The sequence below is a fragment of the Antechinus flavipes genome, chromosome 2 (genome assembly GCF_016432865.1).
Source record: "Antechinus flavipes isolate AdamAnt ecotype Samford, QLD, Australia chromosome 2, AdamAnt_v2, whole genome shotgun sequence".
NCBI lineage: Eukaryota > Metazoa > Chordata > Mammalia > Dasyuromorphia > Dasyuridae > Antechinus > Antechinus flavipes.
This window is the reverse complement of record NC_067399.1, coordinates 158,336,622-158,558,329: the sequence shown is the minus strand read 5'-3', so window position 1 is coordinate 158,558,329 and position 221,708 is coordinate 158,336,622. Positions and strand designations below refer to the sequence as shown.

Sequence of the window (221,708 nt, the reverse complement as noted above, 5' to 3'; positions counted from 1 at the left end):
TCTAACTAAATTGCAATGCTTGTCTAGCCCACCCTCTGGGAGAAGCGGCGGCGCCAATGCGTGATGTGAATTTTGAAGTCAAGTTGACTCTGGTATTAGATAAACTTTCTGATCCCAGTTCCTCCTCCCTATGGCTTTCCACTTCGCCAGGGAAGGGGCGAGTGGGGACTGTTAGGAGGAGAAGGGGGGCGGAGTAGCAGATGGGGGTGTGTGGAGGGGGGGGGGGATATCCTAGCATCGCGCAGGCGCTTTCCCCACTACTTCTTACCATCACACCCGCCCCCAATCCCAGTTGGGACTCGGAGCCTCGGCTCCTGTGGGACGACAATGCACTTGTAAAGAGAGAGCTGGAGGCAGACACAAAGCCTGGGCCCTCCCCCTTCGTATCCTCCTCCTCCTCCTTTTTCTCCTCCTCCTCCTCCTCTTTCTCAGCTAGGAAGTCCAATCCTGGTGCTGCCCTGGTGTCAGCCCGGGGCCAGCGATCTCATTCTCGTCCCAGACACCCTTTTCCCCAGACTCTCGACCTGCGGCGAAGATAGTAGTACAAGGTAAGGGGCAGCAGTAGCGCCAGATCCCACCCCCTGCTCCCCTGGGCTTTGGCGCAGGGAGGGGATTGTCGGTGGGCTGCTCGCGAGCCGGGTAGCTCTGCCTCTTTAAAGGGGCCGGACTCAACTCCCGGCTTGGGCTCGTTTTCTTTACTCCCTTAAACTTTTCTGTCGTTTTCCTTCTCGGCCGGAGACCGGGGAGGGGGTGGTGACGGGGGGAATGCGAAAAGCAGAACTCTGGGTCATTTTCCCTGGGGATATAAGGGAGGACTTTTTTTTTTTGGGGTGGGGGGAATACTAGAAGGTGACGAGAAGCGGAGCTTTGTACGGGGCAGTAGGGTAGGGGAGAAGTATGATCCTTTGCATCCCCGGAAAGAGAGCGAGAGGTATCGTTCCCATCACTGTGTCCTAAGGTCCTGGGAACCTGGGATGCCTTCGCCGAGCGTGAGACTGCCCCAGTGTGCGCAGGCACGCGGGGCTGGAGAGAACACCTTTAGTGAGAAAGGCGAAGAGAGCCGGGGCTCCGGGGCGGCGTTTCAGAGACTCACCTCTTTGTGTCCGCTGGTGCATTCCCTCTGATATTACCTTGTCTACTTTGTATGAAATCGTGTAATTATAATTACTTGAATGTTTTCTCCCACATTAAGATGTAAGCTCCTCGAGAGTAGGGATTTATTGTGTTTTTGCTTTTCTCCAGTACTTCGCATAACTCCCCGCATATATTAAGCGCACAATAATTGCTCGTTGGCAGACTGTATATATGTATGGCTGAACGTCCCAGTCTCGGGAAATACGTTGCACGCGTGTGAATACTTAGTTGTGCGTGAGAGGCCGAAGCCTCTGGGTTTGTTGCTAAATTTAAGGCTGGAAGTTCTGCTCGGGGGGATCCCGGGAATGCCCGCAGGTCGGTGCATCGGACAGATGTTTGGGTTCAGTTCTTTTCCCTGTCATGTTGATTGATGGTTATGGGGGCACTGCATTCTAGAGAGGACTTTGTTGTTCCGGATACCTAGCCCCAGAAGAGGCCACTTCCAACCTTGTGGACTTGGCTCAGGAACCGAATCCCTCTTCTTAGCTTGGTGTCCACTTTTTTTTTTTTTTTTTTTTCCCCATCGCAGCTTTCAGGAATTAGCATTTTTCTGACCGCCCGCTATGGCTTAACTTTGGGGCCGAGTTTCAAGTGAAGTGCAGAGGTTATGACCCCTACCCACCCTGGGAGTGGCGTGGAAGGGGGTATAGACAGAGTCCTAAAAGGCTAGGGGCGTTAGTTACAGACCGTAACGGTTCCACAGAAGCAGATCCCACGTTGGTGTAACTCACTAGTTTTCTGCCTTAGTTATTTTTTTAAGTAAGATTTTGAAATTTTTCAGAGCTCTTAAGTAGCAGTCTTTTAGAAGTTTTAGGGTAAGTTCAACTTGCAACATATTACCTAGGGAGGAGGAGGAGGAAGAGATTCAGAGCTTTGAGACTTAAAAATTAGCTGAAGAGGCCACTTGAAAAAACTCATTAACAATTTGCCACAGTTCAGTTGCTCACAGAATTGCAGTCTGCTCCTTGTTTCTCCTGTATTAGGAAAAATCATTAATTTTATTAATAATTTTAACTAATGATTAATTTATTAACAGTTTTTCCTTTAAAATGTTCATGAAACAGTCTGCAGATTGACAGTACTTATCCATATTCAACAGTATGAAATCCCTTGTAGTTCCACTATTACCTTCTCCCCCCCCCCCCTTTTTTTTTTTTTTTTTTTGCTGGAGAACTGAGAAACAGGTGCTGGTTATTTTGATCATTAACTGTCAGGTGGTTAACTGAACTGAATCCCGGTGGTTGCTGAACTGAACTATATTGCCTACATCAGTGGTTCTCAAGCTTCCTTCAGAGTTCCTTGCAGCACAGTTTGAGGAATACCGGCTTACCTAATGAAGTAGTTATTAAACACCTACTATATTCTGGCTCCTGGGCTGACATTGGGGATAAAAAACAAAATTGTAGTCCTTTTCTTAAAGAACTTACACTGTTTCTAGGGAAATACCATCGACTTATGTAAAATATATTCAAAGTAAAATTTAAAGTTGGGATGAAAATTTGGCAACCCAATCACATATACATAAATCTGAATTAATACAGGGATGTCCAAGCCTTTCACTTTTGTACAATGCATTGTGCTATAAGCAGAAGGAGATATATTTCAATGCTTCAATGAATCTTCTTCCTCTATAGGAATATTCCCTCCAACAATGTAGATTACAGTCTGTCCATGTTCTCTTTTCCTGTATAATTTGGTTGTGTTCTGTATGTCCTTTATAGAGACACTGCCCAACAGGATATTGGAGAATTTCCTTTGTCTTTTTCAAACTTGGTGGAACTGGGATTGACACATCTTCTTTTCTGTTGCATTTCCTGTATACTCAAATATACAAAATGAATTTATCTTCTCATGATGTGACTATTCCCTGTAGAGTGCTCATTCTTTGCAATGCTTGTTCATACCTTTCCTTGTTGGTTACAAGAGTGTCTACCCAATGTGCCAAGGGTTTTCCTTGATTACTTTTAACAATAAGAAGAAAAAAGTGCAGCACATGAGTCTCCATTGATTGTTGCTCACCATTGCATCTGTATAGCCAGCCCATCTTTTTGATCATTTGATCAAAATGATTTTGGTTCATTTTTGGTTCATGTTTGATTTGATTTGGCAAACATTAAATACCTGTGTGTAAATACTTTTGTAATGCCAGAGAAACTGAGGCAAGATAGAGATTAGAGAGTTTTTTAATATTTTATTTGAAAGGGAGAGATTTACTGGGACCAAATGAATCCATGGTTTGGTCCCAGGGCTGAATGAGACTATCGTCTCCAAGAATCCAGCATCCAGCAGCCAATTTGAGTTCTCAATGACATATTTATATACAGAAGCTAAACAAAGGCAGGGGGATGGAGTCCAAACTCTCCAGGCAAGAACCATCAATTTGGTTCTGACCAATTGGAGGAGGGGAGAGGGAGGTAGGACCATAAATTCTGACAAACTGGGAATTAAGAAAGTGTCTGGCTAGAGACAGAAAGTCTAGACTCCCCCTTTTTGAGTTTACACATTGACAGTATAACCTCTGAGTTATACCAGTTATACCAGTCAGGGGGTGAGTTTGCAACTAAGGGGATTGAGGCAGAACAATTAGGGAAACTGAGGCAGGACCAATTAGGGAAACTGAGGCAGAAAGAATTAGGGAAACTGGGGCAGATAGAATTAGGAAACTGAGGCAGAACCAATTTAGGGAAACCGAGGCAGAACAATTAAAAGAGAACTGTGGCACCACACTTTAGGACCAAAAAAAAATTGATCTTTGCCTATAAGAAGGCATGTATACACAATATGTATACAGAATATGCAATATGTATACAGAAAATTAAATACAAAAAATATGTAAAGTAGTAAAAAAAAACCTAACTTTTGGGGAAGGCACTAGCAATTAGGAGATGGGGATAAGTTTCCTGTAGGAGATGGTCCCTGAACTAAGCCTTAAAGGAACCCAGGGATTTCATGTCAGGGAGGTGAGGAAGGACCATAATCTTTGCATAACTATTTATTGTTGTTCAGTTTGGGGGGGATGGTGCGAGAAAGGGGAGAGGTTTCTTGACAAAGATACTGGAGAAGTTTGTTATTTCATTCTCCAGCTCATTTTATAAATGGAGAACCAAGAAAAACAGGGCTAAGTGACACATCTAGGAAGTGTCTGAGGGACAGCTCAATACAAAGGCAAAGAGATGGGACCTGTTGTCCCAGAGTCGATTTTGATGAGGGATAGGAAGTTCACCAGTTTGACTGGAACATAAGAATGAAGGAATGATGTGTGATAAACTGTTCTGTGAGTGGTATTCATTTGCAGTCTTTGGAGACTTGTTTTTGACAAATATGTTAGCCCTCTCTTTGAAAAGTTCATGATATAGTGGGGTGTTATATGAAGGGTCTATGATTTGATAAGTACCAGAAGTTTGTTCCATCAACATAGATCATGCTGATTATGGAGTAAACCCTATATTTTAGTGAGACAACTGGTAGCATGGGGTCATAGCCTCAGGAAGACTTGAGTGCACATCCAGTTCCAGACACATACTAGCTCTGTGACTCTGAGCAAGTTACTTAATTTCCATCTACTTCAAGTTCCTCAACTATAAAATGGGGATAATAATAATAAAGGAGCCCCTTCCCAGGGTTGTTGTAAGGATCAATTGAGATATTTGAAAACTGTTTAGCACATTATCTGGCATGTAGTTATTATTCAGACATTTCAGTCCTGTCTGACTCTGTGATCCCATTTGTTGGGTTTTTTTTGGCAAAGATATTGGAACCATTTGCCATTTCCTTCTCCAGCCTGTTTTACAGACAACATACTGAGATATATTCTAAGAACTATATAAATGCTTATTCCCTTCACCTTCCGTTGTGTTGCCTAAAGAACTGAAGGGTTAAACAACTGTGCCTAGGATGATATAGCCAGTTAATATCAGAGTCAAATTTGAATCCACATCTTTCTAACTCCTTTACTTCTCTCTGTCTTTCTGAATTTGTCTCTTTATCTCTGTCTCTCTTTGTCTATAATTAAGCAGAGATAATAAAACATGTAGATAAAGCATAATACTGATTTAATATGTGTATGTATTGTATACACACATATACAAAATGTATATAGAAGAGAGAACTGATATACAAATGGATCTGTGATTTTATTGTTTTAGGAGTTCCCTCCAATGATGTAGATTGCATCTTATTGATACCTTCCCTTCTGGTGTGACTTATCAGTCCACTCCCATAAATTCATCACAGACAGGATGATTACCTAACATAAAGAAATATTTCCTTAATTTCTCCTGGCATTACCAGAATAGAAATAGAGTATTCTGGCTGTCTATCTTTCACCTTTCCATCCAACTTATCATGCAATTCTTTGATTACATTCTATTTGTTCATCAGAATTTTTCTTTGGTTATATGTAGCAGATTGGAATCCTTTGGCTCTCACCTCTCTGTTGTTTTCCAATGGACACTCATTTTCAATTCCTTGAAGGTAGTTATATTCCATGTTATTCTCTTACAACACTGTGGATATTAAAAAGATGGACTTTTATGACAAGTTTGATAATCTTAGAAAGTTATGGAAAGATTTGCACAAAATGTTGAAGAGCAAAGTGACAGAACCAAAAGAACATTGTATACAATAACCACAGTATTGTTTTAATAAATACTTTGAGGCATTAAGTCAATTTGACTATTATAAATACACAGATTAAAAATACAGGAATATGAAAAGAGACTGCATTCAAAGAAAGAATTGATAGTGTAAATAGAATAATTATATATATATATATATACGTACAGATACACACACAATATGCACACACTTACTTGTGTCTAATGATAACCTTCTCTAAGGATAGTGGGGAGGGGAAGAACAGAAAAAAAAATAAATTTACAATAATAACTGTTGTGTATTTGAAGGGAATAGCAAGGTGTATAATGCAGATTTGCAATTTCACGTGTAATCATCTTTTTTAAAAAAAATATGCTGTTATGGAAATGCTTGTTTTGTTCCATGAATTGAAAATAAAATACATTTTAAAAAATAAATAAAAGAATGGACCTTTGATTTCATGGGAAGCTTGGGATTAGTATAGCAGCTTTGCAATTTCCCACAGGTTATCCTGTACTCTCATCCTTTTATTCAACCTTGTACCCAGTTCATTGTCCATGTATACAGTCTATCCCAGATAGACTTATCAGCTTATCCACTTATCATGTGATGGTACATTTGATTCCACTCATCTTCAGACATTCACTATTGGGAAGCAATGAAAAGAGCATAGTACTGGGAACTAGGAAATCTTGACTTCAGTCTTTATTACCTAAAGGATTCTGGACAGGCAAATCTTTTGAATCCCTCCAAGTCTCATTGAGTTCATCTGTGAAATGTGGACAGTAGTACTCGTACCATCTACCTTCCTGAACTGGTATCTCTGAGGAGAGATGAATTATTTATAAACCTTAAAGAAGTAACAGAAATTGCTGCTGTGCATGTTGCAAAATATCCCTCCCATAAATGTTTTCCCAATAAACGTTTCATTTATACAGGTGTAAGGCAATAAGAAAAACAGTCTTATTTTATGTTACGTTTCATTAAGGATTTGAATATCATTATTAAAAAAACATTTTGAAACTATTATACTGTTAACGATTCCATTCTGGGAATCTGAGTTGATTTGGTCTAACCCTTTTATTTTATTGAGAAGGAAAATGAAACCCAGAAAAGTGAAAAAACTTGTCTAAAGTATCTGGTGGCAGATTTTTTTGTTTGGTCATTTCAGTCTGATTCTTTATGATCCCACTTGGGGTTTTCTTGGCAAAGATTCAAGAATGGTTTGTCATTTTGTAGATAAAGAAACTGAGGCAAACAAGGTTAAATGATTTGCTCAGGATAATACAGCTAGTGTCCAAGATCAGATTTGAACATCTTCCTGATTTGGGATCTGGCGCACTATCCATTGTGCTACCCAGCTGGCCAGAGATGACCCTAGCACCCAGTATTTTTTCCTACCATACCACATTGCCTCTCATTTATTAAGTACCTACGGCTTCAATGGTACTATTCTGGGGGCTAGAATAAATGATTAAGTGTGTACAGGAAATCCTTTCTCTACAGTTTAAATCACTTGGGGCTTGCTTTTATCATGTTACAAAATATAGGAGCAAGAATTTGGGAGTAGGAGTCTGAGCTGTTGGATTCAGAGCTCAGCTTGCTTCCATGATGCCTGTGTGACTAAAAAAAATTCCTTAACTCCTCTGAACTTAATGTCATGTATAAAATGAAAGAGTTGGATTATAAGATTTCTAATGTATCTCCTCAGTTCCAAATCCTAATATGTAATTTAGTATGTTAGATCCTGGACCCTTGGGCACAGTTCATATCTCCACCCTAAGACATACAAATGCATGATCTTAATTACCTGAGCATATAAGAAAGCATGGGTGAAGAAAAAAGCAGAACAAAGCAATCAGAACTTATACAAAATCAGCTTATGTAAAAAACGAAAGCAAATGGTTTGTCAATCACATAAGTATTCTATGTAAGCAAATTTTTAGAAAGATTTTAAAAAAAAAAAAAACCTTGTTATTGATTGAATATTTAGATTTCATAATGCTAGCTGGTTAAGTCTAAGCAAAACCATTTTTGTAGAAAATTCTTATTTTTAAAAAATCCTGAAAAGGGTGTTGTTAATCTTTTAGAGAATGAAGGATCCCTTCTTTCCTATCCTTTCCAGCATTCAGTTATTATTGGCCTGGTTCTTATTGGCCTTCTCTTGGTAATGCCCTTGGTTACTCTCCAGGTATAGCAGGAAAAAGCAAAGGAGAGGAAAAAATTCTTTCATGTAGCTGTTCCAGACTGTCTTCTGCTATTTATATTCTTGAGGTAAGGTTCCAAAGTCCAAACTTGAAAAATTTCAGAGTTGTAAGGAACCTCAAAGCTCATCTAGACCAAACTAAACTTAACCAAGAATCTCCAAACATTCCCACGTGTTCATCCAGGTTCTGCTTAAAGACCTCTAATGAAAAGAAGTCCCTGGCCTCCAGAGGCAGCCCATTCCACTTTTGGAGTGTTTTAATTGTTAGGAAAATTTTCCCTTTACAAGAAAATTTTGCCACTTTACATTCTTTGCAGATTGCCCTGTGGGGCAAGGACAATGAATGAATCTCTTTTCCACATAGTTGCTCCTAAAATACATGGAGACATCTGCCATTGTTCTCACCTAAGTCTTCTTAGAAAGATTAAATATCCCAGGTTAAATATTGCCACTCCTTTTAACCAAATCTCATATGTATGACATCATTTCCTTGAAATTATACAATTGATAAGCTATAATTTCATCACTAAAATGGATAGGTTAAATTTACTTCATAATTAAGAATGAGTTGTGATAGTTTAGTTCGTAAAACACTGTTCAGTTCAGTGAAATAATCCCTTTTATTTATTCACTGCATCAATAGGTGTTTCACATATCATCTTGACTTGATTTGAGTTTCATGCTAATTCCAAAACAATTAGTAAAGATTCATATCAATTTCTACTTTTGAAATTCTATTTCTGTGTAGATCATGTATCTCTTGGGATAGATAGGGACACTCTTATTACCTGGAGGAAAGAGTATTTCCATCTCTCCAGTCTTAGGATGCTGAATGCTACAAAAATAGAAAATGAACTACCTCTCGTGAGGCAGTTCACACAATACAGAGAACTCTTTTGGGGTTCATATTCCAGCTTTACCACATACCATCTCTGCAGCATTAGGCTCTAATACCTGTTGTTTTTATTTTGCATTTTCAAAACAAAAGTCAGACTAGAGGATAACTAAGCTCCCTCTCTCTAAATAGTGTGACTTAAGGATTCTCTGAATGGAGGATTTTTAAAAGTTTGGGCATTCCAGATGTACTCCTGATGGTAAGTTTTTCTTTTCTAAACTAAGATAGGTTATGTTAACAATTACAATGACCCTCTCAAGCTTATTGCCATTAAATATATAGGAATTTGGGAAATATTGGAAAAGCTAGTAAAAACTCTTCTAGGCTGATGGTGCTTGTTTTTAACTATCTAAACTGAATCATACTTCAGCACTTCGTGGTTGTGCTTTGGCAATTCATGAGTTGTTATGATAAGTACTGTTATATTCTAATTTATATATCTCTGGGTCTTGGTTTCTTAGTTCCTTTACAATGCTAAAATTTTTTCTTATGTCCACAGTATCTGATCAGGACTGTTTAGACCAAGTAGATAAGTAATGTATATGATATGATTTGGAGGAATGATAGTAGAACTAGCCTGGCATCACAGGTAAAACATGTATAAAACTATTGAAATTCTCAATATTAGATTCCCTGCCTTTGATGAAAAGTCCCTTAAACATCTCAATTCAGCATATTCAAAACAGAATACATTCTTTTTTCTCCAAAAATCACTTTTCTTCTGAATTTAAGGTTTTCTTTACCCTTGCCTTGTCCTTAAGGATACTCTTGTCCTTACAGTCACAGAGGTTTTCAATATCAGTATCATCCTCAACTTCTTACTCTCGTTCATATATGCCAAATATCTCTACATCTGACATATGTACACTTCTCTCCATTCATTGTCATCAAGACGATCCATACAAATCCATACTGTTGGTATGGATTTTCCCAATGATTCCTACAGAGCTTTTGTAATAGTATCCAGATAACAGTTACATTTTAACTGTCCAGGACTCATGGCCAGAGGGAGGGGATTGGGAATGTGTTGGGAGATAATGATTGAGGGCTACAAGCTCCACTGTTGGCCACTGAAGAAAGTGCTTTAATATACCATCTGGGAATCAGGCCATGACCTAGGGGTTATAGACTCTATTTTGGATACAGAACCTAGATTATTGCTATAACCTCCTGATTGTCAGCCTCAAGTTTCTTCCCATGACAATCAATCCTTCACACAGCTGTCAAAAAAGTCTTTAAAGCTTTTGGGTCAATAAACTCCAGTGGCTACTTGGTGCTATGAGGTTTAAATACAGACTCCTCTTTTTGTTATTTAAAGTGCTTCACTTCCTGGCTCCAACCTGTTTTTCTAGTCTTACTGCCTATTGCCCTCCTTTATGGGCCTTATGGTCTAGCCATAATGACCTACTTACTATTTCTCACATGACATTTCATCATTTCTCAATGTTCTTTCTCACTTGTGCTGGGAATTCTCTTTCTCCTCACAGCTTTTGAGGATCTTTGGTTTCCTTCTAGATACTTGAAAGCATCAATTGCCAGCTTCTAATCTTGAAGCTACTGGCTTCTTCCCCCACCCCCCCACCCCGGTGCAGTTACTTTGTTTAGTTTATACATGCTTTGTACCATCTGTCTCTTCAGTTAGAGTATAAGATCATAGAGGGAAAGACTGATTCAGTTTTGTCTTGATATCTGTGATAATTGTGATTTTTGAAATATATTGATGCCCATAAAGCGAATTAGCAGTGTCGCTTTTCACTGTCTTGAGCCATTTTGAACCTGTGTCAAGTAGTTAGTGACTGAAGCTCCTGGTTGACTATGACTCTTGGCCAACTGTGAGCCATTCTTTTTCTTGCTGCCTCAAGTCCACTCAAAACCCTGGTCCGAGTTCTGGTGCTGATAAGGAAACTCCTCCAATTTCCTCTCTACATCTGGGTCTGGTTAGCACTAGTGCATCTGACATTAATTACCTGTCCTAAGCTAAGCCCATTTTTAGGGTATAATACTTCCTGCTTGAACCTGCTCATTCTGAGCTTGTGCTTTCACCTAGATGTTGGCCCCTGTATCTGTCTTCCATTTCCTCAAGCTGTGTTGGAGGATTTAAAGAAAAGTGAGAACTCTAGCCTCTCATGTTTTTTAAGTCAGAAGTTCTTAACTTGAGGTCCTTAAATGTGTTTTTCTTAAATGATAACTATATATCATGATAATTGGTTTCCCTTGTAATCCTACATATTTTATTTTATGCGTTAAAAAACATCATTCTGAGAAGGGGTCTATGGCTTTTACAAGATTGCCAAAGCTGTCCATAGTCGAAGAGTTTAAAAATCCTTTCATTATAAATACATCTTTCCTTAGAATTAATTTAGATTTTTTTTTTGGCGGGGGATGAGGGAAGTTGGATTTATCCCTTCGATACACACACACACACACACACACACACACGTGTATATATACACACATGTATATTGTATATATTTGTGTATGCTTACAGACATGTGTTTGTGTATATACCTATAGATCTATATACATGTATATGTGTACATGTCTGCATATATGCATTTATACAATGAATGTATTTGCCCATACACACACACACATCGTTAAGTTAATTAACAAATTATTAACAAATTCTCTTGTTCTTGTTCAATAACACTGGAAGCCTAGAAGTTAAAGGCCTCTAGTCACATCTTGTTAGTGATAATACTGGGTCCACTGAGTTGCCAGTTTATTGCTCTTTCCATTATACCACACTGCCTGTTCTCCTGTATAGGTCAAATTTCCCAAAGACTTGGAAAAACCTGTAAAGTGCCCCGATGAGCTTTTAGTGTTTTATATGACCTGGGCTAAGTCATTTAATGTAATCTTCAGTTTTCTCATCTTTAACCTGTCATCTGAGGTTCATTAGACTGTGAGCTCCTTGAGAGAATGGAGTGTCTTGCTTTTATATCCTTAGTACTTAGAATAGTACATGTCCTGAAATATAAGCACTTAATAAATGTTTTTTGATTTGATTGGTGTTTCTTCCAGCTATGAAGCAAATTTCCTATTAAGTGTTCAAGTAGAACCAGATAACTCTTTCTTAGATATATTGTAAAGGCAATGTGAGAATTTAGAATGGATAACCTGCAAAATTTCTCCTGCTCAGATTGCCTTCAGTGTTGTCTCTTTTTCAGGCCAGTTCCTCAGTAGTTTGGACTTGATGTTAGAACAAAATGAATCCCTCCTTGGTCATCCAACAACTAACATTTTTTACTAAATAACTAAATGAACTACTTTTTTTTTTATGTTTTGATTTTGTTTTCAGAAAAAAAAAAAACCAGAAAGAAAAAAAATGCCCTCAGATTTACATGGAAAGCCATTTAAATGTTTACTCTATCCTAAACATTTCAAATGGATAAAAAAATGGATTTACCAGTAAGAATCTATATCATTAAGGCTACTATAGCCTACTTTTTTTGCCTGGGAAGCCTCAGATCTTCAAGTTCCATGCATGTAAATCTTAGTGGACTTTGACAGCCTTTTTCAATTTCTCTGTAGCATTGGTTATCTAAAATAAGTGAATTATTCCAGTCACTTATTCCAGCTGAATGTCAACCTTTACAAAGTCATATTAATATTTTCTTAATTAAAATAGGAGTATATTCAGTAGGAGATAGGCACTGAAGACAGACAGTTGAAGCTGATTGAGGTAATCTAAACCCAACTCTATCAGAGTTACTCATGTATTCCACCAATCATGTATCTGAAAGTCACTGGAGCTCTTCCTAGCTGCTTTATACTTAGGTGATGAGCAAATTACCATCCTTTACTCTCCTGAGCCAACTAAGCTATGAGTAAGGTATTCTTCCTATCTTTTAAAGAAAAAATAGCCCAACTTGAATGTGGGAGCTGGGGAATATAGGAACTGAAGAAGTTAGAACAATGTTCCCACTCCATCTGCCCATTTAATGACTATCTCTTCAAGCATTTGTGAGAAGCAGTTAATCAAGCAACAATCACTTTCTACATGAAACACCAGAAATATAGAATCATAAATGAAATGTACCTTGCTTTCACCCTGCAGGAAAAGACAACATGTGCACAATAAGTAGATATAAAATAAATTCAAGGTCATTTGGGTGGGTGAGGGAAGGAATTAGTAAGAAAGGGTCTCATGCAGGAAGTGGTGTTTGAGCTGAATTTTCAAAAAAACTAGAAAATTACATGAGGTACAGGTGAAAAAAGGAATGTATTTTGGACAAGAAAGTTAACCTGTGCAAAGTTAGGGAGAAGGGAAGAAATGGGATGATGCATGTGAGGAACAGGAGAATAAAAAAGCCATTTTGGTTGGATCAAAATATGAGTGAAGCAAAGTAATATATTGTAGACTGGCTGAAAAGGGAAGTCAAAAGAAATTATGTGTGCAAATTAGAATATAAATGATAGTCATTATTTTTTGCCAACATTGTCTCTTTAAGAGACAGAAATGTTTTAATAATTAGTTTTGAGTCTTCATAATATATGATCTCATTTGTTAAGTACAGATATGTCCTGATTTAGGAAAACTCCATATTCCTAAATTTGAATTTGCAAAATAGAAAGTGATAATTATTCAGTATGCAAAAATGAAGCCTCCCATCCCAAACTTTTCTCAAATAGCCAAATTTCTAAAAATCTTTTTTATTTCAAAGATTGTCTTTATATGAATTTTCAGGGATGCCTCTCCTACAGAAGATGAGGAATAGCTGGGTTATCATTCTTCATACACTGAGGAGGACATTAAGGTCTAGAGAAATTAGTGGTCAAGTTTACCTACTCACCAGTAAACCCAGAATTAGAAAAACAGTTTTCCTGGACCTTCGTTTAAATTTCTGTCTACCTCACTTCAACACCAGAATCCCAAAGGATTAGAAAGATTAACTATAAAAGATATTTCTAATACCATATGAATTTGAGCAGCTCAAGAGCTTCTGAAGAATGTTATATGCTTAAATTACGTGGCCATGAAGTATTATGTATAATTGGATACCTGATGGATTTTCCTGAAATTTAAATAACAGAAACCTAACATTTCCATATTGATTGTTGTTGTTATCTTCAGTATGAAAATAATGATTTAGTACCTGGGATTTAAATATAAAGATGTAAGAGATTACTAGACATTCTAAGTAATGAACTTGTGCTTTTAATAAATAATTTATAATTTCTTTTGTGATTCAAGATGTATTGGTGATACAAAGCAGTAGAAAGAATGGCCTGGCTTTTCTGGAACTTTTAAACACATAGGAGAATTAAAATTCATTAAAAAAAAAAAACTAAAATAGAAGGCAAACTATGGTACATATATATATATACTCTAGACATTAAAAAGAAGAAACAACCAGTTTTGCTCAGGAAGACTTCGTGAAAAGGGTGAGACTTGAAATGAGCTTTAGAAGATGGGCAAGATATAGAGGTAGACAGATTTCTACACACATATGTGTGTGTATGTGGTTATATAATTATCCTTTCCACATCGCAGGTGTTAGGAGTTGGGTGCCCTCTGAATCTGGAAAATCCGCATAAAACTTTTTGGCTTTCTCTTCATATTAGAGAAAAAAGTCTTTTATGGGACATTTGTAGTATTTTATTATAAAATTAAATATTTAGTCATAGACTATAAATATATTAATGTTAAGTAAAAATACTTTTTTAATGAGTCATCTGCTGGCCTTTGCATGTCTTTTGCAGCATCTTCAAAACTCCCCCAAATTCCCATTTAACTTCATTAAATTATATTTTAACCCACAATGTAATGAAGTCATGATGGATAAAGTAAAAGGGCTATCTGTATATATATGCATGTATATACTTACATATAACATGTATGTGCATATATTCGCACATATGTATGCACAAATATATACATATGTGTATATATGCACATATGTATATAATTGAGGTAGTGTGAGACAAACATTTCAGACATGAAAGTCACAAAGATGATGTAAGACATATTCAGGCAATGGTAAGGATACTTAATTGTCAAATTTTAATACAAGTACTATAATGAAAGTTTAAAAATGGGGTCTGTGAACTTTAAAACATTTTAAAACTACTTCAACAATAATTGGTTTCCTTTGCAACACTATGAATTTTATTTTCTGCATTAAAATACTATTATTCTAAGAGACTTCATAAGGTTTCCAAAAGAGTCTTTGATGCCAAAAATGTTTAGACTTTATGATTTACTGGAATAAATGACTAAAAAGGCCAGTTGGCCCCAAATTGTGTGGGGCTTTGAATGCCAAATTATTATTATGTTATCTTCAGCATAGAAATAAGCATTTTGGTACTTGGGATTTAAATATAAAGATGAGATTATTATTCTAAGTAATGATTTTATGCTTTCAATAAATAATTTATCATTTTTCCTGTGTAAAAGGTGTATTGGTGATATTGTACTTACATTATTGCCCTCAGTGTTGGAAATCTGTGGAGTTTTGGAGTGAATGAGAAAGGTAAAAATTTATAGGTTTTTATTAGGCAACATCAAATGAACAAAGGGTTGAAAGGCAGTAAAAAGTATGAGCTGTTTTGTGCTAGATCCACTCCACATCTCTATCTTTTCTTCTCAATAACCAACTGTTTGCTTTTGCTCACAGTCATTTAAAAATAAGCATTTATCAAACACTTATTATGTACCAGACACTATGCTGGGGATACCAAAAAAAGACAAAAACAATATTTGATCTCAAAGAGGAGACAAGATAAATATGAGGCTTCCTGAATTGTGATTCTGGCCCTAAAAGGAATAAAGAGGAAATGAACAAAGCAGAAATGAAAGAATTGATTAAAGCAATATTTTCTGAACCAATTTAGTCATTGAGTACTTTGGGATTTGCAGTATATTGATAGGACCTATTAGCGCTGCCTGTGGGGCTTAGGGGTTTTGAGCAATTGGAGAAAATAGATATTGGGAGCAAGGATTGGGGAAATGGTGGTGCAAATGGAGCAAATTAGGCCTGTTTTATGGCCCAAATTTATGGTACATATTAGGTATTTTGAGAGAAAAAAATATCATTAACATTAAAATATTCTCAAAGAATCCTATTACCATTTCTTAGAACCCTAAGGTTCTATAGAACATAGTTTATTAAGTATGCTGAGTTAAAGAAAGTTATTAGCAAAAATTTGGCAAGATTCTACAGGTTTAATATTGACATTTGGCCCCTATCAGTTGAATTTTCCTTCTATGCAGAATTTATTAGTATATTCCAATTGTTCTGTCTCAGTCTTTCCTGAATGATGTTTTAAAAAATTTTCCAATAATATTTTATTTTTCCAAATACATGTAAAGATAGTTTTCCACATTCATTTTTGTAAAACTTTACGTTACAAGTTTTTTCCCTCTTTCCCTTACTGCCCCCATTCCCAAGATAGCAAGAAATCTGATTTAGGTTAAATATGTGCAATTCTTTTAAATATATTTCTGTATTTGTCATATTATGCAAGAAAAATCAGAACAAATGGGGGGGGGAGGACAATGAAAGGGAAAAAACAAGCAAGTAACATAAAAAGGTATTATGCTTTGATCCACACTGAATTTTTTTGATAATAGATGATAAAAATGTAGATTTAGAATAGGTCATTCAATCTAATTCATTTTACAAATGAGTAAGCTGAGGTTGAGAGAGATTAAATATGTCATTTATAGAGGACAGAAACTGGACTCTCAGCTTACTCCCCTTTGCATCTGCTGATCTGCCTGGTTTCATCTTTAAAAAACAAGATGCCTCCTGATGTCCCACCCTCACTTTCCTTTCCTACCTTCTTTTGTGGATTATCTTCTATTTTAGATTGCAATCTTGATGGTCTAGGATCATGTGGCTAAACTAGGTAAATTTCTGAGATAGGGTTTGAATTTAGGTATAGTCCCAGGACTATACCTATCTGCTTTATTTAGGAAAGAACTAAATTACTCATGTCCAGCACATTGTATCAGGTTCTGTTATAATCTATCGAAAAGATTCCATATGGATTACTATATAGAAAGTGGTTTTGCCTCAAATGGATTATGGGCTCCTTTGTGCTGCTAGACACACTTTTAGATATATGTTGGATACTTAAGCGCTTACCACATTTTTTAAGCAAGTTCCTGGAGTTGAATCTCTTCTTCTTCCAACATGATTAATATGGAAATGTGTTTTACATGATTTTACCTATATAATCTAATTCAAATTGCTTACTATTTAAAGAAGGGGGAAAGGAAGGAGAAAATGAAAGGAGAGGAAAGGAGGAAGAAAATTTGAAACTTAAAATTTTATATGAAAAATGTTAAAATTTTTCTTTACATGTAAGTAGAAAACTAAAATAGTATTTAAAGGGAAAAACATAAAAATATAGTGTCCCCTCTGTTAACTCTTCTAATCAATATCCTTCTAATAAAGAAAATCCCAGAGAATATTCCTTTGTGTTCCTTGTGAGGTTAAATCAACCTGTTCTCAATCCAAGACTATGAAGCAAGTTACCTGTTCAATTCATTGATACTAAGTTACCAGTGTCCTCCCCTTTCCACTTCACAAAAAGGCCCAGAAGACTCTGGGGACCCCTGCCATTCTTTGCAGTATCTGGTACATGGCTGGAAAGAGCTCCCAGATGCAAAGAAATCCCTCCCACCTCTCCATCCCCACCACTTCTCACCAATTCAATAAGAGAGCTATTATTGACTCACTTGACAATTCTTCAAGGATCAGTTGTTTAATTGATGTTTCCTCTCTCCACCAACCCAAATTATAGCCCTTCTTTCCCATAGGAAATAGTTTCATGAGTTCTTTTAGCAGAAAAAAATTGATCACCTGATATACTATATCCAAATTTTGTCTTATCTTCAAATGACAGCTGCCCCAAGGCTTTCCTAGTTTCATTCTGTTCTCAGCTCAACTCCCACTCACTGCAACAACGTTGTTTAAGCTGAAAAAGAAACTAGAGCCACTGAACTGTACATAAGAATTCCTATAGGATGCATATTTATTAACTCAGAAAACCACACATATTTATGCATTTCTTTTTTTATTAACACATCAACACATTGCAATCAGATAGCACTACATTTTAATCTAGTTCAGGATGCATTCAGGAGTTCTTGGGCTAAGTGTCTGACTCCTCTGTTCTACAGGAAACTTTTCCTAATCCCCTTAAATCTAGCTAGCGCCTTCTCGCTGTTGACAATTTTCAACTTATCCTGCGCCATCTTCTGTCTTCCTGATGTGTGTCTTCCCCTGACCCAGATGGCTTTGGAGGGGAATGATGCTGGTGACTTTGCACAGCCCTCCCTTAGTTAAATCCAGCTCACTTACATGTCCTAGCATCACCTCCCTGATGTCATAGTGCTCCTCCAGGATGAAGGACAAACAACAGCATCCTGTATATAGGATACATCTTGTCTGTACGCAGTTTTTGAATGTTGTCTCCTCTGTTGAATTGTGAGCTCTGAGTACAGGAATTGTCTTGCTTTTCTTTGTATCCCCAGTGCTTAGTATGATGTCTGGCACATAGTAGGCACATAATAAATGTGTGTTGACTCATTCCGATGTAGAATGTTATTAGACTGTGATTGGAAGTCTTTCTTTGTGCTTATTTTGCATAACTTTCCAGATCCCAGACACAAGGAGGCATTGGAGTTAGGACTTCAGTAGAGCTATTATTCAGTATGCCGGGTAACTTAGTGAAGTTGACAAATGTTTAGTGAGTTTCTACCTTATACCATGCTTTTTATTGTTACCTGGAGGATAGAGAAAGTATAGTATAAAGAACACTAGTCTGGGGATCAGAGATGTGGACTCTGCTCCTAGATCCGCCACTAACTGCTTGCATGACGTAGGGAAGTTCTCTCAAAAATAGCCATCAGTCAGCAAGCACTTACTAAGTTCCAATCATCTGTCAGGCACTGTGCTAGGTGCTGGGGATACAAGCATAAACAATCCTCCCCTCCCGGAGCTTATTTTCTATCAGGGTAGAAGATTGTGCAAATAAAAGTTTTTGAAAACATACAAAATAAATATGAGAAGTAGCATGGCCAAGTGACTAGGGAGCAGTCTGGGGAGTAAGAAAAATTTAGGTTCAAGTCTCCATTGACACACATTGTTATGTGACCCCTAAAGCATTCACTTAACATCTTAGTGCCCCATGTAATATTCTAAAATTGTTAAGTCACCAAAAAAATACTGATCTGTGTTGAGTTCTCCATGCTGATGGAGAGGTTTTTTTTTTTTTTTTTAAATGGCAACTTGAGATAGGGAGGAGTCTAGAAATGAAAGGGAGAGGAAAAGGAAAACCTTCATGTAAAATGTGGCCTATGAGCTAATTTTGAAGGAAACAAAGTATTCTAAGAATCAGAGGGAAGGAGGGGTTGCATTCTAAGCTCAGAGTAGCTAATTCTTAGCCACTTAAAAAGTATGGAGAGGGGAGATGGAATGTCACTCAACATTCCAGAATGGCAAAGGCCACTTTATACAGGAAGAAGATTAACATTCCCCAAGAATGGGAAGATGGGTTGGAAGCCGGTGGTGAAGGGCTTTAAAAGTCAAAGAAAGGGTTTTATATTTGATTCTAACCTTGTAGTTAGAATCACTGACATTGACTGGGTGACCTGCTCAGACTTGTACTTGATGAACATCACTTTGGCAATTATATGAAGGGTGGATTGCAGTGGGGAGAGACTTGAGACAGGAAGAACAATGAGCCTGACATAGTAGTTCAGGTGAAGAGATGGTGAGGATCTGAATTATACCGATACCTGTATGTAGAAAACAGGGGATAGATGGGAAATGGTAGAAAGTAGAGATTTGGCAACTGATTGGATATATAATATAGGTTATATAGATTATTTATTGGATGCATAATATAGGTTAATGAGAAAGAGGAGTTTACAGATAATGCTAAGGTTTCTGTGTAACTGAAGGCTAGTGATACCTTCTATAGGGATGGGGTAATTCAAAAGAGAAACATATTTGAGGGAAAGAAAATATATCCTATTTAAGGCATGTTGATTTTAAAACTCTTTTGGCCTTAGTTTTTTCTTTGCTATATAGAGGACTGGGAAAAAAAAAATGATCTCTGAAGTCCTTCAGAAGAACTTAAGCCCCTTGATCATGAGATCATAGATTTAGAGTTGAAAGGGATCATAAAGTCATAGATTATGAACTTGAAAGGACTTGAGAGTGTCTGGTTCAACCCTTTATTTTACAAATTAGAAAGCTGAGGTCTAGAAAGTTTAACCAAACTAGTAGAAATTTGAACTTAGGACCTCTGGTTTCAAATCTAGCACTCTTAGGACTCTTCTTGTTTTTCTTTGTATCCCCAGGGTCTTGTACATAGTGCAATTCATACATGTTTGTTGAGTTTGATTGAACTGAACCAAATTGGATTCTTTAACTCTAAAATTCTGTGGTTGTTTTAGAAGTTGACAGGAAAACTCTTGGGTCTTTCCATTGGGTTGAAGGAAAAGATGTCAACAGGCATAATTAGAGAGATAAAAGGGAGAGAAGGGAATTCCATATGTAAAAACAATGGGAACAAGGACATAGGAGTATGAAAGTATAGTTCTGGTTTGAGAAACTAATAAGGGTAATACAGTTTTACTAGAGTAGCAACTCTCTAACTTTCTTATATTAAGACTCCTTTAAAAATTTTTTTAAAAAGATCCTCTACACTCTTAAAAATTTTGAGGAGCTTCCCCCACAAGAGCTTTTATTTCTATGGGATATATGTCAATATTTACCATGTTAGAAATTAAAATGTTTTAGTATTATTATGACAATGGTTTTGGCCTTAAGTACCCTTGAAAGGTTTTTGAAGACTGAATTTCAGTCTATATTTTGAGAACCATTGGCCAAGAACATAAAAATATGTGTGGGATCCTAGTGTGATGAGACTGAAAATATAGGGCCTTGAATTTCAGATACAGAGCACAATCTTTATTTGCTGGGTAATGAGGAGCCACGAAGGTGATTTGTTTTGTTTTTTAGGTACATAGTAATATAACTATATACTAGGGCTAAAAGGAATGTTAAGAGTTTATCTAGTCTGCTGACCTCGTTTTACAGATGAAGAAGCTGAGCTCAAAGATGGAAGGGAATTTGCCCAATTTCACACTACTAACAAATGAGAAAGATAAGATTCATCTCCAGGGCTTCTGAATTGAGGATAATATAGTGTTGCTTATAATTAATTACTAGGAAAGGGGATCAGTAACTAAGATGCATTAGAACTCTGAATCTGGAGTTCCAAATAGTCTCTAAGGATTCTTCCCACTCCAAAAATCTATGTTTTTATAGTTTATAAACACAATGAGAATTTTTAACCTATTACTCAGTTGAATATAGAAAATTACTTCTTTCTGTACCTCTTCACCTTATGCCATAATAATTATGTGACAGACATGTAGTGCTTTAAAATTTATAAAGCAGCATCTGAGCCCCACAACGACTCTGTGTCATAAACTCTATTAATATTTTATGGATACGGAAACTTAGATTCAGAAGAGCTTATGAGCCTTATCCTTGGTCATATGGTTTAGTGTCAGAGGTGGGATTTAAACCTAGATTTTTCTGCCTCCATCCAGCTCACTGTCCCTTACACCAGGCAGTCTCTTGTTCATGTAGGCAATGAATGAAAGCTTTGTGATGATGCTGTTTGCATTTTGAATGAATAGTACTTGAAGGATTTTTCTGTAATGTCTTTACCATACATGAAAGAGCTTTCTGCCCTTCCCTTGTCCCTGAAAATAAAGACAAGTAGAACCCCCAACAAAATGCTTGATTCTTGCTACTGAGACTCTCTGTTCTTTGTAAATTCTATTCTGAAATGTTTCTATGTAGTTTGACCCATCTTCCCAGGACTTGTATTGGAACTTGAGGGAAAATCATGCAGAAATAAATACTGTGAAGTGAACCATATCTTGACTATAATTATTGGGCCCAAACTTCACAGAAATAGGATTAGGGTTTTTGATTGATCATTTATAGTAGTGCAGACTTTATTTTCTTTCTTCAATTTCAAGTCCAGAAAGAGTAGAAAACACATCAGAGGAAAGAAAGGCTCAGTTTTGATTTAGGAATAGATGTGAGATCTGCTTTTCCACTCCATTATGAGAGGAATGTGAAGTAGGTAAGAATAGCCTTTGTTTACATGGGAAAAATATATAAGAAGAATGGAAGAGATGAAGGGATCGGATTATACCGGATATCCCTTATCACATACCAAAAGGATAATTTATACTTGGTATACAGGAAGAAGAAGCCAATAATATGGCTAAATTTTAATTTTATTTTATTGGCAATTGTATGGGGGTTGGATTGGAGTGGGGAGACACTTAAAGCTAGTAGTTTCAATTAAGAGTCTATTGCAATAGTTTGGGCAAGGAGTGATGAAGACATAGAATAGCAGCTGTGTGACTAGAGAGAAAAGAGTAAAGGAAGAAATTGCAAGATATAGTAACAGTTTGGAATATTTCGACTGAACAAAACTAAGGAATCAACTATGACTGGAAGGATGATGGTTCCCTTAGCAATAGTAGAGTAGTATTAAGAAGACTAGGTTTTTTTGGGGGAAGATAATGTTCTTTTGTACATAATGAGTTTAAGATATCTACAGGACATACAGTTTGAAATGATCAGTAGATAGTTGGTGGAATTGGATCTCATAAGAGAGGCTAAGCCTGAATATATATCTCTGAGATTATTTGCATAGAATTACTTGAATGACATCTATTGAGATCACCAAGAGAATATGCAGAAGAGGTCTCAGAATAGAATCAATCAATCAACAAGCATTTGGGGGACACCCATAGTTAGTGAGCACTACATAGAAGAAAATCTAGTAAAGGAGACAGAATGCAAAGTCAGATGGGTAGTAGGTAGGAAGAGAATCCAAATGTAAAATTATATATCCTTATCAATCTAGCATTTTCATATTTATTTGAATGTGAACTCTGTTGAATATGAAGTGAGGTTCTCTCTCTCTCTCTGTCTCTCTCTGTCTCTCTCTCTCTCTCTCTCTTCCCCTCCAACAGATCCATGCATTTGTAGATTTGGCAATTATATCTATACCTCTATCCAAAACACTGATAAAACTATTGAATGGTACAGGAACAAAGACAGATTTCTGGGGGCCTCCACTAGAGACCTTCCTCTTAGACAATATTGTCAAGATATTATTGCATTGGTGTTCAGTAGCATACAAAATCACTATGTTATTTTCTAATACACTATCAATCTGCCTTATGATAGATATATTAGATTTACCACTGTTTTCTATCTTTAAAAAATAAAAAGAAAACCTCTTAATGTACTGCTGAGTTAATACCCAGGGAGCTGAATACAAGACCATGTCCAGATTTGTGCTAACCATTGAATGGTTCATACGTCTTCAGCCAAAACTGTAACTTAACTAAATTGTGTTATTATATACAAACCAAAAATAACAAAAATGACTTTCTAAGATATGTAATCAGATCTCTCTGATAAAGAAATACATTTGTATCCCTTTTGTTCCCCAAAACCAGTACATTTTCTCCATGAATAATACCTGATGGTGTTGTTTCTAGCAGTATTAGATAAATTAGATAAATAGTATTGTAAAGATAATGTAATGAATTTTTAAAAATTAGAAAGACTAAGTTCTTTATACATGATCACATATAAAAATAAATTGTAGGTATAAAATCAATTGCAGTCTTGAAATCATGCATTTCTAAAAAATTCTTTTTAATTTATTTTCAATAACAAGCATTTTCATAACATAGTATAATGTATTTATTTGTTTTTTTTGCTGAGGCAATTGGGGTTAAGTGACTTGCCCAGGAGCACACTCCTAGGAAGTATTAAGTATCTGAGACCAGATTTGAACTCAGGTCTTCCTGACTTCAGAGCTGGTGCTCTATCTACTGTGCCACCTAGCTGCCCCTATATAGTGTAATTTTAAAATATGATTGTATATATGAAACTGCAAATCTACTATGTACAACTTGCTATTCCTTTCAAATATACATTGTCATGAAAATTTCTTTTCTTTCCCTCTGACTCTAGAGATGGCTGTCAATAGACACAGATAGGTATATATGTGTAAAATTATTCTGTACATACTTCTACTTATCAGTTCTTTTTCTGAACACATATAGCATCTTTCTCCATATGTCCTTTATGCTTTTGCCCAGTTTACCATGTTGCCTGTAATTGTGTTTTCTAGAAGTCTTAGACAACTATTGCTTATTTTCCCTTTCATCAGGAATTTCTGAGTAGCTATCCTTTCTTATTCTATTAGGTACTTTTCTGTATTGTTTTTCCTCTTTGTTATCAATTTATCTTTATAGCCCTTTCTGTGATGTAGTCTTTTCTATCTTTTTTTTCTATTTGCAAGTATTCTTTTACTCTCCTTGGACTATTGCTTGCTGTTTTGTGATAATAGGAGGGGTTTATACTTAGGTCTGACTTTTCACTTAGCCATCTTGCTTTGCTTGTAGTTGCTTTCATATTTCCTATTTTTGTGGTATGGCCCCCTCTCCCCTCCTCATTTAGTTATTTAGTAATTATAAAATTTTTTAGGGATACTTGGTGGCGTCCGGGCTTATTCTCAACCTCCCTCTTGCTTTCTTCACAGATCATATTAGGCCTCTGACCTTCCCCATTCAGTCACCTATTTCTCTAGAATAGTCAATAATCTCTCTCTCTGGTAAGGGTGGAAGTGAGAGTTTGGGTCACTGACCAGAGGAAACTGAGAGGAAACATAGATATTGTAACCATGTGGTGTCTAGAGTTTGAGCCCTGAGAAGCAGACAGAGAGGGAGAAGTAGTAAGGAGTTGTAGACCCCTGATGCAGCTTTTTATTAGCTATTGGTTTTTTTTCCTCCACAGAAATTTCTTTGTGGGGAAATATTTCCTTTTTTAATCTTTCTTTTGTTGTAGTTTTATCACATTATTTGTCACACTTCCTCAAGTTTAGGAAGTATAATATCTATGAAAACTGAAAGTTCACCTTATTTGTTGATTATCCCTTATAGTTTATAAAAATAATATATGTGGATATAATTTTAAATTTTAGATAGCCTACACTATTAAGGAGAGAGAGAATGGAGTAGTGCAAAGAGAGGCAGACTCTATAATTGTGCCAAATAAGACTCATTAAAACTATGGAATAGGTATGAGACCTGGATCTGTGCTGTCTTTGGTTTAGGGAACTTATGAGTGAGGACTACCAATACAAGTTAGCACCTTGTCTTCAGCTCAGTTTTAGAGAATTGTCTAAAACATATAGAGGTTAATTGACATGTCTAAGGTCACACAGTCAACCAATAATTATTTGCCTCAGTTTCCTCATCTGTAAAGTAGGAATAATAATAGTACCTTCCTCCCAGGAAGTTGTGAGGATCAGATGAGTTAGTATTTGTAAAGTGCTTAGCATAGTATCTGACATCAAAATAGGTGCTATGTAAATGCTAACTATGATTATTATTGGTGTTATTATAGCTATAGAGAATCCAGAGTAAAGGAGCAGAGAGGAAATTTAACTTAGTAGAATGTTTTAGTGCATATCTATTTCTTCTAGCAAGAGTTTTGTAGTTCTTTTAAATATTGCATATTGCTGAAGTTAAAGACAAGTCAGGAGTCTTGATAAATTCTTGCAGTTTGTCTGGCTTGAATTTTTCCAAGTTGAGAGCTACCAATGAGAACAAAAGCTTTTGATCTTTGGCAACATGAATGGTAGGAGGACTTATTGGCAGTTTTGTGTGGTTGAGAAATATCAGAGATGTATAGTTGAGATGAACTAATGCCTATTTTTTACTCATCCTTATAAAACAATGTTGCAAAAGCAGCGGGGATTCTAGCTATACCTTCAATCTGTTTTTTATATGGTGTTACTTCTGGCAAAAGAACTGCTTGGTAGCTTTTGAAAGTTCTTTGATCAGCAAGCTAAAAAATAGGGGATTCGTGTGTTTGTTGCTCCAATTTCACTGTGTATTACTATGTCTTTCTGTAAATAAACAATACCTATTGTTAGTTTAGTATCTCTGTGTATTCTAAAGTGACCTGAATGATAAAAGTTTCTCTGCATATGCTAGGTATTGCAAGAGAAACTTATGATCATTGGTCATTTCTGACCAAGTAAGAGCTGATTGGAGGAGAAAACGGAAGACTGAGTCATAATGTAATTGCACTGACATTTCCTCAGCATATTTATAGAGAACTTTAAAGTTGTAGTTATCCCCAACCAACCATGTGAGCTAGTTACTATAGTATCAGGGTCTTTTTGCAAATGAGAAAATTCAGATTTCAAGAAATGAAGCGACTTGCCCAGGGCCACATATCTAGTAAATGATAGAGGTGGTAAACCTAGGTCTTTTCTGATAAGAAGTCAAGCGTTCCATGCCATTAAACAATGGCACAAAGTCATTTAGCTGAAAGAAGTAGTTTTCCCAGTAGGGTTAGTTGCACTGACATTGAACAGGAATTACAGGATATAGAGCCCATGGGACATTGAGAAGGATATGTGGGAAGATTTGGCTTCAAATCAAGTCAACATGCATTAATAAATGACTACTCTTGTGCCAGATAGTGTGATAAGGACAGGGCCTACAAAGAAAGGCAGAAACAGTCCCTGCTCTTAGGAGAACAAAATGCAAACAGCTATCCAAAACCATACATACGAACAACTACACATTCGGGCGAAATCGGAGCGTTCAGAGGGAAGACACTGGCTTTAGGGTAGACCAGAAAGGCCTCCCCCATCCCCTGCAGAAGGTGGAATTTTAACTGAGACTTGAAGGAAGCAGGGAATAGAAATGGAGAAGGAGAGGATGCTAGGTGTGGAGGTGCTCATGAAAATGCATAGAGCCGCAGGTGGAGGAACAACAAGTAGAGCAGCATCCCTGCATCTCCTAGTATATGATGGGGAGCCAAGTAGGAGGAATAAGAAGACTGGAAGGATCATGTAGCTCCCAGGTGCAAGGTGTTCCCCCATTCACTATAGTAATAGTCTGAGGGGTTAACCTGATTGTGGTCATATAACTGGTGTTAGGAGAAGAATTTGAATACAGATCTTCCTGACTTCAAAGCCAAGTAACTAAGATCTTATTGAATTAGAATCACTCCACTTATTGGACAGTTTTTAGCTTTTTTTTTAAAATTATAGCTTTTTATTAACAGTACATATTCATGGGTAATTTTTTGCAATGTTGTCCCTTGCACTCCCTTCTGTTCCGACTTTTCCCTTCCCTCCCTCCACCCCTTCCCCTAGATGGCAGGCAGTTTTATACATGTTAAACATGTTAAAGTATATCCTAGATACAATGTATGTGTGTAGATCTGTACAGTTCTCTTGTTGCACATAGCTTTTATTTTTAATCAGGAACTGTAATTTCATTAATTTGGGGAATTCTATCTTGCATACCACTTGGCAACTCAGCAGTTGTCTAGGATAGCTGCCTAAGATTCAGTAACAAAATATACCACAGGCAAAACTTGAATCCAGGTCTTTTTAGCTGTAAGTCATGCTCTTTGTCTGTTACACAATATATTCAATTAATTACTGGGAACAAAATGGTCAGTAATGTGCATTTTTCTATAGATTGTGCCTAGGACTAGTGAGTCTGACTAGCGCTATCTTCTCATATTTATGTGATTTCATAGATTAATTTTTTTGGTTTAGTTTAGAGATAATGAGGGCCTGAACTAAGGCAACAGCAGTAAGAGTAAGAGTGAAGAAGAATTTGAAGCCTAAGACCTTCCAAAACCACTGACATTATACTTACCTAATATTTTTAGAAGCAGCTCTAACTAATCTTTTCCACTATAACAGAGTTTATCCCAGTTGTTCAATTTTGAGAAATTTGCTTTTTAGCCAATCTGCTCTTTGAACAGATCTCAGGGAAATAGATTGTATGTGTCTTTTTAATCGTTTTAAAATGAATTGTAGCCTGAAAAGGCCCTTAAAGATAGTATAGCACTGTGAGTGAGGAAAAGAAATAAAATAATTTGCCCAAATCACATAGCTAGCTAGCTTATTATTATGTATCACTTGCTTCATTTTATAAAATTGATAAGCCTAAAAGGTTTTGGGATTTTTTTGTCACCAGAAAGCCATGAAAATCAAAAGATCCCTCATGACTATATCCAGCAAGTTCATTGGAGGAATCATCATTGCTATCTAGTTATACAATGTGTCTTTTTTGAAATAAGGAGAAAGTGGAATAAAGTAGGAAAGAAAAAAAAACAAAAAACAAACAAACAATGAATGGGAAAGAAAATGTACAAATAGCTCTATCAGTTATCCTTGAAGAAGTGTGCCGCTACTGCCCTGAGACTTGCTGTTCACACCAAGGAACTCTTGCTAAAGCTTTTCTTTCTTAGTAGTATGTTTTTAGGTAAACAGATTTTCCAGCATAGCTACAAGAGAAATACATTCACTCATACTCTCCTGCTATCCCAGAAAAATGTGCAGAAAGAGCTAATAAAGTTATTTATTGTTCAGACAAAATATATGAATCCCCTAAAAGATCAGGGTTGTGACAGAAATCAAGGAGAAGGGAAAAAGAGAAGTAGCAAAAGGAAGAGAGAGATAGAGAGAAGGAGGGAACAGATACTAAGTAAATAGGTACTTTTTGCCAAAAAGCAAAAAATATGGTTTTTTGTCCATTACTTACTTTTATTCTATAATGTAAATATCTTGATAATAGATTCTGTTCTCTTCCTTTCCCCTATGAGGCTTAGCATATTTCCAGGCAATATAGTAGATTCTTTATAAGTAAATAAACTGAACTGGATTGACTTGAATTACCATTATTCCACTTAGTTTCCATAGGCCTTCTTTTTATCATATATTTTTATGGTGACAGTATATCTATTAGGGATAGTCCCAATTTCAAAAAAAGTATCCTTTTTACATGAGGCTGCCAATATCACAATAGGTCTATTTCCTTTTTTTCATTATTTGCAAAGTTTTTTATTTTCAAAACATTTGCATAGATGGTTTTCAAAATTTATCCTTGCAAAACCTTGTGTTCCAAAATTTTTTCACCTTCTCTTCCCCTCACACCCACCCTAGACAGCAAGTAATCCAATATATGTTAAACATGTGCAATTCTTCTGTACATATTTCCACAGTCATCATGCTGCACAAGAAAAATCAGATCAGGGATAGGGATACAGTAGATAAGGAACCAGTCCTAAAGTCAGGAGGACTTGAGTTCAAATCTGGTCTCATACACTTAGCTGTGTGACCATGGGCAAGTCGCTTAACCGCAAATGCCTCAGCCAAAAAAACAAAAAAGAAGAAAAAAGGGTGGGGGGGAAGGGAAATGAAATCAAAAAGGAAAAAATGAGAAAGAAAACAAAATGCAAGCAAATAACAACAAAAAAAGTGAAAATACTATGGTGTCTATATGTCTCACTCAGTCCCCACAGTCCTTTCTCTGGATGCAGATGGCTCTCTCAATCACAAAATAGTAGATCTATTTTCAAAGATGAGCAGGGGAAAAGGAAAAGAACCTATTATATTCTAAAATATTTATAATAGCTTTCTTTGTGGTGACAAAGAACTGGAAATTGCAGGAATGCCCATCAATCAGGGAACAATAGTGGTATATAATTGCCATGGAATGTTACTGTGCTGTAAGAAATGATGAGCTCCATGATTTTAGAAAAACAGAGACTTGCATGAAATAATCAAGAGCAAAATGAGCAGAACATGGAGAAATATTTTCTCTTATATTTGAACATCTAAGTCATTTTAACTATTATAAATACCAAAATTAACCATAAAGCATGCATGAAGAAAGACATTACCTGAATTCAGAGGAAGAACTGATAAATAGAAGTATGTATAGAATGATTTTACATATGCTTACATATTTATGTCTAATGATAGTCTTCTCTGGGGAGGGGGAGAGAAAAAAGTTACATAATTTTATTTTATATTTTAAAATAATAGCCAGTTATACATGACAGATTTGTGGTTTCATGTACAATCATCATTTTTCTATTCTACTGTTATTAAAGTGTTTCTTTTATTTCTTAAGTTGGTAATAAAACTTAAAAATAAATGAGGCTTTGCAAAAATAATAAATTTCAGTCATCAAACCATGTTCCTGATTTTGGGGGTCACCCTAACCATTTTTCTCTGTTTTCAATTATTCAACTCTTATTATCTTCCTTGACTTAAAACTACTGGGACTAAGGTCAGAAGTATTCCAATCTCCTTTATCTATTGACTTTAAAGAGTCTATTTTTCCTTTTTTGAAAACTTTTTTGGTATCTTTCTGTGAAAGGTATCATTATTTTTCTAGATTCCCTAATTTGTAGCTTCAGTATTATCTTGGATTCTTCACTTTCCCTCACATGACATATCCAATTAATTGTTAATTCTTGTCAAATCTGCCATTACAACATTATGTGCTTGAATCTCATCCCTTTTCATCACTCTTACTCTTACTGCTGTTGCCTTAGTTCAGGCCCTCATTATCTCTAAACTAAATTATTGTAACAGTCTCCAAATCAGTTTTCTTGTTTCTGATTTCTCTAATCAATTCTATATATTGTTGCTAAAGTAATTTTCCTTAAGTGCAACTATGACCATATTAATCACTGTTCAATCAACTCCACTGGATTCCTATTGCCTCTGGGATAAAATAGAAACACATCTGTTTAGCTTTTAAGGGTCCCAAATAGAATAACCTCAATGTAGCTGTCCAAGATCACTGCATAGTATTCTTCCTCTCACACTCTGAGATGTAACCCAAACTAGACTTCTCCCTATTCTTTATATGTGATTTCCACTCTCCAGTTCATTGCTTTTACTCCAATCTTTCCCCATGCTTGGAATGTATTTCTTCCTTAGGTCTCCGTTAAGATGCATTTCAAGCACCATGGTCTCAGGAATTCTTAACTTATTCCCTGCAAATGTTAGTGCCTACCCTCCTAAAATACTTGGTATTTAACTATTATTCCTTATGTGTCTTTTCTTCTCTTTATATGTGTGGTATGTTTTTTTTTTTTTTTTATATGTGCTTATTTCCTCTATTGGAATGTAAGTAGAGATTGTCTCATTCTTTGTAATTGCCTCTCAGTGACTAATATAGTCCCTGACACATAATAGATGCTTAATAGATACATATTAATTGATGATCGAGAGTGGGACTTGAAATGAAAAAACCTAGATTCAAATCTCACTTCACACATTTACCTGGAATACAGTTATAGACAGGACATTTTCCTTTTCTCAGCTTTAATTTGCTCTTCTGTAAAATGTGGATAATAATATTTATAATACATAACTCAGAATTGTGTGGAGAAAGAACTTTTCAAAACGTAAAGTACTTTTAAAATGTGATTTATTATTATTGTACAATCAGAGGCTCTCTATTGCACATGCCCTTCTCTCACAAAAACTGCCCTAGGTTAAGAATATTCTGTGTAGCTAAATCCATTTAAAACAGTTCATAAGGCCTCCATGTGTTTTTATTTTAGTAATCAATCAGAAGGTACAATTACTTTTTTAAAGCACTTAATAATATAATAAGAAAAGTAGCATGAACTTTTATATTTGCTAACAAAGTACACCATCAGTAGAAAAATTGAACCTGCATGGAGACTACATGTTAAGGTCAAATAAATAGGAAAAACATGTGGTATAACCTCCCCACATGTCTCCCCACAATGATGTCTTTGCTATCTTTACTCTCCATTGAACTGTACTTAATGCTGTCACCTCTTGGACTTCTGCTATAGTTTTCATTTGAGTTGCTACCTTTCAGGGCCACCTGCTGGCCTTTTTGATCCTGCTTCCTAGGGTGCCATAACTAGAATGCCTCTTCTTGAAAATAGCACTTCAGGATCTCTTCGATAAAGAGATCTAATTCAGTTTCAATTGATCAAGGATGGACAGAAGCAGCTACACCCAAAGAAAGAACACTGGGAAATGAATATAAACTGCTTGCATTTTTGCTTTTCTTCCTGGTTAATTTTATCTACTGAATCCAATTCTCTCTGTGCAACAAGAGAACTGTTAGGTTCTGCAAACATATATTGTATCTAGGATATACTGTAACCTATTTAACATGTATAAGACTGCTTGCCATCTGGGGGAGGGGGTGGAGGGAGGGAGGGAGGAGAAAAATCGGAAAAGAAGTGAGTGCAAGGGATAATGTTGTAAAAAAAATTACTCTGACATGGATTCTGTCAATAAAAAGTTATTTAAAAATAAAAAATTAAAAAAAAAAGAAAATAGCACTTCAATCATTTATAAAACAGCATATCTAGCTAAAAGGCCTTCTTTTATTATAAATGAGGAAATTTTAAGCAGTTAAGTGATGTGCCAAAGGTCACAATCCAATTAGAAGATTAAAACTCAGAACATCTAACTTCTAGTCTAATCTTCTTTCCATTTTACCATACTCTTCTCAACACTCTATTGTTGTATATGATCAAATATAAAATTAATAGTACATATAATCTTCATTTATCTCTTTTTGAGATCTAGAACTTTTTCTTCTAAAGGAATTACATTATTCTAATCAGAGGTTTTCCTTCTAAAACTAATAGACTAAAGAAACAGCTAATAAGTAAATGAATTCCTGTAGAATGAGTTCATCCTGGCAATTAGCACAGTAGTATGATAAACTACACCAAGTCAACTTATATCACAAGATATGTAGATAGGGTTTTTAAAAAATCTCTTTTAATATGTATATTATTGAAACATAAGAGCAATAGAAATGAAATAAGTAAATAAGAGCATAAATGAGAATTGTGATGAGAAATTAATGAGAAATAAGAAATAAGATCAGAAGAAATTAATTTTATCTTCTTTCTGTACCATACAATGGATAAGCTTTCAAACTATATATTTCAGTGCATGAGTGGATAGTTAGGACATTTTACTTTTAATTTCCTCTTCTGTAAAATATGGATGACAATACTTATAATAGATAACTCAGAATTGGTGTGGAGAAAGAATTTTGCAAAACATTAAGTACTTTTAAAATGTGAATTATTATTATTGCGGAGCAGATTGCAGTCTATTCATACTTATTCATACTTTCTACCTATTCATATCTATTCATACCTGTGTGATTCTTGTCTCTGTCTTTCCATAAATCCTTCCTAATCCATCTACCCAGTGTATGAAAATCTTTCTGTAGGATTTTTTCTCACACGAGTACCAGTACAATATTGAGGATTTCCATTTGTTACCCTTTGCTCTCACCAGATTTCTGGCTCACTTCCTTTTCTGATCTTTGTATATTTTCTGAATGATATCCTGTACTCCATTTACACATAAGCCATCCATCACTGGAAATAAGCTTGTCTCCTTTCGCTCACCATATGCTTTTTCATTCCCCTTTTGAGTCACCTTCATTTTTGATCTGTTGGTGATTATGGTACTCCATGATTCATGACCATATAGTATTCACTAGGGTATATTGCTGTTTAAAAGGTGAATTTTGGAGTCATGATACAATATGTGAAGATATGGCTTCACAAATGCAGGTTTTCAGGATTTGCTCCAATTCATCATGCATTTGCAGTGCTTTTCCTAGACATATTTACTAATGCTACTTCAATGAACTGTCCCATTCAGCTGTACAATATAATCTACAATGCCAATAAGAATTTTTCACTCTTTTTTTTCTAGTATAAATTTTAGACCAATTTTATTTTTAAAAACTATAAAGTAAAAGTTTTATTAAACTTAACATTGAATATCAAAGTAACCATGAGCGCTTACTTATGCATTTAAAATTATTTTTTTAATATATAAATTATCATAATTTGTCTATAACTTCCTCCAGTTCATTAGAATTCTTTGTACTTTTATTGTTTTCTCATAGTTAATGTATATGTTGAATTCTTCTGTTTTTTTAATTTTTGCAAAATTTTATAAACTTGTTTCTATATTTCCTTGTACTCCTTATTCTTAGAAGTCATATCACATTATAATGTCATGATATTAATGTATCCCAGAGTTTTTTTTTAAGCTATTTCCCTATTATTACATATTTAGGATTTTTTTCAGTTAAAAAGTAATATTATTGTGAAATTTTCTGAACAAATTGCTCTTTTTTGTTTGTTTTTTATAACACTCATTGTATCTCTCCAACTATGAAATTATTAGGTGGCCACTCTTTTTAAAATGGTCAAGGATCTACCTTATTGATCTTTAAAACTCTTGAATTTGATCCATTGCCCACAAATAAGTATATCTGGAAGAATGTAGCTTCTATAATGACTCTTTTTATTTTTTTTAGGATATTGATTTGCTCCCTAGGCTGCATAATTTTTGAGACCCATTCACACACATACAAAAAACCTCCCACGATATTTGCTGTAAAATATTTATACTTGATCCTTATTCTTGGATATATATATATATTTCCTTCTTGCTTTCTTATTTAACCTATCTAGAATAGAAACAACTTTTGATTGAATGCCCTTTCTATACTTTGTGAAAGCATGACCTTTTCTTCTCTGTGTGCACATACCATAAGTTATTTTATTACTAAGAAAAATATCTTCTCTAAAAGACAGAATTGTGTAGAAAGGAATAACCTGTGTATCATTTTAATTGGAGCAGCCTGCAGCTATTCTCAAGTATATTATTCATGGGTGAAGACATTCACCAAAGCTGTAGAACAAATCAACAGATTGATGGAAGAAATGAGTACTTATTTCATAAGGTAATATTTCTTTCATCAGCAAAGAAATAAAATTGGATTTCCACCACCACCTTCTAAATTCTTGTAAAAAGACATTATTTTGAAGAAACAGAATGCTATTAATATTTTATGCAGTCATCTATTCCATTTTTGAAAGATTAATAATGAGAAATAGATCACAATGTTCATCAATTTCTTCAGACTTTAAAAGAGTACCAATGCATGTGTGTTGCAATCACTTGAATTTATATTACAGAATATTTAATTTAGAAATTATGAAATTTAATATTACAAACAAAATGCTGATTGAGTCAGACCTAATTTATCCTCTCCCTGATTTTTATGATCTTGTACTAATCTTTCAGTGAATGAATTAATGAATGAATCAATCAATGAAAAAGGTTTTTCAGGATTTAATATGTACTAAACAGTGAAAAATAATATATAAAAACAATACAGTTCTTTCTCTCAAGGAGTTTGCATTCTCATAAGAGAATACAGCACATATAGAGTATTTCACCCATGAGAAAAAAGTGAAGAAGCCTCATAAATCCTAGATTGTGACAACAAAGCAGGTGCTAATGATCTCTGATAATAGCATTTCCATTTGAACCATTTGTAATTGCCAGATACTTTACTGGTAGGAAATTTCAGTTCCAGTTTTCAGTAGAAAATACACATATAGAAGTGGTTGCCAGGTCACATCTCCAGAAAGTTGATTGATTCCCTAATGATGGATTTATTTAGGAGCTGAGATAAAGGCAGAGCTGATGGTCTGCAGGGGACAAGAGGTTGTTTCATGGCTTCGGGGTTCAAGGTTCTGGGATGTTTTTCTTTATCAGGTTTGGTGAGAGACATGGTCGATGACCTGGTGAGAGTGGTCACTTTCCATGTGTGTCTCTTTTTCCCCTGCTGCTTCAGCTAGATTACCTTTCCTGGCCTTTCAGGGATTTGCTTGGTATGGATGGCTGGCGCCCCTTCTCCATAAGAGCTGATTCCCTCAATAATGGCCCTGAGGACTGGCCTGCAAGCTGGGTTTGGTGGAGGGTGAAGGGGATAGAAACACTGCTCCCTTCCGTTTCCTCTTCTGTACCTGGTGAATTTTTAAATTTGTGACTGACTTTGTCATAGGAAGTGCTGTGAGAATTATTAGTCATTTTATCTACTTTATGTCTTCATCAATTGTTGATAACAGCGAAATTCTCAAAATCCATGGAAATAACCCAATCCTCAATTACCAGTAAATTTGCGGAAGTAGATCTGCTAGTTCAGAGTCAACAGAGTAAGTCACAGCCACAGGAAATCCTAGGAAAGTCAGGAAGAGGAAGAATGCTCTTCCATTTTGAACATGCAAGAAATTATCCACACCAGAGTTTGAGGTCTTACCCCATGCCCTCCAGTTCTATTCACTTTGCTTTGCTGCTGAGAGCACATTCTGTGTCGCTTACAAAATAATGATCTATGATCTTCATGTTGTGTGATGTATAGTCAAATTAGGAAGCATTTATTAAGCGCCTATTATATGCCAGGTATTATATGTATACAAACATTTATGTGCTTTGGTGATTATAGTTTACATTGTGCTATATTGTATTGGACTACACTGATGTTATTTATATTAAACCAGATTTTTAAGTTATCCAAGATGACCATTTGACCCTTGATCCTTTACTCTGAACTTTCCAAAGACTGATTTATGAAAACCCAATAAGCAATAAGTGGTCTCTGAGAAGCATTTCAATAGACATTGTAAAAGTGAAAATGTGCTATTTGATCAACGACAATCACCATCTAGATACCCTCTTGATTTTTAGGGCAGAACAACCTACCCTCTCAATTCATGGATTTATAAGACTCTGAGTTCTTAGGAAATCTGAGAATAGGTTGCATGTGAAATACTTTTTTCATATTATTGCTTAAAAATTCTTTGGCAATATGAAGAGACAGTTTTCAGATGAAGAAACTGAAACCATTTCTAGTCATGTGAAAAAGTGCTCTAAATCACTATTAATCAGAGAAATACAAATTAAGACAATTTTTGAGATATTACTACATACCTCTCAGATTGGCTAGGATGACAGGATAATGATATACGTTGGAGAAGATGTGGGAAAACTGGGACACTGATACATTGTTGGTGGACCTGTGAACAGATCCAACCATTCTGGAGAACAATTTGGAACTGTGCCCCAAAAAGTTATCAAACTTTGATCCAAGACCCACATGTGCCAAAATGTTTGTGGCAGCCCGTTTTGCAGTGGCAAGAAACTTGAAACTGAGGGGATGCCCATCAATTGGAGAATGGCTGAATAAATTGTGGTATATGAATATTGTGGAATATTATTGTTCTGTAAGAAATGACCAATAGGATGATTTCAGAGAGACCTGGAGAGACTTACATGAACTGATGCTGAGTGAAATGAGCAGAACTAGGAGGTCATTATACACAACAACAAGATTAAATGGTGATCAGTTCTGATGGACATGTCTCTCCTCAACAATGAGATGATTCAGAGATTGATTCCAATGGTCTTATGATGTAGAGAGCCATCTACACCCAGAGAGAAGATGGTGGGAGCTGAGAATGGATCACAACATAGTGTTTTCACTCTTTTTGTTGTGGTTTGCTTGAATTTTATTTTCTTTCTCATTTTTTTTTAAATTTTTGATTTGGTTTTTCTTGTGCAGCAAGATAATTGTATAAATATGTATGCCTGTATTGGAGTTAAATATATTTTTACCATGTTTAACATATATTGAATTACATGCCATCTAGGGGAGAGGGTGAGGAGAAGGGGGAGAAAAATTGGAACAAAAGATTTTTCAAGGGTCACTGTTGAAAAATTATCTTTGCATATGTTTTGAAATAAAAAAAAACTTCAATAAAAAATCTTTCAGCAAAAACCAACAACAAAAATGATTTAGTATCACTATACTTCTGGTTTCGGCCCATCACAAATGATTTAGTTATTAGAAGTATTGACATGGCATGGCATATAGCAAGACCACAATATAGATGATATATTAAATATTTTGTTTTATTTTAATTTTATGTTTTGGTGAGGCAATTGGAGTTCAGTGACTTGCCCTAGAGTCAAACAGCTAGGAAGTGTTAAGAGGCTGGATTTGAACTCAGTTTCTCCTGCCTCCAAAACCAGTGATCTAGCAGCCTTCAATGTTAAATGTTTTAGAGAAGAAGGAAGAATGAGAGAAGTGGGAAAATACCATTTCTAGTAATAATGATAATAGACATTTATATGATACTTTAAGATTTGCAAAAGTATTTTCTGCTACATTATCTCACTTGAATTTCATAGTGATTCTGTTATGAAGTAGTATAAATATTGTTATCATCTATTTTTATGGTTCAAAAACTGAGATTTAGAGAAGTTGTCACAAAACGAGAGGCATATTTGGAACCTGGGTGTTCCCGACTACAAGTTTAGAATTCTATGCACTAGATCATGATCCCTCTAAGAGATTTATATGAATAATTATACAAGAGATTTTTAAAAGGGTCTTGGTAATCAATGAATCATAAAATATGGATAGCACAGTTACTATATTGATACCAACAAAATGTTAAAAGCCCTAGAGAAAAAAAAAGTCTACCAAGATATGTGGGCTATGTCCCCTCTATAAGATCTTGGGAAGGACAAGCATTGCCCAGGATACACTGATATAAGGAGTATGCACTTTTATTAATTCAGAGCTTGATCTACATAGAAAGAAAAGACAACTTCCCCCTTTCAACTTGAAAATCCATGCTGCATTTTATTTATCTATAAAATGAATACTTTCAACTTTATTTCAAAGTATTATTACTATCTTCTCTGTAGGTTTTTTTTGTTGCAGTTTCTCTAAAGAAAGTTTTTCATGTAGGGAAATGAGATATTAGAGCATATCTCCTTAGAGAGTGAAACTCTCTAATTTAGTTTGCAAAGTAACTTTTACTGGAATAGAGCCGAGTTACTTTTGGTGCTCGTCATCTTTTTAAGTTGCTAAGATTAATATATCTCTTTCTTTCTTTTGGCAAAAGAAAATGATGTGACGTGATACTGGAGACAGCTGAATGTTTACTTTGTCCTTCAAGGCTGTTAACAACACAGTAAGTAGGGCAGTGCAGTCATTACCAAGGTGGAGCAATGGGGTCCTTAGACTAGCTCTCAAAATTTGTTGCATTGTGGGCAAACAAGCCCAATTAGCATTCTTGGCAATAATAAAATGAAGTAACCTCAATGGCTGTTAAATTTCTTGGGCATAAGCAGAAACCACCCAGGCACTTTTGTAAAGTATAAAAGCATCTGACTGAGAAAGGGTACCAGAGTGCCAAGATTAATTCACGGGGCTGTCTGCCATGCATTTCAACTGGGATTGGCCTAATACCCAATCCCTGATTTCATTTTCCTCATTTGCCCTCTAATCTGGTCTCAATAACAAGAACCCACTCCCCCATCCTACTGCTCAGAAGAGAAACATTACGGATCTGTTGCTGAAATCTTTGAATAAGATTTGCCATCCAATGAAGAATGAAAATTTTAACGCTTTTGAGTTATTAATCAAGATCCTATCATTGACTCAGTCAAGTATTATGAACCTTTTGATTTTTACATACCTTTTAATTTGCTGTGCCTCAGTATTCCCATTGATACAACTTTACAAATTTGGCCCAACTTTTGAGACTTAAATAATTCCTGAATGTAAGATCTTATTGTTGTTCAAGCACTTTGGTTATGTCTGACTCTTTGTGACCTCATTTAGAGTTTTCTTAGCAGAAATAGCTGAGAAATTTGTCCTTCTCCAGTTCATTTTACAGGATTAAGTGACTTGCCCAAGATCACACAACTATTATGTGACCTAAGCCACATTTGCTCTCAGGAAGAAGGGCCTTCCTGACACCAGGCCCTATTCTGCTACTTTAGCTGCTAATGAAATATATCACACACATGATTTTCAAGTCTTTTTAAGGGCTTGTTTTGTCAGAGTGATACTATATGTGTGACATCACGTTTCTGAAAAATTAAAATTATGGACAAACCCAAGGTCAAAAGAGTGAGTTCATATTATATTTTTCTCCTCATCAAAAAGGAGTCAATCCGTGAATAAATATTTATTAAGCACCTACTACATTTCAGGAACTATGCCTGTTGCTAGGAATATAAAGAAAGGGGAAAAAAAGCATTTCCTCAGGATCCTACGCAGGAGTGTTGTTTGAAGGAGAATAGGGATTGATGGGAGAAGAAAGATAAGTCACAAAGATAAATTGGAAATAACCAACAGGGAAAACATTAGCATTGGGGATAATGAGAAAGGATTTATCATGGAAAATGAACCGCCCAAATACTGCCAATACTTTTAACTGCCAAAGTATCCACCTAAATATATGTATGATTTGCCAAGAATTATACAGGATGAGACAGATGAATAGGTGGCTATTAACATCATTGAAAGGAATATCACTGTTGATGAAATCATGAATCCATTGAAGTATCTCATCATTGTCATTACCACTTCTATCACTTTCCCCCATCATCACTGCCATTATTTTGCTTCCAGGATCAATTCTACTCCATCCTTATGGATATTTATTTTATACTTTGGACAGATTCTACTCAACATTATTTTCCAAGAACACATATTTCAGAATCACATGATTTCTGAAATTCTGAAATTCCTGAATTTTGAAGTAGTAGAAATCTCAGAAACCACGTAGTGAAGCTCATATCTTAAAGAAGAAAAAAAAGAAAGAAAGAAAAAGGTTACCTATAAAATTTTCCTGAGTGGTGGCCATCCCATTTTTGCTTAAAGGCTTCAAATGAGAAGGAATCCACCACATTCTAAGGAATCCCATTCCACTTTTATCTAATTATTAGACAAGGCTTAGCAGGTTTTTTTTTTTTAACCTATATCTCTTTGAAACATCTTCCTATTGCTCTCATTTCTGCCTTTTGGGGACACACAGAACAAATCTTCTATGTGATTACCCTCTTCTTTTCTCCAGGTTAGATATGCCTGTTTCCTTCAAATGATATTCATATTATATCAACTCAGATCCTTTGCCATCCTTATCACTTTCTCTGGCAACCTTATCAGATATCAATGTTGTTCTCAAACAAAATCTTGCAAGTATGGTCTGATCAAGGCACATGGGATTATCATTTTTTTATTCCTGAATTCTAAGTCTGTCTTAGTCAGAATCAGTCGTAATATCCTTCAAAACCATTTTTTGTAAGAGGTAGTCTTCTGATGATCTTTTGGTGATAGAGCTTGTTAATTTCTAGTCATTTGTAACTTTACATTAGTACAAGCATATGCTCAATAAATCAAGGATTCATGCAAAGTCTGGAAGTTCACATAGTTACTGGCAGCTATGTAGGAAAAGGATATCCTATTGTTTATCTTGTGTGTATGGCCATCTGTTTCAGAAATGCTGTTTTTTGTTTGAACTGACATTTTCTTTGTCTTGTTTTTTATTTCAATTTTAACTTATTTATTTGAGTAAATGAAATCAGAAACAGTTACAGATACTACCAAAGTAAGAAATGTATTCTTAGAATCTAAAAAATAAGACAATGGTCATTAAAATAATGACTATCAAGATCTTTTCACATTTAAACATTTAGGAATTTATTAGGAATGCTCATTTAAAACAAGAAAGGAACATAAACTAATGGGATGGGAAAAAACTCTCTTAAATTTTTCAGGATCCTAAGCAGAAGTGTTGTTTGAAGGAGAGCAGGGATTGATGGGACAAAAAAGACAAGTCACAAATATGGTGATGGCATTTCACCAAGGCATTGATTTTTAGAGCAGTGCCAAGAGAACCTGGACTGAATAGAGCAAGGGAGCTAAAATTATCTGAGTGTGTTGTGCTATATAGAAGTAGGAATACAGAATAAGAGCAGAGATATATGCAAATGATGCCTTCATCCAAGCCCCAGTTGTATTCAAACTACTGGGATTTCCCCTATTGGTATTATAAATTTGTTTATACAGAGATGGGAAAAATTTGTGGGAAGGGACCAAGAAAATATCTTTTTCTCTGTTAATAGGCTCAGAGGTGAATAACTTGTGTGGATTGTAATGAGTGTAGTCAATGGTCAAATGTCTATTGAAAACCTTGATTTCTTGTAGGTGAACTCAATATTCTAAAACATCAACTAAATCTTGATGACAATGAGAGGGGGAAGGAGGGAAATGGAAAATAAGAAGCAAAGAGAGGAAAAGAAAAGAGAGACAAGAAGGATAGGATGAATGCTAGACATACCAAAGTTACTAGAAAGAGAATTCCTGAAATTGAATTTAGTTTGACTTCCCAAAGTAGTATTGGTATTCTATTTGATCCTTGGGTTATAGTTAGAATTGTAAGCTCCTTGAAGATCTAGATCATCTGGCAAGTATATGAAAAAGAATGGAATGTCTTCTACAACACAAATGTCAAACACAAGGAGCCCACAACACTCTTGAGTGCAGCCTGAACAAGAATAAAATGTAGTTCCTTTCTAATTTTGATGTATTAGTAATTGTTGTCCAGTCATTCAGTCATGTCTGACTCTTTGGGGTTTTCTTAGCAATGATATTGGGATGGTGTGCCATTTCCTTCTCCAGATCATTTTACAGAAGAGGAAATTGAGGCAAATAGTGTTAAATATTTTATCCAGGGTCACAAAGATATTAATTTTTTTTATCTGTATCAGTAAACATGTGGTTTCTTTTTTTTCCACTTAATAGTATTTTTTTCTAATTACACGTAAAGATAGTTTTCAATATTTATTTTTGTAAGATTCTGAATTTCAGATTTTTTTCTCTCCTTCCCTTCTTTCCCTGACCTCTTCCCAAGACACCAAGCAGTCTGTTATAGGTTATACATGTACAATTGTTTTGAATAAGTTTCCATATCAGTCATGTGAAAGAAAAATCAAAACAAAAGGGAAAGACCATGGGAAGGAAAAAAGGGTATCTATTAGAATTGTCTGGGGTCATTGCCTTACTGAGAAGAGCCAAGTCTATCATAGTGGATCATCACCCAATTTTCTTGTTACTGTATCCACTGTTCTCCTGATTCTGAACACTTCACTCAGCATCAGTTCATGTAAGTCTTTCCAGGCTTTTCTGAAATCAGCCTGCTCATCATTTCTTATAGAACAATAATATTCCATTACATTCATTTACCATAATTTATTCTGCCATTTCTTAATTAATGGATATCTACTCAATGTCTAATTCCCTGCCACCATAAAAAGAGCTGCTACAAACATTTTTGCATTTCTATTTGGATTTGATACTACTGTTTCTACAGTATACCTGACAAGAGGTCAATGAGCTTTTACCTGAACACCATCAGTGACTGGGAACCTAGTTCTTCTTAAGGCAACCCACTGCATTTTTTCATAGACACAGTTAGTTGCTGGGAATTTTTTCCTAATGTCAAACTTAAATTGCTCCCCTTTCAGTCTGTCTTTCTCCTAGTTCTGCACTTTGGGGTCAAACAGTTAGTCAATAAACACTTATTAAGTGCTTCTTGGGTGCCAGGAATTGTGCTAAGCACCAGAAATATGAAGAAAGGCAAAAACAGCTCCTGCTCTCAAATAACTGATAATGGACCAAGCAGAAAAAATCTGATCCCTCTTCCCCATGGAAACCCTTCATATACTTGTAAGCAGTGGGTATCTGGTTCTGCTGTTCCCCCTTCCCATTGCCTGCCAAATCTTCCCTTCTACGAGCCAAATTCAGTCAGTCTATATATGGTATGATATAAATTCAACACCTTAACATTTTGGTTGTCTTCTCTGGAAAGTCTCCAGCTTGTACATATGCTTTCTAAAAGTTATTACCCATAGCTGAACTCTAATTGGGATATGACTAGAACAGAGTGCTGCAGGCTGTCCCTTCCCTATTTCTGTACATCATTATCCTTTCTGTAGTATAAGTATTGAGTTTCCTGGCTGCCATATCACACCATTAATTCATGTTGACCTTGCTGCCCACTAAACCTTGAAATATTTTTTTCAAATGAACTGCTGTCTAGACAGGCCTCCCCCAATTCACACTTGGGAAGTTGGCTTTATACAAAAAAAGACAATGTAGTTATTTCTTAAAATATTGTACTACGGAGCTCAATATTCAGAGAGGATTTATCAACAAGAATGGAATTAGGGAAATTCCTAATTCTTCAAAGCTAATGCCAGATTTTATAGCTACTTTTCAATTTATCAGCAAAAAAACCTTTGGACTTTTTTGAAAGCTATCTATTTCAAGCAGTAAATAAATAAGGAACAGGATAACCTAAGAACCAAGTATATCTTTTCTTGAATCTACCATTTTTTTCTCTCTTTCCCTCCCCAATTACAAAGAGGATAAATGTAACTTTTTCCTGGCTTTCTACTCAGTTTCTGTCTTTGTAGCCTATTTTTGGTTGTCAATCACAGGAGGAAATACTCTAAATGCCAGAGCAATGCACAGGATAAGATTGACCCTTATTGCTGAAAAGAAATGAAATGTTGTTCTGAGAAAAACTTAAAGCCTCTCCCAGAGGAAACACAGGATCACAGGTCCAGAGCAAGAAGGGATCTTAACCCCTTCCCACTCTTTCATTAAAGATGAGAAAACTGAAGCATCGATGGAATATCTAACCATGATCAGACAGGGATCACACAGTAGTAAGTTTTTGAGAAAATCTTGACTTCCGAGATAGCTAGGATAGAGCATTGAACCTGGAGTCAGAAAAACCTGAATTCAAACCTGGCCTAAGACACTTAATAGCTGTGTGACTCTCAACAAGTTACTTAACCCTGTTTGCCTCAGTTTCCTCATCAGCTGGAGGAGCTGGAGGAGGAAATGGCAGACTGTCCAATATCTCTACCAGTAAAACCCAAAAAAAGGGTCAGAAAGAGGCAGACATGACTGAAAACAACTGAACAACAACAATCCTGACTTCCTGGGGGAAGATCACTTTATTCTTGGATACTCCAAATTCTATTTGCAGAAAGATTTATATTCAAGGCTGCACTTTAAACCTAGAGATCATGATAGGTTCCCTAGGGAAAGCAGAAGACCATAGAATAGGAGAGAGAAGTTATCTTAACTGTTTATAGGTGCTGGTAGGTGTTTTTTGCAATGTTTATTGAGTTAAATAAAACACATTCTGTTCACTATTTGACAAAAATTTCTGGGAAAATCGGAAATTAGTATGTCAGAAACTAGGCAGAAACCTACACCCAGCACCGTATACCAAAATAAGGTTAAAATGGGTTCATGATCTAGACATAAAGAATGAGATTATAAATAAATTAGAAGAACATAGGATAGTTTACCTCTCAGACCTGTGGAGAAGGAAGGAATTTGTGACCAAAGAAGAACTAGAGACCATTATTGATTGGTTACAAAATAGATAATTTTGATTATATTAAGTTAAAAAGTTTTTGTACAATCAAAACTAATGTAGACAAGATTAGAAAGGAAGCAATAAACTGGGAAAACACTTTTACACACAAAGGATCTTATAAAGACCTCATTTCTAAAATATATAGAGAGTTGACTCAAATTTATAATAGTTCAAGCTTTGTTAGCTTGTGTAGGTGATTTAGGAAGTGAGGGCCCTTATCCTTTCTATTTGCCACCTTTCTATTGTGCCTTTGTTCCTCACTTCCACTTCCCATCTCAGTTTCATTGGATACCGAGGTTCTTTCAGTGCATTCTACAAGAGGCATTTTTCCAGTTTCTTCGATTGTGCTTTTTCCCTGTGAAATCACTTTATATTTTTTTTCTACATATATTTTGCATATATTTATGTTTCTTTTTTGCTCTGTATTCCCAGCACCTAGGATAGTGCCTAACATACATAATAGACACTCAGCAAAAGCTGATTGAATTCAATTACATTGAACTTTTTATTTATTAATTGATTGGTTTAGTGAAGACCTAGGCTTGAGCTGAATTCCTGTACTCCCAGGGGAAACTTCAGGTGGAAGCATAAGCAAAAATTATTTAGTAAACAATTCCCAATTTTCAACCCTGCTTATGTGAGCCCAGAACTTCAAGAAAAGGCCACATGTTAACTAAGTTTTAGGAAAAATTTTGGCAGATTTTCTCAGGTTTTCTTATGGGAAAATATAGTTTATATAATACCATTGTTTGTATTGATGATTCCTTAAAATGATTGAATAACTATAGACACAAAGAGTAGTCATTAATTTTTTGATATAGACTTGGAAGGAGGTCTTTAGTGAGGTGATTCAGTGATCACTCCTTGGGCTTTTTTGACTGAATCTTTTTTAAAGGTGTCAAAGGCACACTCAATTTAGTTTGTAAATAGCATAAAACTGGAAGAGAAGGCTAGTACAATTTATGATAGCATCCAAAAGAATATTGATGAACTAGAACCTAGGTTCTTAACTTGAATGCATGAACTTACTTTTTTAAATACATTTTGATAACTATATTCCAATATAACTGGTTTCTTTTATAATGCTATTTATTACTTGTACTTAAAAACAATATTCTGAGATGGAAACCATAGATTTCACCAAACTCCCAGAGGAATTCATAAAGAAAATAAGTTAAGAATCCCTGATCTAGAATGCTGAGTCAAAGATAATAAGATGAAATTTAGTAGAGATAAATTTAAAATCTTACAGTTTTAGGTGGATACCTGATAATGAGTGTTTCTCAGGTTATTAAACTGAATCAAATTGAGCCAAAAGGAACATAATAATCTCCTTCACTACTCTCATTACTACTCTTATCAACATGGGGATGACTGTTAAATCAATTGTTTTAAAAAATCTCTAGTGAAAATCTTTGGATAGAAGCAAACTCTATAAATTGCAGGATTAGTCCTTTGTATAGTTCTTGCACATGGAAGATATTCTAATAAATCTTTGCCAGTGATGACTGTTATACATAGTAAATGTGACAGAGAAGCACATAAAGATCTAAGTAAAACAGGTTTCCAGCTAGTGTAGTCACTGTTGAGCTAATCCAAACGGACATCATCAAGTTAACTGGCAGTTCTTAACTTTTATACTTGTCTTTATTTACAAGTTTTAATTTCTAATCTTCTTTTCATGGCTCATAGACTGGTTGATGGGCCTAGAAGTTCATTCATCTTTGTATCCCCCACGGTGCTTTGCATATGGTACATGCTCGATAAATATTTGTTGAATGAATAATTGTTGCCAAGGCAATGGAGCTTCTAATGAATTATGACAAAGTAATTATACTGATTTAGCTTTTCCCAGCAGGGAAGCTAGATCTAAATTTGATAATTTAACCTTCTCAAGGTCAGGAATACATTACCATTCCCCAGAGAAATTGTACTTTGTTGAGAAACTAGATTGAAACTTAAAGCTAATTAGCATTGTTCTTAGGAACACAACTACTTTTAAAGGAAACAACCAGGTTTAAACAAAAGCATTGAATGGAATCGGTTGTTGTGCACCCAGGTTGTTACTAAAATATAGGTGTTGTGGAAAAGTACAAGAGCCACAACTTGTAGAGAGCACCAGTCAGGGCAATGGGTCTTTTTTACATCTGGTTTTAAAGTATTTACCTAAGCTGAAGTTAATAATGTCTTGGAATTGAAACCTGGAAGATCCTAGCTCAGATTTTTCCTTTGAGCCAATTACATATCTGAACCTTAGGTAGTACCCCAAAACTATATTATAGATTAGCATGATTTTATTGACCTAAAATGGACTATACCTGCCTTACACTTAGAATAAATCTTGAAATTGTTTTAACCTAAAGGTAAGACTCATTTTAGTTCAGCTTCTTATGTATCAGTGAAGTGTTAGCTGTTGTGACATCCTTTTAAATTGTTGGGGGGGGGTCAGTTATTTCTTCTATATTAACAAGTAAAAATTTCTTTGATTTCCCCCTCACCCCCACCCAGAACTGGCCAGAACTGTTGTTTCATTGGTAGGAGGAAATGCCCTGCCAGTGCTGATCTATACTGCTCTTCAGCTCACAGTTTTAGTTAATTGCCTGAGTACACAAGGTCACATAGTCATGAAGTATCAGAAACAGGAGTTATACACATGTTTTTCTTATTGACTAGTTTTCTAAGATCACGAAACATGAAGGAAAGCAAGATAGTGTAGGGAAAAGAACCCTAGAACCAGGAGTTATTGTTGTTCAGTTTTTTCAATCATGTCTGAATCTCCATGACCCCATTTGGGGTTTTCTTGGCAGAGATACTGGAGTGATTTGCCATATCCTTCTCCACCTTATTTTACAGATGAGGAAACTGAGGCAGATAGGGTTAAGTGACTTATCCAGGATCACACAGTGAATAAGTACCTGAGGCCATGTTTGAACTCAGGAATATGTCTTCCTGACTTCACATTTGATGCTCTATCCACCGTGCCTCCTAGTTGCCATGGTATCAAGAATTCTGGGTTCAAATCCCAACATGGTTACTTACTATCTGAGTGACATCACCTCAGACAAGCCACAAGTTCTGCAGGCTTTAATTTCTTCTCTTAAAATGAGAAAACTGGTCTAGTGCACCTTTAAAATCCCTTTAGTTCAAAATTTATGATTCTATGACTTAATGCCTGTCAATAAGTCCCAAAGCATTTATTAAGTACTTCCTATGTACTAAAAATTGCCCCAGGCTAGAGAGAGGGAGAGAGATTTTAAAATATATATGTTGCTATCCATAATATTTGAATGTTTTTCTTACAAATTCTAGAGTGATTCATATTGAACCATTTCCAAAATTGGAAATATTGCAAATAAAAATAATAACATGATTTATGTGTAGGTATATGATATACCTATTGGCACTGATTTGTTTCTAGTACCTCCAAATATCAAATGATTACAAAGATAATGTAAATAAATCAAAATCTTCTTGGTAAGTTACTGCTTAGAGAGTTAAATCTAGCAATTAGTTCTTAATTCCAGTTTTCTGTGAAGGAGTTTTGTTCCTGAAGATTTTTTTTTTTTACTTATTTGCTGTGCCTATATATATATATATATAGGCACAGCAAATAAGTATATATATATATATATGGCAGCTAGGTGGTACAAGGGTCCAGTGGATAGAGTACCCAGGTTTAGAATCAGGAAGACTCATCTTACTGAAATAAAATTACAATGTTGATTTTTATAAAACTACTTCACGGATCCCAGGCTAAGGACCCTTTCATTTGATTTGGAGTTGGGGAGAGGGGGGAGAGGAGGGAAAGGGAAGTGGGACGTGTTTCATTAGAGGAAGAAACTATAATGAGTCCTTTCCTGGCAGTCCTAGTGAAAATAGATTTGGTGGAAAAAGGAAAGTAAAGCAAATAGTTAAAATGTTGTTTGGGGACAGTATGTGAATAAAATAGGAAGTCTGCAGAGTCCAGCTGTATTTCTATAGAATTTTCCATAAACAAATAAGAACTACTATAAAGTGGAAGAAAAAAGAAAAAACCCCGGAAGACCAATTAACCTAAATGGAAGAGAGCAGGGAAAACATTTCTTGTGTCCTTTCTCTGATATAAAGAACCATTTGAGAGTTTGTTTTTTCAACCTGGGAGGGTACATTCAAACTCTCTAAGGAGGAACTTTGTTCCGTTTTGCTTGGAGGGTGGTTATAAAAATTTAGAAGAATAGATATAGTCAGTATGTAGTGCTGACTATAACTTCCTATGTTTCTCTGGAAGTGGGATAAAAAGTGTGTTTTGCATGTGAATTTTCCCCAAGCCTCACAAAGCATTTTATGCCTAACTCTGTATGTTACAGACTGGAAAGAACAAAATAAAGTGGGAACTGTACATAAAGAAGAGGCCCTGTCTACTTAACCCTCACTGAAGAAGATAAGAGTGGAATAACTGGCGATAGCTGTTAGGGTATCCAGGATTGTGAGTGCCGAAAACAAGGAAGAGAGATGCAGGAATGAGCAGGTATGTAAGAAACAGATTTATGAAATCAGTTTAATTTTGGTCAAATGCCTGGCTTTTGTGGTGGTCATTATTTACCCATTTGTTGGACTATTTATAAAATGATAGGGAATGTTAATGATATGACTTTTTTATGACAGTATGTCCTTTTCCATGATTTATTTTCACTTTCCAAAAGTTAATTATTAGCATGATCCATTTTTCTCAGTCTTCCTGGAGACCATGTTATTTTTGACATTTCCAAACATAATAGTTTTGCTATTTATTTGTTGATGAGATAGATAGAGAAAAATAATTCAGAAGCCTTAAAAGCATTTTTTTAAAAAATTAGTAAGTTATTTTTGAGAGAGAAGACAATGTAACTGTATTCTATTTGATCGTGGAGAGCAAAACCAGAAACAGTGGGTAGAAATCATAAAGTCGGATTGTGACATGATGCAAATAAAAATTTCCTCCCAATTAGAGCTTCAAAAGCAGAATAAGCTATTGAAGTAAATGGAGTGTTTCCCTTCATTAGAGGCTGATTGGCCACTTCCTAGAAATATAAAGGGGATTCCTGTTCAGATATTATTGCACTGGTGGACTTTGAAGTGTTTTCCAGTTCTAAGATTGTATGATTCTGTAATTCTTCCCTATTCAGGAGAACTACAACCTATTCCTGGTTCTTTCCTCTCTTTTTGTTCCTTCTATTTTCTTTTTTTTGCCCTTTCCAGCTCTTTTGATAACCTTAAAATAGGTAGTCCTCAAAGGTCTGATCTTAGCCTTCCATTTTCCTTTTTTTATACTCTTTCTTTCATTAATTGCATTCATTTTTCAAATTATGATTCCCTACTTAAATGACTCCCTAATCTCTTTGTCCAGGTCTGATCAGGCCTTGAGCTCTCTGGAGTTTCAAATATCTATAAGAACTATCCCATAATCACCTCAAACTTAATATGCTTTGATTGTATTGTATGATCTAAATCAAGTTGTTTACTTGGGTGAACAAAGGAAGGGAAGAAGAGAATTTAGAATTTAGGATTCAAAGAAAATAATGATAAAATTTTTTACATGTAATTGGAAAAAATTGTTAAAGCAAAAAGAAAAGAAAATCATCTAGAATTCATTGTGGAAGATCTTTGTCTTAAAAATGGCCCAAAAGGCCAGAAATATTGGGAATTATTTACAAGTCCTTTATAACTATGCACTACCACCAATCTATAAATGGAAGTTTATTTGGTTTTTTATTTTTAAATTACTCTATTAAAAAAATTAAATGCTACCAAAAAAAAAAAAAAAAAAAAAAAAACCAACACCTCAGTGTGCTATAGTACCAATCTTCTCCAATTTATCATGTTTGTAACCTTAGTATTGGAAGCAGCTGGGAGGCTGTGATAGATACTGGAGTTGCAATTAGGAAGACCTGAATTCAAATGCAACCTTAGACCAGATGTGTGGCCATGGACAAATGACTCAGCCTTTATTTGACTTAATTTACTGGAATTGGAAATGGCAAACCATGCTAATGTTTTTGCCAAGAAAACCCCATGGACAGTATATGACCCACAGGGGCCACAAAGAATTGGACATGATAGAACAACAGCTTTAGTATTATCTTTGATTCTTCCTTGTCTTTTATTGCTAATTACTCCTAAAGTCCTATGAATTTTACTCTTACCAAATGGATCTTGGACTCATCTCTTTCATTGTATTCCCTAATTACCACCTACCTGAAATGACAATAATACCTTCTTAACAGGTTTTAAATTCTCTCTCTCTCTCTCTCTCTTCTTCTTCTTCTTCTTCTTCTCTCTCTCTCTCTCTCCCTCTCCCCCTTCCCCTCCTTCCTCTTTTCTTTTCCTTCTCCCTCTTCCTTTCCCCCTCTTCTTCCTCCTCCCCCTCCAGCCTCAGATAATCCCATGAGTGTTGTGAGGATCAAATCAACATGTTTAGTATATTGCCTGAGACATAATAAATACTACATAAATGTTACCTATTATTACAATTACCATATACTATTGTGATTTACCTAACATCACATATAGTAACAAATTCTAAATTGGAACTAGAGTGGGAACTCTTGAAATGGAACCACCCGGTTGCTAAACTAGAGATAAAAAAAGAATACTTCCTTTTCATCACAATAATCATCTTTTTTATGCTACAGCATGCAATACAAAAATTTTCAATATATTAGGGTATATCTTGTAACAATTTCTGTCCAAAGCCTAGATTTTAATTGATGCCAAAACAAGGAAATTAATGAGGTTTTAGGTTAATTTATTAAGTGTTACTATGCATCTGGCAGCTGCTATAAACACTCATAAAATTTCTTTTGGCTTCTATTTTGGGAAAATTTTCTGGACAAAATACTGAAATAGATTCAGGAAATATGTAATTAAAATACACAAAATTTCAAATTGCTGTAAAAACTATGCTTATTCGACTTCATGTATGGGTGAACATATACTCTCCCATCTGTTTCTTAGACATAAAGTGAGCAAATACAAAAGAAAGCATGCTTTGACTACAGTTCAGAAGGAAATGTCAAACAGAATCCAGGGGGAAAAAAGGATGAATCTAAGAGAGTCATTGAGGTAACATAATCTAATCAAAAGAATACCTAGATTTGCAACCTTTAACCTTGGTTGCAACCTTTTCTACTTGCTAATTTTGTCTACCTCACCTATCTTTACAGTGAGAGGATGAACCTAAATGACCTCTTAAGTTCCCTTTTCAGTTCTAATCTACAATTCTATGACTGAGAGAGGGGATACAAAATATTGAAATAAGAAAAAAAAAATTCCCTGACTAAATCAAGGATGGCTTTAAAAAAAAAAAAAAAAGAAAAGAAAAGATATATGTGGAAAAGTTAGGAACATCTTACCCTCATTACTTGGTGATATTGGGAGAGGGGAAGGATTGTTTATGGTCCAGCTATCTAACTGTCAATATTTGTAGATATAGTACTAGCTAATTTCCTGAGTCACTGCTGAATCATCAGAATCCAGGATGCTCCCTAGCAGAGATCTGGGCAGAGCCAAGGTGAACTGTAACTTCCAAATGGTTGTAATTTTGACCAAGCCCTACTTTCTACCTCTTCTCTTATGCTGGAATATGGGCACTAGGATAAACATTCCAGGGATGTACATAACACCAAGAACAACAATTTGTTTCTAGTGTTTTGCTTCTAAAAATAGTTTCTTACTTGGCATAAAATCATACTTGTATAAAATGATTTCCATATCATTCCCATGCTCTAGTCACCTGAACTTAAAATCACCATCTTTCCCCTCTCCCCCGTTGGCATCTTGTGCTAGATTATGGTACTGCTTGGTTTAAAGAATGCTGGAGTTAGAAATGGGGGATCCAGCCTTCAGTTTTTAGCCCAGTACTTATTAGCTTTGCGATGCTTCTCAAGTCAGCCTCAACACAGTGAGACTTAAGTTTCGTTATCTGTCTTACTGAGTAATGATGAGATAAGTATTTTTGCAGACCTTAGAGTACTATAGAAATGTGAGTCATTATTACCTTCCCTTCACATATTCTGTTATAAGAATTTCTAATACTGCCTCTTCATCAATTCTCCCCAATACTCACATCTATGAAATGAAATCTCTCTAGATATAGTAAGTGATAAAGGATTCTACAGAGACCTTCTTCTGTTCTTTGCATTCACTTTTGAGCTGAAGGCAGATGTTGCCATCATCTGGCTGACAATTTTAAAGTCTTTGCACCCAGTGCTGAGTTTTTCTATTCTGTGCTTTTTATTTCATTCACTTTTTTAATACTCTTTACCTTTGCTCATATTTTATTTAGTCCCACCAAATGTCACTTGAAAACCTGGTTGCAATGAGACAAAAGAAGTTTTTATTTGCCAAAACTGAGAGGATAATTAATATCCAGAAGTTAGAGAGTAGAACTTTGGAACTTCTACAGAGGTCTTAATCTTGTCTTTTGTCATCTTTTGTTTTTTAACTTCAGAAGCAGGAAAAGTTAAGCGCTTTTTTACTCTAAATATGTTGAGCCTTAGCAGAAAGATCCTTTTAATGAGACTATAGACACTCATATGAGAGCCAAATATTTAAATGGGAATGAAAATAGAGCCTCCTAATTCCTGCTAACCATAGTCCTTGATCTCTCTTTAATCAGTTGCTCTTAAGGAATTTAATACCTACGTGGAAAAGATAAGATGAACACACATGAAACAATTAGCAAGCAGTGGCTTGTTATTTGGTCATTTTCAGTCACGTCTGTCTCTCCATGACTCAGGTTTTCTTGGCAAAGATATTAGAGTGGTTTGCCATTTCCTTTTCTAGCGCATTTTATAGATCAGCGAACTAAGGCAAACATGATTAAGTGACTTGTCCAGGGTCACCTAGCCAAATATGAACTCAGGAAGATGAATCTTCCTAACTCCAGACCCAGCACTCAATCCTCTCAAACAATGGTAAGCTACATATAATTGTTAAAATGTGAAACAGAGAAGGCTTAGAAGAATTTTTAATGTCTCTTCTTATGAGATTTCTGCCTGTTAAGATGTACATTGCTCTATGAAGTAGTGTTAAACTCAAATAGAAACAGATCCTAGAGGCACACATAGAGACTTAGAAAACCACAAATTAACATTATCTATGTTGTATTCTATTCTATTTATTTTTTAAAACTGTTTCCCCATTTCATTTTAATCTAATTCAGTTTATGGGCAATGAGTTTGACACCACTTTATTTGTTATCTGAAAGTATTCACATCAAATTTGATATAGGAATTTAGAGTCATAGATAAACCAGAGTATTAAGTAAGGGATTTTCTTTTTAAAGGTTATGGAAAATTTTTTCTTTTATGTTACTGCCTGTTTTTATGGGTAGAGGAAAAAAAGATGAAAACGAAATAGTAGCTGTTTTTTCTTTCTTTGCCTTACAAATTGAATTGTATATGAGAAAAAAAAATTAAAGAAAAATCTACTAATGTCATTTTAGGCAAAATACTACATTTAATCTTAATTTAATATGAATGAATTATGAAACAGTTATTAAAAGTTGCACGTAGAATTTAAAAAAACAATCACAGTGACTGCAGCATTGTAAATAGAAGAAATATTGAAACGAAGCTCTGTATTTGATGAAACTGGCATCAAAAATTAAATAACACAAATGTAACATCCTTTCCTTCTTTGCAGAGGTAAGGGGTGGGGGTGGGGGGGACTATGGAGGTGGAGCATGGCAGGTACTGTTGGACTTGATTGAGTGTTGGTTAGTTTGGCTAAACTTTTTTTCTCTTCCTTTTTTATATTCTGATTATAAGGGAACTCATTATTATTAGGAGTGGTTCTCAGAAGGGAAGAGAGATATCTTGGAAAATGAAGGCTATATAAAAACAAGTTATGAAAAATGAATGTATAAATAAATCATTTATTAATGCTTTGTGTAAAGCACTGTGCTAAGCAAATACAGGAAACAAAACAGGCCCTGCTCACTTTTTTCCCTTGAGGTTGTTAGGATTAAATGACTTACTTAGGATCACACACAGTGAGTGTCAAGTGTCTGTGGCTGGATTTGAACTCAGCTCCTCCTAATTCCAGGACTGATGTTCTGTCTACTTTGCCACATCCTGATGAGGAATAATATTACAAATATGGAAGGTTTCACTGTGATAAATTGGAAAGATGCCCTGGTTCCTAAGATGCAATGATAAAACAAATGGTAATTCATCTTTTCAAATATCTTTTCCATTGATAAAAGCAAAATGGTTTCTGTTGTTGAATCACTTGACAGGTGCCAGATTTGTCAGTTTGGGTGACAAACATTCCCACAAGTTGTTTTCTTGGGTAATGGCTTCAGACCCTGAGCTGAAAGAGTTGCTATTCCAAAAGCTATTGAGTTCATCTTAAGCTGTCTCCAACAGGGTCTAAGTGGAAACGGTGGTTAAGGTGGTAGTTAGTGATGGCTTGATTTGCCTGGTACATAGTGCCTCTTGCCTTTCTGCTCCAGACACTGATTAGCTTTGTGAGCCTGGGCAAGTTACTTAATTACTGTCTGCCTTAGTTTTTTCTTGGAAATGGAAATAATGATAACTCTCACCTCACAGTATTGTTATAAGGATCAAATGAGATTGTATATGTAAAGCTCTTCTCAAACCTTAAATCATTTTTTTAAATTTAAAATAACATTTTATTGATAGAACCCATGCCAGGGTAATTTTTTTACAGCATTATCCCTTGCATTCACTTCTGTTCCGATTTTTCCCCTCCCTCCCTCCATTCCCTCCCCCAGATGGCAAGCAGTCCTTTACATGTTGAATAGGTTACAGTATATCCTAGATACAATATACTTAAATCATTATATAAATGCTAAGTAGTAGTAATAACAGTGGTGGAAGTAATAGTAGCAGTGGTAATAATAGTAATAGTAGCAGCAGCAGCAGCATCCATAACAGTAACCACATCTGTGACTTCGGACAAATCACTTTTACCTTTTCAAGTTCTTCATTTGCAAAATGAGAGGATGCAGTAGATGCAATTAAATTTAACAAACACTAATTGAGTACATAAGGTCTCTTTCAACTAGTTTCAGTTAGTTCCTTGCTAATGACACTGCTTCCCTCACCAACTTTTTGAATGCTCATTTCACTAATTGTGGTGGGGGAATTGTAGTGTTACTTGCCCCCCATTACCACTTCCAGACCATCCCTCTACCATCACCATATTGCAAACTTTGCTTCTCCGAAATTGGTACTATTCAAATTTATCACTCCAACCCAGATACAATTAGATAGTATTTTTCAACCCCACCACATCATCCTTCCTTCTCCAGTGAGTTTCAATACCAAACTTGGAGTTTTTCTTCCCCCGTCCAACTCTTGCCCCATACTAGGGGCCCTATAAATACTCTTCACTTCCCAGTTGTTGAATTTACTCGTTTCCCATGACCTAATTTTCTATACATAAAGAAATATGGTCAGACTTGATCTTGCAGTCACCCACATGTATTTCTCTTCCTCATTCATGAACTCCAAAAATTCCCTTATTTCAGCATAATTTTTAATCATTCCATCTCTCCTATGCCCAATAACCTCCAAATTTCATTTTTGTGTTTAGCATCACTTCCATTACCTCTATCTCTCAGTTTTTTTTCAGGTCACCAACCCATGCATCAACAATATATTCTTCTCCTTTCTCTGTGTCAAGTCCTTGGTGAATCAGTTCAATTCTCTATAATTTTCTTCTCTGTAACCCCTTGCCCTTTTGCCTTTTTGCTAATTAAAACTTGACAGACCCTAGCCCTAGTTTACTCCCATCATCCTTCTTCACTCCTGTTCATGTGCTGCTGAATGGAGGTGGAGAAAACAATAAAATCATGTTGTTTGGGTCAACTACAAATGTATGTTATCTAATTTCAACTGGGTCCTCACTGAAATAAGATATTTCTGCTTCTTTTTGTTTCTTCCATTCTCAACAGTTATATCAAACTTCTCTCTTCTTCAGTCTACTTTATCTTCTATCCTCACCTACTCAATCTCATATTAAATTGAAAAAAATTGAAACTATTTGTAAAGAGAGCTTCTTCTCTCCTCTTCCTCATTCCATGTTACTTCTCTCCTCCCTCACTCATGTCTTGGATGAAGAGGTGTTCCTTCTTGTCAAGGTTAGCTACTTTGTCTACATCCTTGAATTGTTCCTCTATCATCTTCTCCAGTAGACCATCTCCATTTTGACATCCCTTATTTATATTAAGTATCTCCATGACTACTAGCTCCTTCCTTGCTGCCTAAAATTATGTCATAATTTCCCCTACATGTTATAAAACAACCTCACTTGATTCTTCTATCCCAACTGGTTGTCATCCTTTTTCTCTCCTAAACTCCTTGAGAAAGTTAGTTCTCCTGGGTGTCACTGGGGTCCTTCTCCTTTCTCCTCTAAATTTTATGCAGTCTAATTTCTGACCTATTCACACAACTAAAACTGCTCTCTCCAATGTTATCAATGATTTCTTAATCTAATCTTCTCTCAGTCATCATCCCTTCTTGCCCTTTTTGTAGTATTTGACACTGTGAGTCCATTCCTATGAATACTTTTTTGCCTTTTGTTCTTTGCCCAAGAAAAAACAGTTTTGTAATGCCTGTTATATGCCAGGCACGGTACTAAATGCTTTATAAATATCTCACAATTTCCTGGGGAGGTATATGCTATTATCATCCTAATTTAACAATTGAGGAAACTGAAGCAAACTGAGGTTAAATGACTTGACCAGCTAGTTACTGTGTCTAGCCAAGACAGAGCTTGTAAGAGTCTAAAGTCAAATTTGAGGACTCTTTAAGTCCCTTGTTCTAACTACTGCACCTCCTGGAAGAAATAAAATAAAACTCTGGTTCTTCTGATTACAAATTTAGATGTCCATTATTTTCTATTTTGTTACTTTACAATCCTGTGTGGTGAGATATACATTTTACAAATGAGAAAATGAGTTTAAAGACATCAAATACTTCTTTCAAGTTGACATAACCATCTAGAAATTGAACTTGGGTGTTTTTAATTCTAAATCCAGCATTTATTCCCCTTTCCTTCATATTCTTGGCAATAATTTCTGCACACTTAAGTAATCTTCTAAGTTTGAAATAAAAAAAATGTCAGTTTAGAAAACTAGACATGTTTATAAAAAGACTCCCCAAGAGTTACTCATTTGAAGAATAAATATCAAATCTTAATGAATTTAAAAACTTGCTAAATAGGTCAGAAAAGGAAATTGTAATATTGAAACAAAGATAAAAACAAACTATAAAAAGTGGTGCTGACATCTGTCACTTTTTAAAAATGTGTAGTGAATGTGTCATTGGATAAAAATGAAGAGGGTATTTATCATTCATCTAGTTACCATTTTGTTTTTATTCAAATTAAACTAGAGAATATAGGGCAAAAAAGCCTGTCAAAATGAGCTTATGTCAAGGCCAATGGACTCTTAACCTAACTTTGCAATCTGTTGTGAAGGCTTTTATGACTGTTTAAATTTAATTAATTAAATTTAATTTTTATATGTTTAATAATGCTTTTGATAAGTTACAATATTTCTCTGATTTGTGTCTGAGTTATCACCTCCCTCATAACAATTCTGGTGACAAGCCTGTAGCCTATTGCTATTGTCAGTCATGGAGCTGATGCATGCCCACCCTTTACTTCAGGGAAACTCTGTGCTACCAGGAGAACAGCGATTAGAATTTTGATCCCTCACTTTGAAAAGTTGGGAGTCTTACTTTGTTTAGATTCACCTGTTTGGTTGTCTACTTTCATCATATTATCTACTTTACATTGTTTTGTGTCATCACCATATATTTCTTTTTGATAATAATATGAAAAATACCAGTTGTATTATAATGAAAGAACTCTGAGGCTGTGCACATATATTCATAATTGAAGGCATCGGTAATATGATAGAAAGCTGAATTCAGACCCAGGCCCCCTGGGTTTAAATCTCAGTTGCTATACTTGTTAATTGTGTTCACTGGGACAAGTTAATTCATTTTTTCATTAAATCTCTTCTTCATCAGTGAAATGGGAGGATAGTAGTGTATAGTTCATTTGTACATACTTATTTGCATACTGTCTCTTCCCCTACCCCCATTTGACCATCTTTTGCCTTTTTTGAGTCCTCTGGGGTTAGCTGAGTGCCTGACACATCATAGGCATTGAATAAATATGTATTAACTGCCTGAATTTAGTTGGGACTAAAACAAGCCAAATGAGAGGAGAGAAAACATTCCAACCATGGGGGACAGAAAGAGAAAATGCCCAAGAGATGGTGGTTGGAGCAAGCATGGATTTTTAGCACATCTTTGAGGAGAAAGGAAAGACTGAGCTTTGGCAGAGAAGAGAGTGATTGAGGAGAAGCATTGACTCTTACAGCAGACTGGAGAGGAGTGCCCAATTCCCAAGTCGGCTTTTCCCCCTGCTTGCTCTCTTGATGTTTGTCTTTACACGGATCTACTATTTCTTTAAGTATTTCTAGTAAACTGATTTTTGTCTGACCACAAAGAGGTCAGGGATTAGCAGGGAGGGAGGTAAGCATTTATATAGTGCCTACTATGCATCAGGTACCTTACAAATATCTCACTTGATCCCCACAACAACACTGCAAGGTAGGTGCTGTTAATAGCCTTATTTTACAGTTGATGAAATGAAAGCAAGTAGAGAATAAATGAGTTGCTCAGGATCATACAGCTAATATCTGAGGACTCTGTATATGAATTCAGTCAGCCTGACTCCAGAGGTAGTGTTCTATCAACTTCACCCCCTAGATGCCTTTAAGTAGAGATAGCTGTAAATGTAAGATTAGGTAGAAAGCCTGACTTCTGCCTAAGTGTCAGAAATCTTCTCAATAAGGGCTTCCCAGGGACTCCAACTGAATTCAGAACTTTTCACCTAAAATGAACTTCCTAAAGCTGAAGAAAAGGGAACTAAGTGGCTATAAGGGCCGTGATGTTGTCCCCATTTTGTAAAAGAGTGTTACATTTAACCTCACTGTGTCTAGCCAGTCTCAAACCCAACCTTGCTCTGTGACCTTGGCTATTTTCCAACTTACCTGTAGGTGGATTGTACTTTTTCCTGCCACTTTTCCACCTTTTGCTCTTAGAATTTTAAATAAATCAAGGCTGTCATTACTTTTAGAAAGTGTGTCCTTGAACTGCCTGATGTATCTACTTATTATCCCTGACTCCCAGACCACAATTCCTTTCCTCTGCCACCAATTCTCCTAATTGTGGTTTCTCCCTATCAGAATAAAGTCTTCTTGTGCAGGGGATTATCTTACTTTTGTGCTTGTATGCCCAGTACTTAAGTCGTCAAAAAGTGTTTTGTTTTGTTTTTTTAAGCGCTTATCATGTGCTTTGCACAGGGAGTACAAATTATAGGCAGAAGGATAGATAGTCCCTGCCCTCAAGAAACTTATTTTCTAATGGTAGAAGGCAACAGTAAGAAGATAGTTGAGAGGGGGCAGAATGAAGGCAAATTGAGGGGCCATTGTGGAGCAAGTCTGGTAGTAGAGTTAAAAGTACAGCCTGAAGAGGAATGTACCTAGTATTTAATAAAGCCTTTTAAAAAAGTTTTTTCACTCATTTTTGCACATTCATAAATAAAAACAAAATGTAAACAATAAGCATATTAAGCATCTATGTACTTAGCACTGTTATCTCTGTAAGGTAAAAATAGGATTCAAATTTAGAAGTTGAAAAGTTGATTAAAAGTTTGTTCATTTGAAGGTTGAAGGGGAATGGAGGAAATAAATGTTTATAACTAAATAAAAATGAATAAGTGATTTACTGAATATTGTTTCACTGTAATAGATGTCAAATTCTTAGTTGTATTTTGACTTATTTAGTTGTCTTATGGCACAAAGGCTTGATAACAAAATTTAGAAATCAAACTTTCTCTCAAAAATGCTATCATTAAAGTCTAGTAAGTTTGTTTTGAGGACATTTTAGGTAAGTTTGGAAACATTCAAAGTTTGTTTTCATTAACTGGAAAATGATTCTTCTTCTTTTCCATGAAAAAGCAGAAGTTAGAATGACATACCCAGTGTGGCATTTTGGGGTGCGTGCCTGTGGTTTGAACAAATCTGAACCTCTGCTTTCTGGTAGTGTGATTCATAGCTATGTTTTCCTGTCATTGAATCCTGATTCATTTTCTTCACACCGAGTTATCTGTGTCCTTGGAAGCATGTGAGACCTGAGAAAAACCAACTGTTTTTTTGCAAATAATCATTGATAGAACACAAAGTGAGTGTTCAGTGGAGAATAAAAGATTGCCATCAATTTTATATTAGAATTTATAGTGAAAATGCTAGTTTGTGCTGTGTATTATTAATCTTTCCTATGTGAAAGGAAAGTAAGTTGGATGTCAAAAAAAAAACAAGATAAATGATACCTTTTCTTAAGAAATATTTTAAGCTTTTGTCTTCCCTTACAATTCAAAAATAAAGCAATAATGACGATCCTTTGTAGGAAAACTTTAGTGATAACTATTCTGTGCCAGGGAATAAGCTGAAGAGCTAAACCCCGAGTGAACATTAGAATTGGTTGAGGTGGATATACACTAAGAACAATCCTGATCCACTCTCTCATGAATATAAGCTACTTCAGGGTTAGGAGAATAATAAATAAATAAAAATATTTGAATTTTTGATATGAGCAAGACAATAGACACTTTTAAACAGATATTCCAAAGTTAAAATATATTACAAACAGCTTTACATCCAAAAGCCCCTAGTAAAAAATATTATATCACATTATTGATGATAGTTTTTGGTCAATTTGGTGTATCAATAGATCTCCTGAGACCTGTTCCCATAATTTAGGTAATTCTACATTGAAAAGGACAAGTTAAAACCTTGTACACAACTAAATGATAAATTGAAGGGTCTTACTGATGTAGAAAGGTGCCATCTGTTTGCTTAGGAATATTTCATTATTTAGTACTGGCTCTCTAATGAGATTGTCAGGATCCTGGACTAGATGAGTGGACTTTGGGTTTGTCACTAATGAACTGTCTAAGCTTCCATCAAATGATGAATTTTTTTATTTTTATCTTTATTTAAAGTAGTTAATTTATTTTCAATACACATGCTTTATGAATCATATTGAAAGAGAAAAATCAGAACAAAAGGGAAAAGCCATGGGAGAAGGAAAAAAAAAAAAAAAAGAAGTCAAGATAGCATGTATTGATTTACATTCACTCTCCATAGTTCTTTTTCTGGATGCAAGTGGCATTTTCTGTCCAAATTTAGATCTCTGTAGTTTAGTTAGGTAGTGTTTTAGATCACTGAATCACTGAGAATAACCAAGTTTTTCATAGTTACTTATCGCACATTCTTGCTGTTATTGTATACAATGTATTCCTGGTTCTGCTTGTTTCACTAAGTTCAGTTCATGTAAATCATTCCAAGACTCTTTAAAATCAACTTGTTCATCATTTTTTGTAGAACAATAATATTCCTTTATCTTCATACACACAGCTTATTCAACCATTTCCCAATTGATGAGCATCTATTCATTTTCCAGTTCTTTGTTACTACAAAAAGAACTGCTACAAACATTTTTGCACATGTGGGTCCTTTTCCCTCCCTTATGATTTCCTTGGAATACAGACCCAGTGGCATTGCTGGGTCAAAGGGTTTATAGCCCTTTAGGCATAGTTCCACATTGCTCTGTAGAATAATTGGATCTTTTCACAATTCCAACAATGCATCAGTGTCCCAATTTTCCCACATCTCCTCCAACATTTATCATTCTCTTTTCCTGTAATCTTAGCCAATCTGAGATATGTGAGGTGGTACTTAAGTGTTGTTTTAATTTACATTTCTCTAATTAATAGTGGTTTTTCTTTTCTCTCATCCTCTTCTATTTCCATTGAAAAAGAAAAGTAAAACAAAACTTTTGCATAAATAGTTGTAGTTAAGCAAAACATACCCCATCTTAGCCATGTCCAAAAATGCATGCTTCAACCTGCATCTTGAATCTATCACTTTGTCAAAAGCATAGTTCAACAATGGCTCTCTAGAATCGTGATTGGTCATTGCATTAATAAGAGATCTAAAGTCTTTCAAGGTTGTTGGTCTTTACTGTGTTGTTTTTATGGTAAAAGTTGTTTTCCTGGCTCAAGAATGAGCTGTGCCTTTTAGAGCATATTGTTTATTGAATAGTGATGATTTGCTAGAAATTTGAATTGTGATTACCTGAAAAAGGTTTCACGTGCTTCTAGGAAGCAATTATTTATAAAGTAAATGGGAAATATATCAAATCTCTAAACTCCTTCTTCCATTATTGAGAATTTTAAGTTTTCACAAAAAGATGATTTTTAAAAAATTTCATATTTATTAATAATTTTTATGATTAACAATTTGTTTTTATTTATGCTTCTCATATCTTTATATTTTTTTTTCTTAATTAGTCACCAAAAGAAAAAAAATCATATTTTTTCTATAAAATTTCTATTCTAATTCCATGTATGCACAGGCAGTTCAACATTTACCCTTGCAAAACCTTGTGTTACAAATTTTTTTCTTCCTCCCTTCTCCCCACCCCTCTTTTAGGTGCAAGTAATCCAATATATGTTAAATGTGTGCAAGAATTACAGGATTAAGAGCTAGCTAAAGAGATAATAAAGTACATCTAGTCTTACATCCTTATTTGATAGATTAGAGCTGAGGCCCTAAGAGGTTAAGTGGTTTTCATTTAGTACCACAATAGTCCTTAACTGAGTCACATCATTCATATAATTCCAGTTAGCATCTTTTTCATCTGTCCTTTTCCTTTTGTATAGTTTTTAATTTTGGTCAATGACAGTGTCAGAATGACAGTGACCTGGAGGGCAAGAAGGTAGTCACTGATATACACTAATTATGATGGTGGCAAGCTAATTATGCAGATCAATATTTCATTTAAAGAATAAGATTAAAAATATAGGAATTTGGGGAAGCAAGCACATTATTGAATAAGAATAATTAAGTTTTAATTATTTATAGTCATTTTTATAGCCCAATATGTGAATTACTATCACTGCTAATTAGAATTTTAACAGCACTTTAAGTAGCAAAAATGCCTTTTGTTGATTTAATATAAAAGTTACTTCTTATCGTTTACTTGTATAGTGAAGTTTTTTTTTTTAATCTATACTTGATCCTAATTGAAAGAAATTTCTATATTATAGATTTCAGTTATTTGGAGGAAAAAACACAGGTATTAATTTAGGATCATAGAATAGATCCTATGCCAAAAAAGACATTTTTTTGTTATTGTTGTATGTGTTGTTCAGTCAATGTTTGACTCTGAGACCCCATAGACCATAGCATACTGATACTGTAGTTGGATATTATTGATAAAAATAGTGGAGTAGTTTGCCATTTTAGTTTAACATTTCCTTCTCCAGTGGATTAAGTCAAACAGAGATTAAATGACTTGTTCATGGTCTCACAACTTATAAGTGTCTGAGATCAAATTTTAAATCACATCTTCCTGACTCCAAATTCAATGCTCAATCCATTGAGCCATCTAGGAGCTTCTGAAAGAAACAAGAGAAACTGCCTAATCCAATCAGGAAACTGAAGTCTAGAAAAATTAATGACTTAAGATCACACAAAAATCAGAGATAGAATTTGAACGTAGGTCAAATTTCAATGCAAATATCCCTTTCTCGCTATTATATTGCCTTTTAGGTGTTGGGTTTTTGTTTTTGTTTTTTTTTTTACTTTTTTATTCATTCCCAATTTTAATATTCCCCCAGTTTCAATATATAAAAGGAACATGGAAAACATTTTGATTAAAATAGCATATTATCTTTGAAAAGAAATTGATGGAAGGATCTCAGAGGAGCAGATTCTTACCTTGGAGAAAATCTCAAGTGCTGAGGTTCCTTCCTCAGATTCTCGAGTTCCACTGGGGAGGGCCAGATAGTCCAAAAGCCTAAACTGTGATACTAGTCTTTTTTCTCTTTCTGAGTTCCAGTATATGACTTTTCTACAGCATCCCTGGCTTCTTAGGTAAACCATTGCACATTTTGACTTCTAAAGGCATAAGAGGAACAGAATAGAATAATAAGTATAAGCTTTCTTTACAAATTTGAAAAAAAAAATTAACTTTGGAGACTTTTAGAGGATCAGCGATTCAGAGCTGGAAGGGATTTTTGAAGTCACCTACATTTTTACAAATAAGGAAATAAAGAACTGGGGACTGAAAATAAACATTGAAAAACAAACACATGAGGCAGCAGTGTCAGAGGGGATAGGTGACTGTCAGCCCAGTAATAGATGATAGAAATATGGATTCAACCTCGGTCTTTAGGCTCCTAAATTCCATTGTTTTCGTTTCATCAGAGGATTATTGAATTTGGCAAATCAGCCAGTTGACCTTTTGGAAAGGAGTCATGAAGACACTGTGAAGCCGGTAATTGTTCATTTAACACTCAGCCCTAAATCCTCTAGAGAATTATATATATGTACACCTCAAAAAAACCTAAAAGACCCATTTGATCAAACCCTCTCCTCTTCCAAATAAGGAGACTAAAGCCAATGAGATGAAGTGAATTAACACCATACAAGGAATGAGCATCAGAGGGGGAATTTGAACCCAGGTTCTCTGATATTTTCTGATTTCATGCTGAATAGAGATGACTCAGGTGAATATTTAAAATAGCTGCTTCTCTTTACTCTGAGTACTATACAGTATCTAATATTCCTGTAGGGCAGCCAAGTGGCTCAGCGAACTATAAGTCAGAAAGACCTGAATTTAAATCTGGTCTCAGATATTTACTAAGTGTATGACCCTGAGCAAGTCACTTAATCCAGTTTGTCCTCACCTGTAAATGATCTGGAGGAAGAAATGGCCAACCACTCTGGTGTCTGTCAAGAAAATCCTAAATGAGGTCATAGTCAGGCACAACTGAAAATGACTAAATAAAAATAATCATTCTTGTATTTGGGAAGTAGTATAATAGAAAGGCCTGGAAAAAGGAAGCCCTGAACTTAAAACTGAGAGAGCCTGAGTTTGACTCCTGATTTTTTTTTCTACCTGAATGACCTTGAACCAGTCACTTCTTAATCCTCTTTGGGCTAAGGTTTACACATCAACAAAAGGAGGGGCTCAGAGTAAATCTTCTTCCATCCTAAATTCTTTGGTCCTAATTTGTTTGGAAATTTTCATTAATAGGGGAACCAGTTCTACTAGTGGCATTTCTGTCCAAGGCCAGTCACATCAACAGCATTAAATCTAAACGTTGCCTACTTTAACTAGCTTCACCTTTTATTTTTAATGACTGCCATGAACCTCAGTCATCTGACTTAGTAATTTAAAAACCAGGCCACAGACAACTTTTACTGAATATAGTGTAATCCTTCAAGTTCTTCTGGCTATTTTTATGGACCTTTCTTCCTTTTATGGCCTTGAGGGTCAGCTACCTAGCATGGCCTGGAATCATTCCAAAAAGATTAATACTCCCCTTTGTTATGGATCATTTTGGGTAATCAGAGAGCAGAATGACCCCTTAATAATACATACAGGTGAAAAAGCTCTATCTGCACAATGGAGGTTCTGTGAGAAAGCAGGTAACTCAAAATAACTTCCCTTATTCTGTACAACTGTGCTCTCATTATGACCAGCCAGGGTAAATCTAAATGGAAATGGGAATTTCTTTTCCAATTTATTTTCCCTTCCCTCTGAATCTGACCTTTCTTTCAGCTATAGCTTTTGGCTGGTAGGTAAAATGTCACTCTTCTTGTTGAAATAAACAAATTGACTTTTAGATGAAATGTGTTCTGGAAATCACATCTCTCCTTATCCAAGTAATATCTTTTATTTATTCTACTTTTTAAACATAAAAGCCATTTCCCAACATATCCTTTCCCCCACCTCAGGTCTCAATGAATGCTCATTTGTAACAAGGAAAAATTTAAGAAAAATTCAGCTAAGAAAGCATTGTAACAATCTTTCTCTATCCCTCTATTTCTCTGCTAAGAAAAAGGAGGTATATTTCCTTCTCAGTTCTCTGGGGTCAAAATTGGGTGCTGCAATTAATCAATCTTAGGTTGGAAGTATTTTATTGTTTTCATATGTTATTATGGTCAATGGGCATATAAATTCTTCTTCTAGTTATCTTCTCAGTTCATCCAAGTCTTCCCATGTTTCTATGAATAAGACAAATTCCTTTATTTTACCTTAATCATCAGTATCAACATCATTGTCAACAAGCATTTATTAAGCTCCTACTGTGTCCCAAGCACTCTGCCGAGTGTTGAGTACAAAGAAAGGCAAAAACAAAGTTTCTGTCAAGGAAACTCACATTCTAAAGGAAGAAAAAAAGATTGTGGGTTTTTGCTGGGCAGCAACGTGGTACTTGTTGTTTAGTCTTTTTATTCATGTCCATATCTTTGTGACCCCCACTTGTGGTTTCTTTGGCAAAGATGTTGGAATGGTTTGCCATTTCCTTTTCCTGCTTATTTTACAGATGAGAAGCTAAAGCAGGATTAAATGACTTGTTCAGGGTCATAGAGCTAGTAAGAAGTCTAAGGCTGGATTTGAATTCAGGTCTTCCTGACTCCAAAGCCAAAATTCTATCCACCTAGCTTTGGTGGAGCATTCAAATGCTAATTGGCAAAATATGGGAGCTGTCTGGGGGAGAAGGACTGAAATGAAGGGTCAGTTTTTCAGTCAAATCCTGAACCCTCACTGCAGATAGCATGCTGTCCCAATTTTGGGGGTGGAATGGAATGGAAAATAGTTTAGTCAGAGAATATTTCCTAGAGGGGACAGGGCGTAGCATATATTTGATTTGAGGGCTTACTGCAATTGTTTGTATTTTGTTTTCAGAGAAGACCAATAACACCACATGAGATTGCCTTGACTTGCACATTAATTGGATTTAAGTTGTGCAAAATTATGCAAAGTCTTCAGCCTCCCTTTTTCTTCTAGTCATTGAAATCCAATGGCACAACAAAAGTCAGGGTGACTTATCATGATGCAGTGGTGATCTTGGGGTCTTCCATATCTAACCAAGTTCTTAGCACTCCACAGCGCCTGCTCCAACCACCTTTGTGGCTGTTGGAAAGTCTGAATGCATTTAGAGTTAGACATGTCTGATTCACAGATAGATTTAAGGACTGTTGGTTACCTTCAGCCTAGTTTAGCTTGTCTATCAAAATGGATTACTGGGTGTAGTCACTGCACAGGCTTCTTGAAACCCAGGTGAAAGTTGGGTGAGTGGTGGATTCCAAAGGTAGATGAGTAGCCCTGAAAAGGACCCAGAGAGTAGGGAGTGTTCGCGGAGGATTAGCTACTTCAGTGCCCTTTGGTCAGATGTGGACTGGATTATGTTGGTCTCTGAATTCTTTTCTAATTCTGAGAGTCTGCAGTTCTGTAAAGAAAGGGAACAGTGTAATGAAGATAGGGGCACATTTTAGGTGCAGCAAAAGTCTGATATATATTGAGTAATTGGATGTAGAAGTTGCTTAGCTAGAGCAGAATCTGAGGTAGGAACTAACAAAAAAAAGGGGGGGGGAGGGAAATTATAAGCTTTTCCCATTCACTTTTCCATTCTCCATCTGAAAGCCTGGCAATGTCAAATGAAGGCTATCCCTCTGATGTAAGTGTCTCCTGCTTCATAGTGTACAGTCAGGTCTCTCATGTAGTAGGTTTGGTACTGCTGGTGGTCTTAGTGAAATAGCCCATCCCAGCAGGCTTTGGGGGGCATTTTCCTATAAGTAAAGACCAGTAGAGGTACTGACTGAGCTCTGCCTTCAGCCCTACCTTTTCACTGCAATCTTCAGAGATCATTCATAGGAGATTCCCTGATTTCTGGGAACTTCACTATATATCCTGTGGGAATTCACTTTACTTTCTGGACCTAAGTTTTCTGGTTTTGCCCATGACTTTTTAAAGCTCTTGTGATAATGTGCTATTGGCATAAAAAGTGGACTGCCTTGTTTAATAGTAACATGCTAGAAGTGACTGTCAGTCATTATTGTTTTTCCACAAGGAGGGGTCCGAAGCTGAGCTATCTTGTGCTTCATGCATCATTGCAACTCTGTGTGTCCTTGTTATTAATTTGCTGAAGGTTTTTGATTTACATTTTCCTTCACACCCAAATGTTTTCTATAGCCTGAAATAACAGGGTAAAGCAGCATATTGCATCATATAAATTACATAAATATTTGTGAAGGAAATGAAAATGGAGACAGAGCTGGAGGGAAGTGCCTCTTTGCTAAAGCCCATTTTGCACTGTAAGGACTTATCTTGAACCTGTTTTTTCATATCTCAACTAAAGAAAATATTTTATAGACTTTTGAATGCTTTTACACTGATGCTTGACATGTTGTGTGCTTACTAAGTAGTACAAGTGAAGGCTTCACTGACGGTCAGGAAGACCTGAATTCAAATCCTATCTGTGTGACTCTGGACCAGTTACTTAACCTCTTCCTGCCTCAGTTTCCTCAATGGTAAAATGAGGATAATAGCACTATCTCCCAGGGTTGTTCTGAGGAACAAAGGAGATAATAGTTGTGAAGTGCTTTGAAAAATCTTAAAATACTATATAAGTGCTATTATCATCAGTACCAGTTCACTGACTGGAACCAAGGCAGAATAGGAAGTAGGTGGATCATAGACTCATGGGACCTGAAAGTTGCAAGAGACCAAAAAAGTCATCTGGTCAATCCTTACAATCCATATGTACTTCTTTTAAAGTACAGTGCATTCCTGAACAGTAATCATCCCAGGCTTTGCTTAGATGCCTACAGTGCAAGGAAATTCAGTGTTTCCTAAGTTGTTATTGAAATAATTTGGTAGACATGTTTTCTGATCAATTTGGATACTTATCCAGTGGTGCAGATTGCAATCCAACCATATTTTTTCATCCAGTCTGGCTCCTCTTATTTAAATCCTGCTATAAATTCTCTGAGGAGGATTGATGCAGTGTACTGGCAGCTTTCCTCTGAGTCTCTTGACATTGAACAGATACTAATAGAGCATATGGGCAACCCATAAACTATCCCTCATTCTTGCTCCATAGCCAGCCCTATTCCTTTTTTCAGTCTTACATTTCTGGTAATATTTTACACCCCTTCTCCTATACCATTCAACCTAACTGTTATATCTATATAGTTGAAAGTTTTTTTCTCACATTGAATTGAAATATGTCTCATTGTGACTTTGATCCAGTGGTTCTAATTTTCTTTTCTATAGTGCCACAGGACGAGTGTCCTCATTATAGAATAGCCTTTCACATATAAGAAAATGGTTTTCGTTTCTTTCCTTTCTCTCTTGCAAAGATCTTTTTCGTACTTTCTATCATTTCCCATTTGACATATAGTTTTCTCACCTTTCATTAGTCTATTCATCTTTCACTGCATGGACTCCAGCTTTCTAATGCCCAGAATCTAACACAATATTCTTTTTTTTCCCCCTTACCATTTTAAAAAAAATTGTAACTTTCTATTGACAGAGCCCATGCCTGGGTAATTTTTTTTAGAACATTATCTCTTACACTCACTTCTGTTCCGACTTTTCCCCTCTCTCTTCACCCCCTCCCCCAGATGGCAAGCAGTCCTACACATGTTGAATATGTCACCGTATATCCTAGATACAATATATAGGTGCAGAATCGAACAGTTCTCTTGTTGCACAGGAAGAATTGGATTCAGAAGGTAAAAAATAACCTGGAAAGAAAAACAAAAATGCAAATAGTTCACATTTCATTTCCCAGTGTTCTTTTTTTGGGTGTAGCTGCTTCTGTCCATCACTGATCAATTGAAATTGAGTCTTTTTGTCAAAGAAATCCACTTCCATTAGCATACATCCTATACAGTTGTTGAAGTGTATAATGATCTCCTGGTTCTGCTCATTTCACTTAGCATCAGTTCATCAGCCTCTCTGTATTCATCCTGCTAACATAATATTCTAAATGTAATTTGACCAGTGTACAGCATAGTGTGGTTGTACTGTAAAAGTAACCACTTTGATTTTTTAAAAACAAAACAAGCATACTAAGACATACAATATAGATCTCCTTGGAGACCTGCGATTTCATTGTTATAGGGCACTCCCAGTGAGGAAAACACCCTTCAATAATGCAGATCAGAACTTGTTAACTTTTAGAGAATTTCTTGGCACCTGAGAAATTAAGTAATTTGTTCAGCATTACTAGCTACCATGTGTCAAAGGCAATATTTAAATTTGAACTTCATTACTAACTTTATAGCTGTATTTTATGCCATTACTATATCCAAAGAATTCTTTGAACATAGAATTACACTGTGTTAGAACTCAGCAAAGCTCTCGAAATTGTGTAGTTCAATCTAGCCTCCCCTTCCCCTTAATTTTACAGATGAAAACTCCTGAAGTCAACATACATTTATTAAGTACATACAGTGTGCCTGGCATTATGCTAAATGCTAAAGAGAAAAAGAAAGGAAAAGGGGTTAGCTAGGGGGTGGAGTGGATGGAGCTACTTGTCCTGAAGTCAGGAGGATCTAGTTCAAATCCAAATTCAAATACTCATTGGCTGAGTATTTGATACCCTGAACAAGGCACTTAACATTGATTGCCCCCTCTCCCCAAAAAGAAAGAAAACATTTCCTGCCATTAAGAAGCCATATTTAATGGGGGAGAATATGTAAACAGATATATAAAGAAGTTATATACAGAAAAGCTTCTTAAACTGTGGGGTGCTACCCCTTATGAGATCATATATCTGAATATGGGGATCATGAAATTATTATTTATTATCAGTAAGTGTTTCACTTGTATACCTATTTTATATACCTATATACCCATGGTTGGGCCATGTAAAAATTTCTGTAGTGAAAAAGGGACACGAGTAGAAAAAGTTTAATAAGCCCTGATATAAAGGATAAATTGGAAATGAGAAACAGAAGAAAGGCACTAGCTTAGGAAAATAGGGAAGAACTTCTTATAAAAGGTGAGAATTTAGCTATATTTGAAAGAAGCCAGGGAGGTCATGAGGAAGTGATGAAGAGAGTATTCCAAGTATGGAAGACAGCTACTGAAAATCCCTGAGCTGGGAGAGAGTGTGTTTTAAATTAGGGATAGTAAGATCTTTGTAGGATCACTGAGGCAAAGAAAAATGAAGGCATTTGCCCAAGAGTATATACTTAGTTTGCTGAAGAACACAGTTCAACATAGCTCTTCTAATTTCCAGGCTAACACTTTTCCAAGAGTATTTTATCATGACAGAACTGAATATTACTAAAAACAAACAAACAAACAAAAGATGTCAAATTTATCAGAGTCCAAAAGACAGGTATTGTTTATCAATTTAATTTTAATTAATATACACTTGGTACCTTGTACCTTCCCAAAATATTTATGTTCCCCATATTTTTGTATTTTCTATTCTTAAAGTTGGTTAAAATATTTATTTATATTTTGTTCTTGTTGAGACTTAAATATTGCTATTATTAAGATTACAAAAGTAGTTCCACTGCATAGAAATGGTTGGATTTCTTAAAATCCTTAGTGTTTCCCATGCACTGTGCAAGACTTCCTGTAAACTTTAGGCACCCCTGCCTTAGTTTCCATATTTACTTTTGTTTCTTTATATGGAAGTGAATAGACTATATTTTTGCCTACCACTGAGATACATTCACTTAACAAAGAGTCATCAATCTGGGTATAAAGTAGAAGGATCAATTGAAAAGAGAGGTGATCTGAGCCATATAAAAAGAAGCTTCTATTTTAGTAAATATCAGTAATTGTTTTGGAAGAGACATTGTGTATTCTTATTATGAAAAAACAAATTTGTCATTGATTTGATCTTTGAAGGCTCAGAACCTTAGAAGGTTTTTTGGTTAAAAAAAAAAAAAAGATATTAGAGTAGCACAACTATTTAATGAGTGTTTCCTCTGTTCCCTAGCAGAGGATCATCAGTGCAAATGTCCTTAAGTCATCTAGACCAATCTTCTCATTTTGCAAATGAGGGAATTGAGTCCCAGACACAAAAGAAATAAGTAAAGAATTGTGATTTGAGCCCAAGTCTTCTGCCTACAAATCTGGGGCTTTTCCCACTATACCATGCTGCTTTCAATTAGGTACCATGAAGACTGTAGAATTTGTTTTTGTCATACAGTGCCTGACCTTTAATAAAACCTAGGGAGAACAGGAAAGAGATTAGAAGGAGAGAAATCAGTGTAGGCTGGAATTAACAGGAGAAGGTTTTATGAGGGGATAAAAGTCTAGCAGTGCTATCTAAATTATGAGTCCTTAACCCCTTGCCCATTCACTGTATCATATATCTCTTGTCAAATTCCAGCGTTGGACTATTCCCACTTTTTACCTCCTCTGCTTCTACTAATATACCGCTAGAGAATAGAGCTAGAGAAAGTCTGCTGACGGGGCACACCACAAATTTGTGTTACCTAAACTCAACTACCCCTTCATTACAGCAATGCAACTTATTTATTTCTCCCCAATTGCTTTCCTGGTTCACTCTCCACAGAAGTTATTTCGGAATGTCTCTCTTTATACTACCAATCTCTTCCCTTCTTTCTAATCATACTCTCTCAGCTGAGAACTAAGGCTCTTATTTAAGGGGTGGGGGGAATGGTCTTTGTTCTCTTCTTCTAAAAACATTATTCTTCAATCAATTTTTTTTCCAGTTTCAGATAATGAAATGACCTTTCTTACCAAAGCCAACCACTCTACATGTGTCCTTGGTCCCATCCTTCCTGATCTTTGCCATCAGATTGCCTCTTTCTAATCTTTGTCTTCTCTCAATGTAGTGAACCCTATGTTCTGGTTGTCCTGCTATCTGGCTGACTGGAATTTCTCAATCTCTTTTGCTAAATCATCATCAATATCATTCTCCTTCAGTAGAGCTCTTTCTCACAACTCTGGTCTAGAGTTTCTTTTCACTACATTTTCTCAGTTAATTCATTCGCTTCCATGAGTTTAAGTATTACCAGATGACCAGCTATCCTATAGATCCTATATATCCGTCCCCATTCTTCCTTTAGCTCCATTCCCACATCTCAAACCTAAACTCCACATAAATAAAATACAACTCATTATCTTTCCTATAAACTTTATTAATCATAGGAAACTATTTAAATCAAAGTGGAAGCTAATAACTGATAGATTTATATTTGTGGTGCTGACATTTTATAAATAAATTTGGCTCTCTATATGATATCTTGGACAGTAGTACAACAAGGCTGCTTGTAGATTTGGAGGCTGTTATATTTTTTTTCCTTTTCTTCTGAAATTCTGACATATTAAATAGAGCAGCTCAGAAGCATGAAGGAGACTATTACATTGCCATTACCCTAGATTTCCATTCTTACCAGCCAAACTGGAAAAGTATTCCACCTATATCACTCCTAGCTGCTAGACGGTTGTCTTATTAATTATATACTTATATTTGGGTCTAGTTCAAAACTTTAATTTGACTATCAATTAATGGGGGAGAATATGTAAACAGATATGGAAAAAATGAGATTAATTAGATGAATTATGTTTATGCTAATTGCATAAATGTATGTAAATTGTTTTATTTTCAAAGCTTTCATAGTTAATGTTGCAAGACAGTATCTATTTTATAGAAATATAAAATTATTCTCTTCAAAGTCACCATCTTTAATTATAAAACTATTCCTAAATATATTAAAGTCTTTTGAAATAACTTTTTATTGTTACTTATTTCAAACTAGAATGAATCCTTCTTATTAGTAATCTGAAGAAAGAGACTGTATTTCATTGCCCTTTGCTATTTCATCTTTGACCTTTTTTTTTTTTCCTTTTCCAGAACACAAAGTTCAAGATGGGGTATTATTAACATGATGTAGTGGAAATAACTTGGGCTAGGGAGTCAGAGGATTTTAATTCTAGTCTATGCTTTGCCACTAAATAGCTGGGAGACTTAGAGCATGCAGTCTTACCCTCTGGGTCTCAATTTTCAACTTCTAGCTCTTAAATTTCATGAATCTAAGTCTAAACCTGCCATAGTATGGGTTTATCATGTGTTTTATAGTCTTATTTTTTCACAAATCCTGACAAAATACTGTTTCCAGTCAAGATGGATTATTCATGGATCTCATTACATGTCTCAGATGGTATTACCTCTATGATTTTATTCACGTATTTTTGTACTTGGATTCTTTCTACCTTCATCCTTGCCAATGTTATTTAGCCTATTAAAATCCACTTTTCTTTTAAGATTTATTTCAAATGCTTTCCTAGGTCTTCTCAACTACAAGTAATCCTTCTTTACTTGGATTTTCCATAATTTTTTTAACTTGTACCTTTCTGTGTACTTATTACTTGACCATTCTGTTTAGTGTTTTATATAGTATTTATTGTAATCATAGTAATAATGTTCCATTCTTTATTCCTAATTGTCTCCTCTTTTCTCTTTTGGTGATTTTATTTATTTCTATAGATTCATTTGTCTTCTATCTAGCTGACTCAAATAAAAAGATATTTCTTTGTATCTAAGCATATATAGAAATATATAGTCCTAACCTGTCTCCTAAACTTTAGTTATATATTTCGGCTATGTGATGTTTATCCCCATCTACTTGGATGTCCCAGCTATCATTTAAACGTGCTATATCCAAAACTGAATTCATCTTCCCCACTAAACTTGTCTCTTGCAGTATCCTTGCTTGTATCCTTGCAGTCAACCCAGATTTGCAATCATGATAGTATGCTTTGACTATTCTGTCCTTGATTCTTCATATCCTGTCAAGTTTAAGTTTCATTTATTCTATCTCTAAGACATTTCTTTTTCTAATCCATTCTTCACATAGCTGTAAAGTAATCCAAAGCTTTCTAAATTGTAGATTGCAATCCCATGTGTGTGGTCACCTAAATTAATGTGGGGGTTGCAAAATTATGATTTATTATTAGTAAATGTTTAGTTTGTATACCTATTTTGTAACGCCACATACTCAGAGTTACATAAACATTTCTTAGGCAAAAAGAGGTCATGAGTGGAAGGAGTTTTAAAAAACCCTAAAATAATCTAATTGAGGCACGAGAATGACCAAGTCATTCTTTTGTTCAAAATCTTTTAGTAGCTCCCTATTCCTTAGACTAGCACTTAAAATTTTAAACAATCTTATTCCAACTTGATTTTTCCACTCTTTATTTTACCCTACTTTCCTTCATTCATATTATATACAAATCTACCCTTCCTTTCTTGACTATTGTATCTTCCCCACTTATTAAATGTTTTTTTCTTCCTAAATATTTTTAGAGCTCTTTGTTCTCTCTTTTTGCTCCCTGTCTTTTTCATTATCATCCCACTAGAACATAAACCTCTAGTTTGGCTGATTTGGGTATTGATCTTTGTATCCTCATCACTTTGAACAGCATCATTAATTGTTGAATTATATAACATGAATTTTAGTTTCTCTTCTAGCACATAGCATATGCAACATAACATACCCATATTCCCAGCTTCTACAGTGAATGGAGAGAGGTATATTTGCTCATTAACTTTCTATAGATTCATCATTACTCAGTTTCATTTTACTGTTCTTCCTATTTTTATATTGTGTGTGTAATTTTCCTGGATTTGTTTACTTTATGCATGTCTTATAAATTTTCCCTTGTTTCTCTAAGTACTTAATACTTATTATAGCTGAGTATTAATATTACATTGTACATAGACAATGAAACATGTATAGGTTTATGTATGTACATATATGTGTATAAATAATTATTCTACTTCTCGGGTCAAAAAGACCCAAGTCCAACTTTGATCTAGATATTTATTAGATGGGTAACTTTGGGCAATTCATTTAACTTCTTTAAATATCAGTTTTTTCACTTATATAATGAGGGGAACTAGATGGCGTCTGGTGCCACTTTGAGCTTTAAATTGGTGAACTATGAACTATAAAAGATGACAAAAGTCTCATGCATACCTAAATGAGAATTTCCTCCATAGCATCTAGTATAATATAGATGATTGTGCATTCTGTACAACCTCTAAGGTTGAGATGTATCAAAGCATAGATCAGTTCTCTACCACTTGCAATTTTGGCCTGACAGTCAATACCAAGAAATCAGAAGTTCTTCACCAGCCAGCATGTCACTGTCCATAAAATACAATTCTGATGGACGTGGCTCTCTTAATAATGAGATGATTCAGATTACTTCTAGTCATCTTGTGATGAAGAGAGCCATCTGTACCCTGAGAGAGGATCATGGGAACTGAGTATGGTTCAAACATAGCATTTTCACTCTTTTTGTTGTTTGCCTGCATTTTATTTTCTTTCTCATTTTTTTTTCTATTTGATTTGATTTTTCTTGTGTAGCAAGATAACTGTATAAATATGTATACATTTATCATCTATTTCTACCTTGTTTAACTGGATTGTTTAATTGGATTCCTTGCCATCTGGGGGGAGAGGATAGGGAAAGGAGGAAAAAATTGGTTTTGCAAAGTTTTTGCAAGGATTAATGTTGAAAAATTATCTATGCATATGTTTGGAAAATAAAAATCTTTAATAAAAAATTAAAAATAAATAAAATATGTATGTATGTGTTAGATTTAACACATATATTATATACTTGCCATCTAGGGGAGAAGATGAGGGGGGGAGTGAAACACAAGGTTTTGCAAGGGTTAATTTTTGAAAAATTATTTATGCATATGTTTTGAAAATAAAAAGCTTTAATTTAAAAAAATAAGGATCATGAATTATAACTAGAAAAAAATTGGCCATGATATTTTTAAAATGTACATCATGTGTGCATTAAAATAATAAAACTATATTCTGAATTTTTGGATGTGGCCATTGCATTTATATTTTATAGATCTCATGATATAAACCCTTACGGCACTGGACTAAGAACTAGGAGGATCCAACTCTGACACTTTTACTAGTCTTGTGATTCAACTTAAGCCATTGAATCTCCTTGAGTTCTAGGCATCTTGCCTGCCAAGTGACAGGTGCTTTGTACTCTATATTGGCAGTTCCCACAGCATGAGTTTCCAACATTGAAAGAAAGAAATATCTTTTATTTATTTGTATATGTGTATGCTAAACACTTTTTCTCTGAGTCAAAACTAAAAATGAAATCCTGTCTTGAGCCTTGGTTTTCTTCAAATCTGTACAAATGACAAGTTAATGATCTCCCAAGATGAGGCTTAATGATCTTCCAAGTCTCTTCCCGTTCCAAATCCTGGGATATTTCATAAGATGGGATTCAAGAGCACAACTCTTTTCATAAAATAAATGATGGTGAATATCACATAACAAAACAAACACAGGGTATGGAATAGTCCCCCTGTCATGTTCTGTATGATTTTTCCCCTGTGGGGTAAAAAAACCAGTCATTGAATTCATCCCTTTATTAAATGAACACATTGGGTGAATTGCTGAATAGTCACAGATGAAAGGTTCTAAATTATTGGATATAATTTCATCATGTCATATGTATAGAAGGTTATTTAATTGCTTTATACTTAACCCAGTGATCAAAATTATGGGAAGATCCTAAAGGATGTAAAATATTTCATGGTCCAGAATATATCACAGAAAGCTGATGTTGATAAAGAACCTGAAGAAATGAATATAAAAGAACTTAATATTAGAGCTGGAATTAAATTCATAGCATAGCATCTAATTATAATTCTCACCTTGCCGTATGCAGTCATGGAGTGGAAAATTTACAAAGAAGCTTCACAGTTGTTAGAGAAATTAAATTAATTTTATTTGTGAAAACTAATTTGAGGTCAGTTTCATTCAACAAATATTTATTGAATACCTACTGTGAAATGCAGAACACTGTTCTAGATACTGGGGGAATAAGCATTTTTTTAAGTAAAAGCTAGCTATTGTACTAGGCCCTTTACCAATATTATTTCATTTAATTCTCATAGTAATCTTGGGAGGTGTTATACCCATTTTGCAGATGAGGAAACTGAAGCAGACAGAGGTAAAGAAAATTGCTCAGGATCACACAGTGTTTAAGGCTGTATTTGAACTCAGGTCTTTTTGACTCTAGGCTGAATATTCTATCTGCTAAATATGCTCTCCACTGAGCCACTGAAGGAAGAGAAACACAAAGTTCAGCTGGAAGTTAGGGTGTAGGATTGAGGAGTGTTTGCTTGGGTTAAATGGGGCAATAATAGAGACAAGGCTGCTTAATTCTTTTTGCTTCTATTTTTTTTTTTTTTACCAAGGAAAATAAGCTTTGGACCAGAAAGGACAGTCCAATAATGGCTAATAAAAGAATACATAGATACTTTAATGAATTCATATCATCTGACACAGATGATCTTGTCCTTGTGTATTGAAAGAACTAGTTGATGTGACTGTTGAGTTACTGTCAGTGAAAGATCATAGAGCAGAGATGAGGTATCTTAAGTCAAGAGAAGAATAAATTTGAACTGGTTTTTAAAAAAAGAGAATGGAATCTTCCAACTATGTCAGTGAGTTACTGAATTACTAAAAATATTTACTAGACTATTATTCAAGGCTAGGCTAGTGATAATCTGGAAAAGAAAATAGTGTTCACAAAGAACTAGTCTAATTTTATCAAAAACAGATCATGCTACACTGATCTTATTTTCTTTTTTGACAGTTATTAATATTGGAGATATATTTTACTTAGTGAAATATTTAGTGAAATATCTTACATTATTATGGAAAAACATTAGATAATGTTTGGAATTAGTTGGGTAGTCAAACACAGAATAGTAATAAATGGTTTCAGTTTCTTGTCACTTTGGGAGGTTTTCATTTATCAATGGTGTGTCCTTGGTCTATATGCTAATTTACATTTTCATTGATTTAAATTAAGAGGGATGCCACTATTATTAAATTTCCCAATGACTAATATTTGAGGAATAATTAACATTGGGTGACATAGTCTGGATCTAAATTATCTTGATAGGTCAGAAAAGTGAGCTGAATCTAACAAGAAGATATTCAGTAGGGATTATCATAAAATCTTACACTTGCATTCAAGAAATAGACTTTTCAAATACAAGACAGCCGAGATCTAGATGGAAAACCTTTTATCTGAAAAAGATAAGGCAATTTAATGATTTGTAAACGGAGTATGGGTCAGTAGTGTGCTATGTTAGCCACAAAAGCTTCTCTGTGTTTTGGCTACTTTAAGAGAAAAATAATTTCAGGACTAGGGAAATGGTAATCCTATTATTCTATGCCCCATTCAGACTGTATTTGCCATATTGGATTGAATTCTGAGAATTGCATTTTAGAAAACATATTAACAGGTTGGAAAGTGTACAGAGAGGAAAAATTTAAAATCATGAAGAACTCAAGTCCATGCCTTATGAAGATGGGTGGATGGAAGGAACTATATATGTTTAGCTTGAAGAAGAAACTTTGGAGGGATACAATAGCAATCAGTGAAAAGGCTGTTTTTTTTTTTTTTGTTGTTGTTTTTGTTGTTGTTGTTGTTGTTTTTTAAACAAAAATATTAGATCTGTTCTGTAAAGTTTCAGGGGGCAAAAATACAGTGAATGAGGAAGATGGAAAATAACTAATTTAGCCTTGAGATCAGTTAAAAAAAAAAGAAGAAGAAAAAAGAAAGAAAGAAAAGAAAAGAAAAAAAAAAAGAACTTTCTACCAAGTATTGCTTTGAAAAAGTGGAATGAGCTGTCTTTAGGAGAGTATTTGGCTCTCTGCTCCTCAAAGTCCTCCCTCTTCAAGCAAAAATTGGATGACCACTTGTCAAGTATGTCATCCTGAACATGCTAGACAATCACTGATAAGCTTTCTAACTATAAAATTCTCTGACTTCTGGGCTGTATTTCTAGCAATACAATATAATTTCACATTAGCTCTTTTGGGCAGTCATTTTACATCATTTGTGCCTACAAGCTTGCAGTCCACTAAAAGCCTTTTTTTTGCATACAAATAATAACAATACATAGCATTTATATGACTTTTTAAGGCTTATTGAGCCACTCAGGTCTTTTTACTACTGTAACTGGGTCACCCACCCTTCACTATTCTAATTTAAAAATCAGTCTCTTAGCTGGAAAATACAGCCGCCATCATGACCCCCTCTTCAAATTGAGTAGTTCAGTTCTTTCTCTGTTATCTTCTATTATACTACCTGCCCCTCAAGCAGTGAGCCTCTCTTTTTTGTTCTTTACTAATCTAAAAATCAAGCCTTTACTATTGTCTCCAGTACTTCTGGAAGCTTTAGCTCATTCTGTATGCCAGCCTTCCTGAAATTCTTCTTACCCAACCTTGCCAAAACTTTGTATTTGTTGTCCCGAGTCATGTGTCTTTCAGAGTGAAGTGGAAGAAACAATGAAGTATAAATCAGAAGACTTAGAATCTTATTCATATTCCACCACATAGTCTTATGTCCCCACTGCAATAAATATAATCTTTCTGAACTTCCATTTCCTGCTCTGAAAAAGATCTAATAACACTTATCCTGCCAATTGTAATGATTGGATGATTGTGGCAAGTGAATGAGATTCAACATGTCTAGTGCTTTATACACTATTTTATATTATATAACTGTCAAAGGGTAATGGTAATAATGTGTTGTTTTTTATTTGATCTCATTAGAGCCTTCTCTTTGCAAGTACATTGGTCTCTTGCATGTCATTTTTCCTCTTCAGAATTATTTTTAACTATATTGTTGTAATTTCATTTTTGAGAATCTCCAATTCTCCTTCAGCTGTTTTCCTTTTTACAGAATTGGTTCATGGGATTGTGATTGTAATAATAATGATAATAATAACAGCTGCAGCAGCAACAGCTTTCATTTCTTTAGCACTCTAAAGTTTACAAAGCATTTTCTTTACAGCAATCATATGAGGTAGATGGTTTGAAGAATATTGTCCCCAAGATATAGAGTTTATGTAATTTGACCAGGGTTACAAGTGGCTATACCAGGCTCATACTCAAATCTACAGGCTGTAAATCTTTTTTTTTTTTTTTTTTGGGGGGGAGGAGGCAAGTGGGGTTAAGTGACTTGCCCAGGGTCACACAGCTACCAAGTGTTAAGTGTCTGAGGTCAGCTTTGAACTCACTATACTGTGCTTTCTCTCATGCTTAATTCAGACATAAAATCAGGTAATTATTTTTTTCTTAAAATGAAAGAGACCAAAGGTCAGCAAGGGGATGCAGTGGAAAGAGCCATGATGCCAGGAGTACCTGGATTCAAATCCAGCCTCAGACACTAATTGTATGACTCTGGGCAAGTTACTTACTTAACCTGGATTTCTGTTTTTGTTTTTGTTTTTTCCCCTGAGGCAATTGGGGTCAACCCCAATTGGATGCCCAGCGGGGCAATACAGCTAGGAAGTGTTAAGTGTCTGAAGTCACATTTGAACTCAGGTCCTCCTGACTTCAGGGCTGGAGCTCTCACCACTGAGTCACCTAGCTGCCCCTACTTGGATTTCTTTTAAAAAAAAAAAAAAGATGAAAAAGAACCTAGTAGTTATGTGGTTATAAGATTTTTAAGACTAGAAGGAAGCTTAAGTTTCAATTCCCACCCTAGACAGAATATCCCCTTATAACATACTTAACAAGAAGTCATTGCGTCTCTTTGCTCCAGTAAGTTACAGGATGTTATTAGGGGAGGAGGGATAGTCATTCTCTTGATTAATAGTCCTAATTATTAGAAATGGTAGAACAAGTGCCCACCTCACTATCAAAGAAAAGGTAAAAAGAAACCTAGTTCTCTTATTTTATGAGTAAGCCGAAGCCCAGACAAGACAAGAGCATTGCTCAAGATCACATAGTGAATTAGTGACAGAGCTAAGGCTAAAACACAGAAACATGATGCTGTAATGGAAAGACCATTGGATTTGGAGAAGAAGGACCTGGCTTGACTTCTTGGCTCTCTCTCCTGGTTTTAATATACATAATAGGAGGACTGATAAGTTCTTATTTGTCTTTAAAACCTATCATAACCCTCGTGAGCTTAGGGCCCTGACCCCAGGACCAGTGCTGAAGCTTTGAAGGTCCAAGTGCTATTGGTAGAGAGTTTTGACTCATAGCACAGTGACTTTTTTGATCTACTAAGATTCATGTCCTCTATCTGACTGGGTGGTCTGTAGTTTACCATTATAACAGTATTACTTCTGTTGCCTGCAAATGAAGCTTTTAATCCCAACTTTTCTCTGAACTTTTGTGAATTTGATTTCCTCAAGTCTAAGGTACATGTCTGACTATTTCTAGTGTTCCTTTTTTTTTTCTTTTTGCTATTTCAGACTTGCTGGGGTGGATGCCCAAGTCCATATTTACATGAACCAGAAAGCCAGGGCCTCAGAATCAGTTTGGCCCAATATGTAGTCCAAACAGTTGCTTGATAGACTAATGTTCCATCCCCCAAAATGACCTTAATCATTCCCAACTGGTTGTGTTCACATAGCATTTTCACCTTGAAGTAGAAATAAGAGGAGTCAGCAACACAAACTGTACACATGTCATCACAGAGCAAATGCATTATTGGTTATGTGATCATCCAGCTTTAGCTTATTTATGCCTGGAAATATTGGTTAGTCAACTTGAAGGTGATAGTGTAGTGAAAAGATCACGGAACTGGAAGTCAGAAAACCTGGGTTCTAGTCAATTATTGTGTCAATAATTAGCTTTTTGATGTTGGACAGGTAAGTTACCCATTATCAGTGTACTTTTCTCATTTTTGAAGTTGAAGTATTAGTCTCTGTCTGCCTCACACAGTTATTGTGTGGGCCAATGAAATAGGCAAAATATTGAATTAAATTTTTTTTTAACCAGCACTGTATCAAGTCCTGAACGGTGGGAGAAACAGAGATGACCTAGTCTCCATTCTGGGGAGTTTCCAGCCTAGCAAGGGGTAAGATATGTTTGTGTGTATATATATATACTTTTAGTATGTTATTGTTAACTTATATTCATATATATATTCACAAGTAATTATATGTTACAGAGTAGAAAGTACCTAAGACAGACAAATGTCCTGAATATTAAGATGAGGAAAGGATCTCTTCTAACTGGGTTTATCAAGGAAGGATTCCTAGAAAAGATGGCAAAGCTATCTTCTCTCATTGGAATATGTATGTCAAATTGCTTTGTCAACTGTAAATAACTATATAAATGTATAATACTGTGATAATGGAAGAATTAAGTTACATAGAATAATTACTTCTGATGTAGTCAGAATCTATAAATGCTTTATAACATTAAGAATAAAATGTTTACTATGAGGCACTTTTAAAAGAGCCATTTGCCCAATTTGACTTTACAACCACATACCTCATCATAGTATGGATACCAATCTGTTCAATTTGGTATATAGTAGGGATATTACAAGTAGGCAAAGGGGATTAGCTTCACTAGAATACCAGAACTGCATTAAAAAAAACCTGCACATATGTTTAAATTACCCCATTTCAGTAATAAAAGAAATTAAAATGATTCCATATTATCTGCAGGATGAGTAAATGTATTTCAATATTTTATACACTCAGGATAACAACTAAAATACCACTTTTCATCCCAGTCTCTGGTTATTAGCCAATTACAACTTTGTATATATCTATCTGTCTGTCTGCTTGTCTATCTATCTATACATGAGTACTTGCTATCATCTGGATGTAACTAAAGATAGAAAATCATTAATTTTCAGAAAACAGATGAACTGATTTAAAAAATGCTTCTGTTTTCTGGAGGGTAGAAGATCTCTTAACAGGCAACATGTAAAAATAAATACATAAGTTAGGTTTCAAGTATTTCTTCAATTGTATGATAAGGCCCTATTCTCCAAAACAAAAAATAAAAAATTTTAAACAAGGACAACAGAAAAGGCAGCCGGGACTGACGGAAGTTGGGAGACATTAAAATAAGTCTTTTAACTCTTACTTGTGGCTACAGCTGCACCAACACAAAGCCACCTTTGAGCTAGGATGTCTATTAAACCCTGGCACCAAGGGGAGTTTTTATGCTGGAGCCCATAATTGATAGATTTTTTTGAGAGTGGTCCTGTGTTTAGCTTTATCAATGTGGTGCTTGAACTGGGCTTTCAGCTGACCTCCAAAAGGAAATAGTAGTTTCAAAAGGAAGAATTTTAACTTTGCCAAGAGCCAGATAATGGTATAATATAGAGAAAAACCAGGTCTTTGTGGTTTGGATATTAAAATACAGTTCTCTTAGCCCCACAACATAACAGCCTCAAGAAAATAATACATTTGGTTATTTAGAAGGGAGTTAGGATTTGAATTTTTACTTTACTGTCTTTCGGTTTACTCAGAAGGGCAAAGTTTCTCCTTTTACTTTTTCTGCACTCCCTTCTATCCTATCCTCCCTTGCCCCCCCTCACCTCTTTTTTTTTTTTTTTAATAAAGTGACTATTTTCATTAAGTAGAATTCCACAGCTATAGCTGTCTTCTAAGAATTTGTCTGGACATTGAGAAAATGTCCCAGAGGTGTAGTGAGCAGGCAACTTCTCCTTGGGTGGAGATGGATTTAATTTAATACACATGCAGATTACTTTCCTCACCAGTTATAATTAAGACAACTTTACCATTTTTCTTGAGCTGTGGAATGTGACTTAGAATACCACTGGCCAGTCATCAATAATTTTTTCCAGACCCATTATCATACAATGACTCCATAATGAGGTGGGAATGATTTTATTGCAGCTGTCTTCTTATAATGATTCTCTGGCTTTATAAATGGTTAAGTTGTGATTTTATTATTATTATTATTAACAGTAGTCATTTGCAAGAAGGAATGCTAAATATCTCTTTGCACAGATGTTTACTTGGTTAGAACCTAGGCAAAGAATTGTGAGCAATCTACATTTCCTATCTGTGGATTTTTAAAATTTAGGGATCTCAGAAACAGTATAAAAGCTATTACATTCTTCTGCCGCCTGTGATCATAGCAGAGTTTTTTATAGCTTAAAGGTGAATTATGAGGAATAAGAATAGGAATGGTTAATAGAGAGTGGTCCTGCTCCCTTCCCCATTGAAAGGGATTCCTTTCCATTGAGTCCCCTGCAGCTTCAGACAGATTCTACAGAGACTCAGACAAAATTGGTGAAGTCCCAAGAGCCTGAACTAACTGCTGCAACAGAATCACTCTTGCTACTGCCACCGTGGCCACATTTAGTTTTCAGAGCTTGGCTATGGCTGTCAACTCTTTTGTACCTTCTAACTGTCCTCCGTTTAGATGATCCTTAAGGACCCATTCTAAGTTCAGGCATTTCTGCACACTTCAGAAGCCTATGCTCAAATTGGGCCATTGAAATAGATGTATGTCAAAAATAACAATAATATATATTTGGTGTCATAGATTCCTTTCAACTCTAAAATTCTTTGATTCTATACTCCATCCAGGACAACCAGCTTATTAAGTGTGACATTTTTCCTCTGGAACCCATTTAACCAAGGAAATGCGATGGGTTCTTTATTTGTATCTTAGCACTCAGTGATTAGGTTTCCTGATTTACATTTCACTTCTTTAATTTGTATTATAATATCTTAAAGGTATTTGGACATCCTTCCTTATCTCAATATGGATTTGATCCTGTCAATTCTTCAATAAACAGATCCCTAAAAGCCACAATTACTCTATTCAAGTATCCACTTAGAACTCAGTCAATTGTCTTCATGGAAGGACGATAACTTTCTTCCCCACCTCTGATCAGATTCACAACTGAGACTTCAGAATTTGTTTCAACCTTGATTTATTATTACTTATACTAGTCCCTCTTTGGCCTAATATTTAAATCTTGGATATACTTTTTGACTCATGTTCTTGAGCCTAGAAATAGCAAATATCTGGCTGTGCTTTCTTGTTTAAATCCTCCAATTTTGTATAACCCTACAAGTCTGCATAGATTTCTGGTTTTTCAGCCTTACCAAATGTGACTGATTTTAATAAGATAGTGTTAGAATTCTTACAAGGTGCTAAGTCAGTTATCTAATTTAGCCATGGTACTTAACAGTTCTCTAGCTCACTAATGTATTTAGTACTCATTGGAGTTCTACAAGATTTCACAAGTCAGAAAGGAGTGGAGAAGATTCACAAGTCAGAAGCCCACAATCCCACTCTCGGAGGTGGAGTCAACCTTTGAGTTCACACCTCTAAAAGAGCATATAAAAGGACAAGCCCACTGGGAGCACTCAGGGAGATTGAGAAGCTAGGATTCAGTTGGGCAGAACGAAGGAAGACAGAGAGAACACTGAAACCAAGATCCGGAAGGCTTCCAGAAAGCTAGCCAAGCCCCAAGTGAAGGAAAGAGAAAATAAAGGATCTGGACTTTAACTCCTGGCTGCATTTGGGGGTGATTATTACTCAGAACTGAAACTTAAGGCTACCTCCAGAAGCCCCCCAAGAAACCTGCTCACAGAGAACATTATTTTTAGAGAAGAGAACATTACAAGATAGAATTTAATAAAGATAAATATAAAGGCCTATTCTTGGTTAAAAAGAAAAAATTCAGCTGCCCAAGCACAAAGTGGAAGAAGCATAGTGGGATAAGTAGTTTTCATGTGAAAAAGTAGACAATGGGAGTGAACATAGTTTTATAATAGCAAAAAAAAAAAAAAAAAGGCTGATGCATTAAAATAGATGTAGTTTAATTATCATCTCTTTGCAGATGACTTGAAAATCTCCCTCAGTCTCTCTTTTTTTGGGCAACTAGGTGGCTCAGTGAATAGAGTACCAGAGCTGAAGTTAAGAAAACTCATCTTCCTTAGTTTAAATCTGGCTTCAAACACTTACTAAGATGGGACTCTGGGCAAGTCACTTTATCCTGTTTGCCTCAGTTTTCTCACCTGTAAAAAGAACTGGACAAGGAAATGGCAAACTGCAAACTGCTACACTATCTCTGCCAAGAAAATCCCAAATCGAAGCAGCTACACCCAAAGAAAGAACACTAGGAAACGAATGTGAACTATCTGCATTTTTGTTTTTCTTCCCGGGTTATTTATACCTTCTGGATCCAATTCTCCCTATGCAACAAGAGAACTGTTCGGTTCTTCAAACATATATTGTATCTAGGATATACTGCAATATATCCAACATATAAAGGACTGCTTGCCATCTAGGGGAGGGGGTGGAGGGAGGGAGGGGAAAAAAATCGGAACAGAAACGAGTGAAAGGGATAATGTTGTAAAAAAAAAAAAATTACCCTGGCATGGATTCTGTCAATATAAAGTAATTATTAAATAAAAATTAAAAAAAAAAAAAGAAAATCCCAAATCGGATTCTGAAGAGGCCGACATGACTGACATCTCAAGATCAATGATTCCTAAACAGATTATTATTTTTTTCCCTAAAATGTACTCTGCTCCCAAAGTAGAGGCTACCACCATCCTTCTAGTCACTCAACTTCTCATATTCAGAGTCTCCTTTGACTCACTCTCCTTATCCTCCTCTCCCCATGTGCACATTTTATGGATTCTATTTCCAGCTTATATTTTCTCCTTTCTCTCTACTCACATAGCAACCGCCCTCATCACCTCTTACTTGTTTTGTTTATTGATTGATTTTTTTTTTGTTGTCATAACCTCCTAATTGTCCTACCTGCCTAGAGTCTCCTTCCTCTCTATTCTATCTGCCACACTGCTGCAGTAGTGAATTTCCTGAAGCCCAGGTCTGATTGTGACAATTTCCAAAATTTCAGTGACTTTCTGTGATCTCATGGTCAAACACAAATTCTTCTCTTTGACATTTAAAACCCTTTAAAATCTAGTTTTGTGTGCCTTTTCAACCTTGTAACATTGGGCTTTCACTCACTCTCTGCTCCATCTAAACTGACCTTTTAACTCTTCATCTCATGAGTCAATAGTTAATAAACATTTATTATGTACCTGCTGATATGCCAAAGAGTAGGCTAAATGCTAAAGATACAAATACACAAAAGAATGACAGTATTTGCCCACAGGATGCTTATAGTCTAAAGAGTAAGGCAACTGAAAAATGTGGTTAGGCGCATGGTAAAGAAGTCAAAGAAATGAAAATTATTATGATTCTCCATCTTGCAATTTCTTGCCTTTGCACTTCATCTTCACATTTGCCTCTTAGAATCTTTGTGTTCCTTCTAGGGTCAGCTCAGTATTGCCATTTTTGGAATAAGCCCTTTCTTAATTCCCTCAAATATTAAAACTCTCAACCTGATATTTCTTGTTGCATTTATACTGTACATTTAAGTCTATATTTGTATTTTGCTTTTTCTAATAGAATGTAATGGCCTAAAAAAGAAAAAATTTAATGGTTTTGAAGATAAAGCTCATCTTATTGTCTTTATATCTCTCCCAATGAGAACAGTGCCTGACACCTCCCTGACACTTGATAGTTGTGAATTGATTAATTGATTGATTGATTTATATCCATCTAGGAGAAGATAAGTAAGGGACTATCTTAGAATAGAACTTTATTTCTGTTCTACTCTGAGACATACCCACCTTTTTAAATCATGTTTCCGTATCTAGTACCTTTTTCTTTTCATCTTCCTTTGGTATGTAATCTTTTTCCATTAGATTGTAAATTCCTACTAGCTTTATTTTTCATATTTTTATCCTTAGTATTTAGCACAGTGCCTGGTACATAGCATGCCTTTAATAAATATTTATTGATTATTATTATTATTGATAACTATTCCCTCATAAAAACCTCATCTGGAATACTAAGTTCCATTGGGGGAAGAGGAGGTTGCTATAGATTCTCATGTGATATATTTTTTTAATCCCACATATATTTTGTAAGTAGATCAACAGAACTGCAATTTTATTTACTTTTCTCATATTTTATCATATCAAACTGGTTTCCATTGTTGGGTAATCCAGAAAGTATTCTTTGTAATATTCTAATCACCACAGTGCTCTTAGAGCGGGGAGACAGGACCTTGGTGAGCTCTGCTGGTTAGATCTTTAGAAATGGTTAGTTTGCACCAGAAAAGAGAAGGTCTGTGTCTGTGACTCTGGCTTTTGGCCATGCCATTGGTGTTTTGTGAGCGGGGTTCATGCCCTCTTCCTGGACTGCAGAATTAAGAGTTGAACTTTTATTATATTGTATGGTTAAATTTGCCCAGGGGTATGCTCGACTTTTGGCAGGACATGCATTTGTTTGTGGTTATGATTCTCCTGACTCCTATTACTACTAGACTTGGTCGTAGTTTGAGAACTGTGTGGCTTGCTAAGTAGCTCTTTGTTACGGCAGCTGGTTAGAGTAGCCAGCCACAGGGGGCCATGCCATCCTCCCAGCAGTGAACTATATTGATGTTCTCTCTACCCCTTCCTGCCAAGGACAAAGTACATTGAACACTGGGAAGAGACCCAACGATCAACGTCAGTATATTTTATAGACGTCTCTTCAGAAACTTATGAGAAAATATTTGCTACCTAAATAAAAAATGACATGCTTTTCTGTTTCATTTTGCTTTTAGGGTATTTGGAAGATTCCTTCTAAGGTAAGCATGGCTTTTCCTGTTTCTTTTAGAACGTCAGCCGTCTATCGTGTCATTATAATGATCAAATTTGATTCCAACAAAGAGTTGAGAAAATGTACTGTTATGCCACAGTTTCTTTGAACTGTTCTACCTCAGTTTCCTGCACTAGTTTCCCTCATTGTCCTGAGTTTCCCTGAATTATTCTATCTCATTTTCCTTAACTGTTCTGCCTCAATTCCCTTAGTTGTAAAACCCCCCTCTGGTTCATTAAGACTGAGGACCATTTGCTCTAAGGTTATTAATTTTCAGTGTGAGACTCAAGATGAGGGGGAGGTCAGATTTCCTGACTCCTAATTCTTTCTGCCCTCAAGAATTTATGACACTATCCTATCTCAGATACCTCATTGACATCTTTACTTCTCTTTATTCAGACATCCTGACTCTGGCTTTTAGTAAGAATTTATGCACCCTCTCCCCTGCCCCCATCCTGACAGAACCAAATGGGTCTGTGAAGAAGTTTCCCGCTTCTTTTCCCTTCTTTGTCTGTAAAAGGTATATAAGGATTTGGGATTCTGCCATTCATCGCTGGATACTTTGAGACGAGAGTCCTGTCCAGTCAATTATGCTCTCCAATTAATAAAATATTAAAAACTCTCTAATCTCTATCCTGCTTCATTTTCTCCAGCATTACAGTACTTTCTTCTTTGCAGAGATGAGGAATTGTCATTATTAAATACTGCATATGTTCACAAACTTGGTTGATAGAGTACTTGGATTTAAAAAATTATGTTTTAAGAGATAACTTGTTGGGTAGGGTAGAGAATATGCATTAAAAATGAAGGTGTTGTAAAAATTAGAGACCAAAATAACTTTTCAAAAGAACATCAGTTCTCTAATAATAATGATTGAGCACTTTGCTATCCATATTAGCTATGATAGGCTCAGAATTGGAGTCTTTAATCTACTTGCCTGATGTGTGTTAGGTCTGGCAGACTGTGCTTGGTCACTAGAGTCCTACTAACTACCAGAAGTAATTATTTTCTTTTTCCTATTTTCTTTCCTTCTTTCTTTTTTGGGGGTTAAGTGACTTGTCCAGGGTCATACAGCTAGGAAGCATCAAGTGCCTGCATTCAGATTTGAACTCAGGTCCTCCCGACTTCAGGACTAGTGCTCTATCTACTGCATCACCTCGCTGCCCTCAGAAGTAGTTATTTTCTAGAATCACTGCACTTTAGAAATTTATTGTCTGATATCCCAACATCATCTTCCTGGAACCTTGGACAATTCACTTGGATGTTGGGCTCTAGCAGGTAAACCTTTGCCTCAGATTTCCCTGGGACCTCTATGTCATTTCCATCTTCTTCACATCATGATATTGCAGGAGTGCCCAATCCCTTTTCACCTCCCCTTTAGAGCTTATTATTTACCAGTAGAGTGTAAGCTCCTTGAGGTCAGTAACTATCTTGCTTGTTTCTCTCTGCATTCCTAGGCCTAGGACAATTCCTGACTAAGTATTTAACAAATATTTTATCTATTTTTTTTAAACAAAAGGAAAGTAAAATCCACAGATGTTAGTGGAAAAAAGAAAGAACACTGGCCTAGAAGTCGGGGAACTTATCTTTTCTTCCCAACTCAGCTGTTATCCACAGGCACGTCTTTCAGTCTATTAGATTATAAATTTATTAGAGACAGTCTCTTAATATATTATGTACACTCCAGTGCCAAGTATAGTCAGTCACCAAATATTTATTAAGCATTTACTATATGCTAGGCATGTTTCAGTGTTGAATAATTTAAAGAAAGGCAAGAACATGGCCCTTGCACATCGAAATTCTTTTTTTAGATCCAACTTTATATAGATTCTGTGAAATTCAAAGTAAATAAATAAAAAGATAAAGTATTAATCTTCTTTGGGAGATCCGATATGAAGGAAATAATGCACATAAACTGATAGACTGGAAATAGAAAGACATTCAGTATAGAGTGAGTACAAACACACACCAAAAAAAACACAAAAAGAGGCTGTTCACTACTTCAATGAGACATCATATAAAGCTCAAAATCTGAAGGAACAAAAGAGGGGAAAAGATAGGTAGCATTTCCTTAAAGGGCAGCAGTTTTACTCACGATATTTCTACTCAGAAATTGAAACCAAATTTTTTGTTAGCTTTTAGATTTATTTGTTTTTAAAGAGAAGTATTTTGAAGGGTGGGAAAGAGCCTTATAATCCCAGTTTCAGTCAGTATCAAGACCTACACTCAAGTTCTTCCAGCAAAATTCTTGGGTATATCTCTCAAGTATGGAGCTTATGTCTGTCTCTGAAAAAGAGCCTGATTAATTTTATTCACAATCATTACCAGAAGATTAATCACTGGACAGGGAATTCTTGGCCACAGTAACTTGTGAAAGCCATAATGGAAGCTTGGAAGAGTTGAAATCTGCTGATGGAAGGTGTATGCATGCAGATGAAGTCACAGCTCTTTCAAAGTTTTGAACTATATAAATATTAGAATATAAAAGATTTTAAAGAAGAGACAGTATAATAAAGCAAGAGGTGCTTAAGTCTTAATAAATGGATTTAAATCTTACTTCAGTCACCTACTATCAAGTGACTACAAATAATACTGATGTTATTTAACATTTAATCTACCTATAATAAAAGTTTAATTAGAAGACCTCCAAAAATTTTTTTTAAAACTTCAAATCTATGATCTCAACCATGGGGTTCTTTGAGGGTGAGAGTATGAATAAAAAGGAAGATGAAGTAATAAATGGATTTTTTTTAGCCCTCTTCTGGATGGCAGTTCCACAGTCCATCTGAAAATGCCATCAAGTTGGATGAGACAGGCTGCTATATAAGCTTTGTGAGCTATTTTCTGGCCAGCAGGAGAGGCATCAGCAACCCTGCTATTTAGCTGTATACATATGTGAAAGTCATTAGTATTTGTGTGTTTTAAACTCTTGGTAGACCTTGGTAAGTGAAAAGCTGAACTAAGTTATATCACAGAAATATAATACTCATTCTGGCTTTAGAATATTTGCTGAATGGAGATATTTCCCCTGTATGTAGACTATATTTGTGTAATGGGATATTTGTGCAATGTGGCTTTTCTATGGTTTCCTCACTATCCATATAAATTGAAGGAAATATTTCTGTTGGGTCAGTATTCCTGAAATACAGTGCCACAAACCCTGCCTTACATAACCTAGTCTGCTAGACACTCAGGAGAAAAACAGGAAGTCGGTACATATACACATTGAAAAGATTAACTTAGGATATTTTTTTTAAAATAACGTCAGACAGACTAAATTAAATAATAATCTTTTAGCCCCGGAGTTTAACTTGGGGGAAAAGTACTTTTCATCTCAAATTTAATGTGCTTATCTACTTTTTACTTAATTAAATTCAACAAATAAGTATTGATTGATCTTACAACTTTACGAGGCAGTAGCAGGGATTTAAAAAAATTTAAGCCTGCTACTAGATGAAAAGAAAGGCCTGAATTCTTGTCCCAGTCTCTCACTACTAGTGTAATCTTGGGCAGTGGTAAAAATTAATATGTAGAAATACCATGGAGGTAAGTATATTAATATATTTTCTCCCATTTTTAAATTTGAAGATACTAAGAAATAAAATGATTTACCCACAATTATATGGCTAGTTAGTATTTGAAAAAGGCAAGATAGTATTATAAGTAAATAGAACGAACATGACTGTAGTCGGAAGCCAGTATTCAAGTTCCTCCTTAGATGCTTATTGTCCATTTGACTTGGAGCAAGTAACCATCCTTTGGCTTTATTTTCCTCATCTGTGAAATGAGAAGATTAGGCTTGATGGATTCTGAGAGCCTTTCAGTTTAAGAGTTATAATTCTGTGAACCTGAGTTTTCTTGATTTCAAGTAGAGCATCCTAAGAACCACGTCTTTCTTCTTCTCCTGGCCTCAGATTCCTCAACTGTGAAATGAATTATTTGGATTGGAAAATTTTTGTGACTTAAACCCTTGGTAGACTGGTGAGTGAAAAGCTGAACTAAATTATATCACAGAAACCTAAATATTTCTAAAATTTCACCTTGCCCTTCTTTGTTCCCATGAGATATTATAACTTCCATGGTATTGTGGCCAGTTCTACTGATATGGGCTCAAGAATATAGTCTTAGGTCGCAAGGATTTGAGTCCAGGTATCAAAGCAGGGATGAAGAAAGAATTGTCCTTAGTTTAAGATACTGTTCCTTCAAGGTTTGGTCAATGACCTGGGTCATAGCACTGCTGAAAAGTAATAAATGCCCACAACAGGATATGATTGAGTCCAATAAATACAAAGTACTATAAGAATTTAGAGAGAAGGGATTGGATAAACAGAGAAGATGGGGAAAGGAATACATGACAGGAGAAAGAGGTTGAGTATATGTGTAGTGATGAAAATAAGCTTGTAGTATTTGGAATACTGTCTAGTTTTGAACAGAAGATTCCTACTAGGAATAGTGGGAAAATTAGGTTATAAAGTTAGATTGGGGCCAGATTATAGAGGATCTTGAATTTTTAATTTTTGCTATAAGCACTGGTCAAAGCTATGATTATTGTTTTTTTTTAAATTGGCATTGTCATCACACCTCTGAAATTTCTCTGAAAATTCATCAGAGTCCTTAAATCATTTAACTGTTATAAATTGTTCTCTTGGTCTGCTTACTTCCCTCTACATCAGATTATAGAGGTCTTAAAGGTTTCTCTGAAACCAGCTCCTTTGTCATTTCTTATAGTACAGTAGTATTTCTTTATATCCTTATGTCATCATTTGTTTTATCTATTCCCCAGCTGAGGGCTATTCCCTTAGTTTTTAGTTCTTTGTTACTACCCAGAGAGGAGTTACTATAAATGAAAATATGTATATATGTATATGCCTATCAATAGATTTGAAAGCTTGTATCTATGTTGTATCTATTTGGATGCAGCTCATCTCAGTATATAGTGTAAGGAATCTGACCAAATTTAATTTCTGCTCATTTCTGCTGTTCAGTTTTTCTAGCAGTTTTTGTCCAATAATAAATACTGACCTTGGTATCTGGAATCTTTGGGTTTATCAAACACCAGGCTACTACATTCATTTGCTACTACATATTATGAACCTATCTTTTCCACTCACTGACTTCTATTTTTAAACAAGCCAGTATTTTAACCAGTGCCAAATTGTTTTGAGGATTACTGATTTGTAGAATAGTTTGTATTCTGGTACTCTTAGGCTCTATTTTTTAGATGGTTTTCCCCCTTCCTTTGAAATTCGTGTTCTTGTGTTTTTCTTGGTGTGTTTATTAATTTTTACTAGTTCTATAAAGAAATGCTTTGGTATTTTGATGTTATGTGATGGAATAAATTAATTAATTTCTGTAATGTTGCCATTTTTATTATATTTACTCAGCTTATCCTAGGATTTAAATTTTATACAAAGATTAGTATAATTTTGATATGCCAGATGGTTTGCAGAAGAGAGAGCAAGACTGGAAAAGCAGGAATAGGCTATTGTGTTATGTGCACACAGCAGGGATTGAGAAATGGCCATAAGGATGAATAAATATGAGAACCTATGGAGTTTGTGATACACAAGAGATGTGGGACAAAAGGCAAGCCTAAGTGATTGAGAGAATAATAGTGCTGTTAGCAAATATAGTTGTCTGAATAAAAAGTTATTTCAGGGATGAAGATGGGTTTCCATTTAGATATTTTAAATTTGGTGTGACATCTGTGATATACAGAAGACATTTAAAATAGTTCCTCTTGTTCTTCTAGAGTTGTGAGAGATGATTCGTTAAAAGGTGTCACTTAACCAAACTTAGGCAAAACTGAAAAGGAAAGAGAAAAGTTGGGGAGACAAGCTGTTTGAATTGAATGTAAAACAAAGAGAAGCACAATGTATTTTAATAAAGTCATTAAATACACACTAACTGAAAAATATTGTGTTAGACATTGATTAACAAAACCTAAATTAAGTAAGAAATAGTATCTGATCTCTGGAAGTAGATATTCTATTGAAGATGCAAAATGTAAAAAAAAAAAAAAAAAAAAAGAAAAAAAAAAAGAAAAATGATTTGAGCAATGATTTTTGAGTACCCAAAACTGGAGAGAACTTGGTGCTTCACCTAGGCGATGACTTAAACTAAATTGAAAGGAAACCAAGGATTCTGAGAGGCAGAGATAAGGGAAGAATGCTACTGCCTATTGGACATTTAGTATAGATGTTCTTTAAGGGCCATCTTCAGTCATCCCAATTTCTATCTTGCCATCAGATCCAGATGACTTTGGAGGGAAAAGTAAGGCTAGTGACTTTGCCCTCCCTCACTTAAATCCAACTCATTTAGTCATGGCATTACCTCCCCAATGACATGGTCCCCTTCAAGAAGGAAAGACAAACAACAACTGAATGTCCTTTAGACATCTAATTCCATATGTATAAAATAAAACTTAATATATCCCATCCTCCCTCAAACCCTTCCCTCTTAATTATTATTGTCAGGTTAAGCTCATTACCTCTAATTTCATCAACATACTGCTAACTGAAACTTGACATCATCTCCCTCAGCTTCCTCTTTCTATTTAGAGGACTGGACAATGGTGTACCAAACTTCTCCCAAAGCTTTTCTTTATAAAGGGAAGAAACTGGAGTTTTTATCTCTTCCAGTTTGAATCTGCTACTCTGCCTGGTTTCGGTTCCATAGAACAAGATGCCCCTGGTTACCTCCTGGTCTTCTCTCTCTTTTCTTCCTCCTTTTATATGGTTTCCTCCCTCACTCCACCACCTTTATTAGATTATAAATTTCTTGAAGACATGCATTATCTTTATTAACTTGTAGCTCCAGTATTTAGCACAGTACCTGGCACATAGTGCACTTAGTAAATGTTTATTAAATTGGGTTGTCCAAGAAACCATTGTCTTCTCAGCCATCCAAACTTAGCAGCTTTCATATCTTCCATTCTTCACTTTCAGTTAGGTCATGTGCCTAATTGCCAGATGTTGTCTTTTTGACCTTTATATCATGGTCTTCATTCACACAGCCATTACTTTAGTTCAGATTCTTAACGCCTCTCACCTAGACCATTGCAATATCTTGCTAATTATTCATCTTTATATTAATCTCTCTCCATCCTATCTTTCAGTTGCCAAAAATTTTCCTAAAGCATAAACCTTACCATGTCTTCCTCCCACTGTAAACTCCAGTGCCTCCCTATTACTCCCTATTACTTATAGATAATAATACCTGCTTAGCATTTAAAGTTCTTCACAACCTGACTCCATCTAACCTTTCCAGTCTTTTCACGCTTGATTTCCTTTCACATGCCCCATGAGCCAAACAAATGGGACTACTTGCTGCTCCTCCTCTAGGACTTCATCTCGTTTTTCCATACCTCAGCACTAGAAGGCTCTATCTAAATTGTCATTTCTGACTCTTAGAATCCCTGCTTCCATCCAGACATAGATGAAAAATCATTTTCTGAGAGAAAGGGGCGGGGGAAGAGAAGGGGAAGGAAGGGAAAGAAAGGGAAAGGAAGGGGAAGGGAGGGAAGGGGAGAAGAGGAAAGGGGAGGGGAGGGGAAGAAGTTACTATAGCCTTCTTCTCCAAGGCTACTTTCTATTCTTCTTGTGTCTTGTTTGTAAGAATGTATTTATCTGTCTTCTCTGTTAGAATGGAAGACAAGGAATTCTTTTTTTCTTTTTTCATATCACCAGAGCCTTGCATAATATCTGGCACATAGTAGGGATTTAATAAATAATAAATACTTCATTAAAATAAATAAATTTAATTTATACAGTTAACTGACTGACAGCCTATGAGAAGGCACAGAGGTAACCAACTTGGCTAGAATCTAGAGTTCAAGAAGAAAAGTGTGTATGAAAATTGTGAGGATCAAATGAGGTAACTGCTTTGAAGACTTAAAAATACTATCTATTTAAATGTAAATTATTTTTATGCCTAGCCTCTTGAGTCTGTCCCTATCTTGTAGCCTCCCCCAAATTAGTTGCAGCTGGACAGCTCCCACAGGCCCTTGGCAGTGTTACTCTAAAGAAATGGCTATCTCTAAGTGGTTCTAGACAAAGCCTTCCTTTCATTTCTCCATAAATTTTTTATGTCTTCTGGTTTTGTTTATGTAATGAAGATGTCATCATAGATGTCATTCATTTCCTCTAATAGTGTCCAAAAAAGTGTGAGGACAGAAAACATTCATATTCATCTTTTTATTCTCTACCGTGTTTAATATCCTATTTTGTATATAATAGATACTCAATAATTGTTGAATATTTAGTCAATTTTGAGTGAGTGGGGGAAGGGGAGAAGGACTTTAACAGGTATTTTCTGCCCACATATCCCAAACTGTCCTTCACACTGTAACTTCTGTTTAATCTTATTATGTTACTCTTCTGCTGCTCAGAATCTTCCAAAGGCTATTTTTGGCATTCTGTCAAGTTCTACTTTCTTTGATAGGAATTCAAATTCCTTCATAGAGTAAGTACTCTCCTCACCATCTCCCCACCCACATTCCAGACTTTTCTTTTAAATTTCTTCTCATTAATTCTAAAAAGATGGGATTTTAATGATAATCTAGTTCTCCCTCATTCTATGGATTGGGAAACTAAGGTTCTAAAAGTGCAAGTCTTTTTTCATGCTAAGACAGTAATGAGTAGCAGAGCTAAGATTCGAATTCCGGCACCCTGACTCCAAAACCATCTCTTTATCTGCTGTACCACTTTGCTCTCATAATTCTTCATATAAATCCTATACTTTTACAAGTATTCTTCCCTTTTCTCCTAAAATTTCCTTTCTCCTACCTCTTACTGTATTAAGGTCATCCTTTAAAACCTAGCTAAAAAGTCACTATGTCCAAGAAGCTATCCCTGGTATTACTAGTTAGCAATAGCCTTTACTTCTTCATATACCACAAAGCACTCTGATTGCAGCTTTGTGCTTTGGCTGGATTGTTTGTCCTGTTATTTTGGATTGTTCTTTATTTTTTACTATCAGTATTTGTTTCTGTCATCCTCTCAATCTCCCAAATCATTGAAGTCAGGGATCTTATTTCATCAAAATTGCGTATTTTTCCCTGCACCTAATCTAGGGTAAGTACTCAATAAGTGCTCATTAAAATGAATTAATTATCATAATTAAAAAGATAGAAAGAGGAAAAGGATTGAGGAAAAACATATTAGGATCATAGATTTAAAGCTGGAAAAGAACTAAGAAAGGTCTTTTCCTTAAGAAAATTGAGTTGTAGAGAGAGAGGTTGCTCAAGATTCATAAGTAATAAGTGAAAGAGCTGAGTTTTGAACCTTATTCCTCTGATGCTCAATGCAACAATCCTTCTACCATCTCATACTGCTTACTAAAAAGAATCCAGTAATATATTAGATGTGAGTAACAAAGAAGAAACAAGAGTACAGAATGACTCATCCTAAAAGCTAGAATAATTTAGAGATTGGTGATATTAATAGGAATAGGGAAGTTGGAAGAGGAAGCTAGTTTATAGGGCATTTAAAAAAAAAAAAAGGAAGAAGATAGATTAGAATTTCAGATAATGTTTTAATGAATAAGTCCTAAAATTTCCTCCCCAGAATTTTATGGATATAAATTTTTGAGCTATGAAAGCAAGTGGGAAGAGACAGAAACTCTAATTTCAGAATCAAATATAAAACCTGTGACTTTAAAACCCCTTTATAATCTGTCCCTTTTCTACTCTTCCAGTGTTCTTCCATTTACTCTTATCTGTGTACACTTCAATCCAGCAACATTGTCCTTCTTATTGTTCTTCACAGAAGAAAGTCTAAATTTCTGCTCTGCCTTTTCACCAGTTGTTCCCATGCTTAGACAATAGCAGAGATAAAAGGAACGAGTCAGGATTTTTTGAGAATGGGGGAGACATGGGTATATTTGTAGGCAGTAGAGAAGGAGCCAATAAATGAGGAGAGGTTGAATATAAGTGACAGAGTAGGGATGATAGAAGGGACGATCTGTTGGAAGAGATGGCGATCACTACACTAGTACATTAAATGCTCTAGTTGGTGGATTATAATAATTTACATTAAAACAGCACCTTCATTTTTTAAATTGTCTAACCCCAAAGCCTTAGGTTGATTGGTTAACCGAAAGAAAAACTTTTAAACGGGACTGGGATATGGTAAGGGGATGGGAACAATTACAGTTTTAGATTCTCCAGTCCTTATTTCAAGTAAAACCAATGGGCATAGAAATTTGGACTTAGAGAATATGTGTTATTTTCCATGTATGACTCCCACCTCTCCAGGAAATTGAGGAAGGTATATTTTCTACAGGGCCAGGAATGGTTATTATAACTATACAGCATGTGGATTAGTTTAAGTGCTCTTTTTGCTCACCTTGCCATGGAATATTGTTTTCCTGTTCTGCTTCCTTTGTTCAGACTTCTATAATATGACGATAGCAGCAGATTATGAAGTGATGAGGATATATAGCAGAGTAACAACAGTGTCAAGGACATGTGCAAGAGATATAAAGGGAGAATTGATAGGATTGTCAAGGATTAAATATGGGATTAAATAATGAGGAGTCAAGAATGATACAATACAAGCCTTGGGTAATGGAAGCATAGAAGTACATTTGATAATAGTCATATGAAGGGAGAGATTTGGGGAAAAGGTTGTAAGCCTAGGTGACTTGGATTGTTGTATACTGTACCATAATTATTAGTATAAGCATATCTTGGAAATTTATATAGGTTCAATTCCAAACTACTTCAGTAAAGTAAATATTGCAATAAAATAAATTTTGCAAGAAAGTGAGTTTCCTGGTGCATATAAAAGTTATGTTTTATACTATGCTGAGTCTATTATGCATGAAATTGTATTGTGTCTTTTTAAAAAATGTACATTAAAATTACTTTATTGCTAAAAACTGCTCTCATTTGAGGCTTCAGTGGATCATATTTTTATGTATGGGAGAGGGTTTTACCTCGTGTTTGATAGCTGCTAACTGATCAGAGTGGTGGTTACTGAAAGCTGTAGCAATTTCTTAAAATAAGTCAACAATGACATTTGCCACTATTATTGACTGTTTCTTTGACTTGAACACTTAGAGGCCATTGTGTTAATTGACTAATTTCAGCATTGTTGTGTCTCAGAGAATGGGTAAGTATGATGACCACGTTAGCACCCTGGATACCTTAGAATCAGCCGGAGTCAGGATAAGCAAAGGTTCTTGGTCTTTAGGGATAGAAGTGAACAGGATGGACACAGGACCTTCCTTCTCTTCCTCTACCACCAAAATGACTCTTGCTTATCTTATTCCACCCCCTAATTCTTCCCACAATTCTCTGTATACACCAAAAGATTGAACCAGCACAGAATGGTGGGAAGAGTCTTTTTCAAGTATTTGCTTATAATAGAAGATTGTCCAATTGGTAATTAGCCTTAAGTGCTCTGTTGTCCGATCTCAGTGCATCTGCTCAGTTTCAGCCCATTATATCTCCTGCTTTCTTTTGTTTTAGAACACAGGTAGTCACACCATCCCTGGCTTCTCAGGGAGGTGAGAGCCTCCAAAGGAAGATGATCACACCCTCCCTGACTTCTCAGGAAGGGAGATGAAAAGCACCAAAGGGGAGTGGGGATTGCTAGCGGTTTCTGGGCTGAAGGCTCTTATTAGAAATAGGTATGCACAAACCTATCAGCATGGGAGGTATTACACAAGCACATAGCAATAACGCACAGCCTATTAGTGATGATCCCCCACAGTCAGTGCAGGCTCGATGTGGTGTAACAAAGATGAATTGTACATGCAAGTAGTGATATAAAAACAATATAAATCAACATGGTATTCCAGAAGTCCTAGAAGGGGAGGGTATGTAAAGAACACCTTCTTTAGCAGCCAAAAAATAATCCAAAACCAATCTATTGTCCATTGCTTCATGTGTTAGGGAATCCAATGATCCTCACAAGTTTTTGAAGTCCTGCAACAGTCTTTTTATGTGATAGAGAATCCAATGAGTCCTGCAGATTTTGAAGTCCTTCAACAGTCTTATCATTTCTCAGAAAATCCAATGATTCCTGAGGGTTTTCAAGTCCTACAACAGTCTTATCATGTCTCAGAAAATCCAATGATTCTTGAGGATTTTCAAGTCCTACAACAGGCTTATCATGTCTCAGAAAATCCAATGATTCCTGAGGATTTTCAAGTCCTACAACAATCTTTTCATGTCTCAGGGATTCCAGTGATTCCTGAGAGTTTTGAAGTCTTACAGCAATTTTTGATGTTCATGAGTCAAACGCCATAACTGCCATGCTCTTTCCTTGGTGAGCACAGTCAGTGACAGAACCACCTGATGTTTCTTGGGTCTTCTCCTTTGTTTCAAGGTCTGCTCCGTTTCTCTCGGATGGATGAGATGAATACGGCTCGTTGTCACCCATCTGATTCCTTCTCCTCCTGTAAAAATACAAGCAAATCCTCTCCCCCCAAGCAGTTAGCCTATCTGGTCCCTTCCATTCACCACTTTCTGGATCTCTCCACATCACCTGGCGATTATCTAAAGATAGTGGAGTTGCTCACACTGGATACTGCCCTTATTGGGTTATAAAACCTGTCTGCCGGAGCCAGTGCATCTTTGTCAAAAATCAAGAAGTTAATAGTATAAAGGGCTAGATTTAGAAGTTCTCTAGGGTTACCTGTGGCTCCCCCTTTCTTTTGTTTTTGGAGGAGCGTCTTACTGTCTCCATTTCTCCTCTTTACTATTGGGGTATGCCAGTGGTGTGTAAAATCTTATACTGTGCACAAAAGTGTGCAAGATGTTTAGAAGTATATGCAGGTCTGTTGTCTGTTTTTATGCTTGTGGCACACCCATAATTGCAAATCCTTTTATAAGGAATTCAGTGACCACTCGGGCTGTCTCTTTTGCTGCTGGTATGGCAAAAGCGAATCCTGAAAAGGTGTCTACCACAACGTGGATAAAAGACCAACGACCAAAAGATTTATAATGGGTCACATCCATTTATCAAATTTCGTTGGGTCTCAAACCATGAGGGTTCTTCCCTGGAGGCAGTGTAGGAGCGTGGAAAGGAAGGCAAGCTGTACAAGCTTTTACTATGCTTCTAGTTTCCTGTTTTGTTATTCCAAATTGTAAACGTAAACCTCGAGCAGCCTGATGATATTTAGAATGAGATTCCTGGGCTTCTTGAAATAAAGGAGTATTGACCAACATAGTTAAAAGGGCTATCTGCCTTTGAATTACCATCAAAAATAGGACCTGGAAGGTCCACTATGTGAGTGAACATGCAAGATATAAATTTTACCTGGATGCTTTCTCATTGCTCTTGAAGTTCCTTAAAGAGCTGATATATATTACGCTACAAATTTTATTTGGGCTATGGCAATTCTTTGTACCACACCTACTGAATAGGCTGAATCAGATATTATATTTATTTCTCCTGGGTAATAAGTGAGAGCTAGCATGATTGCATACAATTCATTCTGCTGAGCGGACTGAAAAGGAGTTCTTACTACTCGCTTTATAGTTAAATCACGAGAGTATATAGCGCAAATATTACGTTTGGATGCATCTGTAAAGATAGTTGGTCCTTTAAGAGGAACTTTAGAAACCTTTTCTTCAAAAATTTATCGCCAATTATGTAATAGTCTGGTTATCTTTAATGGAGACCTGTGTGTAAAATTTGGAGCCATGGCCAATAAAATTTGCCACTCTGGGATGGTTTCACAGCATACATTAATTTGTGTATTAGTATAAAAGGTGTATATCTTGTCAGGTCTTATTCCAGATAATTGTACTAGTTGCTTAATGGCCTTTAATAAAATTCTAGCCACAAGCACTGGGTAAGGAGTAAGGCTTTGTTCTGGTTGTGCCGGGAGGTTCACCCACTCTATCACACTGTCTCCTTGATGAAGGACTACTGTGGGTGCCTCTTGTGTAGCAAAAACTGATATTTCCAAGGGTTTTTGAGTGACTCTTTCAACTACATTGGATAAAGCCAGTTCAACTTTTCTCAAAGCCTCCTGAGCTTCTTTTATAGGCTGACTTGGTGAGTTTAAAGCACTGTCTCCCCTTAAAATGTCATATAAGGGTTGTAACTGATAGGTAGTCAAGCCTAACAATGGACATGTCTATTGGATATCTCCTATCAACTTCTGAAAGTCATTTAAAATGTTTAGCTTCTCTGTTCTTAAGGAACGCCCTTCACCATCACCTTCACCCTTACTTAACTCCTCATGCCCTCTGGTGATATCGCTTTTAATTCTTCTTTGTCCCCCTCATTTTCCTCACATTTCCTTATCTGGCTATTCTGAAAACTTCTTCTTTCTATAACTTGCAGGATTCTTTAAGGTCAATTGTATTATGTTGTATATATAGAATGTTTCCTTGGAAATTGAATCAGGACCTTTATCATTGTAGTATTCACATAGTTAATCTCCTACCAGCTTCCAATGTGTATTCTAATGTACCCAAGAGTCCAGCGATCTGCAACCAAGTTACAATTAAGCCTTGTCCCTTGCCCAACTTAAGCATGCTTTCTATAGTGCCCCCTCGGGGTGGGGGTGGGAATGGGGGAGAATCTTTTCCTAACATCTGCCCCATTTCAATCAGAAAAGATTACTAGTTTAGCCCTTAACAAAGTAAGTTCCCTGTTTGTCTATTAAAATGCTCACCCTATTTCCTGGACACCAGGGACTTCTTCAGTGAAATTAGGGTCCATGATTCACATGTTGGGCATAAATGTGAGGTCCGGGTTAGCTCCCTAGATGCTTAGAATCAGGATAAGCAAAAGTCCTTGGTCTTTATTCTTGGTCTTTAGGGGTAGAAGTGAACAGGATGGACGCAGGATCTCCATGACCTTCCTTTTCCACCTCTACCTCCCAAGTGACTCTGGCTTGTCTTACTCTATCCTCTAATCCTTCCCACAATTCTTTGTATACTGCAAAAGATTGAACCAGCACAGAAGAGTGGGAAGGGCCATTTTCCAAGCATATACTAATAGAGGATTGGCCAATTGGTAATTAGCCTTAAAGTGCTCAGTTGTACATCCTCAGTGCATCAACTCAGAGTTTCAGCCCTTTACAGGTAAGCTTGAAGAGAGAGAGAGAGTGAGAGTGAGAGTGAAAGAGAGAATGGGAGAGGGGGGAAGAGGGGAAGGAGGAAAGGAGAGAGACAGACAGACAGAAGATAGAGACAGAGATGATAAAGACAGATAGAGATGTGGAAGGGACAGTTGATGGAGCAATCAAAAGACACACAAAATTTTTTGATCAAGTTCATTGATATGATCATAGTTCTTAGCACCCTAAAACAATTGTGATAGTAACATCAAAGATCTTTAATCACAGATCCCCATAACCAATATAATAATAATGAAAAAGTTTGAAATATTCTAAGAATTACCAAGATGTGACAGAGACACAATGTGAGTGTACTCTGTTCAGAAAATGGCACTGTTAGACTTGCTTGGCACAGGTTTATTACAAAAAATGCAATATCTGCCAAGCCCAATAATGAAGCCCAATATAACAAGATATTAGGTAGGTAGGAGGGAAGATGAGTTCAGCTTTGAATATGATGAGTTTAATATGTCTCTAGGCATCCAGTTCAAAATATCTGATAGAAGTTGAAGAGGTAAGATAGGAGAGAAATTAGAACTAGATAACTGAGAATCATCTGCACAAAAATGATAATTGAATCAATGGGAACTGATGAAATCATCATGACATACTGCAGGGGTCCTCAAACTATGGCCCACGGGCCAGATGCAGCAGCTGAGGACGATTATCCCCCTCACCCAGGGCTATGAAGTTTCTTTATTTAAAGGCCCACAAAACAAAGTTTTTGTTTTTACTATAGTCCGGCCCTCCCACAGTCTGAGGGACAGTGAACTGGACCCCTATTTTAAAAGTTTGAGGATCCTGTACTAGAGAAAGAGAAGAGAAGAGGGCCTAAGAGAGGGCCTGGGAGAACATGTACATTTAGTGGAAAGAAGATCTAGTAAAAGAGACAGAAAAAGAATGGTCAAACCAACAGTAAGAGAGCAAGGAGTGTCATAGAAACAAAGTAAATTAAGTGTTGAAGAGAAGAGGGTAATTGAAAGTATCAAGGACTGCAGAGAAGTCTAGAAGATTGAAGATTGAGAAAAGGCTATTGGATTTAACAATTAAGAGATCATTGTCAACTTTGGAAAAGGCAATTTCTGTTGACTGGGAAGGTCAGAAGCCATACTATAGAAAAATTAAGAAGAGAGGGAGAGCAAATGAAGTGCAGAGTATCCTATTATAGAACAGATAATCTCCTCAGGGAATTTAGACAGAAAATAGAGGAGACTTATGAGGCAATTTCTAGCTGGGATGAGGACTTTTTCGTTGTTGTTTTTTTGAGGAAGGGTTAAAATTGGGGATGGGAATAAAGGGGTATGTTTGTAAGCAAGAAGGAAGCAATCTATATGGGAAAAGATTAAAAATAAGGGAAAGAGGGGCAGCTAGATGGCACAGTGGATAGAGCACCAGGCCTGAAGTCAGGAGCACCTGAGTTCAAATCTGGTCTCAGACACTTAACACTTCCTAGCTGTGTGACCTTGGGCAAAGTCACTTAATCCCAATTGCCTCAGCAAAAAAGCAAAAATAATATTAATAATAAGGGAAAGAGCGGGGATGATAGAGAGAAGATAGAATAGAATGGGATCATTTGTACATATAGTGGGATTTCCCTTGGTAAGGAAATAGGTCATTTCTTCAAAAGGGTGAAGGAGGAAATAGTTGAGGGAAAACATGAGTGATATGAGATGAGGAGTAGAGGAGAATGAAGTCTTGGCAAATGGCCTCAATTTTGTCGTTTTTCAGTTGCATCCAACTCTTCATGACCCCATTTGGGATTTTCTTGGCAGATACTGGAGTGGTTTGTCACTTTCTTCTCTAGCTCATTTTATAGATGAGGAAACTGAGACAAACAAGATCATGTAACACACTAGTGTCTGAGGCTAGAGTTGAACTCAGGAAGGCTTTCTGACTCGAGATAAAGCACATTGTTCACTGTGATGTCTGGCTGCCTGGTAGCCTCAATTTACCCAGTAAAATATGAAGCAAGGTTCTTTGCTAAGAAGTCATGGGGAAGGATTCCATGGGAGGTTTGAGGAAGGAAAAAAAGTTTTGGGAGAGCTGTTGTGGTGGGTGAAATAATGACTCAATTAGGAAGGTAAAAAATGTTGCCTTGCTCTAGTGAGGACTCAGTTGATTGGAATTATATAACGTAAATTTGTTGAGGATTCAATCTCCATGGCTTCTCAAGGAATAGAGAAAGTGAATGGGGCAGCCAGGTGACACAGTAGATAGAGAGTGCTGGCTGTCGAGTTCAAATCCCACCTTAAATGTGAGGTATGACCTTGGGCAAGGCACTTAACCCTATTTGCTTCAGTTTCCTTATCTGTAAAATGAGCTGGAGAAGGAAGTGGCAAACCATCGAGTATCCCTGCCTAGAAAACCCCAAATGAAGTCACCAAGTATCAGACATAAGAAAATCAGCAAAACATCAAAAGAAAGTGAATGATGGGAGTTATCCAAGGTTGGGGCTCTAAGCATCATGACTAGAAATAGGAGTAAAGGGATTCAAGTGAAGAGGATAGTGTATAAAACTTAGCTAGTTAACTTAAGGGGTCAGAATAAAAAAGGGGGGAAAGTATAGCCAATGTAAACATGGTTATCTGAGATGGAGAGATGGAAGGTCATAGGACAAAGAACGAGTTAGGGATCATAATAAGCCAGAGGAAAAGATTTTAATCAGAGATTTCTGAATTCAGACACATAGATATAGAATACCTGTAGGTGATAGCAAGATCATCTTTCACTTTGATATGATCTCAATTTGCATCATCTCTGTAGATAAGATGGAATGGAAATAAATAAGTTAAGAAACTGGGAAGTTAGAGTGTTGGAGGAAGTATCAGTGTAAATGTTGAAGTCCCCTAGTATGAGTGCAAAAGTTAGCATAAAAAGAAAGCATGTGAGTTCACCACTAAAATCATTGGAATAGGAAGGATGATATTTGGGAGGCTTATAGAAAACAACCCTTACTCTTCTACTTTTGTCAATAAGTAATATGGGATAGGTGAAAGTACATCCAGTACCAAAAAGGATAGGCAGTGAGTGATACCATTTGAGGGAACTAGGATTCAGTAAATGCCAGAAGATGGATAGAGTGATAAAGGAAAAGTTTTCAAATGAAAGCAAGTTTGTTAAATATAGCATCTTCCAGAGAGCACAATGTAGAGTTGGGCAGGTCTCAAGAGAGACATTGGGAAGGAAATAATTGGATTGATGGGCATTTAGAAGTAATGGAATAGGCAATGAATGTGAGGTGGGGAATGAGATTTGTATAATAGTCAAGGGTTCAGAATCCCTGGGATGGAATAGGAATATGCTAACCATTGAGAAATGAGCTTGGGCAGATTATCTCTTTTTTTTAATTTTAAAATTTTTTGATTAAATTTTTTAATTTTCAAAACATATGCATAGATAATTTTCAACATTCACCTTTGCAAAACTGTGTTCCAAATTTTTTTCCTTCTCTTCCCTCCACTCTAATAGTAGAGTAATCCAATGTGTTAAACATGTACAATTCTTCTATACATATTTCTACAATTATCATGCTGCACAAGAAAAATCAGATCAAAAAGGGAAAAAATGGGAAAGAAAACAAAATGCCAGCAAACAACAATAAAAAAGGTGAAAGTACTATGTTATGATCCACATTCAGTCCCCACATTCCTCTCTCTAGGTGCAGGTGGCTCTCTTTATCATAAGACCATTGGAACTGACCTTAATCACCTTGCTGTTGAAAAGAACCACATCCGTCAGAATTGGTCATCATGTTATAATCTTGCTGTTGCTATATATGTTGTTCTTCTGGTTCTGCTCACTTCACTTAGCATCAGTTCATGTAAATCACTCCAGACCTTTCTGAAATCATCCTGCTGATCGATTCTTATAGAACAATAATATTTGATTACTGTTTGGCTCAAAGTAAGCACTTAATGAGTGCTTGGTTTCTTGAATGGATTATAGGAGGAGTGTTTTGGATTAGCCCCTAATCTAGAAGATGGCTGGAGGTTGTAGGACTGATGCTGTTGAGACATACTTGACATTTTTTTGATTGTGAGATTTTCTTGGAAAGATACTAGAATGGTTTGTCTTTTCCTTCCTCAGCTCATTTTTCAGATGAAAAAAAATAAAACAAATAGGTTTAAGTGACTTGCCTAAGGTTCCATAGCTAGTAGGTATCTGAGATCAGATAGGAATTCCTGAATGTGAGTCCCCAGAAAAGACTAAAGAAAGCTATTTTCACATAACCTAATCTTTCCCAGGTAACTATTTGAAGATAGCTGGGGAAACCTGGGAGATAAGGGGCATTTATTTTAGATTTACAAGATAGTTTCATGCAGTTCAGGAACCCTACCTTCCTTTTTTATTTGAAATTAAAGCTTTATTTCAACTATTATCCTTCCTGAGCAAGTCACTGAAGTATGTAAAAAACCAAAACAAATAAAAAATAAAAAAACACAGTCCCTACCCTGGAAGAGGAAAGGAAGTAAACAAACACTTTTTTAAACACTGTGTGCCAGATGCTGTGCTGAACCTTTTATAAAGCAACAATCCTGCAAGGAGGGTACTATCATTATCCCCATTTTATAGAGGAAACTGGAGTAAGTAGATTAAATGATTTGCCTAAGTCACATACTAAGTAGCTCAGGAGGAGTTGAACTCAAGTCTCCTTGACTAAGGGCAATTAGATAGTCTAATAGTAGAGAAGTGGGTTTGTGATGCAGGAGGGGCTAACCTCAAATACTTATTAACTGTGTGTTCCTGGGCAAGTCACTTAACTCTATTGGTCTCAGATTCTCATCTAAAATGAGCTGGAGAAGAAAATGACAAATTCTACTCGGGTATCTTTGCAAAACTCTTACTCAATGGAGGATTAAGATTTTGTCCTTTGTAATTTTTTTTAAATTTTAATAGTGTTTTTGCTCTTAGAAGCCATTTCATTTATCACCATTTGTTTGAGAGAAATCATATGGACTTGTTGCTAAAGTAATGTCTCAATTTCCATAAGCAAGAATACAGTAACCATTAGTATTATTAGTGATTATTCAGAAGTAGATTTTTTCCCCCTTTGGTATTTATAATAGAATTCAATGCTTTTCCCATAAAATCCAATTTTTTACATAATCGTATATTTTAGATCATATTTAATGATGACTTTCACCTTCAGAATTGAATTTTATTGGAATAATGATAGTCTATCCCATTGTTCAGACCAGCAGATCATAGGTGCTAAAGTGCTTCTTTCTCAAAATGGATAATATTTTTGTTGCATGATAAGAAAATGGCACACTCTACTCCACTATCTTTGCAAGAGTTATACTCGATTGAAGTGGCTAACAATTTCCTGACTCCAGATCCAGTCCTTTTACCACTGTTTTACCAGCCATCTGAAACAGAGTTTCATAGAACTAGAGATGAATGGGCTTAAGAGACCACCTGGGCCAACCTTGTCTTTTTATAGTAGAAGAAGTTGAAGTAAATAGATTAAATGACCTGCCTAAGTTGATGTAAAAAATAAATGTCAATCCCTTTGACTCCTAAACCAGAATTCTTTTCATATTACCAAGTTATCTCTGTGCTTAAGTTAGTTTCAATTATTAATAGAATATAATGGAATCTAGAAACTGTAATAAAAAATAAAATATAAAAAATAAAAATAAAATAATTTTTCCATATGAACTTTGTTGTTATTTTTTCTAGTTCATCAAAGTAGTTTTTTGGGAGTCTAATTGGTATAGCACTAAATAAATAGATTAATTTAGGTAGTATTGTCATCTTTATTATATTTGCTCGCCCAAGGCAAGAGCATTTAATATTTTTCCAGTTGGTTAGATCAGACTTAATTTGTATGGAAAGTGTTTTGTAGTTTTGCTCATAAAGTTTCTGATTTTTCCCTTGGCAGATAGATTCCTCAATATTTTATACAATCAGTAGTTACTTTAAATGGAATTTCTTTTTGTAACTCTAACTGTTGGGTTTTGTTAGTGATATATAAGAATGCTGATGACTTATGTGGGTTTATTTTATACCCTGCAACTTTGCTGAAGGTGTGGATTGTTTCTAATAACTTTTTAGTAGAGTCTCTGGGGTTCTCTAAGTATACCATCATATCATCAGCAAAGCAACTCTATCTTTCTAAAGCTCAAGTCCCATATGTGTCCCTAGTCCTCTACCTCTATTCAATAACTTCTAATAACTGCTTGTTCCTTTTAGTATCAAATATAAAACCCCTCTGTTAGAAAGGCCTGGAGAGACTTACATGAACTGATGCTGAGTGAAATGAGCAGGACCAGAAGATCATATCTTCAACAACAATACTATATGATAATCAATTCTGATGGGCATGGCCCTCTTCAACAATGAAATGAACCAAATCAGTTCCAATGGAGCAATAATGAACTGAACTAGCTACACCCAGGGAAAGAACTCCGGGAGATGACTAAGAACCATTACATAGAATTCCCATTCCCTCTATTTTTGTCTGCCTGCATTTTTGATTTCCTTCACAGGTTAATTTTACCTTATTTCAAAGTCCGATTCTTTTTGTACAGCAAAATAACTGGACATGTATACTTATATTGTATCTGATTTATACTTTAACATATTTAACATGTATTGGTCAACCTGCCATCTGGGGGAGAGGGGTGGGGGGAAGGAGGGAAAAAATTGCAATTGTCAATGCTGAAAAATTACCCATGCATATATATCTTGTAAATAAAAAGCCATAATAATAATAAAACAACCCTGTTAGCAGATTTTAAAAACCTTCAGAACTTGGCTCCTTCCTTTCTTTCAGTCTTCTTATTACCTCTGATATACTTTGCCATGCCGTGATTCTGGTCTCCTTCCATTCCTCACAAGACACTCTGTTTCTCAATTCTAATCACCAGCTGTCCAGAACTGTCACTGATACTCACCATGGCTGGAATTATCATCTTCTGGCTTCTCTGACTTTCTTCAAGTGTCAGCTAAAGTCCCACACATTCTGAAAGAAGCCTTTTTAATCTTTCTGCCTTCCCTCTGAGATAAGTTCTCATTTATCCCATATTTATTTTAATATCATCCACTTCCATTAGACTGGAAACTCTTTGAAAGCAGGGATGATCTCTTTCTTTAAACCCCTCAATGCTTAGCACTTAGCTACACAGTAGAAGTTTAATGAATGCTTGCTGACTTGACTTATTGAATGAATTAAATATTTCAGATTTATATGGGCACGATCTACATAAAAAAATGAAAAATTTAACAGGAAGTAAATAATTCTTCATTCTAGACTGCATCTTTCAACTATAAATATCCTTGAAAGATACAAAGAAAACAAGTTTATGCTAAATTGTTGTTGTTGTTGATCACTAATAGATATTTGATCAGTAAAGTACAACAATCTTAGACTCCTGTTCTGATGAGAAATCACTCATACATATGTTAAGATTATATGTTACAATGCCACCCTTTTGGTTCAGAATCTTGACATCTTTCACTCAGAAACTACTACAATAGTCTGTTAATTGGTTTCCTTTTATCCTTACAGCTAAAAGTGATGTTCCCACAGTATACATCTGACCATGTCATTCCCTTAGCCAATAAAGTCTAATTCTCTTTTGTCCCCATGATAGTTTACGCCTCAGTTTGGCTTTTAATACTCTTCACATTCTGTTTCTAGAGCCTACCTTCCCAAAGTTTGTTGCTTTTTATTCTCCATTAGACAGTATATACCGAATGGCTGGATATTCTTCACACAAGACATTCCATCTCCTATCTTGGCTCCTTTGCTCAGGCTATTTCTCATTCCTGAAATATAGTCCCTTCCTCCTAGATTCCTCCTTCATGGCTCAGCTCAAATGCCAAGCTCTGTTGATAGTGGTATTCTCTGCATAAAAATACTTTATATCCATATTATAAATACTTTATATTTATTTTTGTGTCACATTGTTTCACTTTAATAGAATCTTAAGTTCTTGAAAATCAGGAACCTTTTGGCTTTTGTATCTGTTCCCAGTCAGTCCATAATAGGTGCTTAATAAGAACTTCTGGAATGAATACAAGATTCCTTGCTAAATGTAAACACAGATTAAAATTTTATGATTAAATGAAACACAAAATAAGAAAATTCATGCTATGCAAAACCTTGGAGGATGTCCAACACAGAGTAAGAATGAAAAAGGGATTGCTAACTATAGTAAGGTTTTATAGAGCCTTCTATTTGCGCTGATGTTATTTTGATTACATCAAATCCTTGAAATATACATCACAGACCTCATTAATGCAATCCATGATTACTTATTAGGATCACATCCTAATAATAATCAGAAGAATAACTTGTAATCATGGATTTTTCTAACACTAATTTATTCTTTTAGTTCTAATATATTTTGGGGGAGGATACACACACACACACACACACACACACACACACACACACACCTCCATTGATCCATTTTTTTATTTTAAAAATCTAGTACCTGTTAACTTTGAAAACAGTTGTTTTATAGTACAATTTGAAGTAATGTAATTCCCCCTTCCTTTTTTATTACTCATAATTCTCCTTAATATCTTTTCCCAATTCTTTCTTCCTTATGAATTTTGTGATCAGTTTAATTTAATGGAATAGCTCAGTGTTTTGATCAAAATTCCTAAATTATTTCAGTAGTGTTGGCATTTTTATTATTTTGACCTAACCATACCCTACATATTCTCTATGTTTTCAATTACTTAATTCTTCCTTTAAGTTAATGCCAAAATAATTGATATTTTTGTCATTATTGCAAATTATATTTCTCTTCCTATTTACCCTTTTTTTGTCATACTGATTTTTTGTAGGTCTATAATGTAGTCTGCTCTCCAGGTAATACATTGTATAGAGAACTGGATCTGGAGTTCATTTTTGACCTCAGACATGTAAAAGTTGTATGTCCCTGGGCAAGCTACTTAAAGATGACTATCAGACTTAATCTTCCTCCCAAGGTTATTGTGAAGGAAAGTGTGATTATATTTGTAAAGCATTCTTTTCAAACCTTAAAGTGTTTTTTTCAAGCAAGCTATTACTATTATTTTTATTATTATCTAACCATAAGACCCTTGAATGTTCTTCCCTTTTGCATCTTTCAAAAGGGTTCTATCAGTATTGGTTGGCCCCTTCCCTGTCTGGGGTACAAAAGGTTAGATGATCTGATCAGATCCACAGGTTGTTGTTTGAAGAAAAACTTGAGGCTAGGGCACCTTTATTCTCACCTCATTAGGATATAAGCTGCTTGCAGGTAGGAGCTGTTTTTGCCCTTCTCTAACCTACTGTTTAGTGTAGTAAGTGACACGTGATAAGCTCTTAAATGTTTGTTGACTAACTGACTTTTACAGAAAGTAGATTTATCACTTTATTAATCCTTGTTATAGCATTATTAATGTGTAATGAACTCCAAAGTATCTGAACTTGCCAATCTATTTTGAAATAAAGATGCTTAAACACTAGAAAAATGTGGTATTTCTCGAATTCTACCTGCAGTGATAAATTTTCATTATTTCAAGAAAAAAAAAGGTAGGATAATAGAAAGGGTATTGAACTAAAAATCAAAAGATCTAGGTTATAGTTCTGTTTATACCACTTGTTTGCTATGGCTGCTTGGATAAACCACTTGATTTCTCAAATATCTTTATTTCCTCATCTTTAAAATGAGGAGATTGCATTAGGCACTACTTTTTACCCTTTGTGATTCTCCAGTTTTACTTGGTAGTAATATTAAAGTATATAAGAGAAGTGTGTTTGTGTCTGTGCATACATGCTTACATTATATATGTGTGTGGAGTAATATTAAAGTGTAAGAGAAAAGTATGCTTATATATGTGTCTGTATATACATATTTATATTCTCTGTGTGTGCACATGTGTGTTTGTGTGTGTATACATATATAATTTATATTGTGTTTTCAGGTTTACAAAGTACTTTCCAAATATTATCACATTCAAGGCAACCCCATTATTTTTGTGATAGAAATTTCATGCCATCCACTTCCAGAGAGAGAATTATGAAGATTGAATGTTGATCAAAGTATAGTATTTTCATCTTTTTGTTGTTGTTATTTTGCTTTTTTTTTTCTTTCTCATTTTTTCCCTTTTGATCTGGTTTTTCTGGTGCAACATGACAAATATAGAAATAAGTACCCAAGGATGATTTTAATTTGTCTTCATGACACAAGGTCTAAAACTCAATACGCTAAAGCTTAGTTGCTATAAACACACATATTTATATGCACACACACACACACACATACATATAGACACATATAAGTGAGCGTGTGTGTCTATTTCTGATATATACATCTATATCTCAGAAATTTAATTAATTAATTAATTTTTATTTCTTTTTATTTATTTATTTTGCTGAGGCAGTTGGGGTTAAGTGACTTTTCCAGCCAGAGTCACACAGCTAGGAAGTCTCATGTGTCTGAGATCAGATTTGAACTCAGGTCCTCCTGACTTCAGGGCTGGTGCTCTATCCACTGCACCACCTAGCTGCCCCAGAAATTTAATTTTTTAAAAATGTTTTCATGAATTTTCTCTTTTCCCTCCAGTCCATCCTTTATACAGTGGCTAGATTATTCTTTCTTAAGCTTATATCTAGTCATGCTAACCTGCTCAAATCTTTCATGGCTACCTGTTAAATTCAAACTTCTTTCCCTAGCATTCAAGGCACTGCACACTTGGGCACCACCCAGCATCTGTAGTCTCATTCTTTTAATTTACAGCTCAGTCGAAATGAACTTTTTTGGATTGCCTAGACATGTCCTGGGCTCTCCTGCCTGTGTAATTTTGCTCACTTAGTTCTTTCCACCTGAAATATCCTTCCTCCTCCTCTTTGCTTGCTGACTTCCTACCTTCACACCCTGAGGCATGAAATCTTTTCCGGGTGCCTCCTATTGGCAGAGATCTTTCCCTTCAGACGTGGCACTTTTCCACATACCCTGTAATATATTGTATTATATTTTCCATTATAGTTACCTGTATTTGATTCTCTTTAATGCAATTCATCCAGTTTTTAATTGTCTACTTCTGTAACAGGCACTGTGCTGGTTGCTGAGGATATAAGAACAAAAATGAAAATAATTTCTGTCAAATAGGGACAGTCTTTTATCAAATTTTGTATCTCCTTGGAACCTAGCACAGTGTTTTCCATATAAGAGGGGCTTGAGAAGGGAGTGAATCAGTGGTTGCCATGTTCCATGCCATATCTCTGCCCCATTATTGGAAACATTGAGCCAGAGTTTTTATCCCCTTTGCCAGACTCTCAAGGACTACATTATGGAGGGAAAAAAGGAAGAAAGAAGAGGGAAAAGGATAAAGAGAGAAGCAGAAACATTTTATTTGTTCTCAAATGTGACAGCTAGAGAACCATATACCAAATAGTATCCTGACCAATGTTGTCACTTTGCAATTGCTTCATTTTAGTGCATTACAACCAAGCCCATGCAAAGTCATAGAACTGCTCTGCAGTATCACTGAGCTGAGCACCTAACAAACAGATAAGTTGGCATTGATCCAAAGAGTCTTTGAGCCCCATAGGACAATTCTGAGAGTCATTCTGCTGCTGACCATATAGAAACGTATGTCCTATGTATGGATATACATAGTTCCTATGTACCTAACTCCCTCCTCCTTCAAAGAAGGCACTAAAATACAGAGTGCTTAAGTGAAAGCTCTGTTGCTCCCCTTTATTAAACACATTTTATTCTTAGGATAGCAAAGATATTTAACATGTAGGAGAAATATTCATACACTTATTGAGATAAGAGTAGAATTGGGAAAGACGTCCTTTCATCTGGCTTTTAAACTATTTTTCAAATAATGTTTTTACCCAAGTTTTGAATTTAGCTTCGAACTTTCTTTTAAAAAGAAAAGAAAAAAAAAGAGAAAAATTTAGATGATGAGTCAGTGAAAACCATTTGCAGATAGGGAGTTAGCATTTTATTTTATTTTATTTTATTTTATTTTTTGCACATTCACATAACTTTAAGCATAACTGGAATGTTAAACTTGAGCCTGGAATGAATTTTTCTGTCCAATTTATAAAATCCATGGTTGTAGGGAGATAATCATAGAAATATTCACCAACCCTTAACTGTTTCTTTGCAAAAGAACAGGCTCTTAAAACATTTCTTAGATTAGTTCACCTCACTTAATAAAATTCTAAACTTTTAGATCATAAACATTTGGGGAGTGAAAGGGGGAAAGTCTGTTCATATTATCCTACTCAACCTCTCTATAAGAACAGATGGGGAAAGATGATGCTCTTTTCCCACACTTGGTCCTTATATGACAGCTTGGATAAATGATTCTGTTTTGCTCCGTTGACTTTGGATATACAATATTTGTAATTGTATTTATACATCACCTTTGTCTCAGAAAGGTATAAAGACCTTCATTATCAATTTACCTTGTTAAAAAGTGATATTGAAAAAATGTTTCAGTATGCTGAAGGAAAACAGATCATGTGGGTGAAGTCTGTTATATCTTACATGAGTATCTGCTTTAGGTTGGTAGAAATGAAAACAGAAAGATCTGTAGCAAAAGGTAAAGGGCTGTTGAGATTGATTACAAGATGCTTTAGATAGATTTTTATTTACAAAACAGATGCATGGGTAATTTTTCAACACTGACCCTTGCAAAACTTTCTGTTCCAAATTTTTCCCTCCTTCTCTCTATCCCCTTTCCTAGATGGCAGGTAGTCCTATACATGTTAATATATTAAAATATATATTAAATCCAATATACGTACATCGTTGTACAGTTATCTTGCTGCAGAAGAAAAATCGGATCTAGAAAGAAAAAAAAAAAACTTGAGAAGGAAAAGAACATACAAGCAAAAATCACCAGAAAGCATGAAAATGCTATGTTGTGGTCCACACTCAGTTCCCACAGGCCTCTTTCTGGGTGTATATGACTTCCTTCATCACTGAACAATTAGAACTGGCTTGAATCATCTCATTGTTGAAGAGAGCCACGCCCTTCAGCATTGATTGGGGTATAGTCTTGTTGTTGCCCTGTATAATGGTCTCCTAGTTCTGCTCATTTCACTTAGCAGGCCTCTCTAAAATCATCCTCTTGGTCATTTCTTTCAGAACAATAATATTCCTAGATGGAGTTTTTTTTTTTAAACAATTAAACCAATAATAGCTCATATTTATATAGATAGCTTTTAAGATTTGTAAAACATTTTACAAACATTGATGCAATCAATTAGTAAACATTTATTAAGTGCCTACTATGTATTAATGCTGGGAATACAAAAGAAAATCTCTGTCCTCAAGTTACTTACAAGCTCAACCCCAGAGAGTAGGTGCTATTATTGTCACCATCTTACAAATGAAGAAACTGAGTCAGAAGTTAAATGACTTGCCTAAAATCACACAACTAGTAAATGATGAGGCCAAATTTGAACTCACGTTTTCCTCACTCTAGGTTCAGCATTCTATCACCGGTACCAAACTGTATCCAAATGAAATTAAATAGGCCCTTGTAGGATGATGCTTTTACTCTAATTTGAGCCATTGCCTTTGTTTTGATTTTGTACTTTTAAGCTGCAGCAAATTGTAGGGAAAGGATAAAGTTTGAAAAATTGAAGAGAAACACCTTAATTTGACTCAGACCTTCCACAGCACTTTGCTCCCTTACACTTTCAGTATTGTGGTGGCAGTCGGCCAAGAAGAGAGAAAAATGGAGAGGTTCCAGTGTTTTAATCTTAGACCATTTCACGGTTTGTTGGTTTGTGTGAACTAGAAATTCAGGAACTCACAGTTCTAATCCCTGCCTGTCCATGACTTACTGGGTACCCTTGGGCACAGCACTTAACCTCAGTTTCCCTCCTGAGTTTGCCTTACTCAAAAAAGAATAAGCCACTGGACCTCAGTGAAGTGGATCTCAGTGACAAATTCGGATCTGATGTGTTTTTTTTTTTTTTTACTAGTTTCTTAAGCTAGTCAGTGTTTTGCATCCTAAGGGTTTTTACATCACTCCATCCATAGAGGTAGTTTAGTTCACCCTAGAGAAGATAGTGTGGCACTGCTGAATGAATTGCTGATGTGGTGAATGCATTCTTCCTGCCTTGATCCTTTTGATCAGAGCAGATCAACAAGCAAGTTTATATTATTTCAGTAGTTATTGAAAGAGGTATGGTAGATTTTTGGTGTATTTTAGCTCTGATTGAGACTTTCTGTTAGTGCCTACCATCTGGAATCTCTTGAATACTTCATGTTCTGTATTCAAGAACTATTATTACCCTTCAAAGAAAACTGGAGGCAGGGAGAAATGAAGGTAAAATGCTGTTATTGTGAGGAGAATTTGCACAGGAACTTCAATGTGATACATTTTTGTTTCTTGATTGCTTATTACTGGATGATCCTTAAATAAAAGTTATGGAAAAAGTATTTAGGGTCATTGGTGGAGGGGAAAAGAATTTGAATTCTCTTGAAAATTAAGTTCCTGTTAATGATTGATACAAAACACAAAAGCTTGTGGTTTATGGTAGACATTCACATTTAAGTCCAGCTCTTAAATTAACCTCCCCACTCCAAATGCTTGGATTTTAAGAACTAAATGCCAAAATTTTTAAAAGAAAAGAAAAGAAAAAGGAAAAAAAGGAATTTGTTTTCACTGATCTGATGATCTCCATTTAATTCTACTGAGCTTGATTCCTGTTTCATCAGTGATTCACTTTGTTACTCTAAAGTCAGAGGCCTCTTAAAAAACTTCCTGCTTCTTTATACTTGGGACTAGGTTTTTTTAGTTCAGTTTGTCTAACATTTATTCCCTATAGATCCAAGAAGGTGATTTACTAGATATTTGGGATGAAAAACATGATCCCTGCTCTTCCAGAGCTTAAAGCCTAATAAGAGAACAAAACACAAACACAGATAATTTCTTCATCTGGATCCAGTTTATTTTCCTATATTTGTTTTTTAGATAGCTTCCATTCTCATATATCTGTGACCAAAGAGCAGGTCTTTAAGACAGGAAGGCCAGGTTTCAAGTACTGCCTCTGATTGACTTATACTGTCTGTGTGATCCTAGGCAAGTCACTTGGCCATTTGTACTCTAGGAACTCTTTGAAACTGTAAATTGAAGAGGCTCCAACTTACATTGATGGAGAGAATTTCCTTTTCTGAGAGTTCATCTCAGTGACGTTCCAGTTGCTATCCTTATCCTAATCTATCTTATCTGGCCCTAACCTTGTCTTCCTTTCTTCTTATTTGATGACACTTGCCCTTTAATCTCCTGTTTCTAGCTCTCTGAAGGCTGTACTTTGTCTCTTGCCTGAAGTACACTCCTCATACTTCATCTCCTTTCTTTTTTAGGGAGCAACTCATGTGCTACCTCCTCCAGGTAGCTTTTTCTGATCACTTTATAAAGTTCTCTTCCTTATCATATAATTATTTTGTATTTATTTTTATTTGCTTGTATCCCCTAGTAAAATGTTTCTGTGGTCAAATATTACTTCCATTTTCTTTTCATATATGCCGTACCTGACACATAGATAATAATAAATATTAATATTAATAAATACTTGTTGAATTGAATAAGACAGGATATGAGAAAGGAACTTCTAAATTCAATGTCTTCAACTGTAACGTGGTTTAAGTTACATGTTTATTTAATTAAAGTCAAGTAAAATATTTAACTTCTGGGGTACAAACACACACCCATGAAAATTGGTGGAGCAGCTTGCTGTCATCAAATAGAGTTAGAAATTGGAAAAAAAAAAAAAAAAAGCTTCTTAACAGACCTGAGAGACTTAGATCTAGAGGAGAATGATTCCCTAACTTAGTCTTACTCATTGGTTACTTGGCTCTTTGTAGGCCTAAATTAAGTAGCACTCCAACGTCTGTTGGAAAAAAAGAGGCAGGCAGCTTGGTTGGAGTGAGTGTATGCTCTTTACTGATGTGCCTCTGTGTGTCAGTGGATAATTCCATGCTACCAAAGGTTACTGGCTGGATCCTCTCCTACTCTTAATCTTGGGCATAAGGCTATACTTTCTCTTTGGCATCTTTCCAACATATGGACTTCCCCAATTAAATGATGAACTTCAAAAGTTTCAGAGTTTGGTCTTGTTTCAAATGTTGAGTTGAATAAGCTGAACCTCTGGAGTCAGCAAAATTGGACTGGAAATCCAAGCGAGTTTTCTCAGGAGGTTTTTGGAACTTTGGCTTTTTGTCCCAGCTGGATCATCAAGTGGAAAGAAATACAAAATGACATTTCAGAACTTTTAAAGTGACTCAGTTAAATTACTAAAAATGGGTAAAAGTTCAGGAAGGATGGGTAGGTGGATTCTATTTATTTCCATAGTGGGAGTTTACCTGTCATCTCATAAGTATAAATGAAAATGTATATGCCAGTAGCAGGGGGCAGATACCCCCAATAAGTCATCCAAGCTGGCTAACTTCTCACTCTCAAGACATTTTCTGTTAACTTTATTTTTGCTTTTAGATGCTTTAGAACATCTTAACTCTGCCTTCAGCATCTCTTTTGTCCTGCCTGGCTCTCCTTAACGCTGCCAATAATGGAAACAAAGCTGTTCCAAACCCTTTTAGTCAACTGGTAATGCAGCTGGTGCTGCCTTTGAAAGCCCCTTTTCCCACTACAGCTGGGACGCTTTTAACTTGAAGGAGTTTTAGTTTGTGTTATATTGTACTAATCAGGATTCAGATAGACTTACTCAGACTGCATATATTGACTCAACTTGAATATACAGTAGGGCAGTGATATTTTTGTCACTGATAAAAGTGATATTCATCACTTGTATCATTATCATGACTCACTGCTGCAATTAGTGGAAAATATAAATTGAGGGGGAAAAGCGATTCTGGTCTCATCAAAGAAAATAACATGAGTGAAAGAGAACATGTGTTTTACCATGTGTATCCATGTTTGTGTATTTGTTAGAAAGAAAAACAGAATTTTTTGAAAACTAAACTGATGATATGGTTAGAAAAATTCTAAAGCATTTTGTTCATGTTGTCCAGAGATGTGTGATTTTCTTACTATAAATTTACTTTAGGCACACTGTGGTGTGTGTGGTACAGAAAGCTCTTGAAGGAGGACCTGGATTCAGGACTTACACTTGAGTGGTTTTAGGGAAGTCTTGAGGCATCGCTTTCCATTTGAATTTCATGACCCCTAGCATCTGTCCCTTCTAATCCCAAATCTAAGATCCCCTACACATTCATAAGAACTTTGGTTTTCCTCCTCCTTTGCCATTAGGCTCTTTGCATGATCTTCCTCATACTTGCTAGTAAATAAAAATAGCTTATTACTTCAATACTATCATGTTTCACATAAATCTCTTCAAGTTTTGAGATAGAAAATAAAGCTAATTTCTTTCCATTTTGCATCCTTGAGGATTTTGCTCAGAGATAAGTAGAGTTAATGACTTGCCAAATTAAAATCAAGTAGGACCTCCCCCCACTCTAGGTATATAGTACCTTTCATTCTTTAGACTTTCTCCCCCGCTTTGAGTTAGCCCCATTAAATCTGTAATCTTTGGGAGCAGTCAATGGTGACATCTAACATTTGTCCTATTTGTACTTTAGATAAAGGTCAAGCAAACAAACAAAGACATCATTATGTTTTGGCATTTTCTCTTTTAAAACAAGTACATTAAAAGTACTCTGGGACATAGCATATCTATTGAACAGTGGGGGCAGATGGGGAGTGGAGAGATGGGGAGCAGCTCTTAGTAGCTGTGCTTTTTGAAGCAGAATGGTTACAGGAAATAATAGACGAAAAGGATATGGAAGGGTTTTGGTGGGAAATAAATGGCACTGTGTTGTTGACGGAAGAAAGATTTTGGCAGAGCTGTTGTTGTGACTGTTCCTGTGGCTTAGAAAGGAATTTCCTACAGACTGGACTAACCATTAAAAATGTCTCTGCTCTTAGGAGTACGAAGTGCACAGAGGAACCTGCCTCAGGAGAATGGCCTCTTTGACAATGGCTGCCGGTTGTCAGGACAAAAGAGGAAGCTTCTTTAAGGTAAAGGGAAGCTTTGATTCATCAAACTTGTTGCAGGCTGGTTCCCTTTGCTCTGCAAATGGAGGTCTGCATGCAGTCCCTGCCTGACTCCCAGCCACAAAAGGAATTCCCGGAGCTTTCTGCTGAGCTCAGTTCCTTCACACAGCTGCTGTTTGTTATCCTGCTTTACAGTAGTTTGGGTTTTTTTTTAAAATATATAATTTAATATATCAATATAAACATAGCACACATGGCTGAGGCGGAAGGGGATGCTGCAGTGTATATGACATTCATTCTTTGAAACTTTATTTGTAATGTGGTGACTCTTTCCCCAGTGTTTGATAGCTTTGTCAGGGAGTCTGCTTCTAATCTGGCTTTCCTTCATATGTTTCTGGACAATGGGCAACTTACTTGTAGCTGCCTCTACATCCCCAATCATGTGGATTTATTTCATTGATGAGAATTTCACTGTCAGTTTAATGTGATGAAAAACAAAAATGGGTATTTTAATGGGGCTTTGTTGAGCTTGATGGTTTTTTTTTTTTTTAAGCATTAATACACTGAAGAATTGTGCAAGATGAATTTTTTTTTGTTTTGTTTTTACTTTTTAAAACTTAGGATGATCATTTAGTCATTTCTAACCAGCAGTCCAGAATGAAGATTTTTAGAAATCTGTCTTTAGTAGGTCTAGTCAATGACCTAATAATGTCAGCCTAGTAGAAGGCAGTTCAGAAAGCTGTGGCTTTTATTTTAGTGATAAGTGTTCTTTGATTATTTTTGTCATCTTTACTGGGAAAAGGAATCTATGTCTAGTTATTATGCCTATTCTACATGTTATAATGCTCTGATGCCTCCTTTGGGTAGTAATAATAATTTCAATTTATATAACCCTTTAAAGTTTGCAGTGTTCTTTGCCTGTGTTATTGCAGTCTAAGAATATCCCTGTCAGGTCAATACTATATTTTTTCTCCAATTTATAGATGAGGAAACTCAGTCTCAAAGAGGTTAGATGATTAAGTGACATTATTTGGACTTAAGAAACCCAGAATGTTCATGATTTTTCTCTTATTTAGTTTGTTTTGAATATGACTTTCACACCATTGTTATTAAATAGGTAAAATGAAGCCATAGCATAGTCAAGACAAGAGAATTGAATGAGAATTATGTCAGAGAATAGCCTCACAACCCATTTTCCAGATCTCTGCATTGTTTGCTTGGCCAAAGATATTTTATTTAACTATTTAACACAAACAGGCTCTTGCAGTAAACCAAGATCCCTCGATTAATCCTAAAGAATAACACAAGCATTGTACTAGCTAGTTACCAGTTTATAGTGCACAGAGAGTGAATCTCTATTTAAAACAAAAGAAAGAAAAAAAACCATAACATGTATTTTATTGCTGGCATACTGTCACTGTGCATGTGACTCTATTTACAGGAATGACATTAAATTCACCAATGTGAATTCACCATTTAGTCCTTAAACAGTAAGTAGCTTTTATTTTTGAATAGTAGTTCTCAAAATGTGATCTAGGAACAACTCTAGAGGTCCCCAAGAGATCATCATCATAATAATAATTTCTCTCTCTCTCTCTCTCTCTCTCTCTCTCTCTCTCTCTGTCTCTCAGGCAGTTAGGATTAAGTGACTTGCCCAGGGTCATACAGCTAGTGAGTGTTAAGTGTCTGAGGTCAGATTTGAACTCAGGTCCTCCTGACTCCAGAGCCAATACCATAATAATAATTTCTAATAAAGAAATATTGATGGATTATAAACTACATAAATAAAAGCTCTTGGGGTTCAGTTTTCAAGAGTGTAAAAGGGTCCTGAGGCCATTATAAAAAAAATTTATAAACCCCAGGATCAAATATGTAAGTGAAAAATATACTTATTGTTAAAATGTTTTGTCACCAAAAAAAAAAAAAAAGAAGAAGAAGAAGAAGAACATGTTTTAGATATCAAAACTGATCTATAGACTGCATGCCCATCCACCAGCAACACTCCTAGATTGAACCAGATTAAAATGTAATTGGGAACTATTTAATAAAATATATACAAATATAGTAAAACATGGACAATGTTAAATTGTAGTTTTCAAAGTCAATTTTTGGCTTGCAGATTGACACCACTGTTATAGAATAGTTAGGCTCTTTGTCAAAAATAAATTTTCTAGTATAATATTTCAATGCTTTATCCATCTCTTATGCTGTATGAGTATACTAAATTGATGATTTCAATGTAAAAAATGTTTTCAGTTATGTTTTTGATTCAAGGATGAATTAATTCCACAAGCTTTTTGATTATTTTGTCATTTATTTACCCAATCCTTATCATTTATCTCCTGCTTCAGACAAAACATTACCCAATAAGGTTTCTGGATACTGTGTTATCTCTGAAATCCAAGATAATCATTTGAAACCTTCCTTGTGAAGTAATTTTCTTCCCAAAGCTCCTATCAAGGGTTATACGTATTGATTTATGATCCAACTTTTCCCCTTCCTCTCCTTCCTAAGTTGAAAGACAAAACATATACAAAGAGCCAAAATTATGGAGACCCTGTTACTTTCCCTTGGATAACTGACTACAGCTATTGTTTAAGCAGAATAATACATTAGAAACTTTAAAACATATATGTTCAGTGTTACCCAATGATCATCAGTTTTCTCAAACCAATTATAAGAAAGAATATTTTCTTTCCCCAAAAAGGATAGTGGACTTAGTGGTAATTATAAAAGTTGTGGAGGAGATACTCTAGACCAAAGAGTGTAGGACTGGAAGGGGAAGTTGGGTCCATGTTGTGAAAAGATTTGAATGCCAGGCTAAAGAATTTAGATTAGGAGATATTTACATGTTTTTGTAAATCCTTGGATCTTAATTATAAATTATTGCTATATGTTATATTATCTTAAAAGCAATTTCATAAGAAAATATAGTGTCCAAGGTGGGAAAAGAACCATAAATAACTTATGAGGTCACAAAGTCAATGGGCAACCTCTAACTTTAACTTTCCTTTATCTCCCTTTCTCTACCCATACACCAAGTCATTTTGCTTCTTCCTTATTTGAAAAGTGAAATCCTATCTTCTTCAGGAATTATTTCTGATCATTCTAATTATATCTCTCCTCTCCCTGAACACATATTGATTTTGCCAGCTACATGGTTCATAATATATGATGCTTTATGTAAGACATTTGCCCAATGTATACATATATCTTTCATTCAACAATTAATGTGCAAAGATACAAAGTTGACATAAGACATATTCTGAACCTTATGGGACTTAACATTCTAGTTTTATATAATATTTTATATGCTGCCTTGTAAAGGACAGAAATGGCGTCTCAGTGATATTGTAAATTCTTTCATAAAGTGTACATTCACATTCACACACATACCATTCCTTTTTACAGATGGTATGCTATTAAACTATGAGTGAATATACTCTCAGTTAGAACAATACTTATGTTGTTTTACTCATTTGCTTTGGGGAGTTTGTACATTGTAAGGAAGGTATTTGGTGTGTTGAAACAAAAATTGTCAATCACATTTTTATTTTATAATTTGTTTTTAAGATTATAATCTCCTGTAGAACAGGAGTCATTTTTCTGAATTTCTTTTTATCTCCCACAATGTCCTACCCAGTGATTTTTGCAATAAATATTCATCGAATGAATGAATTAGTGAATGAAAGTTGTTGTTATTCTTTTATACTTAAAGGATCTAAGTAGTATCATGATGTTATGGTTGAGCTACAGTGTGTCTAATTGGCTGATCAGTCCAGTAGTTCAAAAGGCTCTACCACAGGTTAGACATGAAGAATCCATTTGAACATGATGTCTCTTGATTTGTACATCTCATGTTTCCTTTCTGCTACTATAGTTTTGCTTAGCAGAGTGAATGAGTGACGAATGTATGAAACAGGAAGGAGGTTGTAAGAAGAGGTACAAAAGTACATCTAAGCCATAGAAAGTATTTCAGAGAATAAAGGAAGAATAGTGACGTTTGGCACCTACAAGGGAACTCTTCATGCATTTAAATCAGCTCAGTGGCAGAATTATTAAGTGCTTTTAAACTTGAACTAAGCTTACTGAATAGCATGACATGGTATTGATATTCTTCATCAGGGCCTTCATCTGAAGCTCCTTTACTGGGTAGAAAAGTCTGCACATGTTAGAATTCAGTGGCCAAGATGGGAGACTTGAGCTTTAATAAAGTAGAAAAGAAGTGGGGAAAAGAGTGTAGAACTTTAGGGCATGATTTTTGATAGAAAGAGGCACCCTTGGGATTTGCTACAAATAAGGAAACCAAAAATCTAGTTGGTGGAAAGCAGAGAATCCCTGGAATAAAATGTTAAAGCCCAGTCTCATCATAGGAAATTTGCAGCAGTAACCATGAATAGCTGTTAAAAGTCAAGTGGACGAAAGGTAGGTCAGAGAATACTTTGACCTATTAAAAGCAATAGCTGACAGATGCATTGAAGGACCAGGATGAGGAACTTAAAAGATGGCTCAACATGCTTCTTGTTTTAGGCATATCCAAAGAACTGTGGATTGGATTTTGGCTGCAGATGGAGAAATTCCAAATTATATAAAACTGGAGAAATTTACCTTAGGATCAAAAGAATCAGAATTTTAAAACGGTAAAAGAGATCTTAGAGATCATCCAGTCTGACCCACTTCCTGTTATAGGTGAGGATATAGCACCAAGTCCATTGAACAGATAAGTTTAAACTTACAAAATCAGTTTCTAATTTTTTTTTTAAATAATGAGAAATTTGCTTTTATTCCTCCCAGTCTATACTTCTGATTTAATCAGTGTTGGGAATTTCCAATGTAGAAACTCCCCACAGTGATTTAGATTGGCAACCTATTTGTAATTTATCATGTAAGAGAATTTCTTGGAGTACTGATGGTCACTTTGAATCACTACGGTCATGTTATTGGTATATGTCAGAGAGGATGTGAACATAGGTCACCATATCTTCAGTCACCTTGTCTTTTTCTTTCCTATCACCAATCTGTATTCTTAAAGAGTAGGCGCTCTTAGATAGAAGACTACTTCCTAGGAGGAGGCTGTTCAATTGCAACACAAAAGTCTAGGAGTTTTTTTGGTTTGGTTTTGATAGCCTGTTTATGTTCTCAGTTTTCACTTCCCTGGTTCATCTTGGAGCTGGACAGTCTTATGGACTCTGATTAGAAGTCACTTGCCTTTATGTTATCAAGATAGTTAGTTTTATCTGACCAGATAAAGAAAGAAAGAAAATATGCCTTTTTTGCCTCAAGCCAGCCCTCTTCTGCCTTTCAACCTCCTAGTCTTTTGGGAAATATTCTGAATTCTCAGTATCATAAACAAACCAGGATTTTTTAAGGATCTGCTTAGGCAGCTGCAATGACCTTCTCAACTTAGAGACTGTTGTGATTGCTTTAGGATGTTTAGATAACTAAGAATACCACCATTTGGTTAAAAGGTTAATTATGCTTCAGTTAAATCAAGGGCCAGTAGATAGAATGCCAGGCTTAGAATTAGGATTTCATCTGTTCAGATCTGGCTTTAGATATTTATTAGCGGTGTGACTCTGAACAAGTCACTTAACCCTGTTTGCCTCAGTTTCCTCATTTGTAAAATGATTTGGAGAAGGAAATGGCAAACCACTCCAGTATCTTCACCAAAAAAATCCCAGAAGAGGGTCATGAAGAGTCAAACATGACTGAAAAACAACTCAATAACAACTAAATCTTGAAAATATTTCTTAGTCTGATAAAGTACATAGGCCTACCTAGCCAATGAATGACACTGTAGATTTATAAAGCAGATAAATTAGTAGGTGATAACATATTTTATAGCCTGCAGATCTTTTAAATGACAAATCACTTCTAGACCTTTAAAATATGATCCACATTACAAAAATTCAGGAAGTCATCTGTAGATGAAGAAGTACCCCTCCCTGTATGAATGCCAGCTTCAGTCCATTTGTTTATGTCAGTCCTAAAGTAGTCCCTACCTTGTTTGGAACTCTTCAGATTTTTCCTTGAATAAGAATTAATTTCATCATATATATAGCTGTCCAGGATATTAGAAAAAAGACATAAAAGAGGGGTTAAAATTCATAGATAAGATAAAAATCTCATATTTATAATAGCTTCTTCCTTCCCTACCAAACCTTTATCCAGAGACATGAAGGAGTAAAAGAATTTCTTTGATTTTCAGTTCTTTCTATTTCCTTTGTAGAAACTCTGAGCAATGCTCCAAAGAACACAGTTCTCAAAAGATCAGACACCTAAAGAATTTAGAGTTGGAAAGGACTTTAGACATCACCTAATATAACTTTCCACCATAGGCAGGTATTCTTCCTGACATCTTGTCATCTGCCTTCCAAAATATTTTTCCTCATAAAAAACTCTGCTTTATTTTTGGAAAGCAAAGAATTGTTAAATTCTTCTGATGCTACAGCCAAAAGCTGCCTGTATTTAAATCTTGCCCATTTTTTCATGTTCTGCTCTCTGAACTGCATAAAATGTCTGATCCCTTTTCCACATGGCAGGGCTAAAAATATTTAAAGAAGTAGCTAGGTGATTGGAGTAGTTAGAATATTGGTATTAGAGTCAGGAAGACCCAAATTCAAATCTTCCCTGTCACATACTAACTTTTTAGCCTCAGTTTCCTCATTTGTAAAATGGGGGTAAGAGTAGCACCTACTTCACAGACTATTGATCAAATGAGATAATATATAGAGAAATATTTGTTCATATTTATATGCATATATATACACACACACATATATATATACACACACACACATATACGTATATGTAATGACAATCATCATAACTCCCATAAGTCTTTTCTTTCATACTATTTCTTGCAACATTTCACTAAATGGAATAGTTTTACACCACTCCTTCTAATTATCCCATCTTGGATGATCTCTGATTTACCAAAATCATTTTTAAAACAAAATATCCAGAATAGAACATAGTCTTCATAGAGAGTCACCTAGAGAAATTCACTGACATCACACAACTGGCTGCAGAACTAGGATTTGAATGCAGTCTTCTGATTTCATATCCTATGAAGTGAATTCTTAGTCAAAGAAAAATTTGCCAATTTCCAAGGAAGTTTTGGGAATTGTTATGGACTGATAGAAACAAATGAACTTAATCTGGTAATCCTACATAGGTACTTCCTCTTCTATAAAGTCTAACCATTTTCCAACCATAACATACTGCTTCTCATTGGCAAAAATTAATTCACAATAATAACAGCACAGTTGGATTCTTATCTTTCTTTTTATGGATCCTAAAACTTGGAAACTAGGTTTGTGTTAACTTTTCTGGAGAATTGTTTGGATCCTAAGTAATAATAACATATTTTAATTAGTGATCTAAAAAGGGTTTTGATTTTTTTTTTAATGTATTGAAATATAAAGCTACAAGTTCTGAGTTATTCCATATATAACAGCAAATGTTTTGCTTCTGGATATTTTTTATTTTCCCTCAAGTAAACTTTCAATTGTATTTTCATAGGCTCATAAAGCTAGAAGAGACCTTAATGGTCATCATAATGTTAAATTCCCACATTTTATAGATGGATATATCAAGGCTTTGGGACTGCTAGGTAGCACAGTAGATAGAGAACCCAGCTTGAAGTCAGGAAGATCTGAGATTAAATCTGGCTTCAGACACTTACTAGCTATGTGACCCTGGGCAAGTCATTTAACACTGTTTGTCTCAGTGAATATAATTTCTATTATTTTATATCCTTTCTTGAATTGATAGTTTATTGTTATATATTTTTAATCCTCCCTGATATTCTTTTGGGCACATGACACTGTTTTGTTTTTTTGTTTTATTTTCCTTTTCTGTCTTCTTAAAAATTTCTATTCTGATTTTTTAAATAAACAGAAAATAATTTTAAAATAATAGATTTTTTCTGGTTGGTACTAGAAGGTGGAAGTGATTAAGATGCAGATTTTGGATTGATGAAAGAAAAAAAAAATCCTGTCCAAGCTTTCTGAAAGAGGAATAGGACTCTCCCTTAGGATTTTCAAGTAAAAGCTGAGAATTCTAAGTGGTGGACATTTTCATTAAGGTAAGGGATGAGTTAGATGACCTTTGTGTAATATCTATGATTCTAGCTCTGGCTCCTTGCTGGCTGTATTGACCTTAGGCAAGTCAGTCAGGCTCTTTGAGTTCATTGTCCTCCTCAGTAAAACAAGGTTAATACACACCCTACTACATCACAAGGTCATTGTGGAAATCAAATAAATTATTGTGTTGAAGGTATTTTGTCTCTCTAAAACATTCCATAAAGAGAGTATTATTATTATTATTGTTATTACTCTGATTATAAGGCCCAGCTCAGGGTTATAAATCTGGGCCCCACCCTTTCCTCTTTGAAGTGAACTGATTCATTAGTGGCGACTACAAGAACAACAACAATAATAATAGCTGACATATAGAGCTCTAAGGTTTACAAAGTACTTTAAATATGTTAATTAGTACAGCTTTCCAAGCACAAAGCACAGCTTTAGTTGTGTGAGCCAAAAGAAAAAAAAAAAGATTTGTGTCAGGTTTTTATATGTTACATGATCGAGCACGAATAATGGGTAGAAGATCATTGTTTAAAAGTCGAGAGATCTGGGTTCTTGTCCTAATTCTGCTTGGAAAGCCATGTTGTCTTGGAAAAGTCATTTTGTTCTTTTGAATTACAACTTCCTAATCTGTAAGAGGAGAGAGTTAGGCCAAATGAGGTTTGAGATTCCTTCCAGCTCCAAGATTTTGTGTCTGTCTGTGTCTGTCTGTCTGTCTGTCTGTGTCTGTTTATCTGTCTGTCTGTCTCTCTCTCTCTCCTCTTTCTCTCTCTCTCTCTCTCTCTCTCTCTCTCTCTTCTCTCTCTCTCGTCTCTTTCTCTCTCTTGTCTCTCTCTCTCTCTCTCCTCTCTCTCTCCTCTCTCTCTCTCTCTCTCTCTCTCTCTCTCTCTCTCTCTCTCTCTCTCTCTCTCTCTCTCTGTGTATCTCTTTCTTCAAATGACCTCGATGAAAAAGAAAAGCAAAGGTCTGTAACAATCTAAAAAGCTAAGAAATTCATTCTATTCTCATCTTTAACTCTCCTACTATGAAATGGAAATAATGCCTTACTAGCCAGCTTATGAAGATTAATTGGGTAAGGTTGACCCACTGTTTTGAAAATGGTTTAAAGCCGTTTGCAAGCCATTACCACCATTATGATTGATGCAATATTATTTCAGTGTGTCTTCTGATATTTTTTTCTCTTGCACACCCACATTTTAGTTCCTCTCTTAAATGTTGATTAACCTATTAGACATAGTAATCCACATCCTCAAAGGTATGATGCCATATTTGGTCAAAGATCTTGAATAAATGAGGGAAGTGAAATTAGCACCCCACCCCTTGTCTGTGGGATATCACTGCTTAGCTATAGGAAAATTCAGAGACTTATGGAGTATGTGACTCTTCTGCCCCCTAACTATTGTTCAAGGGTAATTAACAAATGACTACTTGTGTTCGTATTTCAAATTCGTATATGGCTATTGGCATAAAGAGCAAAAGAGTAAACAGAACCAGAATTTTATCACACTTTTAATGGGGTAACAACCTCGTTTTAAGTATAAAATTATAGTTTACTGTCTTTTTGCCCGGAGTCCACAAACTTGCTCCAGCCTCCTCTGTTCTTCACCTCCCTACAGTGATCTGACTCTAGTGATTCATTGAGAAACTTGAGCAGTGTTTTATAAAGAAGACTCAACATTCCTGAAGGGCTCTTAACACAGTCTTCAGCCTAAGACCATTTCTTCATTCATCCATTCAACAATTTTTAAAAATTAATTACTATGAGAAAGACACTGTGCTAAGCCATGATAAGAATTCAAACATGACCAAGATAGGATCTCTGCTTATAAGGAGTTTAGTTTACCAACTAGTAGGGGTTGGGAGTAAGGATATCATTTATACAACCAAGAAAAACAATAATTATATAGATTAGAAATAGCAAATGCATAAAGACTATATAATATAATGAGACCAGATAAGGAGAAATAATTTTTGAGGGACCACGTGCCTCAGAGAAAAATGAATAGAGGCAATATCATTTGAGCTGGGTCTTAGAGATTCAATAGGATGTTAATAGAGAAGAGATTGTAGAGAATTCCAGATGTTAGGTATGGCTATTGCAATTGTCTCTAAGGTAGAAGTGAGAACCTCTTTATGATTGTTGCTTGACTCCAGAGGGAAGGTGAATATTTAATCAGAAATTGGGAAAATGAATAGAATCTCACCGTTCCTCCAACAGCAATATCTCCAAATATAACTATACTATTCCTTTCAACACTCTCCCACTGTGACCAGTCTCACAGCTGGTCCAAGGCGCCTCGCCCAGCTCTGTCAGCTCCTCAGGCACTTATCACCTAGTATAATCCAGACAGCTGAACAGTCAAATTTTCACACATTCAACCTTTTCCCACACATACATACATACACACCAGCTGCATGTGGGAATTGGGGAGAGGGGATAGATCTAGACTCTAGAACAGTAACCATTAAGTCTTTTGATGTCTTTTGATTTGTGCATAAATTGGATTTAAGTTTGGGCCTCCACATATACATAAACATATTAGTTGTTTAGTCATTTCCAGAGTATCCAATTCTTTGTAGCCTCTTTGGGGGCTTTCTTGGCAAAGATACTGGAATGATTTGTCATTTCCTTCTCCATCTTATTTTACAGATGAAGAAATTGAGGCAAATAGAGATAAGTGACTTGCCCAGGATTCCACAACTAATAAGTGTCTGAGACTGGGTTTGAACTCAGGTCTTCCTTACTCTATACCTAGTACTCTATCTATTGCACCACTAATTGCCCACACAGAGACATACACAGTTACGTTTTTTATTTTTTTAGTGAGATGATATGAGTAGCACAGCATGAGCAGGCATGGTCGGGTTGCAATAACATTATATTTTCCCCAAACTCCTTTCTCTTCTGAATTTCCATATTTATGTGGAGGATGTCATCATCTTGCTAGTTTTCAACCTTGGCCTTGTCTTTGACTTCTCACTTTCCTTGACTCTACCTATTCAATCAATTGCCAGATCTTTTAGATTATACCTCTAAAAGATTTCTCAAATTAGTCCCATTCTCTTCATTTACACAGTCACCATTCTGGTACGGACCCTCATCCATCACTTTTTACCTGAACTGCCATAATAATCTCCTAAAAAGGTCTCCCTCTCTCAAACGTTTCCCCTCTTCAGTCTACATGCCAAAGTAAATTTCCTAAAGCTCAGATTTGATCGTCACTTCCATATTCAATAAATTCCAAGGTTCCCTATAGACTTTGGGATCAAAAATTATTTTATCCTTTTGAAATATAGTTTGTGTCATTTATAATCTATATATATATATATGTATATATATTAGGGTTACATGTATATGTACATATTTTGATTGATTGAAGGGTCCAGCATGGCAAAATGATATTGTCAGGAAATCGGGAAAACTTATTAAGTGCTTTCTATGTCCAGGCCTTGTACTAAGCTCTGGGACAAAAATAAATAAGGCAAATAGACAATATCTGCCCTCGAGGAGCTCACAATCTAACGTAAAGATGATAAGCAAACAAATATGCACCAACTATATACAGAATAAATAGGAAATAAATGAAATAAATGCTCTACAACCAAGAGAAGTTGGGAAAGGTTTCCTATAGAAGATGGGATGTTAGCTGAGATTTAAAGGAAGCCAAGAAAGCTGGGAGACAAAGATAAGGGAGAATTATCCAGACAAGGCGGGGAAGTGCCAGAGAAAATGGCAGGTTGTAACGTATTAAAAGACTGAAAATGTAGGAGAGTTATGAAAGGATTTTGAACACCAAACGGGATTTGTGTTTGATCCTGAAGGTGATAGGAAGCTGTAATATTCTTCTCTAAAAATTTAATGTTCTCTGGGAGCAGGTTTCTTGAGGGGCTTCTGGAGGCAGCCTTAGTTTCACTTCAGAGTAATAATCACCCCAAATGCAGCCAGGAATTAAAGTCCAGATCCTTTATTGTTTCCTTTTAAGTCTTATCTCCTTCACTTGGGGCTCGGCTAGTTGTCTGGAGGCCTTCCGGATCTTGTTTTCAGTGTTCTCCACAGGACAGTCTGCCACCATTTCTCTGTCTTCCTTCATTCTGCCCGACTGTTATCTCTGGCTTCTGAATCTCCAGGACTGAATCCTGGTTGAGGCTTTTAGCTTATATATGTTCTCTTAAAGGTGTGAATCTTGTAGAACTCTAGTAAGTACTAAGTACATCCAGAGAACTGTTAAGCACCCTGCTAAACAACCATTGTTTCTATCAATTCCACTGACTTAGCACTTTGTAAGAATTCTAACAGGAAGCCACTGGAATTTATTTATTTATTTTATTATTATTATTATTATTAAAGCTTTTTATTTTCAAAACATATGCATGGATAATTTTTCAACACTGATCTTTGCATAGCCTTGTGTTCCAGATTTTCCTCTCCTTCCCCCCACCCCCTCCCCTAGATGGCAAGATGGATTTTATGAAGTAGGGGAATAACATGACGTTAGCACTTTAGGAAAATCTCTTTGGGAATAAATGAAGGACAGATTGTAGTGGGGGAGACTTGAGATAGGCAGACCCACCAGCAGGTTTTTACAGCAGTCTAGGGGTGAGAGGATGAGGGCCTACACCAGAATGGTGACAGTGTCAGAGTAGAGAAGTGACCATTTTTGGGAGATGTTATGAAAGGTGGACTCAACAGCACTTAGCAACAGATTGAATATGGGAGGTGACAGAAGAATGAAGAGTCTACATTGACACTTACATTGTGGGGGCAGCTAGATGGCACAGTGGCCCTAGAGTCAGGAGAACCTGAGTTCAGATCCAGCCTCAGATACTTAACACTTCCTAGCTGTGTGACCGGGACGAGTCACTTAACCCCAACTGCCTCCCACAAAAAAAGGGAAGGGAAAAAATTTACGTTGTAAATCTGAGGGATTAGTTGAATGATGTTGCTTTTTATAAGGAAGGTAGGAAGTGGGGGGAGAAAGAGGAAAGATAATGAGTTAATTTTGCATATATTGAGTTTAAGATGTTTAGTGGACATGCAGTTTGAGAACTGCTGAAAAGCACATGGAGAGAGAGACTGGAAGTCAGCAGAGAGATTTATTAATACAGATAGATTTGAGAATCATGTGACAGCTGGGCGTACAGTGGATAGAGCACTGACCCGAAGTCAGGAGAATCTGAGTTCAAATGTGACACTTACTAGCAGTGTGACCCTGGACAAGTCACTTAACTGCCTGAAAAAGGAAAAAAGAGAGAATCATAAGAATAGAGATTATAATTAAATCCATGGTAGTTGATGAAGTCACCATGTGAAGTAACATAGTAGAAAAGAGGGGCAAGGAAAGAACTTTGTGAGACACTTCCACCAGAGGGTCTAATATCAATGAGGATTCAGCAAAGAAGATAGAGGAGTGGTCATACAGGTAGGAGGAGAACCAGAAGAGAATGATACCCTGCAAACTAGAAAGACTCCTTCCTTATTGCCTCCCAACATGCTTGTGTCTCTTCCATCCTTAAAAAATTTCACTTACTCCTTCCATCCTCGATAATTATCCTCCTTGATCTCTTCTGCCTTTTGTGGCTGACCTCCTTGAAAAGGTTTTCTGACGGGTGCCTCCACTTTCTCTCTTCCTACTCTCTTCTTAGCCCCTTACAGTCTGATATTTTACTGATCTCTCACATCCAGTGGCCTTTTCTCAATCCTCCTTTCTCCCTGACCTCTTTGCAGTCTTGGACAATGCTGATCACCCTTTCTTCCTTGATTCTCTTTTTCTTCTGACAGGATTATGAGATTAGATAGTGACATAGGCAGAGATTTCAGAGAGGCATTTAACAAAGTTTCTCTTGGTGTCTTGTAACCAAAATGAAGTAATGTGGATTCAGAATCAGTTCAGGTAATAGCCAGTAGAAGACTTGAGATGTGGATTGGAGGGAGGGGGGGACATGATAGTTATCTTCAATTATTTTAAGAGGAATTTAACAAGTATTTATTAAAGACTTCTTATAAGTCAGACACTGTACTAAGCCTAGGGATACAAAGAAAGGTTAAAATTTTTTTAAAAAGCAAGTCTGTCCTCTCTCCAGATACTTTCTAATGAGAGACAGAATATACAAACAACTATATTTATAATTTATATTATGATTTATAAATTATAGTATAAATTATATTTTAAATATAATTATATTATCTAGTCCAATCTTTCATAGTATAAATGAGGAACAGTTTCAGATATGTAAGGAACTTATCCAAGAACATAGAGTAAGAATTCAAACTCCAGTCCAGTCACTCTTGAATTCATTTTTTTTTTTTTTTTTGTGACCCTGAGGACAGAGAATGCAGCTAGGTGATGCAGTAGACAGAGCACCAGCCCTGGAGTCAATAGGACCTGAGTTCAAATACAGCTTCAGACACTTACTAGCTATCTGATCCTGTAGAAGTCTCTTACCCATGTTTGCCTCAGTTTCCTCACTTGTAAAATGATCTAGAGAAGGAAATGGCAAACCTATAGTGTCTTCCCCAAGAAACCCCCCAAAAAGATCATGAAGTGTTAAACACAAGTGAAAAATGACTAAAATGACAGTAATGGAAGTTGCAGAGAAAGACTTGATGTTAACAAATTTCTTAACAGAGCTATCCAAATCAAATGGTTTGTCTTAGTGGGCCAGGGTCCTCCTTTCTTGGAGGTTTTTTTGTTTGTTTTTACAAAGAGTAGATGACCACTTGTTGGATAGTTTGTAGAGAAGATATATGTAATAAACTTGGTGATTTCAATGGGCTTTTCCAATCATTCTATGATTCTGTGTTCTGATTAATCTCCCACAAAGGTCTAAATCAACAGATGATACATTGAGCTTCAAAGAATATTATCACCCAGAAAGGGCAATAAATGGTTTCTGTATTTACTATTCCATTTCTGAGGCTAATACTCGATAAGCATTTATTAATGGATACTTTGTGCCAGGTACTATTAAAAACAATCTAGAATGAAGAAATTTTGTTCTATGGATTTTTCATTTTTCTTTGTATAATAATAAATCACTAAATTGGAGACTGCAGTTATAGTCTCTGAATAGCTCTTTGTATTTAGTGGTTAGCTAGAATATATATATACTCTGTGCAGTGCTTAGCACATAGTAGGCACTTGATAAATGTTTATTGATTGAATGCAGTGAAGATAGCTTTTCAGCTGTTCCCCTTCCACCTGTAAACTATAATGTAGTCAGAGTCTGTCCAGGGACATAACTAGGGCAATTACCCAAGGCCCTGATCAACAGAAACTTCCCGTTAAACCATTAGTCTTGGCTCTTGATCAAGCCTTAAACAGGGGACTCTTTGAAAGTTCTTGCACGCAGTTTGTCAAAACAGGAAGGAAAAGCCAAGAAATCAGAAAAGATTCAAGGCTCCAGGAAGAACTGATGCCGATGGGGAAAGGGAGGGAGGGCATCAAGGAAAGTCGGTGTTTGAGGATGGATTTGAACTTAGTTGTTCCGACTCCAGGGCCAGTGCCCTACCCACAGGACCGTGTAACTATATTCTCTGCCAAGTTCTGTGATTCTATGATTGTGAATACTCAACCTGCTGAATCCATATCTGTCAAACTGCTGAGTAGAGATTGGATCTCAGAAAGTACAAGCGTGGGATCCCTCTAAGAATCCCATCTTATATTCAATTAGCATTCAAAAATATTTTGTTAAAGAGAATCTTTATCTGGAACATACTTTCTGAAGTACCATTTGAATGATGACACTTCCCTATTCAAGAACCTTCAGTGGCTCCCTTTTGCCTCTTGGATCAAATTCAAATCTGTCTGCTTGGCAGTCTTTGACAATCTGGCTCCAACCTAGCCTACTAGACTTATTTCATATTGTTTCCCAAGTTCCAGCCAAACTGGCCTACCCTGAACTCACAACTGTGTCATTGTACAGTCTCAAAGGAATTTCCTCCCTACCCAACCTCTGAGAATGTCTCACTTCTTTCAAGACTGAGCTCACAGGCTACCTCAGGAATCTCTTCCTGATCCCCTCATCCAACTCAGTGTAATCAGCATTGTGATTATTGTGGTTCAGTTTTCAGTCATGTCTGATTCTTCATGACCCCATTTGAGGTTTTTTTTGGAAGAGAGGTTGTCATTTTATTTTCTAGCTCATTTTACAGATGAGAAAACTGAAGTAAACAGGGTTAAGTGACTTGCCCAGGATCATCTAGCTCAGGGGTTCTCAAACTATGGCCTGCAGAACAGATGCAGCAGCTGAGGACATTTATCCCCCTCCCCCAGGGCTATGAAGTTTCTTTATTTAAAGGCCCACAAAACAAAGTTTTTGTTTTTACTATAGTCCGGCCCTCCAACGTCTGAGCGACAGTGAACCGGCCCCTATTTTCAAAGTTTGAGGACCCCTGATAGCTAGTAAGTATCTGAAGGCAGATTTGAACAAAGATCTTCTCAATTCTAGACCAGTACTCTCTCCAGTGTACCATCTACCTATGCAGGATGCTGTTTATGCTTTTGACTTCCCCCCCTGGCTGATGTTCCTTGGACTTTCGCACCATGTTTCCAGGAATCTCATCATCCTGCAAGATTGCACCCACCTTGGTATTCATACCCCTTCAATCCTTTTTGCCCTTCCAATTGGAAAGCAATCATAAAGCTCTTCCCCAAATCTCCACTTAAGGAGAGTACCTAAGCGACCCATCTCTTCATTTCTCACCCATCTGCATGTTTTTGGACTTCATCATGCTGTATTTCTATTCTCGGTGCTTAGCATAGTTCCTGGTTCATAATAGGTACTTAATAAATGTTTATTTGAATGAATAGCTTTATATTTACTAGTCTCTGTGGCATAGTCTTTGTGGAAGAGAATTCTTTGAAAGCAAACCGTTTCACTTTTGTCATTTGATCCCCAGTACCTAATACGTAGTAATATTTAATGAATATTTAGAGCATTCCATTTGAATGAATTCCTCAGTTATTTGGAATGAAAAAAACTTTGAAATTCAGTTCAGCTCTACTGCTCCAAAGGAGCAGTGCTTTTCCTTTCTCTCTCCTCCTCTAATGTCCCTCATCAGATTTTAGAGTACTCTGAAATGAAAACATGCATCACTATTATTACAGATTCACCTTTTTCTAGGAGGCATTCAGTTCAAGGTATATGTTGAATATCTTGATGAAAACATTTTCTAATTTAAACATCACTGGAAAATTTCTGGTAAATATTTTTATCTCAAGAAGAAGGTTCAAATTTCAGCTCCGCAACAAACAAGTTTTTTTATAGAATGAAATTTCAGTTTCTCTGGTTCTCCATTTCCTTATCTAGAAATATATGAAAACATTAGATTAGATGATTTTCAGGTGGAAACCTTATCTTCAGAAATTCAATGATTTCACAAAAATACATTTTAGGGTCATTCTCCTAAAAGATGAGTGGAATATTCCTAATAAGAGGAGAACCTGGGTCTCTGATGCACAATCAAGTTCAGATACTTAGAGAATCCTAGAGGTGGAAGTGGCTTAGAGCAGGATGGCACAGTGGATAAAGTGCCAGGCCTGAAGTCAGGCAGAACTGAGTTCAAATGGGTCATCACTTTCTTTTTGGCTGCATCAAGCCACTTAATCTCTGTTTGTTCCAGTTTCTGGACTGTAAAATGGGAATAAGAACAGCACCACCTACCTCATTAAATGAGATGATATTTGTAAACCACTCAGCACAGTGCCCAAGACCTGGTATGTGTTATATAAATGCTTATTCCCTTCCCCAGAGAGCTTTTAGTGTCCAATTGCCTCATATTACAGATAAGATCAAGTGGATTGCCCAAAGCATATGTGTCCAGTACATGAATGGAGTAACATAAATCTGAAATGGCCATTTGGAACCAAGTAGCTCAATGGAGAGAATGCTGACTCTGCAGTTGGGGAGATTTGAGTTCAAGACCAGCCTCAGATACTTACTAGCCATTTGACATTTCCTCTTCTGTAAAATGAGAATTATTGGGGCATTCACATGTCGCAGTAGATAGAGCATCAACCCTGAAATCAGGGGACCTGAGTTCACATACACACACACACACACACACACACACACACACACACACACACACACATATGGAGGAAAAAGAAAGACAATCCTTGTTCTCAAGGTACTTATAATGTAATGGAGAAAGACAGCGCCCAAATTGGGGGGTGGGAGTAGGGATGACAGGATAACAATAATTCTTATTGTTACTAAAGTAATGCCAAATGGGATTTTATATTTGATCCTAGGGAGCAGCAAGGTCAGCCCGTGATTTAGAAATATCATTTTGGCAACTAGATGGGGAATGGAGTATAAAGGGAGGAACTTAAGAGAAGAAGACCAATAGGGAGATTATTGCTTTAGCCCAGGTAAGCAGTGATAAGGACCTGAACTAGATGGAGAGATAATGAGAGATATGAAAGATGACATTCTAAGAATTGGTTTTTAATTTTTATTGATTTTTTATTCATCAACTTCATTTTGAAATAAAAATAAAAAGCTCTCCTCTATCCAAGGAGCCATTCCCCATTTTAAAAAAGGAAGAAGAAGAGGAGGAGAAGGAGGAAGAGAAAGAGGAAGAGGAGGAGGAGGAGGAAGAGGAAGAGAAAGAGAAAGAGGAGAAGGAGAAGGAAGAGGGGGAGGAGAAGGAGGAAGAAGAGAAGAATTTTAAAAGGAAAGTGAGCAAAATAAAAAGTTCAGCAAAATAACATCACCTTTCTGTAGTAATATAGGCACCGTTTCACACCCATAGTCACCAATCTATTTCATAAAGGAAAAGAAGGGTGATTGCTCAATTCTTCCAGGACCAAGCTTCTTGGTCATGTAGTATATAAAGTTTCACTTGTTTCCACTATTTCCAATTACATTGTCATAGGCTTTAGGCATGTTTTTTTTCCCCTGCTTTTACTTAGTTTATTTTGTACCAGTCCACTTAGGTCTTTTCATGCATCTCTAAATTATTATTGTTAATTGTAGCAATATTCCATTGCTTTTATGTACCATAGCTTGTTTAGCTATTTCCCAGCCCCAGGCTTTGCATTCTTGGAGACCATAAATATGGCCGAACAACAAATTATTAGTTCAGATAGTCTCAGATAATTGAGAGAGAATAGTTGAATGAGTACTAACAAGCCAAGAGCACTTCAGAGAAGTGCTAAAGACAGGGTAGTATTTCTATTTTTTTCTTTTCTTTTTTTTTTTAATTTAAATTTTATTTTATTTAATAATAACTTTGTATTGACAGAATCCATGCCAGGATAATTTTTTTACAGCATTATCCCTTGCACTCACTTATGTTTCGTTTTTTCCCCTCCCTCCCTCCACCCCCCTCCCCAAGATGGCAAGCAGTCCTATATATGTTAAATATGTTGCAGTATATCCTAGATACAATACATATTTGCAGAACCGAACAGTTCTCCCGCTGCACAGGGAGAATTGGATTCAGAAGGTAAAAATAACTCGGGAAGAAAATCAAAAATGCAAATAGTTCACATTCATTTCCCAGTGTTCCTTCTTTGGGTGTAGCTGTTTCTGTCCATCATTTATCCATTGAAACTCAGTTAAGTCTCTTTGTCATAGAAATCCATTTCCATCAGAATACATCCTCATACAATATCGTTGTCGAAGTGTATAATGATCTCCTGGTTCTGCTCATCTCACTTAGCATCAGTCCATGTAGGTCTCTCCAAGCCTCTCTGTATTCATCCTGCTGGTCATTCCTTACAGAGCAATAATATTCCATAACATTCATATATCACAATTTACCCAGCCATTCTCCAATTGATGGGCATCCATTCATTTTCCAGTTTCTAGCCACTACAAACAGGGCTGCTACAAACATTTTGGCACATACAGGTCCCTTTCCCTTTTTTAGTATCTCTTTGGGGTATAAGCCCAATAGAAACACTGCTGGATCAAAGGGTGTGCACAGTTTGATAACTTTTTGGGCATAATTCGAGATTGCTCTCCAGAATGGTTGGATTCGTTCACAACTCCACCAACAATGCATCAGTGTCCCCGTTTTCCCGCATCCCCTCCAACATTCATCATTATTTTTCCTGTCATCTTAGCCAATCTGACAGGTGTGTAGTGATATCTCAGAGTTGTCTTAATTTGCATTTCTCTGATTAATAGTGATTTGGAGCATATTTTTATATGTCTATAAATAGTTTCAATTTCTTCATCTGAAAATTGTCTGTTCATATCCTTTGACCATTTATCAATTGGAGAATGGCTTGATTTTTTATAAATTTGAGTCAGTTCTCTATATATTTTGGAAATGAGGCCTTTATCAGAACCTTTAATTGTAAAGATGTTTTCCCAGTTTGTTGCTTCCCTACTAATCTTGTTTGCATTGTTCTGTTTGTACAAAGGCTTTTTAATTTGATATAATCAAAATTTTCTATTTTGTGATCGGTAATGGTCTCTAGTTCATCTTTGGTCACAAATTTCTTTCTCCTCCACAAGTCTGAGAGATAAACTATCCTATGTTCCTCTAATTTATTTATAATCTCGTTCTTTATGCCTAGGTCATGGACCCATTTTGATCTTATCTTGGTATGTGGTGTTAAGTGTGGGTCCTTGCCTAATTTCTGCCATACTAATTTCCAGTTATCCCAGCAGTTTTTATCAAATAATGAAATCTTATCCCAAAATTTAGAATCTTTGGGTTTGTCAAACACTAGATTGCTATAGTTGACTATTCTGTCTTGTGAACCTAACCTTTTCCACTGATCAACTAATCTATTTCTTAGCCAATACCAAATGGTTTTGGTGACTGCTGCTTTATAATATAATTTTAGATCAGGTACAGCTAGACCACCTTCATTTGATTTTTTTTTCATTAATTCCCTTGAGATTCTCGACTTTTTATTGTTCCATATGAATCAGGGTAGTATTTCTAAATGAGGAACATTTATCTTGGATTTTAGAAAGTTTCAGGAGATTCAGCTGTTTTAGCCACAGTGATTCATCCTAGAATCACTAATCATCTTCACAAGACTATGAAAATGACTGAGCTTTACATTTTTTCATCCCCAAACCCCTTTTCTTCACCCTTTGTTTTCTTCCTTCCTCAAACCAAATGTTGATGTTCGTAGGAACATTGTAATGCCCAACTTACAGAAAGTCTTATTTTTTTCTAAGTTTCATTTCAGAATTTTTTTCTGTGTTGCAAGTGCCCATCAGCATGGGCTTTTCCTTCTCTGATCCTCTCTCCCTTCCTCTTATGTCTTCACTTAATCTCCCATAGATGACTCTTTCACAATAAAATCACATATGATCCTAGGAGTGAATTTATTGTTCTCCTGGGGTCACATCCCTATTTCTTTGAAGATGAGAGCATTGGAGTTGGAATCCGAGGATCTATATCTAAAGTCTTATCTTTGCATATATGACCTTCAGCATATCATATCTAAGTTTGTCAGCCTTAGTTTCCCCATCTGTAAAAGGGCCAGCTAGGTGTATAGAACACGACGGGAAAATCTGAATTCAAATCCAACTTCAGACACTTACTAGCGGTATTACTCTGAGCAAATCACTTAACCCCTATTTGTCTCAGTTTGTCATCTGTAAAATGGAGAAGGAAATGGCAAACCACTTTAGTATCTTTGCCAAGAAAACATCCATGGGGTCACAGAGATTTGGACACAGCTGTATGATTGAACAACAGCAACAAATGGGCATAATAGTATTTGGTCAACTTCCTTATACAGTAGTAAAAAATGTACCTTATATAATCTGTAAAGCGTTCTATAAATTCTATAAAGTATTTCTTCAGTATTTGTGAAATCACTGAGCTTTCTTAGTGACTGTGTTAGGTACATAAGAAGAGATTATATAATAGTTTACTGTTGTTGGTCAGTTGTTTACAGTTGTGCCCAAGTCTTTATGATCCCATTTGAGGTTTTCTTGGCAAAAACACTAGAGTGGTTTACTGTTTCCTTTCTCAACTCTTGTTATAGATGAGGATACCGAAACAAATGGGGATAAGTGACTTGCCCAGGGTCATAGAGCTAGTAAGTGTCTGAGACTAGATTTGGACTCAGGAAGATAAATCTTCCTGGGTCCAAGGCACAACACTTTATTCACTGTACTATCTAGCTGACTTAGGTTAATTATATCTACAGAAAAATAACTAAATCATAAATCTCAGGACTAGAAAGGATCTCTCAAAAATATGTTATCTGGCCTCCTAAAGGCATGAAAGTTGCTATTATTGTCATTTTCACCATTTTACAGCTGAGACAAATGGTGGGAAATTAGGAAAGAATAGTTTAATAACTCAGCAATGAAGAAGACAGGGTAGAATGTGTTCTAAACCTGGAGGATTTAGAATTGAATCCCAGTCAAAACTGGCCTCTTTGAGTATGGGCAGATTGCTTAACTGCCAAGAAAAATTAAGAGCCCTTATGTTATTCATTCAGTAAACCTTTAAGTGTTTGTTGTATTGTAGGCACGGTGTTAAATGGTAAGTGATGAAGAAGGATCAGAACCTGGTCTTGCTTAGTGCATTTTTTTTCTTCTACATTAAATTGAGACTTTGTTAATTTATAAAAAGGAAGGGAGATGATGAATGCGAGAGGAAGCTGTCAGTTCTCTCATGACTGAGAGAATGGAATTACCATTTGGCTGAACTCCTTAGGCTTCTTGGTTGCATCCCTACACACAATACCTTCTTCCATACCCCATCAGTTCTCCTGCTCCCTTTTGGGTATTGCTTCCCTCATTAGATTGTTAGTTCTTTGAGGCCAGAAACTGTCTCTTTTTCATATTTGAATATTCAGTATTTAGCAAAATTTCTGGCACATAGTAATGGCTTAATAAATGTCTATTGAATGCCTACCCAACCTTTGACAGTAATAGTGCAGTTTGGAAGTCAAAAGTGTTTAGGGAAAAAGAAAACCAGTCCTCCTCATTTCTCACCTGAGTTCACTCATTATTGGTAAAATTTCATCATTCTGCAAAATCCATCAGCAGCTAGTTAGACTCGTGGATAGAACCTTGGGCCTGGGATTGGGAAGATCTAGATTCAAAATAACTTTAGTCACTTACTAGCTTGCGACCCTGGATAAGTCACTTTACCTTAGGTTTTTATCTGTAAAAAGAGGATAATAATAGCACCTACTTTGCAATGCTGTCATGAGGATTTGTAAAGTGCTTAGAACAGTGCCTGGAATAAAGTAAACATTATATAAATGTTAGCTATTATTATGATTAGCCTTAGTAATCCTCTAGTTCATCTCTATTCCAAGATGATTGGTGGGACTTGACCTCCAAACCCGACTCTTCCACAATATCATGAAGATTCTTATCTGACTACTCTGTTTGGGATTACTATGACTTCTCTACATGTCTCTTCCTGGAATTTCTTCCCCTTCAATCCAACCCACTTTTTAGTTCTTTTTGTATGTTATCTTCTACTATTAGATTGTAAACTCCTTGATGGGAGGAACTGTCATTTTTGATATTTATTTCCCAGTGCTTAACTCAGTGTCTGGCACATACTAGGCTGTTTGGGGAATATTGGATTTGAAATACTTATGCCCAATAAGCAATTAGTGATAGATACATTATTGAAGATCAAGAGAAAGGTTAGGGATGGATAATAAAGATCTAAAAATCTACCTGCATAGAAGATGAAATTTAACTTCATGAGAACTAAGATCACCAAGTGACAATATATAGAGAGATTCTTGTGTATCTCCAAAGCATAGCACAGTAGCTAGCACCTAGTCAACATTAATTCATCCAATTTCAAACTCTCCTCTTTTCTTTCTTTTCTTTTTTTTCTTTCTTCATCTGCCATCTGGACTAATCTTACCAAGAGAAGTAAGTGTAGAATAAAGAAGCACACAGATCAAAAAGAGCAAACACTGAACTTGCTCTTTCTAGCAAGAAAAAATACTAAAAAGAAATAATTCAAAGAATTACAGATTTAGAGATAGTAGGAACCTTAAAAGACTGTCTGGTCCATTCTCTTGAGTTTTATAGGAAACTGAGGCCCCTGTAATTAAATAACTTGTCCTTGATATGTAGCAGAACCATGAACTCTCCAATTATAGAACCATTGTTCTTTTTCCATCCTGAGTTACCTCTCTAACAGTTATTTTTTTGCAACTATCACCTTGTGAGAAGGGAGAGTTTTAATTTTATATTTAGAGCTCCATCACCTAGTAGTAAAGATAGTTAATCATCAACACATACATGTACACATAACACATGTACACATTAAGCACCTGCTATACATAAGGCACTATGAAAGATTAAAAATAATCCCTTCTCTCAAGGAGTTTACAGTGCTTGGCACATAGGAAGAGCTCAATAATGCCTGTTAGTGGATTAAATATTGGAAATGAGAATGATTCACCAACTGTCCTTGACATTCTGGAGAGTTCAGTAATATAGCTATCAAGGATTGTTCTGTCTTGTTTTGAGAATGACAACTCTAAAACTTGTATATTTCTATAGTTAACCACACACATACACAAAAAGACTGTCCCATTGGATTGTAAGCTAGCTGAGGGCAGTTATTTCATTTTTGTCTTTATAAATCCAGCTTTAGCATAGCATCCGACTCACAGTAAATGCTTGACAAATGCTTGTTTTGTAAAAAGGAGAAAATTAGTCTTTGAAATGATTTTTCTGAAGGCTTCCCAGTTACTGGGTTGAATGTACTCTGTCATAAATCTAATTTCTTACAAATATTAGCTATTATTGTTTTTTCAAACATACCCTGTGCCTCCCAGTCTAAGTGACATTACCTGACCTTGATATATATCTGAATGTCATTGTTTGGGCAGTTTTCTCTACCTGGACTTCCTGCTCAGCTTTCTCTCAGAGATTCTTTGTGGAATATCTACCTGTCCTCTTTGTTATTATTATTTGTCTTTCTTTCTTGAAGAGGACCTTGATCTTAGGGAGGTGATACCATAACATGCAAATGAATTGTATTTAATTGAGAAAGGGCTGTACAAGGTCACCTGCTCACTTTCCCCTACAGAGCCATTTGGGTCCAATGACCAGATATAGATCAAAACAACTGAAGATGGCCCTTTAAAGCCCAACACAAATGTTACCCCTTCCAGTGACTATCTTACATGTTTTATTCAGCTTACGTTTATCAAGAATATTATATGCAAGATCAGAGATTACAAACTAGAAAAGAATACTAGAGATAATCAAGTCCAGCTCCCCCTTTCTGCAGAGGAAGAAACTAAAGGCCAGAGAAAATAACTTATCCAGAGTGACATGAGTTTTAATTACTAGTGTTCCATTGCTCTCTAATGCACTCATGTTATTCCTATTAGACTATAGTCTTTTTAAGGCTGGCGCTCAGGTCTTATCTCTTTATCTGCCTCAGGTTCTAGTGATAATACATCAGTACAGGATTTTTCAAAAAAATGATTTGTTTTCATTCTCTTCTGGCTTCTGGTTATTCCCTTATTTGTTGTCATTGCTAATTTGCATCTCTAACGAAGGACAGACCAAGTCAAAATTCAATCACTTATTGAGTAATGGTAGGTTTAATGTAGGAAGAAGATGAAATTATTGTCTTAACTAAAATCACATTTGGTGAATTTCAGTGATCAGTGAACATGGGTGAATAGTTTTCTTTGTACACAACAGTTGGATAGCCATCATCCTTTTGGTTCTCTTTTAAATTCTGCTCAGGATAGACATACTTAGCTTTAAAACATAATACTTTTAAAGACCTAAAATAGAAATTGCTTCTGTCAGCATATAAAAGTGACTTAATATGGGTGTGGCTTTTCAAAAATACTTCTGGGCAGTCACTGAGATTTGGGATGTTGTAAGATGATATGAATAGTGCTTTTTTTCGTAGGTGCCCACTTTTAAAAATATAGAGTTCCTTATACTGATGCCTTTTCAATTCATTTTTCATTTCGGGGTCAGAATAATTTTTAAATATAGAGCTGATAATGTCATTTTTCTCAAAAGTTTTGACTTGTTCCCTATTATCTACCTACTATGGGACAGTAGTATAGCAGAATGACTGGACCTGCAGTCAGGAAGACTAATCTTCCTAAATTCAAAGCTAGCCTCAGACACTTACTTAGTTGTGTGAATCTTAGCAACTCACTTAATTCTGTTGTATCTCACTTTCCTCATCTGTGAAATGAATTGGAGAAAGAATTAGCAAAGCACTCCAGTATCTTTGCTAAGAAAACTCCAAATGAGGTTGTGGAGAATCAGACATGACTGAAAATGACTGAATAACAACAGAATTACCTATTATATAAAATTCAAACTCTTTTGCTTGGTCTTATTTGCAACTGGTTCCCAAACCCATTGACCTTCTATATATGCTATGATTTAACCAAATTAAATTATAAATTCTTTTTTTTTTTGCTTTTAAAAACTGTTGTTATAAAATAAAATATTTAGACAGCAGAACATAAGATAGGGTTTAATAGAAAGCAAGAAATTTTCATTTCAAGAAAACCTATATAATAAATACTGCACATTGCTTTTAAAGCTATTCAGCTTTTCTTTGCTTCCCTGTACGCTTTCTCTTGTTGTAACTTTGTACATTGTTTTTTCTTTTCTCTCCCTTTCCCAGCACCCAAGAAGGCTATAATTAATCATATATTATGTATATATACATAAATATCTATAAAGGTAGACATATGTACACATATATACTCATCACATATATTTAAGACTATACTTATGTACATTTGTTATCTATTTATCTGAAAGTGGATCTTTCATTTTCTTTCATAAGCCCATATCTTTCCATGTTTTTCTAAATCAATTAGCTCATCATTTAGTACACCAGAGCAATATACCAATTCAATCTTATTCTATTTGAGAGATTGTCTATGAAGTCTCCTCCTCTCCCCCCCCCCCCAATTTTTTGCATTCCTCTTCTTGGCTCCAGAAGTTTTATTTTTGCAAGAAAAATTCAATTTAAAATGATCAAAATTACTCATTTTATACTCCAATGCTCTCATCTTATAATGTAGTTTAAGGTCTGGTACTACTAAATTTGCTTTCTTTACATCTTTCTTCCCTTTTTTCTTTGAAGTTCCTGAACTTTTGTTTTTCTGGATGAACTTTGTTATTTTTTTCTAACTCAATAACAACAACAATTCCTGTTAATTGAATTAGGTTAGTTTTATTTTTGCAAGAAAAATTCAATTTAAAATGATCAAAATTACTCATTTTATACTCCAATGCTCTCATCTTATAATGTAGTTTAAGGTCTGGTACTACTAAATTTGCTTTCTTTACATCTTTCTTCCCTTTTTTCTTTGAAGTTCCTGAACTTTTGTTTTTCTGGATGAACTTTGTTATTTTTTTCTAACTCAATAACAACAACAATTCCTGTTAATTGAATTAGGTTAGTTTTATTTTTGCAAGAAAAATTCAATTTAAAATGATCAAAATTACTCATTTTATACTCCAATGCTCTCATCTTATAATGTAGTTTAAGGTCTGGTACTACTAAATTTGCTTTCTTTACATCTTTCTTCCCTTTTTTCTTTGAAGTTCCTGAACTTTTGTTTTTCTGGATGAACTTTGTTATTTTTTTCTAACTCAATAACAACAATAATTCCTGTTAATTGAATTAGGTTAGTTATGTAATTATCATGTTGTTATTATATTGGCTTTACCTACCCTTTAGCAATACGTATACTTTTTTTCTTTAAGTTTTTGATTCTCTATTTCAAGTTGGTTGACTTTTTTTTTCATAATTTTCTTGTTTTTTTTATTTGTTAGTTTGTTTTTTTCCCCATCTATGATCTTATTCCCTGTGGTCTCTCTGGTGGTTTCAGACTGCAGGTATCCTCTCTTCCCTGGAAGTGAAATCAGGAGCTCTTCTCTCTTGCAAGGGTCCATATCCAACAAGTTCCCTGCAGCCCCATCTGCTACTGCATTCACCAAGTGTGTGGTAGTTCTTTTTTCTTAGCAGTACAGCTCAGGATACGTCTGGTCAGCAAAACTGTGCTTGTGTCCTTTGACAATGGAAGATCCTACAGTTTCCTCCTTAGCCTTCAGCCTTATATTGTTCTGAGATGAAAATTTTTTTCTTTCTTTCTTTAAAGCTTTTTTATTTCCAAACATATGCATAAATAATTTTCAACATTCACCTTTACAAAACCTTGTTTTCCAAAAATTTTTCCCCTTCCTTCTCTCCACCCTCTTCCCTAGATGGCAAGTAATTCAATATATGTAAAATATGTGCAATTCTTCTATACGTATTTCGACAATTATTATGATGCACAAGAATCCCCATAGTTGTTGAAAAGAACCATATCCATCAGAATTGATCATCATATTATAATCTTGCTGTTGTTATGTACAATGTTCAGTTTTACTCACTTTACAACTCAGTTCATATATGTCTCTCCAAGCCTTTCTAAAATCATTCTGCTGATTGTTTTTTACGGAACAATAATATTACACAACATTCATATAGCATAACTTATTCAACCATTCTCCAACTGATGGGTGTCCACTCAGTTTTCAGTTTCTTACTACTACAAAAAGGGCTGCTACAAAGAGGAGAAGGAGGAAAAGAACATATTTGTGTACAGAATATTTTTGTGGTGACAAAAAACTAAAATTTGGGGGGATGCCCATCAGTTGGGGAATGGCTAAACAAGTAGTGGTATGTAATTCATTTTATTTTATTATTATTTTTTATTATAGCTTTTTATTGACAAAACATATGCATGGGTAATTTTTCAACACTGACCCTTGCAAAAACTGCTGTTCCAACTTTTTCCCTCCTTTCCCCTGCCCCCTTCCCTAGATGGCAGGTAGTCTAAAACATGTTAAATGTGTTAAAGTATATGTTAAATACTACACACACACACACACACACACATACATTTATACAGTTGTCTTGCTATATAAGAAAAATCAGATTTAGAAAGAAGGTAAAAATAACTTGGGAAGAAAAACAAAAGTGCAAGTGGACAATAACAGAAAGAGTGTAAATGCTATGTTATGGTCCACACTCATTTCCCAGTTTTCCTTCACTGGGTGTGCCTGGTTCTGTTCATTACTGATCAACTGGAACTGATTTGGATCCTCTCATTGTTGAAGATAGCCACTTCCATCAGAATTGATCCTCAAATAGTATTATTGTTGACATGTATAATGATCTCCTGGTTCTACTCATTTCACTTAGCATCAGTTCACATAAGTCTCTCCAAGCCTCTCTGTATTCATCCTGCTGGTCATTTCTTACAGAACAATAATATTCCATAATATTCATATAAGTGGTATATAATTTTGACAATACTACTGTGCTGTAAGAAGTAACAAACAGGATGCTTTTGCAGAAAAACCTGGAAAAATTTACATAAACTGATGCAGAGTGAAGGGAGCAGAACTAGGAGAACAGTGTATACAGTAATAGCAAAATTGTATAATTATTATTAGCTGTTAATCACTTAGCTAGTTTCAGCAATACATTGATCCAAGACAATTCCAAAGGATTGATGATGAAAAATGCTATCTGTTTCCTGAGAAAGAACCGATGGAGTCTGAATACAGATATACTTTTTAAATGTTTCTTTATCTTTTCTTTCATAGCACAATCAGTATGGAAATATGTTCTGCATGATTGCACATGTATAACCTATATCAAATTGCTTGCCTTCTTAATTATGGGGAAGGAGTGGAGAAAAGGGAAATAATTTAGAGCCTAAAATTTTTTTTAATGAATATTAAAAATTGCTTTTACACATAATTGGAAAACTAAAATATTTAAAGAAAAAAAAAGGAGAAATGGAGAGAAAGAAGGAAGGAAAGAAAATAAGAATTTATTAAGTCCCTAATATGTGCCAGATAATTTATAAATCACTGTAGGGAAATTGGTGCTAATTATCCCCATTTTACATATGGAGAAACGGGCTGAGAGAGGTTAAGCGATATGACCATTTGGCCATACAATTAGTAAATGTTTAAAGTTGAATAGGAACATCAGTCTTCCTGAGTCAGGACAGAAAAGTGGTAATGTAGTTAGTGTGCCCACCTACAGGAAGAACCAAGTTCAAATCCAGCCTGACACTAGCTATGTGACTCTGGGCAAGTCATTCAATCCTATTTGCCTCAGTTTCCTCATCTGTAAAAGGAGCTAGAAAAGGAAATGGCAAACCACTCTAGTATCTTTATCAAGAAAATCCCAAAGGAGTCACACAGAGTAGGAAATGATGAAACACTTCCTGCCTCAAGGTCCAGTGTTCTATGTACTTCATCACTTAGCAAAGTAAAGGAGAGGTACCCCCATCTCTAATCAATTCCAAGTTGAAATTTTCTTTTCAAGGTTGGCAGGATACCATATTATCTCCTTAATAAGTCTTAAATGAATGGCACTCTCCAGAGTTTAAGAAAATAAATTTTCTTACCAATCCATTTAATCATTTTCTGGGCTTTCTTAAAAGTGGTTTCTTCTAAGGTAACATATATATATGTGTGTGTGTGTGTGTGTGTGTGTGTGTGTTAATTTTTGTTAAAGCTTTTTATTTACAAAACATATACATGGGTAATTTTTCAACATTGACCCTTGCAAAACTTTCTGTTCCAAATTTTTTCCTTCTTTCCCCATCCCCTCCCCTAAATGGCAGGTAGTCCAATACATGTTAAATATGTTAAAATAAATGTTAAATCCAATACATGTATACATATTTATATAGTTATCTTGCTGCACAAGAAAAATTGGATCTAGAAGGAAAAAAAAAGTCTGAGAAGGAAAACAAAATGCAAGCAAACAACAACAGAAAGCATGAAAAGGCTATGTTGTGTTCCACAGTTAGTTCCCACCATTCTCTCTCTGGGTGTAGATGGCTCTCTTCATCACTGAACAATTGGAACTGGTTTGAATCATCTCATTGTTGAAGAGAGCCACGTCCATCAGAATTGATCATCATATAATCTTGTTCCCAGGTATAACAATCTCCTGGTTCTGCTCATTTCACTTAGCATCAGTTCATGTAAGTCTCTTCAGGCCTCTCTCAAATTATCCTGCTGGTCATTTCTTATAGAACAATAATATTCCATAACATTCATATACTATAATTTATTTAGCCGTTCTCCAATTGATGGGCATCCCTTTAGTTTCTAGTTCCTTGCCACTACAAAAAGGGCTGCCACAAATATTTTTGTACATGTGAGTCCCTTTCCCTCTTTTAAAATCTCTTTGGGATGTAAGGCAATTGATAGATAGGAAAGCTTTGTAGGAGAGAAAGAAAATCAAAGGCCCCCTAGATCACTTTTAGAAGCCTGAGCACCATTTGACTTTTCTCACACTCCTGGTTTAAAGACTACATTCTGTTAGCTCTACTTCTTTTCTTTTCCAAACCAAGTGATAACAGCAGGAATATTACAAGCATATAGAACTTGCTTAATCAACAAGTTTTATGTTAAGCACAAGTATTCTCTCTCTGTTCCCTAAAACAGAATTTTGGTTTCTTTCTTTTTTTTTTTCCTGCCTTAATTGTGTGCCCTAGTTTCCATCAAGGAAAGAAAGCCTCTTAGAATTAATGTTAGTACACATCAGTAGTTGAGGGAAGTTTTTCTGGAGGAATGGAATTTTGCGTGAGTATATGTGTAGAGGAGGGCTACTGAAGTCCTTTTGTAATATATTCAGTCACCCAACAGGCCTTTATTAAGGGCTTTCAATGTGCCAAGAACTTTGCTAGGCAATGGAAAACAGAAGATGGCTATTTCTGGACCCAGTAGTTTGTGGCCAGTTTAGATTTAGGACACAAATTCAAACAATCAACAATCAAAATATTTACTGAAAATGATTTTGCACTCTGTGTTCACCAAGGTGTATTGTGCTCTAGGGAATGCAGAAATATATCTGTGCCTTTGAGAAGTTCCAAGACTACTTGGAAAATACATGAAACCATATTGAGCAAAGGTATGGTATATGATTCAATGATCAATCCTGAGGTTCTGACAAGAAAGGGTGTGACTTCAAGGGCTCTCATTTCCTCTGACTAATAGCTGATTGCTTACTGAAACAACACCCTCAGAGTTTCATGTTCAAGATTTGGAGATGCAGCTAATACGCAAGTAGCCTTGGAGGGGAAACATTTTAGATTGCTATCATTTGTTTGTCAGTATAAAATATGCTTTGGACAACTTTGCTCGTTATATGTTGCTTTTCACACATATCTCAAGAAACCAAGAAAAGCTTATGGGATTTTAAAAGTGACTTTTTACTTTTTCCCTTCATAATTAATGTAGCATGGTGGCACAGTGAACAGAGTTTGAGGTCTAAAATCAGGAAAACCTGAGTTCAAATCCAGCTTTCGGACACTTACTAGACAATCTCTTAGTTTATCCAGCTTGTAAAATAGGGATAATAATAGCACCCCCTTTGCGTGACTGTGAATATAGTACTTATAAACTGCTTAGCATCATCCTTGGCTCATAGTAGGCAAGTTTATTTCTTCCCCTCCATACTCCATATCCCTCCATAAATTTCAAATATATAGAGAATTCACATAAGTGAGCTTCCCTGTGTCTAGAACTCTCCCTTCTTCAAATCTCTCCCCCTTTTAAAATATTTTGAGGCTCATCCTAGGTGGCATTTCTTTCAGATTATTGTCCAATTTTTCGCTGCTCTCTCTTTGAGCCAATTCAATTCAATTCAATAAGTATTTTTAAAGTACCTTATTGCCAAGAGCTATTCTGGGTACCAGAGACAGAAACAAAAATGAAACGGTCTGTCTTTTAGGAGGAGAGGTAATAATATTTATACAAATAAATGCAAAATATACACAAAGTACATACAAATTAGTTTCATGTGTAGATGCCTTATATTGTAGTTGGATAGTATCCCTTTGAGAATGTGAGCCCCTTGAAAGTCTGGACTATTTCATGTTTGCTTTTGTACCCTCAGGGCTCAGCACAGATCTAGCCCAAACTGGATGATTAGTGATGAACTGAAGATTCCTTGTGAGGACTTTACTATCTCTCTGTTAGTTATGTTAAAAGGATCGTGGGAACTTTTAAGTTATGGATTCCAACTGATTAAGTACTTAATTTAAATGGAAATGAACCATAGACAAACTGCCTAAAAGTGGAACCGCTAGGCTAAATGTTAGAGAAAGAAAGCCATTGGCAGATACTTTAAAGGAGGGAGAAGTTTGGAGGAGTTTTTGGAGGAGCTCCTCTTGTGGAGGAGCTCAGTTTCTCAGTGGAGGAGAAAGTAATGACAGTCAAACAACAAATATTGCATCAGGTCTCCAAGCTGGAAGAAGAGGTAAGACCAGTGGTTCTCCAAGTATGGTCTAGAGAATCCTGGGGCTCTCTGAAATCCTTTTAGAGGATCTACAAATTCAAAAATAGTTTTTATTTCCAATATGGTAAATGTCTATAAATATAATCCAGATAAACAAAAATGCTTTGGAAAGATCCTCAATAATTTTTAATAGGATAAAGATACTGAAAACAAAAGTTTGAGAAGCACTGGGTAAAGACCATGGGAGAAAGGAGTATTAGATCTTAGAAATGAAGAGATTTTGGTCATTCAAAGAGCTAGGCCTACAGGCTACATAACCATTCTTGACAGCTACTATCTGGGATTCAATTGAATTGAATTCAAGTTAATTTAATTCAAATATTAAGGGCTACTGTATATACGACAAGGTGTTACAACCTGGGAAGGTCTAAGTTTTATATAAAATGTAGCTCCTGCTCTCAAAGCTCAACTGGATATAGGGATCATGTGACTTAGGCTCAGTCCCGAAAACTTCATTCAATCAGTCCCATTCACCCTTAAGTACTTGTAAACATACAGTTTCACTTGATTTGAGCTCTTTTACCATTCTTGGATTTGATATAAACATGCCATCAAATAAAAAAATATATATTTCTGAATATAAAAATTGTTATTAATTTATTAAACAAACATTAATGATTCCTTTGTGCAAGAATTAGTGTATTCAGAGTTTTTTACCCTCTAGTTAATGAATTTTTAAAAAAATGTTGATAACTATTTTAATATGATTGGTTTCTGTCAAAATTGTAATTCTTTTAGGATCCTAAATTCTTCTATGTATTTAGCCTACTGGTCAACAGCTTCCAACCTTATGACATCTTCCCCTTGTTCTGGTTAATTGTGAATTCTACTGGGAAACTTGTCTTTTCATTGTTGTTACAAAAAAAAAAAAACAAAAACAAAAACAAAACCACCTTTTCTTGCTAACTATATGTTCTCTCAGATCTATTTCATATTTGCCACTCTTGATGTCCATTTTTCCTCTTCATCTGTCCTTAGTCTCTTTTGGCAAAGAATGTCTTTGTGAATTCATCACATGGCTGAACCCCATCATCTGCTATCAAAGCTCATCATTTGTTTGTAACTCCAACCTCATCAGTGGCATCTTTCTAAGATACCTCCAGTTTATTATGTTGTCTCTATGGTTCCCCGCCCCATTAGATTATGAGCTCTTTGAGAACAGGGATCATTGTTTTGTTTGGAGTTTGGAGTGATATTTTTTGTTTGAGAAGTTGATTTATTGTTTTTGCTTTCTTTGTCTTTCCAGTACTTAGCACAGTGACTAACCCATACTAATATTAATATAAAAAAATAATAATATAGTAAAATTAATAATGCTTGGTGTTTTGACTTGACAATTTGTCAGGAAGTAGAGACCTAAAGGAATAAGAAGGTCTCAGAACCAAAGCCTTCTTTCTTGAGAAAGGTGGGAGTTTATCATGAGAGTAAGTTAATAGCAACTATGTTGAGAGGAGAGATATTTGATTAATAAAGAAACATTTATTATTCACTAAGTGTTTTATCAAGTACTAGGGGAGATGCGAGAGGTAATGGTAAGGAATATTAATTAAAAGTCATTGTGATTTCTTTAATGACTAAAAACCTTTTAAAAAATATATATTTTTTTCAATCAGCAAAAATCTTTCTTCTCCCCCTTTCCCCCCTTATTCCTGACCCTCCTCCTACCACACACACTAATTGAGGGAGGAACACACAAAACTTTTCCACAGTAACCATGTCAAATTAAAAAAGTGATGACTTATTCTGTACCTAGTCTTTTATCTGTCTGCTAGGTTGCATGTACCATCATTAATCTTCTTGAGATTGGTCTTTACAATGATCCATTCAATACGTTTTTACAAAAGCATTTGTACTGGGGATATAAGTAAGAAATAAGCAGTTCCTGTCCTCAAGGAGCTCATGGTGTGATGGGAAAAGACAAAATAAAAGGAAAGTGAAAAGGGCAAAAAGGATGAGGATAGGTATGGGTGTGAGAATGACGTTCTGCTCGGATTATAACCCAGCAGCTGGCAGCTGCTGGAGAAAGTTGTTGGCCAGAAATTTCGGTAAATTCCAAGCCCTAAAGGTAGGTTTTGGGAGGAGTTTTATTGCTCTAATCCCTAGCCTTCCAGTCAAGGGGAGAGGCAACTAGGGAGAGTTGGCTAAGTGCAGGGGTCCTCAAACTATGGCCTGCGGGGCCAGGTGCAGCAGCTGAGGACGATTATCCCTCTCACCCAGGGCTTTGAAGTTTCTTTATTTAAAGGCCCACAAAACAAAGTTTTTGTTTTTATTATAGTCTCGCCCTCCAATAGTCTGAGGGACAGGGAACTGGCCCCCTATTTTAAAAGTTTGAGGACCCCTGGGTCACTGTAGAGTATCAGAAACTGAGTCTGTTGATCTAGTAATGAGATTTTTGATGATCCACTTTTCCTGGGTGAGGTTTATTGAGAGTTACCTGGGAACTGATCAGAATTCCTAATTCTTTAAGAGTTGTCTTCACTGTAGCAAAACCTTAACAATACCTTAACCTTAACAAGCAATAACACTTTGCTAGAGAGGAGTCTAAAAGAGATGATATCACCAGGCTATTGAAACCACAGTAGAGATAAGTGAAACATGGGGAAAAAAGTTAAATTGACTAAATTTTTTTTTCTACACTATCTTGATACTTCGCTTTGTGTCAAAGGAAACTAGCAAGTTTATCTCAGGATTTCATTGATTTGCCTCAAGACAATATGATTTGGTTTGCAGGCAGGTGCCACCATTCCTAAGAGTGGAGAAGAGATAGAGGAGACTATACCTTTGGGCAACATCAGCATTCACCTCTTTTATCCTTTTTTTCCTAATCCTATCTCTATCTTTCTTTTATCCTGGCAAATCGCTCCAATATCTTTACTAAAAAACCCCAAATGGGATCACAAATACCCAGACACAACCCTACTGAAAGGACTCAGCAAGAATACAAGTGTTGTAGGGAAGGGTGCCCAAACAAAAAACAGAGCAGGGTACAAGCAGCAAAAGATCTAATCTGGAAGTCTGGAATTGTATCAATCTTCTCTCTGAAATGCAAACTAGGATCTGGTCTTCCAAAGGTTAGGGAGGGTCTCAAGGCTAGTCCAAACTTGGCTGGTAGGGAAGTTTAAAATACCAGTTAACAACTTTACTCATTTCTGTTATTTATGAAGATTTTTATATGTGATTTCTCTATAAAAGTGTGGAAACCAAAACATATATATGACTAGATTGTCATTTAAACTGTGGGGGGGAAAATAAGATTTTGTTCTCTTGTGAACTGTAGAAATTTATACAGGTGATATAAGTAATAATAATTATTGCCAACTCTTCATGACCCCATTTGGGTTTTTTGTTGTTGTTTTTTGCAAAGATAATGAAATGGTCTTCCATTTCTTTTTCCAGCTCATTTTACAGATGAGAAAACTGAGGCACGCAGGGTTAAGGGATTTGCCCAGGTAATACTTGCTAGAAAGGCCAGATTTGAACTCAAAGAGGAATCTTCCTGACTCCAAGCTTGGCATTCTAGGCACTGAGTCTCCTACATGTTCATAATAATAGCTAGTATTTATATATTAGCCCCTACAATATGCCAGGCATTATGCTAAGCATTTTACAAATATCTCATTTAATCCTCACAACAACCTGGGAGATAAAATTATCCCCACAAATTTTTTATGGTTGAATCGTTTCAGTGCTGTCTGACTATGACTCTCTTTGGATTTTTCTTGGCAAAACTACTAGAGTGGTTTGCTATTCCTTCTCCAGTTCATTTTACAGATAAGGAAATAGAGGCAAATAGGGCTAAGTGACTTGCTCAGTCACAGGGCTAATCAGTGGTCTGATGGGCTTTGAACTCAATCATAGGGATAGATAGGGAGGTAAAAACAAAAAGAGGTTAAGGGATATCCAGGGCATATTAAGGATATACATAAATATAGATCTGTTATTAAATGTAAAACTATGTTGTTGATATACAAAATGTACATCTGCCGTTGTTAATGATGATAGAATCTCATTTAAAGAAAATGTTTGCCCTACTAGTTTTTTGGATTATGACAGTAAATTTTTCTGTAAAGAATTGCATATGAGATCCTGAATCTTTACTACAGCTTTTTAAAAAAGCATATAAATATGAATTGAGGGCTTTAAAAGTATATATTAAATGTAGAACAAGAACAACATTGTGCTCACCTCTGCCCTCTTCAAACCTGTTTATTTTGGTGAATGTTTACAATACATCCTTGCGACTTTTCTGTTGATATGTCCTTTCTCCTATCTCATCTTTTTTCTTTCCCTTTAATTTTTTGTCTTCTTTTCTTCTCTTGCCCTCTTTATTATTGTCACCCTGAAAAGAAAATTTAAAACGTGGGAGATTATAGTGAAGGCATTGAATGGTATATTGGTGCAAATATTGGAGTTGGAAGTAGAAAGAAGAACTTGAGTCAAATCTCACTCTGCCACCTTAATTTCAAAAATGGTGTTATGAGCATAGTATTTTAGATACTAGAGATCAAAAGATAAAAGATTCTAATGAAAGAATGTTATTTGTCCCTTGTTCTTGAAGAGGACCATCACATCAGGGAGATGGTGCCATGACATTCAAGTGAATTGGATCAGGATGATTAGAGATGGTCCTTGGATGCAAAGGAAGACCAATTTTTATTTTATTTATTTGTTTGCTGAAAGAATACTAATTTTGAAATAACATGTATAATAAAAAGTCATTTGAGAAGAAAGTGAGGTAGAGAATGGAGAAGAATCTGAGAAGATTCCTCTTGTGTCTGAAATGTATTCACTTTGTCTTCTTTTTGGAATCCCTGCTTTCCTTCAAAGCTCAGCATAAACTCTGGCTCTTAAATTGTCCCTTTCCCCTGCTAGTGTCGCCTCCCTACTCAATTACCTTGAAATTGGGCCTGGAGTAGAACACCTGGCTGCTAAATCACGCAATACTTAGTTTGAATTCCTTCCTTTGATACCTATCAGCTACATGAAGCCTCTGGGCAGGGCACTTAATTCTCAGTGACCCAAGCAAATTTTAGATTATAAATTTGAGAAGAGGTATACTAATAGAGAAACTAATAAATCAGAAATCTAGTCAATATATCTATCTCATATGTGTATATGTATGTATTTATATGTACGTGTATATATGTATGTGTATACATATTGGTTTATTTGAATAGCATGTAAGTTCCTTGGGAAATTATATTATTTAATTTTTGTCTTTATATTTCCACTGCTTTGAACAGTTACATGAACAGTTTTACATAGGGTTGGGGCTGGGACTATTATTTAATTTATGAAGCTAACTCCTTGATGTAACTATCTCTTGGTAGACTTCCCTTTACTAATGCAAGTCCACATCTTTTCTATAATTTACAGATATAAAGACTTCCCCTCAAGCATTGAGAAATCAAAAGTTTTGCCCTGGGTACAGCCAGAGGCAAGATGTGAAGCTATATCTTCCTAATTTTAAATCCAGGCTTTTTAATATCCCAGGGTGCTTACCCAAGTAAAAGGAAGTTAACATATAATTGATTATTGATTGTTATGAGGAGGTTGTCACTCGGGCTGAGCCTTGCAGCTCTCCAAGATTCTGAGATACAAAGAATGGAGGGAGAGATCTTCCCCGAAGCATGGATGCCTAATCTGTAATGCGAACAGAATTGTAATGAGCTAGCTCTTAGATATCACTTTTAGGGTTTACAAAGTGCTTTATTTATGTTGTCTCATTTGATGTTCATAAAAATCCTTATGATGGCTTCTATTATTGCCCTCATTTTCATACAGATGAGGAAACTAAGACAGGATTTGAACACAGGTTTTTATGATTCCAGGTCCCACATTCTGTATACATTGTGTCTCAAACAAAAAGTCATAGAGAATCCAACTATGAGATTCTATGATGAAGCCACTTTCACTGGAGTAATTCCCCATATAACTTTTCCATGAGATTTGTAGATGTTCTATTTTATCCCATGCATCTTCTACTATATTCTCAATGTGAGCATCTTCTCCCCAATTCCATGACAGATATATTTCAGTGTCCAGGAAAAGGCCAAAAATTATAGAGTTTAATCATTAAACAAAGGAAGTTTTGTTTTGTTACTACACTTAATTTTTAGATATTTCCTTTCTGAAATAAGACAATTTAAGCAGTCATAATAAAGAAAATTAAAATTTGTCTTTCCTTTGACAAAGTATGATTTGAAATATATTTACTGCAATTTAAAAATTGTTTATATTTTCTTACTGAAAAACAAAACTAATTTTTAAAGAATTCACCATGCAGCTTAGCATAAAGCCAAAGAACTTCCCTTTCTCTGTTAAAGCTTGCTCTGTCCCTCCGTTTTTAGAGGAAATTCTTATAGCCCATGGGAAAGGAAAAAAAAAATTGTAATCTCTTTCTAGTTCCTATTGAAGTGACTAAACGTGGCCCAGCCTTAGGTCCACGCCCCTTCCACTTTCTGACGTCATACTATTTTTGTCTTTGAATAGCTCATTGACACGATCGCTTCGGAGATCGGAGAATTGAAACAAGAGATGGTACAGACAGATGTCAGCCTAGAAGATGGATTGGAACCCATTGAAATACCCAGGTGACTCCCAAATCTCTTTATTCATGAAGGGGAAAAAATAAAAAAGGCAAGATAAACTGCTTTAGTTAGGAGAGTTGAGGTTTGTGTTCCATGGGAGCCATACAGCTTTATTAGTCCTTGGAGTAGGAGTGGCTTATGAATGGAAGTTAAATGTTTGTTTTAATTGCTTTGAATGTCCTACATGCACTTGAACTTTGCTCTCTGCTGGCATTGGTACTAAGAAATATTGAATTACATTTACAGTATTCAGCTAATATTCATTTGGGGGGAAGAAATTAAGATAGATCCTGATGTAAGCTAATTAGAAATAAATCTGGTTGTTATTACACAGAGGAAAGCACAAAGGGGAGTCTTTTATTTTCAGTTCATAATAAATTAAAAAAGATCATTTCATGGTCCCTTGAAATAATCTGCCAAAGCCAAATTGTTAACTCACTGATAATAGGATAGGACATGGACTGGTATTGCTAGAAATGATTTAGAAAGCAGCAGCAGTGATAGAAATTTATAGAAGTCTTGTTTCTGTGGATTTTTAATGTAAAATCTCAATATACAAAAAAGGAAACTGAGATATTATGATGACAAAACACTAGAATTAAAGATATTAATAACCACAATTCCTTGGACAGTATCCTTGCATCAGCAAATGATTATTCTGAAGGGGCTATTGACACTTTGTTCAGTTATCTCATCCTGAGTGCCAGGTTTATAAAAATGAATGTTCCTGACTGGTGGGGAGAAATGAAATGCAGGAGAAGCACGGTGAAGGGAAACCCCAAGTGTTCTAGCAGGTTTCAAACCTGCTAGACTTGTTTGCTGAGATAGTATGAGGAGGAGATACCACAGCCCCAGGGAGCTCTTCTGCAACAAGGTTGTTATAGTTTTCTTTACCAATCTTATTTCTCTAGTAGAACTGTTACTTCCTTAACCTCTGGAATTTTTGTGTATCCAGATGGTTGGTTGGGCAATTGGATAGTTTTTAATCAATACAACCCAAAGGAAAGTCTCAGAAGTAATAGTAATAGTTTCCCCTGGGGCCTCACACAATACTTTGTTTTATACCTCTTTAATGCTCTTATCATCACATAAGATTGTATATTCTTATCTGTCTTTATCTTGTTTCTCTATTTGATTGTAAGTTCAAATAAGATAATGTAATTCAAAACACTTTGAAAATCTTAAAACACTGACAAAGCAAGGTGTTATTGCTATTAAATTCCATGAATTCAATTCAGTTCAGCATAGATTACATTACCTACAGCCTCATCTTTCTCATCTTCACAAAACCTTTACTTCATTCATTCATCCTCATTAGCAACATGTCTGTCATGTGATTTTGCTCTCTCTTTCTCCCTTTGTGGCTAGATTCCTTGAGAAGTCTGTTTACAATAGGTGCCTTTACTGCCTTTCCTTTCACTCCTTTCTTAAATCTTTCAGAGTTTGACTTCTGACCTCAACATTCTTCAACCAAAACTATGCTCTGCAAAGTCACTAATGATCTCTTAATTGCCAGATCTAATGGCCTTCTTCTCTAACTTCTTACTCCTCTTCAATCTTTGAAGGTTTTTATGACCCTGCTCTCCTGGTTCTCTCCCTAATTTGTGACCTCTCCTGTTTTTCCTTGGCTGGATCATCATCTATGTCACGTTCACTAAATTTGAGGGTAGATCCCAAGACTTTGTTCTGGGCCTTCTTCTCCCTCTGTATTACTTCTCTTAGTAATTTTCATCAGCTCCTATGTTTTCAATCATTATTTCTAAGCATACAACTCATACTTGTCTAGCTTAACCTTTCTTCTGATTTTCAACTACCTATTAGACATACATAATTGGATATCTAAGTTGAAAAGTTCCAAACTGGATGAACATCTTTCCCTTCTTCCCCAAAAAACCTTTTCCCTCTGTTATGGGCCAGATCTCTGACCTTAAAACAAAGGATTCTTACAAGGTACTAAGTCAGTGGAATTGATAGAGACAATAGTTATCTTATTTAGCATGGTAATTTAGTATGATTTTAATCCTATAAGGACATGATAAAGGGCCAGAACTTCAAACAAGGTACTAAGTGGAATTGAGGAAACAATGGTTAAATCTAGTTTAGCATTGATTCAATCCTATAACAAATAATGCTTTCCTAGTGATATAATGATTGGTGTATACTCAGTGTGGGGCATATAAGCTAGAAGCTCTTGGGGCCAAAAAAGATAAGCGCAGTAGAAACTCTTGGAGGTTAAGACAGATTCGTTCCATCTTTCACCTTTGTGGTGACTGGAGGCTGAAGCACAAACCTTTGTATTCCGAGATATTCAGAGCGCAGAGAAAGAGGTAGGAGCTCAAGCTCTCAGAACCAAGGAGAGAGATAGGCCTCTAAGAAAGCTAACCGGGCCCCAGGAAAGGGGTCAAGACTTTGAAGGAGACAATAAAGGATTTGGACTTTAATCCCTGGCTATTCTTGTGGTGATTACACTGAACTGAAACGAAGGCTGCTTCCAGAGACCACAAGGAAACATCAACAGAGAACATTACATTTTAAAGAGAACATTACACTCTTCCTCCTAAATTCTCTATTACTGTTTAGAGTACCACCATCTTCCAGCTTTTCAGAGTTGCAATCTAAATGTCATCCTATATTCTTCACTCTCTGTTAATCCATTCCAGACCCTCATATCCAATCAGTTGTCAAATCCTATCTATTGATTTCTGTCAGATATGTCCCCTTCTCTCCCTGACACTACAAGCAACCTAGATCAAATCTCCTCCCATTCCAATCCATTTTCCACCAACCTGTCAGGTTGATGTTCCAAAAGTGCAGAACAGATTATATGATCCCACCCCCCTTTCAGTTAACTGCGGTTGCTCCTTTTTGTCCTCAAGATCAAAAATAAAATCCTTTGTTTAACTCTTTAAAATCTTTCATAACCTGACTCTGGCCCCTTTCTATTTTTCCATTATGATTATGCCTTACTGCCCTCCAACTGTTATATTATCCAATGCTAGCACAAGACTTCCATCAGCCATCTCAGTGCATTTTCCCTGGCTGTCTCCCATACCTGGAATTCTCTCTGTCCTCTGATATACCCCTTGACTTCTCTGGGTTCCTTTAAGTCCTTAATCTTAGTGATATCCCTCTGGGAATATCCCCAGTTTATCTTATATGTATATCTTATTTGCACATGAGTGCAAAACATTTACACGTAATCTCCTTCATTAAACTGTGAACTCCTTGAGAGCCTGTCTGTGTATCTTCAGTGCTTAGCAAAGTGCACTGAAAGCACATAGGAAGCACTTAAAAAATACTATTTGACTGGCTGACTGACTGTTGTAGTGGATAAAGTCATTTGATTTCCTACTTTTACTCCACCATCTTGGCTCCACCTCTCATTTGAAGTGAGGAAAATTTAGGTTTAACTCCTACCTCAGGCACTAGCTAGGTTATCCTGAGCAAGTCATTTAATAGCCCTAGGCCTTGGTTCCCAAATCTGTAAAATTAGCAAATTATACTCTCTATGTTCTCTAAAGTCCCTTCTAGTGTTAGACCTATGATCCTATTAAATGATGCTTATAACATGCAGAAGCATTGGATCAGGATAGCTATAACATAAACTGCTAAATATAACATAGATCATGCATTCCATGGGGAAAAGATAAATACATAAATCATTCATTCAAAAGAGTGTAAGAGGCAAAGCACTATTGTGTGGTGCAAAGCCTGAGAAGATCTCTTATAGAATAATTAATATTGAAGTTGGGACTTGAAAGAAGGAAAGATATCCAAATAGGGAACTTGAAGGAAGGCAGAGATTTCAACAGTACAGAATAAATGATACAATGAATACAGAAACAAAGATGGGAAGAGCGATAACTAAAATAAATCTAAACAGGTAAATTGAAATCAGATTAGAAAGGATTGTGCCAGACCTGGGAATTGATAATTTATTCAGTAGGTAATATAGAGCCATTGAAAATTTATTTTTTTATCTAATCCATCCTCAGATACATAGTAGCAGTATGACCCTCGGCAAGTCATTTAACCCTGTTTTGCTCAGTTTTCTCATCTGTAAAACAACCTGGAGGAGGAAATTGCAAACCACTCCAGTATTTTTGCCCAAAAACTCCAAATTGGTTCATGAAGAATAGGCTACAATTCAAATTACATTGTTGTAGTAATATGTTGAAAAGATTATTCAAGAGATTGTGTTGAAAATGAATTAGAAAGGGAATGGATTAGAATCAGGAAGATGCAAGGGAAGATGTTATACTACTAGTCTAGGTGAGAAGAGAATCAGAAAGAATATAGTTGCAGCAGCAATAGATAAGTAAATTATTTGAGGAAGATTTTGTAAAAACAACAGGATTTAACTACTGATGGGAAGTGAGGGTTGAAAGAGTGAAAATAAATAATTATTCCAAAGTTATAGGCATGAAAGTTATAGGCAAAATTATGTGTTATTAACAAAAGTAAATAAATTAGTGGGATTGGCAGATTTAGAGAAAAAAGATGTAGAATTCCATTTTAACCATGTTAAGTTATCAAAGTGAAGAGGCTGTTAGAAATAAGAGTAGAACAATAGGGAGAATGAATAAGGGAGAGAGGTAGAATTAAAATGCATTTGCAAGGGGCAATTCTTGGTGGTACAGTGGATAGAGCAGTCAGCCTCAAGAGTTCAAATGTGGCCTCAGACACTTATTAGCTGGGTGATTCTGGGCAAATCATTTAACCCTAATTGCCTCTAAAAAATAAAAAAATAAAAGAAACCACCTCATTTGCATAGAGATGATAATTGAAGCCATGGAAGTAGAAAGTCTTTTTCAAATATAGAAAGGACAATGAAGAGGGCTTAGTTCAAAATTATGGAGAACAATCATATTTCAGGGACAAGAGGAGACAATGAAAGAGAAAAGTCACAGGAATATAAAAGAATCATGAGAAAAGGAGGAGGAGCCTCCTGCCAAGGCATGAGAGGATATTATAAAGGAAGGGCTAGCCACTGTGTCAAATACTCAAGGAAGTCGAGGAAAATGAGAGGAAAAAATGGATTTGATGATAAGGAAATGATTAGTGACTTTGGAGATAGTTTTATTTAGAAGGCTGTTAGAGATGAAAGCCAGACTACACGATGGTGAAGTAGTGGAGGCAAATATTGAATGTAGTTTAAATGTATGAAGGAGTCAAAGCAATATTTTTTCAGAGGAGAGACAGCATATTTATGAGGTGAAGAAGTAAATAGATAGTAAGTGATTGAAGATGCATAAGCACACTATATATAGCAGATAAAGTCTGAACTTTGAATGAGGAAGATCAGAATTCATATTCCATTTCATGCTCAATTTCATCTTATCCTGTACTAGGCAAGTCACTGAATCTTTTAAGCTTCTATTTTTTTATGTAAATAAAGTCTAATATTAGCAAGTATCTTTTAAGTTGTAAACATCAAATGTGATAAAGCATATTCTACAAATCATAAATCACTAAAGAAATGTGACTTGTTATAGAACAAAGTCATGGATAGGTTAGATGAAAAAACTGAGCAAATAGGGAGTGGTTTGATAACATGTAGAACTACATTATTATCAAAATTTTGAATGTGCCTGATGCAAATATTGAGTTTCTATATACTCTGGACTTGTTTATTGCATTGCCATCTTTTACTAAGATTTCTGGAATTATGATCAACAACAATGACAAATTTTTGTGGCTACATTAATTAGTTTAATCTTTAAAGAAAACTCATAGAGGGAGCAGCTAGATAGTATATTGGATAGAGTACCAGCCCTGAAGTCAGGAGGACCTGAGTTCAAATCTGGCCTCACACACTTAACACTTCTAGCTGTATGACTTTGAGCAAGTCACTTAATCCCAGTTGCCTAAGCAATAAAAAAGAAAATTCATTGGCATTAAAGAGAATCTTCAGAGATACCAAAATGATTTTTTTTCCTAAAACTGGATTATATAATTATTTATTGGTAAATATGGAGTTCCAGACCTGCAATCAGGACCACTTAAATTCAAAATCAACCTCAGATACTAGCTAGGTGATCCTGGACAAATCTTTAAACTCTGTTTGTCTCAGTTTCTACATCTGTTAATAGCACCTACCTCCTAGGGTTGTTGTGAGGAGTAAATGAAATAATTATAAAGCACTTAGCATATTGTATTGTATAAATGTTCCTAACATCATTATTATAAGTAAAGCACATTTAAAACTTAAAATACTATATAAATTATAGCAATTATCACTTATTTATTCTTTGGACAGTGGACAAAATTCACTACAGTTTGGCATGTCTGATTATTTGCTTTCTTTATTTTTGATCCATATATAGGATTTCCATTTATGTTGACTCTTTGATTCTTTTCTAATCATACATTTCTTCACTTCTCTTCTTTATATAAATAGACTTCTTAAGCACAGGTCAACTTGGGAATTTTGATGCCTTCAAGTCATTGTCCTTGTGTCCTTGACACAAAAACAAGATAATCCTTACTCTCAAGTTGCTCATATTCTTAGAGATGAAACAAAATATGTAGATGATTTTAGCTGCATGCTTTTAGCACTTTCTTAAGTGTTCCCCAAAATATGTGTGTATGTTGTGTGATCACATTGTCAATCAAAATAGTTTGGCAGGGAATCAAACATGTTTGTAAGTAACACTGAATGTTCAGAAATAGCCACATTGTTTTTACAGATTTATGTTCATTTAAAATGTTGTGAAGAACTAATATAATGATAGAATCTTAGGACACTGGGGGCTTTTTCTTATTTGTTCTGTATCAAATAGATAATTTTGTTTATTTCTTATTATAATTCTTAAGTAAACCAATTAAGAGTTATTAATTCATATGTTTTGCGGTGTTAATTTGTAAATGATGGCTTGATATCCAGAAACTGTATTCTTTTCTTGCCTATTAAAAATCTATTTGGGTACTTTGTATTTTATTATATATTTGTATTATCAGGAAGAAAAAGAAAAATCAGGTGGAAAGCTCTTTAGGGCACAGTGACAAACCAGATGGTCATATAAAATTATATCCATTTTTATTGTTAAACCATTTAACAGTGCCAAAGACTTCTTTTCTGAGTCTTCTGTAGCTGTGGCTACTAAGTCAGGAACTATGGAATACCTGCAAAATCACTTGCCAGGTTATATCCCTGGATGAAGGCTTTGGGAGACTAGTTGAAAACAAGATGAATGGTCAGAGTTAGGGGAGAGGCCGTGTACACAAATTGCTCTTTCTAGGACTCTGACTCATTGACCTAGGCTTTTTCCAACATGGTCTAGGAAAGGTGATCATCAAAATGGTGGCAAAGTGGTTTAACTCATTCAGCTTGTGCTGTTTCTTATCTCTCCCTCAGAGTACCAATTCCCTCAGCTTGACTGACTTGTCTCTCCTGCTTAGCAGTTAGTGTGAATGGCTCACTTTTTCCTAGAAGAATCATTCCTCTGTGTGTGGATAATAGATAGGTCTGGCCTGGGAGCAGGACCAGTAATCTGAAGACATAATTATTCCTGTCTCTCAGGGACTTACCTTCCTCTTGGTGGCAAGGATGGCAAACACCTTCTCCACAGCATTTGCTTCCTTCAGAGAAAATCTTGGAAACAGTGTTGGTGAAATGGGAAGAGGAGGGAATTGCATTCCCAGAACTCTTGGATTGAGGGTTGTAGGCTGTCTTCAAAGGAGTCTTGGGGAAGGTGGTGGTTAAGGAGGTAGTTTGACTTACATCACATGCTGTCTCCTGTGTCTTCACTGTGAAAAGTTGCACTTGATTTTTTTCAGTATATGAATTGAAGTCCTTGACTGAAAAGGACTGGGGTAGGTACCATTGAATGAGTTATATTTTTGTTGTGAGTATTTTAATGTGAGCATATGAGTCTTTCATGTCTTGTACATTTTCTGTGGTGGAGGAAATTAACTTGCTGTAAAACAGTTATTCACATTTTTTCATAGTATGTCCCTTTTCTAGAAGAGAACAGACATCATTACTCAAGGCTAAACAAAAGTCATTTCCTGGGCATCTTTTAAATGAAAGGATTATTTATTCAGTAATTAGTATATCCACTTGGCATTACAACAAGGTTTCTTAAACTTTTTCTACTCAGGACCTGTTTTCACCCAAAGAATTTTTATGTACTCCCAGTTTAAATAGGTATATAAAATAGGTATAAAATTCAAACATTTATTTATAGTTATGAGACTCACAGTTTAATTAGCTGGGTATTAGATTTGGAAAAAACAAAGGATGTAGAGTACTGCAGAGGGGGTAGTAAAAAAATTTGGAAACATATGAATTAAATAAAATACTATCTGTTAAAACACTCACACACACACACGCACAAAAGAAGTCATTCCTAAGCTTTGATTTAGAAATTTTCCCAGATTTAGAGAAACCAGGTTCATGTGAATCCAGAGCAGAGCTTTTTGTGGGAGGTGACTCTCTGGGTTATTAGATCACATCAGATTTGGTCATCACATCAACTGCCCTGCACCTACACTCAAAATTCTAGAAATTACTTTGTATATGTTTTATATTTAATTTACTTTGCAATGTAGTTTTTCCCTCAATAGAATGTAAAGTTCTTGAGGGTAGGAAATGTTTCTTTTCTTGTTTTCATATCTTGAGCTCCAAGAACAGTGCCCAGGGCATATGTGATATACATGTTTGTTGAATTCAGTGCTGATTCAATGTAATTATTCTCAGCTCCTCCTTATTGACTGGTACTGATTTTACTGGTATAAAGAATCAAAGCAGATATTTTCTAGTCCTACATAAAAACTTCACAATCAAATGCAGAAAGGCAGAAATAGTAAATGCTTCTATTTTGGACTACAATGCAATAAAAAATTATAGTCAGTAAAGAGCCAGGGGAAAATAGTCTAAAAAACCAATTGAAAATTACATAATCTAATTCTAAAGAATGAGTAGGTCAAACAACAAATTGCAGAAACAAGTCATAATTTCATTCAAGAGAATGACAATAATGAGACAACATACCAAAACCTATGGAATGCAGCCAAAGCAGTTCTTAGGGAAAATTTTATATCTCTAAATAGCTACATGAATAAAATAAAGAGGAGATCAATGAATTGGGCATGCATCTAAAAAAGCGAGAAAAATATTACATATTTTAAAACCCCAATTAAATGCCAAATTAGAAATTTTGAAACTCAAAAGAGAGATTAATAGAATAGAAAACTATTAAGCATTATCTGTATCCTAGACCCTATTGCCTTTGAGATTCTTTGTTCTGATCATTTTTCTAGATGTTTGCTGATAAACATGGAATCAATAATTCTTTGTCTCATTAAATTTAAACACCAAATCTGGGTTCTATTGTTTATGGGCCTTACTGAAGAATCCACATGAAGTTGTGACACAGGTCTTTAAGAAACTGATGAAATTTTTCTGATAATGGAGAAACCTAGCTTCTCTGATTCTTCTTGCAAGCTTTACATTCTAGTTAATTGAGGAAGAATAGCTCCAGGCTGATTACAAGTCATTGTCTGTCCTTATTAACTCCCACTGTGTTGACTGAAAAACAACAGGTGATATTTTACTTTATCCTTATAGGGCTTTGAAAATATAAATATGGACTTGAAAAAAGTGACTTAAAAAAAAAAGTAACTTTTCCCCAAATCCCTGGGCAAGAGAAATGTAACAGTTGAGAGGTTTTTTTATTTTTTTTAATAAACTTTTAGTAATAGTTTATGTTTTCCATATCACCAATAGTTATCCCAAGTATTCTTTCCCTTTCTGTTCTTCCCAGAGAACTATCTTATGTCATATTTTTTTAGAGAGGAGGAAAAAAGCCAGCATCCCTGATGGATACATTTTTTAAAGTATAAAAATAAGTGCAATAAATAATGCCTTTGGACCTCTAATCCACCCCAAAAAGGTTGGAATGGGAGTATCTTCTCATTTCTTTTCATCTTTATAATTTTGTTACATTTACTTTTGATATTTTTTGTGTCATCGTTATTTCTATTTACATTATTGTAGCTACTGTGTATATTGCTTTCTTGGTTCTGCTTATTTCACTCTGCATCAAATAATGTAAATCTTTCCATGCTTCTACAGTCATCTTGATGAAGCACTAAGCTGTTCAGAATGTGAAAAATTCACAAAGATATTCTCATAGCCACAGAGTTTCCTTTATTTTGTCAAAGGAGCCATGGGCTAATTAAGGTGATCTAGTGGGATTGTGAGTGAAAAGACTCCTTAAAGGTCAGGGGCAGGGAGGGAAAGGGGAAGCCAGAGCAAGGTCTAGGCAATTAGGAAGGAATTAAGGAGAGTTCTGGTATAGGAGGAACTCACATATCCATTGTATCTATATTAGCAGCTGGAGGATGAAAATACAATAACAGGGATGTGCAAATGAAGGATAATGAAGGTGCTTTCATCACAAAGGTTACTTGTCTAGCTAGAATTTGCTCTAGAAGATGAAGGAAGAATCCCTTATCTGCAGGGTCTTTACTGGTTTGGTGGGTTGGACAAGCCTTTGATCATTTGGAAAAGATAATAGTCCTAGGAATGTGGGTCCTGTTTGTAGAAGATAAGGTTGACAATGGGAATTGGATGGGCTCATTGGGACATTGGAGTTCACATCCATCTCACACAGCATTTTTTAGGTAAAAAACTAAGGTCACAGTAAGATTCCATCATAGGCACATACCAAAGTTTGTTTAGCCATTCCTCAATCAATGGGCATCTTGTTTCCAATTATTAGCTATCACAAAAAGTAATGCTACAAATATTTTAGAGTATATGGGGACTTTTCCCCTTATGGATAACTCCTTTAGATTATAAGCATGGCAATGAAGTTTCTGATTCAAAGGGTATGAACATTTTTGTTCTGTATTTTTGTATTTCGAAATTGCTTTCCAGAATGGTTGTTCCATTTCCCAGCTCTACTAACAACATTGTGTGTCTATTTTTCCACAATCCCTCCAACTCAGAGTATGAGATGAAACTTCAGGACTGCTTTGATTTGCATTTCTCTATTATAATAAATTTGTGAATGGACAACCTTCCTAACATAAGCTAGAATATGTGTCCAAATATATATTGCCAACCACACTGTAATATTATTTGAACTTGAACTTGTTGGTTTGCCATGTAGAGTATAGAATGGGACACCTGGAGTCAGGAAAAACTGTCAGGGATTCAAATCCTGCCTCAGATATTTACTGACTATCTGATCCTGAATAAATTTAATTTCCTCATCTATAAAGTAGGGATAATAATATCCCTCCCAAAGTGATTATGAGAATAAAATTAGGTAATAATTTACCATATAAATGCCTAGCTATCATCATCATCATTATTATTATTATTAGCTATCATTATTGCTGGCCATACTCCTAGATTACAGCAGTTCTTAGACTCTGCATCCCACTGAAGTGAGTAAGGAGTAAATTCTATGCAGTGAGACTTTCTGTTTGGCTCTTACAGTGATTTTTTTGTCAACTGGTAAAATTCACTATAAACTCAAATAATTAGATGAAGTTATCTTATAGAACATATATGAAAAATACTTCTGAGGAAATGAGAGATGCAAGATCTGAGAAATGAAAGGGTGTAATATCTCTGTACCCAACTCCACCCAGAAGGAGTGGGAATGGAAGCAGAAGGAACTAACCCCAAATGCAACATTTGGCAGCTTATGAAAGAGCCATAGTCATTTTAGCCCCTAATTTCACTGTTTCACCTTTTTTTGGCTTTAAAATGATCAAAACAATATCTCAACTCTTTCTAACTGTTTTTTTTTAAACTTACCTCTTAATCTGAAAAATAATTTTTATGTAATTGATGTGAATTTCTTGGTGTGAGACCCAACTTCATTTATCTTTTATAAATAAGTACAAGTCGGATCTAGAACTGGAAGGGATTTCAGAAGTCATGAAATCTAAACACTCATTTTACAATTAAGCAAATGAAGCCCAGCAGAATCAAGTGATTTGTCCAAGGTCATACCGGTAACAAGCATCAGCTGAAAAAACATTTGAACCCAGAGTTTGTGACTACAAAACACTCACCATGTACTTTTTTTTTTTTAGATTGATAAAAGAGGTTTATTATTAGATAAGCAAAGTTAAAGTATAGGCAAAGGTAGAGATAAGAAGGGCACTGGACAGAGGATCCAGTGGACAGAGGGTCCTCACATGGTAGCCATGTTTGGAATCTCTGCCTACCATGTACTTTTAATGGATTTGGTACACTATAAGAAAAGAGGAAAGTCTAGTAAATTATGTTTTAATTGTTGAAGAAACTATAAGAGATTTTGGACAGAAGCCAAAAAGTTCAATGTTTGGTCTCTGTCACCTCTGGCATGTGAATCTAAAGGCTCTGAAGAATTCAGTATAATTTACTTTCTTGAGTTTGAGTAGAACAATCTTATCCACGATCAGTGCCTACTTGTATTGTATATAAAAGTGGGTATATCAGAATTCTTACATTCATGTTAAGGTGGTGGTGGATATTGTTTATTCATTTTCAGTCATATCTGACTCTTCATGACTCCTTTTGAGGGTTTTCTTGGCAAAGGCACTGGAGTGGTTTGCCATTTCTTTCTCTAGCTCATTTAGAGATGAGGAAACTGAGGCAAATGGAGTTAAGTGATTTGCTCAGATTCACACAATAAATGTCTGACGTCAGATTTGAACTCCGGAAGGTGAGAGATTTCTTGACTTTAGGTCCAGCACTCTACCCACTGCACCACATAACTGCCCTTAAAAATGTACTAAGTACATAGGGTGTACTAAGGAACATCATGTGATTTTTCACTTTTTCAAGGAGGTATTCTTTTTTTTTCTTTCTTTTTCCTTACTTTTTCTTTCTTTCCCTTTCCTTTTTTCTTTCTTGCTTGCTTTCCTTTTTTTTTTTTTTTTTTTTCCCTTTTCTCTTTTTCCTTTTTTCTTTCTTGCTTGCTTTCCTTTTTTCTTCAATTCTTCCTTCCTTTTTCTTCTTTTCTTTTTCTCTCTCTCCTCCCCCCCCTCCCCTTTTTTTTAAACTATAAATATAAATGATTTGGATAAAAATCTAAAGCTATAAATACTTGGCTATTAATAGCATTAATTCTAAACATATTCACATCTACAATTATTCTTTTTATGTATGTAATGAATATTATATTAATCAGTCCATTGATGCTATTTATTCTGCTTCAATAATAAAAAATAAAATCTAGGGCTGGGAAAATGAGGTCATTTAAAGGAATAACCATAAAGGTCTTAATTTTACAAATGCTAAGTTAACCCTTTAATTTAGACTAGTCATATTGGTCTATGACATGTAATTATAGAATCAGCTTATTTAACTGATATAAGCCTAAAGTTACATCTTTAAAACATCTATGTCAACAAATACTGACATGAATTAATCACTTCTAAGACAGATACATGTTCAGCTTGCCAAGTGCAAAATAATGTATGAGGAGCAAATTTAATGATGACATATTCTTCTTCTGGAGATATTATAGATATGACAGTTTCTCCAATAAGCCTATACCTACTAAGATGGAAGGTCTGACAAGATCATCAATATTCTCCCTTCCTCACATCAACTATAATTTTTTGTTTCATTAATGGAGGATTCCATTATTTCAGGATAATATTCATACAACTACATATGGAGTTAACAGCAAAATTGTTCTTTTCCTCTAAAATATACCAAAGATAGCATGGGATCATATGAGTCATGCAAAATCCTAGAGATTATGACCTAGAGATTACAAAAATTCCCTTCCCCCCTAAAAAAATTACACCTAGATTCCCTAAAATGAGGGTTTTACTGGGTTTAAATAGTATTAAGTAGCCTTCCCTGCTCAACATTCTTCAGAGAATCAACAGGATGCTAATGTAATAATAGCTCACATTTAAACAGAGCTTTAAGATTTGAGACTAGGTGTTACAATGGATGGAGTAGTGGGTCTGGAATCAGACTCTCTAGTTGTAAGGACCCTGGGTAAGTCACTTAGCTGCTGTTTATCTCAGTTTCTTCATTTTAAAAATGGGAATAATAATAGGACCAACCTTCTGGGGTCAGGATGAGATCAAATGAGATATTTGTAATGGGCTTAGTACAGTACCTGACATTTAGTAGTAGGCCCTATATTTTTTGGTCCAGTCATGTCTGACTCTTAATGACTTCATTTGGGATTTTCTTGGCAATGATACTGAAGTGGTTTGCCATTTCTTTCTCCAGCTCATTTTTGTAGATGAGAAAACTGAGGCAAGCAGAATTAAGTGACTTTCTTAGAGTTAAATAACTAATAAGTTGTTTGAATTTGAATTCAGATCTTCCTAAATCAAGGATGGGTATTCTATCTACTTTGCCACCTAGATGCCCAGATGTTATATAAATACTAACATTAGAAAGATAATTTGACAGCATGTGAAAAATATTTTGAAGAGAAGAGAGACTGGAAGCAAATTGAACTAGTCTTTCCTTCAAGGTTTCTTCCTATTCTGAGATTCTGGGGGTTTTTTTGAGATTGCAGTGAAAAATTTTGATTTGAAAAAAAAATCATATCACAGTCCTTTAAACATTTGCTTCTCTCTTCCCTTTAGTATAGTGAAAGACATGGATAATGTCTGCCGCGAGAAAAACGATTTAAAAAGCTGCCCCCGGGATTCTGGCTATGACAGCCTCTCCAACAGACTTAGCATATTGGATCGCCTTCTGCATACTCATCCCATCTGGCTACAACTGAGTTTAAGTGATGAAGAGGTAGCAGGAATACTTCAGTCCCAGCCTCCAGGGGTAAGCAAGAAAACTTCAGCAGAAGAATTTTTTTTAATTATCTAGGTTGTTGATCAAAAGGGGTTGAGCCAGTGTCATTTGTCCTATGCCTTCACAAGATGGGAATTCTCAGCATGGTCTGAGTTGCCACGGGCTCATTAAGGGTATCATATCCCTAATGGGTATCTGAAGTAGAATTTGAATCAAAGTCTTCTTGATTCCCAAATCCAGCACTTTATTCACAATACTACACTGCCTTGAACTTTGCATATAGTTGTCACAATAAATATTTGTTGTCTTGAAAGTTCTTAGAATTTTTTTTTTAACTATAGGGTCCAATATCAGGTTATAACTTGATTATAATTTGCTATAATGTTAACTGTGAATCTTGTCCTTAGAATGGAAGGTAATAGTAGCTGAGAAAACATCTAGAACTGTGTAAGAAGGCTGAGAACCCAGCAGTGTAGTTAGGGTGCTGTATCTGACATGGCTTTGAATGAGAATTCCAAAGCTGAGGTAGGGAGGGAAGAAGAGAAGGCTGAAGGGCCGTGCAGCTAGATGGCCCAGTGGATAGAGTACTGGGCCTGGAGTCAGGAACCCCAACGTGGAAATCCAGCCTCCAATACTTACTAGATGTGTGATCATGGACAAGTCACTTAACTTCTGTCTGCCTCAATTTCCTCAATTGTAAGGTAGAGATAATACACCTACTTCTTAGTTTATTGCAGGGATTGAATGAGATTAAATTTGCAAAGAAGTTAGTGTAGTGCCTGGCATAGTAGACACTTAGTAAATGAACACTCTTCCCTATTCTCTTTTTTTTTTTTTAATAACTTTTTATTGACAGAACCCATGCCAGGATAATTTTTTACAGTACTATCCCTTGCACTCACTTCTGTTCTGATTTTTCCCTTCCCTCCCTACACCTCCTCCCCCAGATGGCAAGCAGTCCTTTACATGTTAAATAGGTTACAGTATATCCTAGATACGATATATGTGTGCAGAACCGAACAGTTCTCTTGTGCACAGGGAGAATTGGATTCAGAAGGTATAAATAACCTGGGAAGAAAAACAAAAATGCAAGCATTTTATATTCATTTCCCAGTGTTTTTTTCCTTGGGTGTAGCTGCTTCTGTCCATCCTTGATCAATTGAAACTGAATTAGCTCTCTTTATCGAAGAGATCCACTTCCATCAGAATACATCCTCAAACAGTATCGTTGTTGAGGTATATAATGATCTCCTGGTTCTGCTCATTTCACTTAGCATTCCCTATTCTCTTTAGTGCAGAGGCTGAGTGCCTCATGACTTAGAATTCAGAAAGAGCCTTCTTCTGAGTTTTCCCATTGCTGCTTCTGCTATTTTCCATCTGGCATGAGACTGGCAATACATGTCATTCCCAGTCTGGGATACTATAGACTTTTCTAGTTATGCCCCTGCTAGAACTTTGTAACCTTTCTGTTTTTCTCCATCCTGAAAATGCTTCTTAGGAACTTGTGTTGCAGAGAATGATTTAGAGATCCATAAAAGGATGCAGTGTCAAGTTCTGCTACATTAATTTATCACAAATTGTGTTCAAAAACATAGTTAGTTAATCTTTGAAGAAAAAAAAATGTTATGGAATGGATGATATTGTACATTTTGGATATTAAATTTCTTATCAAAAATTTTGTGTCTATACTTGCTTATGGAGTTGCCAAACTCCTTCCTTCAAACAGCATTGCCCTCCCTTTCCCTCACCTACAACAGGTAAGGAAGATTCTTGCATTCCTGCTGAGACTTGTGTGGGGATTGTCCCTGGCAAACTCACTCTTCTATCAGCTCTTCAGACAGACGTGTTTCTTCTACCTTTAGTATGGGCCTTGGTATGGCCTCACCATTGGCACAATGTGAACTGAAATGAAGGCAGAGGAAATATGTGTCAGACGTAGTCAGAGAATGGAAGAAGACCAAGGGATATATTTCATAGCAAAAGGAAGTGAATAATAGAGAGGGAAAAGATGTTTGAGAAAATAACTGAATTCAATATATATAAGCAATGCAAAGTATTATGACAAGTGACAAAAGTGAGACAAACCTTATCCTCAAGATCTTATATTGTGTTTGGGAGAAATCTTACTCTTTTGCTTATAGGTCAATATAGTGGTCTAAAAAGTAATTTCTTTTTTTTATTATTAATATAGCTTTTTATTGACAAAACATATGCATGGATAATTTTTCAACATTGACCCTTGCAAAAACTTCTGTTCCAACTTTTCCCTTCCTTCCCTCTACCTCTTCCCCTAGATGGCAGGTAGTCCCATACATGTTAAATATGTTAAGGTATATATTAAATACAATATATGTATACATCTTTATACAGTTATCTTGCTATACAAGAAAAGTCAGACTAAAAAATAATTTCAAGAGCCAAAGAAAATTAGCAACATGGGAAGTCAAAGATCATGAAAGACTTTATGTAGGAGGGGACACCTGTGCAGAGTAGGAGGTGAGAGTCTATTTTTGAAAGGTTTGAAATTCCAGACTAAAGAATTCATATTTATATAGAAGTAGAACACTGATACTTTTTTCTTTTTATTTATTTATTTATTTATTATTATTTAATATTTTATTTTATTTTGTTTAATAATAACTTTATATTGACAGAATCCATGCCAGGGTAATTTTTTTTACAACATTATCCCTTGTACTCGTTTCTGTTCCGATTTTTCCCCTCCCTCCCTCCACCCCCTCTCCTAGATGGCAAGCAGTCCTATATATGTTAGATATGTTGCAGTATATCCTAGATACAATATATGTTTGCAGAACTGAACAGTTCTCTTGTTGCACAGGGAGAATTGGATTCAGAAAGTAAAAATAACCCGGGAAGAAAAACAAAAATGCAAATAGTTCACATTCATTTCCCAGTGTTCTTTCTTTGGGTGTAGCTGCTTCTGTCCATCATTTATCAACTGAAACTGAGTTAAGTCTCTTTGTCAAAGAAATCCACTTCCATCAGAATACATCCTCATACAATATCGTTGTTGAAGTGTATAATGATCTCCTGGTTCTGCTCATTTCACTTAGCATCAGTTCATGTAAGTCTCTCCAAACCTCTCTGTATTTATCCTGCTGGTCATTTCTTACAGAACAATAATATTCCATGACATTCATATACCACAATTTACCCAACCATTCTCCAATTGATGGGCATCCATTCATTTTCCAGTTTCTAGCTACTACAAACAGGACTGCCACAAACATTTTGGCAATACAGGTTCCTTTCCCTTCTTTGGTATCTCTTTGGGGTATAAGCCCAATAGAAACACTGCTGGATCAAAGGGTATGCACAATTTGATAACTTTTTGGGCATAATTTCAGATTGCTCTCCAGAATGGTTGGATTCGTTCACAACTCACCAACAATGCATCAGGAACACTGATATTTTTTGAAAAGGAAAATAATTATCAGATTCTGCATTTCTAAAATGCAGACACAAAGATGAGGAAAGTGATGAAAGGCAGACATGATGACGTACGGTTCTAGTTTATAGGAGAGTTGATAATATTATTATTAATCTAGCAGTATTCTCCTTCCACAGAAGAATGTATAGGAAGCCTTTCCCCTAAAAGCCCATTTTTCCTCTCCCCAGTGCTCAGAGTAGGACTGGGGACAGAAAATGCTTATCGAACTAAAGACTGAAAACTACTTTCATTACCACACATTTACTCACATTTATATAGTATTTTAAGATTTACCCTTTACATACTTCATCTCATTTGATCTTCCCAACAACCAGATGAGGTAAGTTCTATGGCTACTCTGATGTTACAGATCTGAGAGAAGGTAAACCCAGGTTTACATGGCTAGTAAGTTTCAGGTAGGATTTTAACTGACCTTTTTGGTCCCAGGCCCAACACTCTATCTCCTGCATAGCTGCCTTCATAGTAGGTAGCACTCTTGTACAGGTTTGCAAAGTGCTTTCCGTGTTATCTCATTATAACCTAAGCCTAACCTGCCTGCAGCTCTGGCTGGCAGAGATGTGGGACGTTTGGTAGGGAGGGCTATTAGTGGACAAGTATGTCCATCAATAACTGACAGGGATGAAACTGTGACTCAAGTGTGTCTTGTCCTTAATTTGGACATAATCTGCCAGGCTGGCTTGGCAGGGATGAGGTAGTGGGGAGATAAGATCTCTTGCAATTTTCACCAAAAAAAAAAACAAACAAACAAAAAAACAATACCTTAGGGATAGTCCAGAGGGAATTGCTTCTGGGGAGTTCAGTGAGTTTTTGTGAAGAGGTTCTGATATTTAACTACCATCTAGTAATTTAACTATTATCTAGAGACATCTTGGTGGTACAGTAGACAGAGCTCTGGACCTGCAGTCATTTACTAAATGGTGCCCAGTTCATATGCTTCCTCTTTAGTGGCAAAAGAATTCTGGTACTGTGTGTGAATTCAAATATAAAATCATGAGTTAGAAATAGGTAACCACAAAAGCTCATAATATAATCCATATATATTACTAAGGAGCATTTAGCCTCTAGCATAAAAACACAGTGAAGCAAGTCACGTACAGTATGAGTGTTTTAAGTGATGAAACTTTTTTTTTTCCCTCACAACTAGATCTTCCTGGTCCGAAAATCTTCTAAAATGCAAAAGAAAGTCCTCTCACTTCGCCTGCCCAATGAATTTGGGTCATATCTCAAGGAATTTGCAATAAAGGAAAGCATATATAGTAAGTAGTTGGTGTATGTTTTAGTCACCAGTTATATGAATTCCATCACCATTTTGGGGGCTTCTCTAACATTTCTAGGAAAGGTTGTAAATTGTGGCTAGAGTATAAAACCTGAGGGTAATCAAATATTCCCAGATCTAACGTATTATCTTCTTTGTTATCAAAGGTGAAAAGGAAGTGCACTGATGTTCTTGGGCTGGAATAACACTTATCAAAAGTAGAATTCAATCCTTGGATGTTTGGGTGGGGAATTAACTCTTTTTCTCCCAAGTTCTTTTCAAGCTATTTAAACCAGAAAAAACTGCAATTTTTTTTGGTTTGTACTTATTGCTTATCATGTATGGGAAGTCTCAAAAGCCAAAGATATAAATAAAGAAGGGACAAATAGTTCTATTGCCCTGCCAGACACCAGAAATGGAAGACAAGATAGATTAGCAGACCAGAGAAGATTAATCTAGACTGAACTCATACATTAAGTTAGTAACCCAAGTTTTAGTCTTACAGTTTTCCTTAATGCTAAATTTATCCTATTGGTGTAGTCTCATCTTTTCACCAGAGCTTTAGAAACTCAGATTCTAAAGTTTAAATTATCCCATTATTTAACTTTACCGTTACCCTTTTAAGGAAATGCAAATATTTTTTTCTTAAAGCATATTTTTGTTTTGCTATATTTTGATTTTATATCACCTCATTTTACCCCCTATATTTATAGTTTTTACTCGCCCTAAAGAACCATCTCTTTATACAAAGAATTTTTTTAAAAGAGGAAGAGGGGGAAAAAATTCAGCAATCAACTATTTTAAGAATTCTGATATTATATACATTATCCTACTCCTGTGCAGTTCCATCTCTGCAAAGGAGTGGAAGAGGGTGCCTTTCATCTATCTTCTTTGGAACCAGAATTAGTCATTATAATTTTTGTTTTTCTCATTGATCACTTTGGAGTGTTTCCCCAGCAGGGGAAACTGTATAAAAAGTATAAAAAGTAATTGACATTTTTGTAATTTTAATTCCAAATTGCTTTTTACAACAGTCGTACCAATTTAATATTCCACCAGTTACTTCAATGTAGCTTTCTTTTCACAACATTTCAATGTCTACTTTTCCCATCTTTGTCAATTATCTGGCTTGTGAAGTCAAGTAATTTTTCTAAGATTAAATAGTAAAGGTTAGAGCACTCAAATTCTGAATTTGTGACTTTTTTTGACCAAATGAGATTTAACTTTGTCTGGGAAGCAGCATGATTTATATATGTCAAATATAGTATTAGTAGGAGTATAAACTTAAAAATAACATTGACTCATTTACTATTTATAATGGATTCAGCAGATGTATCAGCTAAACAAATATGATGATATTGGACCAACATAAGGTAAAGGAAAAATATTGTCAGTGTTTAAAATTCACCAAATAAGGTAATCAAGAAATGCCAGTTCTTGCTATTTGTGATATCCTTCCCAACATCCAAATGAATTTAGAAGAAAAAAATTCTTTATTCTTACTGTAAATTAATTTAGTTTTACAGAAGATGTTAAATTTTTTGCTTTTTTAAGATTCCATCCTGTTGCCAACAGATCCCATAATTCCTTACTTTTCATAAGTAGGCTTAACTAGCTCAAAGTGGAACAGCAATGTATGACTCCATGATAATTCCCTAAGGGTTTAATCAGGTTAACTAGAGAATCATCCCCAGCAAAGACCAATTCTCTTTTACTTCTATTCTATTCTAAAAGCAGCATAGATCTAGAATAACTAGGACCTCTTTCATGTGTTGTGATTTGAAATTTCTTTATAGAGTTTCTTAACCTTGGTCTATGAACATTTCTCTTTTTATAGTTTAATAACTATTTCAACATAATTAGTTTATTTTGTAACCCTTATTTTATGCATTTAAAAATATTATTCTAAGAAGGGGGTGCATAAGTTTTCAGAGAGTACCAAAAAAGTTAATGAACCCTTACTTTAGAAAGTCTCATACCCACAAATTATTTGTTCCTCCAGTTTGCGTGGGACTCCTAAAGTGCCCCTAAATTCAATCATAGGTGATCGATCCCTTTGGCAAAAGTGTCCTTGTCTCCTCTGTGTTCTTCTCTTAAAATGTAAATATCCCTACAGGCACAAAAAAATGTCAAATTATTAATACCTTAATGGATTAATTTATTAGAAGTCCATCTTCTTTAACGGGTAGCAGGTGAATGAACACTGAGCATTTAAATGAAAAGGAAAGCCAAAGACACAACATGCAAACTTCCTCATTTTTACTTGCTTCACCTTTAGAGATGAAAACATTACTTACTTGTACCATTTCCTAGTCACTGGGAGAACTAGTTGGAGTCTCAATGACCCATGTGGCCACAACTCCAACAGTAATAAAGTATCACTTCTTCTCTGACAGGATATCTCTGACTCCCTGTGGACAGATCCTCAAGAGCAAGCATTTTATTTGCATATTCATTCAACCTTAGTCCTTCTAAACTGGCTTATTCTTTGAAACTTGGTCTCCCACATATCTCTTTTGAGGAATGGTGGGTGTTAACGAGAGTGAGAAGGATTTGAGCTGTCTCCCAAACACCATGACAACCAAAATATTTTCATCACAAAACTTATTTCCAAGTCAAGTTGACAGTCTACTGATTTTAAGCAATATTTGATATTTTTAAACTTTTAATGCAACAAAAGAATTTGGAGAGGCTCTTATAATTCTTTATAAAGGGATATGATATAAATTTCTTATGGTTATTGGGAATTTTGTTGGGAGGGGGTTCCTAGGCACTAACTCTCATACTGCTCTACAAGAACCTAAGATAATTTTCAGATGGACAAATGGATCTGCACAAGGAAAGCATTTGTCCCTAATAGTTGTGCTATTTCTACCTCCTCCTAATCCTATGTCCAAATAGTTTTACCCACCAAGACTCAATCTCCATAATGGTTCTTTGCTATTGCTTAAATGAAAGATGTTTTCTGTGGAAAGGAAATGTTGTCATGAATTATTTTGCAATATATAATCTGGATAATGTGATTTCCTAGGACTTAAACTCTCACTTACTGCTTTCTCAACTCATCTGTTAAATGAAGGTGCTAAACTAATAAGGTTGTTTCCAGCTTTAAATAAATCTTTGACCAGACTGTATGATCCTATGATCCCTTGGAGATTCAGTTACATTTTAAGCCTTTTCCAGTAACTTGGAAGTGTCTCTTTTGAGGGCACATTAAATATGTAGGTGTCTGAGTCATGCTCTCTGAGTTCATCAGATAATTGCCTCTTCAAAGCTTTTTTGATGTTCCAAGGGCTTTAAAATGGGCCTTTACCAAAACTTGGGGCATTTTTGGTCCTCCCGAAATGGACTGGGAGAAGCACTGCCAAGATACCATGAGTCTTAGCCAGCTCAGAAAAAAAAAAGGGTTTGGTACATTATCTCATATTTTTCCTAGCCTTGATCAGCTTCTCCTTCCATCCCATCTTCTCATCTCTACCTCAGTCTTGTTTTGTTAGTAAAAAGTTGTGCAATTGAATCTGTTTACCAAGTATTAGAACATGTGCTTGGAATGGAAGGCCGGAACTTCATGTGGCCAGACTTCTTTGGTCTGTTCCTGGCTGACATACATAATCTCCACAGTTGGTTTTGATTAACTAAACAGTAGTTTGATGGCAAAAGCGGTCTTTCTTACAGGGTACAACGTTTAGATGGCTTTTGTGTGTGGGCCTTTTCCATTTTAAGGGTACACTTTGGGGAACTGATCTGATTTTTTCCTCTCTCTTTTCAGCTTTTTCCTTGGAAGGCTCTGGGATCAGTTTTGCAGATTTATTCAGACTCATTGCTTTCTACTGCATAAGCAGGTAAGGCTCTCCCTCTCCCTCATGGTCATGAGCCATGTCAGTCAGACTGCTATGCATGTGAGATGTACTACTTGAGCATTGCCTGGTTATGAAACAGGTTAGGGTAACAGCTGTTCAAACATGTTAAATGCTAGTAGAAGTCATTTTAAATATAAATCTGACTAATAACAAAGTCTGCCTATTTCCAACTAAAAACTAAATTGCTCTCCCTTGGCTTCATAAAATATAAATTCCTGTTATTATGGTGCCTTCATAAGGGACTTTCCATCACTCTAATTCTTCTTTAATTTTACCCACAAAAACCGAAAGTCAGGAAAACCAAAAAAGAGTAGAATGAATGATATCAAGATGTTTAAAAATCCTTGGTCCTATTCTGAATACAGTTAAAAGACGAAAGTCATTGGGCCATTTGGTCTTCTGTGGCTGTACTTTAGGGAGATTTTGATGCTCATTTTCTTCTCTTTTTCTCATACTTCTCTCTTAACCAGAAAGCTTTTAGAACTACTTATATCACCCATTATCTAACTTGGAATACCATCTAGTTAAGAGCTTGAGTTGATAGATCAAGGTGTTTAGAATTGGAAGGTTCCTTAAAGATATCTAGCCCAATTGCCTCATGTTGTGAGAAAATTAAGACCCAGAGTTTAGGAGTACTTTTTTGGTGACAAGGAGGTATCTTTTTTTCAAACCTATCAGCATTCCCAGTTTTCAGTATCACTTTAGTGATTGTCAAAAACAAAATGTTTCCCAGTAAATTCATCCATGATATTTTATATCACTCCTCTTCATGTTGCAGAACTCACCTTGATTTTATTTTCTGTTGTTTGACTAAAGTGAAAAATAACATGCAAGTATTGAGAGTGAAGTTATATGAAGGTTACCAGAGAAGAGGATTTCAGTTATGGTCAATTTGCCTCACACTAGAATAGTGACTAATTGGGATCATGTTGAAGAGAATTTATTTCTCAATAGTGATAATTTCTCATCTAATAAATAATGACTCTCATTTGTGTAGTGCTTTAAGATTTACAAAGCGCCTCATCCCATTTGATCCTCACAACAACCTTATGAGATAGATTCTATTGGTATTCCCATTTCACAGACAAGGAAATTGAGATAGGGAAAAAGAATGTGCAATGTTAGCCTGGGGTCATTTAGGAGGGTCCCAAGGCAAGTTTTGAGCTCAGCTTTTTCTTCTTTCAAACATTGTTAGACCAAATTATTACAGAGAGAAGGAAATAAATTGATTCTGTCTTAGAATTATCTTAACTTTTAGGTCATTGGGCTTCATAGTAAATTGCATGGTGATAAGTATTAAGCATACTGGCAAACATTGATACCCTTCTAAAAGATGAACAGGATTTTTAAAAGCCTTAATTTTTTTTTTATTCATACCAGTTATTTTTTGAGGGAGGGTAAAGGAAAGAAGCATTTATATTGCACCTATTATGTGCGAGGCAATCTGCTAAGCACTATATATTTGATCTTCATAACAACCTTGTATGTTCAGTTCAGATGTCAAAAAAACCTGGAAAGATTTACATGAATTGATGCTGAGGAAAATGAGCAAAACCAAAAGAATATTGTACATAGCAACTTTGTGCTGATGAACTTTAACAGACTTTGGTCTTCTCAGCAATACAATGATCTAAGACAATTTTAACAGATTCATGATGGAAAATGCTATCTACACCAAGAAAAAAGAACTATGGAGTATGAATGCAAGTCAAGGCATAGTATTTTCACTTTTTGTTGTTGCTTTTTCTTTCTTGTGGTTTTCCCTTTTTGTTCTTTTCATAACACGACTAATATTTATGTTTAATATAAATATACATGTATAACCTATATCAGATGGATTGCCATCTTGGGGAGGAGTGAGGAAAGGGAGGGAGAAAAAATGACAATCAAACCTTATGTCAAAAACAAATGAATTAAAAAAAAAACTCAGAGGTCCAGTTGCCACCTCCTAACTACTGCTTTTTATGATACCATCCTACCTTGTCATTGGTCCTCCCTCAAAAGAAATTTTTATCTCTTATTTACATGTGTTTATAAATTTTTCCCTTGATAAAATGTAATCTCCTTGAAGGCAGGTATTATTCAAATTTTTTTTATCTCTAGTCCCTCACACATATTAGATGCTTAATAAAGGTTTATTAATTAGTTGGTTAATTAATAAGTTTCAGTCCAGAAGAGATATAGTTTCCAGTTAAGACATAAATTAAGTGAAACTAGAATAATATCATATAATGTTCCATATTAAAGAAGTTATTACACTTAAAATAAATATCCTTATGATTTTTTGAAACTCTATGTTGACACCCAGAGAAGGAACACTGGGAAATCAATGTGGACTACTTGCATTTTTGTTTTTCTTCCCAGGTTATTTTTACTTTCTGAATCTAAATCTTCTTGTGCAACAAGAGAACTGTATGGTTCTGCACACATAACATATTTAACATGTATAATACTGCCTGCCATCTAGGGGAGGTGATGGAGGGAAGGAAGGGAAAAGTCGGAACAGAAATGAGAGCAAGGGATAATGTAAAAAATTACCCATGCATTTGTTCTGTCAATAAAAAGTTATAATTTAAAAAAAAAAAACAACTGGGCTAATCAGAACTTAAAAAAAAAAAAAAAAGAAACTCTACGTTGAATAAATCTTCTAAGCTGATATTTAAAATTAGGATTTCCATAAAGATCATTAGAAGTGATTGTTACCTCTATCGAATTGAACCATTTTTGTTCTAGACTTGTCTAGAGGGCAAAAATAGTACTTATAAAAGTTAAAAATTGGAGCCCTTCTCTGTTTAAAACAGGGCCTCTTAACCTTTGACAGTCTAGTAAAATCTATAAATCCCTTTTTCCAAATAATTTTTTTAAATGGATAAAAATAAAATATATAGGATTACAAAGGAAACCAATTATTTCAAAATATAATTATCGATATATATGTATGTGTATATATATATATATAATTTTTTCCCAAACAAGTTCACTGACTCAAAGTTAAAAGCCTTTGTTTTAAAAGGAATAAAAGATAAAGGCTTAGAATAGATTGAAGGCCTAGACACTGTATCCTACTAAAGAAGTTTCCTCAGATTTTATGATTGTCTCACATTTATACAACAGCCTTGTGAGACTGGAAATGCAAAATTGAATCTTAGAATGTTGGTTCTGGAAGACTCTTGATCAAAGTCACTCAAATAGCAGCTGTAAAACTAGAACCCACTGAGGTTATTTGTTATTGTTTCTGTTTAATATTGAAGTATATTGACTCTGGAATTAGAGGCTCTGTGACTTAGACTTTTATCAATTTGGGTGAATCCTGTCCCTTCCATTAATTAAGAGGATTAGAACAGATGATCTCTAAGAGTCCCTTTTGGCTTAGTCATTTGGTCTCTATATGGAAATATTAACTTTGATTATATTTATCTTTTTACTTGACATTTTACTAATTTGTTTTTCATTGTTAAAAGCATCTAGGGTCAGAGTTGCCAAGTGCCTCAGGCTATTGTGATTGCCTAATCAGGCACTCCTTAAAACCCTAGCTTGCCTTGACTATGAATAAGAAGCAGTGGGGTTACAATATTTTTATAAAGGGAAATTTCAGTCCTACCTTAAAACCATAAATGCATTTGCTGGAGAAGGTTCAGGTTTTTCTCCTCTGAGAAAGATACTTGTGGTGATTTCAATTAGCCTTTGCTCTGGACATGTTAGCACAGTTAGAGTATTGTAGGAATGCATGAAGAGTTGATTTTGAACTTCATACTTGTCCAATATAGAGAAAATCTCCCTTCCCCTATTGCCAGCATTTAACATTTTTATGAAACTGAGCTTACATTTACATTGTTATCTTGTTTTGTCCTCTTAAGAAGGTAGGTGCTATTATTATCACTATTTTTACAGATAAGGAAACTGAGTAACAGAGTGTGTAATTGGCTTGTCCAGGATCACATAACCAGAATTCAAACTCGGGCCTTCCTTACTCCCAAGCTCTGCACTGTTTTACCAACTAGCTTCCCTAATAAAAGAGCAACAGGATTATTTGAAAAAGAATTCCCAGAGGCAGCTATATGGCAGAGTGGATAGAACACCAGCCTTGAAGTTAGGAGGACCAAAGTTAAAATCTGACCTCAGACACTTAACACTTCCTGGCTTCCTGGCTTAATACTTCATTTGACCCCAGTTGCTTCAGGAAAAAAAAAAAAAAAATTCCTGATCATTCTAGCCCATTTGTTATTTCTATCAGTCAATACTTCCTTTATCAAGCACCTATTAGGGACAGAAAGACAGAAATGAAATGATTCCCAGCTTTTACATTCTCTCCTAAGAGACGTGTGCATAAAACACATACAAACCAAGCAATGACAAAATAGATACAGGCTTGTAGCTGTGATGGTGGTGGTGGAGGTGTGCATTTGGGAGCAGTGCCTTGGCTTCTGGGATGACCGAGAAAGAAAGCATCTTTGTGTAACAGACATTCACTTGTTTCTGAGTCAGATTTAAAGCATCGTCTCACAGGGCTGGAAAGGGTAACTTTTAAGCTACAAATCCACTACTATGTCAGGACATGTCTTCTTGCAAATTATTATGACTGTAAGTCTGTAATGTATATTATACACTAGTCCTAAAGATCAGTATTGTGCAACAATCATTGATTAGATGGGCAGTTGGATAGAGCAGCATGAGAAGAACTAGGCCTGGGGGGAGAAGAGCAAGGCTGGATGCCTGACTGATGATTAGCTGTGTGATCCTGGACAAGTCACTTAACCCCATGGGGGCTCCCTGTTTCCTCATCTGTAAAATGAAGGCACTAGACTAGAGGCTACTTGCTCTAAAGCAGTTCTGATTCTGTGTTGAGATTGAGACTTGTATCAACCTGTCTCCAAAACTTTTTTTTGCCTTCTGTGTTTTCATATTTTAAATGAGATATGTGGAAGGGGGAAGTACTGGCTTCTTGTCGTTGTTTTGTTTCAGATCAATAAATACTTAGCAACAACTAGCTACGTTCAAGGCAGTGTCTACTCTACAAGACAGGGCAAGGGGAGTGTTGGGGGCAAGGGGATTCTGCCAGAGAGCTGAATGCCTCTGCCCCCGGGGACAAATTCCACACAGCAAAAGAGCATAAAGTATTTCATGTACATAATTTATACATAAATATTCAACAGTTAGTCAGTTGATTTACTTTTGAACTAGCAGTATTGCTTTTCTCCAGAGTCTTCAGTAGTGGGAATAATCCTACAGAGGATAATGAAACTATAGATGATTCTCCTCTACTGAATGTGGCTACAGGGACAGTGAGTGAAAGGAAGCGGTAAGATCCACTGCCATCAATAATTAGCTATAACGAGAAAAAGGAAACTCCATAGAATTGTGAGCTTTGCTTCCCTAGAAATTTATTTAAAAAAATGACAAATAGAATTACAAATATTTTTCCATCTTTTAAAAATAAAGGGATGTCCTTCCATTCACTCTGAAACTGCCTCATGCCATTTCAACAGCAAAGACAGAGGCTGAACTGGAAGACTTGGCCCAGTTGGGATTGAGTAAGTATGCTTTATTCCTCAAATTTTGGGACATCATGTTGTTACATAAAATAATGGATGAAAGTCATCATCTCTGGGCTGTTGTAGGTTGCATGGCTGATCAAGCAATTACTCTATTCCAGGAGTTGTGGTTAAGAATACAATGAATGAATCTCATTGTGCTCATGTAGGGGAAATAATGGCATACACACACATATCTGAAACCCCTACCTTCTCCTTTATTCTTAATCCTGTCACCCACCTTGTGGCCAATTTTTACCTTTCATCTTAAAAATAAGAAATTAAGATAAAAGGTCACATGTAGTTTGACTGCTTATTAGCTACTCTGGCAAACTTTGGCAAAGATGAGAAGGTAAAAGTTACCAGCCTATGTGTATATTTGTATAGATTCAATTCTCTAAGCTGATTTTGGCCTCTCTCTATATGCAGTTTTCTGTATATTTCATGTTTCTTTCCTTTTCAATAGTGCCTTCTAAGGAAAAGTGTAAGGTTTGACCCCAAAGGGAATGGCTCCATTTTCACTAACCCATTAATTCATTAATCCAAGTTCTTTTATTTCTAGTGAAGCACAAAGCTCTGAAAACATTTGTCTGCACTATGAGAAAAATGCCAGAATATGTTTATATAGTAACATCTGTCCTACTTCCCCTCCTATGGTACAGCTTGGTATCATGGTGTTCCAGATCTTGCCCATTATACAAAAAAGTCATCATGTTTTGCTGGCGTGTGTCATTTGTTCCTTCCCTTCCTTTTCCCTTTGCCTTGTCCTTTTTTTATCTTCCCCAACTCCTGACACCAACTCTCACTCCTTCATGTTACTTAGACCTACCTTGAATGGCTCTTCTCTAAAAATTGCTTATCTCTGGTTCTTAATGAAGTCTCTTTGCGCCATTATTTTGGGGGGTTAGTTGGTGGAATGTGAAATACCTAGTTTCTATGAATGGAGAAAAGACTAACTTTATAATGTTTTAGATTTTCATCTTTGGCTATGTCAACAATTTGCAAATCAAGGTTTCTAGGACATAAAAAAAGATTTGATACCTGACCTGGCAGATTAAACGAGCATACTTTCTCCCTGGACTTTTTTCTCCCCCTTTTATTCTAAAAACTATGTCTTGAAGTGGATGCCATTTGTGGTATCAGAATGTAGCATATACAATATGCATAATTCACTGAACAGTCTGAAGGTAGCCACAGATATTTGTTGTCCTAAAATTTAGATTTCTTTAAACAAGTTACTGAATATTTTGTAGAGTTGAGTGGTAAGATTAAAAAAGAGGATCCTGGCAGACTTATCCTTACCACCTTAAAGAAGTGTGTTCCCATGTATATTTTGCTTGGTCCATGCTAATTCCACCAATTTTGAAATTGATCTATAATGTTCTTAAATATTTTCCTTGCATATTTATTTTTTATTTCCCTATCTAAATGGAAAACTCCTCCTGGAAGACAGAGATTGTATTTTCCTTTCCTTTATATATGTACTTTCCATGGTACTTGATAGAGAGCTTATCATAGAGTAGGACTCAGCTTTACTTGATACTGGTCAAAGAGACAGACTGCTTTAGAAACGTGACTAGTAATCTGATAGTCAACACTAATAAAGACTGACATACATAAAACTCTTGGTATGCTATATACAGAATTTTTTCAGCTTCTGGTCTTTTTCTGACTTCTCATTATGAGCCAACATGGAGCATCTGCCCACTCACAAACTCTTAAATTTGTGCTCAGGATATATAAATCTGTTATAATGACAGCCTAGTAAAGCATAGGAGGATTTAATCTTATTAATAATTATCTTATTTTAAATAAAATTTTATTAATTTATTAAGATAAATAAATAATAATCTTATTGAAAATCCACATTGAACACTTATTAATCTACATCACTCCTCTCCTTTAACATATAGAACTAATTGTACATGACAGTACAGGTAGTGAACATTCTATAAGTAGCCATTTTTCTTGCCTCTTGGATAACTGAAGAGTGTTAAATACTGATAGCAAAGGCAAGAAGGCTACAGAATTTGGGGAAGACATTTACCAGACCACAAAAATAAATGGCCAAATTTATATTTAAAATTTTCACTTTTCCCCCTGATTAAACTTATGAACATACATGCATACGCATGTGTATGTATAAATATGTGTGTGTGTGTGTGTGTGTGTGTGTGTGTGTGTGTGTGTGTGTGTATAAATACATATACACCCACTCTTTATTTTCCTCTTTTGGAGTTTTAATGCTGAGTATGTCAAACCTCAAACTAATTGTGTAACAATCACTCAGACACAGCTGCCTGTCCTGTTTACTTAAAGGAGAACTGTGAGGACATGATCTTTTGGCTGAGAGCTGCATCTGCCTGGGGACACAGCAGAAAGAGCTGTTAAAGAAGGGTGCTGTTTCTTTGTGGGTTATTCCATTTTAGAGTTTCTGGTCCATTTCAAGCCTGAACTCGTAACAGCATCATTCTTCTATGTTTTTCAAGTTTGCCTATCTCAGTAAAAGTCATGTTGATAATTTGTGTTGGCCCAGAACATTTAAATCTTTATAGGTGCAAAGCTCTACCCTGCAGCTCCAACGTGAGCCTGCAGCTGCTTTTTGGCAGTCTTCTGAATTCCAGTAAGAAATGTAGTTTAAAAAAAAAACAAAAAACAATTCCCAAATGAAAAAGCCCCATGCTTTCAAGATGCTTGATGTGCTTCACAGTGCCTTTTTTTTTTTTAATTTGCAAAAGAACCACCATATTTACATTCTTGTGTTAACCAATAATGACTTTCAGATTTTTGGAACTCTCCGGCTGACAACAAACCCCTAAATCCTCCACCTCCTCATAGGCCTCTCCCCTCAGACGGTGTTTGTCGAGCTTCGCGTCAGCTTTGCCTTATAAATGGAGTGCATTCTATACGAACCAGAAGGCCTTCGGAGTTGGAGTGCAGCCAGACCAATGGGGCCCTGTGTTTTATTAATCCTCTTTTCTTAAAAGTGCACAGCCAGGACCTCAGTGGAAGCCTGAAAAGGCAGAGTACAAGAACTCCAGAAGTGAATGGCACTGAGAGTCCGCGTTCTCCTCCACCCAGACCCCCACCACCATCTATTAATAGCCTCCCCACAAGCCCTCAGCTGTCCAGGACCGAAACTCAGGCGAGTATGCCAGAAACAGTCAACCATAACAAACATGGGAACGTAGATTTACTGGGAAAGAAACCGACCCCTATCCCTCCACCTCGGCTGAAGAAACAGGCTTCTTCTGTGGAAGGAGAAGGTCCTAATGCAAAGACCTTGACAGTCATTCGACCTTGCCTTAGCCAAGAGCCTACATCGGGAACTGCTGGCAGCCCAGGTGATGCCCCGCCTGATCAGAATCTAGCAAGCTGCAAAAAGACTCTGCCTACAAGCTCTGACTCACAACTCCAGTGGAATGGAGGCAGGCAGAGACTGAGCGACATGAGCATTTCGACTTCCTCATCCGACTCACTAGAGCTTGACCGGAACATGCCGCTGTTCGGCTACGAAGGGGACACCAACAGCAGCCTGGAAGACTATGAAGGAGAGAGTGACCAAGAAAGCATGGCCCCCCCCATCAAATCCAAAAAGAAGAGGAGCAGTTCCTTTGTCCTCCCCAAAATTGTCAAATCTCAACTACGAAAAGTGAGTGGGGTTTTCAGCTCCTTTATGACTCCTGAGAAGCGTATGATCAAGAAAATTGCTGAACTTTCCCGGGACAAGCGCACTTATTTTGGGTGCCTTGTACAGGACTATGTAAGCTTTCTGCAGGAAAACAAGGAATGCCATGTTTCCAGCACAGACATGCTACAAACCATCCGACAATTCATGACTCAAGTAAAGAACTATTTGTCCCAGAGTTCAGAACTGGATCCTCCAATTGAATCCCTGATTCCAGAAGATCAAATAGGTAAGAATTTACTGTCTTTTGTTTTTAAATTGTATTTTATGTTACTAGACTTTCACCCCATGGGATATTTTATTTAGCTAAGTTATCCTTTCCAGGGAAAATCAGAATCACAAACAATTATTAAAAATTAAAGTTGCCTAACTTAGTTAATAAATGGAAGGTTTGGAAATAAGGTAAAGTAAGACTCCTGGTGCATTTGGTAAATACTATCAAATAATATTCTGTCCTTAGAGCAAGATCTATTTTGAGATCTGAGTAATTGCATTTGCCTTCCTATTCATTGTTTTCTTGAAGTACCTCTTTGGATTCTCTTCCTTTGGAGGGGGAGTATATAACCCTCCCTCCCCCCCAAAAAAAAAGAAAAATAGGCATAATTTAAGTACAAAAATAAGCAAGCAATCTTTTTTCCTGCCTTTTTGTGCCTCGACTATGCAAGTGCCATGTTTTATAAGTCTCATGTAAAGGGTAAATATCTCTGAAGGAGACATTCTTTCCTTGTAAGCTCATTCCAAAGCTAAATTGCTGTTAGCAACTTTAGCCAAGGTATTCAAAGGTGACCGATAAATTGGCAGACTGCCTTATTTTTCCCCCACAATCAAGCAGTGGCATTTAATTTTTTTTTTTAAGAAAGCTGAGCAAAATATGCTAATTTCATGGAATGCATTTGTTGGACAGCAACAGGAAAGGATTCCCAAATATTACTAGACATTTCATAAAAGTAAAATTCTTCCTTTCCTTCAGTAAGATGAGTTTTTTTCCCCCAAGAAGTAGTAAACAATCGTGTAGCATACAAGATCTTTTCTCCAGTTCTGTTTATTGACATAAAAGTTTCTTGATTTCCCTGCAAAAGAAATTAAAGCACTGTTATTGTGGATTTTCTTCTTTGTGGTTTGGCTGAATTAGGATCTTGATTTGTTTTGTTCTTTGTCAGGGTGTGGTTAAAGCTGAAGTGTGAGTTGCTAAAAAAGATTTGCTTTGACTCTTTAGAAAGAATTCAAGGAAAAGGCAGGACAATACCTAGACTAGCATCCTCTTTCTGCATACCTCCAGAGCTTCCCTCTCAGGGATAACCTGGCTCCTGAGTTTAATTTATATGGAGAGGCAGTTTAAGGAAACATGAAGTTTGCTTTGCAGCGGTGTGCAAACAGCAAGAGCTTGTGGCTGATCTAAGCAGAGAGTTATGTGGCCAACTGATTCAGTCATCCTACACAGAAAATCCTTACAAAGAAACCAAGGCTCGGGCCTGATCTTCTGACTTGTGCTTAACTTCCTTGCTTCTGTTGGGAACACCAACTAAAGCTGTCACCTCAGGAGGCATTTCTGTCAAATGCAGAAACTCAAAATGTTACTTGCTTACCAAGTTGGTGTGTGAATTTGTCTTAGACCTTTATCTTAGAAACAACCATGTCTTTAATTTAAGACCTAGGATTATAGTGTTAGATTCTCTTTGGATACACAGAGAGCTTACTTTGAATTTCCTGGGAAGCATCACTAAAGTTCTGTCTAATCTGACCAAATTAAAGCTTTGTCTAATCATAGAGCACGCACTCAGCAGGAATCTATGCGATTTGGTGGGGGTGGTGGTTTTTGTTTGTTTCTTAATTAAAGCGGGCAGCTCACATGCCTACTGCTTCAAGAATTAAACTTGCTTAGCTTCCAAGACACAGTAAAAATGATGCACTTAATAAGGTAGAAAGTAAGAGCAGACAAAAACCAAGTCACAATAAACCTTTTCATGATGAGCACAATGGGAAAAGAAATTTGTAACTCAAAACATTTAATTAATCCCAAAACATACATGAGCTGTTAAGGTATAGGACCTTATTATTAATACTGTCAACTAGCATGTTAACTGGACCACTTACCAAGTGTATAGAGAATGTCCCAAGTGGAGTTTCAGATAGTTTTACCTTGCAAATCATCCAAAGAATTCCCGGGCTCAAAATATATTAAAAACAGGTGCCTGCTAATGTTAGCAAAGTTATTATTGTTGAGGGTGGGGGGGAACGGTGGGAGGAAGTTGTTTTTTGTTTTGCTATAATATCCAAATATCAACAAGTTAATATTTCAACTCCCTTCCATATATTACTTCTAATGGAATGAATACCAGACTGGGAAAAAAGAGCTCTGTGACCTGACACTGAACAGCTATAATGTCTTCCTTCTATAAAATGGGGATAATAATAGCAGTCTAGCCATTCTCAGGAAAGAATTTTTATGAAGACTAAATGAGATAATATGAAAAATGTAAGGCATTACATAAACATAAGGTTCATTCTTATTGTTGTTATAACATTGGAGTTTTTACAGCCAAGTCAGTATAATGTGTTCATTACAAACAGCAAAGGCTGAATTCTTTGACTAAACTGATCTAGAAATCAATACTTTGAAGTCCCCACTGAGTAGCATAACCATATTAAGAACCACAGCAAATCAGGCCAACGAAATTTTGGTTTGATTAGAATTGTCTAGACATAGCCGATATTGTTCAAATCTATTTAATGAAGTGAGGAAAAGGGAAGTAAATTAAGATTATCGATTCACAGAATATTTTTAAAGCTGAAAAGGACTTAAGTGGCCATCTCTCACATTTATAAAAATCAGGAAACTAAGAGCCAGGGAGATTGTGAGTTGCAACTAATTTCTGAATCAAGACTAAAATTTTCTAACAGTGGTCAAAAGCTCTCCCACTTAATAGCATGCTCAATTTTTTTTTTAAAGCCATTGAGCCAAAATAAATGAGTTGTAACCACAAGGCCTATCCCACTTTAGAGATGAACTATCCACCTAGAAAATATTGTATATTTGTGAGAGCCAGTTAGGTACATCTCGGTCATGTCTAGGAATATTCACACACTTCCAATAAGGCCACAATTTGTTTTTTCTTTCCTGGTAAGACTAAGTGAATGAATGAATGAAGCTTTTACTAATCACTGGCTATGTGCAAAACTCTGTGTTAACCTCTGGGGATACAAATGGGAAAGTAATAAATTCCCTCCTGTCAGGGAACTATGGGGAAGGTTTCAGCTGCAAGTCAGATGGAAAGATCCCATGGGTCTTAGGATGCAAAGCAGATGTTAATGCCTCTTCTTAAATGTTATTTATATTGATAAAGTGATAGTGGTTCCTGATATAGAATCATTTGATAGTGCCAAGGACTTTAGCATTATGGTAGAATATGGAGCCAAAAAAAATAAGCTGAATAAATGTAATCTTGCAGCAACTTTCTAGTGGGTTAAATTGTTTATAGCTGTAGGATATATATTTGGTTCACAAAGATTTTATGCAAAAGAATAAAAAAAGTTTAGGAGTAGATAGTACTTTCTTGATTTTATCTATGCTCAGCTAAAGTGAACATTGATATTTTTTAAAGTAAGTTTTTATTGGTATCTTTTGTTTTTACATCAGTTTCTGTTTACTCCACTTTGCATCTATCAATTTTTCCATGCTTTTTTATTTCATTATATTTGTCATTTCTTAAAGCACAGTTGACTTTATAACTCAACAATAAAGTATACCTTAGATCCAGCCTATCATTTCCAAAATGTGTCCCAGTAATAGACAAGGGAGGCCAAATAAGAAAGTATGGCTAAGTGGAATGAAACTCACTAGACCATCTGGGAAAAAAATGCAATGCTCGTACCCAACTAACAGAAAATTAGTGGTATGACTAGTATCATGGAAGAAATCACCCTGGCTTTGGAGTCCAGATTTTGGAGATAATAGATTTTAGTCCTAGTCACTTAACCTGAACAATCATTTATCAAATGGTACTATGTATCTCATGTGGTGATTGTGAGGATAAAGTGAAATACTATATGAATTACTTGAAGCACTAAGCTGATATTAATACTAATATTACTTTAGTTTTACTAGGATGATTTAGAGTACATGCTACTCTGAAATTTAGAATATATTGTTAGACTTGATAGCACTAACATTTTTTTTGTGTGTGTGTGTAAATCTTTTTTTTTTTTTAATAATTTTTTATTGATAGAACTCATGCCAGGGTAATTTTTTACAGCATTATCCCTTGCATTCACTTCTGTTCCGATTTTTCCCCTCCCTCCCTATACCTCTTCCCCTAGATGGCAAGCAGTCCTTTACATGTTGAATAGGCTACAGTATATCCTACATACAATATATGTGTGCAGAACCGAACAGTTTTCTTGTTGCACAGGGAGAATTGAATTCAGAAGGTATAAATAACCCAGGAAGAAAAACAAAAATGCAAGCAGTTTATATTCATTTCCCAGTGTTCTTTCTTTGGGTGTAGCTGCTTCTGTCCATCTTTGATAATTGAAACTGAATTAGCTCTCTTTATCGAAGAGATCCACTTCCATCAGAATACATCCTCAAACAGTATCGTTGTTGAGGTTCCTGGTTCTGCTCATTTCCCTTAGCATCAGTTCATGTAAGTCTCACCAGTCCTCTTTGTATTCATCCCGCTGGTCATTCCTTACAGAACAATAATATTCCATAATGTTCATATACCACAGTTTACTCAACCATTCTCCAATTGATAGGCATCCATTCATTTTCCAGCTTCTAGCCACTACAAACAGGGCTGCCACAAACATTTTGGCACATGCAGGTCCCTTTCCCTTCTTTAGTATCTCTTTGGGGTATAAGCCCAGTAGAAACACTGCTGGATCAAAGGGTATGCACAGTTTGATAACTTTTTGAGTATAGTTCCAAATTGCTCTCCAGGATGGCTGGATGTAGCACTAACATTTTTATTTGACTGTGGGTTTCTGTAATATCTTTAAGCCTTTAATAATATTAATTTAACAGGCAATCATCCAAAAGTTCCAATGGTAAAATTTCATACTAGAAAAACTCATAGTAGATAGATATTATGATTATATGCAAATGAAATCCCACTTGGTTGACTTCATCACTCCATTCATTTGCTTGTCTTATTTCAAGAATAACAAAATTGTTCCTACTCTGAAATATTGGCACATTGATTTTCAGTTTCATTCTATCATCTCTCAGGTATTATATTCTACAAATTTTCGATTCTTTGGGAAAAGGTGGCATCAAAATGAATACTGGCATCAAACACTACAAAAGGTAGTGTGCTAAACATGTTATACATGATAAATGTCATTTGATCCTCACAACAACCTTGGGAGGTAGCAATTATATTATCCCTGTTTTACAGTTGAAGAAACTAAGGTAGACTGATTTTGATAGAGGTTATGCTCTTATCCACTGTGCCACCTCATGACCTTGCCTCTAAAGATAAATAGATAAAGTGACAGAGATGTATCTATCTATATACAATATATACCTGAAAGATAAAATATGCCTAAAAATATAAAATAATGTAGCTTTCTGACCCTGCCACCAATTTCTAAAATATATTTCTTTTGTGAGGCAATTTAGCCACATTGTTTAAATAACAATCTTTCTAACTTAGAAGAAAAGTCCTAGCCACTCCATGCTGCTTAGATTGTGTTAATCTAGATTAATCTAACCACACCTAGATGTGGTACTGCTGACCCATTATTAGAGGCCACATGTTTTGTGTGTTTATCTTGTTTTTACATCACTTGAATTTCCCAGCGTGTTCCCTTCTGTTCCCATCCCTTATAACAAATAATAAAAGAGAAAGAGAAAAAAGTCAGTTAAGCAAAACAAGCAAAAAATAAATAAATAAAACACATCATTTAAGTAAGACAGGATATATATTATTTCACATCCACAATGCCTTAATTTCTCTCCTTCCCTTAAGAACAAAGATGGATATACTGCTTTGAAAGTTTTTTTCCCCCCAAGGAGCATTTCTAGATTTGCACTGATCTTTTCTACTCGTTGTTTCTAAAACTATTTTTAATCACTGATTCTTGATACCACCTTCTGTTCTCCCTGGTCTTTCAAGCTTCCTTGTATTTAACTACTTTGTATTTATTTTATTCACTTTTTATATATAGTATGTGTTTATGTATGTACTTATAAGTACATGTAGTAATCTTTGTGAGAATTATTTCATTCCTTGTTTTTGTATTCCCATAGTCTAGGATATAATAATTCTTTTTTAATTTGATTAATTTGTTTAATTAATTATTAAGTTGGGTGGCAGATCTTAGAAGTGTATGAGGTCTTAGAAAAGGATAAAGGCAGCTAGATAGGACAGTAAAACGATATACCTAGTATCAGGAAGATCCAAGTTCAAATCCAGCCTCAAGCATTCAAATGACTGTGTGGATCCTAAGCAAGTCAATTAATCTCTTTTTGAGTTTCCTTGTCTATGAAATGGGCATAATAATAGCACCTGCCTCCCAATGTTGTGAGGACAAAGATGAGATATTTGAAAAGCATCTTGTAAACCTTAAAGTGATATATAAATACTAGCTATTATTTTCATAGGCAGAGGAAAATGTCTCATACATAGAGGGATCAAACCATTTAGCCTGCTCATAAAATGAGTCAATTATGAGACACAGCCTGGATTATTTTAGTTTTTAGATAAAACAATAGTATTTCTTTACCTAGAAGGTGACCTACTCTTGCATTGGTTGACTTTTGAGTTGTTTTAACTTCTAGGGCATGGGGCCAGAGGAGAGGAGAAGGGTCATAGCAAATTTACTGTGTGCACTTTTTAGATCACAGTGAGGAATATCTGAATCCTTTTCTTTGCTTCTAACTGCCTTTCACCAGCTTGCAAAATTAGCCAGCATCAAATCAAAATCAGTCCAATTATCCATACGAAGAAAATTAGTAGGCTCTGATTAGCATGAAATATAAGCTTGACCTCCTCCCATCAAGAAAAGTTTAAGAAGACACTTCTGTCCCTTCTTTGAAGAAGTGGGAATCTGAAAGTGCAGAACGTTGCTTATATGTCAGATTTTTCAATATGTTGGTTCATCTTACTGTTTGGTTTTTTATCTTCCTCACATTTTTTTAAATTGTAAGAGGTAACTTTCTGAGAGGAGTTGAGAGAAGCAGAAAGGAATAAAAACAACATAAAAGCCAAAGATGTCCCCAAAAATCTATTTTAAAAGCACCTTATATTAATCACATTATTTTTAGATTGCCTGTGGGTTCAGCATTGTTTCCAAATGTTAGGTTTGAGGTCCTATTTTTGTTGAATGATCTTCAGTCCCTTCTCATTCATAACCAGGGGGTTTTGCTCTCTACCAAAAATACTTGTGAATCACGACCATTAGTCTCAATCTGAAGAAAGAGAAAATCTTCAGTTGGCCAGCAGGCTCTTCAGTAAGATAAGGAAGGCTTTGCAAATGGAACTTGTTCAATAAGACTTGTATCCTTCCTTACTAAATGCTCATCATGTATTGACTTTGTAGTATACAGAGAGTAGTCCTGGAACTTCTGGGGTGACTAATATAATGAGATTGAGAATGTAATAAGACTCGTGACTGTCAGTCTCATTATTTAATAGTTATACTTCAAGCACAGAAAGGAGATAAGAAAGAAAAATTATATGTTTGTCCCCACATGCTTACACCTAACCTTTATTATAATTTTGTTTGAGAAGTTAGGAAAGAATATGATTAAAGAGCCTGGACAGGAGCTTCTACAATGGTTAATTAAGAAACATTATTCTTCATCTTAATTGTGTAGCAGGAAACAGCTTTATACAGGCAGATTGAATGTTGTGCTTGGGATTCAGAAAGGCGAATTTAAATCCCAACTAAGAAACATTAGCATTATGACTTTAGTCATTGAGATAACCTCTCAGATGTATGAGTTTCTTAATGTATAAAATGGGGATAATAATACTCAAAACCTATTTTAAGGGTTGTTTTGAGGATCAAATAAGATTATTTACATATTGATATAGACATACATATAGATATATACATATAGCTAAATAGAGATGTAGATATTGATATATTTTATTAGATCCTCGAAACAACCCTTAAAATAGGTATTGGGAATAGATATTTATGTATATATGGGTGCATATATGTATAAATGTAACTATGAATGTATATAGATGTATAGATCTGGGTATTTGTGTGTTTGGAGACAGTTCTCACAAAGAACAGTTCATCAGCTTTCAAGAAAACAGCCAATTTTGGTAAATTACAGAGGAGAGCAAGATAACCCCCTACCCTGCTGGAGAAGGATTTCTAGAAAAGAAGGAACTTGAAAGATACTAAATGAGTACCAATCTTTTGGGTCCTCTGCATTAGCACTGATATTAGGGGAGGTTCTGAGGAAACAGAATAGCTTTTCAGTGTAGGCTGTAGCAGTAGGTGGATAGAACTAGCCCTGGAGGCAGAACCCAAGTTCAAATCCAGTCTCGTACATATACTGGTGTGTGATTATGTAAGCCAGTCACTTAATCCTGTTTGACTCAATTCCTCGTCTGTAAAATGAGCTGGAGAAGGAAATGGCAAACCACTCCAGTACCTTTGCCAAGAAAACCCCAAAAGGGAGTCACAAAGAGTAACATGTGACCAAAAAACAACTAGAAGCAATATGACAGGAAACTAGACTGCCTTTCAGTCATTTATCAAAACATTTTCAATTCCCTTTTGAAGATAAACAAAACCACAATTAATATAGAGCCAATGTGTAGTCAGCCTGAAACCAGAGCAAATTATTTTTGTTTCTCTTTTTATAGGCTTAATCTATTTATATCTGTGAAGTTACAACTATTAGTTTCATTGTAACATTGTAGATAAGACAGAACACAATGTGAGATGATTAGCATTATGAGAGTAAACATTAAACCATAAACAAGCAATTTCTTTTGACTATGGAAGATAGTGTTATATTATTATTCAACCCTATGGTGACTTTTTCCTCATCCCATATATTTCAGCTTTTTGTTAAAATAATTATTATCAAGTAAATCTGAAGATGTGATAAGAAGTGGTGAGTACAGTCTCTGGAGGAAAAAGTGACATTAGTAAAGGTCGTACCAGTGATAGCTTGGGAGTACCTATAGATCATTAACAAAGTCAGGAGGAAAATTTTTTTTTAAGTTATCATAACTGCTTATCTTTAATGTCAAATACTAGGATTTACAGTATACAGATTTACTTTTCTCACGTTGGTTATCATCTGAGACTGGAAGGAGAAAAAGAGTAATCTATGTTCTCCTTGTAAGCAGGAGACCCATAGAAGCCTTCATTAGGACTTAAATAAAAAGTAACTGGCCAATGTCTTTTCTTTTAAATATTGAGGCAGTTTCCTAGATTAACCTTTTGTTAATTTATTTCACCAAATCATATATTAATCTGTAATCTCCCTTTATCAGTCCAGTTGATTAAGCTCCATCTCTGTAATTTAGTATTTCCTCACCAAGAAAAGCTTTGGATTTTTGGACCAATATGCAAATGTTGGTGTCAGGATATTGGAGTAAGAAAAAAAAAAGTGTAAGACCTTGTGCTTTCAAGCAGAGAGAATTTAAGAAAAATATTATTTTGGTCCTTTCCTTATGCTCTTGCCTGTTTTTCTCTTTTACACATCTCATCTGATCTTCACAACAACTCTGAAATTTTGCAGCACTGGTCTTCTTATCCCTCATCTTACAGATCTGGAAACCTAAACTCAGAAAGATTAGACAAATTGGTCCAATTCATATTCTTGACTTAGAATTCAAAGTTCGATTCTTCTCTGATTAAAAATTCAAAGGTTCTTTCCTTTTCCCCATTTTTACTTAATTTACATCATCAAGGGCCTACTATGCTTGTCAAGTACTATGTAGGACACTGCATGTGTAAGGAAATGAAACAGTCCTATCAGCAAGGAATGATACATGCTACTAGGGGAAAACACAAGTAAGTACAAAAAGGATATAGCCACAGTATTTTGATTTTTCCTCTTGTAGTTAAGGAGGAGAAGGGCTAACAACTGAGGCTGCTTGTATCTTTGTTTCCCTAAATCCTTTTAGACTTTGAAAAATTTATGCACTTGAACCTTGAAAAGAGCTAGGATTGGACAACTATAGAGCATCGACCCTGCAGTCAGGAGAACCTGAGTTCAAATCCAATTTCAGACACATAACACTTACTGGCTGTGTAACCTGGGCAAGTCACTTGACCCCATTTACCTTGAATTAGGATTGCATGAGGCAGATATGAAGAATGAAAGCATTTAAAGCATAGCAATGGAAGATTAAAAAGCAAGTAGGGAACTTTAGCTAGAACACAAAGTGTATGAAGGAAGGTGACATGGAATAAGCATGGAAAACTGGCTGGAGCTAGATTTGTCAAAAGTTTTATATAGCAAAAAAAAAAGAGAGAGAGAGAGAGAGAGAGAGAGAAGAGAGAGAGAGAGAGAGAGAGAGAGGGAGGGAGGGAGGGAGGTTGAATTGGAGTGGGGGAAAAGTGGAAGCAAAGATACCACTTGGATAGCTGCTGAGTGATAATAAGCACTGTGACTGGTGAGGAGATAGATGAAAAGAGATGTTTTAGAGGGAGAATTGTAGAAATTGATAAATGATTTGTTATGATGACATCTGTCTCTTTATTTTTTCTTTTAGCTACTTTTTTGAATAATATATAGGTTTCTTCTTCTAATTATCTGTGGTTTTAATATTATCATTCTACTGCCTGAATGAGAGAATTATTTTATGGTCATACTCTGTTGTTAAAAAGTTTCATGGAAATAGCATTAGATAAAAGAACTTTATAGGGTACAGTTCTTTCCAAAGAACCAATGTTATAAATGGTTATCCAAATAGTACCTATGATTTTTGATAATCTTAATAGTAAATACAGCTGTACTGCATTAATGAGATTATGAAAAAGAACTGTGTGAAGTTATGGGATTTGCATGAATTCTGAAATAATAGAGAAGACAAAAAAATTATCAATTGGTGATTAGTTGTAAATAGAATACACCCCATCCAAACGTATCTATATATGCATATGCATATAGTATAATGCAAGGTCCAAATGCATCTATTTTCATCCTTCATTTTACTCTGAAAAAAATATATATAGGGGTGTCAAAGTGGATAGAGAATACTGACACTAGAGTCAGGAGGACTTAAATTTACATTTGGCCTCAGACACTTAACAGCTATGTGACCCTGTAGCCCCCTGTTAGTCTACTAACAAATATCATGTAAAATTGTTTAGTCCCTACCTGTTAATGGAAAAAGTTTCTACTTTCCTTGTTAGAGTCCTATGTGTCATTTCATTTTGAGACTTTTTAAAACTGTGTAACTGATTTTCTCTGCTTTCCTTCTGTAGATGTCGTGTTGGAGAAGGCTATGCACAAATGTATTTTGAAACCTTTGAAGAGCCATGTTGAAGCCATGCTGAAAGATTTCCATACTGCTGATGGCTCATGGAAACAATTAAAAGAGAACCTGCAGCTGGTCAGACAGAGGAGCCCTCAGGACCTGGGTGTGTTTGCTCCAACTCCAGATTTTGTGGATGTTGAAAAGATCAAGGTCAAATTCATGACCATGCAAAAGATGTATTCTCCTGAAAAGAAAGTCATGCTGCTGCTGAGAGTCTGTAAACTAATTTACACAGTCATGGAGAATAACTCAGGTGAGGACTCTCCAAAGAGCAAAGCTACATCATTTCTAAAATGTGCCTTATTAAAAGGTTTTGTTGAATGAGCATTTTTTTAAAATAACTTTTTATTGACAGAACCCATGCCAGGGTAATTTTTTACAGCATTATCCCTTGCACTCACTTCTGTTCTGATTTTTCCCCTCTCTCCCTACACCCCCTCCCCCAGATGGCAAGCAGTCCTTTACATGTTAAATAGGTTACAGTATATCCTAGATACAATACATGTGTGCAGAACCGAACAGTTTTCTTGTTGCACAGGGAGAATTGGATTCAGAAGGTATAAATAACCCAGGAAGAAAAACAAAAATGCAAGCAGTTTATATTCATTTTCCAGTGTTCTTTTTTTGGGTGTAGCTGCTTCTGTCCCTCCTTGATCAATTGAAACTGAATTAGCTCTCTTTATCGAAGAGATCCACTTCCATCAGAATACATCCTCAAACAGTATCGTTGTTGAGGTATATAATGATTTCCTGGTTCTGCTCATTTTACTTAGCATCAGTTCATGTAAGTCTCACCAGCACTCTCTGTATTAAATGAGCATTTTTTAAAAATTATTAAAAATCATGTATCTTGCTATTCAAAGAAATGAGCTACAGATATGTTTCATAGGAAATAATGAACTTGAGGAAAAGAACCTGAAACATTTGTTTCTTGGCTGATTCTTTTTGTGGTAAAATAACTAGATATCTTCTCTGAATTACAAAGTTGGAAAATGAAAAAAATTTTTTCCAACACTATATACTTTGGGCCTAGAAACAGACACATTTCATTTAACTTATTAGTAAAGATGAATAAAGAAAGCCATGAATTTCCAAGTTATATACATCACATCATTCTGAATGTCATTATAACTTTAAGCAGAAGGAACAAGGGAAATATATGGCTAGATTACAAGGGTATTATAACAATCAGGAAACATTCAGATGAGGAACTTGAGCTAAGCCTTAAAGAAAGAAATTTCTCAACTATGGAGACTTAACAATTCAATTTGACATGGGAATAGTATATTTTAGGCCTGGAGAATAGCTTTTTTTATTCATGGAGCTATTAAGTGTTTTACAGGGATCTCATATGATTCTCATAATTACTCTGAGAGGTAGATGCTGTTGTCATCACCATTTTACATATGAGAAAACATATGAGGCAAATAGAGGTTAACTGACTTCCCTGGGATCACAGTTAGTAGGCATCTGAGGCTAAATTTGCACTCAGTTCTTCCAGTCTCAAGACTTATAAGGAAATACTTTAAACTTAGAGAGGTGAAGTAATTTTAATATAATCACACAACTAGTAAGTATCCTATATGTAATTTGAATCTAAATCTTCCTGACTCTTAGACCAACCAGTTTGGTTTGGTTGATTTGGTAGAAAAGATGGATTCTCTTTAGATTATAGAGAATCTAAAACACCAATTTGAGGAGTCTGCATTTTATACTCTACGCAATACAGATGCATTTAAGGGTTTGGTCTGGTTTTAGCAGAGGAATAATGTGGTCAGACCTATGACTTAGGAAGATGACTTGATAGTCTTATTGTCAGTGAACTAAGGTGATAGCCTTGGAAGTGAGAAAAGAAAAAGAAATGAATAGGAGAAGTGTTTTAGAGACAGAATGGGAAAGACTTGGCAACTAATTGAATATGGGGAATGAGAGAAGGGGGTTATTCCCAGATTACAAATCTATGTCACTTGGAATGCTAGTGGTTTGAAAGAAGATGAGATTAGGGGAGGATAATGAAAAGTCCATTTTAAGACAAGTTTAGTGTGGGAAGGCTGATAGAACATACAATTCTAGATGTCCAGCAGGCAGTTAGCATTATAGATCTTATAGATATTATAGATATTATAGATAGATATATAGATCCGGGAGCCACTATTCAATTACTATTGAATGCCTCAGACCATATACCATTGTCAAGAGATAATAAACAGAAAAGAATTAACAACTGAGCATAAGGAGCAGGGAACACACACTTATGAGATGGTAGATGAATGATGTTCTCTTAAAAAAGACAGATAAATTAGTCAAGTATGAAGAAAATCGGGAAAAAAAAAGTTATGTCATAAAAGTCAAAGAAAGAGTTTATAGACGGAAAAGGAAGATCAGTACTATCAAACCACTCCTTCTACTATACCAAATTGCCTCTCTAGTATTAGATATTAATAAAATTTTGTGATATGAGATCTACTAAAGAAAAGAATAATAGATTCAAATCAAATGTATAAAAAAAGGCAAGTTGGTGCATTGGAAGGAACACTGTATTTGGAGTCAGAATAGATTCAGATCTATATTCTGCCATTTATAACTTTGTAACCTTGGACTTTGTTTCCTCATCTTTAAAATGTGGGAGTTGATTTAGATCACTCTTGGGTCCTCTTTAACATATATTTATCTAATATTTAACTATGTTCAAGGCACTGTTGAAAATGTCTGATCCCACAGAAATAGAACCCTCTTTTATATATAGAAAGTGCCTTCAATTATGTTTTCTGTCATACAGAATATTCTCTCTGAGAGTTAGTCCAGAAAACTAAATTTCGATTGAGATTCCTAGAAGAGGGAAAACACATTTTTATGTTTTTTAATTCATTTGTAGAAATTCATGAAGAAACTTGTGGTATGGGATTGCAATAGAAGATGACAGGAGTAAGGACTGTGTGTGCGTGTATGCGTGTGTGTGTGTGTGTGTGTGTGTGTGTGTGTGTGTGTGTGTTGGGGTATATGTGAGGGGAGGGGGTATGTGTGTGGATGTAATAATCCTGGAGAATTTCAGAAACAAACCCACCACCACATACATAAATGGCATATTTTCCTAAAATGATGTTAGTTTATTAAAAGCAGTATACAGTATATATATTTTGAGAGGGAAAAATGACCTTTAGTAATGATTTTCTCTTTGTCTTCTTTCTTTATCCTAGGGAGGATGTATGGTGCAGATGACTTCTTGCCAGTGTTGACCTATGTAATAGCACAATGTGACATGCTTGAACTGGATACAGAAATTGAGTACATGATGGAGTTGTTAGATCCATCATTGTTGCATGGAGAAGGTAAAAACTTGTTAATGAAAAACATTTGGGATTCTCTTTAAGTCGTGATAACTTAGTATATTTTGTTTTTAGAAAAAATACTCCACAGAAAATCAGCGAATGAAAGAGTTTGATATGAGGAAGAAATTAGAATCATCTTTTAGTGCACAAGTATTTTTTTTGGTCATGAACCCTTTCATTAATTTGAAGCCTATATATACATTCTTACAATACTTTTTTATGTTTTTAAATGCCCAAAATACATAGAATTACAAAGTGAACCAGTTATATTGAAATAGAACTATCAAAATATTTTTTAAAACACATTCACATATCCCAGGTTAAGAACCTTGGTTTTAGCAGAGTAGATCACTTATTTCTATAAGGAGAAATATTTCTCGTGGTTTTGTGAAGAAATAAAGGGCCAATTCATTTCTTTTCTTATACTTTCTTCACCCTAGACAGAACTGGATTCCCACTTGTACATTGATAAGATATCTTACAAATAAAATAGGGACCATTTGAAACTTGAAGGCATTGTAGTAAGTGACCAGAAATCAGGTAGGAACTTTTCCTGTCCCAAACATTTCAGTTCTAAACATGTAACTCAGAACCATGCAGTGTTCTCTGTGGTTTTTAAAAGGATTTTATTTGTAATGAGGTTTATTTTGGGTTAGTTAAGGAAAGAAGTTGACATTCTTTCACAGCAGTTAGGAAATGTGTAACACCAACACTCAACCTTCAAGGGCTACTGAAAATAGACCAGACCAAAATGGCCAACAGCCATTTTTGTGATCATCAGAAAATGTGACTCCTTCCCACTCTCCAAAATACAATCACAATTCAAGCAGGTGAGGCTAAAAAATAGCTTTTGATTTTTGGCTCCTGTAGGATTCCTTCCTTCCTACATCCTTCTAAGTTATTTCACTTCACCCATAGCTAACCCTAAGAGTAGGATAAGAACCAGAAGACATCCTGTAGTGATTCAGGCTTAGTAATAAATGTCTTTAGTTCCTGTCCCACCAGAGATCCAGCTAATACTGAATTTTTTTTCTTCCTCTTGACCTGGCTTTCACCTGTTTCTCCCAACTCTAAATAGCACTTACAACTTTGAAATCAGGAATTCAGTGGTGAATGATGAAGACACTTCCCTGTCACTATTTTTATCTTGACCTCCCTTTTTGGACAAAGCCGTGTGGATTTGTCTCTACTAAAAGAAATAGACAATAATTTCTATGGTTTCATTTCCTTTCTTCTGCCACTTTTATTGTTATAATACAATGCCCAATTAGGGGATGTGGAGTGAATAGCTCTCCAAATGTTTGGCAAGTGAGATTCTTGTGTAGTTGGAGTGTAGGAAAAGATAAAAACTGACTTAAGAAAATTGCATTCTCTTTTTAAAGGACATTTATATCTCTTATTTTCCTGTATTCAAATTGGGGGTTAAAGTAATGGGGGGAAAAGAAAATTAGAGGATACTTTTACTAAAGTTTATCCTGTTCATTTGGGGTCTGTCTCTCCCATATTTTCTCCTGGTAACATTTAATTATCTTTCTACCTTTTTTGCTACCCTCCCTTATGCTGTCTCATTCATTTTGGTAAAAGTATAGGAGCAGTTAGTTGAAGGCAATGCAGACAGCAAGGTTTCCTTTAAAATAGAACCTTGAGCTCAAGGCTGCTGACCACTGATCATGAATTACTCATCCTAAACTTTATATTTCTAAGTTAAACCTTTCATTAGTTTGTTGGGCAGTAACTACAATTCTTTCCTGCTGACTAAGCATGTCTTAACTTTTATTGAAAAAATATAATGTAAAAAATCCCTTTTAAATGCATTCTAATGTCAGGGTAGTTTTGCTGAAATTATACTGCTTGTTTTTAAGCTAAATAAATTTAGTTCTTTTATACTATATTATCTCTCTTTACTCCTCAAATAGATAAGCTTTGAAGTTTAAAAAAACAATTTTTTGTAAGAAAAGCTCTATCCTGATGACCTCCCTCAAAATCTAATTCCCCACCAAGGTCTAGTTCAAGTTTTACCCTCTCCACAAAAGCTTTCCTGGTTTTTATTACAGCCCAAATTCATATATTTCTTCATCCTTTGGATTCCTAGGACTTTCTGTACCATGTGGTCCTTTTAATTCACCCATTGTTCATGGAGCACTTACTATGTGCAGGACACTGTACTAGTTACTTTAGGAGATAAAGCTCAACTCTGATGTTGCATTTATTAAAGCATCACTTGCGGATGACACTGCGCTAGATTATGGGGGATGAGGAAGGAAGAAAAATATTTGAATTCCCAACTTCAAAGATCTTTCAACTCAGTGGTGAAAATAAGATGTAGAATTGTTTATAAACTTTAGACTGTTACACAAAAGTGATGTGTGAAGGCAAAGCGTGTACTCCCCCCCCAGAAAACAAATAAGCCCCTATACAAAGCAGGATATAATACAAAAGAAATGCAAGGTATTGCAAGATTTCAGAGGAATGAGAAATCACTTCTTTTTTAAAATTATTATTATAGCTTTTTATTTACAAGATATATGCATAGGTAATTTTTCAGCATTGACAGTTGCTAATCCTTTTGTTCCAACTTTTTCCCTCATTCCCCCCACCTCTTCCCCCAGATGGCAGGTTGATCAATACATGTTAAATATGTTAAAGTATAAGTTAAATACAATATATGTATACATGTCCAAACAGTTATTTTGCTGTACAAAAAGAATCGGACTCCGAAATATTGTACAATTAGTCTGTGAAGGAAATCAAAAATGCAGGCAGACAAAAATAGAGGGATTGGGAATTACTATGAACCACTATGTAGTGGTTCACAGTCATCTCCCAGTGTTCTTTTGCTGGGTGTAGCTGGTTCAGTTCATTACTGCTCTATTGGAACTGATTTGGTTCATCTCATTGTTGAAGAGGGTCATGTCTATCAGAATTGATCCTCATATAGCATTGTTGTTGAAGTATTTAATGATCTCCTGGTCCTGCTCATTTCACTCAGCATCAGTTCATGTGAGTCTCTCCAGGCCTGAGAAATCACTTCTAGCACAGAAGATCAGGAATGACTTCATGGAAGAGGTGACATTTCAGTTGGGACTTGAGAAGGGGAAGTGTTTTGATGGGCAGGCAGAGAAGAAATGAGGAGCCTGGTAGGTTTTTAGGGAATAAGGCAAGCAGGAAAGCTTGCTTAAGGAATATGATTAGATCACAGCATATATGCAAGGGAATAGAAAATAAAGTGGTGGGATTGTAGGTCAAAGCCATATGATCAGTAAATAAAGAGCCTATTTTGTACTAGGTACGGAGGATGCAAAGAAAGGCAAATGACAGTTCTTAAATGACAAGCCTTAAAGAGTTCACAATCTTATGGGACAGACAACAAATAAACAACTATGCATAAACAAGCTTTATACAAAATAAACTGGAAATAATCAGCAGAAGAAAGGTACTTGAATTAGTGTGGCTCTGGAAATACTTCCTGTACAAGGCAGGAATAAGAAGAAACCTTAGAGATCATCTCATCTCTTCATTTTAGAAATTAGGAAATAAACTCAGGAAATTTAAGTAGCTTACCAAAGGTCATTAAAGTAGCAGACAGTAATCAAGCTGGAATTTGAACCCTGAGTCCATGTTCCCAGACCCCAAATCCACTGCCTCCATGGAGGATCTTGAAGGGTAATATATTTGCAAAATACAAATAATTTCATTGGGCAGATAACTAGGAACTAGAGAGATTTTGAACAGGACAATCTAATGTGTCTTTGGGAAGATGAATCTGAAATATGTAAGATAAAACTGGAAGTTGTAGATAATGGAGCCGGGAAGACCATTTTGTCAAGAAATAGATTATGATAGCATAAATTAGGGTAGTGGGAAATGGGAACCGAAAAGAAAGGATAGCTTTGAGAAAACTTCTGGAGGCAGAATTGATGGGATTTGATGACCAAATTAGGTGTGAGTGGGAAGGAAACAAGAAAGAAAGATCTTAAAAATAGCTGAGGTTTTGAGCCTGGGTGACTACAATAATGGGGCTATCCAGAATAGGGAAGTCTGGACTTAGTTCAGGGGAATAAAACTTTTATTTATTTCATTAAATATTTCCCAATTACATTTCTTAAGATTCATTTTTTAAAATTTTGAGTTCCAAATTGTCTCCCTCTCATTTATTCTTTCCCTCCACTCCTTGAGAAGGCAAGCAATATATCAATTATGTGAGATGTAGCACATTTTTCATTAAATACCTACTGATCAAAAAAAAAAAAAAAAAAAACAAAGACAAATAGCACTGAACTTAACAGTACATTGAACAGGCACAAGAACCTAAAAAGATACAGAATTAAGAGAAGGTCTTAACCCTGTTGTTGTGATTCTTAGATCAGATCCTGGCAGAAACCAGCTTCAACTAGATCTTTCAAGGTGAACACAGAACAAAGATATCAGCAAATGTCATAAATCAAAGGTTGATTTGTTTTGTTGATTTTTAGACTTAATAATGGAGAAAACACAGTTATGCAGATTAAACTTAAAATTGTATTGGGAATTTTTGTAGACCCATTGAGTTTAGGTTAGACCAAGTGACTTCTTTAGCTCCTCCCAACTCTGAGAATATGATTCTACAACTGGTGAATAAATTATTTCTTTTTCCAAAACGGGCTCATGTGACCAAGAGAAATGTGTGGTCAATAGCGATTCTGTTAGGCAATTTCTTTGTGAAACAAGCTCCTGTATATTCCATTTATGTGAATAAAAAGGTTATTGTTAAAGAAATGGCAGAAGGGATCTTGTTTTGATTGCAGTTTATGTATAGAAAAACAAGATCATTCCATTACCAAGGTCCCTTTCGAAAAATCATCCATTGCTGTCTTTTACAGGAGGCTATTACTTGACCAGTGCTTATGGAGCACTTTCCTTAATAAAGAATTTCCAGGAGGAACAAGCAGCTCGCCTGCTAAGTTCAGAGACCAGAGACACTCTCAGGCAGTGGCATAAGCGGAGAACAACTAATAGAACCATCCCATCTGTTGATGACTTTCAGGTATGGGGCTGATGATGAAGGAAAATTCATTGCTTATTTGTCCTTTTTTTTTTTGCTGAGGCAATTGGGGTTAAGTGACTTGCCCAGGATCACACAGCCAGGAAGTGTTAAGCGTCTGAGGTCAGATTGGAACTCGGATCCTCCTGACTTCAGAGCTGGTGCTCTGCCCACTGCACCACCTGTCTCTTTTTTAACCTACTAGGAAGTGGTTGTGTTAAATCAGGGCTTGGCTCACACAGTACACTGGAAATTAAATTCCATGTGTTTCCGGCTTTTGTTGAAATGCCCAAGAAGGAAGAAGTATTTTAAGCTACTCTCTCTGCTTGAGTTTCACTTCTCTCTTTCCTTCTTTGTTAAAAATAAAATACTGGATTTGCTCCACTTAAAAATGAAGTCAAGCTAAGGCAGAATTTGGTTCCCTTGGGGGTCTAGCTGAAGAGCAAGTTCTCCAAGAGGGTAAGGCACCTTCCCTACGATGGAGGGGTTAGGTCTCTGAAGGTGTCAGCACCAAAACTTAGTCCTACTGCTGTCCCATCCCTTTGAGCTGACAGCAGGCTATGATTGCTCCTCATCTTACCTTCCAAATACCGTAGACTAGTTTCCTGATGTGTGGGTGATGTTGGGGAAGTGACAGCTGTGGTAGCAGCTATGATAGGATATACAGTAGGGAATTTCTGAGACACCTTCTTCCCCACGTTTTCTTACTGTCTCCAGTTTAGGACTTTCATTCTCAAGAGCAAACTGGTATCTGGGCTGTTTGAATACTTAAATATAAACAACAAACTGGTAATCTCCCATTAAAATGAAAGAGAGGAATTAATATTAAAAGAAGAGGAAAGGGGAAGATCTACATTTTACTTTTAATTAGATATCTAGATGTAGAAATAATGTATACATGGTAATTGTATTTTTGAGATTTAGTTTGAATTCTAAAATTCCTCAAAGTGGTGTATATTTACTCCTGCTGCCCTGACCATGGAATGGAACTGATCAGAATTTAATGAAAAAAATTTTTGCCCATTTGTTTCCTTGCCATATCACCCCACTTCTTTTTTTCCTTTCATCCCTCTTAAAATAGCTGAGAATTCAGTTTTGATCAGAGTTGGCTGTCCTTTAATAGGCTCAATCAGCAAGCTTGACACCAAAATTAACTTCTAGGAAATTTCTTAATAGGCACGTGAATTTGAAAAGGAAGGCTGTGTCTTTTCTCCTGTGGGTCATGGAAAGAAATGCTCCAAATGTCTGATGACTTAAGACATCCTCAAGATTTTGCAATATGTTCATCTTCCTGGAATTACATATAGTAGGACATATATCTTTAAAAGGGAAGAACAGGGGAATTGAGCAAAGTTCCTTTCCCCAGCTCCTTCCCTCTTCCTCCATCCCCAATGTATATTCCTTGCCTTTACTACTACTCTTATTATTTGATGTTTCTTCCCAGTAATTGTATATCTTCATTGGATAAAAACTGAAGAGCTCACCTTTTAAAAAAACAAAACAAAACATCTTTAGCTTTGGAAAAGCTAAATATGATTGGAGATTGAAGCTTTAGACTTAAAAATGACCATTCTGATTATTTTTAACTTGCTCAGCAAGGAAAAAAATCAATACAAAAGCAGTTTAGAACATCTAAACTGTTACTAAATTGTTAACAATTGGCCTGTATGATAGAAACATTAACCTCTTTTTTTCCTCTAATTTTTTTTCTAAATTTTTCTCTAATTTGACTGATGGTGAGAATGACTAATAAAGAAATCCCCTTGCCCTATGCAGGTCCACAAACTCTTTGTAATTTATAGTCTTAATTACTTGAGGCACTCAGGTCACAAAGACAATGTTGATCAGAAGTGAGACGAGTCCACGTCAAAGACCAGCTTTACAGACACTTTGGCATGCCATGTATATGTTTATATCATGATGTATATTATCTCATTTGAACCTGACAATAAGGCTATAGTGTTATTGTTCTGGTTTTATTAGATGTGATAACTGAGAAATTGAAAGCTCTTTTTCTTTTTCTTTGAAATTGAAAGCTTTAAGATTTAAACTACCAGTACATATGGCAACTAAGTGGCACAATAAATAGAGCCCTGGAGTCAGGAGGACCTGAGTTAAAATGTGACCTCAAACATTTAACCCTCATTAGGTGTGTGACCTTGGACTAGTCACTTAACCCCAACTGACTCCCCCCTCCCCCCCCAAAAAAAAAGTCCCAGGACTAGAAATTTGTGAAAATGAGACCCAAATCTATTTCTTTCGCCCCATTCTTACCTGCCCAAGTTATCCTATTTAATAATAGCATACAGCAGAAATTGTACCTGACTAGTCTTATTGCATTTTTCTTTTTTCTCATGTGAAATGCACCATCAGCTGTGTGGAATCAACCACATAGTCTTCTTCAGACTTCGTTTACATTACATATGTAGCCATCTGGAGGCTTGTAATCACCACAGCCCAATAACCCACCCTATCATAATTTGCTCCCAATAAAAATTATAAAAGTGTGTGTGTGTGTGTGTGTGTGTGTGTATACCCAAAAAGCTTATTTTTCTTAAAATGTATTTGCCAATAGTCTGTTAATCAGTTTTGAAAATTTTGAAATAATTTATTTCATATCCTCTTAGGATCCCAGAAAGTTGAAAGGATAAAAAAAATTTTAATAAAAAAATATATACACACACATATATTAGTTAACTAAATAATATTTGTCAAACACAAAATTGAAATAAATTTCAGATATATAATAATGTGGCATTAAATCTCCAAACTTGAACTTGATTTGTATTCACTGCTGAAAAAAACATAGTAGAAGTGGGAATTTAAAAGACATTTTATAATGGAGTCAAAGGAGAGAGAATATGTGCTCAATTTGTTGAGACGTTTCAAAGCTCTAAGTATGTTTGACATTTTGCCAATAATCATTATTGCTGATGTGTATGGGAGGATTGAAAACAAAGTACTGGGTGTAAGTGTGAAAAGAACATGCATGTGTATGTGTGAAGAGAGACATTTGACAGCTGGTACTGATATTCTTTGTTCCTTAAATGATACTTTAGGCCAGTGATTCTCAAAGTCTGTTCCAGAGCAGCCTGAGAATCTCTGAAATCCTTTCAGAGAGTCTACAAATTCATAATTAGTTTTTATTTTTAATGTGATTGATATCTATAACTATAACCCACATAAACAAAAACTCTTTGGACAGATCCTCAATCATTTTTAATAGGATAAAGATATTGAGAACAAAAGTTTGAGGACCACTGCTTAGGCAATTACAAAAAGTAAAAATATATTTCTTCAGATCCCCACTTGAATTTGGGGAAGCAAAGTTTAAAAAAAAAAAAAGCAGCAGCAGCATAAGAATGGGTTCTCAGGCCTATAATTTGGGTACCAATTATCTGACAAGTAAGGAGGTCAGTGTCAACCAGAGCCTTGAAATGGCTCACTGCATTTACTGATTCTATTTGTGAATTAAGGTTTTGATATGAAAAAATAGTGACTAAAGCCTTGAGTATTCCCAGAATTATTTCCTGCTAGTGAAATATTTTCTCTCCCCAGACACTGAAATTCCCAAAAAGCACTGCTTACCTGGGAGAAGGAACATCTCGGGCACATCTTGGCAAATTCAAATTCCTTATTCACATCGCTTGATGTAGTTTAGTCTTATAATTAATGACTGCTTCATATAATTTGAACCAAGAAAATGGGCTATCAGTATTCTGTGTGCTGATTTTGTTTCTGGTTATGTGTTTTTTCATGCTACAGAATTACCTCAGAGTTGCCTTCCAGGAGGTTAACAGTGGTTGCACAGGAAAGACCTTATTGGTGAGGCCCTATATTACTACTGAGGATGTGTGTCAACTCTGTGCTGAAAAGTTTAAAGTAGAGGACCCTGAGGAATACAGCCTCTTTCTTTTTGTTGACGAAACTTGGCAACAGCTGGCAGAAGACACTTACCCCCAGAAAATCAAGGCTGAACTGCACAGTCGGCCACAACCTCACATCTTCCATTTTGTCTACAAGAGAATCAAGAGTGATCCATATGGAGTCATTTTCCCCAACAATGAAGAAGAAAACATCTCCATGTCATAGAGAGACACAGGGGTTCTTCCCAGTAATACACAGGAGCTATTGTTGGGAGTGTCGCTTTCTTGGCAGCCACATACCTAAGGTCGAAAAGGCAGGCTCTTTGTTCAATGGCCAAGCTGTGAGTAGTGCTTATTGTGAATATGCATACAACAAGAGTGGCTGTGATTACCTTCAGCCACACTGTGTCCAAGCAAAGCAAGCTGAATTTCTTGGAATGTTAGGTTTCTCCTTCAGTGTCCTTCAGACACTTGATTATTTCAGCATCCTAAGGTCTATTTTCTATCTACCCTTTAGACAGATTTATTTTGATTTAAGCATATGTATATATGCTGGACAAACTTGTTTAGGCTAGTATTCTCTTGATTTCACCAGCAGGTGTTTGACAAGACTGTCCGATGCAGTGCATCACTTAACTCACAGTTCTATGGATGGTTGCATCATCCTTTCCTACAACTAATTTTTTTTTTTATAAAAAGCCTCTGTTTTTATATTTCATAGAAATTTTTATAGCAGTTGCAGGTAAACTGTCAGGGTTGGTTTTTTAAAATATTTTTGTAACTATAAAATATTCTATAATTATGCATGTGATTTTTAACATTTAATATACAAAAATAAATCTCTTGCTGGTTTTAGAGTATGGCATTAAGAAGTCCCTCTTTTCTGTAACTGGACATTTGGATGATTTTTTTAAAATGAGAGACTGCTGGGTTTCTTTAAAAACTTGTATCACTGACACTGGCCTCGAAATGCCTGTAGATAAGTCTGATGTACTGTTATCTTGAGTTTTGTTCATGCACAGTGAGTTTTGTTTTTGTTTTTGTTTTTGTTTTTTACCAACAAATGATGCTGGGAATAATGGAAGAACTGAATGTAGAGAAAGGAAGAGGGAGAATGTATAGAACATGACCTAGGAATGAATGTTAGTCTGCTGGTTCAGACTCTTTACAGAATGTGGGGGGAGGAGATGGAAGGAATGATGTCTGCTTAAGTACTGTAAATATGCATTGTGATTTGGCAATATCTGTCTTGAATGTGATTTACTTTCATAAAGACTTTTCAAAAACCAACTAAGAAAATCAACGATAACACTAATACTCTCTCTCAGTAAATCAAAGCTAACAGCATCAGACTGTTCTGAATCAAAAACAAGGACGCGTACTGATTGATGCTGTTTAGGGAGAAAGGGCTATCCAGAAAGCCACTGAAAAATGCCTTTTAATTACAGAAATGTATATTGAAATTAAATTTGCATGTGATTGTTAAGATCTGTTTAAGAGTGCTAGTAAATTATGGTTCTTCTGTCAGTGGATAAATTCAGGCGGTTACAAGAACACAGCTCTGCTACATGTAAAGATATGTAGTTATCCCTTACTTGGAAGGATCTGTATCTTTTTTGTTTGTTTGTTTGTTTTGCATTGGTTTTGTCACATATCTAAAATCCCCAACACATTCTGTGTTGTATTCCCTTGTGTAAATGATAAAAAATGGATTTTGCACATAATACATTTTAATACTATGTAATAGACATGTGTGGAAATTTTTTTTTTAATAATTCTTTTGGTTGCTTCCTTTTCTTCAGTAATATTCCATAACTATGCACCATATAAATGTAACATATTCAATGTTTGTGGTCAGAAAATACATGAAGAATGTATATATGTAGGAGAATTACTAATATGTAGAATGAACAAATATAAGAAAAACTCATGACATGAAAGGAATTATAATTTTATTCATTGCTTCACTTTCCTTTGTTATAGAAAATTGTAATTAATCAAAACACAGTATGCAGTAAGAAGCAGTGTTCCATAGTGAAGTGAGAGCTAGCTAGCTTTGGAATCTGAGAGATCTGGGGCCAAGTCATTTCTCTGACACATTTTGGCTTTTGCCATGAGATCACAGACAAAAAACTCAATCGGAGTACTTTAGGCACCTCTCTACATTACGAATGAGTTGTTAGTCTGTAACATTGGA

At 35.6% G+C, this 221,708-nt stretch overlaps 1 protein-coding gene across 1 annotated transcript; it reads left to right on the top strand.

Annotated features, from left to right (window-relative positions):
- The first annotated feature begins 236 nt into the window (after nucleotides 1-236).
- On the top strand, nucleotides 237-221,255 carry RIN2 (Ras and Rab interactor 2). Its single transcript, XM_051975855.1, has 15 exons — nucleotides 237-548; nucleotides 49,225-49,385; nucleotides 83,598-83,676; nucleotides 90,235-90,258; nucleotides 123,255-123,347; nucleotides 163,200-163,300; nucleotides 177,866-178,058; nucleotides 182,645-182,756; nucleotides 186,525-186,597; nucleotides 192,055-192,146; nucleotides 194,930-196,063; nucleotides 207,244-207,549; nucleotides 210,494-210,625; nucleotides 215,485-215,648; nucleotides 219,411-221,255. Exons 5-15 carry the CDS (start codon nucleotides 123,291-123,293, stop codon nucleotides 219,735-219,737), a joined length of 2,691 nt encoding a protein of 896 aa, XP_051831815.1. The 5' UTR covers nucleotides 237-548; nucleotides 49,225-49,385; nucleotides 83,598-83,676; nucleotides 90,235-90,258; nucleotides 123,255-123,290; the 3' UTR covers nucleotides 219,738-221,255.
- Nucleotides 221,256-221,708: the final 453 nt, after the last annotated feature.

Excerpts from the sequence above, each read along its gene's own strand:
- RIN2 (XM_051975855.1), top strand. The coding sequence starts at position 123,291 with ATGGCCTCTTTGACAATGGCTGCCGGTTGTCAGGACAAAAGAGGAAGC. Across the intron at positions 163,301-177,865 it reads GAACCCATTGAAATACCCAG|TATAGTGAAAGACATGGATA; the intron begins GTGACTCCCAAA and ends TCTTCCCTTTAG. Across the intron at positions 196,064-207,243 it reads GATTCCAGAAGATCAAATAG|ATGTCGTGTTGGAGAAGGCT; the intron begins GTAAGAATTTAC and ends TTCCTTCTGTAG.